Source organism: Rhinolophus sinicus, linkage group LG01 (genome assembly GCF_036562045.2).
Source record: "Rhinolophus sinicus isolate RSC01 linkage group LG01, ASM3656204v1, whole genome shotgun sequence".
NCBI classification, from domain to species: domain Eukaryota; kingdom Metazoa; phylum Chordata; class Mammalia; order Chiroptera; family Rhinolophidae; genus Rhinolophus; species Rhinolophus sinicus.
Genome location: NC_133751.1, coordinates 83957928 through 84246285, shown reverse-complemented (window position 1 = coordinate 84246285; position 288358 = coordinate 83957928). Strand labels below are relative to the sequence as shown.

Genomic DNA, 288358 nt, shown 5'->3' with positions numbered 1-288358 from the left:
AGGGGTCCTAGCCCCACACAGGCTCCCCAGCCCAGGGTTCCGGTGCTGGGAAGAGAAGTTCCCATAACTTCTGGCTGTGAAAAGCAGCAGAGGTTGTGGCTGAGTGAGCTGGAGGGCAGCTGCAGATCCAGGCACTTCTCTTAAAAGACCCATGCAGGGGCTTACTCACTGATGGACTCACTTAGTCTGATCTCCAGAACTGGGGCAGCAGCTCAAAAGGCACCAGGTATGTACGGAGATGAACTGAGTTGTCTGGCTTTAGGGCAAGAGCTGGAGGGGCAGCTTTCTCCCAAAGAAAGGATCTGGAGCCGTTTTGTTTTGTTTTTTTTCCTTTCTTTCTTTAACCCTCCCTGCTCCCATCATGCAGATGCAGGCAGCCACCATATCTGATTCTCCATCAACCAGGTTAACACCATTCATTTGCTCCACCATGGTGACTCACAGAGACCCTGCCCACCAAACTTTTAGACAAAGCTAAGATGCTTCCAGTGGCTGTTCCATACAAACAGCCTATCTTGGCTCATGCTGCAGACTTTCCTAATGTCTCTCAAAGGTTCACAAAGCCCAAACAGGCAGTGTCTGGCTTCAGTGTGCCCCATACTTCTTGCTAAGCAACCCCAAGCCTGGGACTAGTGACTGCCTGTCTTAATTTGTGACTAGGCCTCTCAAGGCACCTCTAAGCCCAGCACAAGTGGCGGCCATCTGTGCATTGCTTTATGGATCATGCCAGGGGACCCTGGGAAGGGCACAGGCTGTGGCTGAAGTTGGCCTATCGTGGGGACCCTCCCAGGTGGTGCTAGAAATTGGCACACCCAGAGGCCAGGTTTGGACCAAACTGGAGTATCATCTGGCCACCTCCAAGGAGGACACATAAAAAAGGCAGATTGAGCAGGCACCAGAGCCCTGCTAAAGTAAACCCTGTTCTGTAGGGTCAGCCCTGCCCAACAGCTCCTACACTATAGTCACAGCTAATCCTCACAGCTGATCAGCCCAAGGTGAATTTCTCCCATCATCGTGAAAACAGCAACCAAGATTCAACTAGAACAGTAGGGCACACACAACCCACACAAGGGACCTGGGTCTGGTGACAAGGGAGAGTGCACCACTGGGCCCCACAGGACACCTACTACATAAGGTCACTCTACTAAGACCAATGGCAGCCCTACCTAATACATAGAAATAAACACAGGGAGCAGTCAAAATGGGAGACAAGGAAATATGTCCCAAATAAAAGAACAGAAGAAAGCTCCAGAAAAAGAACTAAACAAAATGGAGACAAGCAATCTACCAGAACCGGAGTTCCAAACACTGGTTATAAGGATGCTCAATGATCTCAGGAAGAACTTCAACAAAGAGATAGGAAACATAAAAATAGAGGTAGAAAACATGGGGGAAAAAAATGAATACAATAACCAAAGTGAAGAATACATTATAGGGAATCAACAGTAGATTAGATGAAGCAGAAGCTCAGATCAGTGATTTAGAAGATAAGGTGGCAGAAAACACAAACAGAACAGCAAAAAATAATAATAATCAAAAAAAGTGAGGACAGTTTAAGAAGCCTCTAGGCCATCAAGCCTACCAACATTCACATCACAGGGACACCAGAAGGGAAAGAGAAAGAAAAAGGAATTGAAAACCTATTTGAAGAAATAATGATGGAAAACTTCTCTAATCAGGTGAAGGTAATAGACATACAAGCCCAGAAAGCACAGAGAGTCCCAAACAAGATGAACTCAAAGAGGCCCACACTAAGACACATCATAATTAGAATGCCAAAGGTTAAAGACAAAGAAACAATCTTAAAAGCAGTAAGAGAAAAGCAGTTAGTTTCCCACAAGGGAGCTCCTATAAGACAATCAGCTGATTTCTCAACAAAAACTTTGAAGACAAAAAGAGATTGGCAGGAAATATTCAAAATAATGAAAAGCAAGACCTACAACTAAGACTATTCTACCCAACAAAGCTTTCATTTAGGATTGAAGGACAGATAAAGAATTTACCAGACAAGAAAAAGCTAAAAGAGTTCATCATCTCCAAACCAGTATTACCATACAAGAAATCTTAGAAGGATTTCTTTAAGATGAGGGGAAAAACCAGATTAAAAATATGAACAATAAAATTGCAATAACTACATATCTATCAACAATTACTTCAAATGTAAATGGATTAAATGCTCCAATCAAAAGATAAGGTGGCTGAATGGATAACAAAACAAGACCCATACATATTCTGCCTACAAGAGGCTTCAGATTGAAAGACACACAAAGATTGAAAGTAAAGGGAAGTAAAGGGAAGGTAAAAGGTATTTCATGAAAATGGGAAAAAAAAAAAAAAAAAGGAAGAAGGTGAGATAGCAGTACTTATACCAGTCAAAATATACTTTAAAACAAAGCCTATAAAAAGAGCCTCTTTTGGGAATTCATTCCAAAGAGACCAAAAGCACTACTTCAAGGGGACCTGTGCATCCATATGTTCATTGCAGCATTGTTTACAATGACCAAGATGTGGAGGCAGCCAGGGTGTCCGCCAATGGATGAATGGATAAAAAGGAGATGTTGCATGTATACAATGGAATATTGCTCGGCCATGGAAGAGAATGGGTTCCTGCCATCTGCAGTGGCATAGATGGACCTGGATGGTATTGTACTGAGTGGAGTATGTCAGACAGAGAAAGACAAATGTAATGGGATTTCACTTGTATGTGGAATCTAAAGAACAAAATAAACAAACAAAATAGAAACAAGCTCATAGCTATAGAGAACATTTTGAGGGCTGCCAGCTAAGACAAGGGTTGTGAGGAAGGTGAAAAGGGGGAAGGAATTAAGGAGTACATATTGGTTGTTACAAGTAGTCATGATGTAGGGTATAACATAAAGATTAGAGTCAATAATATTGTAATAACTATGTGTTGTGTCAGATGGGTACTAGATTTATTGGGGTGATAGACACGAAGGGGGTTGGGAGGCAGGGTGAAAAAGGGGAAGTGATTAAGAAGTACAAATTGGAAGTTACACAACAGTCACAGGAAGGTAAAATAAAGCATAGGGAATATAGTCAATAATATGGTAATACATAAGTATAGTGCTGGGTGGATACTAAGCTAGTCAGGGGGATCACTTCTTAAATTATATAAATGTCTAACCACTATGTTGTACCCCTGAAATTAATATAAAATAATATTGAATGTCAACTGTAACTGAAAAAATTTAAAAAGTGGGGAGGTGAAGGATAATAAGAGGTTAAAATTTCCAGGTTAAAACAAATTAGTCACAGGGAAGTAATATACAGCAGTGGGAATAGCATCAATAACACTATAGCATAATATGGTGTCAGATGGTTCCTAGACTTATCATGGAGATCACTTCTTTAGGTATATAAATTATGAATAAATATTGTGTACACTTGAAACTAATGTAATACTGTATGTTAGCTATATTTTAATAAACATGTTTTTAAAAATTGCTGCCCACAAGCTTCATAGGAGTTTTTTTTAAACTTCTTTCTTGACTTAAAATAATGAAAGCTGAATGAAATTTTTTTAATTCATTAGATTTATGTAGCACTTCATAGTTTATATGTATAATCACTCAAATTATTTATTTTATCCTAGATTGATGAGAGAATAGCTGGTTCAGTATTACCACTTTCTACATGTGTGACTTTGGTCTTTCCTTTTTCTATTCCTTTTGAAGCTTAGTTTTCTTTTCTGTGACATGAAAATAATAATACTTATTACATAATGTTGTAAATATATTTTTTTTAAATAGTGCTTGGCACAGAGTTGGGACTCAAGCATTTGTTCCCTATGCAGCCTGAGCATTGACACCGTTTAAAAGATGACACAATCCAGAAGTCATGCAACCAGCCAAAGCCTTCATAAATTGAGGGGATACACATAATAGTAGTCTTCAGATCTGCTATCCTATGAATTTTCTGCTGTATTGTATAGCTTCAAGTACAAATAATTTCACATATGCTCATATTGATAGATGTGAGAGTCTGTAAATACATTTTTATTTCTATTTCACAAAGTCAATATCACTTATATATTCAAGTGGTATATATATATATATATATATATATATATATATATATCACATTTATGTTTCTTGAACTATGTACCCATGGAGTATGTGACTGTGTGCTGTTGTTATTCAAAGTCACAAATTAAACTTGGAGCCCCTTAAAAATTGGAGGCGAGTGGTGAGGGAGGGCAATAATTGATATTAAAATAAGCAATCATATATAAACCATATATAATGAGGTAGACGTCCTATTGTTAATATAAAACAAACAATGTACTTGCAGAAGATTGTTTTAGATCATAGTTTATATGATCTAAATCCCAATCCCTAGTTTATATGATCATATGTTCTGCTCTGCTTGATACTTTGCAAGGAAGTGTTAATGAGCAATGAAATCCCATCTTAAAGATCACAAAGCTATTTGTGTTTACCAGAAATCTACATTTCCCAGGATATAGGCTAGAGATTGGCTGAGTCTCTAATTCTCTATTCATAATGTAATTTCTATATATTCTTATGTTTACCCTTTCCCATTTCTCCTTCTCCTTTATTTCAAAGCAAGGCATATTAAGTATAGACTGGCCCAAAGCAACTTAAGGAGGGGAAGTAGAGGGAACCAAGGCCAACACCATATGATATGTATGGTTGCTTTGGTATTCTAAAGGACATGATTTGTTCGCAGTAAAATTCAACTTCTTAATTATATTAAATGTTCTCATATCAGTGACATGTGTGTTGGATAGTAAACTTTGAACCCAACATTTATACTGCTTTTTGTGATGCTGAGGCTGAAAGTTTCAGCTTTACCTAAATTGGATCCCTATTGGACTGTGCCTACAAGGGGGTGCTAGAGGGCACCTGGAAAGCTGGAGGAGCAGCAACTTGCTGTCTGCTTCCTGTTAGGAGGCCCCAGCAACACACCTTCTCCTTCCCAGTGACACTCATCAGTAAGCACAGTTCATTCCAATTTAGTTTTTCCAACATTCACATTGTCTTGCTTTAAATTATTGTTTCAGGCATTCTTATTTGAAAATCATTTCCTTAGTGCCTTGGTTATTATCACAAAGAATACTGACAGATTTTTGCTTGTTTTTCATTTTTTCTCCACCTTAATCTTTGTCAAAAATCTCAAGAACAATCATACTATCTCTCATCTCTCCCCCAAGAATTCTAGATGGGTTGGGTAATCTTTTGTGATTACTGGAAAGAGAGTATTCAAATAATTAAAATAAAATTTGTGTCAACAGTGCAAGCCATGAGACCATGAGATCTTATTTCAAACCCTGTTTAAATGTGTCCATATAAAATATTATTGGATGAAGTAATTAATTTGGACTTGCAATTTTTAAAAATTCTCTTGAGAGCTTCTATGGGATTAGAAGCTATTTTTTTCACTTCCCTCACAGATGTAGCATAAAAACACCAGAAAAAATAAACCACTATACTTCTCACATATGTTTTTCCTACTTTATACATCAGTCTTCAAATTGTTTCCTTTTTGCTTTCCTTGCTGTTCTCTGTGTAATGCTGTAAAGAGCCTTGTAAAGCAAGATATTTTCAGTTTACTGCCATTTTGTAGAAATGAATACATACAAGATAATTCTTAAAATATTTCTAATGCTATTATGTTGAAGATTTTTTAATCTTCCAGAAAAGTAGAAAGAGTGATACAATAAATTTCCATATATCCATTGTGATTATTAGTTTTATGTCAAGTTAGCTGGGCTATGGTGCCCAGATATTTGTCCATTATTCTGGATGTTTCTGTAAAGGTGTTTTTGGATGATATTAACATTTATCTTGGTGGACTTTGAGTAAAACAGATTGCCCTTTGTAATATGGGTGGGTCTCAACCAGTCAGTTGAAGTCGTGAATAGACAGTCTTCTCCAAGCAGAAGAGAATTCTGCCATCAGAGAGCCTTCAGACTACAACTGTAATATTGTCTCTTCTCTGGTCTTAAACCTGTTGATCCATCCTGCAGATTGTGCACTTGCTACCCTCCATAATCACGTGAGCCAATTTCTTAAAATAAATATACATATAAAATTTAAAATAACTAACTATCCCCTTTAACCTCATCTACCGACCCCTCCATACAATGTGATGGAAAGAGAACTGACCTGGTGGTGAACACACAATGTGATATATAGATGATGAATTACAGAATTGTACACCTGAAATCTATGTAACTTTACTAACCATTGTCACCCCAATAAACTTTAATTAAAAAAAAAAAAACTAACTATACACATGCACATATGCACACCTGCACACACACATACATACTGCATACACATGTGCACACATCCTGTTAGTTCTATTTCTCTACAAAACCCTGAATAATCCACTCAGCATTATCATCAACAGTTAGCAATTGCTATCCTTACTTAATCTATTTTTGTGTGTAATGATGTAAATACAGACATTGTGATATTTTATCCCTAAATAGGTCACTACATTACTATCTGTAATCACTGAAAGTAATATTTTACTACATAAGAAAATTCTACATTCACACTTACCAAACTTAATATCTTTATATCATTTAATATTCATTCCATCTTGAAATTCTCCTAATAATCAAAAAAGAAATGTCCTTATTCAAACAAGAAACAAATTAAGAACCAAACATTGTGTTGGGGTGTGATAAGACATAATACTTTACAGGTGATGCTGTGGACCTCATATCATAATAGGAAGCACGTAATGTCTGCACTGTAAGTGATGATTGCCTGACACCTTCTTTGTAAAGTTACATCTTTTTATGTCCTACAAATAATCTTCATCATGATATTTTGGCATCCTATGAATATCTATAGCAATCTTTCATCTAGTGATTTGTATCATCCATTAATGATCCTTGAATCAAATATTTTATTAGAGGTTATAAAAAATGTTAAACAGAATATCCAATGATAATTTATTTTGGATTCTAGAGAGACTTTCTCTTCCCCATCTCCTCCTAATTTGTTAAATTCTAAAGACACTAGCATGGAATTTTGGGTCGTCATGGGTGCAGTCGATAAATCAAGTAAAAGAGAATTATTTTGTATACAAGAGAGCCTACTTTAAGATCTGTTTTGTGTATGATAAGGGGTGTATGAAAGACTAGTAATAAAAATATTGATATTCAGAACTCCCAACCCCCATTTCACTTTTTAAAAATTACTTGAGATGCATTATATGAAAATTTTTGATAGAATGAGGAATAATGGACAAATTATGCTTGGCAGTGCAAACCAAACAGCTAATAGCTTAAATGTTTCACCCAGCTTCACCGAGATATAAATTGACAAATAATTGAATTATTTTTATAAAGACCTCATTAGATGACATCTAGTATATGTAAGCTGCTAACTTGACACTGTTTTTGCCTATTGCCATGCATTTTTGTGTGGCATGGGGAATCCTTAACCTTTTTTCCAATTTGTGTTTCATATTCCCTTTGAAATAAAGGTTCTAAAACTCTTCATTTTACCTTTTTGGCATTAGATTCTTACCTTTTTATTACCACTGCATATCTTCTGTACATATAAATTTCCTTCAACTTTACTTGGTCTGTGGTAAAGGAACACCCACTGAGAATGAATGGAAAAGATATTAAAATTAAGGGATATAGGAATTTGGAAATTAACATTCTGATAGGAACAAGAAGACGCTGAAACAATACTGGAAAAAAGCCAGTTCTCTCAAAGTTTTTGGTCTGTGCTAGTGGATTGTGGAGGTTTAATTAAGATCCCAGTAGACTTTTGAACTCAGAATACTTACACAAACTCATTGTGAACCCTTTGAGGTTGACTCATTGCTAATATTTTTCCATTTTACGGTAAGATTTCCCACTGACACTAACCAACACAACCTCAATGTGGATAAGTGGAATCGGAAGTTCAAGATCACTGAACTCTTGTAAAATGACTTATTTATTTATACTTAATTCCTCAGACATGCTTTGTGAGATTTTTATTATTACTATTAGAATTTTAAGTTCCATTTTCCATCCAATTGCCCTAATCTTCCTAGGAAAATCCTGAACAACAGGGACAGCTGTTAAAAGATTGAGCTCACTAATTAGCTTCATATTGGGAAAATAAATAGTGTAACAAGTAACTTACCTTACTGTTTATTTCTTAAGGAATAGTGTGGAAAATGTCTGCTCTTGACTTAATTGCAATAAAATAAATAGGATTCTATTTGTATGCTTTAATTGACAAATTTTGTAAAAGTAGAACTGTTCCAGATTAAAAAAAAGAACCTATCTTCATAAGCTTGGTTGTTATTTATCTGTTGATTTATGTATCTTTTTCAGTCCAAGAAAAATCCAGTGGTGAATAAATTATCCTCTTAAATCCAGGTGGCATGCTACAGTCTGCTCCTTAAAGGACTCCAGCATTTAGTGTGCATGCCAGTATATAATGGGAAATAATATGTAAAACAGCATCTACTTAGCAGTGATGGGTTTCTGTAGATTCTAAATAAGTATCTCACATACTAACATTATCAAATTTTTCTATTTCAATAATAAACTTTACTCATTTCACTCATTCCAAAAATGACACGTTGCTTTCTTTAAAGATAGAGGTTATATTTTTCTTTGTATTTTAATTTTTCCTTTTCCCTTCTTCACCTAAGACTTATTGGTCTGTTCTAGACTGGATGTTTGTGTGCTCCCATCATTCATACATGGAAACCCTACCGCACAATATGATGGTACTAGGAGCAGAGTCCTCAAGAATGAGATCATTGCCCTTATAAAAATCATGAGAGAGCTTATTTCTCTTGCTCTCGGCCATGTGATGACACAACAAGAAGACAGCCATCTACACCAGGAAGTGGGTTCTCACCAGACACAGAATCTGCAGGCGCCTGGATCCTGGCTTTCCCAGCTTCCAGAACGGTGAGAAATAAATGTGTGTTATTTAAGCCACCCAGTCTGTGATCATTTGTTATAGCAGCCACAATGGACTACAACGGTCTAAACTAAATAATTGTGTGTCACATACAAAACTAAAAATATCTTCGAAAAATAATGCCGATCAACTTCAACATTACATGTAAAACTGTATTGTACCTCATTTTATGTTTTTACTTTTTACTCAAAAGATCCAATGTTCTACAGTTCATGAATTCATCTTCTGTCCGTACAAACTTAAAATTTAATGCCCATCAGAATTATTATGTGGTTCAACACAGCTTTGCTTCTCATTTTTGCCTGGCGCCAGTCAAAGTGAAGACAGACCCACAGCCAGTTCCTGTGAAGGCACAAAATAGCAATTTGTGTTTCTCTGTAACCATCACAGGCTAACTGGCATCTAACCTGGGAAGTCCTCAAGGACACCAAATCATTTAAGAATACCATTCCTATGTTACATCACCTATTTCAGAATAAAGTGAGGAAGAAAGTGATATTAAGGCAAACAGTATACAAAGGGAGTGACTGGGGGGAGAAAGAAAAGAGACAATAGGCAGGAAGTATTTACAGTGAATTTCTGATTTTCTTTGCAATGTTCTCTAACAAAGTTCTGGAATAAAAGACCATTCATTGTAACATGATACACAACTCGTAAACTATGCAAAAATAGAGACTTTTACAGAGACCGGTAATTAAAATAATGAATGCTCAAACCCAAATAAAATTTCAAATGTTATTGAATTATTTTATCAAACATTAAATTTTAAATATGTAACATACTAATTTCAAGCAATTAAATAATTTTAACATCCTGACTTGAGAAAATGTGTCACGTGTTTTCCTCAACCTGTAATGGAATAATTTAGGGGTTTTAGTTTGCTTTAAAAGTATTTTCCACAGCAGTTTATTATAATTCTCTGTTTCCCTCCTGTTTCATACATTCAGCCACTTTCCAGGTTAAAATGAGTTTTTAAAAAGTTATCTGTGCTAAGACTCTTGCTTTCCTTCATAAGTAGGTATATTAGATTAAATATAAATGGTATCCATTAAATCTGCAAATTGCTGAGCCATGCATAAATTCCTGTTGGCTTCTGCCCTTGTCTTTTTGGTGATTCTAAAGTAAAATAAAAATATTTATGATTGATTACTTGCTGTGATAGAGAACTGCAAGGAGATGTGATTAGTGGTAAACCAAAGAGAAGATTCCAATTCATACTCCTCAAAGCTTGTTAACTGTATACAGTGTGACAGAATGTATTTTCAGAAAATGGCCACAGCCATATTTCTTGTTCCACAGCAATATTTTCATATCCTTACCATTCCCCCATCAAGGGAGGTAAAGTATTTTCCCTCCACTTGAAAGTGAATGGGATTTTATGAATAAAATGTACCATGAATGATGCTGTGTGACTTTGAGGCTGAGTTATAAGTGATGATATGGCTTCTGCTTGGTTCTTTCCAAATCTCTTGGGACACTGACATTTGGAATTGAGCCACCACATGGAATTGGTAGGTATTCCGCCGACAGCCCCTGCGAAACTCCTATGCGACTGCCAGTATGAGATGCTAGACATATGAGAAATTATGCCAGCTCCCAGCCCTCTGGATGTCCCCGTCGGCACTGAGTGGAGCAGAGACAAGCTAAATGTCCGGAGCCTTGCTCGGGGGAAAATATGTAAGCAAAATCTGTTGTTTTGCTTTTAAGCCACAAAGTGCTGTGGGTTTGTTGTTATTATGAACCGAATTGTGTCCCCCTCAAAATCCCTATGTTCTAGCTCTAACCCCTAATGTGGCTATACTTAGAGGTATGGCCGTAAGGAGATAATTAAGTTTAAGTGAGGTCATATGGGTGGTGCTTTAATCCAACAGAACTGATGTCCTTTCAGGAGGAGGAAGAGACACTAGAGAGCTTGCTTGCTCACTCCCTTGTGCTCTCTAGAGCTCTTTCTACCCTCATTCATATAGGAACGACCATGTGAAGACGCAGTGAGAAGGTGGCCTTCTGCCAGCTGGGAAGAGAGGACTCAGCAGAAATCAACCTGTTGGCACCCTGATCTCAGACTTTTAGCCTCCAGAACTGTGAGAAAATAAATGTGTTGTTTAAACTACTTAGTCTGCGATATTCTGTTATGGTAACCTGAGCAGACTAATACAGATGTGGGTATGACGGAGATGGATGCTACTATCAAAATATCTAAAAATGTGACAGACACACTGCTAGCAGAGTATAAAATGGGCAGACACAATGGGACAGAATGAAAGGAGGCTGTTGGACTTCAGGGATTCCATAGGATGGAACAATAGGGCTATGGAGCCTGGAATATACATTATCCTTTGAAAAAAGGGAAGAAAGACCTTGAAGGCAATTCTGAGAACTTCAGGAACACCATCTCCACCAAAGCCCAGGGAGCAAGGCTTTTTCCTCTGTGGTTTCAGAGGGTGAGGCCACCTCCTCAGGTTCTGTGGGCTAGCATACTGCTGCCTTTTACTGGAGGGGCAAGGCCACCCCGCAGAACCTCAGGGGTAGGGCTGCTACGTAGAGAGAAATGGGAGTGACACTACCACCATGTGTGTCCAGAAAGCAGAGCATTGAACCCAAGAGGTTTATTCTCAAGCTTTATGAGCTAATGGAATTTGATTTGCTTGGGACCTGTCACCCTTTCTTATTTTAAATTTCTCCCTTTTGGAGTGAAAATGTCAATCCTATGCCTGTCCCACAACTGTATTTGTGAGGACACAACGAGAAACTCAGTGTTAAAATCTTCAACTATAATTGTAGATTTGTCTATTCACCCTTTTATTTCTGCCAGTTTGGGGTTTCATAATTTGAAGCTCTGTTATTAGGAGCATACCTATTTGGAATTTTTATATTTTCTTGATGACATGACCCCTTTATTATTATGTAACATCCTCCTTTATCCCCGGAACTTGTCTTTGTTCTGAAGTTTACTTATCCTGATGTATAATCACACCACCTTCCTTATGTTTAATGTTTGCATAGTTGACTGTGTTATTTTTAACATAGCTATGTCTTTATATTTTTGTGAGTTTCTTGTAGACAATGTATCAGTGGGGTTTGTTTTTCCATCCCAACAATTCTACATTTAATGAGGGTCCTTATACAATTTACATATAGTGTGGATTAGTTATTTTTCTGAATATTGGTTTTACAAGTGTATATACAACAAATATGAAGATTATTATAAGGAAAATGTATACAAATAAAATCTCACTTTTATCTGTTGTATAGTTTGGAATCCTAAGTAAGATGTTTTTGATGGCAAAAAAGATTTTGTCACTAAAATTATTCGCAAGCCATAGTTGATCTTGCTGTGATAAATTAATAATAGCTTTTGGTCAAGTGGATTAGTTTTGATTGATCTGAATTTGATGTCTTAGCAGATGCCCAAATGAACTCTCATTTCTGATTATAGATATGGGTTACTGTTTGTCACTTACATTAATGATACTACAATACATTTCTAGAACTAATTCTGCCACCCTCTGGTAATTCTACCATAACCATGTGCCCTTGAAACTTTTAATTTTGCTGAAGTAAAAAGTAAAAGGAAAGGGGAACGGTTTTTCCATAAACTTTGCTTCTCTCCAGAAGTATATATTGGCTTTGCCACCTTATCAATCTCAGCCTACATTCTAATACCTAGAATAATGGAAATAATATAATTGTTTTTCCAAAAGGGTTTAACGAGTATGGTCACAAGAGAATAAGTGATATTTGCTAACATTTTCATTAATTCTACTTCTCTGACTACAAATCTTGTCTTTATATTACCTCCCTTTCCTGAAAAGTGCATTTATATTATACAAGACATTCTTCTATCTTCTCTTTCATTTGGTAAATTTAACTTGAAGAAAAGCAGAATGCTAATATTATCCAGAGACTAACCCAGTTGCTTTTAAAGGAAGGTATCTAGGAATCACTTGCTGGATTTTAAAACGGTTTGCTAAAAATACAAATAATAACAAACTGATGTAATAAATACCATTAGGTTTAAGTATTTTACCCTACATTTCAAGTTGGAGTTAGCTAGAAAAAAAACAGGTGGGGGAAAAGACAGCTTGGAAAATAACAAAAGTTCACTCTCTTTTAATTGAATTAATGTGACTCAGTTTTTTATTTTCTGTGTTTGCACTGGAAAATCCCCTTCTTTTAGTTATTTGTCTGGAAAACTTTAATGGAAAATTTCAATACGTCAAATCAGGATAACTCCATACAGAAAATAATAAACACCCATTTTTCTCGAACTATGTAAAGGATAAAAAGTTAAAATTCTGTTACATTTTTCAAAGATTTCTCTGTGGTAATTGTAGGCTCAGGGAAATAACATCAACTCTATGAAATCCAATCATGTCTACTAAATAAATGTGTAGTTTACACTGAAATATGTTCTGCTATATAGTGATAAAGAAAAGGAAATAAAGTTCAGAACCAAAACCTTCATCATTTTAGAAACCTAATCTTTCTTATGATCGCTAAAGTTAATCTAACACTTTAAAATGTAGATAGCAAATCACTCACACATCACATTTTTTTTTAAATCAGTATGAATAAAACGCTAAACTTAAATTCACAGAAATGTACAGAGCTGAAAAAAATTTTAACACCTGTAGATCATTTTTAAATGGTATGGATCTAGAGTTCTTAATTTACATAATTCATTGTGTAGTTTTTAACACATCTAAGCTACTACATGTTTACTTGAACTTTAATAAAATAGCATTTTGAGATTATCTAGTTCAAGTATATTACTTTAGAGTGGAGCAGATTTAGGTTAAGAGAAGATGATACACTTGCCCAAGGTTGCCCTGCTAGTTAGCTAAACTGGAAATAGAACCCACATCTAATTATTTAAAATAATAATAGGTTAGAATAGTTTATCGCATTCCAATTAGAAAAACACTTCCAAACAAACATAATTGTATGTAATGTACTTTCTACCACACCAACCTGTTTTTTTCTCAATTTGGTTTCTCCTATTTGTTTTAAACAATTGTATAATTGTGGATAGGAAAAACAAACTATTCCACTTGCCTTTTACCTAGCTGCTTTTTAATGGAATGGAATGGCTAATCTTCCTTAGATGAACGCCATTCTTTTATCTTACTCAAGGTGACTTCCTTATTGACAATCAATAACACTCAGATTTATTGACCATAACAAATGAGAACAGTGAGTTTTCAATTCACATTTTCTACCACTGTTATTTGATTAGCAAATGATTCTCTATACTCATTTGGTCTAAGCTGAAATTCAACCACTCATTTATATAAAATTCCTATATTTGTATAGTTGTTTCTTTCCCTAAAGTGCTTATCAGAAGGGTATGAAATGATCTTTGAAATGTGTTCTAATGTACTACAGTGGCAGAATATATAAGGCTAAACTACTTTATTCTATTTCATTGTGAATTTTTCACTATTCTGCTTCCTCAAGCATTTTCTCCTAAGCTACTACTATATAAAATGTTCATGATCCATCATATCTTGAGAGAGGAGGTATTTGCAAATATAATTGAAATTATGAATGTCTTAGTAGGGATTAAAGTATAAGAAAAGAAAGAATAACACAAGTTAGAATAACAGATGGAATTTGTTGACACACAAATCCATCATTTTAACATTTGGGGAGAACTACCGTGTTTCCCCGAAAATAAGACCTTACTGGACAATCAGCTCTAATGTGTCTTTTGGAGCAAAAATTAATATAAGACCCGGTATTATGTTATAGTATATTATATTATGTTATGTTATATTATATTATATTATATTATATTATATTATATTATATTATATTATATTATAAGACCCGGTCTTATGTTAAAATAAGACTGGATCTTATATTAATTTTTGCTCCAAAAGACACATTAGAGCTGATGGTCTGGCTAGGTCTTATTTTCTGGGAAACACGGTACTGAAGAAACATGGTACTAAAGACAGATATGCTGAAAATAGAAAATAAAATAGGTAAATTTGTTCATGTACATTTGTTTATGTCGATAAGGTACAACAAATTGTACCAGACTGTGTCCCAAAATTGGATCAATCTGCAAATAAATTTGAATTTGTGCATGTAGACATAAAATGTGGATATAGAGGAGACTCCCTCTATTTGATTAATATTTGTCTACATTTATTTACTTCCTCTTCACATTAAAATTATGATCTTCAAAGTTTTTGTACTTACAAGAGAAGCATGATAATTTAATTCCATATCTCAGGTATGATTTCTTTTCCTTTTCCATTGGGGAAATGGGTTAACTCCCATGGATTATCCAACATTATACATGGTTTCATTATCTTCATTTATTCAGGTAATACTTAATTGTCACCTTGGTGTTGACTATAAGGCACATGCTATCAAAAAAGAATTTTTTATTTTGATACCAAGAAGTCATTAGGATTAACAAATTATTGTTTGTCAAATTACTCTGAACACTCAAGTGTATGGTTCTGCATTAGTACAAAGGATTAGCTGGTAAGCTAACAAAAGTGAACACCATGGCAAAACAAGATTCATCTGCTTTTAGGAATTAAGTAATTATATATAATTAATGGAAAGGAATAATAATTAATGAATGCATGATACTGACACAATAATCAGTTAACACTTTAAAAATAATTAATTTTCTTAATGACCATTTTCAACAAAATTAATGTTGTTTTCATGAATAGCTGGTGACAACTAAAATACTAATAGCTTCTCATTACAGCACTGCCAGAGGGGATGGAAAGAATATGGTCATAGCAAACCTTCATGTTTTTCATTAGTGTTCTCCTCGTGGTTCCTTTGTTGAAGAATAATGTTTCTCCTTCAGAAAATTTAGCTTTGGTAAAATTTAAGTGATAAAAAATATATGTATACATTCATATCATATGGATATATGCTATAAGTATATATATTTATAATTACTGCAGTTAAATGCAATGATTTCAGAGGAAGTAATTTTAAAACTATCTCAGTATCATCTTTGACACTTTTTCTTTCCTTTTCCTTATAATCAATCAGTCACCACTTTGCATACATATTTTTATCTTCTACAACCATTTCAATTTTTCCATTCCACATGCTCCCCCCCCCCATCACTACATGTCTGATCTCCTCTAGGTACATTGCTTATTTTTTTAACTCCTACATTTCATCTTATACATAGTCAGCAATCTTTTTTCCCCTAAAACATGATTTACAACGAGGTCTTAACCAACTCAAAAAGTATCAATGGCTCCCCATCACCTACACAATGAAGCACCAGTACTGCAGCCTGACATTCAATCCAATCAAAATCCAACCCAGTTTCCATCTCAAACCTTACTTCACCCTTCTATTCCAGTTTTTTAAATAGTTATTGAATGAACTAAGTGGTTACCCTTATTTTGCTGAAGTTAATAATTCAGATATTCAAAATACTCTAAGTTGCCAGCTATTATAATGATATTCCAAACTATGCTGAATTTTCTGTTTAAGATTAGTATTCTAGTTAGCACCAGAAAGAGAACTAAGTCTTGGTCTAGGAAACAATGATACCTGCTTCTAAGTGCTCTATGATTATTGCCAATTCTTTCTAGGATTGTATACGCTGTAGGAATTTGTCTTCTTTTATTCATTCTTGACTTTTGGACATTTGCTTCAGGATTTTACCAGTTAGGTGCCCCTGGGTTTGCCCATCGTAGAATCCTACAAACTGCACCTGGCAGAACATCTACTAGGAGTCTTTTCGGAATGTGACATACAGCTAAACTCTAAGGGGAAAAAAGATATGTGAGAGACTAACCTAGCCCACAATATTGTCTTGAAGGCTATTAGAGGGCATCACTTTAATAAGAAGGAGATCACATTAAGAAAAGATGGGTTTCCTGAGAAGGTGAAAAGGACACACAGACATAAGGAATTGAACATCATGTGATGTTAGATCTGGGAGATCTTGGAAGTTATTTAGTCCAAGCACCTTATCTTGCAAACAGGGTCCAAAGATGTGGAGTGCTATAGTATTCTACCGTGAGTTAGGGAGTATGATATAATTAGAAAATGAGTCTTCTGACTGCTAGCTGGTCCACAATGCGTGCTCTAGCTCAGGCCTGCAAAGTGGAGTACACATACCCCAGCATGTACATAAACAAAGCCAATGTACTGAGTGTAGATAATGTTAGCATTTCTAATTATGTTTACTTTTCATATTCAGAAAAGAAAAAAACAAGGAATTAAGATTTTAATATACAGTTTGACATTAGTCCCCACATTAGGGTGATGTATATGTCAGATGTTCATGTCACCTACAATATTCAGCAGTCCCAAGGAAAGAATGGGACACCTACAATTAAGACAAATGGGACTGAGGTTCCTTCACGTATGCATTTGCTTTCATCTTATGGATGCATATGCTATAGTCTACATTTGCACCAGAAAGTGCACTTATAGGTTACATTGCTCAATTTTAACCAACAAGTGAATTTACAAATTGTATCATCCAGTTTCAACTAAATTAAACCTACATAAAATAGACAAGTGGCTAGGATTACATTATTGCTAATTCTAGTGTGAGAGCCTCACTGGCCACACTACAAAGTAAAATCAATGAAAGTCTGACATATCTGATAAGATATCAACAAAAAACTTACAATTACCAAGAAAACTATTACAAATATGAACGTATAGCCACTGTCAATAACAAAAACGTATACAGTCTCCAGCTTATGATGGTTCAATTTATGATTTTTCGACTTTACAATGTTGTGAATGTGATACACATTCAGTAAAAACTACACTGCAAATTTCAAATTTTGAGTTTTTCCCAGGCTAGTGATATGCAGTACATACTCTCTTGTGATGCTGGGCAGCCGCTGCAAGCCACAGCTCCCAGCCAGCCACGCAATCATGAGTGTAAACAGCAGAAACTCTACAGTGTATTCATTGTGTTAGATGATTTTGCCCAACTGTAGGCTAATGTCAGTGTTCTGAGCACCTTTAAGGTAGGCTAGGGTAAGCTATGATGTTCAGTAAGTTAGACTTATTACGTGCCTTTTGACTGAAGGTATTTTCAAATTATAATAAGTTTATCAGGACATAACCCCAGCAGAATTTGAGAATCATTGGTATTGTATACTGAAAAATTGGTTAATGATAACGGTATATATATATATATATATAATGAATGAATGAATGAATGAATGAATGAATAAATAAATGACTAGCGTAACCAAATGTATTTGGAGATCAGTGTTCTACTTAAGGAGCTATATATCAAATAATAATAGATGGACCCAAAACTGGAGACAACACAAACGATGATCAGCCAGAGAATGGATGAGCATATTGTGGTATATTGATATACTGGAATATTACTCTGCAATAAAAAAGAAGGAAGTATGGATACTACAATAAACAACATGGACAAATCTCCAAAACAGAATGCTAAGAGCAAGAAGGTAGATAAAAAAGAAAAAGAAGAAAAAAGACCATACTAACTGATTTTATTTGTATGAAGTTCAAGTTGAAATTCCATGGTGATAAAAATTAGAACAATTGTTGCTGAGGGATGGGAAGCGACTGGAAGAGGGCACAAGAGGACCTTCTAGAATGATGAAAATGTCCTATGTCTGGTTTTGGGTGCTGTTTACTGAGGTGCATACATTTACCAAAAATCATTAAATGGTACATTTGAGATCTGTATATTTCACTGTGTATAAAGTTTGCCTCAATAAAAAAAAAAAAAAAAAAAAACATTTAAATGAAAAATAGGTGGAACTGACACTTTTATCGGAGGTTTTCATGTTCTACCTCTTTTTTTATATGATATTGTGATTTTCATTCACATATCCACCTGTCCTCCTTATTGAGGGTGGATACCGTGACTTATTTTTTTTCTGTTTTATTCTTCCACACACGGAATATCCATGGCACTGTCTCAAGGCAGGTGTTGTTGAACAAATAAATGAATGAAAGAGGTACTAAGTTTTTATTTACAAGTTATTTAATATCCTTTTAACTACCAAACAGTTCTCTACAATAACTCCAGGAAGAAGCTGATTATTGCTCTTAGAACAATAGTACATAGAATGTTCCAAGTCCGTGAAGGCACCTTGGGCCTTTAAATTAGTCAGTTTGGGATCTCAATTCCAAACGGGCTTCCTATTATCTGCAGGGCCTTAAGTAAATTAGTTAACTTGTATGGTCTGATTTTTCATTGATGTAAATTATGATGATATGACCTAACACAAAAAGTGGTGAGGATTTTAAGTGACATAGAAAAAGCACTATCACATACGCTGACACATAGAATAAACTTACCATAAATATTAGCTTCATTCCCATATCCTATAGGCAATGTGAATGCATTTCTCCTTCAGTTGTCAAAATAATACAGCCTACTGTTTCTCCCAACTTTTAAACATGTGTGCAGATGGTCAGAGAGTTTCCATAATTAACCTCTTGTTCTTGCATAATTTAGAGTCGCCAAGTTACCTCTCCCCAGTCCTCTGTTTTTAATTTGGTGTGACTGGCTAAGTGGAAGTGTTAAGCTCCACACCTTTTGTGGCTTGTGTGTTAAAACCCTCTTTTAAACCCACTAGAAACTTCCTCCCAGAGCACACTGAAACTCTTTCAGGATGTGACAACTAAATCTGACAGCTCCTTGTAGAATTCAGTTTTATGAGACCGCTGAATTATCTAAGGAGCTTCTCCCCTGCCACTGCTGTTTTACTGGCCACCTCACCCAAACATGTAGTGTGTCAGTTGTTTCCTGCTAACCACCTCATAAGATAGCCCATTAAAAAAAGCAAAAACTAGTGGAAGAAAGCCAGTAGTTTATATGTGTTCTGTTCTCTATGAACATCTTGTTTAAAAAAAAGAAAAAAAAAAAAAGAGTAGACACTGTTTTTATTTATAGTAATAAAATTGAACTCTAAACTTAGGGAAGTTTTCTCTAGGCTCACCACCTCTGAGCTATCACTGGAAATTCACAAATCTCTGATAAGTCCTGATTTCCATACTCTAAGCATTTCACAGCTAAGCTTACAGAACACAGATATAATAAGCCCTGAAATTTTAACTTTGATGAAACAATACCTGCCAATTCCTTTGTATATGCAATACACTCATATTTAATGTGTGTGATTTCAAGGAAGAAAAGTATGAAATTGGAAGCTAGGCTCTTGGTAAGAAAACATTGAGATTTTAGTACTTTGACATAGAACAATTTTTCCTGAATCCTTTTGTTCCCACTACATTTTCTAACTAACTTAAATAAAATAACTAGTTTAAGTCAATTAACTAATTAAGAAAGATGATCCTAACGAAAAATGGTATTTTTACTGGACGTGCTGGAGGGAGACCCACATAACCTCAAATGATTGCCAAGCCCACGGTATCCTCCTAAGAAAAGTAGCCAGAACTGTATATGATGCTTTCAAATGTATGTTGAGTGAAACCAAGCTCATTCCTTTGGCCATAGCTGATTGCAGCAATAATCAGTGTGTTAGTGAGAGGCAAACACATTGGAACAAGTCAAAAGTGAGCTAAACATCTCTGAAGGGCTTCAGTACGAAAATCTACCCAATAAAGTTGTCCCATATTGAAAGATGATACACCAAGCCAATCAAATCCTTTTGTTTTTAGAAATATAAAGGGTAAATGAAAAGATGTCTCCTATTCCTCTTAGATCCTAGATAATACTGAGTTATGGGTTCAGTTCTGCTAAAGGTGTTGTACATGCCAATCTTAGAAGAACTTTCAACCCAATATTTCCTTATAAACTGAATCAACTTCCTTTGTCAAAGGTAATTCCTGTGTGACACTTTCCTGCAGTATTAAAGAATCTCACTAATATAATACCAGTGCTGGGAACAACATATTTATTATTATGTGTATAACAGCATAACACCATAAAATAAAGCCGTATCACTGACATCATACATCATATTTCTTACTTGCAGCTTTCCTTACCACTGAAAACATGTTTAAAAAGAATACAATTTGAAGGAACAAAAGAATTAATTTAGCAAAGCAGTTGATTGTGAAAATTGCGTAATTGAGAGAAGAATACAATTACAAATAAATAAATCCCTACTTCATTGTATTAAACTCCTGTTTTCTTCAGTCTGTGCCTAGGTTAAAAGTAGAGCTTTTGTTTTAAAAGGTTGGCAAATACCAAGAATAAATGAAAACTTTCCTCAATGCAGACCACAAACCAATTTGAATCATTAATGACTTACCACTAACAAAAGCAGATAAACTGAAGTAAGATAAACACAAATGTTACCCAGCCAAAAATAAAGAAAAATACCAAGTTATAGCCAAATGTTTTACATAAAATCTTAGAATGCAGTGTATAGTGTGAATTATATCAATATCTAAAGTAGGTAGTAATCAAATATGGAGGGGTTTTTATTTTAGCATGGCCGATCATTATTTCTCCCATAATTTTGCTGTCTAAGTAATGTAAGCCCTGACGCAATTTGTACAAATGTCTTACGTTTTCCATGACATATGCTACCGTATTTATTATGCAAATCTAATTATATTTAGTCACAAAAAGATTAACAATATTTTGTTCCTTATAATTGGTTTTAGCAACAACAAGCCTTGTTATCACTCAATTTCTGTTAAGGGCTTTTGGCTTCATACATTCTAGCTGTCAGTGAAATTAAATACTTTTAGTGTTTTAGTCTTGCGTTTTTTATTTTAGTGCTAGTTTTCTTCCAATAATTTGAAGACTCGAATGTACTTCACTACTCCATCCATTATATTCCACTTTCTATATACCTAGTCTTGAAATGTTTTATGACACCTCTTCCTCCCACCATTCTTGCATAGTAATTCCAAACCACACATTTTATTAACACCCTACCCTCTTTTTTGACAACTTCCTTCCCTATCTCCAATCATTGCCCAGCTTTGTCCTCTTTTTTATTTCATCTTATTCTAATCCTAACCAAGAACTTTTTGTACATGTTTGTTACGTTTTGGATTGAAAGGGTTGAATTTCTTTTGTGAAGGTGGTCTATTTAAATAACTAACTGAATTAATTAGTCATAGGTGTCAAAGAGGAACCAGATTTATCAGAAGAGAGCAGGGTAGGAGAAAGCAAGTGTCAAAAATTGTGGTTTACGGAAAGAATATCATATTCAAATAGCTATCAGTTTTAACCTCGGTTAACAACATGAATTATACTACTTGAAGACACCAACCTAGAATCTGACCTAGTATTAGATTGTAAATTCAAAAGCTAGTGTATAGAAAAGTTGGCACACCTCTTCCCAAAATGGACGAACAAATGTAGCTTGGATGGTGAGCATAATTATTCTTCATCTATCCACCACTTTTTATCAGAGGGTGATTTAATTCTATCAGACTCATCAAACATTTATTGGTGTTGTAAAAGTGCTGGCTATCCATGCCAGATATTGTGAAAGACAGAATAATAACTACAGTATAAAAAGCATTCCTCCCTGCACAAAATGAGACAAAGGAAGGCCTGTAATTGACCCTAGATACTAAGTAGTCTAGTGAATATTCACATTTAAATTAAACTATCCTTTCATGAAGAGGCAGACCTTGGATTTTAAATCTACGTAATGAAAGTTGCTCTAAGTATGCACGGTGATAGCTCCTTATACTTCTTAATGGTGAGAGATACAAATAGAAGTCTAACTTCGAAGTATTTAGAGTACAATGGAGGTATCTGTTAATATTTGTTCTCCACACAAATCATTTAAGAAAGAGGTCATCTTTTGAAACTCTAAGGTCATGGAACAAGATAAAGCTAAACTTAAAGAATTTGCCCCTGAAGTTCAAATTTTATTATTCAAAAATGATCTTTCAGTAGCATCCAATGAAATTCTTTTTTGGCTCAGGATCTCGGGCTATGGCGATGTAAACTCTGGAGGGTCACTCCTGGGTCTGATGTCTGTGATTGGACTGATTGGTTTGTACGCATGAGTTACGAAACAATCTTTAGGTCAATAGTCCTAGAATTCATAGAACCTTAGAGTGAAAAGTGACCACAGAAATTACCTTAGTGTAAGTCATGGGAAATTCAATCCCATGACTAGTTAGGGGAGAGAGCCCTAAAACCAATTTTTCTGCCTCTTGGAGCAGTGTTCTACTCCACTAGAGGCAAATACAGAGACAAAAACTTTTGTCTACTTGATAGTTTCATTTTCCTTCTATCTTTTGTTTCTTAGACCCTTTTACACACTAACACTGATTTCCATAAAATTCTAGACTATGCTGAGCTATGACTTTTTTCACCATTTTCTGCTGCAATATAAACAAAAGAATAATTTTAATTGACTTTTTGGCTTTCATTTCATCCAAAAAAAAAAAAAAGTGAAATTTCAGCCCCAAGCTATACTTTCAAAAAATAAATACTTGATTTTTATTTTAATCAAAATTACACTTCTTAAGTATGCTCCAAATCATCATTCCAAAACACTTTAGAAACTCAAAATGCAATGTGTAGCCAAAAAGAAATACTTCTCTTTTTGCTGTAAGAGCCCTTATCGAAAGAGCAAAGGCTTTGACTACCAATTCAACAACATTTTATACCAACCCTATTCTAAATAGTATGAAAATATGCTGCTATAATTTTAAGTGGAATGCATTCTTAATATTTTAATTGATTATTTTATGTACTGTCAATAAAGCAAACTATATAAACCAAGACAGTCACGGGAAAAACTCACTAAAATAGAGCTGAGTGAAAAAAACTGAGAGCCAACACAAGAAAAATAAAGGAAACAGAACAATGTGAAGTCTAAGCTTTGTATAAGCGTTTTCCTCAGAATATCCATACAGAAGAAAAAAAAAGGGAAAACAGGCTTCAGAGCCCAAAAATCATCAAAGGAAGTTTGGTTAAAGCATGAGGGATATACTAGAAAGAGATCTCAGAAAACAAAAATATTTTTACTAAGATTCTTATTTTCCCCTTGATACAAACCATGATTCTCCACTGTATGTCTGTTTAGTTTTGTCATTTATATGTAAGAGTAAGAAGTCAACTGAGGAGGGGAAAAAAATACCCAAAAAAACTTCTCCTTAGCCAAATTTTAGGGAAGAAATTTACGGGATCTGGGAATTGAGGGAAAGAATGCATAAATGGAATGGTAGCTGGATTAAAAGAGGCCCAGTCAGCCTTTTTGATCATTTCCAGTAATGATTAGTATCAGTCATGGCTGGACCTGCAAAGCTTCCAGCCCTGCGGGATAACCATCTGAGCATTGAACTAAATGACCCTCCATGATTCTCAAATACTGTAGTAGATCAATTGCATTTTAACATTCGCACAGCTGGTTATTTGGTTAAATGTGAGCAATTCCCCAAGTCCTCATTTGATTTTGGAATGTATCTGTTCACTTAAAGCACACTGCAATGTGCTGCCTCGGACAGTGTATTTGTACCAGGGGAATTAGTTCAGCAAACCTGTGTTCCCACAAACCAAACGTCCCTCCTGGAGAGACAGTGGTAAGCATTCTGGTTTCAGTAGTCACAACTCTAAATACAAACTATTTGATAAGGGTTATTTTTAAACAGAGAAGCTATTAAGATTAGAATTTGAAAAAATCAAAAAGCTAAATTTAAAAAAAGAAAAAACAGGCAAGGTGGCAAAGATAATCTCCAAATGATTTATGATCCAATATATGATCTATCAAAGTTGCCTGAATTTTAGTACAGTTAAAAAGCAACTCCCTCAAAGAACTGGGTCACAAAATACTAGAAAAATTGCCCAAAGATTGTAAAATAATTTAGTAGGCCAGATTATGAGACTTGATACTAATAAATGTTAATTTTTGGTATTTTAAGTTTATCAGAGAGCTTTTAAGTCTTTTCATTTTAATAATATATACTCTTGATTCCTATTGTGTGGGGATTTCTTTCTATCATCCAGTAAGGAAAACAAAAGCAATCTGTTCTTCTTCCCTCAGAAAGAGGTGAGATTATTGAATTGATTTAATCCTTGCAGCCCTCCTTACCTGCTCCCAACAGGAGGTTTCAAGGCTTTTCTGCTGGTGCTATTGAACGGATAGCCCCCTGGTCCCAGTTCTCAGGTTCTTCCCCCTCAAACAATGGTTACAGATTCTTCTTCCTTAGTCACTTCAGCTTCAGAGCTTTTGCTTGAAGAAAAAGATTTAGATACTACAGTTGCTCAATTACTTCTATAAGAAGAACTGTTCAATCTCTTGATATTTATACCCAATCCCTCTAAGACTCAGTATCTCCTTCTGTAAATGAGAATGATTTAAAAATCTATCTGAAACAGTTTTGTGATAAATACAAGAACAGTTTCATGGAAAGTATATGGTACAACACCTGGAAATTAGAACATGTTCTGTGGATGTTAGATCTTATTATCAAGTGCCCTCCTATAAAGACACAGAGGCATTCCAGACATTCTAAAACAGAATTTGTAGCTTAATATTTAAGGCAGAAAGAGAGAAAAAGAACAGTGAAAGAGAAAGAAAAACACCAAACGCAAGACACTTTCATTCACTTTACTTCACCTTAATTCATGGAACCATATCTGCTTTGCAGTCTGCCTAGATGCTAAAGGATAAAAGTTCAGTTCATTCTCCATTTCATTCCTTCTTTTCCCTTTCTATTTCAAACAGAAGCTATAGAAATATTCTATTTTTGAACACATTGGAAATTGTTTTACACTATGATATTTGTATTTGTTTATGTCTTGGGCACCTAAAATAAATAGCACCTGCAAAAAAGAAATAAAAGGGGGTAGTTAAGAGAGGGCTTTAAGTAATATAGACAAAGCCGTACTAAAATTTCTCCAAAAACCAATCTGAAATGGAATGAATCTCTCTCTCACTCTCTCTCTCTCTCTCTCCATATACATATATATGTATATGTATATATATGTATGTATGTGTATATATACATACATATATATACATATACATATATATATACACATATATATATATATACACACACACACACACACCAGGGGTGCCAAAAAATATATACACATGACTTGTATTCATCTTTTGTTATTGGTATATATTATATATTATTATAATTTTAATACAGTTTTTTCCTTTCTTAAAATGTGTATACATTTTTTGGCACCCATATATGTATATGTGTGTGCATGTGTATATGTGGGGACGGAACCAGGAATGCAGTTTCCAGGCTCTCGGCCTCACGTGGAAAGGTGCTGGCTCAGGTAGTAAATGGCCATCAACTGTGATTGGATGGCCATCAGCTGTGGCTAGTTGGCTGTCAGCTGTAACCAGTGAGCCATTGGCCACTAATATAACTGCCATGGCTATGCTAGCAGAAAAAGGGGGCTAGCAAGAAGAGGGTGGCTGACCTAGCAAGAGCGGATTGCAATTAGCACAGTGGATTTCAGCTGGCAAGTGAGGTTGGTTGGCAGAGACAAGTGGACGGCGGGTTGTGGATCGTGTGGCTCCTGCTTCCTGTGTCTCCAAGCCAGCCACCAGCGAGACTATAATGGTATGACTCCCCTATCTATGGCTCCGTTGGTGTTCCTTTTTGGCCTCACCATGTCCTGTGTTCTTATGTGGGGAGTGGGACCAGAGACCCCGCATGACAGTGTATATATATATATACACATATACATATACATATGTATATGTATATATATGTATGTGTGTGTGTGTGTATATATATATATATATATATATATATATATATATATATATATATATAGCATTTTTAGATGAAAATGAGCATGTATATGGTTGCATGAGTACAAATTAAGAAAAATGGAAGTCAAAGAGGCCCTCCCTAGAATACTTCAGGTTTCACATTGCCAATTATCCCTTTATGGATAGAATTAATTATTTTTGTTTTTCCAGTTTCCTAGAAAATTCTTAAAATTCAAGTTTTGTTTCTTTTGCAAAGAAGTGAGGAAGGATCAGACAGCAGAGAGGCAGGAACCAACCCCAAGGGGTTAATGAGGGTGGAAGAGACAGAAGGGAGACAGGGCTAGGTAGCTGGTACAGCTGGGGATCATTAATAGCAATCAAGGGCCACTATAAACAAATCAGCAGGAAATATAGAGGCTCTACATTTTCCTGGCTTGGTAGAAGGAGCCATCTGGACAGAGGGAATTTGGCTTAAAACTCTCATAAGGGAACTTGGCTTTTTTTTTCTTTTAACCACTCCAGCCTAGTAGGTCACTGAAGTAAACAAATTGAACCTGCTTATGCTATAACAGATTAAATTACCATCACAAAATATAAAATCCACAATGGATTATGACCAATTTAATACAACAATATAGGAAGAATTTTACAGCTAGAGAAAAGTAGGTATTGTTTTAAGAGTAGACAGGGAAACTTAAGCAAAGAAAGGAGAGAAAAGAAAAAGTTACTGGTTCATTATATATATATATATATATATATATATATATATATATATATAAAATATATAAAATATATATATATTTTATTCTCTAGAGTTTATAAAAGAAATCATGGGTTGTTTAATAGCATTTGAGTCAGCAGAATTTGTGACCATGATCAAATGTGTTTGAAAACATCTTGTAGGCAGTCCTGGGTCAGGACTAATAAGGATGGAAGTAAAGAACAATCTGGAAAAACAGAGCCTGAAAGCATTTCCCTCCAACAAAAGAAATGGCTAGTCACAATAGAAAGATTGGCAAATGATGAAAAGGTGGCTTTCTCCAAGACCTTTCCTTCTGTCTGTACGTTCACAAATGTCCATCATCTCCGTCCTGTTTCCAAATGTTTACTACACCCAGATACAAATCTTTCTTTTTTATAGCTTGGCATTTCCTTTATTGTTTTATTGCCCTCTTTGTTTCTGTCTCTAGGATGCAACATCTCACTGTCAAGGGGCAGAAAAGCTAATCTCCAGAAGACAAGGGGATTTTCCATCTTTGAATCATCAGGGTTAATTAGTGCTCTCTCTTCTGACTTCCTTTATCTTTTTCAATTGTCAACTCTGTAAGGCTGACTCTTTCCAATATTGAATGTACTCAAAACTTTGACTTCAGGACTTAGGTAAAGTAGTTAAAGAATTGATATAAACCCAGGACCTTACATTCCCTATGACTTCGCATTTCCTGCTTCTGATGGCTGTAAAAAACTAGATGTTAAAAAGTTGCTATGAAGTATGTTCATTATTCCTATTCAGTTGGGTAATTTAATCCTAAGGGATACCCTAAAGATCTCTAGCCCCTTGGAATTGAGCTTAAACAGCCAAAAATGGCCATTAGGCTTTCATCTGAGTTATGGCCTCCATATATAGCAGTACATTGTGTAGTTAAGAAGCCCACTCAGCCAGAATCTCTGTCCTACTATTGAGCAGTGGGCAGTTACTAGGCAAGGTGCATACATCTCTGAGATTCAATTTTCTCGTCTGCAAAATGGAGAAAATTGTACCCACTTCACAGTGTTTCTGAAGAATTTAGCATTTCAGTGTGTGCAAAGTTTTTAGCACAGTGCCAGGCACTAAGACCAGGCCCTTTTAAAATAGATCAACTCTTTCTTTTTTTCTAGGAACTGCTTTTGAAAAAAATTATGACTTCCCTCCATTTTAGGCAGACTCATTTGACTTGTACCCAATTGTGAAATGAAAAACATTTTGCTGTGAATAGTTCTACCTTTCCTTTGTCATTATTTTTTGTCAAGTGCATTATGTGCACACAGCTCCCATCAAATAAAGGCAGAAAAGAATTTCTTGGTTTTTGTTTTTCTTTCCTGGGCAGCAATTGTAATTTGTTTGGAACATAGTTTATTTTAAGTCATCAAATACATTTACCTCTAGTGTTATAGCATACCACCTATCTAAATATTTTTTTCTGCTAATTTACTTATTTATTCTTTAGAATAAAAATAAAGAAAGCTGCATGACAAAAAATATAATTTACATATCCAAGGGTCTTACAAAAGTTATGTACATCTTTAATCATTGACCCTCTATTTGCAATGATGATTTCAAATACTGTACCATAGAGATTTTAAACTAATTCTATGCCTTCTAATAATCCTTATTTTGGATTTACACACAGGAGAGATTTACATTAAACACAGGCTACACATGAATAAAGAAAACCCCAGTTATATGTCCAGACATCATCAAATCATTCTTTTTTCAATCATTAAATTAACAACCATTTATAGAATACTTAGATGTGCCACCACTCTGCTAAGCACTGAGCATTTGATAGTGAAAAAAATGCCTTGCCCTCAGGGGGCTTAAATTATGATGCGGAAGATAGCAAATAAACAAGTAAATAATCCATGTGATGTGTTAGATTGTATTCAGTGCAAAGGAGAAAAAGATAAAGTAGGGAGGAAAGATTTGAAGTGTAGAGATAAAAGGTTGAAATTTTGAACATTGACTCAGGTGGCCCACTGTGAAGGTGAATTTTGATGAAAAACTTGAAAGCACAAAAGAGCTAATTCTACCAATATCTAAAGGAGTAAAAAAAAGCATCAAGGGCCAAGTCCGTGAGTCAGGAATGTGTTTGGCTGTTTGAGGAAAAGCAAGGAGGAGCATGGCTGGCATGGAGAGACTGAAACAAAGGAAAGTAGAGAAAAAATGACAGAGAAATAATGGCAGCATGAGCGTGTAAGATCTTACTTTTGTATATTCTTTGAATCAGTAGTAAATATTGTCTAGAAAATAAGTGGAAGTTTTAGCATCCTATAAAATGTGTTCCCCAGATTAAGATAACCTAAATAGAGTATGTTAAAGAAGGAAATAACCTTTTGGCTACTCATATCAAAACTCTTTACTTGCACTATTGTGAGTCTTTTATGTATATCACTCTTGATTTAATCCTAAGGCTAAAAAAATAAATTGGAAAAATATGATCATTGAATCCTTTTTATTATCTTCTAAGATAAATAACAGGATTAATCATCTGATAATTTACCTTTAGTAAATATGGTAGAGGTCAAGAGAATCTATAAAAAAGGACTAGCCTCAAATAATGGATAAAATCTTCTACAAAGTAAAAAGTACAATTTATTCCCCATGGTTAAGGAGTCTAAATCCATATTACTCAGTGAAGAAGATTCCTTCAGAAATGTACTGAATACACTGTAGGTGAAAATCATTAACAGAGCAGCAGAGACAGGTCTACAAAATGATCTAATTTCTTTACAACTTTAAAGCAAAAAAAAAAGCTCAAACTGAGGCTTGAGGACTTTTAATACAAGATTTAATTACTCAACATCTATTAAAGAGTGAGGCACTGAGAAAGATCAAGTTCAACTGACATCATTTAGCCAAAGTGAAGAGACCTATGCTAGACACAGGGAGGAAATGACATTACCACCTAGTGGGGAAGACAGATATTTCTAAACAAAGAAACAAGAAACCCATTGAATTTTAGAACCAAAATGAAATCAGAGGTTTTCAGGATCATTTTTATAACTGCAAGTATACATTTGCTGAGATAAAATAGAAATCTCCAACTGATGTGTGTGAAACATATACAACTTCTTGATCTAAGCAATACTGTATTTACTTACCAGTAAGGAGAAAACCTGTTTTTCTTTGATTATTTTGAACTGTTTAGCCATTTCTCTATTTTGTAGCTATTATGAAGTTTACTCCTCCCCTACCTGATTGTTTCGCATCTTTAAAAAATGTCTATCAGTAAAAATTTAATTATTTTGATTTGTGAATAATAATGCTGACTTCTGAAAAGAAAAAACACATACAGGAATAGGTTTGGAATTTTCTCTTCCTCTGCCTAGAAAGACAAACCTTTCAAAGGCGGAAGTAGGACACAATTTGGGTTTTATGATTCTAATCCTTCCATTTCATGTGGATAGTAAAGCCACTCAAAATACAAAAGACACCTTGACACTTATCATCTATAATATTATTTCTGTTAAATTAATTTAAAAAGGAGCCTATTAAACTGAGCTTGGCTCTAATGCCATGGGAATCTACATAAGCAAACCAAAATCTAAGTCTGTAAATGTCTCAAGTTTATGAAATTAAACCTAAGGACAACCAATCGTAAACAGACAACTAGGCTTTAAGTTATAGCCAATCAATAATTTTCTTGCTGTGCTTCCACCTCTTCTCTTATAAGAGCCCCTGTTGGTGGCATGTTCCTAACCACTTCTGGTTTGGCACTGTCCAATTCAACTCAATTTTTGCTGAAAGAAACTCCTAAAACTTTAAATATGCCTTGATTTATCTTTAACTTTTCCTTCTTCCTGATCACTGTTGTGGGGACAGAGCCCCAGAGAGCAGTTTCCAAGTTCTCGGCCTCACGTGGAGGGGTGCAGCCGTCGACTGTGGCTGGTTGACTGTCAGCTGTAGCCGGCTAGCCAATTGGCCACTGATATAACTGCCACGGATGCGCTGGGCAGGGTAGTCGGTCGGTTGGCAGGCAGAAAAGCGGACAGCAGGTTGCAGATTGTGTAACTCCAGCCTCCAGTGGGACTGTAGTGCCACCAATGAGACTATAGTGGTATGACACCCCTACCTATGACTCCGTGGGTGTTCCTTTTTGGCTTAGCCACATCCTGCGTCCTTATGTGGGTAGCGGGAGCCGAGACCCCACAGGCCGCCCCGGTCGACACTGTCTATTAGGATTAATATGTACCTGAGCCATTCAACCCAGATCAGTTTAAGATTTCTTGTAAGCCAAGCCTAATGGGAATTTATCAGTCTATTCAATGATGGTAAACAAAATCTGGAGATAGTTGATTCTGTTTATGCAGGTCCTGCCCTATGCTTGAAGGTGAAAGAGCCCTACTACTCAGCACTGTTACCCAGCAGCATTTCCATCTATCTCCTAGCACTACCAGCAGTGTGCTACCAATGTTCCATATAGGTCCCAAGGTCCCAGAGTTCATGGGTGAATGGGAGGGAGAGTGGAAAATGAATAGGAGGATGGCATCCATAGTCCTAGGCAAGACCCAGCCTGGGATTTCTGATTGCTGCCCATCTTACCTTCACTTGATGGGCAAACCATCCTAAGACTTGAGTAGTTACACTCATCACCTTGAATAGTTACACTCATCAAAATCAGGTATAATTTGCCCCCATTTCTGTTGGAATGTCACTGTTTACAGTCTCCTGTGAGCTGAATTCTCTAGGCTTTATCTGTACAGCTCACACCTTTCCCTTTTGCTCATTTCCTTCCTGTCCCACCACACACAATAGTGTTACCATAGATTCAAGAGGTCCGCTGGCCTGCAGGAATCCAAGCCAGATAAGATACGAATAGGAGATTGCAGCAAAGAAAGTAAAGGTTTATTTAAGGAATTGGTGCCAAGTCCGGAGACACAGGTGAGCTAAATGTTCTCAAAAACCTGGCTCCTTATGGTCTCTAGTGACTAGGTTATATAAGGGAAAAATCATTAATCATGTTTCCTATGGGAGTTAGGGCCATGGACTCTACTGATTGGTCAGGGCTAATTGATTGGGGAGCAATTGATCATGGCTGCAGGTCCTGGTGTCAGTCGTGGCATTGCTCTGTCCTGTTTCCAGGGGCTGTGGTCTATGGGGCCGTTCTACTTTCATGAGTCCAGAGCTGAAACAACTGAGGCCAAGGTGTTATCTTTATTTAACTAAAACCTTATTCTAATTTGAGGTTTGGTTATTGTATCTTGGTCGTGGTTGATAGAGCTGAAGCTTTATTCTTAAATGAGTTTGACACTGACCAGATCTTAATGTCCCAAGGGCTTCTTGATTAAAAGGAGTGGACATACAGTATATGCACAGGTAGGAAGGCCTGGGGAAAGAATGCAAGTGAGTCAGAGTTCTATCAGGATAAACAAAACCAGCTTGGATTACAGCAGAATGCACGCTAAAGAAATGAAGTTCGTGTGTGGTTATAGTAGTTCCCGATATATTATGCAATTAGGATTTGAGGTATAGATAGTGGCTATGAAATAACTCTTCCTCAAAGTGCTAACCTGTCTCTACAATGGGGATACTATTATTTCTCACCTATTAAAATCCTTTGTCCAATTTGGTAAAGCTTTCCTTTGTACTTATCCTAAGAAACTTAGAAAAATGAAAATAAAGTTATATTTCACTTACATTTGCCTTCAAACTTCTGAAACTAGCATACAATATCAATCAAATGAGTAATCCAGGAGTACAGTTGGATCTATGTATCAGCCTTTAAAAGTAGCCTCAAATTTATGATTTAGTTAATTTTTGACATTTTTATGGCCTGGCCATGTGTAATATCAACTGGCATTTAATACACAATAACTTATGATTCCATTAGTATATAGCCCCAGTAAAACAGAGAGATTTTTTTTAATTTATCAAATTATGTCACACTTATTAGATATTATAACTTGTTTTCAGGTATCTTCACTTACCACCAACAACAAAACTATGGATAGAGGCCCATCTGCACCATGGAGTACGAGTTTCTATTTAGTCACCTCATGCCTAAACTTAGTCTATTTGTTTTTTCTCTCCTTTGAAGTCTAAGAAATGAGAGTTATCAAAAAGTCACTTCCAAGTAAATTAATGTTAAAGTCTGATAAGTAATTGTCCTTATCTATCTGTCTATCCAACTCTCTCTCTCTCTCTCTCTCTGTATATATATATATATATATATATATATATATATATATGGCATAGGGGTGCCAAAAAATGTATACAAGGGGACATTTTGGTCAACATTGCTCAAGCAGTAGTTCGCTGTAATCAGATGTGTCTGGATGCTGATGGTAACCACTTTGAGCACCTCTTGTAATTGCAGAAGTCAAACGTGACTTGTATCATCTTTGTTATCAGTATATATTGAGTATTACAATTTTAATACAGTTTTCCTTTCTTAAAATGTGTATACATTTTTTGGCATATATGAATACATGACAAATTATTTTTATTATTCTGTATAAGATTATAATATCTATAATAAATAAATGCTATTATTTCTATACACACACTCTGCCTCAATAAATTCTATATACAAAACTTCCTCTCACTGCCAAAGCTAGTTAATCCTCTTTTTTGCAACATGACTTATTTCACGCAATTAAAATGGTTTCTGATAACATTTCTTATTAAAACTAAAACCTTTTTCTCATATCTCATTTGAATTCACATTGATCTCTCTCTAGTTTTCAATGTCCAACTTTCTTGTTCCACTCTCTTCACCATAAATTCTCTTCAGCAGCCCACTTATCAACCTCCCAGTCTTCCTCCTTCCTCCTTGAAGATTTTCATAGTTAACAGAAGGAAGCTGGAACATTCCTTTTCCCCTGAACTACAACATAAAATACCCATGATTTCCCTTCTGGTTTTCAAAGTAAACCAATCAATTTCCCCAGATTATGTAGTACTATAGCCTTTTGCATGTGTCATCAATTTTAAGTGCTTCTCTAGTTTATTTTTTTAATAGAGCTAAGGTTTGCACATTTTACATGTGTCATCTAACTTAATCTTCACAACCAATGAGGTAAGTACATTGATCCCATTTTACAGGGGAAGAAACTGAGGCACATAAAGGTTAATTGCCAAGTGCCACACATTAGTAAGTAGAAGAGCAGGGATTGGTACAGAGGCCTTATGGTTCCAGAGTTCATGCTCTTACCCAATACACTGATCTGCTCTTTTATGTTCAATGTCTGTCCTATTATATATATTTTTAAAGTTTATACATCTGTGTATTTGTTCTAGTATACTAAAACTCCATTGTTAAAAGGACAATGTAGTCTAATTCAAACTATATTTGATTTTTTTTTAATTTTTATTAATCATTAGGAGCTGATACATTCGGGGACTAACTGACTTGGATAGTGCCATACAAAATGCTAACGCAGGAGGAAAAAGACAAAGAAGAAATGAGAGAAATATGATGAAGTTGTATAAATTATGTATTTGCTTAGATTTTCTTTAGGCAATTCATCATGTCCTTTCAAAGTTGTCTAGTGCCTCAAACCACTGCTGAAATATTATATTAATATTCTAGCCCCTTCAAATGGATTACTTGCTTTGTCAGAGGTTGTTGTGGGCTTTTATTTTGGAAGGGGGGGAACTAAAATATAACCCAAATTTTAAAATTGTGTTGCTGCTTACAGTGTACTTTTCCATACATTATTTGTATATCAGCAATGACCTTTTCCTTTCTCCTGACATGGAGTAACAAAAAGTGACATAAATATGACAATGAATTTCTTGGGAAAACCTTTATTTTTAGCAAGTAAAAGCAGTTCCTCATGATATACATATACCTTCCCTTTCCTAAGAACTAAATATGTCTTAACTGATAATATTTATGTTACCATTGCAGAAGCATCACTTTTTTGTGTGTGTCAGTTTCTACTAAATAGTTATCAAAACAAAGAAATGAGAATGGTTTGAGAGCCAATGTCCGTTCCCCCACAGTGATAAGTCACGTACTATTCTATCTTAACCACGCTCTAACTTTTTATGGAAAGATAGCTAAGTCAGTACAAATTAAAAACTAAAACTCCATTTCTCTTTCTCTCTCTCTCTCTCTCTCTCTCTCTCTCTCTCTCTCTCTCTCACACACACACACACACACAATATAAAAGAATAATTTTATTACTATATTAATGTATAAAGTGTTTTTATGATTTAAAAAATAACAGCTAATTTTTATTTACTCCTATTTCAGAAAAAAAAATGTCAGGTTTAACAAACACTTGTAGCTAAATTAATTATTGGAGTGAATTTACTTTGTTCACATTGTAGCCCCTTGAATTCCTGTTATTTTGGGGGTGGAATTTATACTTTTTATATTGTTTTTATATTTTATACTTTTAAAGGTACTGTTCCACTGAGTTTACAACAACAAAAACCAGTAACTTAAAGATTTTTACTGGTCATCAAATAACAATAGATGAAGTTAAGAGCTTCATTAAGGAAAAGATCACCAGTGCTTCTTTATTCTGCAACCAACAATTTTACAATTAACAGGAAATAAGCCCATTGTTTCTCCAGTATAGACTTTTTCATAGGGATTTTTGTGATGTGATTGCCAAGAATCGATTTCTACATCTGCTTAATGGTCACTGAAGAAATGATACGTTTTCAAATTAAACCAATCAGTTTCTTTAGAAGCTCTCTTACATCAATGTAATCAAAACAAAACAAAACACAGCATATAACCAAAGGTTCTAAAGTACTTAAAGAATGTTTCAAAGTGTAAGTTTTACACCCATAACATAAATAAGCACCAAGTGTATTTCTAAACTGAGAAAAAGAGTTACTATTCTCTCTGAATTTAAGACTAAGTCACTAGATAGCATCTATGCCAAGCTTCGTGTGTGTGAGTTTTCCTTTCACAGGAAGCGAATTACTCAGCACATTTTTACCACCCAGCAACCCAGATAGCCTGCGATTATGTTTAAGACAAACCCATATTGTGGAATCAAACAATCACTGCTGTATTAAAACTCTCAAACAACACAAAGATCGTGTTAACTCACAAAATCAATCAGATTGATATTTGCAGTCCACAAAGAAGTCACTGTAGCTGTTCTTCAACTCTTCCTTTGATTTATTTTTTTGCTTCCTTTCCAAAAATTAGACCCCGATACTGGGAAGTTGAATTAAAATCCTGTCATAGAGACATCTGTAAATGATACTGTAACCAAAGGCCATAGCCAGACTCCAAATGTAATTATGTATAAGACGACAAAACAGAAAAAGTTCCAGACTTAATTAACATAGTGGAGATTAAATAGATTCAATGGACATTATATTTAGAAAGCCCCAACATTGAACAGGCATGTAATGCAAATGCAGTATTTTTCTTTGCACCACAAACAACACTAGTCATGAATGAAAGCATGCAACAATTGATTAAAACCCTTCCTGAAACTGTGGTGTGTTTCCCTTCACACAAATACATCATTGATGATATTACACAGCTCCATTAATGAAGAGGCTAAGCCAATGCCAGGCTAATAACATGAATAAAGAGGACAATTCCTTGTCACCAACCAGAACCTGCTCTTTTTTCTTTTTTTTTTGTTCTGGGTTTAACACATAAAACTTTTCATGTCATTAGGTTTTTTCCCAGTTTGAGATATTTTCCAGGAGTCTATTTTTGTTCAAGTGCTGGAGGGTTGGTGACTTACGTTCTGGCCTTTGGTTGGCAATGTCTTCTAATGCTTGTATGGATCACTGAAAGCAAATTAACAAGGGAGTCAAAAGCCAACAATCCTCAAGTCATGAGCCAGCTGCACCAAAGTATGTGTTCAGGGGCATCAACTAATATTTGCAAGGTAGTGTTGGGTAATAATAAAAAGCAAAATCTCTGGAGCCTGAGTGCTTGAGTTCAAGTTCCTGTTCCAACCCTTTCTGTGCCTTCTGCCAAGTTACTTAACCGGTCTTCACTTCAATCGCCTCAACTGCAAAAGGAAGATAATTATAAAGTCGTTATGAGGATTAAATTAGTGAATATGTATATGTAAAACACAAACATATATGCTAATTATATTGTTATATTTCATAATTTACAGTTCCTCAGGGGACATTTTCATTGTAGGACACTACAAATATTTTCTTTATTCCAAGTGGAAAGTGTAGCTTCTTTAGCAATGCCACTGGTTTTCAAACTTGGCTGCACATTGGTACCACCTGGACAATTTTTAGAAATACTCCTAATTGGTGTAGGCTACAGCCTACATTAGAATTTTTAAAGGCTTAGCAGGTTGTTCTAATATGCAGCCTACTTTAAGAACCACCAATCTACTATGTTCCTTCTTACCGAGGTGGGCCAGCTCTAGAAAATATAGTCAGAGTGAGGTTGGAGGTAAATGATGCTAATTCTTAAAGTTCCTGTGGCCTATGACAGTTCTTAATTTTTAGTATGGGTCAGAATTACTGAGAGGACTTGTTAAAATAAAGATTGCTAGCTATGCCACAAAGTTTCTGAATCAGTAGGTGTGAGATAAAGCCCAAGGGTTTGCATTTCTATTAGGTTTCCATGGAATGTCCATGCTGCTGGTACAGTGATCAGGAGTTGGGGTGGATAAGCCTATGCATGAGGCAGATAAGCCTGTCCAAAGCTTATGTATGGCCTGTGTCAGTCAACATTCTCCACAAAAACAGAACCAACAGCATATACAGATTAGACAGGTGGATGGATGGATGGCTAGCTAGCTAGACACCTATCTAGCTAGCTAACTAGATACTGGGTTTGGGGCAGTTTTTGTTTTTTGTTTTGTTTTTTAAAGAATTAGCTGATATGATTGTGAATGCTTGTTGAGCCCAAAATATTCAGTGTAGGTCAGCAGCCTGGTGTCCTAGGGTCTTACAATTTGAGTGCAAAGGCAGACTGCAGGCAGAATTCCTTATTGCTTGGGGTAAGTCAGTCTTTGTTCCATAAAGACCTTCAGCTGACTGGATGAAACCCACCCACACTCTGGAGGGTAATCTGCTTTACTCAAAGTCCACCAATTTAAATGTTGATATCCAGAGATCCAAGATGGCGGAGTAGATAAATGCTGTGCCCTTCTCCTTCATGAACACATTAAAAGTACAACTAAATTGTAGAACAATCTACTTGGAAAAGCATCTGAAGTCTAGCTGAACAGAAGTTTTATAATTAAGGATATAAAAAAGAAGCCTCGTTGAGACTGGTAGGAGGAGCAGAGATGTGAACAGGGCTGGCCTCAAGCCTCTGTGTGGTGGTTGAGAACTAAAAGGTATATCTCAGCTGCATAGGTTCCCCCCGAGAGGAGTGAGGGACCCCAGCCCCACACCAGGCTCCCTAGTCAGGACTACTGGTACCGGGAAGAGGAACCCCCACAGTACCTACCTGTGAAAAACAGTGGGGATTTTGGCCATCCCATTGAGACAGAAGGCTGCAGGAAACCCAGACATCCTCTTAAACAGCCCATGTACAGACGCACACACTCAAGGCACACACCTTGGGCTCTGGCAGAAGCACAGTGACTTGGGACAACAGAGGCACATGGGGAGCAGACTGAGGTATGTGGTTTTGAAGCCAGATGGAGGACAGTTCCATTTGCCCTGCAAAAACTGAGGAGTCCTAGGGATTTTACTGAAACATTCATTAAGAATACAAAAAACAAACAAACAAACAAACAAAAAACACCCTTACATATGCTGCCTATAACAGACTCACTTCAGATTGAAAGATACACACAGATGATAAGTAAAGGGATGGAAAAAGTTACACATGAAAATGGAAAAAACAAACAAAGCTGAGATAGCAATACTTACACCAGACAAAATAATCTTTAAAATAAAGGCTATAATAAGAGACAAAGAAGGAACCAGCCATCCCACTTCTGGATGTTTATCTGAAGAAACCCAAAATGCTACTTTGAGGGGAATGTGTGCATCCATATGTTCATTGCAGCATTGTTTACAATGGTCAAGTTGTGGAGGCAGCCTGGGTGTTCATCAATGGAAGAATGGATAAAGAGGAGGTGGTACATATATACAATGGAATATTGCTTGGCCATGGAAGGGAATGGGTTCTTGCCATCTGCAGTGGCATGGAATGACCTGGAGGGTATTGTGCTGAGTGGAGTATGTCAGACAGAGAAAGACATATGTAATGTGATTTCACTTATATGTGGAATCTAAATAACAAAATAAACAAACAAACAAAACAGAAACAAACTCATAGATACATGGTTGGCAGATGGGAGGTGGGTTGGGGGGCAGGGTGAAAAAGGTGAAGGAATTAATAAGTACAAATTGGTAGTTACAAAATAGTCATGGGGATGTAAAGTAAAGCATAGGAAATATAGTAAAAAATATGATAATAACTATGTATAGTGCCAGGTGGTACCAGACTAGTCAGGGGGATCACTTCTTAAATTATATGAATCTCTAACCACTATGCTGTACACCTGAAATTGTTATAAATATTAAATATCAACTTTAATTGAAAACTGAAAAGTGGGGGAAGGTAGAGGAATAAGAGGTCCAAATTTCTAGGTATAAAACAATTAAGTCATGGGGATGCAATGTACAGTGTAGGGAATATAGTCAATAATACTGAAATAGCGTGGTACGGTGTAAGACGGTTGCTGGATTTATCATGGTGATCACTTCTTTAGGTATATACATGTTAGGTATATAAATATAAATCCAAGAACTGTGGTGCATACCTGAAACTAATATAATATTGTATGTTAGCTATATTTTAATAAAATAATAAATGAATAAATAAATAACAAATGTTAATATCTGAAAAAACACCTTCACAGAAATATCCAGAATAATGTTTGACCAAATATCTAGGCACCATTGCCCAGTGAAACATACACACAAAATTAAGTACACATGTTCTCATCTGTACACAAGTGCTGAATCCAATATGAAAAGGAAATAAACTTTCTTCTCCAAATCTCTTTATTATTACAAATTACTACTAAAAAAATCAGATTAATCAGATGTTAGAAACAATAAGAAAATCTGAATGATCCAAAGTGACTGAGTTTAGTCAGAATCAGTGACAAAGTTCGAAATGTCTTTAGTGACCCAACAGGAACAGCTTTCTAAATAAAATTTTGAGACGCTTATGAAAGATAGACAAAAGACTCGCTTTAGGTACAATTCTGAAGCTGACTTTTCTTCTCCTCCCCAGCAACTCCTCCATATTGGTGACAGCCCTTAAGCACTGGTTTAAACCCTGTAGGTTGTCCTGTTCTCTCCATAGAAACGTATCTGTCCTATGTTCCAATGCCAATGATTTCTAATTTTAGCTGTAAATATAACAATAAACCAAACTAGAGTGTTAATATGCCATAAAGTACAGAGAGGACTTGCTGACATTGACTGATTTTTATGTGGCCGAATAAATCAAACTCCTGCCAACATAATTTTTCCAAAGAGCTGCAATGGACAGCAGAACAAAGCACAAGAAGGAACTTATTTTTCACTCTGGGGTCTATTGCAAGATTAGAATTAGTGGGAGAGCTTTTTCAAAACATATGCTATATAACTATCCACCCAGGATATATTAATATGCCCAGTAATGGGATTGTTCCAGATAATTCAAATAAAACCCTCCTCCCACCCCCATCAGTGGTTCTCAATTCTAATTGTGTATTAAATCGCTTTATGAGGTTTTATGATATACAGATGCTAGAGCTCCTCCCTAATCCAATTAAAACAAAACGTCTATGATGGCTGGGGAATCGCTGTATTTTAAAAGTTCCCAGGTGATTCTAATATGCAGTCAAGGTTGAGCACCACTGCCTTATATTAAAAAGAAACTGTAAAACATGAGATCACTGAGTTTGTAAGGAAAACAGACACTACTATTTATCATAAAATAAATAAAACCTTTACAGTATTAGTTTCACATGTTTAGTTACAAACTTTATACTTATAGCCAAAGGATGTTAGGAACAGCTTAGTGTGGGGTGAAGCTTTGGAAAAAAACAAATGGAGATCTTCAGCACTTTATAACTTCCCATTCTCTCAGCTTTATAATTTTGATTTATTGAACATTTCTTATTTAAAAACTTTGATTTATTGAAAAATTCCACTATGAGTACGCAATATACCAGGTTCTTAGGCATCACAATAATTTTTAAAATAAAATAATGATTATAAATAGAGTTCTTTTCTTCTTTAATTGGGCTTTTTGTTTGCTAATCTGATGAGCTTGAAAGACAAATACCCTGCAACCATCTGCAGTGTTCTTGTAACGTTGGATCAAGTAGAGCAGAAGTCCTGTTTTAAATCAACTGAGGAATCTCCAGTTCCAGCCCAGACACAAGCTCAGTAAGTATTATTGATTGGCTGATGGAGGATGAATTGTTTTAACCTATTTACTTTATTTTCTAAGGTGTTTTAAATGCATATATCTTAATACATATATTTAAATAAGATGTATATTTAAACACTTTGATTTTTAGAAAAGCGACATAAACCTTCAGAAAACTTTTACACTGCAAAATAATTTGTCAGTTTCAAAGAGATAACTTTGAAAAGCTCAAAGAGTTAATGTATACAAAGAATAAGAAATATCGGGGAACTGTTATTCACAAATAGTTCAGATTTTAGATTCAAAAATATGTTAGGTATCTGAAAAAAATTATAGCTAGTACAAATCCTTATTCAAAGGAAGCAACCTACAGATCAACAATATAATGTAAGTGTGAAATTGTAAGTGGAGTAGACAATTATCTCCATGGTCAGATAATAAAGGTGACTGCTATAACGCCATACTTCCCCACAAAATCCCATCAATTATGACTGAAATGCCGCCAGTGTTAAGTATAGCGTTAAGCACCGATCACTTGCAGCAAATGCTCCTGAGAAAACTAGTAGTCCCATTGAATTAAAGTAACTTTATCAGGCTATGGCCTGAAAGCACTTAATATGAAGAATGGAATTAAGAGCTTCCAGACATCATCAAAGCCCAGCTTTGTCTCCTCTTCAGAAATTGAAATTACGATACTCACACTTTCTCAGGATCAGTCTCGCCATCTGAAAAGATACAAATAACACAGTAGAGCCCTGGAAAGTTGGAACCACATACAATTAGACATATTTGAACATAATATTTATAGCTGAAAAATTTGAAAATCTATTTTTCACATACCTTTAAATGTTTAAGTAGAAAAAATTGTTTGACAAGAACAGTGTATTCAAGAATTTGAGGGAAGACATCAGGGTAATTAACCTGTTAACAGCAAAAATAAAATTTACAATGACTATCAGAAAGCCAGGGGATAGTCTACAATAAATATGAATATCACATTTACATTATTTCAATACATTTTAATATAACACAAATCATTAATATGTAATTCTCAAATGGCTAATACTGGTGATACTTTTTTTTTTAATTTATTGGGGTGACAATTGTTAGTAAAATTACATAGATTTCAGGTGTACAATTCTGTATTACATCATCTATAAATCCCATTGTGTGTTGGTGATACTTTTAATGTTGCATTTTGTTGCATTCATTTTAACTTTTCAGTAAATTGTCATTTTGTTTGCAATTGTACCATAACTAAGTTAATTACACCTATATTTGCAAATAGAAAAAGAGTAGATGAGGTTGTAAACCTAATATTGATAATTAACTTTGATGATTTTGCATACTAATTATTATATGTAATTATTTTATAATCTTATAATTGTATTCCATTATTTATATAATTATAACTAATATTATATTCATGGTATGCATAATTAAAATGCAAGTATTTGATATTTTGAATGAATGAAATTAAAGCATTTGACCATATTATATGTGTGTGTTATTTGTACAAATCTGTTTTGATATTAATATTCTAATGCCTCTTCTATCTTAACTTTGCAATACAAGGTTTTTTGTTTTATTATAAAAATAATTATGAAATGTTACATTTAAACATTAGGTTCATATAGATCTCTGTAGAAGTAAAACTAAAAATTTTTTTTAATTAGATTTTATATTTTAGAGATACATACCGAAATAGTAATTGGATTTGAACACATCATAAATAAAAAAAACATGAATTATTATGAGCCAAACAAATGTTTTTAATTTTAAATCTGTTACGATATTTACAATTTCAGTAAGTGAAAATATATGCAAACCGCCCTAAGTGAGAATTCCCCCACTGCTATTGTCATGCAAGGACTCTGGTCCTGCTCCCCGCACAAGAAAGCAGGATATGGTGAGGCCGAAAAAGGAACACCCACGGAGCCACAGATAGGGGAGTCATACCATTATATTCTCGCTGGTGGCTGGGTTGGAGACACAGGACGCAAGATCCACACAATCTACAATCCGCAATCCGCAGTCTGCTTCTCTGCCAACCAACCAACCCTCCAACGTAGCCAAGGCAGTTATATTAGTGGTTAATGGCTAACCGGTTACAGCTGACGGCCAACTATTTACAGCTGATGGCCATCTACTACCTGAACCAGCACCTTTCCACATGAGGCTGAGAGCCTGGAAACTGCTCTTCTGGCTCTGTCCCCACAGTTGTATTACAGTCATTAATATGCCATTCATTTTCTACATAGTGTGGCCTCATTATCAGCAAGTTTCTAAAATCTCAAAGTAAGGTTATCTTTGAAAGGATCAAAACCACAATGAGATATCACCTCACTCCAGTCAGAATGGCTATCATCAACAAGACAAATAGTAACAAATGTTGGAGAGGCTGTGGAGAAAAAAGAACCCTCATACACTGTTGGTGGGAATGCAGACTGGTGCAGCCGTTATGGAAGGCAGTGTGGAGGTTCCTCAAAAAATTACGAATAGAATTGCCATATGACCCAGCAATCCCTCTCCTGGGTATCTACCCAAAAAATCTGAAAACATTTAGAGATAAAGACACGTGTGCTCCAATGTTCATTGCAGCCTTGTTTATGGTGGCCAAGACATGGAAACCACCAAAATGTCCTTTGATAGATGAATGGATAAAGAAGTTGTGCTATATATACACAATGGAATACTATTCGGCGGTAAGAAAAGATGATATAGGAACATTTGTGACAACATGGATGGATCTTGATAGTGTAATGCTGAGCGAAATAAGTCCGACAGAAAAAACAGAGAACCATGTGATTTCACTGATATGTGGTATATAAACCAAAAGCAACAAAAGAACAAGACAAACAAATGAGAAACAGAAACTCATAGACACAGACAATAGTTTGGTGGTTGCCAGAGGGTAAGGGGGGTGGGGGGTGGGGGGTGGGAGATGAGGGTAAGGGGGATCGAATATATGGTGATGGAAGGAGAACTGACTCTGGGTGATGAACACACAATGGGATTTATAGATGATGTAATACAGAATTGTACACCTGAAATCTATGTAATTTTACTAACAATTGTCACCCCAATAAATTTAATAAAATAAAATTAAAAAAAAAAAAGGATGAGCTTTGGAGGCACACAGTCAGAAGAGAAATTATTAAACTAGTATATATAATTTAAAACATTGTTTTTATATTAAAATAAATACTGATAACATGGACATAAGAATAATTCCATAAATTTTTTAGGATTAAATAGAAGATAGCAAACATATTTGACACAACTGCTTCAGGCTACACTTCAGCCACCTGGGACATTCACCACTCTGCTCTGCTTCCAGGACGTCTGAGAAAATATTTGAGAAGTATGCCTGTATTCTTTGCCCCTTATTCACCGAGCTGTCAACTGCATCTCTTACCCTGCATTATACAAGCAAAACTTTGTTTCTTTGATTAAATTCAACAGGTAATAAGAACTTACTATGAACCCAGCATTTTATATACATTCGTAAGGATACTCAAGGATTAGACATAGGAGTAGTAATGGAGGAAAGAAAGAAAGCATAATAATGTTTATATCTTACAGACTCAATAAGCATATATGATAGAGGCACATGAAATAACACATTTTAATAAACCTCACAATAGTTTCCACAAATAATAAAATAGTTACTATGCTCATATGGGAAAGGGAAAAAGGCCTGAGATTAGAGAGAGTAGCAGACAGTACTTAAGAAAGGAGACTTACTACTTTTGTTTTTAAAAGACTTGGATAGAGAGGAAGGGGGCAGGCTTCCCCATTTGGAGGAACAGCTTGAGTAAAATAATATAATTGGCAATAATCAGGGTTTGAAAAACATTAAAAAGAGAGACAATATTGGTCATGAAAGACTGAACAAGAATGAAGATGAAAATAAAAGATTATTTTTAATTTTCAAACCAAGGAAACAATGCCACAGTAAGTCTGAGAGGAAAATGCATGAAAGAAAAGCTTGCATTTGAGTTTGAATATGTTGAATTTTCTGTCATTTTGGGGACAGCCAGAAGAAAATGAAAAGTGGTATTAATGCCTGACCAACATGAGAAGTGATGACAGGAAAAGATGGCTGCTACCATTTCTGCTACCGGGAAAAGCACAATCACTAAAATGTTTAATTATTTTGACCATGGCCTCTCCTTTCAACACAGAAACACAGAGCAATGGATATTCTCAATGAATGTTTCAGTAAAATCCCTAGGACTCCTCAGTTTTCAGCATCTCTAAAGAATGAAGTTCAGCTTAGGGACATGAAGTCAATCCTCTTCCCATAGCTTTTCTTATAGGCTAACTTTCCCACATGTACCATAAGTTTGTCTGCCTCTTGCCTGGGTCCTAATTCATTAACTTGAACTTTACTCCGAGGACACTAGGAAACTGTGTCTGGTGAAGGGTTCTAGAATATCAAGGTGAAGAGTATCATGATCACACTTCGATCCGTGCACTCCTGGAAAGATGGCCTGGTGCAAGCTCCCCACCAGAAGATAAACAAAATGACCACAAGAGATTCTTACATCAGGCAACCTGATGTCTTCTAGAAATACAGAGCAACCCAAGTAACAACCAGGCCCACGTGATCCAGGCTCAGCTCAGACTTGTGGTCAAAAGAGCACAATAGAGTAACCAGAAGAAATTAAAAGATTCAAATTAAAGATGTCATTTTAAAAATTCCAAGAGTATAGAAGCATACTTTAAAAACCACAAATCATCTTAAATATCCATTCTCCCCATCTGTGTCACTCTTAACATTCCCCACATGGATAGCAGCAACTCCTAAAAATTGTCCTCTCTGATATTCTCAACTCCCAACCAAGCATTCTCCTCAGCTCCAACATCCCATGAGGGTTTTTATCTTTCTTTCCTCTCACTTTCCTTCTATCGCTATTCTTTGATCTCTTCCCAAAGTAATTACCCCATCCTCCCTTTATCTTATTTCTTTCTTCTTTTTTTTTCATTGTCTCAAAGCGGCATCCCAGTAACATAGGAACTGAAAGAATTCTTCTTGGAAGTCAGGAGCAGGGAGAAAACAAGGGGGCAAATGTGGAGAGGGGTAAACATGCACACATTAACATTTTTTCTTCTCATCACATGTAAACACTTAGTTTCAAATAATTTACTGTAATTATGTTTTATTTTGTTCTCAAAATCCAGGCTCTTCAGAAGACAATCAGAATTCTCAGGAGGTCTCCTGATCATTCTCTTTTAGGATCCCTTGGGCTTTTGGAATCAGTGGGAAACTGACTAGAAATCTCCATATGTCAAACCACAGAGACCTCAAGAGTTCTCTAAACTTGGAGGTGCCAAATGTCTTCAGGGCTTCCCCAGCACCTAAGACAAAATGCCGTGACACAGTTTAGTGCCAGGTGTGCACAGATCTGTGGCTCTCCACATTGCTGCTCACCAGAAAGCAAGCAGGGAATTTCTGTCAGCTCCAAAAACTAATAAGCTGACTTTTCCACATTGTCTCTTTTTCTCCCACAGACTTTATTTCTGTCCCATTTTGATTTGACTGAGTAAGAAAAATTTCGATTTCATGATTAATCAAAAATATTTAATTTTTTAAATGTTAGAGTACTACTAAGAAAGAAAAACCCTATAAAAATGAAGAATACACTCCTTTTTGTATTTCTAAAATGTCCAAGGAATTTTAGGTTATTGGTAGTAAACATCAAGCTAACTAGAGATTTTTATGTGAATCACTAGTTTAATTACATAAAGTGTAATGATACAAAAATAACAATGTGTTAAACGCAATTTAAAGTGTTCTTTGTTTAGTGACTACCAGAAGGTAAGGTGGGGGGGGGTTCCTAGAAGAGGAAAAAGGGGGTTGGTCAAGCACATGGTGATGGAAGAAGGACTGACTCTGGGTGGCGAACACACAATGAAATATATAGATGATGTTTTATATAAATGTGCACTTGAAACCTATATAATTTTACTAACCAACATCACCCCAATAAATTTAATAAAAATAAATGAATAAATAAATAAAGTATCCTTTGGCACATTGTGGGACCTTGATAAACATTCATAAATGAATCATTCTCCTTCAAGAGAGTAAATTATTAATGGTGGTTGCAGATAATATTCTCTTTATTAGAAAACTAAAACATTACTTTTTTTCTAAAAAAAACAAAAAAAATTCTTTAAGCAAATTTGCTTTAAGGAGTCCAATTTTGGATAGTTTATTTGAATCATGTTCTCTATGATAATAATTGCACGCATTTTAATAATTACTATAAATGTATCAGGGAGTGCTACATTCTTAATCTTCATTAACAGAACAAGAAAACACAGTACAGTGAGTTCAGAGGTATAGGGGTTATAATTATGGTAGAACATGTTAGAATATTCCCTACTAACTCCCTACTCAACTCTCAACCTGTCTAGTATACTACAATTATGTGATGGGTAACTGTCCATTATATCTACTCAACTATTTATTCAGCTGAGTAAAGAGACATAGAAGTAAGTAGCGCCAAGTAGTTTCAGATTTTACCTAAGTGCTAGATTTTTTTAAAGATATTGTTGAATTATAATTGTGTAGTAGATAACAACTAGATGAAATAAATGAAAATCATACAGTATGAATGAATTCCTATTTAAAGCATATGATGTACCACTTACCTCTTAAGTGACATGCTGAATACTTTAACTTGGATGGAAGAAAATTTGAAATAAGGTTTCTTAATTTTAGATAGCTATTCTGTGAATGCATACATTTAAAAGCACTGTAAAGTATCACCTCTAAGACACCATTATATTTGCAGAGAGCATATTCTTAGGTCACAAAGTTATGATTCATGTATATCAAGTCACTTAGCACTGCTGGCAAGTATTGCAAGCCTGAAATATAAAACAGAGAGGATAATAAAACTTTAACAAGCAGCAATAAAACTAATGAAATATAATCTCGAATATACCACTCTAATTCATCCAGAGAGGAAACACAATCACCCAATCCTAAGGATAAGGAAATGAAGCCAGTTCCATAAAAACACGTATTCATCATACTAACATGGATCATTTTAGAATTAGAACTAAAAGAGAATTCAAGCTGGTTACAGTAGTATAATTATTGTGGCCAAATAGATGAGGATGACAGGATGAAGCAACAGTTCACAAATGCTTATTTTGGCTCCGTATTTAAAGCTATAGAAATGAAAATATTGATGTTATTTTTAATAGGGATAATCTTTCATGCTGAGGACAGAGAAATTTCATGATAGATTGAGCAGCATTTAAGAAGTTAGTTATGACTTCCAAGATCAATATGTAAGTGGGTCATAAGTTTATTTACATACAGTTTGCATGTACCTATAATAACCAAGCAATCTAGTCCAAAGTAACTCAGGTTGATGTTTATTACTGTGTTCCTTGAGGTTGTAATTTGACAATTGTTTGTTCCTCCACCCCTATTCTTTAGTTCTTCGTGGCTGGTTTTGAGAACCTAGAACTCCAAATTTAAAAATAAAGGAGGAGAGACAGGGAGAGGAAAGGAAGAATGAGAAAGGGAAGAGTGAATGAGGAGGGAAAGTTGAGAGAAAAGATATAATTTGTTACATGAGTTCTTTCTCCGTAGCTTTGATGTTCTGCACCCAAAAGTTATTTAAGGTAGTAAGCTAAACAGAGAATGGACTTGACAAAGTTGAAATCAGAATAGACAAGATTTTCTTTTAATAGACAACCTCTGTGATAGTGCACATGGTAGAGTTTACACATCCAAATAAATTAGTAAGGGAAACAGGTCGATAGTTGTCCATTCTCAGAAGCATCAACGACAACTAGGAGTTCTGTGCTTAATTTCCACTGTGGGAAGATTTAAGAGAAATTTAGAGGAATTCACATCAGTAATTGACTTCCATCATCCAAGGAGGCTGAGGAAACACATAAAGTCAAGTGGGGTCAAATAATGAATAAAGCAGGATATGAGACTCTGTTCAAGTGTGTTTAGATAAGTAAAAGTAATGAAGAAGAACAAGATGGTGTACAGAGATTATATAGAAGTTTGGAATTTCTGTTAATCAAAGGGCAACCTAAATGGACAAGTAAGATCATCTTCCTTATATAACCAACTCAGGAACAGTGAGATTATCTGCTTCAGGATGAATTGACTAAAACATTTTTAAAACCTCAAATTAATAAGGTGTTTGAAAATAAAATATAAAGAAATAAGATGTCACATGAAATGTGACTGATGAATGAATGAATAGGAATGCTGTTTTCTTTTGTTAACCTTACATTCTATGAGTAGAAAACAATATATGAGGTTTAACTCTAATGCAAATAATAAAATTCATCTCACTTTCTGTTGTCTCATTTATCTTTTTAAAATATGTGTACTTTTTCCCATTGGTTTTATTTCAGTTTGGTGGACAAAATTTCTATCATTCTTAAAATTATCCCTTTCTAAATGGTAACTTTCATTCCTTCTCAACTATCCTGAAATTTTAAAATCTAGATAATGTATTGTTCATTTTTAAAATGATAATTACTTTATTACTTACATACCTCTGAAGGATGTCCTGAGAATTAATAGTACAAGAAAAAAAAACACTTAATAGAAATGATATTTCTAATCATTCTTTTCATTAAAAATAAAACCAAGACAACAATGCCTTTAACATCTATCACTGATTACTAAAAATTCTATTAGTCTCTGGTGGAGGAGGGGAAAACCTCAATATAAAGAGCATAACTTGACAATATTTTTAATATGAAGAATCTTTTGTGGAATAGGAGAACCAAATTAGGTCACGTTCATGTTTTAAACAGATAATTTGGGTTGTTACATTATACAGCTTGAAAACAAGCTTTCATTATAAGACATTCATGTAGCGCCATCATGTGGTAAAGCAAGCACATACCAGTTTATTTGAAATAGCATGAAGTCTGAAAAGAGAAAGGATGTGAAATTTGGTGGATTTAGTTCATAATGAGAACCTTCATCATATCAAGAATAGCCTAGAAAGAGTTAGCTGTAGTAATCTCACGCTATAGATCTAAGCCAGGCACTTATTTCCCAGAAGCGCCCAGATAGAGTGTTTGAAGTGAGAACCAAGTCAGCATAGCTGAGAATACCTCAGGCAGCAAATAGCATTTCCCATTTCAGAACTGTTTAATCTGTTGACTATTCTGGATATCTTATATAAAAGGCCTATCAACGGTTCAAAGTTGTGTTACTTATATAATTATTTCCAAAATCACAAGTTACAGTCAAAATGATGTTTTATAAACATAGTGCCTTTTTATCTGACTAAAAAAATCTGTGTACATGAATAGACAAGTTTAAGAGCACACGTGGGCTGAATCAGAGCAATTTAAATTGGAAATATTAAACACATAGCATGACACTGTACTTTTCTCACTTAGATGATTTGCATCTATTTTCAAAAGTACAAAATCAAACTTACGTTCCACCTCTCTTCTACTTAATTTTCAATATCATCTCTAATACTGCGGGATGGGTACAATCATTCAAATCATGATGAAAATGAGACTATTTTAATGAATTTCTATTTTATCAGTTAAAATTTTTCTTTCAAGTTCAGAATATGGAAATCAAAAACACAAGTTGGTAAAGGACTGATCCAGGATTTAAATATGAAAAGTTTTTCTTATAAAGCCATGTTAGTTTGTTTTTTTCCAGAAATAAATCATTACTAAAATTTAAATATAGTAAAAACTACAGAGAACTGCAATTTGGTTACTGACCTCTCTTACTTTAGAAAACATTAAATGAGCTGGTGAGATTTTTGCCTTTAAATGAGAATATAGAGAGAAATGTGATCATTTAAATTCCATTGTTTCATATAGTGCTTTAAGAAATTCCAAGTGCTTACAAACGTATTATCTCAGATTATAAAATTTAAATACACAAATCAACTTTGTGGGACAAAATCCTAATTTACTTTTCTATTTTCCCTTCTCTATTGAACACCAACAAGTTGCTCATTAGATTAAAAAGATATAAAATTATCAACAGATATAAAATCAGAAAGAACATAACTATAAATCTAAATTTTGGATCTCAAGCTGTCACCACTTCTATTACTTCTTTCTATTAAATATAGTGACTTTCTACAATATGTTCATAAGTTTATGACAGTTTTACATAAAATAAGTTTGTGCTGATGACTTTTAGTAGAAAAGAAGGGTATCTGTAAATGAGAGAAAAGGAAACAAACAAACAAAAAAATTGACCTAGTAAGTAGATACCCTAATGAAGGGGAAAAAAAAAAATGTATTGAGTAGAGATGGAGTTTAAATGGCTAATTATATGTTATGTTGACTTTACTTCAATTAAAAAAAAAAGTGAGAAAAAGTGAGAGCCTTGAAAGCAAGTAATCAAGATTAGTATGAGACAATAGGAAGGAAGAGAATAGAAGGCTCGAAGGCTATGACGTGTTCTACCAGATGTGTTACAGTTTTGTTTTGACCTTACTGACATGAAACAAATGAAGACTGCAACATGAGTGTATCTTCAAAAATAGACAGAGAAAAAAAGCAGTATTGCAGGCAAAAATATGAAATGTACAAAAGGAAAAAATATCGTTGGATATTGGGCTTTTAAGTCAGAAGGGGAAAAGCAGGTCTGCTAAATGTAAATAACTGGGGGGTTTCTCTTTGTGACTGAGTAGAATTCATTTGAATTATTCCCAAGGATGTCAAAATAATGATGAAACACTTCTTTGTATAAGTATCTGAAACAGAAAATGACGTGTCCAGGTTGATATAAAAGTTGAGGATTTCCTTTGAGACAGTTCTGTCAAGATTTGTGGAGTGGGCTGCTCTGTAGTAATAAGAGTCATCTGTGTTGCCTGGGACATGAAATTCCAAGAATGAGGAGGAAAATAGGATGCATCTTTGCATGTCAATGTCTTCCTTAGATGGTAATATCTCTTTACAGTGCAAGGCCTTTTCCCCTAAATCATCCTGTTGTGGACTGAAGTAGGGACAGCTCTTTCTTGCTTCATTATAGACAGAATACAAGCACAAAAGGCTTCGATATTTCCTTTGTCTTCTGCAAATGTTCGGCTACAAACACTTAGCTCCAAAAAACTTCACTGTCGAGTTATTCTCTCTTCTGGACGAGATAATGGTGAGGCCCAATATACTCATCTGAGCATGCTGAAAAAAAAGCTTACTAAAATTTACACATCTCATTCTTTTTTTAAATTTTATTTTTTATATTAGTTTCAGGTGTACAAAACAACATAATGATTAGATATTTACACCCTTCACAAAGTGATAACCCCCATACTCCTCGTTCTTTTTTACCTTATTCCTGCGCTCCCTTTGACCTTCAGTGGTGCCTCATGATTTTAATGAGGCTGGATTTTTCAAGCATCCATGGTACTTGGTATTTTCGTATCATTGGTATTTTCTGAGGCAGTGAAGTTGTCTGGAAACCACTGTGGATAAAAAGAATAATTGGCATTTTCCCTGTACATAAAATGTTTGCAACCTAGTTGGAGAGGAAGTAAAGCAAGTCAATATAAACAATAGAATTTATTTATTTATTCAACAAATATGTATAGCTTACCAAATGCCAGGTACTGGGGTACAGGTAATGCCCCTCCCTTCATAAAAATTATAGTCTATGGAAGTACATGTAAATAAACAGGATACATGCAAGTGTATACAAATGTGGTTAAGTGCTGCAAGGGAGAATGGATACATTGATTTGGGAAAGTGGGAATTAAGGTGGGGAGGGCTCTGTTAGTGGAATGAAAAACATCATAGGCCAAAGCAAAATGATGGAAACACATGGATTACATGGCACCTATGAAGGGCCACTAAGTAACTGACCTAATGAGATGGAAATGACGTCTGGGGACAGTGGGGGGGGGGAAAGATTATGAAGGACCTTGGAAACCCTCTAGAGAACTTGAATGTAAAACAAAGCAATTAGTGGCTAGGGAAGTAGTCTGTTTTTACAATGCATTTAGCAACAGGACTCAACCCTTTTGTCTATAGTGAGGATTTACTCTTTATACTATGCCTGTAGAATTTTGCAGGTGGTGAAAACAAAGTCAGGGAAAGGAACTGAGGACATACAGCAATTTGTCACATTTGTCCCTAGTTACCATGGGTTTTATGTACTAAACTGAAAGTATAGTGAAGAGAAAGTGGAAGCAAAGTGCTACTTTAAAATCTAAGTTAACACCAAAAATAAAAACCATCTAATCATATTATTGAATTTGAAACAACTCATAATAAATATTTTGAGCTTCTTTTCTCAGGCCTAAGATATACTTGATTATGGTATACTTTTTATTATGCAATTAATCGAGCTAAATAGTTCTTATATTCGAAGTATTGTTGAGTAGTTCCGTGAATGCAGAGTAATAGAGAATACCTAGAATAATTTTGAAACTTATGTTCTTTTCCTGACTTTACCTCAATATGGTCATGAAGACCACTTTTCTAGATCTAATAGCCTAACATTTTCCAGTTTATACTCAGGCATATTAAATGTAAGTAATAATAAAGTAGATAAAGCTATGTTTCTGAAAGTAGTCTTATTAATTAAAACTGATTTTTCCTTAATATTTGAGTTATTTTGTATCTCCCATTCTGCCCACCCAAAGAAGTATCATATTTGTTTTTAATAAAATCGATTTCAAAAATTAAAAAAAAAAACCAGAAGAACAAAGCATTAAATAATAACTGCGTATATAATTGACCAGACTATGGAAAATAATTTTTATTTGGATGAGTTTATGGTTAACAAATGAGATTCAAGTTGAATATGGAATTTCAGTTTAGCATTGTTTTTTTAACTTTCTAAACCACACAATCAGCTATCTGAAAATTATACAGGAGAATCACGATATATCAATGCTTTAAAGTAATTTCTGCAGGAAGCAACTATTTTAATGCTTTCAGAGGAAGCGCATCTAAATGAATTACGTTAGTTGATAATATCCTAGGTTACTTGCTATACATAACTTATGAGAGTCAGAGAATCTATTTCTTTTGTTAAATGAACATTGACATGAGTACTTAGTTGAACAGCATTTCTGTTTTTTGCATCATAATAAATCTGAATGTATGTTCTAGTGGTGTTGGTGAAAATTGCAATGGTGAAAACATAGAATAAATACATTTTTCAAGGTTTTCAAATTTTCCCCTTTTCCCGGAACAGATCCTCCGCCACAGCCCTGAGCAGGTAGCCTCCAGAACTATGAGACAATACATTCTTTTTCAAACCACCAAGCATATGCTATTCTGTTTAGCATCTCAAGCAAACTAATACATAATCCTTTCAAACACATATGATCATCTCCCTATCTTTTTCATCATGGTCCTTAATCTCTTCATCTTTATACTTAAAGAATCTCTTCATCTTTATACTTAAAGAATTTGGATTCATTCTTCAAACTAGCATAACATGAATAACAAGAAAAAATATCTATACTTATTCTACTTTTGAATATAGAAATGTCACAATAGGAAATCTGACAATGAAGTTCGCAAACTTGTTACAATGATGTTGCTAACTTTTTTTATATATCAGAGGCATTATTCATTATGAATTTATACCAACTGGACAGTTAACCAAGTTTACTATTTGGAAGTCCTGCAAAGGCTGCATGAAATAGAGAAAAACGACCTGAACTTTTTACCAAAAATTAATAGCTCTTACATCACGACAATGCACCAGCTCACACAGCTCTGTCTGTGAGGGAGTTTTTAGCCAGGAAACAAATAACTGTATTGGAACACCCTCCCTACTCACCTGATCTGGCCCCCAATGACTTCTTTCTTTATCCAAAGGTAAAGGAAATATTGAAAGGAAGACATTTTGATGGCATTCAGGAATTCCAGGGTAATATGATGAAAGCTCTGATGGCCATTCCAGAAAAAGAGTTCCAAAATTGCATTGAAGGGTGGACTAGGCACGGGTGGACATCGGTGCATAGCTTCACGAGGGGAGTGCTTCGAAGGTGACCATAGTGATAGTCAGCAATGAGGTATGTAGTATTTTTTCTAGGATGAGTTTGCAAACTTAATTGTCCAACCTCTTACACTACAAATAAGAACATTTTATTTGAGGAATACAAGGCTAGTTCAATATTAGGAAATCTGTTGATGTAACTATCTAGAGTATATTAAAGGAGAAAAAAATCATCGCAATGGATACTGACACAATGTATGATAAGTTTCAATAAGCAATCTGCAAAAAAAATTAAAACACTAGAAAAATATAAAGTATTATTGTTAAGTAATTTATAAGTAAATTGATGAGTAATAGATTTAGAAATCAAAACTAAATTTCAACACAATGGTGAAATACCAAAAGTAACCCCATTAAAATCAAGAACAATACAAAAGTGACTGTTAATATTAGGTTGGTGCAAAAGTAATTGGGTTTTTGCAATTATTTTTAATATTTTAAACTGCAATTACTTCTGCACCAACCTAATAATAATATTCAGGAAGTCCTAGCAAATATAATAGAAAAAAATAAATTAAGTATAGTATGCAGAGAAGGAAAACTATTATTTTAATAATAGTAAAAACAGTAAAACAAACAAACAAACAAAAAACAACAAAGAAATCCACTGAAAGATATTCCAATCAAATAGAACATTCGGTGAATTGATGGCATGTAAGATAGATGACAGATGATACTTAGTATGTATTATATATAAAATTCTCCTAGACTTCATTGAGAAAGACAACTCATCCAATAGCAAAATATGCAATAAACAAGAAAATCTCTTTCCCCAAACAAAACAATATAAAATTCCAATAAATATATACAAAGTTGCTCAACATTATTAGTTATCTATAAAATGCAAATAAATACAATAAGCTACCACTTTTTCTCACCAGATTAACAAAACATTAAAAATATTAACAATATCAACTATTGGTGAGACAATGGGGACAGTATACAATGGGGATATGAATTTTGAGAAAATAGAAATTAGTGTAGAAATTTGGAAGGGATTTGAATCTCTCTCAAATTTTTAAATTAACATTTATTTTCACCCTGCAATTTCAACTAAAAAGTACCATACAGTTCACAATGCTTATTTATTTATTAATGTACATATTTTAAATTATTTTACATAAAACATGTATAATATTTACAATTTTAAGCAAAACAAAGGTATTTTTTTAAGTAATGTCTGAAATGCGAGGTTTCTAGCTCAGTAAAATTGGTGAGTTCTGAAATATTTTGGTGTCTACTTGATAAACCATTTAGCTAAGGCTCATAGATCTGTCAGTCTGAAAGCATAAAAATCATAAAATTCAAGACAGTATTAGAGTGGAATCTTACTGCTAGTATAAAGTACATAAGTCACCATAAATTGTGTTTAGAATTTGTAGGAGAAATACAGATATTTGTTCATACTTTTTTTTCTAATTTTAGAACATTAGTCTTTAGGAGAATATTTAAAGTAATTTCTTTTTAGTTGCAGCTTTTGTCAACAGGAGATTTGAGCTATTTGTTTATCTCTACATACCAAAATCTTCAAAATCCCATTGTTGAGTTCCTAGTAAGCTAAAAAAGAGTCATGGCAATTTTAACAGCAACATAGCCCTGTCCGTCTAGAAATCCATGTAGCTATGTCTACGCAACATTACAGAGAGCACTTGTTTATATTCCAAACTTCTAATATGACCAAATAGAGCAATAAAATCAGAAAGTGTGATAATTCGCAAAGAACCAATCATTTAAACAAGTTTTCCAAAGACTCTCTAAACCTCTATAAAGATAAATTCAAGAGAAAATGTGATATTTTAGTCCAACAGGGGTTGGGATTTTTTTTTTTTTTTAACATTGTTTAAGAGCTCTAAAAGGCACAGCATGAACTTGTAGAAGTGTCTGCCTCAGCAGCTCCCACTGCCAAAATAGTATTTCCTTAAAAATGGAGCAAGATTCTTTAGAAAAAGAGTTACCTGTCTGTCATGCAGGGTGTCACGCGGGGTCTCAGCTCTCGCTCCCCACATAAGAATGCAGGATATAGTGAGGCCAAAAAGGAACACCCACGGAGCCATAGATAGGGGAGTCACACCACTATAGCCTCGCTGGCAGCTGGGTTGGAGACACAGGAGGCAGGAGCCACAGGATCCGCAATCCACACTCTGCCACACTACGCGCTTGCCAGCCACCATCTTCTTGCTAGCCCCCTTTTTCTGCTAGCGAAGCCATGGCAGTTATATTAATAACCAGTGGCTCACTGGTTACAGCTGACGGCCAATTAGCCACAGCTGATGGCCATCCAATCACAGTTGATGGCCATTTACTACCTGAGCCAGCACCTTTCCATGTGAGGTCGAGAGCCTGGAAACTACACTCCTGGCTCTGTCCCCATACTGTCAGTGTTTTATGCTAAAAATTTGGTTCATTTTAGAACCACACAAATTTTCAGACTTTTATTTTCTGTATGAAAAGTATATTTAGCTCATTTATTTATACAACCATTATTTTGTGTAAGGTATAAAAGATCTATTCCTAGAATAAGTTATTTTTCTTATGGAGAGAAGGTGATGGTCAGTACTTTTAAATGTCCACAGGTGAGCTCACTGTGCAGCCAAGTTTGGGAACCACTGGTCTAACCACTTTATCTTCACACTACTGTTGATTGATTCAGTATTGAGGGCCAATCAGATTTTCTCTTGGAATTCTGGAACTGGGACTGAAAGATAAACATGATTATTACTCTGCCATGTACGAGCTGTGTATGACATGAACATGTAAATTCAGAAATGGTTGGCAGCCATGTTCCATAATGTTCCAGCTGAAGAATTAAGGAAACCAGCATGTATTTTTCGACCACACTGCAGTTGCTCAGAGAGAAACAGCCAGGAGAAACAATGTGAGGGAATTTCCTTAGTTCACCACTGCAATCCAAGCCTCAGGAATAGTCATTAAGCCCTTGAAATCTATACATCAACCAAATACCTTTCCAAAAGTTCTTCTTTTGTTTGAGCTAGTTTCAACTGCATATCTGCTATTGCAACTAATGGAGTTCTAATTCATTTGTGTCCGCAATAGGGAAGTATTTACTGATCAGTGTGCAGAGTCCTATTTTTGTTTAATATAACGAACTTTTTAATAGAGCTGACTATGGGAGACATGGAAGTTGCTGTTTAGACCACCTTCAAGAGAACCTGCTCAGGAGGCATAGTTGATTGACAGCCCCAGTTGTTACTCTTCTCAATCCATCTGGGCTGCTTCCCAGACACTAAGCATGATGAGGGTACTTATGCCAGGCCCCTCCTGTCTCATGCAGGACTATTCTGATGGGCAACCTTTTTGAAGAAATCCACATCAACCTCGCTTAAAACTGAGCTATGTACTGAGCTATGAAATTCTTCTCCCAACCTATTTCTTTTTCTCCTTTCAGTAGTGTCAGCCTTACCTGGCTATTTAAAGATTCTCTCTACCCATTCCTGCTCTCGCCCCCTTTTCCCTTCACAGGTGTTATTCCCAATAAATCTACTGCCTGCTATATTAGTCTGCTAGGACTGCCATAATAAAATAATACAGACTGGATGACTTGAACAACAGATATTTATGTTCTCACCGTTCTGGAGGCTGGAAGACCAAGACCAAGGCGTCAGCAGGTTTGGTTTTTTCCTAAGGCCTCCCTCCTTGGCTTGCAAAGGAATGCCTTCTCAGTATGTTGTCACATGGCCATTCCTCTGTGTGTATGCATCCCAGGTGTCCTGTCATCCTACAAGGACACCAGTCATAGTGAATCAGAGTCCTACACTTATGATCCCACTTAACTTAGCTTCTAAACTGATTTGCTGAACAAAGAGAAAATAGACTGACAGGCAAACAGTGAGCTCTGTAACAGTGGAGGTATTCATACAAAGCCTTAGAGATCACATTTCAGTGGTACTATCTGGCCTGACTGATTAGGTTTCTATTTGAATTCCAGACCCATGTACATCAGTACAAAGGTATTTGTCTGTTTTATTCACTTATGTAACCCAGGTACCTGGAACAGTGTCTGACATACTGTATGTTCCACAAATAGTTGTTGAATAAGTGAACTTATTGTTGCCCTTCCAATACGTCCACAGTTACTGGACACAATAGGTGCTTGGGTTCTGTGTGCTAGGAAATAAATTGGGAGATTGTGATGATTATGAAGCAAACAGGAGATCTGAAAACAGTGTGTGTGTGTGTGTGTGTGTGTGTGTGTGTGTGTGTGCTGATTTTTTTTCCCCTTTATTGCATATCCTAGAAAGTTCTGCTTGGAAGATGGAAGGTAATGAAGAATCTTCTCAGAAGTCTTCCCACATTTATGTACAATTGCAGCCTTCCTTGGCTACCACAGGTAGTTCTTCACTGGTGTGGACAATTTGACCATTGGGAAGAGTCTACATTATTATACCAGTAGCTTTCCATTAATGAGGGCCATTAAAGCTCATTCTTCCTCATTAGAGGAAGGATGGAAGGAAGGAAGGAAGGGAGGGAAGAAGGAAGGAAAGAAAGAAGAAGGAGGAAGGGAGGAAGGAAGGGAGGCAGGGAAGGAGGAAATGTGGGAGGGAAGGAGACATCCTTGCTTTCTAAGAAGGAATATAGGATTGGATGCCATGCTCCATGCACAGCACTCTTGTGAGGCTAGATAGACTGATGAGTGAAATAACAGTTAGTGCTTGAATCTTCAGATTCTTTGTCTTTTCAGACATTTCCAGAGAGTATTTTACACAACAGAGGGGAAAGTACAGTTACCAGGGAGTGTTGAGGGTTCAGCTCAAAGTGGCCTGGCATGAGAGAAAAATTTCTTTGAAAGCTACTACTTTTCTTTGTGTAGGCACTTGACAAAACCTTTCAAGAGAAATTTCAGCAACAAATTCTGAGCTTTGGGGAGATGCTGGAATTTTTGGGTGCTTGCAGGGAATAAAAAACAATATTTGATTTTTCCAGACTAATTGTTCTACATATTTCTTGGGCTATATCAAAGTCAGAAGAGTGTTTGAAATCGAGAGAAGCCCTTCAAAGGATCTCTTATTGAGGAAGGTCACGAAAGCAGCACCATAATGATTGAGTCTACCAAAGGGTGCAATTCAAGCAAGATTCTTCCTTTATGGAATCTGAGAGAAACGGCACTGTCTCTAACTCAGTAGTCTTCATAAGCTAGTCAATTTGATGTGCTGCCGGGGGTGCTCTCCTGCACTCCCAGGAGTTGCACATTGGTATTTCTAGATGATTATTGATATGCCAGCAATAGCCAATGATGCTTGGGATCCTTGTATGGCAGTAGGTTTAAAAGCTCTCACAGTTCTGATTCCAGCATCAACCTCCCACCAAAATCTTTCACCGAATCTATTTTCATACCCTTGTTTTTTTCTTGTCTTCATTGTCTTTTTTCTCCTAGTTTTGTGCACACACAGACACACACACACACACACACTCGCTCCTCACTATCCTTTTATTTGTGTTTTTCACTCTTTTGCTTTATGTCTCTCCTGTTGCGTGTGTGTGTGTGTGTGTGTGTGTGTGTACACTCACATGCACACAGGAGACAAAAGGCTGGGGAAGGGAGTGCACAAAGCTAGAGATACCCAAAAGCTGGATCTGTGGCTTGCTCCTCTGGTTATCTGTGGCAATCTCTGATTTAGTTGTCTGGGACGGGGCCAGTGAATCTAATAAGCATCTTGGGTTGAGATCCACTAGTTTAATGATGAAAGCCCTTGAAAACCAGGATTAATCATATGTACTTCATGCAATAAACAATAGATAAACAAAGGAAGTTTTCAGGATTATAGTGAAATACAATCCTTGTGTGAGACATCATCTGAAAACACTGTGGGCAACAGGACAGGTCTTGGAAGCAGAGAAACTAATGGAAATTCCTATCCATCTTACCGGGCCTAATTCAAACAGCACCTCACTAAGCTTCCATTTCAAATCCATTTATCCCTCCTCATAGCCCCCTGCAAACGTTTATTTCTCTGTTGCTTCCATTGCCAAACTCGAGTCATATTGTAATTACTTGTCCATTTGTCTGCTATCCCCTAGACTGTAAATTTGTTGATGGCAGGATGAGGGCATTTTTCTCCATTGTTTTCCAAGGGCTGTACCAGAGTTCTAATTGTGTAAGTTTCATTATCAGCATTGTGTAAGAGTCATTATCAGCATTTGCTTAATTGAATTAAGTAATATCACATTTGTCTTCAAAACCATTACACTGATAATCGAGATTGAGTAACAGCAGGTTGGAGGTAGAGCTGGAGACAGAATTTGTTCACTCCAATATAGCATTTACTAAGTGGTGGGATAACTAGTAAGAATATAGGGGTGGTACAGTTTCAAATTTGGGCATGAACTCTTGTGGCAGATGTCCTAGGATGGAATCCAGCTTGGCAACTTGCTAGCTGCACATACAAAGAAGGCTAAGACTGCCAATTTTTCAGAACAGCCCACTGTTAGTCCTCTGGGCTACCTTGTACATGCCGTTAGCTCAGGAAGACACTCATTCTCGAGGCTCCAGCCTCAGCCCCAGGGTTCAATATGGCTTTGTTTCATTACATTTTGATATTTATTCTATGTGCATGTTTTATTATTTTATATGAATTATTTATATCTATATAATTTATTATTAAATTAATTATAAATTAATAATAAAGTATTTTATATCTATTTTGCTATCATTTGGGAACTTCAGATAATAATGTTAGATTCTTCCCATGTCAGTTAAATATTGGCCCAATGTCCTTCTCTTCAAATCTATTTGAAGAAGGATCAAATGTACCAAATTGTGTTTCCATCTGGAGACAAGTTATGGAATGAGATTTCAGATTGCACCCTTTGAAACTTTAGCAGGAAAGAGGATTTGTCACTAGTAAACTGCAGATTTTGTTGTACTGTTTCTCTCATTAAATTAGGGTTTTCTTGGGAGTGGGCTTGTTGTGGGAAGTAGTTGTAGGAGACAGAAATGAGTTCACTGGTAGCTATTCTTATGCACAACATAATGCAATCCCGTGCAGATCTGAAGCATTGCAGAAGTAATCGTGGCTCAGGATATGTCTCCCAGCCTAAGTGGTGTCCTGCTTGTTCCAAACTTCCCCATGCTCAGTTCCCCTCTAATTCTGACTTTCTTACCTTCACATATCTTGGTTCAGGCTTTTGACAGTGTTAATCTGATTTAGGAATCTGGCTTGTGGTGTTTATATTAATATGTACCAAAAAAAAAACCATCCTTATCGGATGCTGATCCATGTCACTGCCCTTCACCTTCACACTCTGTACACATGAACACAAGACAGCCACGAGCTGCCACTGGACCCGAGTGCATCACTGGATGAACCTCTGACCAATGCCTTTTTCTTTGGGGAAGATCCACTTTTCAAATATAAATTCTCTGTGAAAGCTTGAAGCCTGGTATAGCAAGTAACCCATGCGTAAGATCACTGTCAAATCAGTCCCGTCTGCAGGGAACAAGCTAATACGGGATCAATGATCAAAAGTTGTATTGCTTTAATTTTTTAGTACAACCTGAAAGAACCTGCTTTGTAACTCCAAGGACAGGAGTCAGAGGCCTCCCATAGGCTGACGTTAGTGTCACTTCCTATTCAGTGAGGCTTTGCTCTTCAGACATTCTACCACACAAGTGTCTACAGACACAGAGGAGGTTCTCCATAATACCTGTTGAGGAATGAATGAATTAGAAATTTCTCACACTTGTCCTTAGAGGATCTAAGTGACCCTGTCTTCTCCCAACACTATATCGATAGCAATATCAAGAAATCCGAAACAAAATCATTTCAAATATTGCAGTCTTCTGTACTAACCACAGAGACTGAAGGCATAAGAGATTTTCAAAAGAAACAAGGCAATAGTTAAACAAATATATAAAAATAGTCCTGTCTCCAGCAATAATGCCAGTTCCAAAATGAAACGAAAATTGGAAATACTTTATAAGAATCATGGGGAATGAGACTACAATTACAATATCAGACAGGGGAACTGAGGTAAATAACTGTTCTCACAAATTAACCATTATTTCTACTGATCCGTAACCTATCTCTGAAAATAGTAAGTTCTAAGGGACTCTGTAATGAACCTGTCACTTGGATTTTCTCATGACACAAAGCTCAAATAGCACCAAATATGTTTCTTGGCCTTCAAGAAACCACTGTTTTCTAACAACCCTTTAAAAGTAGGAATCTATATCTCTTGGCAAAGATCAAGATCAAAGATCAAATGAAAGATTCTTAGCTTCAGGTTTAGACACCTCCCCCACCCCCACCACCTCTAAGCCACATGTGAGCTCATCTGAAAGATAGATGACATTTATAAATGAGTCGCCAGAGCCTCTATGAAGATTACTGCATGTTGGAAAGTATTTTATTTCTGATGAGAAATGTGTAATTGATCCCTATAGCTGAGCGTATTTGGATATTACTAAATGAGAATCAGAGAGCTTCTCCCCCTCAAAACTTCATTTTTTCCTTCCTTCCTTCCTTCCTTTTCCTTTCTTTCTTTCCTTCCTTCCTTCCTTCATTTATTTATTTTTCCTCTTTATATACGTCCAGTTTTTCTACTTCCTTGCTTTTTTATATCCACATAATTATCAGTAGTTTCTTGCTGAAATTCATCACCCACAGTACATGGTGGTAATTGGGAGATAAATTATTGGGAGATGATCTAGCACAATTTCTGTCACGAGTCAAATACTCAATACATGTTACTTTTGCTTTTCTTCTCTTTATGAGCTGGGGTGTAACAGCCATAATAATTCATCAAATATTCAACTAAAGAACAACCATGCTTCATGTAGAGTTACATGTATGTTATGTAATTTTATGTTCTATGAAAAGATTTGATAGAATATAGACATTAGTCATACACATTTTTAAAATACAAACCAATTTATTATGTTTTACATAACATAAAATATCTATAGTGGAAAAAAATTTATTTTCTAAAACTCAGTGAAACATCTGATATATGCCTAATGTGAACGGTCGGCTGAGGAGTGATAAAACTGCCACTTGAAATGCATGACCAGCAAGTATGTGGCAATCTTACCTCCTACATCAAAGACACAATATTACAAAGACACAATTTTAACTATGTCCCTCTGTAGTTCTCCTTTGATTAAAGTCTGTTCCAGTTTTCATACTTCCTTTTGTCCTTCAATAATCACATTCTGACAACTTACTCTGGAAATTAAAGTTGAGTTCAGAGAAAATTATGAACTTCCACCTTATTCATTCTTTCCATCATTAGGTTCTGCCTTTTCTAATCTAGAGCTTATGTGATCCACACAGCCAAATTTAAGGAATGTCCCCTTTCCAGCTTTCCACACATAACCCAACACAATCTAGTATCTCATCCTCTTGGAGTTCAATTACTAATCGGCAAGATTTCCTGTGCTATTGTCATGAAAATGTGTACCACTTGTTTTTCTTAATTCAGTAAAACTACTATTTCAAATGTGAAGCCATGTGAAAAAAAGATGAAGCCAACGCTGGTCCCCCTGAGGAATTGTTTTGGAATAAAGCTTTAAGGCCTTCTGCTCAATTCAAATTAATAGGCCACTGTCTTCTTCTGCCTTTGTTAGGAAAAAACAAAAACACATAAAATAGTACCTGCTATGATCAATAGTACTTAGTCACATTAACTTTTGTTTGGGTTTACTGCCTTGCCTTCTGAGAAAAAACAGATATTTAAACACTAGTTTATGATGACAAAATTGAATTTGACTTTTACAAACATAAAAATGAAGAAATATCATTTGTAGCAAAAAATTCAAATTCAAATTTTCTCTGTGTTTCATTATTTAATTTCTAGACAGCAACAGAAGTAAGAATGTTTTAATGAAATTTATATCACCAGAAAATCTTGTTTTCTTGAAAAAGGACCTTTTTAAAATTCCTAGGTCAAAGGACCACAAAATAATCAAGATCTGCACATCATAAGTAAAACCCTTCAATTATTATAGAAACACAAGTATAATTACACCCAGGAAAAAAGATGTTATCAGCAAAGAAAAGATGTCTTAAGTATTCATGTTGTTTTTCAAAACTGATGGACATGAGTGAGCTCTAATGTCATTATGTTTAGAAACGGCTTCATCCAGATCCAACTCTACACCGTTAACTTTCACTTCCATGCAGCCATTATAAAAGGCATTCACTGGTGTTGCACTGAATGGAACATCTGTGAAAACAGAATATTAAAATATTAGCCCAAGACTTTTAGCATTGCATTTGCTTACAGTTAGAGGAATTATTCAGACCTCCCAGTTCCAATCAAATTCCAGTCCTAAAGGAAAAGTTAATAATGGAATTCTATTTAATAAATTTATATTAAGAGATGCCTATGTATATAAAGGATTGTGCTTGGCACCAAATTCAGCATCCATGAGTTCCCTTGATTTCATAAACACAATCGGTTCTATCCAAACTTAAGGTAAACACATGTAAAGAAGAGTAGAAAAAAGCATATTCTTACGTATTATGTTCTACTTCATTATCATCTCTTTAAATTTAACCAACAGTTAAAGCATTGTTAAATAATTTTTTTCAACTCTAAATTATAGCTACTTGGAAATCTTTTTTAAATGCCATAATAAATATCACTTTTATTATTACTGGAATAAAATCAAATTTCTATATGTTTCCAAAGAAATAATTTCCTGCTGAGCATACAATGACAGGTCATGATGGGGAATTCATTTTTATGTAATGTTCGGTGTTCTAAAAATAACAATTTTAATAGTGCTTCAGTGAATAGTTTATGGCCTTTGGACCTTTCTACACTTTGATTCTCTTTATCAAAGTTAATACTTAGGTAAACCCTTAGATTCCTAAGAACTATGGTTCATCTTAAGAACATCCATCTCTCTATTGCTTTCTCTTTTTTTGTCATCTCTTCTCCATGAATTTTAATTCCCAATGGATATTCTTCAGCCCTTATTCTTCCTCAGTATCTTATGCAAAATTATACAGACTTTAAATTTTCTCCCTCTAAGTTGACAATACATGAATAAAGTCCACACTTTTCTGTGGGCTGATAGCATTTTTTAAGAAGCCCTTTAAAGTCTGGCTGAGTATCATAGATTATGCCCCTATTATTTAAAAACCGCAGAATCATCAATTTCCCCTGATTTTTCATTTATAACATGCCTATTTTGCGTATCAATTATAATTTATTCATCTCATAGTTTATACTTTCAATATCTCAATTTAAGGTTCCCCTTAATTTTTCCTCACACTTTTTCTAAAACCATCTTACCTGAAGTCAGTCCTTAGTGCTGTGGTCAAAGTCCTGGAACCACTGACATTTTCATAGTTTCACTTCTTTGAACTCTTTCATTGTTTGATTGCATAAAATTGCATTCAAATAAAATTATAATTCCTAATATTTAAATTAATTAATTCAAGCTAACTTAACTAACTTCCTAATAATAAGTCATACTAACTCATCTATGTTTGTCTATCTACCTATCTAAATTTTTGTAGCCTATTTAGTACTATTCCCCAAAAACCCAGATAAAAATTCCCTATATAGGAAATGAAGTCTCTGATCAGTTAAAGTGATATAATGAAGGTTACAACAAATCCAGACATCAAACTCAGAATTCTCCCCATGTGAATAACCTGAAAATTCTTTTAAAGAAATGTCTCCATCAATTTTTTGTCATTTAAAGTAAAATGTTTATGCCAATTTCATATTTTCCAATATTAAATTAAAGATAAACCTGCTTTTCCTCCATTTTTCCCCATCTTGGTAAATGAAATCTCCACCATGCTAATGCCCATGACAGATTCCTTAAGATATCCTATACCTGCCTTTCAATTGTTAAATCCTATTAATTTTGTTTCTCATATACATTTCCAATCTGTTTACTATATACCATCTCCACTGCCATCACCTGAGGCCAGCAGCTCCCTCATCTGTAGAACAGGGACACTAATAGCATCCACCTCACTGGACAATTTTGAAAATTCAATGAGTTGATATATTTGAAGCACTCTGAACACTTCCCAGACTGTTTACTATGCACCAATTGATGGTAGTATAGGGTTGCTGCTGTTATTAATGCTGCTTCTCCATCTGGACCACTTCAGGAGTCCCCAACTCATCTCATCCACTTTTTCCACCTACCGGTCCATCTCCATCCATTATACATGGTGGATTTTTTAAACTGCAATACTGATTCACGACTTCCTTGCCTAAAACTTTTTAAATGATTTTCATGGCTCGTAAAATAAGACTCAGGACCCTGAACAAGGTCTACAAACCTCCTACTCCCAACCCCCACAAAGTTCACAGCCTCATCCTGAACAGCCATCCCCCCTGCTCAATATGCTTTCACCACACTGATTTCTATATATTCCTCAAGTGTGTCAACCCCTTCCCATTTTCCCCACACAGGAACCATTTTACTTGAATACTAATGCCAATACCCATCCTCACCACCTGGTTAAATTCATTTAATCCTTCCAATATCAGATTTATATCTAGTCTCTTCTTCAGAGAGCTTGCTTCTGGCCCCTATAACTAGACAGGAACAAGTCCCCATTTTCAGGCTTTAAAAGCAACTCATACTTTTCCTTCATAGAAGTTATGACAATTTTAATTATTTTTTTTTTATATTTTCCTAATCCCTTGTTTAACATCTGTCCCTGCCACTAGATTGTAAAAGCCATAACAGCAGGGATCTCCTCTGCTTGTTAATTACTATTTCCCTAGTGCCTGGACGTAGGTTCATAAGAAATATTGGGTGTTTGATAGATGAATTGAAGAATCAATATTGAATTCATAAAATTATTAAAAGGATAAAATGAAATAGTACATTTTTTTCTGGTTAGGATAGTCAAATGAAGCAAAATTTGGTTTCAGTTCACCATAAAAAAATAAAAATAATAAACCAATAAAATGTCAATACAAGCCCTCAAGAAAAGAGTAATGAATACTGAAATGTTATCTTCCCTCTGATGCCCGTTTACTAAAGTTACATATTTAAAATAACATCAATTCGATTAAAAATATACTTTATAAAACTGAAGAAAAAATAAAGACACCTGGAAGGCCACCCAGGTAAGTGACCACTGTTCCTTCCATTGCTTTGTCCAAGATGGCAAATTGTCTTTGATGGTCTTCAGAGTAGATGCTATCTTTTTGAAGTGGAGTTGACACCTCCAAGTATTTTCTGTTGACTCTGAGTTCCACATGGTATTGTTCACCGGGACACAGGTTTACGGCTTCTATCCGAGATATTACCGTACTTTCAAAAGATACCAGGATATCCTGAAGAATAAGCGAAGACTCAATACAAGCAGGTACTAATAATGCCACATAAGAGTGACTTTGAGCTTTTCAAATTCAAAAACTGAATTTCAATGAGGGGAATAATGTATGACAGCACCTCCAAGTTTCAATGAAAAAAATAAAAACTAATTATTATCATAATCATAATTTTAGGATATGCATTAGTTTAACAAGCTTCAGGTTTAGCTAAGATATAAATGTATGGTGAGTGGCTTCTGAAAATTCAATAACCAACAGAGTTGTACCAACAATGGGAACCTAAAATAGTGTCTTAAGCAATATTTTTTCTGTTTATAAGCCTTCTTAACTTCAAAATATGTATATGAAAAAGGAAGGAGTTGAATTACTCTTTGTTGGGGAAAAGACTTAGAAACTTTGAAGTGCTTTAGTAAGCACATTCCAGCAAGACTGAAAGGACTTTTGTGCCGCCCAAGCAATCCTATAGAGTTGGGACAAAGTGAATGAAGAAGCGCCAAGAGAGGAAAACCAAGGATCACCAGCAGTAAATTACAGAATATTTATGAGAAGATTAGCAAAAAAATAAAATGTATTCATTTGGGTGAACTTTTCAAACAGCTGATGCACAAAATTACTCAATTTGTTGAGAGTGATCTATGCATACAACCTGTATGTGTGTGGAGGAAATGTTTAACATAAGAGGGAAAATAAAATCAAAACTAAGAAATCTAAATTAACTGAAGCTTGTACTTCACAAATACAGGTTATCTGAGAAAATCTGCTATTCTGTTATACATTCCATATTCTTGAACTCATTAAGACTTAAAGATGGTCCGCTGAGAAAATGTTCCATAATGGTCAGTAGTATGTGGAATAATGTTACAAAACAGTGTACACAAAGCTTGAGAAAGCAATCTGACATGCAAATAAAAGGGAGCCATGGAGACAAACACAATAAGATAAAATAAATATCAAAGACATGGCATGTGTTAATCTCCACTCCATGAACATAGTGTTAAAGATAGGAATCCCATTTTGTTTTAGAAAACAAAACAAACAAACCAAAAGCTGACATCCACATGAAGTAACCTGCTGTGGTATAGACTGGAGATAAAAACTCAGCAGAATCTTTTAGGTTGCTTATGATTAACCACCAGAAACTCCTCCAAATCACCCTTTAAGTTGCAAACAGCACCCCTTTTTATTACTACAGGCATTATTCAATTATATGTCTCTTTCCCAAAGCTGCAGAGAGCATCTAAGCCAGCCCTGGCACAAAGAAGTTTCTTGCTGTAACTTGGAATCCACTGCTGATGACACATGGACAGAACTATCTGTCTCTAATGGAAGGCTGAATAACACAGATCTTCTGATAATGTTCATGTTTTCATTTATCCAAGAGGTATTTTTGTTTTTTGTTTATTTCCCTGTTCTTCCTCCTAATTTCAAATCAGAATTGCCAGCAAGAAGCCAAGTGGACTTGTTTTCGTTTTCTATAGTCTTACCTAATTTACCAATGGAAGAAAAGAATCAGTGTGCCAGAAAGCACACAACATTATAATTCAGCACTGAATATCTGAGAATGGATTGTAGTCAGACTCACTTCTATTGTGTTAATACCTCCCATGATACCTCAAGCACTGTGAACAAGGAGGGATCCCTATGTACTCTGGGAAGGCGACAAGCAGCCTGTGTGTGAGTGCTTAATTTTATCTCTAGATGCAATAGGTTTTTTCAATTTCTCCCCTTACCTCTTGGTTCAGACCATTTTGCTGGAAATAAGCCAGTAAAAAAGTAACAATAATGGACATTTATTAAGTCCTTAGTGATGTACTAGAGATTGTATCAAATACTTTACATCAGTTATCTCATTCAATCTTCAAAATAGCACTTTGAGGTAAATACATTATATCCATTTTACAGATACAACAACAACCAAGGATCATAAAGGTTTAGAATAAAGTTACCTGAAGCTTTTCAGAGGTGGAATCCACCAAAGACAAGGCAAAGGGCACTGTGTTATTAGAAATCAAGGCAAATATAACACCAGTGCCTGTGGATGGGCGAATATTCAAGGTCACATTTACTTGCCAAGCCTCAGGATTGGATATATTATCTGTTTAAGCAATGAAACAGAAGCAGGATCAATGTACTCAAAGGAATTATTACACTCTTATTAATACTCTAAGCCATTTTTGTGTAATACGTGTAATACTAGAGATTTTAGTTGTCCTTTCTCAATGATCTATATAACCTAGGCAAAACAAAACAAAAGAAAAAAATTTAACGTGGGAGACACTTAAATGGAGCCCCATCCTTCCATTCTTCCTAGAATAGAATTCTGGATTGTGGTCCTTAGGATTATTACAAGTTTTCCATGTTTGCTCTTTAACAGCTCTTCCTTCTGCCTTTCATCAACTCTCAGAGTAGTCATATTTTATAGTACACATTTAGAAGAAAGTTCAACAAATTTACTGTAATGTTTCTGAGGGAAAATTTGAGTATAGCTGCCACCACCACCTCACCACTCCTCATCCACAAAGGGGTAGGGTTAGAGCAGTGAGAAAGAAAAATATGATTTATATAATAAGGGAGTTGGGTAGTTTGATAATAGAGAAAAACTCTGAAGTCAGCAGTTAACTCTGACATTTGAATAGAAACTCTTCTTTGTGATTCTCTTGTCACAATTCCTAACATTCTTTTTCTCAATCACTAGGTTTACTATCTATCATAGCTACTGTTCTCTACCATTACTTTTCCATAGTAGTCACTCAACAAATATTTGTTGAATTAATGTTTCTAAAAACAGTTTGATTCCTTAAAATATTAGTTCACAATCTGAATTAAGTCTCCCTCAGTTAATATAAAATAATATATAATAATAGTTCAAATACCACTTGGAGGCTTTGAAAGGGTGAATGTGAACAGAGAAAATAATTTTCCTTTGGCAAGATGTTCTCCCATTTAGCCATATCTAATGCTACTGCATTTTCCATTAAAATTCTCTAATTCACACCCAAGATAAAAATATATATTATATATAATTATTTTGAAATAAGTAAATTTACTACATTAACAAAGTCAAGCTGAAAAATATGCAAATAAACAGGAATCATAATGTAATATTAAATACAAATTTAAAAGTAGATCCTTTAAATTATCCATGAAAAACTAATTACTAATGAAACTAATTTTTCAGACACAATATAATTCTTACTTTTATTTTATTCTGAGATTTTTTTTTCCTTTCAGTAAATTAACATGGGTCAATTATTTGCCTGTATTTAATCATCAACCCATTTAAACATTTTTTAAAAAATTATTCATATACAGAACAGAGCTAAAGTTAAAGATATTATGTTAATTTATGTTAGAAAAACAGAAAGTACTAGTGTAAGGTTCTTTCTTAAAATTGTAGTAATACTTTGTTTAGACTGAAAATACACACATTTAAAATGTAATTTTTTCTTAAAGCAGAGATATTAGATTCACACTAAATTTATAAGGCAAACCTTTAGTAGTTCAAAAAACACTTCTGAAAGAAAAAAAAAAAGACAAAGAACCCAATAAAATAAGTAAGATATACCATATGAAGAGACATTCAACTTCAGTAGAAACTGGAATAATAATATTTAAAACTATATATAAGATTTACTTTTTCAATTGATTGGAAACAAGTCACAAGCATTAACTTACTTATTCTGTTGGTAGTATAAATTAATAAAACATCTTTGGAAGAGAATCTGACAAAACAGTTAAGAATTATATACAGGCATGAATTCTGAGAGAAACCTTCTAAGATTCTGTCCTACAGAATCAATTACATAAAGGTACAGGGATGTATGTCCAAGGATATCCATGGAAATATTATGTGGAAAGGTAAAAACCTGGGATCAGTTTTGTAAGTCCACTTAGGCTGTAGAAAACTAGAAAGACCACTGCTCCCACCCTTACAATATCAAGAGCCCAATTATCTACATAATCACAACTTTTCTTGGACTATCAAAGAACTGAGATTTCAGAGCAACTAACTAGAAACCTAAAGAACAGGTGCTTCCAAGGAGAGACAGGATGAGAGTACTCTCTTACCCAAGGCAGCCACCAGACACTATACAATTTGATAAGAAGAATTTAGGTAAAAATTTTAACAACTTTCTAAAGTCCTAGTGGGAGCTGGTGTGAGAGTATAGAACTCCTGGGAACTGAAGACACGTGAGAAATTCATACCCATTCACAGGCTCTTCTTCACGGACCTTATGGGTACTCAAGAGAAAAACTAGGGGCAGAGAAAGAGATTAGAGAAAGCCTCTTTCCTAGCGCAGGTCTGAGGAGAGGAGCAGCAACATGAAGGAAAGGGACGAAGTCTCACCCAGATGCTTCTCTGTCTCCTCTCTGCAACAAAAGACTTAAAGCATTGGGGAAAAGGTAGCAAACGTGTCACCATCAGAACATATGTGAAGACCCATCTTGAGTCCTAACTATTAGATATCTCCTCTGCTGGTGTCGGGGGGGAGAGAGACAATGTAAAGTTCACATCTTGAGACCCAGGAATATAACACTCACCTAAGACTGAACCTATACAAGAACAATAGAGAATGCTCTCCTGCCCCTGCCCTCAATTCCCAGACCCCTCTAATATGCCTGCAAATGTCAAGGAACAAGTAAAAACACTCTGCTGGGTGAGACAAGTCCATGAAGAGATACTTTCTTAATGCATATCATAAAGGGAATACCTAAAGTTGAGGATGGATCAGCTATAAAAAAACCCTCAGGCAAACCAGCTGCGACCCTAACTAAACATGAGGTAATATTAAAGGAATTTAAAGAGTAGTTATAGAAACAACAAAACCTAAGCTGCTCAGTTCTTGACAAGATTGATTCAACACGCCTCATTAAGGGCCCAGCAGAAGCAGAGGTATGCTCATTTCCAGATCTAAATATTATTTATCTCAGTCTCTACTATTCTACATAAGATGCCCACCTTTAAAACAAAAATTATGTGATACAGAAGGAAGAAAGGAAAAAAACACATAGTCAAGAGACAAATAATCAACATGACCAGGCTTGTTGGAATTACCATGTTTCCCCAAAAATAAGACATACCTAGCCGAAGAATCAGCTCTAATGCATCTTTTGGAGCAAAAATTAATATAAGACCCCATATTATATTATATTATATTAGATTAGATTAGATTAGATTAGATTAGATTAGATTAGATTGGATTAGATTAGATTAGATTATAAGACCCAGTCTTATATTACAGTAAAATAAGACCGGGTCTTATATTAATTTTTGCTCCAAAAGATGCATTAGAGTTGATTGTCCGGCTAGGTCTTATTTTTGGGGAAACACAGTATCAGGGAATTTAAAATAATTATGAGTAATATGTTGAAGCCTTAGTTGGAAAAAAGGTGGACAACATGTATGAATAGATGACAGATTTCAAGAGGTGGAAATTTTAAGAAAGGATCAAATGGAAATGATAGAAATGACGATGAATTCTTTTGATGCATTAATCAGTAGACTCAATACAACTGAGAAATTGTTGAACCTTATAATAGGTCAGTAGAATTTACACCAAGTTAATCAGGCTATATGTCAATAATCTTTAAATAATAACATAAGTATATTCAAGTATTTTTTCCCTCCACTATATGGGGAAATTTTTATAAAAAACTTATAACAGTATGAATAAGCCTAACACTATGCATGGCATGAAGTAGGTACACATAGGAATCATTGCTGTTTGTCAATGAATAAATTTAGTCATTAATGAGAAGAGATAAAACGGGAAATCACTTACTATAATCTATGTTAAATTGAGCCACTCCAGAACCAGGAAAGTAGGAACCCTTCTCCACAGAGACAAAGCAATGCTTATTTTGTTTCTCTTGAATAATTTCCTCTACTCCTGAAGCTCCTTGATTCATCAAATTCCAGCCTCGTATACATCCATCCAGACGAGGATTAATCTAACAAAATAAAATATAGTTCAAGAGTGCATTTTTAATTTAAACAAGTCAGACTGATAGCGGCTTAATATATGTTTTTGTTTAGAGGAAAAATATTTTTTATGACATTTTAAAATATTTAAAATATTTCTAATTTTATATAAATTTTTCTTTTCAAAGTGTCCTTCAGATAGACAGTCTTTTTCAGTAAAACTGAGTGTATGCCATCACAGGTCTCCCCTAGGATCCTAATAATTTTTAACACCTCAGGCCCTACCTATCTCTTTTATGTCATTCAGAGATAACTTTTCTGCTCTCAAGTTCCATATATGCTTCTAACTGTGACCCTGGGCTCTACACAGCTTTCCATTTTTTTCTTTAATTGCATTTACCACATAGGTTTGTCTCACCATCAAACTCAAAGCCTCTTCAGCAACTAAAGAGCTTGCATTCTTGAGCCTCACCAAAGCATCCAGCCAGATGGAAGAAATGAAGTAGTCATTTCATAAATACTTTTTGAATAATTTATTTTACTGTTAAAATGTTTTGATTTATCAATTTCAAAGGACAGGTATATTCACTCTGACATGGGTTAACTAATTCAGGTTTTATATTATATTGCAGAAATCATTTCAGTGAAGGTAACTGAATTGTCGTGAGTGAAAGATGGATATAATTGGCAGGTCCATGACTTCAGATAAAATTTTTAAACTCTTCAAGGACAATGATGAGTCTACTTCATGAAACCTATTCCAAGTTATTGGACAAATACCATATTTAGAAGATCATCTATTATATCTAACTTCAATTTATGACAGGCTACTGCTATATTCCCGCAAAAATTTCTTAAAAAGAAAAAAGTTACACCTCATGTACTATTTTTATCACCCAAATTTAAGTCCTAAAATAGACCTAAGAAAGTTCTTTGACTGACTTCTACAAAATAATGTATTTTTAGATTCAAATATAGGTATTTTTATATGCTTAATGGTTAAGTATGGACTATTATGTCAACACTAAATTGATGCTTGAGAATTTTTAAAAATCTACTTCTCCATGAGAAATCCTGGGGATTTAAATGAGCTCAAAAATACTACACACATTTTCTTATTTCCTTAATATAGTATCGAGGGTGGCTAATGTTATTTTCACATGTTCAATTCAAGTTGTCACAATTGGTATGTCACAATTGGTTGTCATAGAAGTTAATAAAATAACTTCTTTTGACTCTCAGAAAAATACATCTTCAAATCTATTACAGACAAAAGGAATTCATCCATGATGAATAATATTAGCTTGGATCATTACCGGTCTAATAAGTGCATTTTCCATTTTCCGAGGTAATGCTGCAAAGTATACTTTGGTTTCTAGAAATCCATTTGTAGGCTTAAAAATGCTTTGGGGTTTATTTATATTCATTACTGCTTCTTTAGCTATTTTCACACTAATACTCCATTCTAATTCTTCCACAGAGACCTACAATTAAAGAGACAAAAATTATCAAACAACCAAACATCATTACATGTCATCTGAAACACTAAGGTTGAAAAAATCCTGTTATTTTTCCAGTAAATAATTTCCAAAGTAATCATTTCAATGTACTTATTAATTTGCTCCAATCCATTTGAAATATCAAATGATTATAAAGGTGATAAAAATGTGTTTTAAAAGGATCAAAGGGACTGAAAAATCAAATGACCATATTTTAAAGTAAAAAAAAAATCAATGTTATTCTGTTAAATTTAAATATCCAATTATAATATATGTCTTTCAATCCAGTATGCCATAAAATGAACAATTTGTTTTAAAAAGTGAGTCACTCTACAAAAATTTTAGGAAGTTTTTAAGTATTCTTATTTGGCAATTATCTGATAGTACACATATAGAATCAATAATGTAAATAAAGTCTTAATATAAATTAAGAGAAATCGGTATATTCAGTATTCTGTTCATTACACACAAATTATGTTTTACTTCAAAATTCAAAAGTAATTGAGGTCATGAGGAAGCACAATACATTAAATTAAGCTATTGTTTTTCAAAAAGTAGTTTGGGTTTTTTAAAAAAGGTAGGTAGTGATGGCAAATGACAATACAAAAATCCTTCTATAAAGACAATTCGAAGCACTATTGTTGCAATCCCCATGTAAAGCTGTAGCACTCAAAATGCACTCTTCATTAATTAACCCCTAATGGAAGTCAAACAATAGGCACATTAAGACACCATAGCAGGAAGAGAAAAATGATGCTCTAAAGTAAAATAAATGTGTTAACATTTATAGATTTAATCAGTGTACACTCTGTCCTTAATATAGCCAGTCACATCATTTTACCCTAATGACTATTCCTTCCTTGGAAGATGTTCCTAATAGCCTCCAGGATCTCAGTCTGCCGTGGTTCTCCTACTTTCTTACCATTCCTTCTCAGTCTTCTTGCTGGATCCTCCTCTTCTTAATTTCTATAATATGCCCCAGAGCTCAGCCACCAGACCTTTCCCCTTTAGCCACACAAGTATTTCTAAATGGGCACGCTATTGCTCCAGTCTAAGGCATTTGGAAAATTTGGGGTTGGGGGACACTTATAGTTGTCACATACGTAGGGGGCATGCTGACATTGCAAGATGCTAGACACTCTGAAATATGCAAGATAGTCATGCAAAACAAATAATAAAATACTCAATATCCTGCAACCTTCTAAACATCCCTGCCGGATATTCATGTAGCATATACCCATGCTTATAATTATCTGAGTTTGTGTATATATAAACACAAAATATGTATTGTACCATTTTAGTATTCACTGAATTTTTCAAGAATTTAAGTTTTGTAAACCAAGGATGGATTGATGCTTGTTTTGTTTGGATCTTTACCAAGAGTTTCCTACCATTTTAGAAAATTACTATTACTGATGACAACATCCTTCATGCACGTAGGGTATTTGAGTTGCCAATACAACACCCAGCACGTATCTTCATTTGTAGTTATTATATGTACAGAAGAAAGATTTGACAAGTATTGCACTTGAATATTTACATTTTGAAATTGTGTTATTATAAGTTACCTTCCTTCATTTGTATAACAATTAGAGCATTTTATTGTTTTCTATTAGTGATATGTGAACATAGTTTACATTATTGATGCATTTCATTATAGGACAGTAAAGGAACATTATAAATATTTGGGCATTGGATGACACAGAGTTTAGAACCACAGGTTGACATACCCAATCACATGGCCTTTAGATCTCTTTATGCTGAATATTCAAAAGTGTATATCTACTTTGTTGGGTTGACCTTAAAAATATATCTAGAATCTGATCACTTCTCATCACTCCCACCATCAACAGTCCAACATAAGTTGCTATTCACTACTATCTAGTTTTCACATAGCCATGAGGTCCTGAACAGAATTATCTGTAAAAATGCAAATTAGATCATGTCACATGTCCAAATCATCCAAGATCTTTGTATTTGGCATAAAATCCAAGTCCTCACTATGTTCCTCAAGGCCCTATATTACGTTATTCCAGATCACATTTCTGACCTCATTTTCTACTACTCTCTCCCTCTCTCACTCCACTTCACCTACACTGACGTTTGTGTTGCTCCTCAAAAACAGCAGACACATCCTTTTGTCCAAGACTCTGTACTTGCTATTCATGTGGCACAGAATCATCTTCCCCCACATATTTCTCATGACTTGTGGCCTCAAGTCTGGTCAGATATTCATCAGAAATGGCTTTTCTGATTCTATATGCACACTCACTATCATAATTCTCTATTGCCTGGCCTTGCTTTTCTTATTCCTCATAGCATTGATCACTATCTGACATATCTATTTGTTCATTCATTTGTGGTTTTCATCTCACCACTAGAATGCAAGCTCCATAAGAGCAGTGACTTTGTTTTACTCACTGCTGTATCCTCACCACCTAGAACAAGGAATACCACATAAAGTGCTCAATAAATATTTTTTTGAGTGAATGAAATTGTGATATAAATTACAGATTTCCCCCAATACTAGTATTAAAACCAAATATGAGATATAATCAAGGAGCAATATTTATTTCTATGGGTTATAGCCATTTAAGTACTTAATAATTACACATTTTATTTAATTTATCTGCATTATAAAACAATTCTATGGTATACATTTTATTTTTAATTTCTTATCTTTAAAGTGTTTCATTTGAAATTTTGAAATAATTTAAAATTAGTGAAACAATTACTATCAAGTAAATAGTCCAGTTTATAGATTAATTTAACTTAACAACTTTGTTGATTAAAATGCTTACTTAAAATATTTATGTACTTGAACTAATTTCTGTGCTGCATAAATTTGTTTGACATAGTATAATTTATTAATAAACCATCAAGATTATAAACTGGTAAATATCATATGGTAATATTTTTAAAACAAAAGTGAGAAAAGAAATCCTACTTATATGAAGAGGGTAAAAATTCATAATTGTTAAGATATTGAATTAAGAATTTAAGAAAAACCACCAGCACTAAATGTATTACTAGATTAAAGTTTTACTCTGATTCGTTTATTGTTCTTAAATTTTGTTTTTTATATAAAATTGCATTTGGCTTATAAAGGGAGACTTTAATTGAAGTATTTTAATTAAAACACGGACATATCATTAAATAGTAATTTCTTCTTAACAAGGACCATAAACATAGGAGGAAAAAACAATATGGAACTGAATAGCTGTCTTCCATCCAGCCCAGAATCCTGCCTTTAACAGCATCATTCATGAAACAATTCTTTAATAAACACGATCTGCAAGTCATGATATTAACCTCACAGGTAAACATTTACCCTCTTCATTATACATATTATAGACTACCAAGACATTTATCTAAATTCTCCCTCAAACAGCTGAGATGGTCAAATTGTATAGACTTATTGGGGGGAAAATTTGTTTACTCTCTTTTCCTGAAAAAGTGATTTTAGATAGATTATTTGGGGACATTAGGCAGTAAAATTCATTCTTCAGGTGAATGCATCAAATATTCTAGATATAGATGTATTAGAAAAGACGTAGTAGCAAAGCATCTAATGAGAGCATCAGCAGAAGCCAGACAATTTTAAAGATTTCTCTGATAGTTGCATCTGATCCTCTGCAGACAACATCCTTTCAGAATTAGGAGCCCAAAGGACAGATAGCCCCCTTTTTGGTGAACCACATCTGTGCCCAGCTGTTCTTCAGTACTACCTTGACTGTAACATATTTCACATGACATTGTATTAGTTCATAAGGCAGCATCAGCTACTAAACTGTGAGGTACTAAACTCAAGAGCAAGGAAAACCTCGTCTATAGTTGAATTTGAGAACTTAGCACTTTAAAGTGCTCACTAAAAGCTTCTTGAATATATGAGTGCATGAGTGGGTAAATAAAGGAATGAAATGTTCAGTGATGACTTCACATGGCTTCTCCACACGGTCTTCTCATCAGCTCCCACAGGCATAGAAAGTCTCTCCTTTGCGTACCACATTCTAAGATGAAACTGATCTTCTCTCAGCTATCCTCTGCTGCAAGTAGCAATAACTCTACTGCAGAAAACAATTTTCTCCACTGTAGACTAGCAGTCATCCCTTCTCCAAGAAAAGTTGCATTTTAACCCAGCTGATTAAAATGCTGTTCTTGATTATTACAATAAAGCCTCACTTTTAGGGATTATCTGAAAATGTTAGTTTCTAGGCACTCAAATTGCTACTGGCACTCAAATTTATACTGTTCATATAAATTGATTATATGCTAATATTTAAAATTGAATTAACTTTAATTTTTTTCCTTATTGTATTTTTCTTTCATTTTAAAATATATTGGTTATTCAGTACAGTTGTCCTTCATCAATGGTGTCATTGCATAAACTGTTATGCTAGGTAATAATCCCTGACCTATAGAAGAGAACCATTGTTCACCCATAGACAGCCACTAAAAAGGGTATTAGAAGTTCTAGACAGAATAGTTCAAACAAATAACTGAAAACAGCTTTGGAGAAATCCTAAATATATTAAGTGAGGTCATGCTTTCTCAGGCTCTTTCACGGATTTATGGTATGTAAAATATATTTCATATAACATCAGATTAAACCCCATTTAGGTTTGTCATCTCTATAAAAATAAATTGCTAATGATTTTATACAAACTGCACCAAAGTGGAAAGATTCTTTATGAAATCTGCACAACGTACCATATTCCATAGACCATTATTAATAACTTTGCCTCCAGTTGTGATTTGGGTTGCATATTCATTCTTAAACTGAATTTCAATCTTTCCATCACGAAGTGCAATCAGGAACCAAGCTGAGTGATCAAGAGATTCTGCATACAGGATAACACCTTCTGAATCATATGTCCGGAAATCAAATTTGGCTGAAAATCTAAACAATGGACAAAGAGAGAGCCTTAATACTGAGAAATATGGAAGGCTCAATGTATAATTCTTTTTGTTTTTTATTTGTACTGGCAAACAGGAATATGTTAAAAAAAAGTCAACTATTTCTGTCCCTGGAACTAATAAAAGAGAAGGACAGAATTAGACTGTGTGTTTATTATCTCTGGCTCCATGTGTGTTTAAAATAAAGTTACTATATTTTCTTGCCTATTCTTGGAGTCTTTTTCTCAGTGAACAGATGCTTTGGTAATTTTTCATCTTTTTCTGGCCTTTGTTTTGAAGCCATGCTTCCAAATGTTGGAATTAATACACATGTACAAATACAAGGCATATTGTATCTCTCCCAGAGCCTTTTATACACTATATAATCTGATATTAAGATTTTTTTTTTGCTGTATCTGTAAGTGATTAGTAAAATATATTACAATTTCACGATTGGTTTATCCATCAAAAAGCATATTTTCCCTATGATTTCATATATGTCAGGAAGGAACACTCATAGGGATATACAAGATAGCATCTGGATGATTGCAAACATAATTAAGTCTTTGTGTGTGGTAAAGAAGGTAAAATCAAAAACGTAAAAGTGTATTCCATTAGTTTGATTTCAAAAGCTCTTCAAACTCTAACTACATAAATCACCATACTAGAATACAGAGTAGCAGAGCTTAAAAGATATAGTCTAATATTAGCAAACCAAATTCAACAATACATTGAAAGGATCATACACTGTGATCAAGTGGGATTTATTCCAAAGATGCAAGAATGGTCCAACATCTACAAATCAATGTGATACACCACATTAACAAAATGAAGGATAAAAAGCACATGATCATCTCAAAAAATGCAAGAAAAATCTGACAAAATTCAACATCCATTTATGATAAAAATTCTCAACAAAGTGGGTATAGAGAGAATGTACCTCAGCGTAATAAAGGCCACATATAACAAACCAACAGCTAACATTATACTCAATGGGGAAAATGTGAAAGCTTTTCCTCTTTGATCAGCAACAAGACAAGGATGTGCACTTTCGCCACTTTTATTCAACAAAGTATTAGAAGCCCTAGCCACAGAAATTAGGCTGGAGAAAGATATAAAAGGCATCCAAATTGGAAAGGAAGAAGTAAAACTCTCACTATTTGCACATAACATGATAATATAGAGAGGAAAACTATCAAGACTTCACCAAAAAACTTTTAGAACTAATAAATAAATTCAGCAAAGTTGCAGGATACAAAATCAATATACAGATACCTGTGGTGTTTCTATACACTAATAACAAACAATCCGAAAGAGAAATTAAGAAACAATCCTATTTACAATTGCATCAAAAAGAATAAAATACCTAGTAATAAATTTAACCTAGGAGGTGAAAAGATCTGTACACTGAAAACTATAAGACACTGATATTAGACATTGAAGAAGCTAATAAATGGAAAACATTTGAGGCACATGGATAGGAAGAATTAATATTGTTGAAATGTCCATACTACCCAAAACAATCTACAGATTCAGAGCAATCCCTATCAAAATTCCAGTAGCATTTTTCATAGAGCTAGAACAAACAATTCCAAAATTTGTATGGAACCACAGAAGATCCCAAATAGCTAAAGCAATCTTGAGAAAGAAGAACAAAGCTAAAGGTATCATGCTGTCTGATTTCAAACTATACTACAAAGTTATAGTAATCGAAATAGTATATTAGCATAAAAACAGATGTACAGATCAATGGAACACAATTGAAAGTCCAGAAATAAATCCACACATAGGGATAACTAATTTATAACAAAGGAGTCAAGGACAAACAATGGAAAAAAGACAGTCTCTCCAATAAATAGTGTTGGAAAAAGTGAACAGCCCATGCAAAAGAATTAAACTACAGCACTACTTCACACCATACACAAAAATTAACTCGAAAATGATTAAAGACTTGAATGTAAGACCTGAAACTATAAAATACATAAAAGAAAACATAGGAGGTAAACTCCTTGATATTGGTCTTAGCAATGTATTTGTGGATCTGACTCCAAGGCAAAGGAAATAAAAGCCAAAGTAAACAAATGGGACTACATCAAACTAAAAAGCTTCTACACAGCAAAGGAAACCATCATTAAAATGAAAAGGCTGGTGAACACACAATGGGATTTATAGATGATGTAATACAGAATTGTACACCTGAAATCTATGTAATTTTACTAACAATTGTCACCCCAATAAATTAAAAAAAAATGAAAAGGCAACTTACTGAATGGGAGATAATATTTGCAAACCACAATCCGACAAGGAATTAATATCTAAAATACACAAAGAACTCATAGAACTCAACAACAACAAAAACAAACAACCTGATTAAAAATTTTATCAGAAGAACACAAAAGCATTAATTTAAAAAGATAAATGCACCCCTAGGTTCGCTGCAGCATTATTTACAATAGCCACAATATAAAAACAACCTCAGTGTTCATTGATAGATGAATGGATAAAGATGTGGCACTCGCACACAAATACACAACGGAATTCTACTCAGCCGTAAAAAGAGAATTAAATCTTTCTATTTCCATGGATGGACCTCGAGGGTATTATGCTAAGTGAAACAAATTTGATGGAGAAAGACAAATACTGCATGATTTCGCTCATATGTGGAATGCAAAACAAACTCATAAATACAGAGAACAAGGTGGTACCAGAGGGAAAAGAGGTTGGGGATTGGATGAAAGGAGTGAAGAGGGTCAATTGTATAGTGAATGATGGCCACGAGACTTTTGATGGTGATCACTTTGTAGTGTATACTTATGTTGAATTATAATGGTGTACACCTGAAACTTATATAATGTCATACACCAATTTTACCTAAAAAAAAAAGACATAGACTAGCCATGTGTTTGGAGATATCTGAGCTCTGGCAATGCCTATTGCTATTAAGATTCTGGAGATATACATATCTATTACAAGGGAGGAAAAATCTTAGGGATGTTATTTTTAGATAATACGTATTGATTCAGTACTTTCAAGATTAGGACACTTGAAAGTTTCCAAGGGACCAAAAAGTCAAAATGATTGAAAAAAGACAAACAAGTGATAGGAAAAGTAGTTGTATAACTATTAGTCATCAGAGTTAAAATAAAGATAATTTAAGTTAAAAAGTCAGGACTTTGGATAATACTAAATAAGGCAAAGAATTCCACACCCTTTTCCACACATACAGTAGTTTAAATAGCAATAGAGAGGTTCCATTTGCAATAGGGCATGGATCTACCTCAAATGGAACAAAGAAAAGGTGATAGGATAAATTTTTAATCATGGAATTCCAAGGAAATATTCTAAAGAGGTAAATCTGGAGTTAAGTATATTGGATGGATAATAATGTAGTAGAAACTTACTGTACTCAGATTATTTTATTTAAAAAAATTTCCTTAGAATACAATCTTATCATACACTCTTTCATAATCATCACATTTTGCTCCTGTGAAACATGTGTTATCTTGCCAAGATCCAAAGCTGTGTATGCTCAGAATCTCACAGAAGTTGATCCTATTATGGAGATAATTTCCTTCTCTTTGTAAAATCATGCTAAACCAGTAATTCAAAGAATTGTGTTCTGCATACTTTCTTTCTGGATTACATCAACATACTGATTCATTATACTGGGGAACAATTCATTATTTTCAGAAGTATTGTAGAGTGAAAAAAAAAAGATTGAATTTGTTAACTTTTGGGTAGGGTAAGTAATTGATCATGGGAAACAGAGCTGAAGGAATTTGAAAAAAAAAAAAAGAAAAAAATCAAAAAAGCGCTAGCTGTTCTTTGTGTTGGTTGCACAGGTGGAAGTTTACAAAAATTCATCAAGCTGTACATTTAAGACATGTAATTTCTGTATATATTACACTTCAATAAAAAGCTTAAATTAAGTACCTAACTATCTAAATAAATAAATACTGGGAAGAATAAATATTTGAGCCAACATTAGAGGCCAAGCTACTGTGAATTGTCTGAACGTGCCCGAAGGTATGCAATAATTATTTTTTCTTCTCTCATTGTCATTCTCATTGCAAGGAACCATTGTCTCCAATCACTATTATTTACTCTGAGATGTTAAAGGGGAAAACCAGGTCTTAGTGGAGAATGGAGTGTTGAAGGAGCATAATTACACCAGTGAATCTTAGTATAAATTTCAATGTTCCTTAATGCTAAGATTTCTATGAATTTATATTTAATGAATAACCAATAATACATCTAATGAATTAAATTCTAAATATGCATGCTTATTTAATTAATATATTTTAAAATTGCAGTCTAGAATCACTCTCAAACATGTTTCCTTTCCATTATTCCAACAAAACTCCAATTTCTTTTTTCAAACAGTGTATGGCTTTGAGAAAATTTGATAGTTAAAGTAAAATCATGATTCAAAAACATAAGCAACTACTTCCTCCCTAAAGTCAAGCTAACTACAGGAATAGCAGAGAATGTACTCAGATAGTCTACTAAAATCATGTGATACATTTCTTTAAATGTTTGTAAGCAATCTTATGAATTTTGATTAATAACTATGAATATAACCATATTTAAAAGTAACAGAGTACGTTCTCATTACTTAGTTTTTGAAACACGTATAAAAAAGAATGAACATTTTACACATAAACATTAAATCTACTTTCCCAGCTTCTTAATAAATATGTACTCGCTAGAAAAGGAAGAATGAGGGGATAAGGTAAAACGATCATTGGGGAAGGTCAGCCTAGAGTGACCCAAATTGGTTCCAACATGAAAAGTACACATGTGAAGGAGCAAATTCACTTTAGGGTTCCCGATGTCATCTGATTGATCATATACCAAATTTATCTGATTTATAATGCAAGTTCATACATTTTAAACCTTTTTAGTCACTTCCTTCTTCCGTCCTAACCTGCTTTCTTCTAGAAATTATCACTGACATTATTATCTCACCTGGTGACATCTGGCAGGCGAAATTTTAGAAATAAAACAACCCCTACAAATTGCTCTGCCAAGTAAAGTAGCTCATAATTTTTGTCAAGGTTCAAGGGAAGGCACACTGGAACAACCTGGAGAAAAGAAAAGAAAACAAACAAACTGCACATTTTACTGCTTGGTGTTTTTGGCAGATTATGTATCCTTTCTCTGGTTCCTTCCTAATGTTGTCAAATGTACCCTCTGTGACACACTAAAATAAATTAAGTCCACATTGGTAATAATAAAGCAATATATTTTACTTCCTTGTATATAATCTATCAGTATAACCTCCAAGAATATGTGTGTTTTAAAATCTTGTTCAATGTGTGTGGCTTCAGATTTTTTGTCCTTAATGTTTCCTTTGTAAATCCCAGTACGAAATACAAACTTTGTCTTCTAATAACAACATACATCCCCTTAACTAACTAGTATAGGTATGATACCTTCTATAAATTATATCTGAAAATTATTTTCATTTGGAGTCAGAAATAGGTGGAAAAGTTAATGTACCAATAAATAGCGCCTCATTCATTTACTCATTCATTATTAAGTAAAATTTTTCTGAGCAAAAATTGTGCTATCAAGATAGCAAAGGAAATATTGAAAAACCTACATGGGATAAATATAAATAAGATATCTTTGTTTCCAAGGAAGCTACAAAAAAGTGATTTTTGAGTCATTAAATCTGATATCAAGCACTTTTTTCCTAAGAATAAAAATAAACATTAAAATGGAAATCCTGTTAAGGATAAGTTCTTGGGCATAAATAGATGATATAGATATAGATATAGATATAGATATAGATATAGATATAGATATAGATATAGATATAGATATAGATATAGATATAGATATAGATATAGATATAGATATAGATATAGATATAGATATACCGTGTTTCCCCAAAAATAAGACCTAGCCGGACAATCAGCTCTCATGCGTCTTTTAGAGCAAAAATTAATATAAGACCAGGTCTTATTGTACTATAATATAAGACCAGGTCTTTAATATAATAAATATAATATAATATAATATAATATAATATAATATAATATAATATAATATAATATAATACCAGGTCTTATATTAATTTTTGCTCCAAAAGACTCATGAAAGCTGATTCTCCAGCTAGGTCTTATTCTCAGGGAAACATGGTAGATAGATATATAGATATTTTGGAAGGAATCGTGTACATAGCACTGTGTTAAATCAAGGTCCGGAAATAACATCTCATTTCTCTTAGAACTTTAATAAATCTATTGCAAGGTAGATAGTGATGTGTAACTGCAACAAATACTGAAATAGTAAGAGACTAAATTACAAAATAGATATTCACACAGCATGGCATTTCAGTTAATTACTACCAAAGTTACTACATATGCCAACTAACTTCCTTACCTTCCTTTACCAAGTAGGTAGCATAATATTGAACGCTACATTTTTTTGGACATCTAACAGCTTTGTCTTAATAATAAAGAGGTATATGTATACACATGATTGAATCATTATTATTTAGGATTTTTTTCTTTTTACTCATAATCATGTAAAATTTTACCTTTACTTGTAAAAAATAAAAGAGATGCAAGAATTGCACTAATGATCACTAACACATGATGCTTATTTAGGAAAAAAATAGCTTCAGAGGTTGACCTATTTATTTCAATAAAGGGAAAACTAGAACCTACCCCCAACATTCAATTTCTGGGCTAATTATGTGTTAATTCATAGTAACTAAAAGCAAGGTTGAGAGATACAGATGAACAAAACCAAACTCTCTGAAATTTGATAAATTTAAACACCACTACATCTTCTATTCTGACAAAGTTGTTTCCACCTAAGATTTTATGAGCACTCTTACAAGTACTGACATGCTTAAGACGTGATCCAACTTGTCAGAATGGTCAATAAAAAAAAGTAGACACTATTGAAACGTTTTCACTAAAGTTTCTATGGAAGATTTTTTTCTCACAGGGGAGTATAAACCTCAGCTTTCCTTAAGTTTCTTAAATAAACATACATTTTGCAAATGTACATGCTACGCAGGTGAGCACTCTCTGATCTGTAACCCTGCAGCCTTTTTTTAACCCAGCCACTCCCAATGTTTATGACTTCCATAACCATAATTAGTAAATAGATGGTGACTCATAGCCTAGATAGAACTACAGCAATTATTGTAGAACATCTGTATTTTCCTGACTTACCTCAGCTATGTGGAAATAAGTACCAAGATCTCTTATTTTAGAAAAGAGATGGGAAGTTTAACATTGCAAAATGTTACCTCACAACTCTTCTGATCTTGGGAAAGTTTGAATCCTTTCTTCCCGTCACAATAACAAGAATAACCTCCAGGGTAATTGACACAAAGTTGAGCACACATGTGCTCAGAGCATTCATCCACATCTGGAGTAAAAGAGAAGATAAATCTTAGTATCTCTTAAATGTTCAATCCAATAGAAGGAGTATTCTGATTTTAGTTTGAGACACCAATGATAATAGACCGTTAGTGAAAGAAATCTCTGATATCAATTTACATTTAAACACTTTGCATGAAAATTTAAATGAGTTACCAGTGTAATTTCTATTTATTTACCAATCTGAAACAACAAATTTAATGTATAAATTCATTAATTATAATTAATAAAAAATATAACAAGTATGCTAATTTTCTGATTTTGAATTTGAGGGAAAAACAGACTGAGAGTCTCAAGTTCATTGTCATTTCTGATTATATAATTCCATCAAGACTACCTCCCAATTCTTTGAAGAAAAGAAAAGGAAGGGGAGGGAAAGGAGAGGGGAGTGGAGGGTGGGGGTGAGGATAGGAAGATAACGAAGATCCCTTTTAACTGAAGGTCAATGTAATTGAGGATTAAATGACAATATCATAAACACCTGACTTTTCATCATGCCATGATTAATGGTGGCAATAAATCTAAGGACATATCTTTATTTTTTTCTGAACACATCTTTAAAAAACAAACAAACAAAAACCTCACTATGCTATATTACCTCCCATATTGTAAAATCTTCTGTCCCCACTCCACATTTTGAGAATATCATTCTTTAAAAGCTGTAATAATATGCTTCAGCTGAAGTCCAGTTCAGAGCTACCAAGATCCTTGACCTTTTCAATGTATGTACCCTGAGGTACTTGAAAATTCCCAAAGTCCTAAGGGCTATTATAGCATAAAAATTCCTTAATATTTAAAATTCTTTAAAATACGGCCTGCCCGGTGGCTCAGGTGGTTAGAGCTCCATGCTCCTAACTCTGAAGGCTGCCGGTTCAATTCCCACATGGGCCAGTGGGCTCAACCACAAGGTTGCCAGTTCAATTCCTTGAGTCCCGCAAGGGATGGTGGGCAGCGCCCCCTGCAACTAAAATTGACCACGGCACCTTGAGCTGAGCTCCCAAATGGCTCAGTTGGTTGGAGCGCGTCCTCTTAACCACAAGGTTGCCAGTTCGATTCCTCAACTGCCGCAAGGGATGGTGGGCTGCGCCCCCTGCAACTAAAGATTGAAAATGGCAACTGGACTTGGAGTTGAGCTGTGCCCTTCACATCTAGATTGAAGGACAACTTGGAGCTGATGGGCCCTGGAGAAACACAGTTCTCCAATATTCCCCAATAAATCTTAAAAAAACAAAACAAAACAAAAACCTAATTTGTAAAAAAAAAAAAGTTCTTTAAAATAAAACCACCAAATTAGTGATGCCTCAATATCATTACAATTGAATGAGATATGATTAAAGTAATAAAATATTACATATGTCATGTAAATCTTTTTTAAAAATATGTCATTCATTGTATAAAACTACAATATAGATGATGAAGTTGTCTGGCTAATGATAAATCTACAAATACTTAGGGCTTACCACAGTAATTTCTTTCTGGAGTGGTGGGAACGTAGATACGGTATGTGTGTGGGAGGGGTTTAGTGAGTGAATGAAGAGGTAAGGTATCAAAATCTCAAGAGGAGTATATACAATTGAAAAAAAAAACCTATTCTAAAATTATTATTGATTCAGGCAAATTCATAGAGACAGAAAGTAGATTAGAGGTTACCAGGGGTGGGGAGAGGGAAGAAGGGCAATTTATTGCTAATGGTTACAGAGTTCTGTGTGGGGTGATGAAAAAGTTTTGGAACAGATAGTGGTAATGGCTGAGCAACTATATGAAATGTAATTAATGCCACTGAATTGTACACTTAAAAATGGTTAAAAGAGCACATTGTAGCTTATATATAGTTTGCCACAATAGAAAAATTACTATTGATTAGATTAGTTTTAGTCATGATATGAAATTCATTTTGAAATTTAAAAAATTTTACGGGGGAATGTGAGATAATCTGTGTATATTCATGATTAAAAAAAATAGTCCCCTAATCCATCTAAGTTACCTGAGGCAAACAAGGCAACACTACTGCATCCAAATGAAGTAATAACAAGTCCAAGAGCTGACCCTAATCCGCAGGCACTAACATTACTAATCAGTACTTCTCTAATTCCTGGAGCTTACTTATCATTTGGTTAAGATGAAACTTTTCTTTTATATGTATTTAATTATAACAGAACTATGTCATTTCTATTTTACAACAAAAGACATTACTGACACATGCCCAGAAAATCATTGATAAACTTGGTATAAAATCGGTTTCTAACCACCCTTGTAACACCCATGTGGTTTTCAAACTTGTCTTCCTTTTTGTGACGTGTGTGTTTTTCCTTCCAGCTTGAAATTATTTTATCTTTGAATATTATCTAAATGATGTGAAAATGAATTTATTTTGTTTTTATCAGACATGTGAGATCTCCAATCCATATGTAGCTTAGACGGCCAATCGTAGCGCATAATATTAAACCTAAAGACCATGAGTCTTCTATACTTTTGTTTTCCAAGGAAGTCAATGACTACACAATTGACCGAATTGTATCATGGATTTCACCACCTTAGAAAATCTGGTTGTTGATGTCAAACAGAACCAATGCTTCTAATATCAAATCAGAGTTCAAACCCACCCTTCTCCACCATCAGCAATGACACCACCACAACTCTACCTTTACAAGACTTTGATGAGGGATTGTATGTGTAGCCTTCAGGGCATTCACATTCAAAGTCTCCTGGGATGTTCTTGCATACTGCTGTGCCACAAATGCCTGGCATCACAGAGCATTCATCCACATCTGTAAATGAAACAAATATATTAAAAAACATTTTTCCCATACCAGAAGATGCTAGCAAAGAACACTTAAACTGTGTTTTCTGGATCTCGTTTAATATATGAAATAAAACAGCAGAATACCTGGGAATAACAAAATATTAAATCTATCATCATATTTTAATTCACTTCAATATGATTTCTTTATACAAACACAAAAAGAATTTGATTGATGTTTACCATTTTCCTTTGTAGTTATATAAAAGAAATGGGATAAGAGATTCAACATATTATTATGTATTCCTAAATACATATTTCTGATTTATAGTCTTAAAAGTATATTCACTCCGTATTATCACAAATATAAAAAATAAAAATGAGTTGGCTCATCAGTCTTACATTTGTCCCTTGAAAATGGACAATAGCTAAAACTGCATATCACTATTGTTGCCTGAAGTGTTCAGGAGTGATTCAAATGTAAAATGAGATTGAGCAAGGTCTCAAAGTATTTATAAAATTGCAGGTAATACTATACAAATTTTAGTGCTAAATTAATATTCCTGAAATTTCATATGTATTTATTATATTGCATGGTAGAGTAGGAGACAAAGTATTGATTGCTATTAGTTACTAAATAAGCACTTGTGGAAAAAAAACACAACAAGTGACAGAAATAGTTCAATGGAGATTTAATTATTAGTGGATTTTTCTCATCTGTACTCTCTGGAGAAAGGCAAGTTCAAAATGGAAAATATATTTTCTACTCTAAACAGTTAAGAGTTTAATTTTTCCAGACTAATAGCCAAAATTTCAGACATAGTTTTATTTAAAATGACATGCACAAAAGTAACAGAGTCAATCCCAGTGGTAAAGGAATTTTTCTGTATCTTAATTGTGTCAGTGTCCATATCCTGGGTGTGATAATGTACTATAGTTGTGTAAAATGTTACTCAATGGGGAAAATTGGGTAAAGGGTACATGGGATCTCTTTTTACTACTTCTTAAAACAGCATGTGAATCTATAATTACTTCAAAATAAAATGTTTAATATTTTTAAAAGAGCTATAAAATCCTTTAAAAGAAAGTAAAAACATATGCCTTAAATTATCTGGTCTGAGGCAAGGAAGTATCTAAATCATATGAGCTCAGGTTATAGAGCACATTGTTTTTTATTTTATGACTCTATACTGACATCTAATGACTGATGGAAAGTTTTATTCTTGCATTTTTAGACATTTATAACTTGATCCCAAGCATATCCCCATCTTGGCAAAAGCTCTGCTGTAATAGTTGTGTGTGTGTATATATATATATATATATGTATATATACACATATATACATATATATGTATATATATATATATATATATACACATATATATATATTCTTCTAATAGTTTTGTACTCTGTACTTAGGTATCATGGATAAAAAGCTATGTAAATGAAATATACAAGACCATGTTTTCTCTCATCTGGGATGTTCTTATTTATACAAGTATTTTTTGTAAAATAGTTTATATACACGTGTATAAATTCAATGGATAAGTATTAAATACGTATTAATTAAAAGTGTAAGTCATAAATTCTTTAGACGGACAGACTATTCAACTATTTAAAGGCAGAAGTACGAATGGGTATTATTTTCTTATGGGATATTTGTGGTATCCTGCATTATGATGGTTTCCAATAACTGGTGTTCTAATGATAATCAGTATTCTAAATTTCTAACCACAAAAAGACCTTCAAACAGACAAATAAGAAAGATATATGGTCACAAATTAAATATGTGTTTAGAAGAAACTGTTAGTTAATATAGTTCACGTTAGTCATTTAGCTGCACTTTAAATAATAAACTATACTAACAAAACACTACAAAGCAGTGAGGGACAGACCATTTCTTGACTATGAATTGAATTTGGGGATTTACCGAAGCAGATATCAATTGAGTTGAATGAGAAACGTTTACATTGTAATTTACTAATTTTTTTTTACCTTGTAGCAAGAAGAAAGTGAGTAGCAGGAAGAGGAGAAAAAGAAAGAGATAGAGGGAAGGAAGGAGGAAAGGACAAAGTAAAGAAGAAGAAAATGAAATGAAGAAGGAAGGAGAAAAGGAAGGAAGGGAAGAAAGAAAAACTCGCTCCCAGTTTCTAAAGGCAAAATTTAACTACTGGCTGGAAAATTGCATTTTTAGTGACCCACAAACCTAGCACTTATATTTAAAGATCCAGTTATGGTAGTTAAAGCAATTTAATGGAAAAGACATTATGCAGAGAGAAAGAAGTCAAAATTCAGGGGAAAGAAAAATAAAAGAAATACACTAGTAAAATGACTGTTAAAAAGCTAAATTGACAGGAGTTATTTAGGTCTGAAATTTAAAGAAAAAGAGTTATGACCAATGATGTGATCTTAGATGTACAAAAGGAAAGAAAAGTAGATTTTCATTTTTCCCAAAACCACAAAAGGAAATGAGGTGCAAGATGAAGGGTTTACATTGGAAATTAGAGGTATTTCTGACAAAGAAATATAAAATAAAATGAAAGAAATTATTCAGGATTGTGCTGGCATTCTTTGTATAATTGTTTATCTTATTGGAATAAAGGAAATTATAGTGTCTGAAAAGAAGTGTAGTATACAAGGACTTGCAGTGAAACGTTACTTTATCACCATATAATGAAATTCTTCATTAAAACATGCTCATGTGTGTGCACACACATATACACACAATAAGAAATAATGAAATACTCTATAAATAATAAAATGCCCTATAAACAATAAACTAAAATGCAGTCCCATAATATCACAAGGCTTTAAAGTGGATAATAATGTATATTCATTAAAACAACTTACAACCAAAGAGTTTTCCAAGAATTTCCTGAGGAAATTTCTCTAACTAAATTTGGTTTCACACAGCAAATACGTTTTTATTCTACCTTCTTGCTCTCTTACCTTTGCAGTCCTTTTTATTTGAAAGCATAACATAACCACTTTTACAGGAACATTGGTAACTTCCAAGTGTATTGACACAAATCTGACTGCAAGCTCCATTGATATTTGAGGGATTTTCACATTCATTTATGTCTAAAACGGAGGGAAATAAATTATTTTTAAAAGTGATAAAGCCTTCAGAAAACTTTCCAGGTCAATCCAGCAAAGCCAGGTGGGTTTATTATACATACCAAATTCACACTTGCTCCCTCGCCAACCTGATTTACAAATGCAAGTGAATGAAGCTTGGCCATCTTTGCAGATCCTATATCCATCTTCATTGCATGGCAGAGGATTACACTGGTCTGGAATGGCTGAAGGAAATAGACATCTATTTAATTTTTACCACATGACATGGTAAAATAAAATTATATGTCCTTTAATAGAAATCCAGTGCATGAAGCCTATAACAATGAAAAAAAACTGTAACTCCTTCCTTGAAATCATACTTTTTCATGAAGAAGTGAGTCCATTAAACAAACCTTTGCAATTATTTTGCAAAAGGAAACTACTTTTATATCTGCAACTGTATACAGTATTTTATACTCTAATTTAGATATTTTTTCACATATATTACCTTATTTAACCCTTAAAACAATTCCATGAGATATGCAGAACAAATAAAACTATTCTCAATATCAAAATAGAAAAAAATTGGGGCCTTCCAATTTGGGCTAACATGGAGTAACAGGGATCAGACTTATCCTCCTGCCTTAAATACATAGAACTCTTGTCAACATATATGAAACAATGGTTTTCAGACATTGGACAACAGGTAGCAGAGTACTATGATTCTTAGGGGAGGAACATTTTCTTCATAAAATGTCACAGCACTTTATCACTATCTTAAATGATATGCCCATTTGTTTCTTTATTCATTTGTGGTTTCTTCCTCTTCACTAGACACTGCAGTTCCTACACATTTCCACACCTGCTTTTCAAGTCTTTTTAGTCAACTCTGCAAGTTCCTTTCATCTTTCCAGTACATTCTCCTCTGCTTAAGTTAGTCAGAGGAAATTTCTGCTACTTGAAAACAAAACAAAACAAAACTTTAAAACCTAACTGAAACTTAAGAACCAAAATTAAAAAAAAAAAAAGTCCTCATAAAAGCATCAAGTTTTTTTTTTTTTTTTTAAAGTAGTAATAAATTAGGTATTACTTAAAGTGATAGAAAGATTAATCAGGAAATTATTATCAAATTATTTCCCTGTTCTTTGATAAATTTTATAAAAGATGAAGCATAAATTATATATACGTGATCAGACAAACTTATGTAATTATAACCAACTTTAGAAAAATTCAGACAAATATCTAGATACTACCAATGCTGCATGTAAAATAGTCACTGGACAAACATCCCAATTTATATCTTGCAATTTCACCTTCTTCTCTCTGACTCTCAGTTGGGAAATTGGTAAATCAGAGACAAATAATCTACCAGACCCTATATGAACTTCAGAGGGAGAAAGCTAATTTGATATCATAACATTTTCTACATTTAAGCTATTGATGCCAAAAGTTAAAAGAAAAACCTATCTCCACTTTGACCTATCAATCAACTGTAACATTTGGTCATACTACATGATTATGCAACCACAGCCAAAATAAAGCTGTAGAGAATAAAATTCTGAAGTCAATGACCTAAACCTTAGTAAACAAGGTACCTGTTCAATTTTAACATCCTGTGGAAAATGATTTTGAGTAAAACAGCAGTATTTATACCTGAAATACATTCTTTCAAATGTGTTTTGAGAATACCTCATTGCTGGGCATACCCTTCCAGGGTTCATTTGTTGATTTTTAAACAATAGTTATATTTACATGGGTGTACTTTACTTGCATGTTTTCATTTTCTTTTGTTTTTAAATTGATTGTAGAGGTGTTTACCATTGACGCAGCTCCTTAGGTCAGGGCTAGCATCAGTTGACTGACGTGCAGGACTGAATACGCCAATTCGGAAAGAGCTAAGACAACCTGTAAATACAAACAAATGTCATCTTTTTAGAATATATATGCTTACTTGATCTGAAATCAAAGTAGAAATTATCCAGAGAGGTACAGTATTTATGCTCCTGTGGATTTACAGGATTCAGCATTCAAAACAAGATTACAAAAGTACAGAATCATGAAAAACAGGTTTATGGAACATTCTCTTTGGAGAAGAATGAACTTTAAAGCCGGAAGTGAAAAAGATCTTGGATTACCAGAGGCATTTACTGTCACATAAGTCTATGTTCTTAATGCTTCAGCAGAGACCTAAAGTTACCCTCTAATCTGTAGACAAGAACCTGCTTTAAAAAGTGTCTATAATTAAGTCAATAGAATGAGTTAATGTTTCTGGTTACTGCAATGTCCAATTCTTCCAATGTTGCATAGAGACTAATATAATAATATTTGCATAATGCCTCAATATTACAAAGCAAACATTTACTGCATTCATTTTACTCTTCACTACATACAACTCTACGAAACTAGATGTAGCAATCAGGCAGAAATAACAGCTGAAATAATAGAAATAAAATACTTTAGACTTTAAAGTAACTAGGGGTCACTTAGTGCCAACGACATAACATTTTTTAATAGCCACAGAAGACAACATTTTTTATATATATATATATCACTTCACTGTGCAGAGAGTCACTGACTTAGTAAAAAGGTGGATTTGATTATCTTTTGCTGAGTAACAAACAAACCCCAAAATTAATAGCTTAAAATAATCATTCTATTTTGCTCACGATTTGTGGGTCAAATATTTGGAAAGGGTTGGGTTGGGCGGTTTGTCTCTGCTGTACATACTGGAGGACCCTCCTCCAAGGTGGCTTTTCATTCACATGTCTAACAGCTCGGGCCCCTTGGCATCTCTCTCTCCATTTGGTAAGTCATGCTACAGAGCTTCTCCCTGCAGCTGAGTTTCTCTTAGCATGCTGGTACTAAAGTGGAACTTCTTTCATGGCAGCTAGCTTCCAATGGGAAGAAAGCAAAAGCTGCCAGGCCAGTTAGGAGGCATTTTGTCACTTCCACCATATTCTGTTGACCAAAGTGGTCCCAGGTTCCACCGAGATTCAAGAGACATGGCAAGCACAGATTCCATGTAGTGAATGGGAAGCAGCAAAATGAAATTGTGGAAAAGTACATGAGATGGGAGATATTTTTGTAGCCATCTTTGGAAAATAAAATTTATCACAGATGCATTCAAAGGCTCATTTGAAGTCAGTGTGGGTATTAGTTTCCAATTGCTGCTGTGACAAATTATCACCATCTTAGTAGCTTAAAACAACACAAGTTTATTCTCTTATAGTTGTAGGGATTAGAAGTCTAAAATTAAGGTGTTAGCTGGGCTGTGTTTCTTTTGGAGACTTCAAGAGAAAATATATTTCCTTGCTTTTTTCAGCTTCTAGAGACCACCTACATTCCTTGGCTCATGAGTCCATTCTCATATTACTCCCAACTTTTGCTTCATTGTCATATAACCTACAATCGACTCTGATCTCCTGCTTACCTTGTATACAGCCCCTTATGATTATATTGGGCCCACTCAGATAATCTAAGATAATATCCCCATCTGCAGATCCTTAATTTAATTTTCAGACTTCCTTTTGTCATATAAGGTAACATTCACAGGTTCTAAGGGTTAGGACAGAAACATCTTTGGGGGCATCATTACTCAGCCTACCACAGTGAATTAGAATATTTTCCCACAGAAATAACACCTTACATTATAATGGTCTTCCTGGAGGCCAAAGGAGACCTAAGCAGTTTTAGATCTTGAATAATTCTTTCTCCAGGTTAATTTGTCCCTCCTTTTGAATCACTGAATCCCAGAATTAGCTCATTCTAATGTAGATATTGTATTAGGATCCTCCTTTATGAGAAAGCCTCATTTTGTACCTCTAGACAAATTGAAAAAATTGTACCTCTAGGCAAGAGGAAAGACCTTAGGTTGGAGGTCCAGGTGAAATGTTTCATGTGGTGATTAGGACCCCGAGCTAGACTGAAAAGTAGATTTAACTCATATTGTGCCTTACATACAAGTCTATACTCATGTGATGATGTTTTTAGGAAAACATGCATTTAGAATTAGGTCTGTCTCTGAACTCTTTGTTAAGTTCATTAGTCTACATGTTCTTCTGACAATAGTATATGGCTTTGTTTCTACAGCTTTGTATTGTTAATATTTGATGAGGTATTTCCTCCTGTTACATTTTTAAGGTTAATTTAGGCATGTGTGGACTTTTATTCTCTGATTTAAATATTAGTGAAGTTACTGAATTCCTTTTTAAAAAATCCAGCTGAAATTTTAAACAGGATTGCTCTGAATATATAAATTAATTGATCTCCTTATAGCATCACTCAATTTAATATCATGAGATTTTGATTTTGAAATCATTTCTATGATTTCAGTTCATCTTTTATATCCTCAATTTGACTTCTAAAATTTTCTTTATAGAGGTCTTATATGTTCTTAAGATATTTCGAGATAGTCTATGGGATTTGCTGCTATTGAGAATAGTATCAACTTTCATTTTCTATTGGAAAGTCATTGTGTAAAGAACTATTACTTATTTATATGGAATAGTTTTAGAACTATATAAAATTTCTTATGTGTTCTAATGTTTTGCCTACGACTCTAGTTTTAAGGTATATCATCATATCAATTACAAATAATGATAGGCATATATTTTGCTTCATGATCTACACAATTATTAATTTTTATTTCCTTATTGAATTGCCTGTAACCTCCAGTACTTCTCCTATTGTTCTCAATCAAAAGACACTGTGACTAAAGTTTATCCATTAAGTATAATGTTTACTGTAAGTTTTGTTCCCCTTCCTTCCTTCCCTCCTTCCTTTCCATTTTTTCTCTCATGTTGTGTATATATCATTAGTATGACCATAAGTGACAATTTTCCCAGGACAGCTCTACTTTATTATTTTTCCTTGGCATTTATCTATTGTAGTATTTGGACAAAATGTCAAAACAGGGAAGATAAATTGTTATTCTATATATAAACTTTACCAAGCTCAGAAAGTTCTTCAATAATCGGTTGCCAAAGTTTTTATCATAACTAAGTGTTGAACTTTATCAACTGCTTTTTCTGTATGAACTGAGGTAATAATAAACTACACAGAGAATTACATTAATGGATTTCCTGATGTTAAACCAGCCTTGAATTTCAGGAATAAAACCTACTTTATCATTTTTAATATACTTTAGATTAGATTGGATGTCATTTTATTTAGAATTCACTCACAAATTAGAAGGAATTATGTTTTTATTTTGTGGTTTTGGAATCAAGATTACAACAGCCTTTTAGAATATCCTCACAGCATAGATCTTTTTCTATTTTCCAGGATAATTTTATAAGAGGAAACTTAACAATTGATTTACTCGAAAATGTGGAAGAAGTTGTCTGTAAAACACCTAAGTCTGGATTTGGAGGGATATGGAGAAAAAGGTTTTGAATGTGGTTTTAGCTTGTTTAATACTCATTTGAATGTGGTTTTAGCTTGTTTAGTACTCATTTGTATAACAAAGTTCTCTGTTTCTTCCTGTGAAATTACAGATGTTTTACATTTTTCTAGGAATGTATCTATTTTATCCAGTTTCCAAATATATTATGGTATAGCTATATATAATACTTTTGATTGCATTTTATTTTATTTTATTTATTTATTTTATTTTATGATGATCTTTATTTTATGATTATAAATCTAATCTATAAGGGGTTATAGTATTTCTCATTTTTATACTACACTTTATGTTTTGGCATTTCCTCTTTGCCTTTTTTTTTTTTTTCTTGATTATTCTTGCCAGATGTCAGTCTAACTTTCAAGCCTTTTCAAAGAATGAGAATTTGCTTTTATTTTCTCTTTTATTTTCCATTTAACCTATTTCTATGCCCATTTTTATTATTTCTCTATTTCTTGTTACTCAGGATTTACTTTATTGTACTTTTGAAAAATGTTGTTGATTTGAATGCTTAGGTCATTTAAAAAATATTCCAGTCTGTCCTCTTACTGCTGACTCAGCAGTCAGCACCCTCATTCCCATCCGAACATACTATCCTGTTTCCCCAAAACTAAGACCCAGTATTATATTATATTATATTATATTATATTATATTATATTATATTATATTATATTATATTATATTATATTATTAGAGCATTTATAGTAAAATAAGAATGGGTCTTATATTAACTTTTGCTCCAAAAGACACATTAGAGCTGATTGTCCGGCTAGGTCTTATTTTCGGGGAAACACGGTAGTTCAAGCCAGTCTTTAGTCTACCCATGGGTTTCTCATGTTTCTTGTTCTTTTTCATTTTAATTTGTTACTATTAGTGCGTGGAACGCTACTGTCGCTCTTGAGATGATTTTAAGAGAAGGAGTCAGCAGACTGAGCTAATTCACCAACTTGGCAAGAACTAGAAACAAAATTATTTCTAACGTTTATATTTAGGTTCGGAATTTAGCATTCTTTCCAAGAAGTTTCTCTCCCATTGATAAAATACTTCACTCTATCAGGTGATATTTTAAAGGTCAATGATAAAGATAATAGAGTTATTCATTCTATTTTCTAAGGAAAAGAACAAAACTTAAAAATTTATGTTTGAATAATACATCCCCAAGTATTACTATCCAAATTCCATGTTTTCAATGCAGTAGTAGGATATGTGGATAGATTGAAGTTCTTTTTAAACCCCTGAAACTCTAAATCTAAATACTGTCCAAAAAGTATGGGTTATTAGTGGTCTAATCTCTTGGGTGTCCTTATCTCACTGTAAGGAGTTCCATGCATGGGCTGTGGTAATTAATAAAACTACTGTTAGGTTTACCAGGGACAGGATTATAAAGGGTTTTTTTCCAACTAGGATATATATATATATATATATATATATATATATATATATATATATATATATAAAATAACAGAAAAGTTTGACTTGGACAGAGCATTTGATACACACAACACACACACACACACACACACACACACACGAAGGTCTGACAATTAAGTTAGCAAACTTGTTATACCTCTGTGGCTAGCCTTTTTCATATCAGAGGGATTAATTCATTATGAATTTGTACCAACTGGACAAACAGTTAACCAAGTTTTTTATTTGGAAATGTTGAAAAGGCTGCATGAAAAAGTTAGATGACCTGAACTTTTCGCCAACAATTCATGGCTCTTGCATCACGACAATGCACCAGCTCACACGGCACTGTCTGTGAGGGAGTTTTTAGTCAGTAAACAAATAACTGTATTGGAACATCCTCCCTACTCACCTGATATGGCCCCCAATGACCTCTTTCTTTATCTAAAGATAAAGGAAATATTGAAAGGAAGACATTTTGATGACACTCAGGACATCAAGGATTATATGATGAGAGCTCTGCTGGCCATTCTAGAAAAAGAGTTCCAAAATTGCTCTGAAGGGTGGACTAGGCATTGGAGTCAGTGCATAGCTTCCCAAGGGGGTACTTTGAAGGTGACTGTAGTGATATTCAGCAAGGAGGTATGTAGCACTACTTCTAGGATGAGTTCCCGAACTTAATTGTCCAACCTCGTATATATATCAAATAACAGAAAAGCTTAACTTTGGTAGAGCATTTGTTTTCTGTTTTCAATAGTGGAATTTATTGCATATTCCTATGTGTAAATAAAGACCAAAATATAAAATTTGAATCAAAAAATAAATCATGATAAAAGTATATTTTTGTTTCATATTATGGATTGGTTAAATACTAATACTTTATATTTGAAGAAATTTGCTGCAGTAAAAAGTGTATCCTCTTATACTTATTTGGTATTCCCCATAGCTCTGAAGTTAGAAAATACAGTTACAGTGTGTATTTAAATAGAGAACCTGAAAAGTTAATTCACTTGCTAACCCTGACATAGTAGAAATTTTTAGATCTGAGACTACAGCTTACATCTTATTTGCTTATTTATTCATTTGGTACTTAGCTTTTAAACAATGTTGTCCAATATTATAGGCAAAGAGAAGAGAAAGTTGGGTCAAGTCAACAAAGAGGAAGTGGAGAAGGACAAAAACAGAAAAAAGAAAAATATTTCATCTAAGGAACTTTTCCAAAATACATAATGTTGTGTTTAAATGTCATTTATATTTATCCAAATATATTCTGTGATCAAAGTTATGTATTATCTAGAGTGTTGAAAATACACTCTATTTTCAACATAAAATAGATGTTGAAAATATCTTAGGTCCTCTGAGACAGAGACAGACTCAATAGAAGGACCTAAGAAATAGGGATAAAATATTATGTTTTTTAATGCAAGCTTGTAATATTTTAATAACCAAATATTGTCTGTTTTAGTTACAAAATATTCAAATTTCTATCTAAAATGGAGAAGCTAACATAGTATTGCTATTCTACCTTTTCTCCACTTTCACAGTGCAAACCCTTAGTTTTTGCTTTAGAAAGTAAGTCAAAAGAAGAGATGTTTTTCATGGATGTATACTTATCTTATATCTCATTGTTCTTTTAAGATGCAGCTAAGGGTTTCAGAAAATCTTGTTGCATTTACAAATCCAGAGACATAAATATTACTACACAGTTTTTATAGTGTCCCCTTTCCAAATTTAAGTAAAACTCTTTAAGTGTGTTATTAGTAGCTAGAAAATGGAAGGGGAGAGAAGTTAGGGAAGAAAAATGAAGAGGACTAGCTTGACATCTTTTAAGTGATTTGCAAACATTATCTTATTTCTTGCTAAAAACTTATTAAATTCCTCCTATCCATGTAACAAATGAGAAGACTGTGGCCCATAGAGGTTAAATCACTTTAAGATCTTGCAGGAGAAATGTTGGATTGGAAATTATAAAAAGAATTGTAATAAGACAACTGGAAAACACCTAACAGCCCATAGGACAGAAATGGGTCATGTCATGGAGTTCTAAAGAGATACCACTGAACTGAGGCCTTGTAGTTGATGAGAGGGTGAAATGAGATGTAGTACATTATAGTTGAGTCTCCTTGGCTCAGCATGTGCCACACAAATAAGATTCAGACCATCATGGACACTCAATAAAATGGAATAATAACCACTTCAGGATTATGAAAAAGAGCACTTGGCTCTACAAGAGCCTTCTACACAGTGATCTTAGGGTCTTATCTTGTTAATTGTCCTGAAGGGTAAATATAAGTATATACCATCATTTCAATGTAAGCCTCCCTAGGAAAAGGGGAAAGAAATATACCCCACCTAAAGATGGTCTCTGGAATGTTTGCATACGTATTCAGAAACAAAAAAGAATCAACAAAAAGTATAGCCCCAAACTGTAAACTGCAAGAGAAATAAAAGTTCAATAGAAAGTTATTTACAAAATTATATTAATAAGTTTTAAGCTGCATAGTTATTAATGTATATCAGCATACACTTCTACATTTTTTTCAAGGACGATTCACTTTTCATTTTCTGCAGGGCTTGCTGCTCCAGTTGGATGGGATGTGAGTGGGGCAGAAAGATGCACAGATGGGGAATACTCTGAGCCTAAATGAGGGAGAGTGCACCTTTGTGAGCTGAACCTACAGAAAATCCCATCAAAAAGAGATATGCAAATTAAACTCGACTTCCGTTGTTAGGAAATGTTGACAACTATCCCAAGTACTGTTAATACAAAATATTTTTATATTTGCTTAAAGCAAACTGAAACCTTTTTATATTTAATTGATGTTTTGTTGAAATCATCTAATCTGTCTGGATGGAAATGACTCCTCAGTCCTTGAGCGTCCAGAATCATGTACAGAAGCAAAACGTGGGAAGGGATACTGCAGGGAATGATGAAATGACGTCGCAAAGGGAGAGGTTGTTAATAACTTCTATAAATATGTAAATGATAATTATTTATGTCACAAGCTCTGGAGAGTACAAAGATTTCTCCTTTCATTAAAAGATAACCTATCACGTAATTCTAATTTAAGCCTTAGTGCAATGACTCTTTATGCAAAAGACACAAAAATGAAAAGACTAAAAGTTAGAATGCCACATGGTAATTAAAGAACCATTCCAAATTTTTCTACATAACTTAAAAAAAAAAGAAAAAACAAAAAAAGCCCCCCCAAAACCCCAGCAATACTGCATTTAGAATGAGTTCTTACTGGGAAGGCTAATGAAATTTTATTGGATGAAATACATGGGTGAAGGGTTGGACTTTACCATATCTAAGCTCTCTTCCATTTCTAAGATTATATGACTGAAATATTTTGAACTTACCTAAATATTTTGGATAAAAATATTCCTAGAAAGAAAGAAAAGAAAAAATATCTTAGTATTCCATATTTCACTATACAGTTAAAACTATTTTTAGTTTTTTTATCTTAAAGATGCAAATAATTTCCATGTAACTGTAATTTCTATATTATAACCTTCTTTTTCTACCATGTTTTCCTGAAAATCAGACCTAGCCGGACCATCAGCTCTGATGCATCTTTTGGAGCAAAAATTAATATAAGACCTGGTCTTACATTATATTATATTATATTATATTATATTATATTATATTATATTATATTATATTATATTATAAGACCCGGTCTAATATTATATTAAAATAAGACCGGGTCTTATATTAATTTTTGCTCCAAAAAACGCATTAAAGCTGATGGTCCAACTAGGTCTTATTTTCAGGGAAACATGGTATAATAAAATATACCAGAAGTAGGTAACTAATAATGTTACATTAATAAAATGCTTAGGCTTAAGTCAATATTGATCAATTAAATCATGCTTCAAAAGCTTCCAATCTAAAAACAGGTTCTAAAGAAGTTATTCAATGTAATAATATGTGCCCCTTTTTTGTAAATCCATTAATTTTTCCATAATGATTACATACCCATTTGACACATTTCATGTCATGCTAATTACACACACCAGGTTCAATGTTGAATAACACTGACATCATCTGAAGTGAATTGAAGTAGACATTTATCTTTCAGCATCATAGGTACACACAATACCTTAGTTATTACTGCATTTTGCCATGTATAATGTACTCCTGTGTATAATGTACACCCACATTTTTGGCCTAAACTTTCAGGGGAAAAAATCTTTTGTTTTACTTTTTTAATTCAAAATTTTATTTGTTTACATTAAGGTACTTGTTTTTTGTATTACAAAGGAATTTTGCATTTATTTTTTAATATATATGGTACAAGAAATTTTATGTAACAAAAAACTAAAGAACATAAGAAGAACAGATACAAAGTACAAGAAATTTTGTGTACTTGTAACAAATTTATGATATTTACGCATAATAGAAGGCCAAGAACTCTTCCTCATTGCAAGTTCGTTGTTAGTTCAACAAAACCGATTATCGTATTCCAGGGTATTATTTTGCATACGAATATCATTATTAATTTCTAGAGCTACACTTTTAACTCATAAGCATAAATAAAAGAATTAAAAACATTTATATAGATACAGAATTAGTACTACCCATGTATAATTCACATCCTTATTTTTCTCTCACAAATTTGGGCAAGAAAGTGCACATTATACACGGCAAAATACGGTAATTGGTTATGTACCAAAAGCTAGTCTGTAAATCAGAATTTGGACTAAGGAATGAAATGTCAAAAATGATTTCTAATGGTACAGTTGGTTCCCAGGCTAGTTCATAAATGCCCTCGTAAGCCATAATATATCTGTGTAATATTAATAGCACAAAAACACCTCATGAATAACCAGTATTCTACACGAACAGGTATTCCTATACAAAACATAACTTCATCCAGTACAGAGTCAAAGTCCTCACTGCTTCCTCCTCTCAATATAAACCTACACAATACTTACCTACTAGTTTATAAGGATGGGATCTCCCACCACGTATTTCACACAGTAGTGTTGTCTTCAACAGACCAAAAGCCAGGAGGATAAGCAACAATGAATGGGTTCAAAAAGAAATGAAGTAATGGTGAAAGGAATATATTAAGGACAATGGGGAGGTAAACAATAGTGTAGAGATTGAGAATGTGGTCTAGGGTGTTAGGGACGTGGCTAGAGAGTGGTTGTGAAAGGAGAGAAGTGAGACGAACCAAATGTTGTTGTTTTTTTCCTTTCATTTCTCCCATTTCTTCCTGTCCCTCTCTATCAGGTTGTTCTCTTCTGCCAGTATGACCAATGTCAGAATGAGGAGAGGAGAGGAAGCACCTTCATGAACTTCCCTTCTCCACTATCTTCCTTTCTCTTCCTTATTGTCTTCTAACTCAGTCTCAATTTGCTACTCAGAGGCTAAGCTATAAGAACATATCTACAGTGTTAGAAATATATAGTCAAGTATTTATGGGTGACATAGTAATAGTATACCTCAGGCATGGAGACTTGCTTTAAAATGTACCAGAAAAAAAAAAAAAAAAAATTAGAGTGGGTGAGGTAAAGAATAGGTAAAAGAAGTATGGCAGATTGTTGATCATTGTCAAAGTGGGAAGAAGGTATATTAGAGTTTATAATATTGTTCTCTCTATTATATATATAAATTTCCATGATAAAAATAAATGTGTGTGTGTGTGTGTGTGTGTATCTATTTCCTACAAAATAAGAACACTTTGCTATATTGTGTGGAATAAAATATTCTTGTCTTGCTAATTATTGCTTATCCACAAAAGGAACAACACTGAGAGAAATATTTTGATTCAATTCCAGAGAGTATTAAAAATGAATCTTTGAGTTACCTTGGAAAAAATTCCCTTTGAACCTATTAGAGTTGGTGGCAGTACTACAAGAGAACTCAAGTTATTACTGTCTTTGACAAGTTCTCTAACTAGAGAAATGGTTTTCTCATTATCTCTTACCTAGTTTCATGGTCTTAGAGCCATAGCAGAGGTAAAGGAAATACTTTTTATATGTTTTCTCCCTTATTTCCTTTTGGTTATATCGTTCATCTCAGGAAAAAAAATATCTGAGGTAACCGTGAAGGTTATCAAACCTCACTTCTCAATGTCACCCTAACCCTAATTCTTAGAGGCATTGTTTATTCTCCTGCTACCTGTAGAACATGTCAGAGAATATCCGCCCCTAGGAAATAAGAAGACTAAAGATAAGGTCTAAGGGCCCCATATTTCTGTATGATATTTTGGGGTCTTTATGATTAGACATTTTAAAATTAACTTGGAAACATTTATACACTAAAGATATAAATTCTAACCCCAGGAATGACTGAAGACATAAAATGGCTCAGGAAACTTCCCAAGGGTTTATGGAATAAATTAAAGTATACTTGGGGAACACAGTACTGAATGGATTCTTCAGTAAGCATTCCCTGACTAACCATTATGTATGAACTCTGGATTAAAGCCTTAAAAATGCCAATGGAGAGATTTAATGAAGTATAGTGATAACAAGGCAAGCATGTGGGTGTGTGCATGCTCACACACAAGCATTCTATACTTGAGAAGGTTTCCCCCTCACCCAATACTACTAAATTCTGGTTGGGAGAAAGGATTTAAAAACCATGAGGTCTATGCTACTTGATAATACTGAGGTATAATTGAATTACAGTTTGGTCAAAGCACATTGCTTTTGGCAATAGTGTCTTCCTAACAAGCACACCTTCCTTTGAAGGTACTACCTCCTGAAATGCTTCAGTGGTTACATGTGCAACGTGATATACACAATCACTAACTTTAAAAAGGAACACAAGGGAACAAAGACTAAAGCTGGAAATGTTTCATCTATAACTGTATGTCCAGGTGTGCTAACATGAATTTTCATGAATTCTTACCGTTTCAGGGTTATTTTCAAAGACCTCCCTAGCTTCTTCTTTACTGCACAGTTCTTCAATGCATTCTCTTTCAAGATTGCCCTTTTTGGTTTCTTCAAACATACTGTTTGCCCGACGTTTCCTAACCAGGACTTGTGAAGCATGTTGCTTTGACAAAACTGAAGAAAAATATAAGCGTATATGAATAAAGCTTTCATCTCTCCACCTAAAATATATTATTTTGTTAAGCAATGAGAATTAAAACTATTTTTTGCCTGTAAATTATACAGCATTTAAAATCAGTATGGTTGAACTGAGAAGAAAATGTAGATAATAGCACTTTGGTTAACAACTCAAAAAGTAGGTTTGGTGTGCAGCTACAGCTCTTGTATAATGATCTACACAAATTAATCAAGTTCCTGCTTGAGGTCAAACATACCAGGCAATATTTACTGTTTACTTTATAACTAGTTTGGAAATAGCATTATGCTGAAACAACTATGTCAAAAGTCATAGCCATACCATCTTTAAAGCTAGAGTAATAAACTTTCTCAATTTTAATGGAAAACTTACATGATCACTGAGGACATACAGATATGCAGGAATATAGTCCAATCAGCTATTTAAAAGATACTTGATAGGCTAACACACTTAATTATTCATACAAACAGTAAAATAAAAATTCGTGGCAAAAGGAAGACCATAGAGAAGGCTCTTAGATCCACGGGGACAAATCCTATCGTGCCCTCTGTGACCTTCTTCATCCTCTAATGAAGGGCATTTCAATCCTATCAGAAATGCACCCAATTCTTTGCTCCCCATGGTACAGTTGTCTATATTTATGTCCCCACATCCTCTCCTCCCACTCTTTCATACACTCACACCAATCCATGACTCCATCATGTTGTTCTTACCAAGGTCACAATACTAATTCTAATGGTTAATTATCAGTCCTCATCTTACATGACCTACCAGTAACACTTGACAGTGTTGATTATTGCTTCCTGGATACAGTATTTTAACCTGGTTTACAAGTCATCAGACTTTTTTCATTATTTTTACATCTCACGGGCTAGGCCCTCCTCATCTCCTCCTTTTGCTGACCTCTTAATATTGGCTATTTATTTCTTGGTCTTATTCTCTACCAACATTCACTCCTTTGATGATCTCATCCTCTTTCACGGCTGTATCGTAATAATACATTATACATCCAGCTCTAGCCTCCCTCCTCACTTCAGATGGTATGTCCAATTGGCTACTGGACATCTGTACCTGGATGACCAATAAAAATCTCAAACATGGCGCACATGTTTGAACGTTTAATTTCCCCACTCCATCTGAATGGGTCCATTTGAAGCCTCCCAGCTGATGGTAACTTCTAGGTATGCAAAAAATCTTGAAATAATCCTCCATTCCTCCTTCTTCCCCCTCATATTCCAATTCTACATCATCCTAAATTCTCTCAGCTTTCTCTTCAACATTTATAGAAGATATGACCACTTCTCACAACCTCAACTGTTATTTTTGGTATATCTGTTTTCATTTAAAAACTTCCATAATTAAAATTAAAAAAACATGTTCTTTCACCAACTATGAGCCAAGATTAAAAAATCAGGCAATACTATCTGCGGCATTTGAATATGTGAAGATCAGTTTTGACAAAATTATTGTTAATTTGTGGAACTTAACTAGTTAACTAATGTTATTCATTATTGTGACAGATCAATACGGATGTATAAGTTTGCCCAACATTTCTCAAAAAATTTACTAATATAATTAAAAATGACTAATAGAATTACTTTTTCAGATTTGTTACTATAACATTTATTTTATTATATTATTTAAAAATATTTAATGGAATCATTATATAGAATATCTAAGAAAAAACAAGGCAAATTAAAAAATTGGTAACTTCAACTACATAAAAATTTTTAAATAGTTGAACAATAACAAAAATTATATAACAAAATTCAACATAAAGCAACAGGTTGGAGGAAAATATCTGTATCATATAGAATAGAAAAAATTACATCCAGAAGTTATAAGCAAATTTGCAAATTAAAAAAAAATAAAACAACAAAAGCCAACCAGTACAGGAATATGTACAAGATTAAATACAAAATAATGTAAATAATATAAATAAAATATAAACAAAACAATATAAATAAAATCATATACAAATCACTACAGAGAAAAATCACATGGGTAATAAACATATGAAAAGATGTTCAATACAAATTTAAGAAAATAATTCTATTTTTGCCTATTCAATTTGCAAAAATTTAAAAGACTGATAATGTCAAGTATTGGTGAACATAAAAGGAAACAAGTATTCTTGTACATTGGTGGTGGGAATATAAACTGGTAAACATTATTGGAAGGTATATTGTTAGTACCTGAAAATTTCCAGCATGTGCATACACTCTTTGACTTAACAATTTTGCCCCTAAGTATGTGCTACAGATACACACTTCTGATGGAAAATGCATAAAATGTTTATTGAAAGATTGCAATATCAAAAAAATTTAAAAACAACCTAAATACCAAGAAGGGAATGGAAACATAAGCTATAAAATATATCTGTACCAGAGAATTATAAGCAGCTGTTACAAAGAAGGAAGATAACTTTTGCACTGAAAATCTCCAAGATATATTAAGTTTAAAAATGGAAATTGTGGACTGCCACACCTAAAGTATAATCCTATATATCTCAGCCAAATTTGTAGAGATGTAAATATTTTGTGGACACATATACAGAAAAGAGTGAAAACATACTCAAGCTGCTAATTGCAATTACATTTGAAAAAAAAAAAAACAAAGTATAAGGTTTTGTTTTAGGTATTTATTTTAATATATGAACAGAACATAATTTTGAATGAAAAATTTTCAAAGCACAAATAAAATCTATAAAAAACTTTCTAAATCCTGATTTTAAACACAAAGACTTCTTTCACTGAGATGCGAAAGTAATATAAATAGCTAAATTTATTTTTCTCTTATTAACTGTTAATATGAAATAAATACTCAAAGTTTACAATAAAAAGAAGAAAAAAAGCAAAGGATTAATTAATCAACAATCACCAAAGTTATTAGTTGAATAATTAAACATCTTTCAAGAGTTAACTAAGTAATGTTACTTTATCTCTCTTAGTTGCCAAATGGAAGTTTAAAAGTGATAACTAACTAAATAAGTAGTGTTGGATTATATTTTTAACTCTATCTTTTATCATCTTTATCAGTGCTCATTAAGATAAAGATTAAATCAAGAATGTGTGTATCTAAAGATGCCATTCTATGAGCACGCTACCTACCAAGTGTATTACTCATTGATAAATGGCATCAACAATGAAAGAGTTTGACATTTGCAATTATCTCATTTATTTGAAGTGGTTGTAAGCATGCTACTTTATAATAAATATAGCAAAAACTCGGCCCTTCTGAGCTTCAAAGTAAATACATGAGTCTTTCTGGGGAAAACAATAACACTTTCTTTGAAAGATGAATACACTAATTCAATAATAAAAAAATATATCAAGGTCAAATGCACTTAGGAAACAAACCATAAACATAACTCTTTGGCATTTCTTCCTGACAGAATATTGACATTTAAGAATATCTCTTTCTTAGGACATACTAATGGCCAATAGACATATAAAAAATGTTCAACATTACTAACCATCAGAGAAATGCAAATTAAAACCACAATGAGATATCACCTCACACCTGTCAGGATGGTCATCATCAATAAATCAACAAACAACAAGTGCTGGCAAGGATGTGGAGAAAAGGGAACCCTTGTGCACTCTTGGTGGGATTGCAAATTGGTGAAGCCACTATGGAAAACAGAATGGAGGTTCCTCAAAAAATTACAAATAGAGCTACCTTATGACCCAGGAATTACACTCCTGGGTATTTATCCAAAGAAATCCAAAACACTAATTCAAAAAGATAATGCAGCCCTATGTTCACTGCAGTGCTATTTACAATAGCCAAGATACGGAAACAACTGAAATGTGCATCAGGAGTCGATTAGATAAACACATTGTGGTACATATAAACAATGGAATACTACTCTGCCATAAAAAAGAAAAATATTACCATTTGCGACAACATGGATAAACCTAGAGGGTATTATGCTAAGTGAAATAAATCAGGCTGAGAAAGAAAAATACCATATGATCTTACTTTCATGTGGAATCTAAAGAACAAAACAAACAAACAAACAAAACAGAAACAGACCCATAGATACAGAGAACAAAATGATGGTTACTAGATGGGAAGGAGGGTGTGGGCTAGGTGAGAAAGGTGAAGGGATTAAAAAGTACAAATTTGTAGTTACAGGAGAGTCACAGAGATGTAAAGTACAGTCTGAGGACTATAGTCAGTAGTATTGTAAGAACTATGTATAGTTACAGATGGGTACTAGATTTATTGGGGGATCACTTCATAAATTACATAAATGTCTAACTACTATGCTGTGCATCTGAAACTAATATAAAATATTGAATGTCAACTATAATTTTTTAAAAATGGTCACGGGGATGTGTAGTGCAGCATGGGAAATATAATCTAATAACAAACTGTACAGTGTCACGCAGGGTAGTGGACTTACTGGGGTTGTCACTTTCTAAGTTATATAAGTATCTGATCACTATGTTATTCTGTATAACTGAAGCTAATAAAAAATAAATAAATAAATAAATATATGTATGTATATTCATTCTGTGAGACATATAAATATATATAACTCTCTGAAGTCTGGCACAGAATTAGCTTTTAATCAATGACAGTTATTAAATGTAATATTAATTTTTTTAAGTTAAAAAAAAAGAATCTCTCTTTCCCTACAAGGACCCCCTCCCCCCCACAACCCCACTGCAGGACACGGACCAGGTATAACAACACACATTATATTCCTGTTTGTGAAAGCGGAAGTTTTCAAATGTACAGGGAGAACCATGGTTGTGGTTTAAAGGAATGCCCACATAAGTTTATAAAACTAAAAGGAAACACAATAGTCTCCATTATTTCAGAGATGATGCAACTCCGGTAAAGAACATGAAAGATATTTGCCCTATGTTACAATGATAAAAAATAACAAAAGTATGACTTAGATCACAGACATTCCAATGCTCAGACCTGCAACCATCTATTACTATTTTGATGTTTCTCAGAAAACAGGCAGAAGTTTCTGAGTCGACTGATGAGAGGAATATTAAAAAGGAAAATTGTTACACCTCTGACCTAAAGGATCATGCAGCTAACAACACAAAAAACTACTTTTGTCTAAACTTGAATGTTTATGCTTTATTTTCTCTGGATTCAACCCAATAAGCCTTCAAATTGGCATAGTATTTAATAATTTTCAAAGTGTATGTTAGTTATTTCATTTGATCCTCAGATAAATAATGAAATAAATTACTGCGTAGAATTATCATCCCCATTTTCTTATTGAAGAAATTAAAACGGAAAGGTTACATGATTTCCCCAAAGTCATAGAGCTATAAAGTAGTGCTAATGCAACAGGACTTTACATATATCTATCTATCCTCCTAGCCTTCTGCTCTTTCTTCTGTGTAGTCTGTCACTCAAATGCTCACAATGTACTTAATTAAAAAAAAAAAAAAAGAAATTATGTGGTTGTGAAGTGGACACTTTTGATAGCTTAAATAAGATATTCACTGTCCTTTTTAAAATAAACCGATCCATCTAACAGAGTGTGCTTTTGTAGGAGTCTACTATTCTTTGTCAAAAAGATATAAACAAGACATCATAGATCCAAACTAGTAAGAACTACAGAACTGTAGGATGAGACAAATACGTGGTTAGAAGTGCTTTTAACAGCTGGCTCAAAATCTGTCTGCCCCCAAACATTCACCTAAGGGGCCTGCAGGAATGTCTAATAAGTTCCGTTATTTATCATAATAATAGCCATGGCACATTAGCAGGTAAATGCTATTTTTGCATGATCTCCTTTAATCTAATCACAGCTGTTCTAAGTAGAGAGTAATTTTCCCATTTTACACATGAACTAAAACTCAGGGAAGTTGAGTTCAATTTTACCAAGTTCACACAGCTGAGAACAGAGCCAACCAAGCCTGCCTCCAAAACCTGTTCTATTTTTGCATTACCACACTGTCTCTAATCATTTGTTTCACTTCTTTAGATTAAGAAGTTTTTCAAGAAAGTCCTTGTGAAAACCCAACTATGTTGCTTGAAAAGTGTTACATTCAGATTCAAAATTTTAGGTTATAATGTTTAGTTAAGAGTCATTCAAGATTAGAAGTATGACTGAATCTGCTTGTTTTTTTTTTAACTCATCTCAGTCATCCCTGCTTCAAAACAGTGACCACAGCAGGTTGAACAGTTATGTCAATCACATAACAATTATTCAAACACTAACTGAAATTCTCTTTTGAAATTCTCTTTTGACGTCTTCACAGCCTTCACGTGTCCCCTTCAAGATTTTCAGTGGGGGCAAATCTTAGTGGTTTTTTTTTTCAGCATACGTTCCATTGCCTTATCTCCAAAAAAGAAATGTATTATTATTGGTACTTCACTTAAGCACCTGTAATAAGGATAGTGGAGTTAGTATTGCCTCTACTCACAGGAAAATTCCTCTACTGTTCACTTCAGTTCGATCTTAGTCAAGATCCTTTCTTCAGGCCCCTTTCCCACTTAGTTGTCTTGCTTTGTTCTGGCAGGTCAGAACCACTGATCTACAGGTTGCCCAAAACTGATCAGTCAGATGAGGATGAGGTAGCACAGGAAGGAGGCCCAAGCTTTAGGACAGTTCATCCTCTGAATCTCTTCCATTCTGCTCTCTTGTCCTATGCAAAGATGAGTCAAAAAATCCTCCCCCAAAAGCTCATGCCTTTTTAAATTTTGTTTTCTGTCTCTCCTTTCCCCAGGCCCTTCTCATCTGATGCAGCCCAAGAATGAAAAACTGCCCCTAAAAGAATGTGTCTAAGGAGAGAATCTGTGGCTCGCATTTGGGTTGGCAGAGTGTTAGAATTTTTGTTTCTGCTTCAGTGTGGGACCAGGTCAGGGAAAATGACTTTCAAAATACAAATAAAACAATTAGATAATACTTAGAGATATAACTGTGTCTCATGTCTCAACTGTTGAACAGTATGTTTTCCTTAATCAAAGCCTGAAAAAAAGGTAGAATTCAGTTAATAACACTAGGAAAATATTATGGTCAGATATTACAAATTTTATTTTAAAGTATCACATTAACTATAAAATCTTTCAGTTTTTTCATAACTATTTCTATTACAGAAGATTTCCAATTCAGGAGGGATATTAAAAAACGTGAAGGTTGCAAAGATTAAGAAAAACCTAAAGACCAATTTTTAATTAGGCATTCATCATCCTATAGAATTATTATGAACGTTCAGAAAAGTTTGTATTAGCCTTCAGAAAGAAATGCTATGTCTCTGTATGTATGCTACCCTTAAATTATTTTTTAAGTTGCTTTTTCTTTAAAGAAAGCTATTACCCTGGCTTTTCTCTAAATTTCACATTTTGTTTCATATTGAGGACTACGTTGCTAAACAACTGATTCGTCTCTTATTATTATGTTAAGGATTAGAAAAATGTTAACAGTATTCTCTAAAGGTGAACTATGCCTGTCCTTCAGGAGTGAGCAATAAATAGGCTGACTTTAAGAGAGTCAAAGATCATAAGAGATCAGTCTGGATAAGGATTTAAATCCAGGAAAAGAAAAAAAGGAAATCACCTGGGAATTATATACTGCACATATTAAAGTGCGTTCTAAAACATTTGGCTTAGAAGGGCTGATGGCTCATATTGATTTAGAAAAGCTATTTGATAGGAAAGCTATTGGTGACATTAAAAAATCTGTGACCATTGATCTCCGATCCAGAATAGATCAATGAATGAATAGGGAAACAATGCCTGAAGTGTTTAGCCACAACAGAAGTGAAATGGGCCTCTTCTTACTCCGAGGTATAATTATAACTCTAATTTACAGCCTCTAGGGGAAAAAAAAAAAGTAGAAGAAATCAAACACTCCGCCATTGTCTCTGCAAGATTAAAACTTTGATTTATCCATAGACAGAGAAAGCAGTCCATTTTACTTATTCCTTCCAAAACAACAAATATTTCTACCCAAAAGACAGAACAGGAAGCTTATTACCCAGAAAAAAAAAAAGACATTGACCACTTCTTGTATTTGACTTGTTTGCTGTCAGTGACTGATTAAATACTATACTTCATCAGAGTTCAGATTTTGGTGAGGAATGAAGAGGAATTTTCTATAGTCCTCTCTTTTCTTCTCTGGGCTACTACATTGCCAACTGGCTATACTTCCTGAGGCTATAGTGGGTGGTCTCTTTTATGACGTGTAGGAAGATATTCACGCACAGCTTTCCTTGTCTTTTTTTATCTCCTACACACTAGGATACCAAAATACCATCTGATTTTGACGTCATGTACCAAGAGGTTACAGCACAGGAAATGTTTTGTTTTTTGTTCTATTTGACCTATTTTTTTTAGGATGGCATCAATTAATATTATTAGTTCACTGGCCTGTGTCTGTATTTATGTTTGGAAAAGCAACAGGCAAACTGTTCCTGGACATTTTTAAAGGCAACAACGAAAGAGCTGGCCTAATTCTGCAATATCCCATTTCCTGCATTATCTCCCAGATCTCCCCAATAAGCAAGTCTGAAGTGTGCTTAGAGGTTTACAAAGACTCTAGATCTCAGTGGCTTCCCTTTTGACTCTTAGGATATTATTTATTTTTTCAAAAAGTGCTGATATGGAAGTGAAATTACGTGGAACACTGGTATATCATTGAGTAGGTGTTTCTAATTCCATACAATTTCTGCTAGCCTCTCAGAACTCCCTGTTGACATTCCAAAACTCTGTAAGACACAGCCTTAGTAGCAATGGAATAAAATTATAACTTACTAAGGAAAGGAAAGAAAATTACTGGGATAAGGAGTCAGGGAAAAGAAGGAAAATAAAACAAGTAATAAGGAATGGTGCATTTCACATATAGAAACTCAGGCCCACTTGAAAAAAAGAAGTAACCACAGACAAAGTATAAAACCAACTTGTCCTCTTTCATAGTAATGAAAATAATAAAATAAGCATTTGTGCTTTAGTTGACAAGTCATTATGGGCTAAATGTGTGTATCTCCCCCAAATTCATAAGTGGAAGCTATAATCCCCAGTGTGACTGTATTTTGGAGATGGGACGCTAAGTAAGCAATTAAGGGTGGGGCCCTGATCCCACTGGGTTAGTGTTCTTACAAGAAGACAGAGAGTTCTCCCTCTCTCTCCGACTACCCCTCTCTCCACACATGCATGCACAATCCCAGGAAAGGCCACGCGAGGATTATAAGGCAGCATCTACAAGCTAGGAAGAGAACCCTCACTAGAAACTGAATCTGCCAGAACCTTGATCTTGGACTTTCCAGCCTCCAGAACTGTGAGAAAATAAATTTATGTTCTTTAATCCATGTAGTCTGTGGTATTTTGTTCTATCAGTGAAAGCAAACTTTTGTTAGATAAGTGATTTCAGCGAATTCTCCAAGCTGAAAAGCTAGTGAAAAACCTGTTGATGAATAAAACAAAGGAGAGGAAGCCTTGATCCAAAATATACACACAGAGACGCAATGAAAGTAAGAACTTTTGTGCCTCTTGGAAATTAGCCTCAGAAAGGTTATAATACAGCTAGCAGGAGAGTGGGAGAAAGGCAATTAGAAGCAGGGGGACTAATTTGAAAGTCCAGCAAACACACACAGCACTGCTTTCCCAGTGCATCCCAATGTACATGAGGCAGTATACTCAGAATGAGACCAATAAACATTAATTGTATAAATGAATCAAACAATGTGTATACACAGAGCTACCTGCTAACTCTCCCATTTAGAAGACTAGTAGGAATCCAGATCAATATATAAAACAGCAGAAGAAACCCTCACAAGTCACCCAAAATCAATCCAGTACTATTGCTTAAATAAAAAGAGATAACCAAGAATCATCAGAAATATGGAAGAAAAAATTAACAGCTACCGGCAGCATGACAAAGAAAACTGACATGAGAAAAAAGAGGTAACTCACAGAAAAGAACTTCAAAACTTTCAAAAATCTAATGAATATCCTAATAGCTACTTAAGAAGACAATGCACCCATGAAACAAAGTAAAATCAAAGAAAAAATACTTTGAGAAATTTACAATATGATTGTCAAAATGGAAGGGTTGAAAGAAAAGAAAGAAAGAAAGAAAGAAAGAAAGAAAGAAAGAAAGAAAGAAAGAAAGAAAGAAAGAGAGAAAAGCTAAAGACATTTCCTGGAACCAGGAGCAAAATTTCAAAGAGACAGAAAACATGACAGTCAAAGTCATAAAGGATCAATTCCAGAGGATTTCCAAAAAGAGAATAGAGCATATGGATGGATGGAATTATCAGATATGCAAAGACAGACAATTTTCCAGACCTGATGAGAAATACCGGTTTTCACGTAAAGAGGCTCTACTGAGTGCCAAACCAAATGAGTGAAAAGAAAGCCAATTTAGACATAGTATGATGCAATTTAAAAACAAAAAAACAAAAAAAAACTAGCACCAAAGAAGCTCTGGAATCAACTAATAGAAGAATAAGCATCAGATTAATTTATACAACTCCATTCATTTACAGAGGATAAAGACCGTGAGTTTAGCCATCAAAATAAAACCTGAAATCTGCTCCCTATAGATCGGAGAGATATTGCTTGGGAAGGATCCATGTGTGGAATCGGGATGACAAAGACGAGCAGAACTTCCAGTCACTCCAAGCCTCATCTCAGTACAGTGTGGAAGACAGTTGGTAGAGCAACTCAAAAGATTATTATCAAAGAGTAATGCCCTCCTTACTTTGGCAATTGATCCCGCCCAATTCCCACATAAGCTCCTAAAGAGAAGCCTGGCTACTGGCACACCTGCCCACCCAACTAGGACTGATAGCAGGTTTCCCAATCCAAAAAATGTCCTGTTAGAGAAACTAACCTAAAGAACCACAGAAGACCCACATGCTAGCTAGCTACCTAGTCTATCTAATCAGCTTAGGGCTATATTTAAAAAATATGAGCTAACAGCCAAAGATGAACAGATATTTGCATAAAATTAACAGCATGAAAGAGAAGGACAAGAGAAACAGATAGAACATGACTCCAAAGGTAATCAAGGTACGTAATTGAAGACAGAAGATAACATTTAAAAATGTATAACTAATATCCTAAATAAATTAAGAGGATCTGGCATTCATAAAACAAAAGCAAGCTGCTATGACAAAGGAAAAGTAGAGAACTAAAATATGATTTTGAAATAAAAAGTTAATGGGTGAACTGAAAGAATGAATTATCCTCGCCACTCCGAAAAATGTCACCCTTCCCCCCCCCCCCCGCACCCATTGCATTTACAAAAATTTAAAAAGAAGTTAATGTCCAGTGTTGGCAAAGATGAGAAGAATTAGGCACTCTTAAAATCTACTTTTAAAAGCAGATTTCAGGGAGAAATATAATAATATGTATCCAAAACCTTCAAAATAGGCACACTATTTAGACATTCAGCTAATAATCCTATTTCTAGGAAATTAGCCTGAGGAAATGAACATGGACAAATGCAAAGGAATATACATGAATATATGCATCACAATATTACTGATATAAGCAAGACAGTGGAAATAATCTAAATGTACAAAAATATGGTTTGGACATATATTATGATGAACATAAAGAAAATTATGAATCTATTTTAAAGTGCGACATAGATTTTAATTTATTGATATGAAAACAATCATATTTTTGGGTGAAATAAGTTAAAAATAAAATATAAAGCACAATTCCATTCTTTCATTTATATATTTTAATTTCTAAGAATGTATATATGAAGACAAAAGAGCTTAGAAGAATACAAAGCAAAATGTTATATTGGTCTCTGGCTAGTGGGACTTCACATGCCTTTTTTTTTTCTTTTTTTCTTCTTAGCATATGTCTGTATTCCCAAATTAGATTATATTAAGCACAGATTAACTGAATGGTTTAAAAATGTTAGGGAATCAGTAGAATATGGCTAGTAGTTTAAACTGCTGATCAATATGGATAGAATGTCAAAAGGGAAACTCAGGAAACACTAATATTTAAGGAAAAGCAGAGGTCACAAAACAACAGAAGCAGAATCAGTAACACATACGTAGAGAGAGAAAAAAAAATTAAAGACTATAATGCTTATTATATTTCAAAAAGATAAATCTCAACAGTGTCAAATGTTGGAAATAATTTATTAGTAGTAATTACTAGTATGTAGGATGAGAGTTAAAATCTGTACTGCTGGTTTAACAACAGGATGACCATAAATATTCTGTAACCAATACCAGTGAGAGGAAATAGAGACCTCCAGAATAAACTATTTCTTCAAGAAGCTCACTAGAGACAAGGAAGAAAAAGAAGGGGTAATAACTTTAGATGGAGGCAGAGTCAAGATAACATTTTCCTAAACTTGGGAAGATGCACCACAGAATAGCTGTGAAACCCAATGGAAAAATGCCAAATGTGCCATTTTGAAAGATGGAAAATATCATATAAATGAAGGAAGTTATAATTTTACCACTTTCATGAAAATTTAAAAGCCATTGTTATTGAACACGTCTTTTTAAAATTCATTCCAAAAAAATGGACGAGGACTATAAACATTTATACTGATGGCCTAGAACTAGTGAGAACTGGTTCCTATTCATTTACTCATTTGTAGAAATACTCAGATCTATTTAGATAAATTATACGTATTTTACTTACCCATAAGCTTGGAGGATTAAATTTCTATATTTAGAACAATGTAATATAAATAAACCTCTTAATTAAAGAAGTTTTCTCCGCACTAGAGTTAATAAAAATTTATTACATTTTTTAAAACCAAAAAAGTAAACAAGTAATAAAATGCATCATAATTCTACTTTCTAAAGACACTATTAAAATATTATTTTATTTCCTTTGACTCCTTTTTGTTATGCAAGGATTTTTTTTTTTTTTACTGAGATATAATTGACATTTAACATTATATTTGTTTCAGGTGTGCAACATGATTTGCTATATGTATATATTGTGAAATGACCACCACAATAAGTCTAGTTCACATCCATCTCCCATATAGTTACAAATTTTTGTGTGTAATGAATGAGAACTTTTAAGTTCTACATTCTTAACATTCAAATGTACAATACATTATTATGAACTATGGTCACCATGCTGTACATTGCATCTCCAGGACTTATTTATTTTTATAATTGAAAGCTTATACCTTTTATACAGAGTATATTTTTATTTAAAATTATTGAATTCTTAATGGAAACCATATTACAACATATAAATATATCAAATTAACTAACGTACAACTTAAATTTAGAGTTATATAAACAACATATTTCAATTTCAATTTAATAAAAATGAATTATTACCCAATCCCCCAAATTATTATAATTATATGTATTTCCCAGAAATTGTAAAATAAAACAGAAATATTTTGATTAAAAAATGTGTATCACCCTAGAACAAGAGTTAAGATGTATTTTTTTTTTTGCAGCACCAAGGTGTTTTTTTCTTTTAGCTTAGCAAAGCATTACCCTCAACTAAAACTTAACAATTTAAAGACAATATAGTTTTGCTAATGTCAGTTGTCATCCTGCCTTTTTGAGTCACTGAATGGTGACCTGAAATGCCAAACCCACATCTGATAAAATTTTAAGACATCCGCATTCGTTTGGAGCTGTGGTTTTTGTGGTCACTATTGGCTTCCTCTGTTAGCTTTCACTGAACTCTTCATCTCACAATCCTCTTCTCTCTGTTCTTAATCAACTTAAATGTGGAAATCAACCCCTTCTGAAGAAACACTGGGGGCAGGCGGCAGGGAGAAGGTGGGAATGGCTGCACTTTATATTAAAGCAACTTCTAAAATTGCAGGTTGAATCCTAGAAATGCCAGCTCCTAAAAATCTTTTGTCCGCCTCTCATCTAATAATTTCTGATTGGAGACCTTCCTCCAAGCTGTGTTCTCTGCCATGTGGTTCACTTCCTTTCTCCCTTCTCTGACATCTTTCCTCTTCTCTCTGCCCGGTTGTCCCCTACTGCCTCCCGTGCAATCTGTTCACTTCTTAGAACCATTTATCTATCTTCCCTGCTATCTCCTTATAGACCACAATGATTCAAACTTCAAGTGTGCACAGGAGTTACCTGAGAGTCTTGTTAAAATACATGGGGTGGGGCCAGAGATACTTCATTTCTAACAAGCTCCCAGGTACTACTGCTGCTGGTCCATGGACTACACTTGAATAGCAAAGTTATAGAACATGTTTTCAGAACTTAACTTTCTAAACCTAAAGCCATTTTTCAAGGTAATTTCTAATATAATAGCAGTTCTCACCATAGAAATAATTTCAGTACCAGCTATTACTATATTTTTTTCACCCTGCTACAATAACAGCCAACTCAATGACATTCTACTACGTCACCAGCTGATATGTTAATACGCATATTTAATTATGCCCTCTCCCTATCACAAATTTTATTCACGTAGCTAACAATCTCACACTTTGTAATATATGTTACCGAAGTTTAAATATCTTGTTTCCCCGAAAATAAGACCTAGCCGGACCATCAGCTCTAATGCATCTTTTGGAGCAAAAATTAATATAAGACCCGGTATTATTATATTATATTATATTATATTATATTATATTATATTATATTATATTATATTATATTATAATGTTTTATTAGACCTGGTCTTATATTATAGTAAAATAAGACCAGATATTATATTAATTTTTGCTCCAAAAGACGCATTAGAGCTGAATGTCCAGCTAGGTTTTATTTTCGGGGAAACACGGTAGGTAATAAGTATTTGCACTTCTCTTAGAGGAAGAAACTGTAATCTTAACCTTAGAAGAAAAATGTTTGTAACCGAGACAATGCTGACCAAATATTCATGTGCTTCCTTGAGATGGGGCTATCTGAACTATAAGCAGAAATGAATCTGGTAACTTCCATGTCAAAACAGTTAATAACAAGTACATGTCCTCTATTGCTCTCTCTTCTTGCAGGGACATTGGCAGCCATGTGTACCAGGTAGTATAACTAAAGATGAAAGAGATTTACATAAACCACACTGGACTTTACATGATTGAGAAATAAACTCTTATTTTGCTAAACCACTAAGATTTGGTAATTTGGAGATTAATTTGAAGATTTGTGGCTTAAAGTATTATTACTCCATAGCATACTTATTCTAACTATTATGAGATTGTGAAGAGTTTCGACTAATGCCTGTAACAGGTTATTCAATTATGTGCTGCTAATTTGCTCCTTCATTCATTCTAAAAACCAGAGGGCTTGATTGAAAGCAAAAGTATGCTTGGATAAGACAGGGTATTTCAGTTTATTCCTTGAACAAACTAACGAATAAAGCAGAAGATTAAAAAAACAAAACAAAAAACAAAGAATCCCCAAATATACTTAAAATATTAGAAAATAACAATTGAGAAAATAACGTGCTAAATCATCCTTTAATATAGATGGGGAAATAAAGATCCTAGAACATTTTATCACACACCAATTCATGACTCTTTAAAAAAGAGGAACAAAATATCATAAAATATCCTAAAGTTCAAGGAACCTTAAGTCAGATCACCTAGGATGGTTGTGGGGGGTGGGGACAATCAAAGAAAGAGTCTTCCAAACATGAGGACTCACATGTGAAAAGACCACAGGGTAGAGAGGACAGAGAATGACCCTCTTTGAGAAGGGAAGGAAAAGATCTGGAAGCCTCTGGATCATGAGCCTGGTATGCCAGTGTAGGGACAATAAAATTTGTCGGGCTCCCTCCCCCGGCCAGCTGCTAACCCTGACCAGCCCACCACCGGTCGGATAAGATGGAATGTCATGCAAGCACCGTCCATCCTGAAAATGTTGTTTGTGTATATGCTTATGTAAGCACCTTGGCTATGTGCCTTTTTTGTCTTTGTAGGGTATAAAGGGGTCCAGCCATTTCAGGGGACAGGACAGAGACGGTCTGAGGCAGCTGGCGCGTGAAATGGAAAAGCTAGCCTCTGTGAGGATACATCTGTCCTTTAGGCCGGCTCCTTCCAGTTTGACTGGGGCAGGGACCAAGGTACCTGGTCGGAGGGGACGAGTGGGGACTGGAGGCCCCACATGAAACTGTCCATACATTGGTCCCCTTCTAATGTACAGAGGGTTTTGTCCCTAGTTGACAGACACCGACACAGACTACAGTCTTATTTATAAAAACACAAAACTGTTCCCCAGACCAACAATCTACCTTGATGGCTATGGGGAAAAGACTGTGACGGTAAAAGCTGTTTTCTTACCACTGGGTATCGGAAGGCTCCCCGCAACCCCTCTCCCCCCCCCCCCCCACGTGGTGTATGTCTTCCTCATCCTGAAATACATTTTAGGAGTAGATGTGCTACATGGCCTCAGCTTATAGATGTAGGTCAGAGAGTTCTGCCTCCAGATCTGGGTGGTAAAAGAGGTGATACGTGGGCATGCTCATCAACCTCCTCAAGCGTTGCCACAGCCCTGGGGCATGGTTACAGTGCAACAGTACCGCCTGCCGGAGGGGACAGGAGGAGATTGGCCGTATGATTTTGGAACTAGAGAAGGCACATATTGTGAGACCAATGCACAGCCCTTTAATTCCCCGGTATGGCCTGTCAAGAAGCAAGATGGAACCTGGCAAATGACTGTGGACTTTACACACTGCAGTACCTGCAATCCATGATGTGATGGACTGCTTGACTGTTCACCTGGGACTGTATAGCTACTATATAGCAGATCTGACGATGTTTGCCATGGGCTTATAGCCCAGAATTTGGTACAAAGGGATCTGTTGCCGTTTCACTGTGTTGATGATGTTTTACTAACATCTGATTCTCTTTCAGATTTAGAGCAAGCAGCTCCCTCTCTTCTCCGCCACCTGAAGTCATGGAGCTGGGCAGTGAACAAGGAAAAGGTCCAAGGCCCTGGCTTATCCATCAAGTTGTGTGGTTAGGTAAGACAAAGGTCATACCTGAAGCTGTTACTGATACGATACAGACATTTCCCCAGCCAACCAAGGTCTCCCAACTGCAGACAGATTTAGGTCTGCCGGGGTACTGGCAGGTGTTTATACCCCATCTAGCACAGATAACAAGGCCTTGTACTCCATGGTGAAAACAAAAGGTGTCTCATGGTATTGGACAGAGACTATATATAGAACAAGACTTTGTTGCCACAAAACGGACAGTGCAGCAGGCACAGGCGTGGCAAGTAGTAGACCCTGATCGCCTGTTTGAACTTGATGATCACATAACCCAAGAGGGGTACAGTTGGGGCCTCTGGCAACGGCAAGAGCATCTCCGGTTGCCAGTGGGGTTTTGATCCCAATTGTGGGAGGGGGCGCAAGTCCGCTACTCCTTGATAGAAAAACAGTTGGCTGCTGTGCATGCAGCTTGGTGGCCACAAAAACCATCACAGGGATGGCATGAGAATTGGTTTACACACTCAGTCCCATCCAGGGGTAGGTCCATGTTTGGACCCAAAGACCCAGAGTGGGGGTGGCACAGACCACCATCCTCTTCAACATAGCTTCAAGCCCTTTGAGCACAAAGCTACAACAGGTCCTAGGGCCTGTGGAGCTTGTAGCCCGTGCTGTGCCGAGTGCTCTACCTAATGGGAAGGACTTGGAGCCCTCAACCTCTGGGGAGAGACAGCCCCTCAGTACCTAAAGATGCCCGGTATACTGATGGCTCCAGCCAGGGAGCTGCTGCCGTTTGGGCAGCTATTGGTGTACAGTCCAAACCAGATACCATTTGGTTTGATACTGGGGTGGGCCAGAATAGCCAGTGGGATGATAATCGGCCATGAGCCCAGACCTCTGGTTATTTGTACAGATAGCTGGGTGGTATTCCAGAGCCTAACGTTGTGGCTCCCCACATGTGTGGTTGATAGGACACTGCGTGGGGTCAAACCATGTGACAAGATTTCTGGGACCTAAGACAGAAAAAAGAGGTAACCCTAATGCATGTCACAGTTCACTCCTCTTTAACATCCCCGGACAATGCTAAAGCAGACACCTTAGTACGGGTCTGGTGGTTGGAACAGGCCCCCGCCACTGATGTGGCCCATTGGCTACATAAAAAATTACAGCACACTGAAAACAGGACCATGTGACAAGTGAACAAAAATAGGGAGCTGCCCTTGAAATGACTTGAGGTGGCAGATACCTGCCACAACTGTGCCATCTGAGTTCAGGTGGAAGCTCCCCTAGGAGATACAACAGGTTATGTGAGGGAGGGTGACCCTCACTCAAAGGCAAGTGGATCTTATAGGATCCCTAGATTAGGCCTGGTAGCCCCATGGAGGGGGCTGCTTTAACCCATGAGTTACAGTGATGTCAGAGGGGGTGGCCAAGTGGCTACCACAAGGGAGAGTAGTGCCCTGCTGTCCAAGAGGCCTGAGATGCAGGCCCCAGCCCAAACAGACAGACTGGCCAGTGAGGAACCCTGAAGGGGTGGAGTGTAGGGACAATAAAATTGGTCAGGCTCCCTCTCCCAGCTAGCTGCTGACCCTGACATGTCCATCAGTCCGATAAGATGGAATGTCACGCCAGCACCAGCCATCCTGAAGATGTTGTTTGTGTATATGCTTGTGTAAGCACCTTGGCTGTGTGACTCTTTGGTCTCTGAATGGTATAAAGGGGTCCGGCCATTTTAGGGGACAGGATGGAGATGGGTTGAGGCAGCTGGCGTGGAAACAGGGCTGGAGCGGAGACACACAGAGACCGTGGGCTGTGCCCAGAGTGTGAGGGCTGCTGAGACACGGGGCTGTGGGGCCCGTGCCCAAGGGCGGAAGCTATGGACTACTGAGAAACGGGCTGCTGTGAGTTATGAGGCTGCTGCTGGCTGCAGGTTGTAACCTGAGGACGTCTAGCTGTGTGAAGCAGTAGTGAGAAACTCTGGCTGTATCCCAGGAAGCCTGTAAAGAAGATGCTCCATGCAACTTCTTCCAGCTCCCCGAGGTATAGACCCCTTGCCCTCAGGACTCAACCTACTTGGGTAGCCAGGTTCAGATATCAGAAGTAGAAGAGACAAGAAGCAGCCAACAGATGCCTCTTGTTGACCTTTTAGAAACAAACTGCCATTTTGTGGAGACAGCCACTTGGTGGGATTGGTGGGAGGCCTCAGGAACAGAAACTGAATTCTGCCAACAGTCAATGAGCTTGGAAGAGCTTCAGATGGGACCTAAGCCCTGGTGGACCCCTTGATTTTATTTAGCCTTGGGAGACCCTGAGCACGTCCCTGGACTTGCGCCTGGACTTCTGACCTACAAAACCATGAGATAATAAATTGTTTTGTTTTAAGATGCTAAGTTTGTGTTCATTGTTACACAGCAATAGAAAACTAATACAAAAAGACATATATCATTTTGAATCCAGCCAAACGTATTAATATTGCCAATTTCATTCCATGGGCTAGCTAGGGTCACCAGTTTCAGTTCCTACTTGTTGGCTTGGGTGGCTAATGCCATCCTAGATGAAAGCTCTGCACACACCAAAATAACACTGAAGAGCCAGACATTCCTTGGCATAACAGAAGACTAGAAGACAGACATTCTGGCTTGAATTGTTCATGCGATTCCTACCTATTCACCTCTTCACTCATTCATCCCACCTCTCAATATAGAAGAAAAGGCTATGTTTCCATGATTATCATAGAAATAGATTTTTAAGGAAATCACTGAAGTTTTTAGAAAGCATTTTACTGACTATCCTCCTTATATTGGAAATGCTGGTGGAGGGGCTGCAGTTGAAATGGACTTCCAGATCTCAGGTGGAATGGGAGAAATCTTTGGGTGATGAGCTTAGGTAGCAGCCTGGACTCACCTGAATGAAAGTCAGGTTGAGTATATTGATCAAATCTTGGAGAGAGGATTAATAACAACCACAAAGAATGGGATCGGAAGACAACTCACAGAATTCTTCACTGAACTTTTTCACCCCAAATGTTCCTGGTGTTAGCAAATAGGGACTGTACTTTAGTTACAAAACAAAGAAATCACAATCTCTCCTTAATTACCAAACTTGAATAAGTTGATGGATCCAGAACCTCTTAAACGGAGAGGAGAGATGCCCTTAAAGAATCATATATAGAGATGACATATATGTATATATATATATGTGTATATATATATATATATATATATATATATATATATATATCAGTAATACTATAAAGCTTTATACAGTACTGTAAACATTCTCCTAGTTTTCTCCAAAGCAAAATAACTGCACTGGATAAGTGCACTAAGGAAAGAGATGAAAAAAACTTTAGTGATTATTAGATATTGTGATGTACCAACCTGCTGCAGCCAGAGGCCAACCTGCTATAGCCAAAAACAAACAGACAAACACACACACACTACAGCCTCTTTCAAGGGTGGTCCTAAGAAGCACCGGAGAAACAAAACCTTCACAATGGGCAGACATGTAAGCAGTATTTTTTCATTGTCCACTTTGCCTAGAATGAGAAATTATTTGAAATGAGTTGTTGCAAGTGGTCTGTCCAATGTTCAGCGACCTATAAAGAGCTATATTTCAGGCCTCGGGACAAGGAAGTCTGGGCAAGAACTGGCCCAGAGCTGGGAATATTTGTGTTCCAGGTAAATGCTCACAATATGGCCCCATGCCAGAGAAGTTCTTAATAAAAGGGGACAGAATGAAAAGAAGTTCTTAATAAAAGGGGTCAGTTACGTTTCTTCTCAAGGCTCTAGGACAAATGCCACAAACTCAAAAACCTCTAAATGTCAGAATGGTACCATAAACAAGGGAAGAGAATGTGGTAAATGACAATTGAAGATGCTTGGAACTGTGGCCAACTGGAGAGAGTATTTCTATCTAGAGAAGGTAGCTCTGAATCAGCTGTAACTGAATCTTACTATGTTGGAATGTGGGCCCAGTGTTGCCAGATCTTCCTTTATTTGTTAAGACAAGTTATAAAACCAAAATTTGAGATGAAATTTTCTAATTTCTTAAAATGCCATGAGGACCAGACACACAATTCTGTGAGTATATATGGCCCTCAGGCTGTTATTTTGTGTGATTCAGTCTAATGTTTATTCAATACTCATAAAATAAAAAAGCAGCCATGGTGGCAAGGATGGAGACTACTGGTCAACTGACTTTCCCTCACTAAGGTCCACCAGGCTTTCACTACTAAAAAAAAAAAGGTCAGAATTGCTATTCCTTTAGCTGTTGGAAATTGCACATATTGCAAAATTCAATCAGATACATAGTGGATGGTTGATTAGTTAGGGCTTTTCTATCATGGAGGAATAGCAATTTGTACTCAGAGAGAGAGAGAGATTTATTCTGTATTAGGATTTAATTTTTTTGTCGGCACCACTGTTGGTAGGTACACTTAGCTTTAAGCTAAACCACACAGCATAACCTCTAAGGAATTAAGTCTACAATTAAGGAAATAAATCAATGGGATGATTATGGCTTTCTTGGTCTTTTCATATACTCTAATGCCTGGAAGGACCTAGCCTTAGGGAATGATGGACTGACCAATTATTGAGGGCTAAGTCCAGTGTATGGTGCTCTTCGTCCTAAAGCCAAAATACACACATCAGGAATGAAGGCAGAAAGGGAAGAAGTACTTGTCATGATTTGATGCTTAGTGATTGTTACAGGTTGAACTGCGTCTCCTATAAAGATAGTGAAGTCCTAATTTCCCAGTGCTGGTGAATATGACCTATTTGTAAATAGGGACTTTGGAGATTATCAAGTTAGGACAAGGTCATACGGGTTGGTCCTAATCTAATATGTCTGGCATCCTTATCAAAGGGAAATTTGGAACAGAAACATACATGTACAGAGCAAAGATGAGGTGAAGACAAAGGAAGAATGCCTCTAAAAGCCAAGGAATATCTTAGGCAACCAGAAGGTGGGAGAGAAGCCTGGAAAAGATTTCTCCCTTCACAGCCCTCAAAAGCAACCAATTCTGCTGATACCTTGACCTCAGATTTCTAGCCTCCAGAACTGTGAGAGACTAAATTCTACTGTTTAAGCCACCCAGTTTATAGTATTTTGTTACAGCAGCACTAAGAACTTAATTCAAAGACCTATTCCCAATTTTTTAGCTTTCTTTCCTTACAACTGGGTTCTGCTTATCTAGAAATTGGAAAACCAGGGGGGAATAGATTCACTAGGGGATATATGCTCCACTAAAACAGAAGTTGAAGCTGCTTTAAAGCCATTTAAAGTGTTTTACTCTTGGTTTTTAAAAATAATAATAAGAGAGGTTATACTAGAATGATAAGGCAAAATAGTGTTGTCACATAAAAATCAGAGTTATTCTCCTCCAGAGTAACTATTGTATACAGTTGAAATTGTAAAAGAAGGATACAACCATCCACAGGTCAGAACAATAGGGTTCCGGTTCTTCCTGAATAACGGTGTAGGTTCATCTCATTGAGCAGACAAAAACCCAACACAGGAACTGCCAGAGAAATATGAAATGAGGTTGTGAAGGATGAAGTCCTTCCATAAAACCAGCTCCAGCTTATAACCAAGAGGGATAGGCAAGCCCTAAAGCAAGTACCTTTATTTCTTTGCTTGCTTTTCATTATTATTTTTATTATTATTAGGCATATAGGATGTGTTGGTACACTACAATGTATAATTTCATCCCTAAAGCATAGCCCATTGACATGGGATTATGACAGAACAAGAGGAGGCATGGACATCACCTGATGACACTGAACTAGGAAATGATAGGCTTGAGCCTTCCTCCTTGGGTATGGTGACAAAACCTACTGAGGAGGTTAGAATTAGGGTTGGTGTTGTTTCTGTTGTACTTCACTTATTTACATTATATTAGAAATATCTGCACATATTTGAAATATTTTCAAATGGTGTTTATGGAAAGAAGGGAATGTGTGTATGTTGTACAACCAATAATTGGAATGTGTAGACTTCTCTTGTTTCTGCTTCCTTCCCAGCATCCATTCCTTTGTGGGAGCTGTCCTGTGCTCTACCTGATTCTAGTGAGCTGTCAATCACAGGACTCCAGAAACAAGCTAAGCCAAAATGACCAGGCTGTCTTTTCTAGGAATTTCAACCATGAATAGAGACACACAGGACTAGAAGGCAGTTAGAACTGAGTCATTTGGTGGCAACTGCTAATATAGTGAGCACATGAGTTTCCACTGTGTAGATCACCTAAACATCCAAGTCCCTGGCTTCCCTAGGCCTGGTTATTCAGCATACCGTTCAGTAGCCTTCCAATAAATCCACTCAGCATCTTATGGCCTTCCTTTCTCTCTCTCTCTCTCTCTCTCTCTCTCTCTCTCTTTCTCTCTCTCTCTCTCTCTCTCTCTCTCTCCCCCCCTCCTTCGCTCCTGCATATAATACACACAGACACACACACACACACAATTTTTAACTCTGCCTAGATTCAATGAAAATGGAATAATCTCTATAAAAACAAAGTGCCTAGCAAATTCCTGTGACAAGCTGTAAATGTGACAAGCCACTTTCGCTACTGTTTCTCCTCTCCAAAACACTGGTTAACAAGCAAATACGTGATTGTCCTAATGACCTATATAGATAACGATGCAGTGCATATGGTCTACATATAGGCTTAATGAAAGATTTTGAATGTTCACGTTCTGCTATTGTAGCTCTTTAAAATCAACAAATAATATTTTAGCTTCTAAATTAGAATTTTAAAATACCTCATTCATCCGGATCAGTAGTGAATAGGAACTAATGGAATGTTAGTAAATTTCTACTTAATTCTCCTTAAATTACCTTCTTTGAAAAATTTACGTTGGAGCTTTAGAAAGCCTAAAAGTTATTTGTAATTCAGAGTTTATCTCTCCCAGGCCATTTCCTGAGAATAAAACTTAGCACAAGTCAGCATTTTTAATCAATGAGCATACTTAAGCTTTAGAAAACAAACGTATTAACTGACAATTAAAATCCTCGAAATGCCTTGACACTCCTCGTGTTTTTCAGAGAAAACTCAATGTCGTTTCTTGAATCCAGGCCTGCGTAGGGACATAAAGAACTGGAAATACAAAGATAAAGACAGAAAGCTCATGCCCCAAACACAGATCAGTGGTACTCAGTGCCAAAAAGCCTCAGGACAAAATGATCTGGGAAATACCATATTAAACAGTCTTTTTTATTTCAAGGTCAGAAAATGACATCTGCTTACTGGTAGGCAAACCTGTAATCATCCTAAAACAATTCGTTTGTCAATGTTGAGATAAGTAAACCAAGCTCAAAGTTCAGCAATTGCAAAACGGTGGTAGGTTGCAGCAGGGGGTGCTGGTTGGACAGGCGCCTGTACAAAGGGAAGGCAAAGAGGGTTGCCTTTTCCTCTCTACTTTTGTATTGGAATGTGTTCATCCACGTCTTCTAACTGGGAAGTTCAGCTGTTGGGGGCGAATGGATAGGTGATCTAATTCCTTCACTGATATTTAGTGTTAACCAGGTTCTTGATTCTGTCCTGTAGGCAACACATGATTCCTAGACAGGGAACAAATACTGCCCCTGCCCCTGCCCCACCATTACACTGCCCGCTAGATCCACGGCTGCTTCCATCAGCCGGCTGATTGTCCAGACTTGCCGGAAACTTTCTAGGAGGCTGCAGCCCCAGAAAAGAAAACCCTATCAATAAGGCTGGTAGCTCAGTTGGCATTGCTGGGAGAAGACGCTATTGATTACTCACAGTTTGCCTCTGAGACGGATAACACTAGCGCGAGGCACGCCAGCAGCGCCCCGCAGCGCCCACCCAGGACCCTCATGGCCAGGTCGGCAAAGGCGCGGGGCGAGGACCGTGGCGCGTCGTGGTGGGGACTCGAGCGCTCGGCGTGCGATGGAGCTGTGAGCCCAGGCGCGGCTCTCTGAGGTCTGCGGCGCAGAGCACCAAGCGAGCGAGCGCTCCGGGCAACAGCGGGAGCCGGGGGTGGGGTGGGGGGGGGGGGACCGCCCGCTCCCAGCCCCCAGCCCGTGAGGGGAAGTGATAGAGAGGACATTTCCAGGAAGCTTTTCGGAGCTGGGGGCAGGGCTCAGGGAGAGTGTTGGAGGCCTAGTAAACACTAGAGACACCCTCCCTCGCCCTTTCCCGAACTCCAGCGTTTCGTTCCAAGTCTCCGGAATGTGAAGTTTCCCAGCGGGAAGGGGAAACGACTGCAGTAAAACAGCCCCAGCGAGCGAGGGTGGGAGGCTGAGTGGCCAAGAGAACTTTGAGGACACAGAGGACAGGGTATCCCTGCTAAGAAGGAAAATTCGTGAGAGATCGACGTTGCGGATGAGAACGTTAACGGAAACCTAGAAGTGAGGGAGGACTCTAGGAAGACGGCAAAGAACAGAGATAATGGAAGCAAATGGAATAGTTTTGATCTTCAGCATTTTTATTTTGTACTTGCATGTATGGTGTATTAAAAACTAGCAAAAAAAATGTTTTGAGAAAAAAGTGAATGTATCAAATTCCATCACCTTGGAGCACCTCGGTTTGGTTTCTTCACATATTACCTCTGCTTTTTGTGAGTGGACATACATATTGAAGTAGTGACAGGGTAGGTAGGAATGAACAGGAGGAGGCAGCTAGCCCCACTTAGGATGCCCCTTGCAGCTGCTCTCACTTGGGTCAAGGCCCCTTGCAGCTGCTCTCACTTGGGGTACAAACACCTTGCTTGCTCAGCAAGATATTGAGAACAAGATATGTCCTTAGAAGAAAGAAAAAGGCTAGAGAGGGAGAGAAGCCCTCCCTCTTATCAGAATACGGTATACATCCTGCTTCTCAGGACCCCTTTTAATAAGCTTCTCAAATAAATCATGGAAAATTAACAGGTTCATGCTTACGCCCTGAGAAAACAATCTTGAGAACCAGAGGGGAGGACGATACACCTCAGCAAAGAAAGAGAGAGATAACAAGACCTAGAGGGGGAGACCATTCCACCCATAGAGATAAAAATCCTCACACAGTGTAAGAAGAGCTGCTTCCCTCTCTTGGGTCATCCCTCTCCATTATCTCCCAGTGTGCTTGCTTTTACTAACAGACTTTTGGATGTCCTATGCTGCACAAACTCTCTTGACTGAATTATTTCCTTTAAGAAGACAAAGATCGAGGAAAACATTGTTTCCTGTAACAATATGTTATTTAATGTTTAAGGCTGCTGTGGAGTTAAGCTGCCGGGATACACATCGCAATACTCTGCAACTTACTAGTTATGTAACTTTAAGGAAATCGATTAACCTCTCTAAGCCTCAGTTGTATCATCTGTAAAATGGGGTAAGCGTATGTTTTCATAGAGTTTCACAATGTAAGGATTCAAAGAGATAACACATGTAAAGTAATTAGTGTGTGTTAAATAGTACTTAAGGGGTATTTGCTATTATCACTTCTAGTATTTCTGCCCAAATGAACATATCAGTTGATTTCCTTTGTATGTGGGCAAAATTCCACAGGCTGATCATCTTTCAAGAGTCTCTTCCAGCTCTACTTGTAGCTTTCTATGGTTTTGTGATTCAGCTGGATGGACGTTGATGTTAGTCATTTTTTTTGATAAGAATATTTGCAACGGAATTATTGAATTTTTTATTTTTTCTCTCTTTCCAGTTATCTTCCTTTTTACTGTCTGACTCTACCATGTCAGTCTATTCACCACTTTATATCCAGCCCCAAATGATTTAATTATAAATATAATTCTAATCTCTGTAGATTTATTTGGTATATTAGCAATCATAACATTAGACAAAATAAATTTTAAGTCCTATATTTAATTATTAAATGTATTTAGGCCATGAATCTTTCAAGCAAAAGCTCGATTTGAGAATCTCTTCATCTTGAGGGAGAATTAAGAGTAGAATATCAACTTTGAGATCTCAAAAGTTTTACAAGGAGGGAAAGCTTCCAAAATTGTGAATCAATAACATTCATAACAAATCATCTCCAACACAGACATAAAAAATGAATATAAAGGAATGTTAGAGAAACAGGCGAGTGCCTAAAAGAAAAATCTTATGCTCCCAAAGACTTCAGCTGAAAATAAATATCTTTTCAGTAAAGCAAAGTGTGTCACAGTGCCAGCATGAGTAGTCAGTGCTGAAAATTTTTTTCATCCTACCTATATTGTAATGTCAAACTTTGAAAAATTATATACAGAAATTTTTAATGTGAAAATTCAATAATATATCTTTGGATAAAATTTGGGGATTTTATCTCTAATTTATCTCAGAACTTCACTCTGTAATGGTGATATCTGGCTTTAGTTGAAAATCAAATAACACTTGGCCAGTTTTATTTGGCCAAAATTTGTTTTCGGTACAGTTCTAACTATGCAACCAAATCTCATCCAAAATTTGACTCCCAATCTAATCCCAGGCCCAGTCCTAATCCTAGCTCCATTTCCTTACCCAGTTTTATATTTCTTTATATGGTCTTCCAATATATTATCTAATTCACTTATTAATTATGCCATTATCTGCCTCCTCATCCTTCCCACCACTAGAGAGTAAGATCCTGGAGGGTAGGAATTTTTTGTTTTATTTCCAACTATATTCCCAGTGCCTAGAACAGTGAGTGGAACATTCAACTAAATTCAATTGAAGAGTGCAAGCCTGGGAATATTTATGCCAAAATATCCATAGTGATCATTTGCAGTGCTGTGATTATGGGTCATTTTTCTTTTGCCTATCTATATATTTTATTTTCCTATAATAAACTTTTAACATGTCCTTGGTGAAAACAAGTAATCAGGCTAAAATTTTTAAACTATAGGCAGGGAAGACTAGCTTGTTTTATTTGTTTGTTTTCTATATGTTTGTTTTAAAAAGGATAATGATTTTTGTGGTTGTAATTTAAGAATGTTACCTTATGAAATGTTTTCAAAATGGATCAGAGCTGAGAAAGGTTAGAAACCAAGTAACATTTAGACAACAAATAAATATTGTCAAGGATGTGGAGAAAAGGGAACCTTTGTACACTGTTGGTGGAAATGTAAATTGGTGCAGCCATATGGAAAACATATATTTTAGTTATACTAAAAATAGAACTATACTATATATTTTAGTTCTACCAGTATATTTCTAGTACATACAGAAGTGTTATATGATCCAACTATATGATACACTTCTCAGTATATAACCAAAGGAGATGAAATAACCAGCTGGAAGAGATATCTGTATTCTCATGTTCATTGCAGCACTAAAATAGCCAAGATATGGAGATGACCTAAGTGTCCACATATGGATGAATGAATAAAGCAACTGTTAATATAAATATATTATGTATTTATATATGTTATATTTATCACATACAAGGTCTGACAATTAAGTTCTCGAACTTATTGCAACAATGTTGCTAACCATTTTTTGATGTCAGAGGAATTATTCATTACGAATTTGTATCAAATGGACAAATAGTTAACCAAGTTTACTGTTTGGAAGTGCTGAAAAGGCTGCATGAAAAGTTAGACAACCTGAACTTTAGCCAACAATTCACGGCTCTTGCATCACAACAATGCACCAGCTCACAGGGCACTGTCTGTGAGGGAATTTTTAGCCAGCAAACAAATAACTGTATTGGAACACCCTCCCTACTCACCTGATCTGGCCCCCAATGACTTCTTTCTTTACCTGAAGATGAAGGAAATACTGAAAGGAAGACATTTTGATGACATTGAGGGCTTGAAGGGTAATACGATGACAACTCTGATGGCCATTCCAGAAAAAGAGTTCCAAAATTGCTTTGAAGGGTGGACTAGGCACTGTTGTCGATACATAGCTTCCCAAGGGGAGTACTTAGAAGGTGACTGTAGTGATATTCAGCAACAAGGTATGTAGCACTATTTCTAGGAAGAGTTTGTGATCTTAATTGTCCAACCTCATATATACTACATATATTTTGTATATATGTCACATATATATCATAGAGTATTACTAAGCATTACAAAAAAAAAGAAAAGGAAATCCTGCTGTTTGCGACATGTGGGTGAACCTGGAGTGTAATATGCTAGTGAAATAAGCCAGACAGAGAAATACAAATACTATATGGTACAATTTATGTTATATGTAAAATTGAAAAAAAAAAAAAAAGCGAAATCATAGAAACAGAAAGTAGAGTGGTGGTTGCCAGAGTCTGGGAGGTAGAGGGAAAGGGGAGAGGTTGGTAAAAGGTACAAACTTTCAGTTAAAAGATTAATAAATTCTGAGGATCTGATGTACAGAATGATGACTATAGTTATTTATACTGTATTGAATATTTGAAATTTGCTAAGACATATCTCAGATGTTTGCCCCCAGAAAAAAAGTATGTAAGGTGATAAATGTATTAATTAACTCAATTGTGGGAATCATTTCTCAATGTGCATTTATATCAAATCATTCTATTGTACACATGCATTACAATTTTATTTGCCAATTATACTTCAATAAAGCTAAAAGAAAAAAAAAATGCCCGGTAACATTTAGGATGCTATTTCAACAATCCCTGGGAGATAAAATAAGACTCAACTGGAAATTATGGCAGCAAGACTGTTTTCTTCATCAGTTTAAACTAGATTATAATGTGATAAAACAGCCACAAAATTACAGTGGCTTATTTCTTGCTCATGGGAAGTTCACTGTATGACTCTGCAAGCGGCTGTCCTCCATGCATTGGCTCAGCATTCCATGCTGTTTTGATATTATATTACTTCAAAGTTAACATGGGCTCCCAAATCAACATTTCAAAGGAAGAGAGAACATAGAGAATTGGATACTAACTTTCAAATGATTTCTCCAAGAAGTGACAGAACCACTACCATGCACATTTCACTGGACAAAGCAAGTCCAATGACTTCAAGAGGCTGGGAATAACTTTTTCATGTGTTTGTAAGGAAAAGAGAGCTACAAATAGTGAGCAACACTTATGTGTACCAATCCACTTAATATATTGAAAACTAATAGTCCATTTAGTTAGCTAACTGACTGACTGTATGTTTGCATCAGACGTGTTTGGTAATGTATCACTATCAGAACTAGAAGCCACGACTGGGTTCAGTATATTTTTGAAAAGAAAGGGTACTGAGTATGGTTCCAGAAATGCTCAAGAAACATCCACATAGTAAGGCCCTCGGGCACAGAAGTGATAAATGGATTATCTAAGAGAACATGTTTTTAAAAAGGAAAGCAGAAGGATAATGGTAGATCTGGGAGAACACATATACGGGAAGCTAAAGGACGAATTGACCAGTAAGATCAGAAGAGAGCCAGAATAGTGCATAATTGTGAAAAGCCAAGGGAGGAAAGAGCTTTAAAGGAGTGAACTGTATTAAATTTATTAACTGATGAAAAAGAAAATGAGAACTGATTTGGTAATTAGGAAGACATGAATTATATTGAAGAAAATGTGTTTTGAGTAGTTTGGTGGAACCAATCATGGTGAATTGATAAAAAGAGTGAACAGCAAAAGTAATGCTTTAGGGTTTGTAAACCACCAGTTTAATAAGTTGAGTTGAGAAATTAAAGAGTCAGCAGAACAGTACTTACCTGGCTACACTTAAGGAGGAATTGCGGCCTTATCCTACACTTCCCTCTTTCCCTCAACCCATTCTGGAGACTGTAGCCTAAGATCGAGGAAAGAAATGGAGAGGGATACATTTAAGATGCTGGATCAAGAAGAAATAATTGAAGAAACAGGATTTCAGAGAAGTTGAAAAAATGATGTTTGTCCAAGTCCCAGGAAAGTGGTTAGCCTTGGAAAAGAGGTAAGAGAACGTCTTGAGACATTGGAAAATAAGAAGAAATAGGGATAGCAGGGAGGGAAAAAGATTCAAGAACGTATCATTTAACTTTCTTCATTAGTACTAGAGGTATTAGTACTATTAGTAATGGAAGTATATTAATATATTGATAGGAAAGTCTGGGCAGAGGCAGCATCTAGCATTGTTGAAGAAGGGCAAGTTCTGTTAGGAAAATTGGTAGAGGTCACATAGCCTTGAGCAATTGGAAAGAAACTTGAAGTTCTCAGGGGAGGACAATGAGAATGGTGAACAAGATTCCTACCAGTTTGGAGAGAATTACAAGTATACGTGCCATAAATGTTTATGGGAAAAGCAACATCAACTTCAAAATATGTTGTCTATTATTAAAAATTGCACTTGAGCTTTATTTCTCTCATTTCATCATCTTAAGAAACTTGCAAAGTAGGTATTATTCTTATTTTACAGATGGGGTTCTTTGATTTACAAAACAGTAAGCTACTAGAGATGTATGTGTATATGAGTTTGAATTAGGATTACATGAGCTAGTAATAATTTTAAGTAAAAAAAAATGTTAAACCTACATCTATCATAGTGCCAAAACACTATTTTCCCCAGGGCCTTCTCTCCTTTTATCAGGATTTGAAATATATATTAGTAGAAACTGAATGGACATACAGGTCCCTATATTTTATGCATACATTTTTTTCAATAGGAATATACTTGTCATTTCTTTTCCAAAGAATATAAAAAGAAATGAAGATATTACATATCTCTTTAAATAAAACATGTTGCAAAACGGCTAGTAGATCACCAGCTCCATCTTGCAGAAACCAAAAAGCTAATAATCTATATATCTAAAAATCCTGGAAAGAATATGTATCAAAATATTAACACTGTTTATCTTTGAGCGGTGAGTGTGAGATCTTATTTTCTTTATCTTATTCCTTTTTTTGGTGTTTTCACATTTTCTACAACGGACATGTATTTCTTCCGTGATCATACACCCCCCGCCCCCCGACACACACAATACATACATACAATTCCATTTCACATTTTACGTAACAAACAGCAATGACATTATATAGATTAAAACTCCTCTGAACTATTGATATAACTAGCAAATGAGCTTTTTTCCTTGTCTTTATAATAATTGTTTTGTGTATTGTTTCTATAGTTGTGTACCAGAGTCAGCCGAAATCTCAGAGGATCTCCATCCCTTGTGACTAAAACAAAACAAAACAAAGCACGCAGAAGACCTGAGATCTTTGGATCTCATCTGTGGTTGGAGACAGGCGAGGAGCAGCACCCGCAGCTGCCAACACACTTTTGGATGAGCGCACGGGTAAACTTTGACCGAGACTCCTTGATGATCCCTCAGCTCATCTCTGGACGCTTCCGTTGCCTAGTAACGAGAACCACTTTTCCGGAGCTCCACCTCCTTCTTCTAGACCACCCCCTGGGCCCCTTCAGCCATTCAGGGGCCGCCACCGCAGGTCCTTGAACGATGATTGGAGAAGTGCATGGGCGGTACTGGGGGAGGGCCTTCCGCGCGTAGGAGAAACGTCAGCACGTCGACGCGGGGGTTTTCTCCGTTGGGCCCCGTAACGCTGCTGAGTTCTGTGAATCTGCACCTTGGGTCGGCTGTCCCCGGGCTAGGAGGGCAGTCGTTTCCCGCTCCCGCGCTAACGCGGTCATCCCTGCTTTGTACTGGGACTGACCGCCTTCATCTCCCGGTCTCTCCTTTGGGGCTAACCGCCTTAGAGGCTCCTCCGAGCGGCGGCGGCTTCGGGACTTGGCCCGTGGCAACTAGGGGCCCACCCCCGCTCCAGGCTCGGATGGGAGGCGGAGGGAGGAGCGGCCTGGGATGTTCAGTCTGATGGCCAATTGCTGCAGCTGGTTCAAGCGGCGGCAGGAGCCTGTCAGGTAGGCTGGAGCCGGCTGGTCCGGCGCCGCTCTAGGAGATGGGGACAGCTGCGCCCCGAGGGGCCGGGAGGGGAGCCGCCTCACTTCTCTGAGCCTGGTCCAGTCTCTCCCAGGCCGCGAGGGATGCTTTCGCTCCCAGTTTGACTTGTCCGTGGGTGGGAGAGCTAAGAGGAGATAACCTTTTATTCTAGTTGCATTTAAATTCTCATCAACAATGCCTATTGTTATAATATAAATGGGTTCGAAGTTCTTAAAAAGTTGTGGATTTTGTGTGTGTGCGTGGAATTGGAAACTGTGCGTTGTGTATTTTTCCTGTGAAGCTTTTGTAATGACAGTTTTGTTTGTTTTGTTTTTTTAAAGTAGAGAAGCATGGGTATAGTTTTCATAACATCACACATCTGTTACACATGGCGCACGCACGTTTTGTTTGAGGACTTACTTGGGCTTGGATTCTGGCTCCACTTCTTAATAATTACAGTGTATGACTTAAACACTTTTGGCCCCACCTTCCTCATATTAAATGAGGGTGATAATATCTGTGCCTTTGGAGTGTTGAGAATAATTGATGGAAAGTGTTTTCCTGGGTAACTGTAATATAGCGTCAATTTTCTTATGAAATCTAGTTAATCCTTTTAATTGAAAGAGTCCAATGCTTATTTTTTTTATTTTAAAATGCTAGATATATTAATATGCAGTGCCCGTTACTAGGTATTCATTCATTTCTCAACAAACACTTGTTGAGAAAATATCATGTGCCAGGCATTGGAAGGAATCAGGGAAAATGATGTTTTAAATTGAGAGGCTCAACCTATAAAGAAAGCTTAAGTTGTTACTCTTTATAAATAATACCAATTTGGTATACTTCTACTTTAGAATTAGGCCAAGGGTAAATTGTAGCAAAGTTTTTGTATTTTGTTTTTAAATCGTTAACATTTTAAACATAGTATTAATATTTGTGGTAAGGATAAACTGTCCTTTAAAGAATGAATCTGTAAAGCTATGCTTGTATATTATAAGGAAAAAATGCCTACATTTAGAAAAGAAATTTGCTCTAAATGAAATTTTTGTAATTCTTTCCCCTTTATTATCTCCTAACTAGATTTGAATGTTTTAAATATGTGATATGATTGTTAGAGTCAAAGAGGTTTGTGTGTATAGATTCTGATTTATTTGTCTTAGTCATATTCTGTTGTGATTGCTGAGTCTCTACTGAGACTTGAGGGTCATTCATAATAAACGGCTCATTATGTTTTTTTTCCGATGTCTGCTTTTCAAAAAATGTGTTTTGTTTTTGGAAGAGGGAACAATACCATGTGTCCTTTTAACTAAAAACACCCCAAAAGTTTACACTCCAAAGGGGTTTTCAATTTAATTAATCATTCCTTACGTTTGCTTCTCTTAGTGGACGTAATATATCATGTTTTGCTGTGTATATGTGCTCCCATATATAATGTGCACCCACGTTTTTGGCCCAAACTTTCAGGGGAAAAAAAAATTTTTCATTTTAATTTTTTAATTCAAATTTTTACTTGTTTACATTTATGTACTTGTTTCTTTTTTTGTATTATAAAGGAATTTTTGCATTTATTTTTTAACATATTATGGTACAAGAAATTTTGTAACATAATTGCAAAACACAAGAACAGATAGGAGGTACAAGAAATGTTATGTACTGGTAACAAATTTATGATATTTGCGCATCATAGAAGGCCAAGAACTCTTCGTCATTGCAAGTTCGTTGTAAGTTCAGCAAAACCAATTATCATATTCCAGGGTATTATTTTGCATGTGGATATCGTTATTGATTTCTAGAGTTACACTTTTAACTCATAAGCATAAATAAAAGAATTAAAAACATTCATATAGATAGCGAATTAGTACTACCCATGTATAATGTGCATCCTTATTTTTCCCTCATAAATTTGGACAAAAAAGTGTATATTATACACAGCAAAATCTGGTAATCTCTAGTATGAGTGTTTGAAGAAAGGACAGAGTTCAGAAAAAAAGAAGAATGTCCGAATAGCATCTAGACTTGTGCTGTCCAGTAGTGACCAGCCGCCTGTGGCTGTCGAGTATTTGAAACGTGGCTAGTCTGAACTGAGATGCTTTAAGCATATAATACAAAGTGGGTTTAGGAGATTTATTATTTAAAAAAAAAATAAGTAAATATCATAAGCATTTTTAATGTGATTACATGTGGAGATAACTTTTGTATATAATATAGGTTTGAATAAAATATAATATTAAAATTAATTTCACCCTTTATTTTCACTTTTTAAAAAATACGCTTACTAGAAGATTTAAACTGGATAATTTAAACATATATGTGGTCTATAGTTAATTTCTATTGAACCTCCCTGATCTAGATCATGACTTAATATAGAGGGCATAGGTAAACATCTCTCAATGTTGGATACTTAACTCCTATAGGACTTAAAAGCAAGTTGGATTGCACCCATCTTTTATGCATCCTTGTTCAATGTCTAGTGTGTACTAGTGGCTGAATAAATATTTACAAAATGTTGTGTATAGTTTGATCACACCTTAGCAATAATCATCTGAAAGTATATAATATTAGCAAGTAATTCCATTTACTGGAATGAATGAGAGGTGAGCAAACTGATTTAAAGTACATATAAAATTTTGTGCTTTTATGATCTATTGTAGATTTTTAAAGTTTTTGGCTGTGCTGCTCCTTATTGAATTTCTTCTTCATGTTTATATTTTATGAAGATACGTTTGCAAATGTGAGAAGAGAGTGTAAGAGCGCACATGATGTTTACTAATACACTATGTTCTTAGGTTACTTTGAGGATTTATCTAATATATCTTGCACTTTTTGGGTTTTCCCACCTGTCCTCACTTTAATGCTCTCCCAGTGAGCCTATTATTCTAGAGAACTGGGATCTGGGATTAGATACAGTTTTCACAATGTGTGATAAGAATAAGAGAGGAATCAGAGATCAAGAGTTAAGGCACCAGCTCATTGAACACGGGACAGCTATTGGGATCTATCTTCTTAGCAAGCCACGCTTACAGTGAAGCAACCATGTCTAAGGGACCTACCTGCAGTTGGCATTGATCTTGGCACCACCTACTCTTTGTTGGTGTCTTCCAGCATGATTATATGGAAATAATTGCTAATGACCAAGGAAACCAAACCTCCCCAAGTTATGTCACCTTTACTAATACCTAACGATTGAGCAGTGATGCTTCAAAGAACCAAGTTGCAAAGAACCCCACCAACACGGTTGTTGATGTTAAATGCCTGATTAGACATAGATTTGATGATGCTATTGTCCAATCCGATAGGAAGCATTGGCCCTTCATGGTGGTGAATGATGCTGGCAGGCCCAAGGTCCAAGTAGAATACAAAGGAGAGACAAAGAGTTTCTATCAGAAGAAGTGTCATCTATGGTTTTGACAAAGATGAAGGAAATGTCAGAAGCCTACCTTGGGAAGACTGTTGCCAATGCTGCCGTCACGGTACCTGCTTACTTCAGTGACTCTCAGGGTCAGGCTACCAAAGATGCTGGAACTATTGCTGGTCTCGATGTACTTAGTATCGTCAGTGAGCCAGCTGCTGCTGCTCACTGGCTTAGACAGAAGGTTGGAGCTGGAAGAAATGTGCTGATCTTTGACTCGGGAGGTGGCACTTTTGATGTATCTGTTCTCACAACTAAATAAGGATTCTTTGAAGTCAAATCGATAGCTAGGGTTACCCATTTAGGTGGAGAAGACTTTGACAACCATTATTGCAGAGTCCAAGTGCAAGCATAAGAAGGACATCGGTGAGAACAAGAGGGCTTTCAGTCACCTCTGTACTACTTGTGAATGTGCTAAGCGTGCTCTCTTCCAGCACCCAGGCCAGTATTGAGATTGATTCGCTCTATGAAGGAATCGACTTTTGTACCTCTCTCCCCCATGCCTGATTTGAAGAATCGAGGGCTGACCTTTTCTGTGGCACCCTGGGCCCTATAGAGAAAGCCCTTTGGGATGCCATGCTCGACAAGTTCCAGATCCATGATACTGCCCTGGTGTGTGGTTCTACCGGTATCCGCAAGATTCAGAAACTCCGACAGGACTTCTTCAATGGAAAAGAGTTGAATAAAAGCATCAACCTTGATGAGGCTGTTGTTTACGGTGCAGACGCCCAGGCAGCCATCCTATCTGGAGACAAATCTGAAAGTGTTCAAGATTTGTGGCTGTTGGATGTCAGTCCTCTTTCCCTTAACATTGAGACTGCTGTGGAGTCATGACTGTCCTCATCTTGCACAATGCTACCATCCTGACTCAGCAGACACAGGCCTTCACTACCTGCTCTGACCACCAGCCTGGTGCGCGCAGTGAGCGGGCCACGACCAACGATAACCACCAGCTTGGCAAGTTTGACCTCACAGGCACACCTCCTGTACCTCGAGATGTTCCTCAGATTGAAGTCACTTCTGATATTGATGCCGATGGCATCCTCACTGTCTCCGCTGTGGGTAACAGTACAGGAAAAGAGAGCAAGATTACCGTCACTAATGACAGCGTCCTCTGAGGAAGGAAGACATTGAGCACAGGAAGCTGAGAGGTACAGAGCTGAAGATGAGAGGCAGACGGACAAGGTGTCTTCCAAGAATTCACTTGAATCCTGTGCATTCAACATGAAAGCAACTGTTGAAGATGAAAAATCTCCAAGGCAAGATCAATGATGAGGACAAACAGAAGATTGACCAGTGCGATGAAATCATCAACTGGCTTGATGAGAAGCAGACTGCAGAGAAGGAAAAATTTGAACATTAGCAGAATGAGCTGGGAAAAGTCTGCAATCCCATCATTACCAAGCTGTACCAGAGCATGGGGGGCATGCCAGGAGGGATGCCTGGGCGTTCCCCAGTGGTGGAGCCCCTCCTTCTGGTGGTGCTTCTTCTGGGCCCACCATCGAAGAGGTTGATTAAGCCAACCTTGAGCATGGAAATAGCATTGTTCCACACAAAATACAGAAGGACCCAAATTTGTAGCAAATTCCATGGCAGTTTTAAAGTTGAGCTGCTATATTGTAAAAAAACTGGGCATTCTTGATACTTGAATATGGAATATGTGCACAAGGAAAGGAAATAACGATGCACTTTATAAGCACTGTATTGTAAAGTGGTAAATGTGATGTCTTAAATAAAGCTATTTAAAGTTGGAAAAAAGAAAAAAGAGTTAAGGCCTCAATGTCAGTCAGGAGTCAGGACCAGGATGCCTGGCAATTCAGGGACAAAATGCATGGTATTATCAGACGCTGAACCTACTCTTTCAAGCTATGTAAATTAGTCATGAACAGACTAATAGCTAGACCCACAGTTAAGTGTCTTGCTCCCGTAGACGCAGCACAGTATAGTGTGTTTTTTTCAACGTTTTATTTTGAAACCATAATATAATGATCAAAGCTAAGAAATTAACCTTGGTACGATATTATTAACTAAATTACAGGCTTTATTCTGAGGTCACCTCATTTTTAACACCTAATGACCTTTTTTTTCTCTCCGAGACGTAATGCAGGATTCCACACTGCCTTGATCTTTGATCTTCCTCAATCTGTAGTAATCTTTCCTAACCTTGAGACTTTGAAGAGTACTTGTCAGTTTTTTTTGTAGAACACACTTCAATTTGTTTTCTTGTGATTTGATAAAGGTGTTGTCATGTTATTGGGCAGAGGGATGCCACAGAGGTGAGGTGTCCTTCTCGGTACATCACATCGAGGGGTGTGTGATGTGTATTTCTTATTAGTAGTGGTGTTAACCTTGATCACTTGGTTGTGCTGGTGTCTGCCAGATTTCTCAATATAGTGTTCTGAGTTAAACACATCTGTGTGGATCCTAGGAGTTTGGGCAATTTTTCCCCGTCAAATGTGGGTAATTACTAGCTTGCAGCATTTTGAGAAGTAAAATTTATGTAAGTCCTTGATGCTTTGCACATAGTACTTACTAAATAACACTTCTAATCCTAGGAGATAAGTGGTGATTAGTAAATTACCCTCGTCTATTCATTTTATACTTACCAATATAGATGCCCTTTCCTTACTCCCTTTCTATGTTAGCGGAAGAAGGGTCCATTTTCTTTTCCAAGGCAAATTCTTATGCCTGTGCTCTTTATTCCATTTCTTTCCACTTTCTGGTGAACTTCAGTAGTTCAGCATTTGACCACAGATAAGAGAGAACTTCTAGGATACAAGAATAAACCTAAACTTTTATCCCAAATTTATCATTCAATTTTATTATTAAAAATAAATCTTTCTCAGAGCTTCTCTTCTATTTTTTCTTTAGTATGTAAACATGCTCAAGCCTTTCTTATCTAAAAAACAAACCAAACTAAGTGGTTCCTGTTGCTGCTCTAACACATTACTATTAAGTTAGTGATTTCAAATAGCACAAATCTATTGTCCTACTGCTTTGACCTCAGAAGTCTAAAATGGGTCAGCAGAGTTGTATACTTTCTGGAGGGTTTAGGGGAGAGTCTCTTTTTCCTTACCTTTTCCAGCAAAGAAAGAGGCTGCCTGCATTCTTTGGCCCATGGCCCCCTTCCTCTGTTTTCAAAGCCAGCAGCATAGCATTTTCTCCTCTGACCTGCCTCTCTCTTGAAAGGAATCTTGTGATTACCTGGATACTCAGATACACTCTCCATCCAAGCTCCTTCACTTAATTGTGTCAGCAAAAATCCTTTTGCCTTGTAAGGTAACATATTCACAGGTTCCAGAAATTAGGATGTGGACATCTTTGGGACACCATTATTCTGTGTCTGCCTTATTGAACAACCCTCTTTCCCTACTCTTCCTTCTTCCCTTCACCCAGACTTAACAATTGGCAATGGATTACGGGCCCTTTCTCAACTTCCTTCCTTCCCATGCATTCCTTAACTTCCCATATTATAAGACTTCTTCCCGGACCCTTCAATTCACTTGTTCTTACTCTATCAGATGCTACCTGGTTATTGAATCCAATGGATTCTTTTCAGTCTCTTGGCGTCATTTGACACTTAAGACTACTTCCTTTTTGAAATTCTCTAATTTCTTTTTCCTGGATTTTTAAATCTTTACCTTTCTGCCAGTTTCCTTTTCTATCTGTTTTTGCCAGTTAGCCTTTCTTCACCTGACTCCCAAGTTTGTCCCAGGATCTGTCTTCAATTCTCTTTTCTTCTACATAGTCTCCCGTTGTTGTCAATCTCACCTTATATTGGGATTTCAGCTACCACCTCAACATTTACTCCCAAGTCTGTTTCCAGCACAGAGTTGAACACATGCATATCCAGTTGCCACAGAATCCTCAATCCCAGCACATCCGAAATTGAATTTACATCCTCTCTCGTGTCCATGCCGAATTGCTTCTACCTTCCTGTTATCCCAGTCAGAAGCCGAGAGTAATCCTGGACACCCCTTTGTGATTTGTTATCTCAAATCATCAAGTCCTTTGGTTTCTGCCTGCTTATTACCCCTTAAACATCTTGCACTCTTTCAGCCTTTCCATACAGACTGCGCTGTTTCCATTATTCCATTCTCTCCCAGATTTCTTTGACAGACTTTCTGCTATTCTCTTCTGATCAATCCTCCACTTCTGTCAGTGGTCTTTTTAGTATACAAGATATTTTAAATCCTCAATCTTTCCTACATGCCTTCAGGATACCATCTAAATTCCTTACTTATGAGTTACTCATGATTTGACCTGAGCTATGCTATATGGACTCTTCATAAGCCATTCTTTCTCCTCCTATCATGCCAAATTTGGGATACTTGACTTCTCTAGCCTCTCCTTTCCTCCCAAGTGCCCTTTTTTTTCTTTGGCTGTCCCTAATCATGCTTCAAATCTCAGCTGGGAGATTCTCTCCTTCAGGAAACTGTCTTTGAAATCCAGCTACTAGATTCTTGACCCTTTCATTGTATTTGTCTAGTACCTTGTATTTGTCTCTACATACCTATGTAATGGAATGAAATGTTTACTCAACTCTTTTCACTAGTCTTGCAAGATGTTTTATAGATGAGCTTGTTGTTATTTAAAAACATTTTAAAATAACATATATTATTGTTGTTTAAAGGTAATGCTTGTTTATTGTACAACATTGAAGGCACAGGTAAGCAAAAAGTGGCAAATTTAAATCACCCATAATCTCATCTCCTAGTATTTTGGTGTAGAATCTCTCACATACATGTAAACTTTTAAACAATAGTGAGATAATTGAGTGCTGTTTCACAGCTTTTTATTTACCATTTTTGGCTTTAATGTATAACACATCTTTTTGCATCTATATGTATTTTTCTTCATCTTTCTAATAACAGTGTTGTGTTGCATATATTCACCAGTATGTTTAATCATTCCTGTTATTATATATTTAGAATGTTTAAAATTTTTCACTGTTTACCAACAATACTTTGTGGAGCAAAGGTGTATATATCTTTGGAAATGAAATTCTAGATCAAATGATATGAAAAAGTTTAAGGCATTTGATATATATTGTCAAATTGTTCTTCAGAAGGCTTTTATTTTTAACCAATTTTTACTCCTACCAGCAGTCAAGACACCATGGATTAGAGATTCAGGGTTGTGTTGGGCGCTTAGTGGTCGGAAGTGACGTGAGGGTAATAAATTATTTCTTCAGGTCTTGAGAACAGTTCTGAGGTCTTTTCTGGTGTCCAGTCTCAGGGGAAAGGGAAAAGTAGCCTGGGAGGAGGGGGGCGTTCCACCTTAGGGCTCAGGAGCTGAAACATAACTTAGATCAAGATGTTCCCTTTAGCCTGCCCTTGTGACTATTAGTCAGGTCCTGGCTACTGTCTTCTGCTGTCTTGGGGGTGCTATGGGGTTGCTGATAATGGGAGGTTGGAGAAAGCTAGGTCTCTGAGGGGTGTAGCGAGAGAGGGGGATATGATTTTAGAGCTAGGATTTAAAACTAAATTTAATCAAAATCATAAGGACCCTTGGTTTTACTTTTAGTTTTTATTTTCTTGATTACTGGTAAGATTAAAAGTTTTTTCTTGGACATTTATGTTCCTTCTTTGGGGAATTTCCCAACGATTTTCTTTGATGGTTTTCTATTGGGTCAGCCGCATTTTCTTATTGAATTTTCTAAAAGAGATTTTAAGTGTTTATAGTAGTAACTCTGTCTCTGCAGTATGTATCGAAGATTTTTCTATTATGTTTTCTAATTTTTTGGTGTTTTTTGTAGCATAAACAGTTAAAAAAAGATTCAGATGTATCACTCTTTCAGTGTAATATTTAGGAAATACTTCTCCAAGATTCTATTCACTTATACTTTTTTAAAGTATATTCATGTTTTAAGTTTTAACATTTAAATCTCTATTGAGATTTATTTTGTGTATAGGGAGCAGCCTTCATCCTGGGCTCAACACAAGGTCTGTTAAGTTGTAGTGCTCAGTAAATATCTGGATCAGTAAATATCTGTAAGCAGGCCCTCTCCCTTACATATTATCTTACATATTATCTGAATTCATTTATACCAAGTAGCATCTAGTTGATGAAATAGTGCATATAATATATGATAGAATATGCAAGAGTTGAAAGATGGTTTCCAAGATTTTTAGTAAAACTTGGAAGCAGGATTTTGGAAGGGAGTTAACTTTACCTGGGTTTGAAGAATTTGTGCTCCCAAAGCTTATGAGCCTGATTTCAGAAATGGCCCACTTAATAGAAGCAGAAAATTAACATTAAATAAAAGAATTTTGGCAACAAGAATTATATACTATTATAATTCAAAATAATAAAAAGTGTTTTTTACTATTATTTAAACAAAAATATATAATAAATACTCATGTACTCACCACCCAGGTTTTACAAATATTAACCTTTCCTCATCACATTTCAGTTTTTTTCCTAAAGAAATAGACAAAAATTCCTTGAAGTTCACTGCACCCTATTCATCTACCATTCCTCCCTAGAAGTACTTACTAGCTGGAACTGCTTCCTTGCCCATCAGTGTTTTTTGATACCTTATTTTAGACTATCAAAGTTTTACTTCAGATTTATTAATGAATTGTTATTCATTGTGGCCAAGTCTAAAGGAAGAGCCTCAGATGTCACAGTGAGCAATGTGGATTGATGGTTTCTGTGCATCAGCGTGGTGTCTGGTAAAGCATTCTGTGATGTGGTCTGTCATCTCTGCTGTGAATTTTTTCAGTGGGAGGACAGCACCCTAATAGCCATCTTTCTTGGTCTAAATACATATAACTGTAAATCTAGATCATTTATAGAAATCGCTGAGTTCTTAATTTCTTAATTAAGCTGTGCCTACAGATTAGCAAAGATTACTTGATGTGCTGTATGCAGAACAGGAATGTCTTACATTTCTTTATATCACCCTATAGCTTCTTGCTTATTCATAGTAGGAATTTTAGGATAGAGACCTAGAGATACCCTGATTCTACCCCTTTATATTTTAGAAATGAACAAACTGACACTAAGAATTTGACTTGATCAAGACTTCAAAGCTAGCATATGACCCTGTGTTTTTTGGTCCTCTTACTATTTATTAGTGCTCTATAAATTTAGTAGTGATTTTGATATAATATTCTGAGTTGTACGGTCTGAATTAAAATGTCAGAAAATCATCCACTTGTACAATAAAACCACATCATATTTGTTTTTGGTACTTTTTTTCATTGTATCAATTTTTTGGTAGTAGGTTTTTTCATTCTCTCACCTATATGTCATAAAACAGTGTTTCCAAGTACGTTTTCATATATGTGTTTATGTTACTTTTTGAAGTTAGATATAGTTTTAAATATTTTAGGTAATAAATACCAGTTTTGATGTGTCAAATTTTATTTTTTAGTGAAATATTTTGACTTGCATAATATTTTCCTTAGAAATAGCTTTTATGTAATTACCTCATTTGAAGTATTGTCTTCCTTGGTTGACAGATGAAGAGGTGTAGAGTTGTAGATGTTCAAATGTTTGCAGTAATGTCATTCAGAAAAGATTCACAATTCAAATGTTTTCTGAGTCTCAGTTCAAAACTCCAATATTATGTTGCTTATATAGCTGATACGTTAATTTGTATATTTTTTAATATAAAAATGAGCCCTGAGAAAAATATATAAAACAGGACTTTGGTCTCTTAATCCCTTTTAATTTTTTTGTTTTTTACTTAGAATTATTTCAGTTTTAAAAATCTGTCTCTCTGTTAATTGAATTAACACTGTTAATCGTTACCCTGAAACCATGAGCATGTAAACTTTTTGAGAAAACTTTTGCCAGTTTGATGTTAGAAGATAGCTGACTTTAATTACATTCTCTAATGTTGAACTCTTACCTTGATGTAAAGGTTTTTACAAATTAAATTCATTATAGTACTTTCTCAATTTAAAGTTATATATTTTAATTATTGTTAACTCAGCGGGTGGGGGTTCAGAAATTATATTTATGCCGTTTCATTCAGTAAAAATACCTAATGAATGCCTAGCACATTTGATCCTGAGAAGCGGTAGTAGTTGTCATAGTTGGGACAGTAGTTGTAATAGTTATAACAGTAGAGGAGACTGTATGACAAGCTGCATGAGAAAGTTAGGGTGTACTCACTGTGTTCGCGCGGGTGGTCAGCAAGGACTGGGGGAACCTCTGGCCTTGGAGGCTGCGGGGTGTGGCAGAAGAGGAGGCTGCAGAGTTCGGACTTGATTCTGTTTAAGGTTTTTAAGCAGAAAAATGCCATGGTTTGATTTTCATCAACATCAAGGGTGGTTTTTAGTAACAGAATGCAATTCATGACATTAGTTAATCTACCTGTTTATTACTAGGTAATCTCCCTTCTGTTAGGTCCAGGCACTAGGTTAGGATTGTGATAGGCCTAAATCTGGCAGAAATAGTGCAAGATATCTTGGTGACAACGAGCCAGACTACCTGGCTATACAAACGTGATTACATTTTAGAGTAAACAAAATGGTTCAAGTTACCCTTTCAAATGATAATAATTATTGTTTTTACAAACTAGCTTCTTGTTAGCGCTGTAACCTTGGGTAACTTGTAGGGACACTACGAGGATAAATGACAGGGTAAAATAGATTTGAGCTGTCAAGACATGTTGTTTAATTTCAAAGCACTGGTTATGCAGGGTTTGGGAAAAACTGAGAGCATTTATTTCTGAGGCACTTAATGTGGGGCAATTACCAAAAAGAGACTTTTATTTTTACAAAACTTTGCAGTATTTGATGTTGCTCATTTCTTAACCTTTCTGGAAACTATTCCTAGTGCTGTCATTTCTCTATCCACCTCATTTCTTTCTGACCCTAATTTTAAGGGTTTGTTCAAAGGTTCTCAGGGTTCCGTGCTCCCTGTCCCCTGGTCCTGTCCCTCCTGCCTCTCCCTGGATTCTTTCAGATGTCCTCATGGTTTTAACTGCCACATACGCCTATGTGTCTCATAAAGCAGTCATCTCTCCCAGCTTCAGACGTGTGTAAAACTGAACCCATTTCTCCTCCATTATGTGGTCCCTGCGCATCTCTCTGGTTTCATCTCGTGGACTCCCTGTCTTGAATTTATGCTGTAATAAGAATAGCTCTTGGCCAAGCATTTACTGTTTGCCACAGGCATTGTGTACCTTAGTCGCACTGTCTTATTTAATTTCACCACATCCCTATGGAGTGGATATTGTTATTATCCCATTTTCCTGATGAAATTCTGAGAAATGAAACAACGTGCCCCTGGTCGTATAACATGGACATGGCAAATCTGGGACTTGAATACAGATCTCTCTAACATCAGGTTTGTGGCTTTATATCAGTGAGTGCCAGCAATCCTGATTATGTAACTTACTAGTCTAATATACTATACATCTTACAGTGCCAGTCCTTTCCATCTTAGCCTTTCTAGTTTGGGATATAATTAAAGACTCCGGGATAACTGTAATGAGAGTACAGTGATCACTTTCAACTTCTGGACAGGTCACATTATTAACTACGTGATGATACTGGTTCCTTAGGTAGGTTTATGTCCAGTTCCCGTTAGACTCAATGAATAGTTGTATTGACTTGTGATTACGTCTGAGTCTAATAAGCATGTTCTCCTTTTATTTAAGGTTTCTCTACTGAACTTAACCCCTGGGTTTGGCAAGTCAGCACCCTGCCAGTTCTTGCCTCCTTGGTGTGGTGTCTTTTTAGGCCAAGTTCTCAGTCTGGAATCTCTTCTTCCTTTTTCTGTTTTCACCTTCCCCTTGCTTGGCAAACTTCTCCACTTTAAGAACTTAGCTGAGGCATTACCTTGTGTAAGAAGCTTCCCTGACCTTCTCTTGTATCTCTAGGTTGGATAAAGTCCCCTTGCTCTGTTTTCCTATAGCATCTAGTGTATATAGATAAGCATTTTAAAGTACCATCGTGTCACAGTATACTGATATTTGTTTATGTTTTAGTCACTCTCATTAGAGGATGAGCACTCTGGGATAGAAAACATGTCTCAGGCATTTTCCTGTCTGTAATACCTGATGCCTAATGTACTTTTATTGAATTACTGTCTGACCAAATAATTAAATGATTGATTTTATTACTAGCGTCAGCTTTTCTAGACACTATAAACCTAAGAACACTGTATATTCTTTTTTTCAATTGAAGGGCTAATGTATTTGATCAATAATCATAAGAGTAAGAGACATAGACAATCTTTCATCTGAGTGTTGTCATACAGTACCATAGCCAGACTTTCCAATCAGTGAAAATGCCATATTTTAAAAAGCTATAATGGCATGTACATTTTAGCATGTGTTACCGTGTTTCCCTAAAAATAAGACTGGGTCTTATATTCAGTTCTGCTCCAAAAGATGCAGTAGGGCTTATGTTCAGGGGATGTCATCCTGAAAAATCATGCTAGGGCTTATTTTCCGGTTAGGTCTTATTTTCGGGGAAACACGGTAGATTGTATCTCTTCATTATTTAAAGAGTTGCATAGAATTTTAAGTGTTAGGTAAATGTTAACCTTTTAAACCCATTGTATTATGAACATGTAAATGTAATGTTATTAGGCATTGCAGTAATTCATGCTGTGATTTTTATTTGCTAATGTTATGTTTATTCATTAAGACTTTAATTACCTCAAAATTTAATTAAAGCCGTGTTTTCAAGTGTATGGCTTAATGATCTTAAAAATTAACTACTACAAGGTTAGTTAAAGGAAAAATAGAAATCCAGAGAGGCTTATTTTGTGCCAGTCTCAGCATGATTACCATTTTCCAAAGTGATTATTGTGTTTGAAGGACTTTTTTGTGTGAACCTAATATCCTATTAAAAAGACTTTTACCAGTGTTTTCCTTGGTAGCTAACTAGCTTTAAAAACAATGTGTAATAGTAATAATTTAAACGGTTTTTGTTTGTTTGTTTGTTTTTTTAAGTGAAATCTTGACAAGAATAGGGGGAAATATAAGATGCTACCTGTGTAATAGAGGATAAGGGGCCATTTTCCTTGAAAAGGTGTGTTTGAGATTTTTCACTTTGGCTCATAAGGGATAGGAAAAGGTTTTATGATATTTCTAGGAACTGCTGACACAGTTGCTGTATGTTTGTAGCATGGTCTTCCGTGGCTTCTAGAATAGGCACAGCTGCCTCCTGTGGCTGCCTGTGTTCTGCAGCAGTCAGCATACATAATTACCTCCCCAATGCCTGTTTTTTGGTTCAGCTCTAAGGTTTACGAGGGCCAGGAATTGTGGATGTTTATTTGCTGCTGTATAATAGGTGCTTGATCAATATTCATAGAATAAATGATGCAAACAAGCATAAAATGGTGATTTGCTCCTAAAAGTAATTGTTTTCGTTCATGGTGATGTTTGAAGCGCTGTAGATCCTGAAATGCATTGTAAATTATTAAAGAACAATTGAATTAGCTTTAATATAATTTTAGTCGAATTCATTGTCTATCTAGTATATTGAATTTTCTGAAATAGTGTTTAAAATGCTACATCATTCATCTTTATTTTGGGTAGACATTGACTATATTTTGTTTAGGAAATTATTTTGTACTTTAATCTTGTTCTTTGATATTTCAATTCTTCAAACAAAATAATAAACGTGTACTCTATCTCAACAGCTTCCTTAAGAAGTAAGGTCATATTTTTCAAAGTTGATAATGCAGGTAATATTTCCACAGGGATGGAGAGGTCCCTAGACCTCACATACAACCTCAGCTCCTTTAATTCATAACCCTGTTGATCTCTTTGGCTTTTTCACTGACCCCACCACTGACTGACTGGGGATGGGGTCGGGGGTGCTGCTAATTGCGACTTACTTTATTCTTGCACTGACTCAAGTGTAGACCTACTTCCATTTATTCCCCATGGTGGGGAGGGATGCTTGAAACATTTAAAAAAGACTTAGGCTCCTGGATAACAAAGAAAATTAACATGGGCAGTAAATTAATTTCACTCACAAAAGCCAAAGCCCTCACCACGACTAAAGGCCCTACGGGATGTTGCCTTAGAAGTGCATCTGATCTCTTGTTCTTCTTCCCTGCCTGTTTCTCACTGGGTTTTACCACACTGACTTCCTTGCTGGAACATTCTGGCATGTGCCCACCTTCATGCCTTTGCCCCAGTGTTCTCTCTTGCCCCAGATGTTTGCATGACTGACTCCCTCCTTCAGGGCCTTGCTCAGACTTCACCTGCTCCTGAGGCCTCCCTGACACCCCTCCATGAAGCCGCAACCCCCTCCTGTCCCAGCTCCAGCTCCCCTTCCCTGGCTCTAGTATTTCTATAGTACTTAATCCCCTTGCAACATACTATCGAACTTATCATTTACTTATTTTTTATGTTTATTACTGTTGTTTGTCTCCTGCCACTAAAATGGAAGTTTAATAAAGGAAGAGTTTTTTAAATCTGTTTTTGTTTGTGTTTGTTTTGGTCATTTTATTAAACAGGTGTATCTCAAGCACCTAAAACACTGGTGTCTGGTATAGAGAAGATGGTCAGTAACTATTAGCTTAATAAATGATCAATTTGGTTTTTATAGGACTGAGTTTGTTGTTCCTCATCTAGCAACCCGTAACTGGACTGCCACACACCCTCATCTCTGTCCTTTCTCTTTGTTATATGGACCCTTAGAACACATCTGGAATTAAAAAAAAAAAAAAAAAAAGTCCAGATCCAAGAGAGCCAGGCCCAGAAAGATAAAAGAATAAAAGAAAAACCCTTTCTTACAATCTCAGTTGTGTTTTTTAACCCATCTTGGAATGATTGTCAGTGAAGAATGACTGTACTTGGCAGAAACCCTGATTCTACCCCGTAGGAGTGTGGCCCTGTAGTATTAACAAGGCAGCCATGTTATGCTGTGGCTTTCTCTCTGTAGTCCCAAATCCATGGTGTTAATGCACGGTCTCACCTCTTATATTGTGCAGTGGGTTAGCCTAGAACAGAAATGAGCTTTAGTGGCAGATGGAATCATCAGGTTATTAGAACCAGTATAATAGGTTTGTTCCTTTATACCTGTCCCAGGTTTAAGATGTCCCTGGATTTAGGTGAATTAGGTTCTGGTTCTGACTTTGTTCTCATTGTCTTATATTTTATGACTTTGGGCTTACGTTTCTTCCGTCGTAAAGTAAAGTTGAACTAGACTGTATTTTGTTTTGTGACTCTGTGAAGTTTATTTTATCAGAAACATTTTAAGCATTATAACTGTAGTCCTCTTTCAAAATGTTAGCACTTAAGTTAATAATTATGTTACTATGCCATATTTCAGATTTATACTTGGTAAGGTGGTGTCCATATCTAGAAAAACAGAGTTGAGCACACAAGTGGTTCTTAGAGTTCTTCTTACGTAATTTCACAAGAAAAAATAGATTTGTGATAATCCTTAGAATTTAATGAACTAGCAAATTAATTGAGTCTTTAGCCATGATAAATAACTCATGTTAGACTCCACCTCCCTCCCTACATTTCTCTTTTTTCTCCTTTTCCTTATTTCTTCTCTGCTTTTTTTGGGTGGGGGGAGGTGGTTATCTGTTGTACAATTTCCCTTTTTTTTGCTTAGAGAACAAAAGGATAACACTTTAAAGGTATTCTTCATAAATTTTGCTTTTTCGATCAATATTTTATTCATCATTTTACCCCTAGTATCTAACAGATTGCCTTGTACATGCTTCTTCAGTGTTGTTTGAATGAATGAATTTACTTTTATTTTGTCCCCAATATTGAAATAACTCAGAAAGTGATTTTTAAATTTTTATTCTTTTAAGAAAGGTGACTCTTGTGATGGTGGGACTTGATAATGCTGGTAAAACGGCAACGGCAAAGGGAATCCAAGGAGGTAAGCTGAAAAGATGTATTATTAAATTATTCCGAATTAGTATTTTATTTACATTGTTCTATTACATATTCATTGTGTGCAGACAGTGCATACCTCCATTGCTTTTATTTTTGTCATGCTTGTGGCAAACGTGGTAAATAGACTTTGGCTTACAAATACCAGCCTGTTACAATGTTTCAGGTGTGAATAAATGCGAAGATGCAGAGGCTCCTTGAGGTCTTTTATCGGTTAATAGGGATCATATCTGTTTTCTAGCCCATAGGAAGGAAAAAGTAAAAAAGAGGACATGCCTCTGCTTTTAAGAATACCCATTTTCTACCTACATTTTCTTCACACATACAATTATAGTCTCAAGACTATACCTAAATGAAAGGTAGGTCGAAATACAGTTAGCCGGCACAGCTGTCTTTGTATCTCTTGATTTTTTTTCAATATAAGTAATTTTTGGAATTAGAATCGGGCCTCTGTGACATTAAAAGGTTTTATGTTATGTGCATTACAACTCATTGGATGATTTTATTTAGTTTTAATTTAATGCTTTGTATTACAATATAGAAGTAACTGTGATAGTGACTTTTTTGTATACCTCGAAGATTTAGCACCAGCCAAGCATCTTTAGGTATGAATAGGGAGGGAACCTAACATATTTGTTTCTGAATAATGGATTTTGCAACAAGATGCCATGTATACAGATACATGTCTTTAATTTATGAAAGGGGGCTTTAATTTATGAAAGAAAATTAACACCTTGCAAAACTTTCTGTTGGAAAAAAACATTTTGTCACTCAAATTTTACTATGTAGCATGAGATGTAAGTGATGTATTATTGTCTATGGATTCATCTAAAGCTTTTTGGTACCCGTCATGCTCCTCGGTTATATCCTTGCAGAGCACTCAGTGTCCTCATCTAAACCAGTGTTGGCAAACTTCTGTACAGAGCCACATACTAAATACTTAATTATTTGAGGGCCATATGGTCTCTTTCCCAGGTCTATAACTGACATACTGGTCAGCCATAGACAGTGTGTAAACAAAGGAGCGTGGTCGTGTTTCAGTGACTCTTTATTAATGGACACTAAAATTTGATGTGTTATGAAATATTTTAATTTTTTTTAGTATTTTAATATAATAATATAATAATACAGTATAGTAATATAATAATATAATAATACTGTAAAAAACATTATTATTAGCCTTAGGGCTATATAAAAACAGGTGGCGAGCCAGATTTGGCCCGCAGGCCATGACTCCTTCCCTTCTTCCATTACTCCAGAGCCTTATATTCAAGGGAGCAGAAACCTAAGAATCTGTCAATAAGACCATGTCATTTGTTGTGTGTATTTAGAATATCCTCTTTCCATTAGGCTCTTCCTCTTCTGAATGCCACTCCAGATATCCATCAGTTTCTTTATCTGAGTTTAGAAAATGCTCAAGGTGTCACATCATGAACAAATAGTCAAAGCTGCCTTCAACTTTGTGCTTTGTACTCCCCTCTGGCTCGGATTTTGTTGTTGTTATTCTTCATCTCCTGTTTACTCTTCTGCTTACTCTAGTGACTGTTTTCTTACCTTTTTTCTTTTTTTAAAGATTCTAGTTATATACAACTACTTGAAGTTTTCCAAGCTGAGCCTTTTCATGTGTTTGTATTTTTGTTTATGCTGTTCCCACTTGTTTTTCTTGAGAGAATATCTACTTACCATTAAAGGTAGACTATCTTATCTCTAAAGATGTGTTTTTGTTATGTAGTCTTCTTTATGAAGTTCTTCATAAAGGACTGGCTCCCAATTCTGTATCTTCAGAGCCCTCTTCAGTTTGCTTTCACAGTCTCAAGGGTTTGCTCCAACCACAGTGTTGAACTTGTATGTACTACTTGCCCTGTGCAATTTGTTATTTAGATCACTCTTCTGTCTAAAGCCAGTTTAGCTTTAAGGCCTAAGTCCCAACTTCTAGTTCAAGTCTTTCTTGAACCTTAGTGATCTTTTTAATTTCTGATTGTCATTACCACTCTTTGGCAGTTCCAATCATATACTGATACACCCTGTACCTTCTTTGTGTTGTCATATACAGAAGTAAAAACAACAACAAAAAAAATCAATTATAAATTTAGAAGAACTTCCAAAATATGTTCTTGTAGAAGTAATGAAATCTACTCTTTATATTTGTAAGTTGCCCTCACAGTCTCTTTATTCCAATTATAGCTTGAATTCAGTTAATTAAAAAACAGTGGTCCTACTCTTTGTAGCTTCTCCCATTCATCAGTTCTTTTAAGCTGTTGTCTAGATGTTCAGATTGTCTTTATAACTCCGCAGAGAATGTAATGGTCCCTAGGGATGTCTGTGGTGTTGTTGAAGGGTTGAAATTTTTGTTTGTAACTTGGTGAGTCAAAAGCCTTAAAGGCAAAAGTTCATTTATTTATTCATTCTACAGACACTTATTAAGTAACTTGTTACATGGTAGGCATTATTCTAGGAGCTGGGGTTATAGCAATAAAAACAGAGAAATTCCTATCTGCATGGAGTGTAAATTGTGGTTTGATATTTTATAGTATCCACTCTGCTTAGATGTAATGTTTATTGTATAAGAAAAGAATAAACATTCCATTTAATATTAATATCTGATACTTTTTATGGCATTTAAGTTGTGAAGTTAAATTATTACTCATTTAGAGTCTAAACATTGTTTCTTTTATATCATTTGAAACAGAGTATCCTGAAGATGTAGCTCCAACTGTTGGATTTTCCAAAATTGACCTCAGACAAGGAAAGTTTGAAATCACCATCTTTGACTTGGGAGGTGGAAAAAGAATTCGGGGAATCTGGAAGAATTACTATGCTGAGTCCTATGGGGTAATATTTGTTGTGGATTCCAGTGATGAAGAGAGAATGGAAGAGACAAAAGAGACAATGTCAGAAGTGCTAAGACATCCTAGGATATCAGGGAAGCCTATATTGGTGTAAGTATCGTTGGGGTCGTTGTAAACGTAGAGGCAGTGGCATTAGCCAGTGAAGAAATTTACCTAAGTTACAAAATACTGACTAAGCTAAAATAGTCATACTCTAGTGTAATAAAATGTATGTAATTAACTAGGAGTTGTCAATACACTGGGGCCTTGTTATAATGCTATCCATGGGGATTAAGGGTTGGGGCTGTGTTACGAGGAAGCCTTGTAACTAGATCTCCTGGGTATTGAAATATAAACTTTTTATTGGATAATTTACCTTTTATCAAATTTTGCATTTTAAATGGTTTGTGAACAATGTTCTAGAATGTTTTTCAAATGTTTCCTCCTTTAATAACTAATTGGTTTTGCCATTCTCCTTTTTTTCTTGAAGAGTATTCTTGTTTAAAAGTTATTTAAATGGTTTATTCTTCTAATGCCACATTGATTTCTCAATATTTACTTCTATAGTTCCAAATTAAACATGTGATCTGTTACTTAGTCACGTGTTTACATCATGTTGTCTAGCTGCCTAAACCTTTTTTTGAAAACTAAGTGGCAAAGGACTTTTGCATTACCAGCCCTCATTGTATTTCCTCACAGTAAACACCAGATGGCGCTATAACTGTGACATAGTCCAGTGAAAGTACTTTGCTGTTAATATCGGAGTAAGTTGAAAGTGTGTCCTTGTCGTCTTGTCCATTTGCTCTCATTCTTGTGATTCATTACTAAGGATTAAAACAAACAAATGTGGTTAAATGAGAAATTGTAAGCAGAGTTTCTCAGTGGTCCACAATAGTAAACGAACATTTTAAAATGAGGAAGTTTGGAAGTTCTGATTACAAAATGTAAAACTTCATTGTATCATTTATTGGTAAAGCTTTTACTGTTTAATTTTTACACATAACCAGTTAGAGAAGTTACTTGATTTATATAATCAATCTCACCTTTTTGAATCTGAAGGAAACTTTAATAGACATACACAAAGAGTGAACTTTGTTGAAGCCCATAGGCTAAATTAGTCTCTACAGATGTTTAAGCAGAAAACCAGTGACTTCTAAAGTAAAAAGTGTTAATGACTGATATTCTTTTGTAAAGTAATTATGTATGCTTCTTTTAAACCTAATAGTCATTAATTGAATTTATGCTTTTATTTCATGCATTTATTTATTTATGCATGTGTGAATCCAGCAAATATTTATTGAGCATCCACTATGTGCCAAGAATCATTCTGGTGATGGGGATACATTTGGCAACAAAAACAATAAAAGTCCACATATGACCTCAGAAACCCATATTCTAGGGGGTGAGACACACAATTAATGTAATAAATACATTATGTCATACATTAGGTGATAAGCATGTTGAAAAACAAAGCAGGTAAAAGAAGATTGGGAATCTGATGGTGATGGTGGTGAAAGGGGCATGTATGTTACTTTTATAATCAGGATAAACATAGTAGTTGTTATGGAGAAGATAATATTGGGGGTGAGAGTCAGTCATGCAGATGTATGTGGAAAAGCCCCAAGGCCAGGGCATGCAGTTCATAAGTGACTCCAGTGATTACTGAGTTATCAAATGACTTCAGCAAGATTATCTGCTGCTTTCAGTTCTTTTGCCTCTTTCAGCTAGTAAATTTCCAGAATAGAAACAAAACAAAACAAAAAATCCACAACTAGGGTGATTGCTTCACCATTACCATTTCATAGTCAGATCTCACAAAGACATGAGAATTATGGATGGTATAATATGTTTGTGACGTATAGAAAGGTTTGCCATGTGATCAGTTTTTCTCAAGGGAGTTGGAGTTTTACAGCATAAAATTTTTATTAATAAAGGTAAACTGCCTTTTGAAATGAATGTGCTTCAAGAATATACAAAATGTGCAAAAAAAATATTCGTATTAAATTAAGAAGATATACCAAAGAATGAGTTTTAAAAAAATTATCGACCTACCATGCAGAGCAAACCACTTCTAACAGTTTGATGAATTTCCTGTGCATATTTTTGTAAAACATGTAATGCATGAATTGATCATATAATACATAAAACTTTGTAGCCCACCCTTTTTATGTTTATAAATTCCTCTTGAACATATACCCAAATGCCATATTTGGAAGTTCTCCTGTTTACCTTTTCCTTTCTGACCTACAATTAATTTTTATTGATGTTACTGTCTGAGTATCATTTGAATCTCTTTACAACTCTATTTCCTTTGGTGTTACCTCCTTTCATCCCCTTTTCACTCCCCCTGTCTTACTGATACCATTTCCCCGAAAATAAGACCTAGCCGGACAATCAGCTCTAATGCGTCTTTTGGAGCAAAAAATTAATATAAGGCCCAGTATTATATTATATTTAATTACATTAATTATATTTATTATATACATTATATTATACCCGGCCTTATATTATAGTAAAATAAGACTGGGTCTTATAGTATTAATTAAAACACGGTAGCAGCTGTCTCCTAAGGAGTCTTCCTCCCTGCCAGCAGTCTTGCTTATCCCCCAAGCTGTCCTCTACATTCCTACCAGGAGCTCTTTTCTTTATTTGATAGTTTTCAAATTACAAAGCAGGTATATGCTTTAACAAGTGAAATAATGCAAGAATATATAAAGAATATGAGCATTCTTTCTAAACTGCAAGTTGCATCATTGTACTTCTCCTTCTCTGCTTAAAGTCCTTCAGGTTGCCTTTATAGCTCCATGCAGCTAGGAAATTCTGTATTTTAACTGATATAACTCTAGCACCTAATTAGATATGGCGTTGAAAAGTCCACTGTACAGTAAGTGGGAAGGGCTTCCAGGAAAACCCTACTAAGCTCAGTGCTGGGGGCTGGTGGGTTGTGACATACAGGGAGGGTCCGTGAAGCAGGAGACAGTCTGCAGTCCTCCTGGTTGCACACAGCTGCTTGCTTCCTGCCCACAGACATGGACTTCTCAACTGCAAAATCCAATTCCCATCTTGTCTGAGCCTAATTAGTTGATTTAGCTCCTACCAAGCCTCTCAGAACTCACTTAAATACCTAGATAACTTTCTTTGCCCACTGTCTAGTAAGCAAATAGAGAACAACCACAGAACTCTGAGAAGATTCAGTGATTCAACAGGAGGAAATAAACCTGAATAATTAGAACCTTGTGTATAATCACAGAATCACAGATCGGGAGAGCCAGAGTCATTCATGCTATGGGAAGCAGAGGGGATGGCCGCAGGAGCAGGCCCCGGACCATCGCTGCCCCTGCCTCACTTACTTCTGCATACTAGCACCCCAGCCTGACAGCATATGTCACTGCGAATGAAGCCCCAGCCAAATGTCACTTGATGTCACAGACTTGAGGGTTCTCTTGAAAGATCAGAATTGTACAACATCACTAGGTTTCTGTGTTTTATTAGCTCAGAAGCTCTGTTTGGCAGTGTTATAGCATTTACCATTTAATCTGTGTAATATTTTAATTAAAATCTCTGAAATTAGTGGTGAAAAGTTAAACTGTGCATTTAGACAGAAGACGAAGATTCTAGAACCTAGATTCTAAAAGCTAGTGTGAATTTGTTTATGATCTTGGCAAGTCAGTTTACTTCTTTGGACTTAGTGACTGAATGTCTCTGCTATAATAAAAGTAGCTGTCAGATATTGGAATTCTGCATTTGTATTCAGCTGTATATAATAATGTGAACTATACTGTAGCTATCCAAAATCCATTTTGGTAAAAAGGTAAAAGTGATTTGTATTCCTTCTAAAGAGCAAAAATAGATGCCATGCAAACATTTTGCTCTGTCTGTAATCATGTTCACCTGTTTGTTTACCTAGAAAGTCTTTTTTCTCTCATATCTACTATAGAGATTACCTTTACTCTGATTCACTAAGGTATGAATTATGTTATCTACCCTCACACGCCCCTCACTCTTGCTTTAACCATTTATAACTTAATGTAAAACCTAAAACTAGATACTGTTGACAGATAAAGACCTTTCCAAGAGAAAAAGTAACAACTTTCGCAGTTACTTACAGCACTGAAATCAGCAGTAACCCCAAATTTGAAGCTCAACATCCACATAGAAATGTTCCATTAATAACACAAGGCCCTATCAGCAGATTATCTACAGGAAGAACTGAGTTGGGAGGTATTTTAAACATCTGAACCTACTGAAATTGTCAGCAGCGCAAGGTTACACTGCTGTAAAAAGGCGCATGCTTTTTCTACGTCTCCCCTCTCCAGTAGAGTCTTGAAAGTTGGCCTTAGAGAAATAGTAAATTACCCTCCTTTTTTGTGGTTGAATCTCCTAATATGTATCATTGGAATAACTCTGGAGACCCACAGGCTAAAGTGTCCTCCCAGAATAATAACAATTCTGCTTGTGTTAGCACACTTGAACTCTTGGAATGGTGCCACTTTCTCATTACGGACTGCCTGCTTTTTTGTGGAGTTATATGACCTAACTAAACTTTTGGCTGAACCTTACAAATTGGATGCTTCACAACAAAACTGGTAAATATAGAGGAGTTTCACTCAAGGAAGAACACAGTATCTCTGATACGACCTTACTAGGTGTTATGAACATTTTAATAAAAGAGTTTTTCGACCTGGAGTTCTCTGCACTATGGGGGGCCTCCCAGGACCCTATGAAATCACATATACAATTCTGAGTGCATGTGCATTTTTCTTGGGACCACATCCTAGCTCTCGTCAAATTCTGAAAGCATTTGATGGCCAAAAAGGTTAAAAACCGTCACACTGAGTTTCCATATTAGGAGAAACAACAACCAAACTTTTATTACTTTTTCAATATGGGATATTTGTCTCTGACCTTTATGCTTACTTGACTCATCTTCTAGACAATATTACAGGAAAATGTTAGTTTGCAAGCTTTTTTAAAATCATATTCTTTATTGTAAGTGTCCAGAAGAAGTTAACTAGGTTATGGATTTTCCTAATACTTTCATTAGAATTTGAGTAAAATGTATTTTTACTAAGTTAGACCTTTAAATAATAAATAGGAGAACCTGGGTCCTTTTTAGAATGCTGGAAATCTGTAAATATGGAAGTATGGATGACCTTTGTCACTGAATCACTTGATTCTTCGGCATAGTGGTGAGTCCTTTAATTTACTATTTTTACCATCTGAATCCCCTACTTGCTGTATTTATAGCGTCTGTTGACTTCAGGTTTCTCTTCTTTCAATGGAAACTTGCCAAGCTGTCATCTTCATAAACCTTATTTAGTCATATTGACTCACCTCCAAACTTCTTGCTGAGGGGCTTCCTTTTGTCTCCAGCGGCATCCAGCATCACTCAGAACAGCTGTAGTTCACAGTAAAGCTTTGCAGCTGGTTGGCTTCCTAGGTAATTTATGCACAAGGAGCCTACAGGGGTCCCCATCTTTCCCTTCCCACCCCAACACACTCTATTTAAAAACAAAACGACAAAAACTTGTTGGTTGCCAGCACCACGTCGTCTAGAGCACACTTGCATCAGCGCCACCCCAGCCCCCTGACCGTGAGAGGGTAGGGCCAAGGATGCCTCCGGCTTCATTCTCAGGTTTTCCCCGTCATTCTGATGCACAGCAAAACTTGAACTGGTAGGGGAAAGTGTGGGCTTTTAGTCAGGCCGTGGGTAGCTCACGTAATCTTTCTGAGCTGCTGTGTCTCTACTTGTATGTACGGATTTTAATATCTATGTTGTAATGCAAACAAATTCCAAATAATGTGTTTAAAGCATCTCGTGCGGTATTTTACTAGTGTTATATAAATGTAATGGTGGGTGTAAATGGTTATTGATGATATGTTGTGCCCAGATGGAGATGAATTCGGAAATCCAATTTTAAGGTGTCTCATATGAATTCAGGCTGCATGAAGTTTTTGGTTGCAGAAAATAATATTGTTTAGTGGGTAAGAATATGCGCCCAAGTGCTCATATTACTTTTTATTATTTTTAATATTGCGTACTTTCAGAACCAGTAGATGACTAATCTTGTGCTTCCAATGCTTAAGCATATTTTTACATTGAGGCAGTAATTTTGAGGAAAAAATTACTACTAAGTGTGCCCACTAAGTGTGTGAATAAAATATACAGAACGTTCAGGAACTAATTAGTTAAATATCATGTTATTTTTGTTGCTTAGTTTAGGATGATGCTATGATTTTAAAGTATAAAAATGAAAATTGTATGCGATACAGTGCTTTGAAAATTCCTGTGCTGAAGACTTCCTTTAAAAGCCCTATGTACAGATATAAATGCTAATAGAAAATTATTATTTTATAAATCCATCTGGATATAATTATGGTAATGAGTATTATATATTACTTAATATTCTTAATTTTCATGATAAGCAATTTAGGAACAATTGTAAACAAGTGTTGGTAAGGTAATAGATAAAAGGATATAGCACAACTTTAGAAGGAACAGAAGAAATATGTCACCACCTGTTTAGCTGGGGAGTTTATCATCAGCTTTAAATTTATCTTTTTTATAATGTTTCTTAGACAGTTGAAGCTGACATGTGAAATATCTTTTTTTTCCCCAGTAATACTTGATAACTGACACAGTGTAAGGCTCTTCAATTTCCTTATATTGTATAAATTAAAAAATATTTTATAGTGTTAGGAGTATATGTATGTATATTTTTGTTCTCCCTTAGTCCCACTGTGCTTTCAGTTAATAATTTTGCCTCAGTTTGAGGAAACAGAAACTGTCACATAAGAACGCTCTCATTTTCCCACTACCAAATTTGCTCAACTATCTGCTTTTATCCCTAAACCTTGCCTGCCTTCCTATATATGGAAGAATTATTTCTGCTTCTATCCAAGGCCAGCTTCTCCATTTGGACTCCAGATCCCACCCCTTTCTACTTTTCCGTGTTATCCCTTTTCTTTATCAAGAGTTTCTCTCTCTCTCTGGATCATTTCCATCAGCAGAATGTGCTATTGTGTTTCTTAACTTTAAATATTACAGAATCCTTGGACTCTGCATTGACTCTCCAGCTGTTGACTCCTTTTTGTTGTCCTCTATTCAGACTCCTGGAAAGAATCATCTCTAGTGGCTATTGTAATTCTTCCTGTCACATCCGTTCCCCAGTGTACTCCACTTGTACTTCCATCTCTACATACAATTCCTTGAAACTGTTCTTGTTGAAATCAACAAATTATCTCCTTGTTGCCAAATCCACTGTCACTTGGCCGTTCTTATTCGACCTTAAATTGACAGTTTTCTCAACTTTGTTCTTCTTAAACACTTCTTCTGCATTGTAGCACAGTTTTTTGTTTTCCTCCTACGTCACTGATGGTTCCTTCTCAGCCTCCTTTATTGACTCCTGTTCTACTTTAAGTCTAAATTCTGGAATGTTCCAGGCTCTTTTCTGGGCTTTCAGTGTTTCACTATATCTACATACTTTTCAGGTGACTTTTCTGTCTTTTCCCATCTCAGTAAATGGCAATATCACCCAATCAGTATCCAGTAGTTTCTAGCTCTTAAATCTGTCACAAGTTAGTTTCTTTTTTTTTTTTTTTCATCACCACTCTTTAGTAGTTAAGAGCTGGGTCTGGAATCATACTGCCTGGATTCAAATCCTGATCCTCTATATACAGTTTCTGTGACCTGGGACAGGTTACTTAACCTTGCTGTATCTTAGTGTTCTTGTTGGTAAACTTGTAAAATTATTAGAACAATGCCGGGACAAAGCAAGTACTTTATTAATCTGGATATTAGTACTGCTACTACCGCCTTCATTGCCATCCTAGCCCAAGCCTCCATTATTTCCTACTGGGACTACTGCATTAACCTTTAATTGTTTTCTATACCTGTTTCCTTGTCCTCTACTCAGCTGCCCCCAATCTGTTCTAATCCACTTTCCATACAGGACACAGAATGATTTTTCTCAAATATAAAGTATACATTAACCCCAGACCAAAAACAGTCTGAGGGCTTTGCATTGATATTATTTGCAGTAAACTTCAGACTTACATGCCTTATAAAACCTTAACTCTACCCCTGCTGACCTTTCTTAACTTCATCTCTTACTTTACTGCTCTTACCACCATGATAACAGCTGTACTGGTCATTTTTCTTTGAACGGAGTAAATTATACCCTCTTCAGGGTCTTCCTCCCATATGTATCCTGTGCCTGGAATGTACTGTCCTGTGTCATCATTCAGGTCTTCACTTAATATTACCTTTCAGAGAGGCCTTCACTGACCACCCAACCAAAGTAGCCACGCTGATGGTCTCTATCTCATCAGACCCTGATTTTTAAGTCTCCGTCAAGAACTTAACATGTCCTAATATTTGTATTGGTTATCTGTTTTCTCCACTAGAATGTGAGTTACAAATCTCTGTCTTTTTATGAGTTCAAACTATACCCCTAGCCCATCGTTAGTTCAGTGCCTGGCTTCATAACAGAGTGATGGAGAGACTTTCGAGAATAGAATACTGCCTTTATTTTTGCTTTATTTGCCAACCCTCCTGATCTGCAATACTGTGACCTGATTGGACCCAAGTTCAGGAAAACAGTGCCTTAGTTTGCCTTCTTAAGTCTTAAACTAGATTCAGCTCCCAGTTACCAACCAGACTCTTCATCAAGTACATAGTTGAATTTTATCAGGATTTGTTGACCACTGACTTACCTCACCTATCTGAGCATGGAAGATTTGATATGGCTTCTGGTTTAATCTTGCTTGAATATAGCACCCTTTGAAGTCTTGTTTTATACAATTCTTAACTATGAAAATACTCTCAAATGAGCCAAAAGGATTGTTTAAGTACTTGTCACTTATTGACATTCATCTTATAAAGGCATAAGAAATTACAAAATTACAATACAGCTTGACATCTGATCAGAAACTTAAGATCATTCATCTCATTTTTAGTAGTTAACCTGTGGGTTTAAAGCTAAATATACTTTTTCAGTTTAGCAAATGAGGACTTGTTTTATGTCACTGGCTTCAGAAGTTTCTGTAATTCTAGCAGGTAAGGGCTAATGGGTAAAATTATAACTTAATCGTGATAAAAGGTATGTGAATGGATCTGTGAAATGAAGAAAAACAAGATACTGAAATACGGGATACCCTTCATTCTAAAGCTGGAAAAATTTCCAAAATAGTCTTTATTTTGAGCCACAGCATGGACAACACCAACAACACAGGACCCTGCAAGGATTTCTTTTTCTGTATTTTACAGCTAGTCCAAATTTCTCCTTAGTAGTGTTTACATACTCTTTTGTACCATTCACTATCATTTCAATATTATTGATGCTTTCTCCTTGTTCTTCTACTAAAAGAGATATCTGAACGAAAAGCACCCTTAAATCGTTGATTTGGTTCTCCAAATTAACAAGTTCCTTGTGCCTCTGTTCTATCTCTGAGAGTTGTGCTTTAGTAATACTGCTTTCTGTAAGCAAGCTTTCATTAAAAACTTCCCATTTCCCTTGATGAAGCATGTCATTCACTTCTTCTTCAGACACTTCTTTTCCCGCAACTTCAAGCTGACGGAAAATGAATGTCTTGCACTTCTCTTGCTTTGTTGCTATTGTGTCATTGTACGCAAACATAGTTTGCTGGAAATGGTGGAACATCGCAGCGTGCTGAGACTTCAGTATCCTGGTAACCACTGATGATGGACCATTTTCAGCCTCTGATTTTGTAATGTCTTTTCCTAAATTATCCAAACCTCTATTAATGTGTTCTGCTTGGGCTTTTATCTCCTTTGTAATGCTAGACTCTCTCTTAAGTAGACTAAACCTTCTCATTGAAGCCGCCAAGCTCTTCTGTTGCTGCCCAAATTTTTGAACAGCATCTGTCAAATCATTAATACTCTCCTGTAGTTTTTGGATTTCATGGAGGTATCTCTCAGCTACCGGCTCTCTTTCATAAATAACGGCTTGCTGCAGAATCATTCCTTTTTCCTCTGCTTCTGTAGTTGACACATGCCTGTTTCTAGAGAGTTCGATTTCCTTTGTTCGTTGCTTTAGTTCTTGAAGTCGGTCCTTCATCTTCCCTTTCCTCCTAAGAAGCAAAAATGATTGTGTTGAACAAAGAAGCAGTTGGCTTCACATAGCTATATTTAGCAGTTGGCTAAATTTGCTACATTTATCTCCCAGGAAAAATCCTCCTAGTTTTCTGGAAAGATGTTAAAAAATTAGGAAAATCAATAAGATTTCCTCATAAAGATGGTGAAAATAGGGAAAGTAATGTATAATAATTTGTAAGTCACTGTGCATAATGCAGGGCTACTTTGAGTCCCATTCAGTTAAGTAGCTGAGAAAGCAGTGATATGTAGATAGACAGTTGCCCGCAAATAAATTTTTGTGCCATGATACTGCCACATAACAACAGATTTTTCTTGGTATAGACAGATATATCTTAGAATGAAAGATTTGACTTGCCCATATCTTTAACTTTCACAATTAAAAGGGTACTCAGGGGGTAGCCAGTTAGCTCACTTGGTTAGAGCGTAGTGCTTGTGGCAGCAGGGTTGCCAGTTCGGTTCCGGCATGGGTCACTGGGAGCTGCGCCCTCCTTTAAAAAAAAAAAAAAAAAAGTACTCCCAAAGTACCCCATTACCAAATATACTGTTCCCAGTTAATTGGATCTATGTAGTGTTAACAACAAACTCATTTTGCTATATGATTGCTATTTGCAATATGCAAAATTTAGTTAAAACCTGTACAGTGACAGGGCAGATTTCATATGAGAGCTTTAAGCAACAATGTTGAATTTATCTTAAAATGTCTGAGTCTTCCAGATTAACACATTATTTGACATAGCTTTGTTTTCTTATCTGTTGCATACACGTGAAAACATATTCTTGATCTGATTATACCAATTTCTGAGTCTTAACATTTCTCTGCAAAGACATTTTGAGTGTATTAGAACAAAATGTATATTAAGTGATATTTTTTACAAACATGAGAATATATTTATATAAAACCGTATTTAGGGAGTGCTGATAACACTGACATTTTCACATCTTGTGTTGGTAGTTAGCCATAGACTCAAATTGATGTACATCATTTGTATGTAGTGATGTATATATAATGATATGCATATAAATCTAAGATGAAATGGCTAAAAATCTTTGTGAATAAAATAATTTTTCACAGAGCATCTTGACTCTAGAAAGGCATTTAAGAATGTCTTTCATGAAATTTTTGCAGCTAAGAAGACGCTGTTAAGGGAGTTACGAGTAGCTCATTGACACATAATATCAGTATCAATAAAAGAAAAATGTCTCTAATGTTATATATGGGACCCAGTGTTTGATAAGTTTATGCAACTATTTTTATCAGTGATTTGGATGTTGTCTTAGAAGGCATGCTTATTAAATATGTTGGTGGCACAAAATTTGGAGAGGTCTTTATTTTGTTGAAGTACAGAGTTGGGATTCAAATACTAAAATAACATGGAACACTGTTCAAAAGTAACAAAAATATGTTTTACCAGGGTAGATGTAAAATATTGTACAAGTTGTTTAGAAAACACCTTCACATGTATAAAATTGAAGGCCCTTGCATTCATAGCCGTGCTTATGAAAATTACGAGAGTTTCTAGTTAATCACAAGCTTTCTATCAGAATAGTCATTCTTCCATGAATAATAGTGTAATGTCTAGATTGAATAAGAAAGGTGTTTGTTCCACGGACTCTATGCCAGTCAAAGCAAATGGGAGAGGGATTATGTTAAATTCTAAGCGTGCTATTTTGAGATGAAAATTTATAAATTAGGAATTTCCAAACTTAAGGAAAGGATGAGATTGGAAGACCATTAGTATATGGAGAATTTTTGAAAAGAAACGTGGAAATATTTGTCCTGCAAAAGAGAAGATGTAGGGAATATCTACAACTGTTTTCTAAGATGTGTAGGTCTGGGTATGTGAAAGGAATTAGACTTACTTGGAATTAACTCCAAAGGGCAGTGGGTGGAAATTATAAGGAGAGAGGTTTAATTTAGTATAAAGAAGACTCTTCAAACAAGTAGAACTATCCCAAGATGGAAGGAACTAGTTATTTCAGGAGGTAATAAGCTTGCTATCACTGGAGATGTTCTTTAATGATGACCCAGTCAAGGATATTGTAGAAAATGTAGAAAATGCATTGCATAAATGTTAAACCATTTGTTGTCTGCTGTCTGTCCCCACCCCCAGATAAGCTCCATGAGGGCAAGAATATTTATTCATTCTGGAATTACCTGCACCTTGATGAGTCTGATATTTATTCAAGTTCTGATACTGAACTCTTGATATCTCATGATTTCTTGAGTATTTAATATGTGCCAGGCACTATTTTAAGTGTGTTGTACAAGTATGTTCTTTTAAGAACTTAGAATTAGTGTTATTATCTCTATTTTGTAATAATGGTATTAAAACTTGAGCTTATATAGCTAAGTTAGCAGCTCATGATAGAGTTGGGATTCAAATCCAGGCAGTCTAGTTGGAAGGACTCTGCAATAAAGCCTTTTTCAGTGGTGTCAGGTGCTCTGTAGCGATCAATCAGATGGGTTGTGAGAAGAGGCAATTAGGTAAGTGAAGTAGTTGGGAAAGAAGCCAGAGCACAAGGAGTAAGACCATGAAATCTGTTTTTAATGGAAAAAGTTTTTTTAAAGCTATTAACAGTTTATTCAGAAACATTTGCTATGCACCTGTATTACTGAGCATTTTAAGTACTGACTGGAAAAATTTCAGAGCAAGTTTTTGTTGCCTATAATGCTCTTATAGTTATCTGCTCATTATTTTAAATATTTTCAAAAACCTTAATTCAAGTAGCTTAAATTGTTTTATTTCACCATTGATTTGCTATATTAAAAGTTAAAAAAAAAAAATAAGTTGCAGCCTGTGCAATTTATTCAAATAAGAGACTTCTAAGTTTGGGAGGGATTTCATCCCCTATCTCTCCCCACCATTTTATTTTCTGTATTCCACCTTACTTGCAAGGAATAATTTCTGTACCTTAGGAATAGAACTGACCAAAGCTACTGGTTTACTAAGATCTGTGGGGAAGACGGTAAGTTACAATATTAAGCCTGGAAATTTTGTGAAGGGAAGATTAGTTAAGGAGGAATATAAGCAGGCAATGTAGATAGCAAAGTAAATGAATATAAAGCACTTAGTAGTTATTGATCAATATATTGGACATGTCTTCTAGGAGTGTATTTCTTGGCGTTTGTCCTTACAAGTAGTAAATAAGCAAAATAGAGGAACTATGTATAATGGTATGTGAGCAAACTACCACTAAATCACTAAAAAGTAATTTTAATTGAGAAGGTTTTGGTACTAGAGCAATCAAATGTGCGGAAAGTTTGACATTCTTATTTTGTATATCCTTTTCCTTTTTTAAAAACTATAAGTTAATTTATGAGTAAAAATAATTGTGCATATGAAGTTATTTATAATTAGTTAATTGTAATTAACCTAATATAAGCCTTAATATAAAAATCCAGATTTTAAGAGATAAGTTGGAAAGATTTTCAGCTTTATAAAGTAATTTAATTTTCAATGTTTTGTGGTCACATTTTATCACTCAAGATATGCTTGACTATGCCACAAGCATAATATTTATGTAATATCCAGTCATAAAAGCTTGGTGCATTAAAACAACAAAGATGTATTTCTTGCTCACACTTCATGTCCATGTTGGTTTGGCAAGGGCTCTGTTTCCCATCTTGGTCACTCAGAGACCTAAGCTCCACCTTTCTGAATACGGTAAGTCTCCAAGGTCCTGGAAGTACTGGAGAGTCTCTCACAGACATTAAAATTCTGCAGCCCTGAAATGATGCATTTTTGTGTTTGTTTTTTTCCCCTTACAACTCCACGACCAACTGGAGGAGGGTGGCAGTAATACGTAGTCCTTCCTTGTTCCCCAAAGGAGAGGTGAACATGGCTTCTTCCACATCCATTGCATATTTTAATTTGATTCCAGAAAGAACCTTTAGAGGTTAACCAATCAATTTCCTCATTCTTATTGGGAAGTTGAGAATCAGAAAGGTTAAATGTCTTACTCAGAGCTTGTCAGTAGTAGCACTGGTATAATAATGCAAGCTTCCTGGTTGCTAGACCAGTGATTTTTCCACTGTGAAATATATAATATAAATTTCTTAGAACATATATATTACATAAAGTTAGGATCATCTATATGCTCTTTTGTATTTATTATTTTATTAAATATTTGATGATTATGCTGATAACATATTTAGAGACACCTGAAATCATTGGGAAGTGATCGTAGCAACTTTTTCTCATGTGGCAACTTTGTGAAAGCAGAATTACCACCCGTGATTTATTATATACCTCTGATAAAGACTCACCTTTTTTCCAGTGTAGTGGGAGGTGATGCAAGTCAGGTTAGCTTAATGATTTACCTTGAATAGCTCCCGACTGTTCTTTGTTTGGTTTAGTGTTATTTATCACTTCCTTACCTATATGCTCTCCGTGGTATTACTATATTGATGCTGAAAATAAATTTCTCCAAAAACTGTTTAAGATGTCATGTCACTTTTGATATAGCCATAAGCTTTTTCTTTTTTCAACTGGCTCTTTTTAACTGGTTTTTTATTTTCCTCAAAGTAATAATCTACACAGTTTAAGAAGTCCTATCATTTCAAGGCTTATGAAGATAAACAACCAACCCCTGCCTGCCCCATCACATGTCATTTTCAGTTTCCAGTTCCCAAAGGGAGTCATTTTTAGTTTCTCAGATATACATGTTGCTTTTAAACTCCGTATTTCTAGGTAATTTGCTTATGTAGTTGTTTCTGCTTTTTCAGTTTTAAAAGTTATATTGAATCTCTGCTATGAAAGATGTGGCTTTAACTTTTTCTTACAACACCATCCTTCCCTTAATTTTTACCTCTCAACATACATGTAGTTACATCATAATTTTTGGTTAATCAATATTCTGTGTTTATATTATTATGACTACCCAAATACTATATTCCAGAGTCATGTAAGGTAATATGGTTATATTTCCTTCCTCAAATAAGTGTTTTCAGTGTTTCTAAGCCAGTTCAGTGGATAGAGCTAGGAAATATACACTTTTTTTTTTTTTTTAATACTTTTATTTTAAGACAGCTTTTTTTTTTTAAAGGGTTTCTTTCTTTTTTTTTTAAAGATTTTATTGGGGAAGGGGAACAGGACTTTATTGGGGAACAGTGTGTACTTCCAGGTCTTTTTTTCCAAGTCAAGTTGTTGTCCTTTCAGTCTTAGTTGTGGAGGGCACAGCTCAGCTCCAGGTCCAGTTGCCATTTTCTACTTGCAGGGGGCACAGCCCACCATCCCTTGCGGGAGTTGAACCGGCAACCTTGTGGTTGAGAGGACGTACTCCAACCAACTGAGCCATCCGTGAGCTCAGCTGCAGCTCAGTTCAAGGTGCCGTGTTCAATCTTAGTTGCAGGGGGCGCTGCCCACCATCCCTCACGGGATTCGAGGAATCAAACTGGCAAACTTGTGGTTGAGAGCCCACTGGCCCATGTGGGAATCGAACCGGCAGCCTTCGGAGTTAGGAGCATGCAGCTTTAACCACCTGAGACACCGGGCCGGCCCCTGAGAAAGCTTTTCATTGATGTATTTACACATATAGAGAAAGTACCCAAAACATAAGTGTATAATTTGATGATTTTTCACAAGTGAGCACACCCGTATAATTACCAAACATGAAGAACCATTTAACTTTTTAATTTTTTTGAAATTATTAATTACCTAAGTTTTTTAGTTGCTTCATTTTATACACGTGCGTCACTAATTCATTCTAAATTCTTAAATGTAACTGAAAATATCGTCTTAATATATTTAAGTATAATAGGTACTCTGTTTCTTTTATTTCGTTTTATTTATCTTTTGAGGCTTCTTTCCTGAGGCTTTTTTCCTGTGATCTGATTTACCAAATAGCTGTTGGGATTTTTTTTCTCCTTTCTTGTGTATTATCTTCTCCTGATCCCTGGTTCCTCATATCTATTCCTGGATTCCTGGTTTAGCTCCTTGATTTGGGGGCATACCATAGCTTCCTTTCAAAATATAAATGTGGTAAAAACTTGGATTTCTGAAAATGTGTCTATTCTATCCTTACATCTAAATGATGTATTTTCTGTGGATATAATTCTTACTTTAACATTATTATATATTCCCTTAGAATTTTGAAAATTTTGCTGTATTTTCTCCTAACTGCCTTTGTTGCCCTTGAGAAAACTGCCATCTGATTCCTGATGTTTTGTGAAACATTTTTTAAAATTTTATTTCATGAAACTCTTGGTGTTTTCTGTTTATTCCTGGTGTTCTGAAATTTCACACTTATATACTTGGGGTAAGTCTTTTTGCATTATTTGTTAAACATTTAGTAGCTCTTTTCAATCTGAAAATTCATGTATTTAGGATTGTTTTGGCGGGGCGAGGGGAGAGGAGTCTAATTTTTTAAAGAACTTCATCTCCATTTTTTTGGTAAGTTTTTCTTTGAAATTCCCCTTATTTGGATGGTGACTTTCTTAATTACTCCCTAATTTTCCTAGTGTCTGAAAGATAAAGTGACTTGTCAGAGACCATACAACTAAAAAGTGGCAGAGCCTACATTCAGATATAAATCTATCTGATGTACATTTATTAATTTTTCTCTATTCCATAGTGATTAAAGGAGACTATCCTAGTGAAACATACTACAAATGAAGTTGATCTGTATCAAATACTGTATTATGTTATTATTATAAATACTATGTTTAAAAGAAAATGTTCCAGGGCCGGCCCGGTGGCTCAGGCGGTTAGAGCTCCATGCTCCTAACTCCGAAGGCTGCCGGTTCGATTCCCACATGGGCCAGTGGGCTCTCAACCACAGGGTTGCCAGTTCAGTTCCTCCAGTCCTGCGAGGGATGGTGGGCTCCGCCCCCGCAACTAAGATTGAACACAGCACCTTGAGCTGAGCTGCCGCTGAACTCCCAGATGGCTCAGTTGGTTGGAGTGCATCCTCTCAACCACAAGGTTGCCGGTTCGACTCCCACAAGGGATGGTGGGCTGTGCCCCCTGCAACTAAAAAAACGGCAACTGGACCTGGAGCTGAGCTGTGCCCTCCACAACTAAGACTGAAAGGACAACAACTTGAAGCTGAACGGCACCCACAACTAAGATTGAAAGGACAACAACTTGACTTGGAATAAAAGGCCTGGAAGTACACACTGTTCCCCAATAAAGTCCTGTTCCCCTTCCCCAATAAAATCTTTTAAAAAAAAAAAAGAAAAAAGAAAAACGTTCGTGCAGGAAGTAATATAGCATATCAGATCTAAAATGATTATGTTATTTGCAGCTTTATTAGGATCTTTAATATAATCAAACCAAATTGAGCACTTTACAGTTGAGAAGAAAAAAAGGAATTAGTTCTGATCTCATAGACCCATGTCACAGAAAGTCTAAGAAATTTTGAATCCTATCCTTGGCACCATGTGAAGATTGGGATTCTTATCTTTTCTTCTGCTTTAGCTCATAGTCATAGGCTGAGGTAAGATAGATAAAGTGAGGTATACTTCATTCCTATTTATGTACAGATTTCTGTTTCCTGTTCTTGTACTAACCTGTTACTATGAATTCTTATAGCTACAAAGTATATATAACAGATATGCTGTTGCACTATTTTATTTTAACTGATTTGCATTCCTGATAACTTGGGAGAAGGAAAAGAGCAATATTATTGGAGATTCAGATGAGAAATGGGAGGGATCAAAACAAAACTTTTTTTTTTAATTCATGAGAATTAAGTCTTTTCTAATACTTATGAGGTGTGATTAAACAATACGGTGAATGTTTAAATAATAAAAAATATTACAGTAAAAAACACGTTGCCATTAATCCCCCTCAAAATAATTCCCCTCGCTTCTAACACACTCATCCTGTTGTTCTTGCTACTTGAAGCAGTTCTGGAAGTCCTCTTTCCTGGGTGCCTTTAGTTGTGCTGTCATGGCTGCCTCGATGTCCTGAATCAATTCAAAACATTTACTTTTCATGGTCATTTTGACTTTAGGGAAGAGCCAGAAGTTGCACAGTGCCAGATCCGGTGAATAAGGTAGATGAGGACATATCATAATGTTTTTATTTGTCAGAAATTGGTATACCAGAAGGAATGTGTGACATGGAGCCTTTTCACTGTGATCAATAAATACTGTGAATGCTGCTGCCAAGTGCCATCCCAGGGAAAGGCAGCGGTGTATTGAACCTTAGTAAATGAGTGACAATTTTCAACTTGTTCAGTGCAGTCAGTTGGGTGTGAGCTACGGTTGGAGAATATGTGTGCTAAGTGTGCTGTAAATCATCCTCCATCATGACAAGACTCCGTGTCACACATTGCTTTTGGTATATGGCAATTTTTCTCAAAGAAAAACATTACGGTGTGTCCTCATCCACCTTATTTACCGGAGCTGGCACCTTGTGACTTCTGGCTCTTCCCCAAAGTCAGAATGATTTAGGACATCGAGGTAGCCATGACAGCACAACTAAAGACACTCATGAAAGAGGACTTCCAGAACTGTTTCAGAAGTGGCAGGAATGATGGGATAAGTGTGTTTGAATTAAGGGAGAATATTTTAAGGGGGATTAATGGCAATGTGTCCTTTACTGTAATATTTTTTTTATTTAAATATTCACCATATGTTTTGATCACACTTCATATATAATGGCTAGAAACACTTAATAAACTTTAAATCTCACAGTTTTCAAGAATTGCAGTGTCTCCAAATTTCTCTTTGGTAGCATGACTTGGAACAAATCCTGAAACAATCCCCTCTAACATTTTTTTGACTGGATAGTTTTTCTTTTTAATTAGAAATAAATGATCAATTCTGTCAAAAGCCTTTTTTTTTTTTTTTTCTGAAGCATCATAGTTTAATTTTTTTTTTTTCTTTTAAGACATGGAATATTTCAAATTGATACTGTGGCACAGTAAACCTTTGCAAAATGCTTCAGTAAGGTGAATTTTACTGTCCCTGATTTTGGAAACCAAGATATTTGACTCTGACCCTTGTAAAGGTTGTCTTTTCCTGGGTTCCTGTCCATGGAAGAACTCTTTCCTGAAGGAGCACCATACTTTCCTATTTGAATAAAAGGTACTTTAAGGAACTTCAAAATACATTGATACATATTTTGCACTCATTAATCTTAATAAATTTACTAGAAATAAAAAAATGAATATTCTGAATCTTTTTTTGTATGTTACTGATATTACAGGGGAAACAGATTTCCTTTCAGTGCTATATACATCATAACATGCATGGTGTTTATATAACATCAACTTTAAATATTATACTGTGTCCGTCTTGGTTTATGGATCCTATTCATTTATTTCTTTTTGACTATTTAAAGTATATTTATGTTAAAGATCATTTACATTATTAGGTTATTTCTGGATTCTGAGGAATAAATGTATGTGCTTGTTGTAGCCAGCAACTGTTTTGCTTGGTGGTGAGCAAGTGGATTTCATGAACTTTGAAAGTAGTTTGTCTTCAATGGGAAATTATACAAGAATGGCTGCAGTGTCCTGTGTTGTGGATACATTCTTACCCCGCCTTTGTGGTTGTCACTACTAGGGTCCCATGGAGTTTGCCTATTGTATCCCAGGGAGTATAAATATGGGCCTGATTTTTCTGGAGTGATTTTTATTACCTTAATGGATACCTCACTTCTTGTTGTAATCCTGGTCAAGCCAACAGAGATTTTCCTGTCTCTGTATACAGACTACATTCAATTTTTTTCTAGTTCACTACTTCATCTAGGAAACTCAGTTTTAGTTCCCTATTATGCACAAACCCTAAACCCCAGCTTCTAGTGGCTCATGGAGTTGTTTTAATTCCTACTCTCTACTTGGGCTATGACTGTGTTCTCTCTTCATTTCTGGCACTGGGAAATTTCCCTTTCTTTAAATGTATGATGTGGTTTTAGCATTTGTCTTTTTTCTTAAGATTATAGCAAACACTTCCGTATGTAAAAGAGGGAGGCATTTCTGTTCTGTGCATCTTCACTGAAGGTCAGGTGCTTATCTTTACAGAGTTAACATTGTTCAGAATGTTCCCCAAATTCTTGTTCATCTCTGCAGAAATTGACTTAATATAGATACTCAGGTGCACTTACATGCTGTATATTAATTGCATTTTCTAGTAGTTGCATACTCATAACATTATAACTCTTTCCAATTTACATGCTTAATCATATATCTTCATAAATAGAATATTAGGCAAAGTGAGACATCTAAGCATATTAGAATTTAAAAGTTGTAAGAGATGAAGTTCATGAAGGCATAAAATATTAAGTTCATAGTTGTTAAATCACTTAATTGCTTAGGCTAGGTGAAATTGATGAGACTACCATTTTACACAATCTGTTCTGTGCCTTAAATTTATTTTCTTAATCTTGGAATAATTCTATTCAAATATGAATCATCTTTCAGCAAGTTTAATTTACTGCATTGCTATACAGTTTTGAATTCTTCTGTCAATAACTGACTATATCTTTGAGGTTGAACATGATATTTGCAAAAAAAAAAGAACACTGATTTTTAAATATGGTAACTGACTTTGACAATTTGTTCTGGGAAACAGAAAAATAAACTTGTATGACTCAAATAAAAGTTTCTCCACCCTATTACAAACAGGGGACAGTCCCAGGAACAGAAACATGAATAAAAATTACCTATGCTTTGAGAAATACACCATGATAGATACTTTATAGATTTAAAGTTTTTTTTGTGTGTGTTTTTTTTAAGTTAGGTATATTCTTTCTATAGTTACATACTGATTAAATAAAGTATTTCAAGAAATATAACCAGTTCTTATCCAACTTAAAATGGAGTATTCTTTTGCTTTTATGTGTGACGACAGCTTGCAACATTTCCCTAGTTCAAAGTGAAAGGAGCTATTATTGGAATAGTCACCTCTTACTAGGAATAGTCACCTCTTACTGAGGAAAACAAACAAAAAAATACTGCAGGTTGCATATATTTTCTCTAAGTTTAAATTATCTGATTTTTTTTGTAATGCAGTCTTTCGGGACCTTTTTTTTCCTACATTGTATTTAATTTAAATAAATTAATTGTGCACTGACTAGTTTAATGTAACAAATAAGATCATTTTTGTTTCAATATTAAGACTGCTGTCATTTTGAACTCACACCTGATTAAAGTACATTGTACATACATAAGATAATTTTGTATTAAATTTACAACTGCATAGCCATGAAGATAATGAGTTATAGGTATTACATAGCTCACTTTCAAGTCCACCCTTAAAACACTTATTAAAAGCCATTATTATTTTGATTTGAAATGGGTTATTAAATTCTAACATGGTAACAATTATAAAATAACTTTAAAGAAATATTAGAAAATAAACATGTTTTGGTTAAGCCTCTATATATTGCTTAATTTTGAAAGTATCAGACCTATCTATCTACTCATATGTTGCATTTAAATGATGCTGACTTAAATTTTTAAAACTATCAAGTCAAATATAATATATTAAATTTTATAATTACGTACTTTTAATACACTAGCTAAAACATTGAAAAAGTGAGTACTTTGATATTTTACAGTAGTCCTTTTACAAGAAGATTATTTTCTTATTTCCTTAAATTAATTTTAAATGATTCTGGGAAACAACAATGAAGAAATTAAGACTTCCTAGAAAACTATCTTAAGTTTTTAAAGGTTGTATGTGTCAAATTTGGGCATAAACTTCTTTTCAGAATTAAATGTTAAAGTGTTCTTTAAAGCAAGCACGATATGACTAATTTAGTCAGTCTATAAAAGAAAGAATTTTAAGTTGTTCTTTTTAAAGGATCTTTCTAGTGTTTTCGAAACGAGAAGCTATTTTATAAAGGACTTAAAAGAAAGTTAATATTTATTATAGTGTCCTAAACCCAAATCCCGTTCAGTTTATCAATACTATATATGAGCAGATCAGCTGCCTATAGCCTGGTTCAAATCTGAGTAAAACAAATTTAATTTTCTGTTGAGCTATTTTTAAATATGGATTTCAGGCTGTTGATGTCTCTGACATTAAAAATACAAAAAGGCATGTGGTTTATTTACCTTTGTCTTGTTCCTTTTGTTGCTTTTCCACCTGCGGTGTTCGTGTCCTGCCTTTGAGAGAAAAACTGAGTTTCATCTGTTAACGTTTTGATCAAATTGTTTAAGTCTCTATCTTATACTTCACAGGCAATTTCTGTAAGGTTTCCATGTAGTTAATGTAATTGAAAGCCAAATAATGAAGCCAAATAAGTTAGAGATAAAGTTGTCCTTTTGCTGTTAATATCAAATGAGAAGAACAAATTGCTTACTTCACACCTGGAGAATCCGGTTCTGCCTGTTAACTGCCCTTTCTTTAGATTAAAGGAAGCTCATTTCCATTGGAGCTAGCTGGTAACAGGAAGTCCTTGTTAAACTGCCTGCATAGAGTGTTCGGCGCAGGTTCTGCAATTCTAATCCTGTATTATATATATAAAAGGTTGGTTTGTATTTAAATAGACATTTGTTTTCTTTCGGTATCAAAACTTGCTAAATATACAGAACTTGGAATAAATAGGAATGGAAAGAAACTTGGTGTAAAGGCTATTTGTTCCATTTACTTTATTATGATTGCTTTCTATGCTATTTTAGGAAATTCCAAGAGCTTAACTCATAAAATCATTGAATTTCAGAACTACAACCGCCAGGAAAGAGCTCCTGTCTTTAAACCTTTCACACCACTTTTGTTTTTACTATATCTATTTTTATTATTTAAAATAAGTTTCTTCCATAGTTTTCAATATAAAAAATTAAGTTGTGCAGCAATATATCTTATGGTGTTTACTATATCAATATAATAATTCAAAATTAATTTTACCAAAGAGAAATTATTTGGGGAAAACTTAGAAATGAAATGTCTCTCACAACACTAAATTTCCTTACTCTCCCTTTTTGTCTGCCTGATTTTTGTGATTTAAAGGTTAGAGGAGGACCATTGCTAGCATATCTATCAAAATAACATTTGCATTTATTCTTTGATTTAGCAGTCCCACTTCCTGGAATGTGTTCCCAAAATAAGAAGTAACTCCTTTACACACTTACTGTTCACAGTACTCTTTGTAAAAACAAAACACTGGGAACAACCACTGAAGTGGGCAGTGTGGGCCTGGCTGAATAAATGATGAAACAGCCGTACAAAGAGCATTTTGCTCATTCATAGAGGATATAGTAATAAAGGAGATTTCTTTACACAGCTTCAGGGTAATTTTAGGATTTACGGTTAAAAAAAAAATGGACTAGAGTGTGTATAGCTAGTTTTTGAAGAAGAACCCCCCACCCCAAGGCAATAGGGGTCTTTAAAATACCATTTCATCCATATACATAGTTATATTTTCAAAAAGAAATAATGGGAAGAAAAACTAATGAAAATGGTTACTTTGTAGGAAAATGGATAGAATAGAGAGAGGAGAAGGGATGGAGATGGAAAACAGTTCTTTCTGATTATACTTTGTTTTTATAACTTTGAATTTGGAACCACATGAATGTTTTAAAAATTAAACCTTAAAAATAAAACTATCTCTAAAAAGCAAAAACAGCCTGAAACAAATGAACTTTGCTATATATCTAGATGGTGGCATAACCACACAGAGAAGGATTATTTCAAGTAATTTTAAAACTCAATATTTTGACTATGCATCTGTTGTGGGATAAATCTTAGAGACAAGAATAACCACAAAGAGATCTTATCCTTCTTAGTGTCTTACTTAAGAAGCTAAGTAAAAACTGGGTAATATTTGATTTAAAATGGAAAAATCAATGTAAGCTCATAATTTAATTTTTCTTTCTTAAGAAAAGTACATTTCCCCTAGCTTTATCCACTGAAAGAGTCTAGAAAACAATGGCAAGTCAATTGCAGTAAATGTCCATAGCACCCAGATTGTGGTCTTTAAAATACCAGTTCCTACTGAAAGGAACCAGGATTCCTTAGGGAAATGGATGATCCAAGGTTTGGAATATTATCTCAACAAAAAAGCAAGAAGATATCAAAGACCACTGGAGTTGTACCAAAAGAACGCAGGAGCCAACACAAGAGGGACTCCCACTGACCAAAAATGGGTAACTTTGAGCCTCAAAAAGAACAGTAACTACAATAAATTGAAACATGTCAAGTATATTTTAAAAATCCGTGAGTCCTAATGACATCCCCCACAAACCAAAGAAAGCAACTTGATCACCTTTGGAGGCTGACAGGGCATCAATTTATTATTGTAAAAATTAGGAAATGAAGGCAAAGGATCAAAGTTTTATCTTGACTTTTTTCTGAATTGTATTTAAGTAAGAGGAAGCAAGTAGTTGATGAAAGCTTACTTTTTAGCAAAAATCCAGCTAGTAAATTCAGAAGGAATATAGAACTAGAAAAGTCATGATTTTATAAGCTCTTATAAAATAATGGAATTTTAGCAAAGGTCATCAATGGTTGCTAAAATTGTTAGATAAAGGTTAATGGGAACTTTATTTTGGATGAATCAGGCTGACTCCGGCGGAATCCACTGACCCATTTTAACATCACTAGAAATGGTGTTATAATCCTCCCAAGTAACAGCACCATCCATGAAATATGTTTGCCAAAAGATTTCAGCTTGAAACTCATCCAGCCTGTATATCTAACTACCAGATGTAGGAAATGCAGAGGATGTATGTTAAATGACCTCATACGGAACGTGTCAAATCATCCAAATGCTAAACACAAGAAATTCCAAAGAAACACAACTTTTTCTTTTTTAAATTAGTTTCAGGTGTACAAAACAAAGTAATAGTTAGACATTTATACCCCTCACAAAGTGATACCCCCCCCAATCTATTATACTACCCCTCTGACATAGCTGTTACAGTGCTGTTGACTATATTCCCTATGCTATATTCCACATTTAATTAATATATAATTAAATATATGTTTAATTATAGTTGACATTCAATACTATTCAGCTTCAGCATCAGGTGTATAGCACAGTGGCCAGGCATCTACACAGTCTATGAAGTGGTCTCCCTAATAAACGAAGAAACAGAACAAAAATACAGGGGGAAAATGACTTATTTTACAAGTACATGTTATCGGAGGAAAGGAAGAGGTGGTGGTGGTGTTCCAGGGTTTGGGGATTTTGTGGCTGGGGGCGATATTGATTCAAAACGATTTAAAAGAATAAATTGTATATTTAGTTTGGATCTGAATTTGGACGTAACACTTGTAAAAAGATATTGAGGAATATTAGTATTCTTTGTTGTAATAGTATTGTGGTAATGTTTTTAATTTTTAAATTTTGGGGTGAAGTGACATGACTAGGGGAAATGTGGAAGATATGTAGATGAGCAAGAATGGCACAATGTTGATAATTTTTAAAGACAGGTGATAAGGGTTCATTAGATTTGTTCTTGTATTTATTAAGTAATATACAAAGGGTGCCAAAACAATGTATACACATTTTAAGAAAGAAAAAAAACTGTATTAAATTTGTAATACTCAATATATACCAATAACAAAAGATGACTACAAGTCACGTTTGACCTCTGCAATTACAAGAGATGCTCAAAGTGGTTACCATCAGTGTCCAGACACTTCTGATTATGGCAAACTACTGCTTGCAACATTGACCAAAGTGTCCACTTGTATCGTCGTGCATGCTGTTTCAGTTTCTTCCTGAAGTACCGCCAGTGTAGCTGGTTTTCTATGGTACACCACATCCTTTAAGGTCCCCATAGGTAGAAGTCAAGGGGTGTTAAGTCAGGAGAACGTTCTCGAATTTCAAATACCACTTCAAAATGGTCTTGCACTCCTTGAACGACAACTGTGCTTCTGCTATTTTCTTTGATTGTCCTGCCTGTCACATGGTGACGCTAACATTCATTTGATTAGCACCGTCTTTTGAGTGAATGTCATACTACACATTGCTACTGTAATTCAATCCAGCTTCGAAAAGTAATACATAGATAACATCTCTTAAAATGTGCATACATTTTTTGGCACCCCCAATATATTTGTCTAAAATGTCTACCAAACCCTGACCAAGATGGTGTTTTATTAAACTTCTGACCTCTGCCATCTGATAGGCAAATCGTGATATTTTGTCGTAATTCCTCTTTTTTTAGAACTTCTTTTGGTTTTTCATTTGTTTTTCCCTAATTTGTTGCTAATTGAATGTAATTTTCTTTTTTGGTTTGTTTTTTGTTTTTTTTTTATGTCTAGTGCTATGCAAAGTAAATTAGATAGAAGTGGCCCACCTTTCCGGTAAATTGCACATTTATGTGGACACATTCACATACTGGAAATGCACATGATTGCAAATATTACAAGCTCAGAATGAATATTTGGGTATTTAAAACATGATACTGTTTGTATTTTAAGAAGATGAGGACTTGAGATAAGGCATTTACATCATGATGCAATGTTTTTTAAGAAGATAAAGACATAATTAATGTGAACATTAGAATTGATGGCTGTGGGCTGTAGAAACTAGTCTACTTCTTTTTCTACTTGCAGCTTTTTTGGTTGGCCTGTTAATCTATTGCTTGTTTTCTTGATACTTTACCTGATTTCTCCTTTTTTTATGCCAATCCTTACAAACTTATTTTAGCAGTAAAATAAAAATGATGAAATAGATACTCTAATACTGTCTAAAACCAGTATGTTCTGTAATCAGTAGGTTTAAAACTTTGGACTGAGAACGTGGTCAAAATATTTTAAGTGGTTGTCTGGTTTATAGCATATATATTTGCTATAAAATGACTTCATTTATACCTCTCTAGGTTGGCAAATAAACAAGACAAGGAAGGGGCTTTAGGAGAAGCTGATGTGATTGAATGTCTTTCTCTGGAAAAATTGGTCAATGAGCACAAGTGCCTGTGTCAAATAGTAAGTTTTTGTTTTGTTTTTTTGCCCTATAAAATATGTTGAGTATAATTCTGTTTTTGTAAAGGTGATAGGCAGCTAACAATAATTCATTAGTGTTTTGAAAGAATTAGTTTTACCCACTGTTCTGCTGATATTACTTAATACTGTAATATTGGATTTCTATTTAGTTGTTACTCTCTTTTCATAAACACTGTTTTGTGATTTCAAAGACTCTAGATTGGCTTTTTGTTTAAGATATTGCTGACAGGACCCATAAGCTATACAAACACGTCATGCTATACATTTTGTAAACAGTATAGAAAACATATAAATACAAACTTTGAACATAGGATAGGTTTACATTTTTCAAAAATCACATCAGGAGTGCTATCATATAATCTTAAAAAAGTTGGACAGATATTTTAATAATTTATTCTGGTTTCAGAAGATGGTCATTAGACTGTCAATCTTAAAAGATATTTACTGCTATAAACTACCTGATATACGGAATTAAAACTTTGTGCTATTTTTTATAAGTAGTGATATTTTGTTCTGGCAATTTAATTTTGTCTTCCAATGAGTTTGTTTTATTATGTATATGTATATATATATTATATTATATATATGTGTGTGTGTGTATCATTATATATTACATTATATGTATAACTATATATATAAAACTTTTATAACTGACACAGTTGACTTCTTATATCATAATATCTCTTATAGCTTATAGATATTATACATAAAATATGCCAACTCCTATGTACTAATGTTAGTGATCATTGCAGAGCTGTGTTTTATAAGTTAAATAAGCAGGTGCTTCATATCATTAATTTAGTGGGTTAATTTTGGTTTACTGATAATTATGGTTTATGAATAGATTTTTTTGTGGAAAACTTAATCTTTAAGTCAAATTAATTGCTGATTTTTTAGGAACCTTGTTCAGCAATCTTGGGATCGGGAAAGAAAATAGACAAATCCATTAAAAAAGGCCTTTATTGGCTGCTACATATCATTGCAAGAGACTTTGATGCCTTAAATGAACGCATCCAAAAAGACACAACAGAACAACGTGCTCTTGAGGAACAAGAGAAACGAGAAAGAGCTGAACGAGTGCGAAAATTACGGGAAGAAAGGTAAGTAGATTAATTTTGTGCTGCAGTGCATTTGAAAAGTCAAAAATACCAAAGCCTTATGAATAATTTTTTAGTTTTATCTGTTCAGTTTCCTCTTTCCGTGTGAAGGAAGACAGCTATTTCTAAGGATCTTTTGCTATACCAGTTAGGGAGATAGAGTTCTAATTTCCTGTAGTGTTATGGTAGTTAAATTTATTCCTTAGGTATTCATTAGTTCTCAGAGTTGGAAAAATGCATCTCCTATTTCTTATGGGTACCTAGCTCAACTAAGATAGAAGGTAAGCTGTTAGTGGATCAATCAACTGAAGCAAAACCTAATCTTCAACACTAGTTTTGTCAGAAAACAGGCTAAATTGTACCATCTCAGTTTAAATCTGTTTTTCAATAATTTAAAAATTATATTCCCTGAAAGGAAACTTTTAAACTAAACTTAGCAAGCTCTGAATTTAAAAAAAAATAATAAAAATAATGGTTGTATAAATTCTACCACAGAATCACTTGTAATAATTTTAATGCTGCAAGAAAGTACTCAGATTTGATTAGAAGTTGAATTTAGTGCTTAATCCGAAGATTTCTCTTTCTTTTCTCCTCTGGATTGTTACACTGTAGGGGAGGGGACAAATGACAAGATGTTTAAGTGAGCTCCTATAAGATCCAAAGTTGTCTTCCATCTACCTAAGTAACAACTTGCCTTCCAGACACTTTAATAGAGTTGCAGCCTGGAAGGCGTGAACCTACTAAACTACCCTTGGTGATGCCTTGGTGAGGCGTTCTCTTACACTGTCCAGGAAATCCTCTGATTACTAGTACTGTGTTTCCTCAAAAATAAAACCTAGCTGGACAATCAGCTCTAATGCATCTTTTGGAGCAAAAATTAATATAAGACCGAGTCTTATATTATATTATATTATATTATATTATATTATATTATATTATATTATATTATATTATACTATACTAATATTATATAAGACCCAGTCTTATATTACAGTAAAATAAGACCAAGTCTTATATTAATTTTTGCTCCAAAAGGCACATTAGAGCTGATGATCCAGCTAGGTCTTATTTTCGGGGAAACACGGTATCTTTCATTTAACTCAGAGATAGGACTTAAAGGAGAGAAATATTTCTAGAGATAACACTCCATCCCCAAGTGCTCAATAATGTGAGGAGGTCATTCATCTAGATCTCTCTTAACATGGATATGAGGTTTTAGTTCCTGGGAGAATCTTGGGGTTTCTATCTTACTATATATTTTCATGACATAAAGCTCAGTACAACCAATCACTCATGTAAGTGTACCTTTTATATATTTATAAAAATAAAATACATGGGCACACTTTCCAGACGAACCCCTTTGCTTTTCCTCCATTAAGAAAACAAACAAACAAAAAAATTGAGTTGGATAAAAGAAATCAAATGTCAGTCATTTGTTTTCAAGTTCTTACCTTTTCCAGAAAGATATTCTCAATCATGTTATGGCAGGCTTTTCTGACACTCATTCCCCTTTCCTCCTTTCTCCTAGCCTCTTGAGCAGTCTCCATAATTAAAAGTAAATTGGCATTTAGAGAGGAGTGATTTATAAAGAAACTTTTTACTTTGTTAAATCCAATCTAATAGGTTCAGACATTTTTGAAAAACTGTAAAACACGTTATTGTTGGTATCTGAAAATAGTACTATTGCTTACTAATAAATGAATCACATTAATAACACTTACTGTCCTATGAGTATGTTCATTTACAGGGGGCTTTCACATATGTTACTTTAGCTGAAACAACCCTATGAGGTAGGTATTTGTATCCACATTTATGGGAAAGCTGAGGCTTAAAGATCCAGATACACATCCAAGGTCACAGAGTAGTAAATTGCAAATCTCTAAATCTTGGTTTCCTAGGTTCAGAATGAAAGAATATATCTTTCCATTGGAAAATATAATTAATAAATGTCGTAGTAATGAGCATTCACATTGCTATACTATACTTACAGCCTAGTTCAGATCTATACTACTCATTGTTCTGTCTTCAGCTACTTGTTTTATAACTTATTACCCTTCATGTATGGGGCAACATTAACTATAAATCAGAGATAGTAAATGTTCCAGTACTAACGAATATGGAAATAGTTATTTAATCTGAGGGATAAGTACAGCTTATTTTTAGAGCCTCTTCTATTGTGTAAAACAACAGTTGTTATTTTGTTCATATATGAAACTTGACACAGCCCTTAAGAAGAGGGTTATTAACAAGAGGACTTAGTTATCTGTGAACATCAGTGAAGAGGACAGCATTGGTTTAGGAGGGTAATTAATGAATTGATAAATATAAACCCTTGGAACATAGAAAAATAATTAATATGCACAATTGACATTAAGGCATCAGTCATAGAGAATGTCATTTTTGTCAACATTTTTTTATTTTAAAATTCAAATGATTGATTTTTATATGGGGGCAGAGACCTGCTACCTGCATAGGGATTTCTGAAAAATCTCTCAGTAATTCAAAGCCATGTCTCGATGTTTAAATTACTGCATTTAATAACCCTTAAACCTATTGTAAGTGTTCTTAAACATGGTTCAGCATTTTCTCAGGAATTCCAAATTTTTTTCCTCAAATAATAGAGAACAAAGAGAGCGAGAGCAGGCTGAACTCGATGGAACCAGTGGTCTGGCTGAGGTGGACCCAGAACCAATTATTGTTAATCCTTTCCAGCCGATAGCAACTGTAATCATTGAGGTATGGATAGTGGCAAATGTGACTTTTATCTCTTAAGTTATAAAGGTGGAAGTTAAGAAAAGTGGGGAGTTGAGAACAGAGGCAGGGAGATAGAAAGAAGTGTTCACCGGAAGCTGATTGTTTCTAAAAGAATTAAATGGGAGACACGGGTTAAAAGTTTGCTGCTTTTGCTTCCTTTTCAAATTTTCCTTCTGAACTAGTATAAAAAGGAAAGGACTTCAGACTTAACTGAGAATGAAATTTAAGATTGAATGTAACAACTATAATAGTTACTATTCTAGTATATCTGGGGTTTTTTTGTCATTTATTTCATATGGTAGTAACATATTTACTCTTATTTACATTGTCTTTGTCCCTGTATTGCTGTTACTGTTTCTTTACAGTCATGTTTAGATGCTTATGATGCATTAGAGTATACAAATGATTTCCTAAATATTTACTCGGGACACTTAAGAATGTTTGAAACTGTAATAAATTATTCTCTCTGTAAATATTATTTATTTTAATTGTCAGAAGTTTTACCAAAATTCATTTGTAGATTTTTAATCATGACAAAGTTGAGGGGTTGTGTGTGTGTGCGTGTGTACGTGTCTGTGTATCTGTGTCTTTGTTTCCGTTTTCCACTGGTGTCCAGATTTGGTACTGGCCCTCAGCAGCCATGCCTTCCCAGAGGAAGAGCTTCCTAAACCATTTACTGGGAGCGCAAAGTGGCAGCTGGCTCACTGGTCCCACTGCCTGTGTGTTCTCCATTCCTCTTCCCCTGTCACTGCCTCCTTCTACACAGGTGCTCATCTGGAAAGGTGGATGCTTGTTTCTCCTTGGGGCTGCTGCTGAGGGAGGCAGCTCCGCAGGTAAGAAGACGATTGGATCATTTTGGTATTGCTTTATTTTGCAAAATAATGGTAATATGAAATAGTTGGTCTCAAGTTGTTTAGGCACCAGAAGGTTAATTGTATTTAATAATTTTATTAGCCCCATTGGTATTTAGCTTAAGCATGTGCTTTTCTAAGTACAGTAAAGCCATCTTAATAACTTGAGTGATTGTTTTGTCTCCATCCTACAAAATATTATGTTTGTCAAGTTTTATTTTATGCTCTTTAAAACATATTGATAGAGAAGAGGGAAATCAAGTTTGATTTTTTACTTTCAAATGTTATATTCTCTACATGTATAGTAAAGCTCACCTTGTAAATAATGACCAATTATTTTGTAGTACCATGGTTACTTGGAAGGTCTTAGCACTTCTGCCACCATTGTATTTTTCACAGCATAAAGATGTACACAATACAGAACAGTGTACCTTCTATTGAAAGTCTCTGAATTAATCAATGGCATGGGGAAAGTAGTCATTGTGCTTTTTAAGCTACAATAATTTTAAGAAGATGATCAATAAAGAAATGAAACAAATGAAAGCAAATTACCTATAGTCTCTTTTATACCAAGCAGATTTTCTTCTTTTCCCCCACAAAACTCCTCCTCTGAAATGTTTGCATTTTAGAGCAGCACCTACATTCCTTTGATTTTTACCACAGATAATAAAAATGGTGAGGTGTTGGTTCCAGAACAGACAGACAGAACAATGGAACACTGATAAACACTGAATATATCTAATTATGTATGAGCATTTTGTGAAAGTTAAAGGTGACATTTCAAATGTGGGAGAAAAGGAGGTTGGAACAACCGAACGATTATTTGGAAAAAAGTAAAATTATTAAACACTAATAACAAATTAAATTCCAGAAGACTTAAATGTATAAAAAAAGAAGCCTTAAAAATACTAGCACATATTATAAACATTTGTATATGTATGGAGGAGGAAAAACTTTCAAATCAGGGTAATTAAGCCACAAATCACAAAGTGAAAATAGATCGTTCTTATTACAGTCAAATTTTCAAGAGCTGTTCTACAAAGTTTAAGGCAATAAAACCCAAGCAAACCCTAATTAAAAATATTTAAGACACATAGGCCAAAAAAAGAACCCTTAAAATTACTGTGAAAATAATGAGAATCTTATAGAAAAGTAGATATTGGGTACCATGGTAGTTCCCTAACAAAAAAATAAAAATGGCAGTAGGGTATTTAATAATTCATCTTCATTAGTAATAAAAACAATAAGCTAAATCAAACCAAAACTGAGGTAAAACATTTATTTATTACTTTGACAGATATAAAAGACTGATAATGAGACACAGCATTGAAAAATATATGGGGAAATATTACTCTCCTGACCTTTCACCTGGGGTATAGATTGACTTTAGTTTTTCTGAATGGAAGTTTGTAGTGTGTCACATTTTAAAATGTGCTTCATTGATACAACAGTTCAACTGTTAGGAATTTATTCTAAAGAACTAATTCAATCTTAGTATTTCTTTTAATAGCAAAAAATTGAAAATAATTTCTTTGTCCATTGATTGGGAATTGGTAAAATAAATTATGATATAACCATTCAAAATGATAATGTAATTGAAGAAAGTAATACTAGCTGACACATACAGCATTATGTAACGCTTTACTAAGTGTCATGCACTATTCTTTTTTTTTTTAAATAAGTTTTATTGGGGAATATTGGGGAACAGTGTGTTTCTCCAGGGCCCATCAGCTCCAAGTCATTGTCCTTCAGCCTAGTTGTGGAGGGCTCAGCCCACTGGCCCATGTGGGAATCGAACCAGCAATCCTGGTACTCAGAGCTCGTGCTCTAACCAACTGAGCCATCTGGCCGCCCCAATCAGGCACTATTCTGAGCGCTTCATATATTCATTGACAAGGAAAGAAATATATATTCTTAAATAAAAACTTCAATTCTTTTTTGTTTAAAAAAACAAATACAAATACGATTATGTAGAGAAAAATAATGCATCACATTTATGTATGTTTGTGGATGGTGTATGTCTGTATGTGTGGTAAAGAAAAGCACCTCTTGATTATATGCCAAATAGTGCTCATCTCTAGATTGTGGAATTACCAGTAATGTTTATGTTCTTTCTTTATGCAATCTGTTTTCTGAATGTTTGCCAATTAGCATGTTTTAATGATATCTTCAACAAGTAATGTTTTAATAGTAATATCACAGTTCCCTGAAACTACAGAATGCTCTTGGATTATTTGATTCTTCCTTAAAACTATCTTAGATGCAACTGTTATAGTAAAGATGATATGTTTCATTTTTGTTAGAATGAAAAAAAACTTGAAAAAGAGAAAAAGAGGCAAAATATGGAGAAAGACAGTGATGACTACCCCCTGAAACATAAAATGGAGCATGAGCACATAGAGACCAAGAGCCAGATCAGTGACAGTAGCCAAAAAAACAATGAGTTTGGAATAGTAGAAAATTATAAGGAGGCATTAACACAGCAGTTGGAGAATGAAGATGAGACAGACCAGCCATCATCAGAATCAGGTGATAAAACTAGTTATTAAATAAAAAGATATACGTATTAATTATACTTCTTTCATTTGTCATGATTATTTTCATAAAAAATGTACTGTAATATTTTTTTGTCTCCAAGTGCAGTATTTATCATGGTTTTTAATTACTCATTAGTCAGTTTGCTAAATTGTGTTTTTATTCACTGTGCTTTGAAATGTAGTCTTTTGTAACTTAAAAGAATTTCAACAGAAATTTTAATTTAAGTTTCATAAATTTGGCATATATTAGGTTGGTACAAAAGTAATTGTGGTTTAAAAGGTTAAAAATAATTGCAAAAACCGCAGTTACTTTTGCACCAACCTAATAGCATAGCCCCAGGAATCCTTCGAGTGTATTTAATACCTTTAAGGCCTATTTGTGTTTTTTGTTGGTGTGTTTCTTTTCAAGCCTCATAATGCGACAATCAACATCATTTCCTTTATTAACTTGCTATTTCTGTAGCATGCAGACATAATTACTTGAACATTTTAAAAGTCTTATCTAACAGCCAGTTTCCTCTTATAAAATGTTCAAATCATAATTACTTTTCTTTTTCTAAGTGGCTATGTTATTTAACAAGAAGTTCATGTCTTTTGGTCTCAGAGAGACAGCCTGTGTTTGGAATCAGACAACCTGATATAGCATCCTGACTTTTCCATCTACTAGATATATCTTGTGTTATATAACGTTCTTTAGTCTTGTTTTTTTTTTTTTTTTTTCCATGTCCATAAGGGAAATAAGCATCATCTTTTTTCATAGGACTTTGAGAGTTACTTATAACCCTATGTTTTTAGCACAGGGCCTGACATACATGGGAGATACCCGATAACCATGACTTCCTTGCCATTCCTAGTTAACAATATGGTTCCGTTGTACAGTATATAAGAATTTTTGTACAGTATCAAAGAGTTGGTGAAAATAAGATCCCAATCCCTGAAGTGGAGATTTGCTAACTTGAATGTTTTGCTATATAAAAAAATAATTAGATTTGAAAGTTATATTTTTTGTAAGTTGGGAAATTTGGGTAGCTATATAGTGGAGTTAACAGAAAGCAAACCTAAAGTGGCCTCTCAATATATTGAGAGAACTCTCTTTTACACTAATACATTGTTAAAGAGCAAAATGATTTGGCAGATGACTTGAAAATAAAGCGTAAAAAGATCTGAGATAGTGAATCATATAACCATAATTATTTGTATTATTATAATTAGCATTTTATAATTTAGAACATGGTTTCAGATGCCATATATATACATGTGTGTGTATATATATATATACACACATATATATATATATAATTTAACAAGAAATCCTAGGGCATATTATTCCCATTATATAGAATAGGAAACCAGGGACTTGGAGGGACTGAGTAACTTATTTAAGATCATGTCTCATCTGTGACTGGGCTGAGACCCCACTTCAGATCATGTGTTCTCTATCTTATGCTCTTCCAAGACCTTGAGCTACTTGCCCAGGCTATAAAATAACAGATCATTCAGGAGGCTGTCTTTCCTTTCTCCAGTTGTAAAGCTCCCAGCTTTAATTGTAAAATGATGTCTTTGTTTCTATTTGAAGTAAAATGTCTCAAATGACACTAATCTATTTAGAAAAATAACATGTTTCTAAATATGTATGTTTATATTTCTCATTGCTTTGTAGGTTTCATGGATTGAGCATTTCTTGTGTAACAGAATACCCATTTTCAAAAATATATTACATATCTATAAATTTAGCAGTTTGGAATTGTCAGTGAAAATATTTCAGTAATTATGACATTTGGTTATTTATCTACATAACCTGCTTTACATTGTTTAAGTTTACACGTTAACAACATAGATGTCTTTAAAATGTTTATATGTGCTTAAGTGAGAATCTGTAAAAAGTTATCATTAGGAAGAACAAAAATTCAATTCTGCAGGGTCCAATCATGTGATTTTGGTTGTATATATTTATATTGGGCATACCTTGTTTGGGGGTTATTTTAATGGGTAATGTGCTTAGCTTTGATTGGGATCTTTTTTTACATTTTTAAATAATTATTTTTGGACTATTTATACCTAGAATCATGATATATATCCTACTGAGATAAATTAACACCTCTCCTATTTCCGTGGGCCATTTTGAGTTTTATGGAAATCTGTGCAATTAGACAATTACATTTATTTAATATGCATTTGGAAAAATATAAGTTACTTTTGGAAATGTGAACTTTTTTGTATTCTGTATAATCATCAAATTTAGAAAATAGGCTTTTTGTTGTTTGTATCGTATTTGTTAACTCATTCAATAAGCAATCATTTCAAAAAATTTGTTCTTAGTAAAAGCAAGTTCACATTTTGTTATTGGTAATAATTGCAAAGTTGAATTGAAGATATATGTCTGTGGTAATTATAACATCAATATTCTAGTTCTAGTCTTAATTTTTATTATAGAAGTTTACTTTTCCCCAAAGGCATAAATAAATTTCCATGTTTATGTTCTTGTAGATAACAGTAAAAAGAAAACTAAGAAATTAAGAATAAAAAGGAGTCACCGTGTAGAACCTGTCAATACAGATGACCCTGCTCCTAAGAGCCCAACACCACCCCCACCTCCTCCTCCTGGTGAGTAAATTGATATTGATACTGAATTTAGAAATGCTGATTTAAACAATGAAGAAAAAGAAAGAAATTGTGCAGTTTTTATTCAGTAGATTCATTAACTTGTGAATTTGTGAAAAAAGGTAAAATTCTTTGCTCTGTTTGCTTTGTTCAAAATTTGTCAACATGAATATCTATTGCTTTTTTTAACCAGAAAAAATATTTTATTAAAGTTTAAAAAAAGTAAACATTATTAAGAAAACCTTACCCAGGTACTTCCTAGAATGGATTCAATTCCTATTTGAACTATCAGGACCCAGATTGCTAAAAGGGATTTAAGTTTAATGAATGGATGGCTAATAGGAGCTTTAAAAAAATTTGCATCTTTCATCCTGAAAGTTAACATTTGAAACCAAAATGTGTGAATTTTTCCATTATATTTCCAAAATACATACCGACCTTCTAAGTTGTTATGAGGATTAAATGGAATACTGCATGTAAAGCACTGGGACATACTAACTGCATAATAATTGTAATTTTTTAGCATGAGGCATAGTACCACTTATAGTATAAGTGGTAAATAAATATCTAAATGTGTATGTTTTTAGTGTCCTTTTAGCTCTGCTAGAAGGCTTTAAATGATAACATTTCCTTTGAGAATTATTTGAAGACTCATTTCTAGTATTCCATTTGATAAGTAAACATTTCTTTTAGCTTCTGCTAGGAGTGACAATAATAGCCTAATGTTATTTATGATAGTGGTGAAGATGCTTATATTTTTAACTACAGGTATATAAAAATTTAAAGCAAATGTTACCAACCTACAATTACATTTTTAACTAGAAGCTATTTTAAGTGGATTTATGGCTATTTAGTATTGTGTCATTCTTACATATGAACCGACGTCATATGTTATATACATTCCTGTCGAGGGAGGGATCCTCCTAACAGACCCAAAGAGACTTTGTTTAACAGTGTTTTAAATGTTTTTCTTTTTCTTTAGTTGGCTGGGGAACCCCCAAAGTCACTAGACTTCCAAAACTTGAGCTTCTTGGTGAAACACGTCATAATGGTAATGCAAAAGGATCAGTTTTCAAATATCTGTACATCACATTCACTTTTCTTTACCTCAGCACTTCAACAAACGTTTATTTTTGGAAGCCTTTCAAATCCACAGCCATATTTTTTCATTCATTATACTTTGCTTTTTTCATTTAACTTATTTATTTTTATTCTTAAGTCCCTTTGCCTCTATATAATTTGATTTGATGTTTACCTTAGAATACAGAGGTAAAAAATAATCATACCTTGTGTGTATCCATTATATATTTATGTAAATAGTGATGGAAAGGGAAAGGTTTTAAAGCAATTTAAATTAAGTAGACATTACAATTTTAGTGCTAAAAGAAGGCATAGTCCTATATATGCTCAATATACTCAATGATGCCACGTAATTGTTCTTTCTCTGATTCTAATAAGACACCCAGCTGTTGAATATTCAAATGAAGACCAACACAATTGCAGAATCAGAGATCAATCAAGTATACCCAGTAAAGTTCACCTAAATAGAAAGAAAGTTACTGAAAACTTTATTGCCTCAAGAAAATAATTTTCTTTGGATGAAATTAACCTAAGGGGTAGTCCAGCCAGAACATGGCAGTAGAACTCCACAGCAAGCAAACTAGAGAAAGGACTATTGGGAGGAGGGAACCGCCTTATGCAACAGGCAGAAGTTCTGATTTCAGACCATCAGCCTAGATTCTTTCAATAAATATTTCCAGAATGCAAAATGATACTTATATATACAGAGCTCAATAAACTTCTCCATCAAGAAAATCCAGTTCTCTTTTTGATGACCCTGTTCACCTAATCTAGAACTTGTTTTCCCATGTATTAGAAAAAAATGTCAGAAGTTTAATCTTTAGAAAAGCTTTACCGTATAATTTGAAATTATATCAAACTGTATAAAATGTTTTTATTCAAAAAGTGTATAAATATAAATGTGCTATTTGCTTTCGTTTTCAGAATACCATAGGTCAGTAATGAAATATTTTTTCATAATCATTAGTAAAAATTAAAGGATTTGCTTTCATTTCTAAAGACAGAAAACTTTGTCCTTAGACTATACCAGAATTGCAGTGAAAGCACATCTATACTTGGTTGACTACTTTACATCACAATGTTTTTATTGACTGTGATAGGTTAGTTCCTGTTTTATTATACTCTGATATTGTATAGGTTAGAATACATTGTCAGTTTAAATATTTATTGTGTTGTTAGAAAAAATTAGATAATGTTAATATGTGTGTTTATGTATGTATACGTATATAGAGAAAATATTAATTTTTCCTATGACAGATATTTTTTCCCTTACTGAATCAGGCATCCAACAAATAACTATTTTGAATTTGAGAACACCTAAAATATTGGTGATACCCAGACGAATAAGACATAAATTCTGCCTTTCTGGGGATGCTAGTCTAATAGAGAAGACAATACTTCAGCTTACTATATTATATATGACAATTCACAATATACAGTTAAACATTGTATGGTACAGAATTGGAATACTGTGCACAAATTGCATGGACAGTTAGTGCAAATGGTATTAGAACTGGGCCTCCGAAGAATGAGCAAAGTCAATAAGTAGGAGAAACAGACTATTCAAAGGTAGAGAGATGGAAAAGGACCTTGCATATTTGGAAAATAGTGTGAAGTTACTTGTGACTGGAGCTTATGTTCACGTGGGTAAGAAAGAAGAGATTTAAAGTTGTATAGGGAGCATTGAAACTGGAATTATGGTTTAGGGCCAGGTTGGGAAGGGTCTCACATAGGAGTATATGTTAAGATGGCTGGATTTGCTATAATTTTACAAGAGACACTATACATTTTTAGCAAGGAAATAGTGTTACTAGACTTGTTTAGGAAGACAATTTTTGACACCGTGTGAAGTACAGACTTGATGTGGCCACACCTGAGGTAAGGAAGGGTCCCAGTTAGGAGGCTATTGGAGTAGTCAAAGTGAGAAATGAGGAATGGAAATTGAAATGGAGAATAAAAAATGTATGCAAGGAATATTTTAACAATGATGATAAGTAATATTTGATGAATGGATGTGTGGGCTGAGGGAGAGAGGAATAGAGGATTATTTGGCTCAAGGGACTGGAAGGTTGGTGCCATCTCTAAGCTTGAAAATACATGAGAAGGAAAAGAAAAATACACGAGGAAGAAGTGGGTATCTGTACGCTCATCTATTTGAAAATGTCTGTAGTCCAGTATAAATAAGATTTTGGAGCTCAGGAGAAAAGAAAGGACCTGGGTGGATGCAAAGGTATGTAGGAAGATTTTTTTGTTTCAGTTGTTATCACACAATGTGAATGATTTAGCTATAATGGATGTTCTGTAATTGTTTACTGAATGAATGCATTGAGGGAATCATAGTTTCCTGTTTCTGGGGGAAAGTATATAGAATGAGGAGACAATAACTAATGGTAGCATCAAAGGGGAACATTACAATTAAGGGCAAGGTGAAAATGAGCTGAGAAGGTTGTTTTTGTTTTGTTTTGTTTTTCCTCACTTTCTTGTGTTTGTTTTTAAATTAGAACTCCTGGGAAAGGATTATAATAAATTAATTTAAGACCACCATATTCCTGTATTTCAGTTAATTTTCAGTTTGTATCAATAAATTTAGCTTTCCATAGCAGAGAAGAAAACACTATAGCTTCACAAGTTTTTAAAATATCTTTATTATTTTTTGCCCATACATTTTAAGTCAAAGTATACCTAAGCTGGGTTAAAAAATAGTGTATGATCATCTGCTTACATTAATGGGGAAGGAAGCAGGTATGATAAATTAAAAATTGTAACAAAAATTTTAATAAAAAGTAATTTAATAAATTAACTTTCAGGGCTTATAATGAGATCTTCATCTGAGATGCTGATAGGTGCCAATATTATAATTACATCTTTTTTCCCCTAATTTTGTATACATTTCTTTGCATTTGGTTGATGGCAAGTAGACAACAGATACATGATGAACTAGAGTAGATAATTAAAAGTTAATTGGAATTGTTTTGGCACTTAAAATTTACTGAAATGTAAAACAATTTATTATAGTCAGATTGGGAATTTTTAAGGCAGATTCTTAATTATTTGATTATAGACATTTACCATGATAGCAATTTGATTCTACTTTTCTAATTGCTTTTATTGTCTGTAAAGCTCGCTCAGTGTAACAGGTAAGACAGATGCGTTCAGAAAAGAGAGTTAAAAAGAGAATCTATTTTCATTTTGTAAACACTCTCAATCTGTACTTCATTGACATGTTATATATTATACATTTTGAAAAATAAATAAAAGATTCTCTTAGATAAAAACGCCAAATGCATACAGTAAAGAATATTTTCAAATCTTAAGATGTGAACAAAGATAAAATGTAATATGTAGTGTTCTACTGTCCAATTTTCACGTTAAAGTATTTGAAGCCCTTTATAAAAATGGGTGTTAACAATTAAGTTGGTCATATCAGTTGGGCACTGAGATCAACTTATATCCCCTACAGTTAAGGCAGTAAGAAACCTACTCTGTATATAATGATTTAATTTTCTGGCAAAGAAATAATACAAAATCAACTGAAAAAATAAAATAATTTCTTGGGAGGGAAAAAGATACTTCTTGCCAGGTTTTCCTACCTAGGCACTGGTTCCCTAGGTAGTTTCTGTTCATGAGTGTCTGCTCTAGTAAATGGAGACTCCCTGTGTTTGCCTGTCTGTGCTTCCAATACTGGGGCAGTGGTTTGTCCTGTGACCTCCTCTCTCTTAGGGATCCAAGACAAGCTATTGATTTTTCAGTCTGTTACAGCTTTTTACTTCTTGTTAAGATGGAATGGCAACTTCCAAGCACTTTGAGTGTTGTTATGATTTTGTTAAATCAACAATTGTTATGTAGACCCCCTGGGTACTGGATGGTAAGATTGGGTTCTAAAAGACCAAAAGAGAAATTGAAATAGAGAAATTTATTACTCACAGGTCCTGGAGGAAGTACATGGTATGCCTTGAGAGTTCCACAAGGGGTGCTCAAAGCAGGCTGCAGGCAGAGAGAGCTATAGGACCTGGGGCACATGCCTTTATTAAGGTCTGTGCATGGAGTGGTTTGAGGTTCTCAGACTAAGGCCAGATTGGTCAATTCAAACCAAAAGGAGTGGAGTTTTGGTAAGTTCCGCTGAGTCTTATCTAAGAAGGCCCTGGAAGGTAAGGGAGACTGTTGATCACAAAGGCCATTGGGGAAGTCGTATCAGAAACTTACATTTACTTATGAGTCTGTAGGCATGTTACTATGTAGGGCACGTTCTTTCACGAGGGATATGGTATCTATTTAAGGCCCTCACAGGCCACTTGGCCAAACAGAATGGATGTTGAGACAGCAATACCATGGAGTAGCTTAGCTAAACTCTACACACATGCGGAACTAAAAATGAGCCCCTAATACATTTTCAATATATTTATTTCAAGTGACCCTGAACACCTGTGCTTCTAGAACAATTTTAAGGGAATAGGCCAGGAAATAATTACTTACTGAAAGTTCACATATGCTATTAAATTTATAAGCCAATTTATGGTAATGAAGGGATGAGAACTTATTATGAAATACAAAATTCAATTTTTTTGTATCAAATATGCCCTAAATCACTGAACTGTTTTGAAGCTTCATTATAAAAGATTCCTACTTACCAGAACTCTAAGGTAATTAATTAATTCTTCTCCCAAAATACCTAGAAGTAATAGCCATTGGATAAGAACCTAGATTGTACAAATACTGACTTATCAGGGCTCTGACAAGAGGTTCCATAGATTTTGAGTATTTGTTATTTTGTTCTCTTCTTATGTGAATGTGTAATTGGCAACAAAAATAATAATGTATACATTAGGTGCATCTTTTTATCAAATCAAGTAGGATTAATGCATAATCTAGGACTAGGAATTTACCCGACTGGTTGTGTTTTGAATTTATTCAAGTTTACTTGGATTATGATTTTTTTCCTATTCTTCCCATCCATTGCTTCATCTGTCAAGTCAGAGTTGCTTTTGTTTTTTGTGTTGTTTTTTTTTAAAGTATTGGTTGGTAAATGATGAATTGTGTCAAAAATCTCTATTTACCATAACTGTTTTGTATTTTTGACATCCCTTCTTTACGTAGATTTCTATGGGAAGCCGCTGCCTCCCCTGGCTGTGCGACAGAGACCTAACAGTGATGTTCATGACATGATCTCATAACCAAAGCACGTGGATGAGCTCTCTAAATGGCAAGATGAACTGGAGGGAGGACCACCTTTCGCAAAGAACTAAAACCCTGACCTTTGATAACTGGGGCAAGATAACCATAGGGATTTCAGTGAAAAAATTAATAGCCAAAAATTAATCTGACTGATTACTTATCCATGTTCTTCATGTGTTTTTTTTGGGTTTGTTTTTTTGTTAAAAAAAAGGAAGCAAAACGACCAGAAGATGGGATGAGCATTTGGACCAAGTTAGTAAGAGTTAGTATTGGCTCTGGTTTATACATCCTCACTTACGGGCATATTCCAGAAGGAAAACCTTTCAGAAAAAGAGCCAATGGACTCTGCACACTTTCATTACTATTTAATAGTCTTTATTTCTGTATCTTAAACAGTTTTTTGTAAGATACATATGCATGGAAGGGGAACTCTTGTGAATTTATAACTTAAATTTTTAACATTTTATATTTTTCTAAAGCTTTTGTTTAAGAATTTTGATTACTATGATATTGACTGTATACTTTTCTATAGATGCTTTGTTTAAATTGTGTCTGGAAAATGGAGTTGATTTACTGGACAAACATTAACTATACAAATAGGACATATTTATATGGTTTGAGGTATATTTTATAGTAGTATTGTTCTTGAAATGTACATCCTAATTTGACCTAATTTTAAACTATACACACAGCATACATTTATATGGCTTGAGGTATGTTTTGTAATACTATTGTTCATGAAGTGTACATCCTAATTTGATCTAATTATAAAATAATACTTTTTAAAAATAGATTTCACATCTTAATTCTAACAAATGACATTATTTGAAAGCACTACCCAAGGAGAAAGTTCAACTGTTTTCTGCTGTTTGATTTCTTTGGTGATGATCCTAAGTAAATGAATGAGACTTGGAATACCTTCTTGACCAAAATGCTTTGTAAATTCGTAAAAACGTTAGGTGAGATATCATTAAAAGTCCTAATAAACACTTCTTTTAAAGTTTAAACCCGTTCAGAGATCAAGGTGCTCCTTATCATTCCCTGGTTCTACCAGCAGCTGCAGGGACTCTTAGGTTATTGTAATTCTTTAGTGCCTGGATACTAAAGGCAAGAAGACTGGAAAAGCTACTGTAGGTCCAGAGACTTGTGTTTTATAACAGGAGGGAAATGTTTGAGTACTAAAGCAATAAGAACAAAAATGAGGTTTAAAATTACTTTTATAACGAAATAATTCCAAAATAATTTCTCAATTTAAAATAATAGCATTTCTCTTGCACTGCAGAATGGCAGGCATTTGTAAGAGTCTCTAATCATCTGGCATTTAGACAAACTTTTAGAGGTATATTTTGCGTAATGCATTCAGAATGTTTCATTTAATTGAAAGCATACATTTATGTCAAGGTGGAAATTCTATAAACGGTATGATTCCTATATCATCTTGTTAAAATTGATCAGTTTGGTAACTTGTACTGACAACAGACACATACTAGTATCTGACAATAACATGATTAAGTATGTCTGAGGCCGTTTAATATGCTTATTTACTTTTAATTTTTTTCTTCAGTGCATCACATTTTATTCACATTTTTTAATTCACTGAACTTTCATTAATCAGGTCACTTATTCTAGTCAGAATCATATGTAGTTTTTTTGCGTTTTGTACATGGACCTACCTAGCACACTGAGTAAAAAGCATTCTACTTCAGATATAAAATTCATAACAACCTAAATTTGACAGGTGGCTGAAATGTAAGGAAAATCAACACAAGGAAACAGAGGTAGATTTTGAACTGGATTTTAGAGGAAAAAAACAAACGTGTTTGCACATATTTTTGGTTTCTTTTGTGAAGAAACCAAAACCTTTACATTTATTTATTTTTAAAAACACTAAACTCATATTTTGCCATCTTTTTAATATTCATCTAGTTTGAGAATATGTATGTTTTTAAAATTTTTGTTTCCTACCAGTGATTACTGTACTGTACAATAATTACTGAGTCCATTGAAGGAAATAAAAGTGGTTTTTGAAATTAAATATATTATAAAGTGGAATTAATGTTTTATATATTTCAAAAGTTAATTTGTATTCTTAAAGCATTCTAACAATATTTTACAAGTTTTGTAAATCCTGGTGGCTTTTAACAATTAAATGCCTATTTTGTTATATGCTGCATTTTTATTTTTAATCATCACGGATTATGACATTTTCACACAATAAAAATAATTTATATCAGTATGCTGTTTTCTATTCATTTGATAAATTTAAATGAGTTTGGGGGGTAATAAAATAGGAAACGGTTTTTAAAATATGATTGTTAAATGACATTTTAAGTCGATAGATGAAAATAATAATTTTTTTGTTACTTTTCCATGAGAAAGTTTTTTCTTTGCACAAGTTTTCATATATATGGGAGAGAATGTTGTCATTTTAAAGGCAGTTAAAAATAAGGTCATATCATCTTATGATTCTAGGTGATTCATTATCTGTCTTAAGTTAAAGCTACTTATCAAAATATGTATTTTTACTTATTTAAAAGATAATTTTATATGCCTTTATGTGTCAAATGCACATATAACATAATATACAATATTGTATGTAATTGATTTTAAATATAAAACTGCATGGAAGCAACACTAGAAAAAGTGTTGTAAAATATTAATAGTGAGCTTTTTAGAGTTATTGTTTGTGTGTTTCCCTCAATTTTTCAAACTAATTTTTGTAATTTGACTTTTATAATGGGGGAAGCAGATTTGTAATTTCGTAAGTGCCATGTTTTCTGCAAGTTTGAAATTAAGAACTCTTTTAAGTGCCATATGAAGAACTATAATTCACTTAATATGTAGAACATCCTGTGAATAGCCCAGAGATATTCAACTGTCGAATATGCTGGTATATTTCCAGCTGATCTCCTACTAAGTGTTCTTTTACTATGACTATTTTGTTACTCAGTTCTATATGCTATCCCCACTTATGTTCAGTTTCTCCCATCCAATGCTTCCAAATGGCAAAAGCTTATCAAACATGAAACTGCTTACACAAATAAAGCTATAACTTACAAAGTTTATTATCCTTGGTTTTAATATCTAAGTTTTCTCTAAGTGGAGTATACGTTGGAACTGAGATGCTGCTAATACTGTTTAATTTATCAAGGAATATATTCCAGCTGATCCAAATAACAAATTCAGATATTTCAAAACATATATTAAAGTGTGGTATAAATTATCAAAGTAGCAATAATCCATTAGCTTTGCGGAAACAGAATTACAGAAGCCTGTTTTTTTGAGAAAAAAAAATCAGAAATGAATTTCCTTTAATGAGCGGATCAGCTTATAATTAAAGGAAAAACAGGAAGAAAAATCATTTGTTTAAAGCTTGAGTTGTAAATTCTTTCTGAGTGCTGATTAGAAACAGAATTTATGACCTAGGAAAATGAATCCATGGTCTTCAAATTTTTATAATAATACATCCTTTTCAGTAAACATTTTTAATATACATTGAAGTTGTCGTATTAGTTTGTTAGGGCTGCCACAACAAACTACCACAGACTGGGTGGCTTTAAACAACAGAAATTTATTTTCTCATAGTTCTGTAGTCTGAAAATCCAGATTGAGGTGTTGGTAAGGGGTGTTTTCCTCTGAAACCTTTCTTTCTTGGCCTGCAGATGGCCTCCTTCTCTGTGTCCTCACATGGTCTTTTCTGTGTGTGTGTTCTCTCCTAGTGTCTCAGTGTGTTCAAATTTCCTCTTTTTATAAGGATACCAATCAGATTGGATTAGGACCTACCCTGAAGCCATCCTTTTAATTTAATCACCTCTGTAAACACCCTATTTTCAAACATGTACGTCACATTCAGAGGTACTGGGGGGATTAGGGCTACAATACGAGGAATATTGATGGGACAACTTTCAGCCTGTAACATTTATATACATGTTCTGCTGCACTTTGTACACATGTACCCCTAAACATTTTTAAAAGATTAGATACAATTAAAATGCAAGTTATTATGTTTACTTCCCAGTCTCAGTGGATTGTCTGCTGGAGTTTGTACACACCTCTATGGAAGCCTAAAATAATAAAATGAGAGTCCCAGCTAACTAGTTACTAAACTGAAGTCAAAGTCCAAGATTGCCTGTAACTAGCTAGGCTTTGTTCTCTTGCTTTGATAGCATGTTTCTCTGGTGTTTTTCTGACATCCATTTTAAGGCACTAACGTTCTCTCTCTCTTTATGTTTTCAAATTTTTATTGGGGAACAGTGTGTTTTTCCAGGACCCATCAGCTCCATGTCAAGTCTTTTTTAGTTTAGTTTTGTTTTTCAATCTAGTTGTGGAGGGCGCAGGTCACTGGCCCATGTGGGAATCAAACTGGCAACCTTGGTGTTACTATGAGCATTGTGCTCTAACCACTTAAGCAACTGGCCACCACTAACGTTCTCTCTTAATGTCAGACAGATTGTTTTACTACAAAGCCTATCTTTACCTTTTGACACATAAACCTCATGAAGGTTTTTGAAAGATGTTTTATGTAAATATGAAAATGCATAAAACTGTATAGGAGATAGTCTATAAAAGTGTACATACTCTGAAACATTTCTAAGATCAAATGACTTCACAATTAAAATGCTTAGAAATGTAAAAATTCCTGTTTAGCAATAAGTCCTTATCATGCTGCTTCATTCTTCATTCTTCATCCCCTTCCTCTTTAACACTATGAAAAAAAAAAATTTGTGGCTTTTGTGTCAGCTCAATTTTTTATGTCTGCAGTGATTTAAACAAATCTGCTTTTAACAGTTTTTATTCTTAAAACTCAGTGTGGAGTTTTGTTTGTTCTTCAGTAGTTATTTGGTATGGGATAGGGGAAATCTATTAACCTTCTCATGATACATTAGTATTGATTCTAGATAGATTAATGAATTAAAGATTAAACTGTAAAAAAGGGGAGGGGAAGAAACAAGTAGCTCTCCTTTATGCGAAGAAATTTTCAAGTCTGAAAGCAATGGAATCAGTTAAAAACTTGATTGCATAAAAATTTAAAATATTTTCACACTTAAAGTGGGTCTAGGAAAAATTGAGAAAGTACTTGAAAAATATGATATAGTTAACATCTCTAATGTAAATAAAAATAGCACTAAGATCTATTGATGAGTGGACATGATCAGGTAATTAATTTACAAAATATATAATAACTAAGATTTCAAAACCTAACAAACTAAGGACATAATAAAAAATTGTAAGATTATCAGCTGTGCAAAAATTCATGAGCCAAAGTGTTTATGAATAAGGAGACAGCTAGTAAGTATAACCTCTATACCTTTAAATACTATGCAACTTCTAGAAATAACATATATGAAGAATTTTTTAAGAAAATGTTTATAAAAACGATACATACTGTTTGATCAACCTTGAAAATGCATAATATTAGAGAAATATACTGAAATGTTCATGATTATCTCTAGTATTATGACTAATTTTCATCCTCATGGGCTTTAAAAATACTTTTCTTCAATGAACATTATTTAAAATCAGAAAATAGAAATATGCTTAAAAAGTCATACAATATAATAGAACTAATATCACCTCTTTCCAAGCATAGCACATCTCCTTTCCCTAGTAGAAATATATGATTTATAATACCTCCTTAAGTCTTTTATATGTCTACATTGTAAATACCTACCATATTAATTCATTAAATGCAACATTATGCATATGTAATAACCGCAGAAAAAATAAATTATATAAAACCTCTACATATAGAGGCTGAAAGGTAGACTAATACTTCCTAAACAACAAACTGTATGCGTTTAACTATTTCACTCCTTAATACTGTATTTTCTTTTGGGCTAAATTTTTAGATTACTAGGGAACTTGTTTGAAAAATAAATATATTAAGGTTCAAATCACATTAATGGTAATGACATGTATCTTTTTACATGACCCTAAGTTTTGCACCCATAGTATACACCTATACCGGTATTTTGAGCATCATGAGTCTCAAATGATGATGCTTATTAAATATTAAGTATCACGTTAAGCACTGATTTTCTCTGATAAACTGCTGTTACAAGGGAGCAACAAAAGAGTAACACTAAAAGAGCAAATAAACTGCTCTTACTATCAGAATGGGTGTTAATACTCTCATCTTCCTGAGAACCAGTAATACTGCCACTAGTAAAGGTGGGTGAGTTAGTGAAGGGGGTAATTCTGGACTTCAGGGATTTGGTTATCAGAACTTGATAATCAGGAAGATCACGATAGTGAAAATACAGCTGCAGCTAACATTTGGGCGTTTACTGTTTCCTAGTCTGACCTAAACGCTTTACTTGAGTATTTCAATTTAATCATTTAACCCTCCCCAGTAAAAGAGCGAGATTATCCCAATGGGCTATCTCTATGAAACGTATGACTTAATTTCTTTTTTATCATATCCATCCTTTTATCCTGAGTTCTGAATATCTGGCCTAACGGAGGTCATAAGATTTGGTAGATTAATTCAGTAACTAGCTTCACCTCTGAGAACACTTTAAAACAATGGTCAAAACTAATAATGACAAAGGCTTCCATTCTCTCACTGGCCCCACGCACGCCGCATCAGACACTGTTCTGCACGAGGGCGTGACTTCCTAAGGCCGCCCCGCCCCAGGTTCTGTCCCAGGGCCCCGGCCACGCCCCCAGAAGCAGGCACCACCTCCTCCAGCCAAGAGCAGAAGTAACCTCGCGAGTGTATCTCGCGAGATCTAGTCCTCCTTGGCGAGATTTCGGTAACTGACGCAAAGCAGTATCTCGCGAGAGGTTGAACCGGAAAAGTGCTGGAAGGAAGCGAATTCCAACGAGATTCTGAAGTCGGGCTGTTCTCCTGGTTCCCGGGCGGCTTTGGCTGTCGGGCGATGTAGACCACTTGTTTGGCATCTCCTGGCGGGATGATGTTGACCCGGGTGAGGGTTGGGTCCCAGCCGGGCGTCTCTGACTGAACCAAACACATAATTCTTTAAGGGTCGAGGTGGCGAGGGCGGGGGCTGGGATGTGGGAACTTCGGGATCTCGGGGGTTGTCTGGTTTCACAGACCCAAGCCCGAGCTCGTGAGCATTCTCTGTCACTTACTTCCAAGACTTACCTCCGCCCCAGATAACTGCAGGCCAGCCCGCAGACTTCAGCTTTGCAGTGTAATGAAGGGTGTAAGCTATTCCCTTCAACTTGGAGCAGAAAGCCAGCTCCTCGAGGGCTGGGACTGTCACTGCCCTATCCTGGGAGCTTAGAAGATGCCTGTTGCGTCCATAGTTGACCCTCGATAAACTTTTCTTAGACGAGTAAAAAGAATTGCAAGGGAGTTTCCAAGGAAACGAGAGTGAGTTTTCTTCTGAATGAACTTTATTTTGGAATAATTCTGCATTTACCAAAATATTACAAAGATAATACAAACTTCCCATATGATTTTCACCTAGTTCCCCCTACTGTTTGTATCTAGAGTGACTTACTTAAATTAATTTTGATACTTTGACACAGCTTTCTGTGTTAACACCACTAGATTCTGCTGTGCCATTGCTTTATGTTTGAGCAAGAATCATCTGGAGAAACCCTGTTTTTTCATAAGATAGTGTATGGTAATACAGTTTGCTTATATGTGAGGTCCTGCTCCCATTCAAGAACTAATAATTATCTAAAAATGTGTTTTTAAGAAAAAAGACTGCTAATGGTGAAATTCAATAAATTTGTAATATCAGTGTGTGTCAGCAATGTTTTCTTATCATCATAGCTGAAAGCACAATCAGAGAGGAAGCTTGCAAAACAGATTTGCAAAGTTGTATTGGATCATTTTGAAAAGCAATATTCCAAAGAACTTGGAGATGCCTGGAATACAGTAAGGTTAGTATAATTCATCTCTTGATGCTTTATGATGGTATAAGAAATAAACCCTTTGGGGGGAGGAGTGCTGTGAGGATAAAAGATAAAGGAATCTAATCCTGGCTTCCATTTCCTGCCAACACTACAGAGGGAAGAACTAGGAGGAAGTAGATTGAATCATAGGGAGATTGAAGGGAGGGAAAACTGTAGTGATGATAAGCAAAAATTGTTACACCTTGCCTTGAGCAATTGCTTTGATCTTTCCAACAAGAGTGCCCATCAGTTTGACAAAATTAATTACGCTGTAACAGAACAATCTTAACACTTTTGAGAGTATTCCACTAGTTTCTGAAATTCAGAAGATACTACAACAGATCTTTAAAGGCAGCACCGCTTTATCTTAGCTAAAGTCACTTTATTTGGTAACAATATTCCTTCGCTGGGTCTGGCTGGCCATGTTTTGAACACATGTGCACACAAACACAGATCCTTTAAATATATTACACAAAACAGAAATATGGAAACTTTAATCCATAGAAGGGAGAGAAGTTTGATTTGAACGTTTAGTGAGTTTTGCCTTTCATCAGAATGTTACTCTGGATTCTCTCCTTTGAGTTCCTGATACAGTATAACTGTGGCCTGTGGAATACAAAGTGCAAGGGAGTATCCATGTTCAGTTTGCTTTCAGTCTGGTGTTCATGGGGGAGGAGGAGCGTGGTGAAAACTATATAAAGCTCGAATTCCATCAGCATCATGATAGAAGTGGGCTGGGCAGGAGTACCTGATCTTACCTAACAAAGCCTGATGGTACCAGCAAAGGCCTGAGGAGAAGCCAGGTCTTGGTGACTTACAGGACTTACCTTGGCAAAAGCAACCAGGCATTTGATTGTGAAGTTAGGGGCAAAAACCCAGTACATTTTGCTCAGGGACAAAAACTTACATGGCTATAGACTGGCTGGAACTTGGTCAGATGGTTGTTTTATTCATCTCTTTTTGGGGTCAACACAATAAGAATTTCTTTTACAAAAGACAGGTTTAAGCATTTTTTTTTTTAAAACAGAAATTAAGTCTTGACTAATAAAGTGAGGTAGTTCTGAGATAATTTTAGAAAAAAATGAAGCTTTTTTTAGTAACTTGTAATACTGTAATATGAAAATGTGTAGTTTATAGTTGTGGTTTTTATTTCAAAACTACATTTTAAAATGAGTGTCTTCTATCACAGAGAAGAAAGGATAAAGAATCAGTAGTAAAGTGTGCAATAAATTCATGAGTTTTTCAGTGCAAAGGTACTCAAATAAAATACCCTATTACATGCTTGTTACTGCATTTCCCCAAAAATAAGACCAGCCGAACAATCAGCTCTAATGCATCTTTTGGAGCAAAAATTAATATAAGACCCCGTCTTGATATGATATATGATATTTTATATGTATTATACTTATATTATCATATTATAATCCCGTTTTATAGTAAAATAAGGCTGGGTCTTGTATTAATTTTTGCTCCAAAAGATGCATTAGAGCTGATTGTCCGGCGAGGTCTTATCAGGGAAACATGGTATGTGCCAGGCAATACTAAATTTGTGTGATCATCAGAACAAACCTATTAGATTTGTTTCCCATTTTTTACCTGAGGAAACTGCAGAGTTTAAGTAACTTTCCCAAGTTCGCTCAGCTAGTAAGTGGCAGAATTGGGATTTGTGCCCAAGCTCTCTGGTTCAAGAACTCCCTTTGCTCACCCCTATTCTATATGCCTCTCATACCTGTGATGTAATTGGACATACGTGAATTGTTTTTCAAAAAACAGATTTCAAGAGGTATATTGTCTTCAGACTTTATAGTAATCTGGCTGCCCATACCCTGTAATGAGTTATTTTTTATTTAATGTGCTCAGACAGATTTATAAATTATTATTTGACCCTAAACAAAATGACCAGTGAACCTCATATCCATTTAATTAACTGTGCCTTCTGCTTCATCTACCTTTTTGTTGGGTTTTCATGGTAATTTAAGTTTTGCATAAACATGTGCTAAATTTGCCACAGGCAAAATAAAGGCTTTCTCAGCTTAGAAAGCAGCCTGAGCATGGAAGATGGCACAGGGAAATAAGAACAGAAATAGTTTTGTTTTTTAACTCTTTATTTGCAAGACATAATATTGTGTTCGTAATCCAGTTTGCAGAGTCTACTTCCAGGGACAGGCGAGTACATTTTTATCCTACCTAGAAAATAATTTACTCAATATTTTCAGTTTCCTATAGTAGAGGGTAAGATTCAGTATTTATTTTAATTCTATTTTTTTGCAATAACCTTTCTTACTGAGTCACCCTCAGAGCAGCCTTTCAAAGTTGGAGTTTATCCTGGTTCAGTTTTTGCTCTACGTATTGTGCTTCAGATGAGCTCATTAGTGACAGGACTTTAAACTTCCCTCAATATGCTGTCATCTCAAGCTGTGCAGTCCTTCCCAAGCTTCAGTCCCATACTTCTAAGTGTTTTTTGGCAATTTCACTTAGTTTCGTACCAGGCTAACTCAAAAGCATATTTTTATTTTTTTCCTTCCAAACCTGCATTATCATTTGGCTACTTGCATACTTTATCTCAATTGAAGGCATCACCACCAATCCAGTTTCCCTTCTCCTTTTCCACACTTTTACTACCTTTGTAGTAAAGAATGAACCTTACTCAAAAATGGGTCTTGCATTTGTCCTTAGGTCCTTGGAGGTGATCTCTAAGGCCCTGGCATGACTTACCTAAGAGTGTCTTTGTTTACCTGGGGGCTTGGGCCACATGGGAAAGTCTTCTAACATGGTTTATGCTGAGGGCAAATGATATCAGCTTGGCCTCTGGCCTTTGACCTCTGACCTCTGTAGGGGCTGGAGACTAGATATCAGCCAAATGGGCTGTTAATCACGTTTGTGTGACTGAGCCCCACTAAAATGTAGACACCAAGGCTCTGGTGAGCCTCCGTGCTTGGCAATACTCCTGTGGGTATTGTCACACGTTGCTGCAGGGAAAAGTTATCCTTGTCCATGATTCCACTGGAGAAGACAATTGGTAGCTTCATGCTTTAAACTTTCCTGCACTCTAGGCCATGCATCTCTTACCTTGACTGTTTTTAATCTGTATCTTTTTGCTGTTATAAAACGTAACCATAACCATGAGTATAACAGTGAGTTCTGTGTGTCCTCCTAGCTAATTACTAAACCTGAGAGTGGTCCTGAGGACCCTGAATTTACAGTTGGTGTCAGAAGTGAGGGTGGTCTTGGGGGTTCCCTATGCACGACCACACACCACTACCTGCGCCCGTCAAAATCTAAGTGCTCACCGAATTTTGTTCTATCTGAGAAATTTCTGAATTGGGATCTCCTTTGTATTCCTACTATTACTCTTTAGTTAGCCCTCATCACTTCTTACCTAGCATATTGCAACAGGCCCTTTCCATCGTCTCCCACCTTTAGTATTAATTTGTTTGCTTATTTTAGCAACCACTTTTATGGCACTGTATGCCAGGCAATGTCCTAATCACTTTACATAATCCTAATCACTTTGTCATCCTCGGTTCTACCCTCTGGGGTAGTTATTATTTCCATTTTACAGACAGGCAAAGTGAGGCATATAGAGGTTAAGTAACTTGCCCAGTGATATACAGCTCACATTTGGAATAGCCTTGGGAGTATGTTTTATCCACTCTGTCATGTTGCTGCTTAATGCTGCCACATTCCATTGTGTCACTTCTGGAGTACAAACCACCTTTGCTCCCCTGCCACCTGCAGTACTATGTTGGGACTAAATATCTCATCACAGCTAGACAGGCTCCGTCATTCCTTTGGGACTGGAGATGCTGTTCCATCTGCCAGGAATGACCCTCTTCCTTCTTCCTCTGCACAATGGTTAAAGTATGGGTTCAGATTTCACCTCTGCATCTTACAGTGCTTGATGCTAAATACCTTAACATCTTAACATCTCTGGGCCTCACTACTCTTATTTGTGAAACTGGAAAAATAGTGTGTATTTCGCATAGTTATTTGGGAAGGTGAAATGAATTTTATATATGTAAAGAGCTTAGAATACTGTTTGACATATGGTAAGTCCCCGATAAGTTAGTCCCCGAACTGTTACTGTTATTAACCAAATCTCCATCAAGCTGTCCTTATACCCTTGGCAAAATTAGTTCTGCCCTTTGTATTTCCATTGCATTTTGTTGATACAGCTGTTGTATTTCTTTCAAGATTGTATTGTCATGATTTAGTGACTGACTTGTCTCTTTCCTTCCAAGGGAGGGTCTTGAAAAACTAACACCTTAAGACTTGGGCAAGTCACCTACTCGTTCACAAGTTAGGCATTGTGCTAAGCACTGGGGATACAAAGATGGATTATACACATTCTACCCTCAAATATATATGAGAAGAGGATTAATTGGAAATTTTTATGAACTTTGAAAATTGTATATGCACTTTGTAGCAAGCAAAGAAAAAAAGAGCCCCTTTTAAGTCTGGCCTGTCTGTACATATATTTTTTTTTTTTAATTTGGACTCTGTCTTCACTAACCCAGAGTTCATATAGTTCACATATAGAGGGGAAAATACTATATCACCAGATTGCATTGCAAGAATCTGTGAAGGGGGTGGCGTGAGGTAGTTGGAGAAAACAGAAATTAATTAGTAGCTAGGTTTTCATTTTGTCCTTCTGTTGGTTTTACACACATTTTCGACCTTAATCTGTGCAAATCCCTGCAAAGTAGTAACTATAGCCCTTTTAAAGTCGGAGGTTAGAAAAAATGTCTATTTATGGTCTATCTAAACCTGTGACTTGCAAGTCCATGCCTTTTCATCTACCAAGTGTGCTGTGTGAAGGTCTGCAGTCCCAGCCTCATGATTGCCTGCACACATCTCACATAAGAGACTCCTTGTATGCAGTGTTTTTAGGGTTTTGTTGTCTCCACCAGAAACACTAACCTTCACTCATGACTTCTTATCTGAGGTACTGTGGATAACAAATATGGACATAGATTGCTCTTCTATGAGAGACAAGGAGGAAACAATGCCAAAAAAGAGTAGGAGGCAATTGGCTCATCATTAGAATTTTCGAAGAATAAAAATAAAATGGCTGGAAAACATACTTTGGTGCTCTTCCATGAATTGATTTATTCATTTCTAAACCAGACTTTAAAAATGATTGAATGAGCGCCCTCTAGTGGACTATAATAGCAAGAAAATAAAAGGGATTTCTATTTTTTTAACCGTGAAAATTTTAGTTGGTTTTGTAATCAGCAGGGTTATTTATACCAATCAGCAGGAATATAGCAATATCTAGATAAAATGATTATACAGGAAGGTAGGATGGAGATTAGGATAGTAACAGAAAAGACGAAAGTCACAGAAAAATTGAATGAAAATCATATAATTAAATAACAAACATTTTCCAGACAATACGTTATGCAATTTTTCAAGGAATATACAGGCAAGTTAGAGCAATCAACTTCTAGATCCTCAACTTCCTTATAAGCACTTTCAGAAAATTACTCAGCTCCACTGCGTGCCTAAGGGGGTGTGTATTCTCCTTTTACAACCTGCCCTATATGCCGTTTTTCCCCGAAAATAAGACCTAGCCAAAAAATTAGTATAAGACCCAGTCTTATTTCACTATAATATAAGACTGTGTTTTATACAATATAATATAAGATGGGTCTTATTTCACTGTAATATAAGACCGGGTCTTATACAATATAATATAAGACTGGGTCTTATATTAATTTTTGCTCCAAAAGACACTTTAGAGCTGATGATCCGGCTAGATCTTATTTTCAGGGAAACACGGTAGTTGTCTTTGCCCCACTTTACAGAGAAAGGCACGCTGCACCATCCTGACTCTTCCACACTGCGTTGCTCCAGGTGTCAGAACCTCCATATGACGGAGACTGTTGGAATGTTATGGTAAGTGTTAGGAAAGTAAGTCACCAATGAGTAAAATTCTTTGACAGGTCAGAGAATTTTGTTGTTTTCAACAAAAGTAAAGGAGCCCCAGTTGAGTTATCAGCTAACAACTCATTTAAAATATTTTTGAAGTTAGGTATTAAGTTACTTGGGAATATAACTCAGTAAGAATTTTAACAAAAGGGAGACATTGCCATAACAAAATGTATTTAGTTCTCACCCATTTGTGTAAGTGAAGGTTTTTATCAGTCCTTATAAAAACACAAAATAGGAATAAAATTAATGTTGAACCCCAACTCATTATAGCACAAAGTAATAGTCTTCCCTAGAGCTACACACACACACACACACACACATACACACACACACTAATTTCATTAAAAGTCCATTTTTTATCAATTTTTCCTTTACATGTTTAATTATCAAATGTATAATAAGTTATTTTGATCAATTTGTACCAATAATTTTATTGATAATTGAATCTACAAGTTATTAAATACCATGTTAACATTTAGAAATTTAAGGCCACAGTGGAAGCAAATTTAGTATATATATGTATGTGTGGCAAATATAATGGTAATAAAAAAGTATTTCAAGCACAGTAATATATTAGGATAAAATTATATAGGAAAATAGAATGTAATACAAGAGAAAAGGAACAGTGTAAAATTTCCACCTGCTCAAGAAGAGTCCATGCATTTTTAAGTGGACAATGATGAGTTTCAAAATCTGGTATTTCAGTTCCACTGGATACATTTTAAAAAGTGGTATAATTTATATTTTAAAATGTCAATATTTACAGTACGCTGGAAATCATATTCTTAAATATATGGTGAAGATTTTGATGTCAACTGAAAATGTGCCAGAGGGTACATAGTTTTTTACTCAATGACATCAGTGAATATCCTAGGAAAACATTTACAGGTTGCTGACCTTTTGAGTCCCAGTTCTGCTAGCTCCTAGTGTACTTGAACTTCTGGCTTTGGAGACCAGTATGTGGAACAGCTTCAGACTCCTTCTCATGAATTTTGGGAGGAAGCCTGGAGTGTGGTACCTGGTCAGTGCAGTGTCTTCTTGCGTCTTCTAATGTCTACCTCACTACTACCATGTTTCCCCCAAAATAAGACCTAGCTGGACAATCTACTCTAATGTGTCTTTTGGAGCAAAAATTAATATAAGACCTGGTCTTATATTAATTTTTATTATTATAGTAAAATAAGACCAGTATATAATATAATAATATAATACCAATTTTTGCTCCAAAAGACACATTAGAGCTGATTGTCCGACTAGGTCTTATTTTCGGGGAAACAGGGTAGCTGCTGGGCTAAGTGCTTTGGACTTGAGTAGCCACTAGCCTGCCAGCCCCAGGTTGTCATTCCACCAATGCAAGCACTGGAGGGTGTGTGTGTCTGTTGAGGGGAAAGGTAGGTCACTAGAAAGTGGATGCAGAGGGAACTAAGCCCCACAATAATACAACTCTTTGCTTTCTCAGGACTAGGAAGCACCAGCCTGTCCCTTCACTGAGTTTGCTGTGCTGAAGCTGGTCCTCAAGGCAGAGTATGTCAAGCTATTCCCTTAGTTAGAGACATTGTTATCGACAACAGCAGGAAGGCCAGGGTCACTGGCACTATGTGAGGGTTGGGGTGGAATTTCTCTGCTCCTCCCCGGTGTACCATTAGTGCTCCAGTGTCAGGGTCTCACAGTCCTGCTAGGCTTCAAAGCCAGCCGGATTTTAAATCAGTTACTTCTGCTTATTAACGATGTGACCTTGGGTACGTTACCAAACGCTGAAAGCCTCAGTTACCTAACGTCTAAAACGGGGTAATAGCTGCTCCTCACAGTTGTTGTGATGGTTAAGAGAGGTCAGCATGTAAAATGCACATTGTAAACATCCGATGAGTAAATTTCATTAATGTTATCAGGGTGAGGATTGGGTGTTAGACAGAAAGGCCTCCCGGGGAAGATAAAGCCTAAACTGCCCTTGAGCGGAGAGTAGGAGAGTCAGCGACAGGTTAGGGAGAGGGAGCAGTTTATGGTGAGCCTGGTAAAGGCTAAAGAAAACTTAGTCCAGGGAATTCAAGAATGTTAGTGGGGCTGGGCATAAGTTAGGAGGGATCAGAAAATTTATTTGTTCTAAATAAGGCCTTATTTTGCTCCTGTTAAAGAGTGAGATAGAATAATTTCAGAAGACTCTTCCTCACTTTGCCATAAGTCAGTGGTATCTCGGTTTTTTTAACATAATCCGTTCCAGAAGACCATTCGAGTTCTGAAACGTTCGAAAACCAAGGCACGGTTTCCCCATAGAAAGTAATGCAAAAATGGATTAATCCGTTCCAGACCTTTAAAATCAACCCCTAAAACTGCAAATTTAGCATGAATTTTACTATCTAATGATACCATAGATCCATAAAATTTATGGCGTTCGTAAACCGAAATGTTCATCAATGGAGACGTTTGAAAACCGAGGTACCACTGTACTTGTTTTTAAATCTATTGAAGCTCTCTCCACCAGAGTCTTTCAATGGTTTCTCATCACTTATAAGCTAAAATTAAAAAACTTTATCATATTATACTTGACCCTTATAATCGTCTGCCACAAGATACGCCAGACTACTTTTAATTCCCAAACGCACTGCCCTTCCTCACACCTCTATGCCTGCGCATGTGCTATTATTGCCTTCACCCTGGAAGATCTTTCTCGTTGCATCCTATGGCTAATTCTTCCTCATCCTTCACGATAGTGGATAATGCACAAAAATCAGTAGTGTTCCTGAATTAATAATAATGCTTTTATACAATAAGGTTAAAAGGAAATATGCAAGATTAATAACCTTTACTAAGGCATCTGAAAGAATGTGAATAAACGAAGAACATCTTAGAGTCAGGGTTGGAAAGACTGAATACAGTCAAGATGTTAATTCTCCCCAAATTGAGTGTGTTTACTATAATCCTAATCAGGTTACTATCTATCTCTCTACTCAAATATTTTATAATTATTTTAATTGACTAACTAATTCTAAAGTTCACCTGAAAGAATAAGCATTCTAAAATAGTTTTAGAAATTTGAAGGAAAGAAAAGAATGGAGATTTGCCCTGTCAGATATTAACCAATTGAAAGTGCCCTACCCTTTGTTAGCTAAGGGGTGGACGCGTGAGGTAAGCCAAGCCACTCCAATTTATGTTAATGATGTTCCTGACTGTCATTTCTGTTACTACATGAGTCAAAACCCTGGATAGATTTTCACCCAGTTTAGAGGGTAAGATTAGGATGGATTGGGGGTCCATTTTAATGCAGTGGTTCCGAAAGGGTGGTCCTGGGGGTCAGCAGTATATCACTATCACATGAAGACTTGCTATAAATGCAAATTCTCAGGCCCCACCTCAGCCCTACTGCATCAGAAACCCTGGGGTTAGGGCCCAGCAGTTTTCTACAGACACTTGATGCATGCTAAAGTTTGTGAGGCACATTCTCAAAGAAAGAGGTGGCCATCTTCCAAGTGGCTGAAACAGATACACCGGGCTAATAGGACGCATCATTGTAGTAAGAGGCAGTACAAGGAGAAAGCAGTTTCACGTACTACTAGGCCCTGATTAAAATTCACAGGGCACACTTCAAGTCATAGGCTTGTTACATTTCAATCCAGCCGAGCCTCGCATAGGCAACTCCAGGGTGAGCAGCAGCTGCAGTTTATTTAATTGACCATGGTTAATGAGGCTCCCAAATAACTCAGCTAGAAAGGTCAGCTCGTAAATAAATTAAATATTTCCTGCTGTATAATCTGTCAGTTGATGTGATCCTGTGATTGTCAAGAGATCTAACTGTTGGACCAAATGAAAAGTTAGGAAGGTAAATCTGCAGGGGGCGGGGGGAGAACGTGCAGTATCCATCCATAAGTGATTTTTAAACCATCCTTAGTTTTTGTATCATCTGAGCCACTGAGCCCCTCATTAACTCTGTTACTGTAGAGTTCACTGTAGTTAGCTTTTCATACTTTTATCTTCATAAAGAAAAGTTGAGCACTCCCTAATTCAACCACCCTTTAATGATAGAACTTTTCCTTCCAGTATTAATAGTCTCAGGTTTTAAATGTTGTCTCTAAGAAAAACACTTTGTTGTGCAAAGAGTGATAGACTCAAATCTATTTTGATGGATGTAGAGGTATGTAAAGGCAGACCATGATGTTTTTTAGCAAGATATTCTGCTGGCAGGGACTTGGCTGAGGCAAGTGAGGCATTCCTCGATGGTACAGAATTTGAGGGGTACCTAAAACCTGATGATCAAGATAAGTAATATTTTAATAGCCGACACTGGTACAAAAGAAAAAAATCCATGATGAACAAAATATCAAACATTTAAATAGAGATGTGATCATAAGTGCTGGGTTGAGTCCTACCAGAGCCTGAGGTAGAAGAAAAAGTCAGTGATATTGATCCTGGCTCTGACAATCTCAGGGAAGTAAGGTGTGAAGCTAGGGCCCATTTGCTTGATAAGTAATTGAAATTGTATTGGTGTGTATAATAATGTTCCCTTGCTTTCCTATTTCTAGGTATGTACTGACATCCCCATCATGCTGGCAACATGCTGTCCTTCTTAACCGATTCAATTACCCTTTTGAACTGGAAAAGGATTTACATTTGAAGGGCTATCACACACTCTTCCAAGGATCTTTACCCTATTATCCTAAATCAATGAAGTGTTACCTGAGCAGAATTCCCAGCAGGATGCCTTCAGAAAGACACCAAATTGGAAACTTAAAAAAATACTATCTCCTGAATGCTGCTTCTCTTCTCCCAGTCCTGGCTCTGGAATTAAGGGATGGAGAGAAGGTTCTGGATCTGTGTGCTGCTCCTGGGGGCAAGTCAGTGGCTCTGCTGCAGTGTGCTCATCCAGGTAGGTGTGCACTGCTTTCAGTGATCGGCCACTCTCCATCTGGTGTCAAATGCTTTGAAAGTATATGGGGAGAAATGTAAGCTTTAGTTTGCAGACTTTGAAACCTGAAAACCAGGACAGTGTGGAGCGAATGGAAATTTTAGCTGAGGAAATCAGTGTAAATGACCTTTTTTTTTTCCAGCTACTTAATCCTAGCATGTAATTGGGAACACAACTACAATAACATTTTGGGATTGAAAATCTATCAGATAATATGAATCCTCATAGGCTAGTGACAAAGATTTTTTAATTTTATTACTTTTATACTCGAGAGTCTTATATTGGTATCCTTGTCATAATTCTATGCAATAGAAACATATACATTTAAAATAATTTTTTGAATCATTGGACCATAACGTTCTAAGGTAGTTTGGCCCAATAGAAATATCATGTGATGTTTATATATCATTTAAAAATTTAGAGTAGTCTCTGTGGGGGCTAAAAAAAATATTTTTTCCTTGCTAATAACCAAATTAACAGAGACGGATTAATAGGAGAAAATGTCCAAAGTTTATTAGTGTGTACATGCAAGGGGGTGTCATAAGATGTGAGACCCCAAAATGCATTGGGCAGTTGAGGTTTATATGTTGTTATGGACAAAGGAGAAAGGGGGCGGGGGGACTGAGATTTCAAAGGAAATAGTGATTACCAGGTAGTTGAGGAGAGGAGAACACACAAGGCGGGAAAATTCTTGCTAGACAACCCAGGAACAGCGGGACCCGGGAGGTGGTCTAGTGAGCAGGCCCCCCCGCTCGGAGCCTTCCTGTGTATCATACTTGATTCACAGTAGGCTAAGGGGCATATGGTAAGATTTCTTTTCTGGCGCAGGTCTTTCCATGTGGATCTCTTGGGCAGGAAAGGGGAGGGTCAAACAATCTTTCTGAGTCTTGTTTCTTAATAACCAGCTTAAAATCAGTATCCCCAAAGGTGATTTTAGGGTGGTAAAACTTTGGTTCCATTCATCTCCTTAGAAAGGTAGAAAGAAACAGACAAAATTAATAATACATTATAACCCAGTATATCCCAAATATCGTTTCAACATGTAATCAAAATAAAAAATTATTCACGAGATATTTTGCATTCTCATTTTATTGCAGAGACTCACAATGGGCGTGTATTTTACACTTCCAGTGCATTTCACTTTTAACTGGCCACACTGCAGGCTCAGGGCCCCATGCAGCAAGTGGATGTAATACTGGACAATGCAATTCTGAAAGATTTTAAAAGTTGTTTTGAAATGACGTGTCATTACCATTACTATTAGTACAGAAATGATGACATGTATGTAATATACACTTTCCTAAATATTTGTTAAAAGTAATTAGTCAACATTCATCTTAAATTATTTTCTTAATGAGATTATGGGGCTTTTTTTTTTTAATTCAGGTTTCCCTGGGTGAATATTACTTATGGCTAAATGAGACAGAATTCAGCATCAATTCTGTCTGGTTTTTGTTTGTTTGATGGTTTCGTTTTTATAATGCAAATGCTGGAAAAGATGGAAATGGTGGGAGTTGTGTTATAGTAGTTTCACTAGTTCCTTAAACTTCTGAATTATAACCCCACATCACACACTTTTCATCCAGCCTTATTTTAATGATCTACTAAGTGAGCACTCTTTAGGTCTGTTTTTATTTTGTCGGAGGCAAAAGATTGGAATCATCTCAAGGACAAAAGGCTGTGTCTGTCCCCTAATTGTCAGACTCTTTCCTGTTCCCACAAGGCACCAGTGTGTTGAACTTTGGTGCTTTGGAGGTTTCCACACCCTGGCACAGCTTGCCCTTGTACGAGTCTGGATGGGTGGGAAGCTTGCTCCTCACTTGTAAAGTTGGTGAATGGCCCTTGTGAAAGGAGATGCTCTGACTCAAGGCTTCTCCTCCTGTAGGAAGCGAATCTGAAAATGAATTTTTTTGAAACTGTCCATGCCCCCATATTCCTTAGAAAGTTGTTATGTATCCCCAGGGCATGCATACCCCAGTTTGAAGACTGCTTGCTGATTTACATCTCCGTTGGAGAGCACTCCCTGTTGAAAGAGATTACAAAATCGTTCTATGAGAACTGTGAATTCAGGTGTACTAAGAAGTGGTGCAAATAAATGTATCAGTTAACTGTATATTTAGGAGAAAACATCCTGTGTGTTTCAGAATTGTGGTTAAAACTCTGTTAGTCAAACTTGCTGTATTTTTTACGTAAGAAATTACAACAAAAGAGATTATTTTGAAAAGGTATTTTTCATTTTTATAATTTGAAATGAAGTTTTATGGAATCATAAGGAGTATTTATCTTTACTGTCACTCTTTCTGTGTTCTTTGACAGTATTTTTTTGGTTGTTAAATCAGTTTTGAAAATAGAATTTTTAGTATTGTAAAAAATGGGAGAGAAATGTCAATTTTTTGGTACTGTTTTGAAGAGAGGGCATTTTAATCCTAAATTGTCCTTATTAGTAGACTATAAATATCTTATATGCTTAGGTAGGGAAGGTGATTTGATCAGGAATCCAAAGGCAAACTGATACATTGTAGGACTTTTAAGTGGAAAGAACCTTCCTGTCCTACCTCAAGGACAATGAGCTACAGGCAGTGTTCCAAGTAAAGTAGCTTTTCATCTAAGTAGGACTAATGATAATGGTTTACTAAGAAATATAGATGTCTTCATGCTGATGCTCAAAGACCAAATTAGGTTAGCTGCAGTGCTTGGATTTGGAATGCAGAAGCAATGAGAATCAAACCTTTCATAAGCAAAACTTAAAATGATGGCTACAGTAAATGAGCATTTATACACCAGATTTCTTTAGATCAGTATTGGCCTTCATTCTGGGCCAGGAGGCTCACAGCTCTGAATGATTAAAACCTCATGTTTTAAGATGATTTAAAAAATCATTCCACTTCTCTGTTGGTCCAGCTGCTTCCATCTGTTAGCGCAGTGACAGACTGTCCATTGTTTTTATTCATTTGTTTGGGTTTTTGTCAACACGGCCTTTGATATGTCCTGGTCTTAACAGAAAAAGAGCAAACAATTCAGATTCTAAGTAGGAAAACATTAATATAGAAGAATGACCTAGCTTGGTGGAGTGGCTTAACTTTCTTGCTGAGAGCTGTATCCCTCTGGGCATGAAATCTCTCTGCTGACAGAGAAGATTAGAAGCACTCCTTTCTTTACTGAATTCCTTAGCCCTCCTTCCAGGGACCTCATACCGCCAGGCCTTTCTCACATGTATATGTAGGTACCATTTTCCTTGCCCTCCTCCCCTGCCCATTTCTTTTCATTCTTTAGGTTTTCACTCAGGAATCAACTTTCCTGGAAAGCCTTTCCTGAATTCCCTGCATTAGGTGCACCTTCTTTGTGGTCATAATAAAAGTCATAAGCATTTTGGAGCACTCAGCATGTGCCACGGACTGTATTAATCACATTGCATAAATCTGTGTTGTTCAGACATTTGTAGTAGTCTCTGCTTCCAGCGTCTTAGGTTGCATCTGTCTGATGTCGTAGGGCTCTGAGGAACAGTGTGACTGTCACTGGTGTACATGATCTCATGGAACTCTGCAACCCATGATTTGGGCATTATTATCTTCATTTTAAAAATAAAACAGACAAAGAGAAGTGAACTGAATGGCCCTAGGTGAGTGGCAGAGCTGGGATCTGAACTCCAGTGTTCACTAATATATAACTCCTTGACGCGTTCTGCGTTCTGGCAGTGGAACTCAGCTGCTGCCTTACCCAGCATCCTCCATTGCACAGTTTGTTCATTATTTTTGTGTCTGTAGCAGCTAACACTGCCCAGTCCATAACAGGTGCTTAATAAACCAGAACCTATAATGGTTATACTCTCAAGTGTGTATTAATCTGTCGTCTACCACGTTTTAACAAGTTCATTATTACCATTTTGGATTTTTTTGTGAATTTGTTAACATTGTTTCCAGGTAGCTCAAAGAATCTTATTAGCCTTTACAGCACTTTTAATATGTGGAAAGTATCATTCCAATTTTTACACTGAAAGGAACATATAAAACAATTGTGTTATAGCTTATGCTCCAAGGAATAGTTAGCAGCACTGAAAACAAGCAGAATTGTTGTTGTCTAAGTTAGGTATATCAAAATAAATAAATGAATGGAACTTATAGTTTCAGTTCCTTTCCATGGACCAAAGGCTGCCACACATAAAGTCTCAATGATTTATTGAGGAATTTGGTAAATTTACCCCCTTTCATACTTAGATGGAAAAAAAATACCAAGGTTTTCTTTATTTTTGACAGTCTAAGCATAAAATTAATTTTATCTCAATGTGGCAAGTCTTAGTATCTATATGAAACATGGATGCCTTATAATGCATATATTAAAAAGTTTAACCAACGTAAGACTATTTCAAATAAAATCCATATCTGAGCAAAACAACAATATATCATAAAGTTATATTTCAACTAGGAGCTATTTTAAAACGCTGAATTGAGAATCTTTACTAAAGCTATAATTTATTGAAAAGCTGCCTGATTTTCAGTTGTAGCAATTTTAGTATTCTTTATTACAATGGCATGTTTCAAATTACGTCAGCCCCATTTAATGAGCACATACTATGTGCTTGGCATTGGATGGTAGGTATAGAGCTGTGAGGGATATAGAAATGACTAAGACTTCTGTTGCCGGCAGTGTAACAGTCTCCTAACCAGCCCTTCTGCTGCAAACAACCTAGAAAATGTAGGATATAATATTTAAGGAAAACAAAATATTTTTTAAATGTATTAATCATCTCCAAATATTCCCTGGCCAAAATCTAAGAGACAGAGGGAAGGAACCTAGAAGGTAAATAGAGCATCAAAGCCAGCTTTTGGCTTGAGTGCATTTGCTTACCCTGAAAAACATGCATGTTGATTTCATGAAAATGTGGGAATAGAGGAGAAAGCCAGAGCCTGCCCAAGTAGTGCATCTACTAGGAGACTAAGTTACATAGAGTTGAGGCACCATAGTGCTATTCCCTCCATGGAAGGTAAACTAGGAAGAAATTGTCCTCTCCAAGGGACTGAAAGGAAAACTGTCTTCAGCTTTGGTGGGAGGGGGGAGGATTGGAAACACCCTCTGAAATTTTGTAACCACATTGGTTAAGCCAATGTCCACCATTCTAGCAAGATTGCAGAACACTGAAAATAAAGGGAAGATGTTATGGGAGCCTGTGAGGACAGACAGTTTACCTGCAGAGGGACAGACGTTAGACGGGGTTGACCTTTGAGAGTAACAGAGGAATGATGTTTTCCATGTGCTAAGAAAAGATGACTACGAGTCCCGAAATATATTCACCTGAGTATCTCAGAAGAGCCAAAGTGAAATGGACTTTTTTTTAGACAAAGAGAGAGAGTGTAAGAGCTTGTCACCAGCAATTCTGAAGGATGTGCTTCAGGAAAAAGGAAAGTCATTCTAGTTGGAAGATAGAAGATACAAAAAGAAATGAAGAGCAAAGAAGGTGGGAAATATATGGAAAAATCTAATAGTCATTCACTATAGAAGACGATGATGATAATGTTTTGTGCAGTTAAAAAATGTAAGTCCAAATAAAACCCAAATGTATAATAAAAATAGCATCTAATTTGGGAAGGAGTCTTATAAGATTCTTGTTATCTTTTAGGAAAAATGGTGAAGATAGACTTAATTTAGATTTTCTTTTACATATCCACGTTAAAACCTTTAGGGTTACTACTAAAAGAATAGAAATAGAATGTAAAATATTTAAACCAAAAAAGGGAGAAATGCAATGAAAGATAATTAAGACATTTTGTTTCCTTTGAGGCTCTTAGTATCTGGTAAGCAGTGGTGGAGACAAGGGGTGACTTTGCGGGGCTCCCTTGGCCCCAGTTTAGGAATCACCACAGATGCATTTAGTTTCACCTTTCCTCCTCCCCCCCCCCCCCCCCCCCCAAGGCCTGAGCAGCTTTGAATTGTTTCCAGACTGGACGAACCCTGGCAAAGGCTTATGCCATTCCTGCAGGCCTCTGCTGCTAATGCTTCCTACCAGTGCCATAAACTAAGGAGCCTCCGAATGGGTGCCAGCTGACAAGCAGAGGTTACCACACCTGGGTGCTTGCTGAACCTGGCCTTGGGACTCTCTGGCTTCCTAAGCACTTGCCTGGAGGGGCCAGGTAGCACGAACCGAAAGCGGGTAGGACTTTTCAGCTCTTGGAATGGACTTGAACCGATGAGATGCAGGAGACAGGAAGAAGCCCTCAGATTATTTGTTCTTTCTCCCGATTCTACTAAACCTCACAATGTCTTCCAAGGCTCTGTAATGTCAAACTCCGGACCTATCCTAACAGACTAAGCAAAGCTGTCATCAGCTTGGTTACAAAGCCTCTTATATTTGTGCTCCCTCCTTGAATGATTTACTTTTTTTCTCTCTTGCGTTTGCTTCCCTGGGATCCCACCCCTGCCATAACATAAACTTTTGTCTTAGACTGTTTTCTAGTGATCTCCGGCTAAAACAAGAACTTTCAGACACCTATTCATAAGCTGCATTAGCGAATCCTCCAAAACCACCCCAAATAAAAATGTAACTAAATAGTAAAAAGTGTACTACCTGTGCAAATGCAGCTTTAAGGCGAGTTTCTACTGCTTCCCCCATTTCTGACAAATTGATGCCATCTCCTGAGCTCTTTCCATATAGAAATTTGGAACCCTGCTAGTAGAAAAGGTGAGTAATACACCTGAACACCTCTCATATGAGATAAAATATGGTAAGTTCTATAGGAGAGGAAAAAGTATGTTTTAGAAATGGACTAGTCAGTCAGGTTTGGTGGAGCACAGAATATGCTTGTGAAATAGTGGGAGGTTAAAATCAAAAGGTTGTCTTGAGATCTCAGTATTATAGACCTTGAATTAAAGACTAAGTGTCTGAACTTTATTTAGTGGATAATGGGCAGGTATTAAAAGTTTTTAACAGTGGAGTAACAATCAGAAAAAAACAACATGTGTACAGATATATAGGTATATAGATGTATACGCACGTGTAGTTGTATATACATATATGTATTTGAGTAAAGGGTTTACAAAAAATTTCTCCCCCTCTACATTAGAATTTCACCTTCAATTAGATCTCTCTGTTTCCCTGGTGACCTGACAGAGATCATCACTATTTCCAAGGAACATTGCTTATGGTAAAAATGACTCTGACTGGTACAGTGCACGGGGAGAAAGAATAAATCAACACTAGTGACAAGCTGGGAGTGCCATGCTTTGAGCCTCCCTGAGTGCAGTGAGTTTTGCAATTGAGCATGTCTATTGTGGGGACCTGGAAGCTGTGTCTGTGGAGTTATTAGAAGAGGTGTTGGCACCTGTGAGACATGAGGTTTTTAAGACAGGACAGCTCCTTCACCTGCCCAATGTGAGCCTTACCTTCTTGAACCTGAATTACCACCTGTGTGGACCACCACAAGGCCTTCCACGAAAGATGCATGTCTTACCCAGCCCTTTAGGCAAGCTGAGGTTCCTGTCCTGTGTAGGAAGATGACAAATGTGGCCTACTTGAATGTTTAGTAGAATCTAATGAAAATCTAGTGGTTGAAAAGACCACCGTAAATAAGACCCAAAACCTAGAAATTATAAAAGTGATATGACTGGCTATAAAAAAATTGTGAAACTTGTACATTAAAAAAGATACCACAAATAAATTCAGAGGACAATTTAGGAAACATATTTAGAAATTAGATAGCAGATAAAGGGTTAATATCTATAATATTAGATATGTCTTACCTGTTAATAAGACAAATAAATACAGCAATGGAAAAAAGAGGTAACAGATAAGAATAGGCACTTGACATAAAAGCAAAACCATATGGTGAATAAACAAATGAAGAGATGCTGAACTGTGTTAGAAATCAAGGATTCTACTACAACTAATAATACTGATGGGAATTTGGTGCTGGGACATGGTAGTATTTAATAAAACTAAAACTTCCCCTACCCACACCTATCCATTCCTCTGACACTGTCCTCTAATAGTAAAATCACATTATGAAAAGACAGTCGTATAAAGATGTTTACTGAATGTTGTTATTAGTGACAACAGTGTGAATGCCCAGAAATTGGGAATGGTTGAATAAAGGGTGATGCATCTATTCAGTGTACTACTTAGCAGCCTTTAAAAATTCTCTCTACAAATAGACTTGGTGGTATTTCCTTTGAAGTATTGGCATATGTGGAGAGTAAGGGGCAGAGAAGTGTGTAAATAGAATCCTGAGTATGTACATAATTATATAAGATGCCTATATATCTATATCTATATCTATCTATCTATCTATCTATCTATCTATCTATCTATCTATATATATTGCCAAAGAAAGGTATACATATTAAGAAAGGAAAAAACTATTAAAATTGTAATAATATATACCGATAACAAAAGATGAATACAAGTCACGTCAGACTTCTGCAATTACAAGAGGTGCTCAAAGTGGTTACCATCATTGTCCAGACACTTCTGATTACAGGGAACTACTGCTTGAGCAATGCTGACCAAAGTGTCCACTTGTATACATTTTTTTGGCACCCTCAATATACACACACACATACAAACACACACACATACACACACACACACAGGTTGTTTTTGATGGAGGGGTTTGGCAGTTGGGAGGGCGTAGATGAAGGATAAGGTGAAAAAAATGACACAACAAAAATATTATATAATCCCATTTATGTGAATTTTATGTGGATATATGCATAAAGAGAGATGGTATGGTTATTTTTCAAAATGTTAAATGGCAGTTATCTGAAGACTATGAATTTCAGGTATTTTTTGATGTTTTTCCTGTATACTTCTATGAATTTTTAAAGATATGCTTGTATTTAAACATATACATTACATAATTGTGTTATATATAATTTACATTATATAATAAACATAAAATATTTATAAATATATAAGTATATATTTAAATAAAGAAAATAACAAAACAACTGTTTTATTAGGGATCAATTATTTGCTAAGTACCTTCTATAAGGTAGTTTCCCGTTATCCACAGTTTCTCTTTCCGTGGTTTCAGTTACCCATGGTCAACCATGGTCTGAAAATATTAAATGGAAAATTCTAGAAATAAACCATGAGCTCTAAATTGTGTGCCGTTATGAGTAGCGTGATGAACTCTTGCACTGTTCTGCTCTGTCTTGCCCCAGATGTGAATCATTCCTTTGTTTCCCAAGCTGTATGCCCTACCCACCGAAGTCTCTCAGCTCATAATTTGAGCCCATGTCTTTCTAACCATAGAGCCAACAGCATTTTACATACTACATACTTTCCTTTATTCAAAATAAAGGTGTCTGTCCTGGAAGGACAGGTGTCTCATAGAATTTTGCTCTTAAGAGTTTTAGGGGAGAACTGTGTCTGAGGTACTGGTTGTACAGCACATCTTTAGGAATTCATAATTCTCTAAAGGTTTTCACCTCCAAAATTAAATTTGAATAAGTAAATGGTGAGAACTTCTGAGAGGCTGTGTAGGCATGATTATTAACGTTTTATGTAGTGTGTGTTTCTTTTCTGCTTTTTCAGGATATGATAATCATAATATTTACCTCTGAGCCCTATTTCTGCATAATTATGATAAATTGATTTATTTTTGAAATTTATTTGATCAAAAGTAGAAATTTAACTTTCATATTAAAACGTTTTAATCCTTTGTCTTTAGGTTATCTTCATTGTAATGAATACGATAGTCTGAGATTGAAGTGGCTGAGGCAGACGTTAGAATCTTTCATCCCACCGCCTTTCATAAATGTAATTAAAGTGTCTGAATTGGATGGCAGAGAAGTGGGAGATGTCCAGCCTGAAACGTTTGACAAGGTACTTTTATTACATTGTGACTAACTGATGGGCTCCCCCTGATACCACTGTTATGTGGCTTTGTTATTGTTTTCCATCTTCTTCCAGACAGAGCCAGATACAATTTTTCAGTGCCCTGGGAAATTTTGATAAAGTGAACATGGAAGCAGTTTTCATTTGATGGTCAGCATGGTTCATAGGAAGCGGTAACATTGGGATCGGTGATTATAGAATGTTTTTTATTTCCGTGTACCTCAAAGATACTTAGGAGAAGATCAGATACTATTTGGGTCAGTACACAGAGATGTGCACTGTATTGCTTTAATATCAGAGTCTGGCAGTTGAAGAAAAAGAGAACATTTCAGTAAACTGAAATTGAAATGTTAGTTCCTAAAAATAAATGCTGAGAATTCAGAAATACAGTAATGTCTGTTTAAAATGAGTAACTTTCAGAAAAGTTTTTGTGTAGTTGTCAAGAATATGAACAGTTAGTAGACATTAATAAACTTTTAGTCCTCTGATTCCCCTCCTCCTCCAAAAAAACCAAACACTAAAAGTGCAGAGGAAATTTTTCTGAAACGTGTTAGTAAAGAAATGTCATAAAGAACTAACTATGGTGTATTTTGGGTTTTAAAAGAAATGTATTTATTTTCTATTTTTTGTCATGTCTTGCATAGCTTCCCATATACTTTGTGTCTGAGGATATATTTTTAGCACATATTTGCATTATGTGCCCTTTTTCCCCTCTAGGTGTTAGTCGATGCTCCATGTTCCAATGATCGAAGTTGGTTGTTCTCTTCTGATTCTCAGAAGGCAGCCTGTAGGATAAGCCAAAGGAGGAATTTACCTGTACTACAGATAGAACTTTTAAGGTGAGGGCTATTAATACAAATGTCTATTTTGCTTTCTAATGTAATTTAAATAGCCATGCCAAAACATGACACAGGGAAGGCCCCCACAGTGGGTTCCCTGTGTACGTGTCAGTACTTATTCCTCCTAAGGCTGCACCCAGAAAATTCTTAACCTCTTCCCTTTCAGCTCTCATGCTGTAATGTCCCCTGTGTCCCCACCCTTGTCCCTGTCAATGAAATACAGTATTGCTGTGCATTGTCTTTTAAAGGGCACATATGATTTTACTGTGGTTTAAAATTGTTTGCTTATGAGGACCATTCCAAGCCTAGGGTTCATCACCCAATTATTTCACCAGAATTTGAGAGGCCTCCAAGAGTAGCTTCAGACCAGGATGCTTTTTTGTGTATGATGGACACATTGTTTTGGATGAGTCAGCCTCCTACGAAGTGGTAGTTCATTGTTAGCACTTATCTCCCCTCTAAGAATTTCCAGAAGAGCACGACCACCAAGAGATACTTGGTTTCCTTCATAGCAGAGGCATTTTGGGATATCCTGTCCTCGTTTCAAAAAATACTTCTACTTACACCTTACTCCCAAGTAATCCCTGTTGTTTAATGCTGCATACAAATTCTCTAGAATCTTTAAAATACAGTTAAAATGATGCCTTATCACTCATTACTTCTTACATGTGGCATGAAAATGAGTGACAGTTCTGTGATTGCTGACAACATGCTTTACTTCTTACTTTTCACTGATGCATTGTGTTCCATCTGAGCAGCTCCTCAGACTGTCCTTCCAGTGTCTCACTTCTGAGGCCAGTGCATTTCCTGTTCCTTTTGCTTCAAGAGTTCTTCTTCTAACTCATCCTCCCCTTTCTCTTGGTTAACTCTGCTGGTCTTCAGAAATCAGCTCTGATATCTCCTTGTCAAAGCCTTACCTGACTCCCTAGGACTGAGATTGATATTCCCCTCATGTCTTTATTTTTACTTAAAAATATGATTGTCACTTCCTCTGCTTGACATTTACCCAGTCTCTCTCCTCAACAAGACACTAAGTCCTGTGGGAGCAGGGGCTGTCTGATGGTTTTTATTCCCATTGTATAACTTGTCATCTGGCGTGTAGAATGTTGTCAGTCAATAATTGCTTAAAAATACTAAATTGTAAGGGCTAAGTATTTATAATTTACATCTGTAATTAAATTAATAGCAAAGTTAATCTGACAAAAATAATGATAGGATCGTTATTGTGCTGCATGGTAATTAGGCATAAATATAAAGCAATTCATATAATTTGATTAGTGTTGCTTTTGCATAAGCAAAGTGTGGTTTTAGTTTTAGTTTAGTTTTTTCCCCCATGTAATACATTTCCCAGTCATCATCGTGGAGGTCGTGCCTTTATGTAAAGCTCACATAGGCACATCCTCACGCCCTAACAGCTGAGGCTCTTCTTTAGTAGCCACTCCTCTCTCCCGTCATCTTGCTCCACAAAGAGGAAGGGCTTTAGCTCCGCATCACTTTAGTAGCATATTGACAGGCCCCACACCTGATGTCTCAGTCACTATGAGTGCAGGTTTTCAACGTAATCATGGGATTGGGAAGGACCATCATACCAGAAATCTTCCATTCTTTTCCTTGAGCAGCTAATCTGTATTCTCTACCTCTGCTGTCTGGTCTGTGTGAGAGGTTTTGGAGCCACTCAAAGCAGCTGAAACTCTGAGTCCCTTAGCTGTGTAATTATAATGAGAAAGGGGAAAGAGCAGGTACTCAAGCTATAGGCATGGATAATGCTTCTGAAATTCTCTAACATCTACAAATCTGGGGGTTAAAAAGATAAAGGAAAACACGATAATTCCAGCCATAAGCTCTATCTTCTGACTCCAAAAAATGAAGGAAAAAAAAGGTCTGTAGTAATTTTCTCATCAGGGATAGCCCTATCACTATGTCACATACAAAGAAGTTTCTCTTTCTTTAGATCTTCCTCACCCAGTTATTGTGTTACCTTCCTTTAAAAAAAGCCAATCTTGTTTTTTCCCACAATAATAAATAAAATATTTTAAATGCAAACATATGTAGGAAAGTAAATACACTGATGTGTGTGAGTTTTAGTCAAAAGTGTAAAGGCTTGATAGTAGATCCTTATTTGCATTTGCAAAGAACAGTTAGAAAGCAAGCAAGCATTGCCTGTCCTGGTACTGTGGGCAGAAGATGGCACTCAGAAGGGAGAAAGGGAGTGGAAAGGATAGTTGAGAGCAAATAAGCACAATTTTTTGAATTGTGCTATTTTATCAAAGACTAGACTTGTATCTTCACTGTTTGCTGGACAGATGCTTAAATGTACCTTATGCCTTTCATGGCTGTATATTCATTTACCTTCCCAGAAATCATTCATATTTACATTAAATAGGCAGCCTGCAAACTGTTCAGAATTTTAGCTTTTGAAAACACTATGTTCTACAACCAAATATTAATCTTATACACATTTTTATGAATGTGATACTTAAATGAAAATTGATACTTTATTTAATAGAAGTTTCTTTCTTTTCTTTTTTTTAATTGGGGAATATTGGAAGACAGTGTGTTTTTCCAGAGCCCATCAGCTCCAAGTCATTGTCCTTCAATCTAGTTGTGGAAGGTGCAGCTCAGCTCCAAGTCCAGTTGCCGTTTTCAATCTTTAGTTGCAGGGGGCACTGCTCACCATCCCATGCGGGAATTGAACCAGCAACCTTGTTGTTGAGAGAGCTCGCACTCTAACCAACTAAACCATCCATCTGCCCCACCGGAAGCTCAGCAGCAGCTTGTTGTTTTCAATCTACTAGTTGTGGAGGGCACAGCTCACTGGCCCGTGTTGGAATCGAACTGGCAACCCTGTTGTTCAGGAGCTCACGCTTTAACCAACTGAGCCATCCAGCTGCCACTAATAGAAGTTTCTTGATGTTAAATTTTTTTAAAGAAGTAATGTGAGTAGATATGGGGTAGTAAATAGGTATGTAATAATCTTTTTCTAATTCTTTAAAAAATTAGTGTTCATAAAGAAAATATGTAACATATTTTCATGAAAATAGTAATCTAACCTGAGTTTTTTTAGCGTGAAAAGCTTACTGGAAGATACAGTAATGACAGGAGAAAGATCACAAAGCATACGAGTTCATTGTACACTTATGAGGACTCACTCTTTGATTTATCCTATAGAAGTGGAAAAATTAGAATCTTTTATTAAATTTATAAAACATGAAAAAGAAATATATTCAACTCTCTTTTACATGTGTCCCCTCCCCCAACCATTTTCAGAAGATGAGAATGTGGGGAAAGATACAAGGAATAATTGAACATAAGCCAATTCTATTAATAGATTGCCTTTTAAAAGTATACTTTACCATTTCTCAAAATAATTTCTGAGACCAGTCATTTCTATTACATGCTGTGTATGTACACACTACATAATCAGATTCTCTTGCCTCATTTTTATTTAAATATATTAAGAAAAACAGTGGGAAAATATGCTAGAAATGATATATACGTAGTCTTTTTAGAACGTGGCTGTGATGTTTGTGCAAGATAAGTTTACATGATTTTTAGGTGGGAAAGCACAAAGTGAAGAGTATGATTTATAACAAAAATATAGGTATCTTATTGCAGTAATGTATCATGTCATCCATTTCCTCGGAGGAAATCCATCATGTTTAAAATACTGACCCCTTCTGGTTTTCTTTTCTCACCACTTGACAAGTAAAATCCAATTTGTGAACTCATTGAAAAAGGAAGCTTAGATTATTTTGTAACATTTTGGAAATTTGTATAAATCATCCAGATAACAACTCTTAAAAAGTGGTACTCTGACAGTAAAAATTGTGTTTTAAAAGAAACACTAAAAAAAACAATCACCAACCTCTGTCTGTCATGCTCTTGAAATAAGCGATACCTAGTGACCAGAACGTTGATGTGTTCCTATTGGAAAAATAATCTTTGGACACATGGTTCTATTAGAATGGAGTATTTCCACCACTATTTCAACTATATATGTATTTTCTTTTAAAAGTTCAACTAACTCAGTTAACCTTGCATGCTCTCATCATATGCTTAGTCTTATGTTTGGAATCCAGAAGACTAAAGCCAACAATTACTACTACTACAGCTACTATTACTGTTGCTACTACTACTACTACTGCTAATCCTCCTCCTCCTTTTTCTTCTTTTTTCTTTAAGTTAGGTGGCAGGAGTCAGAGGTTCTAAGATTGGAAATCTGTCATTTGGGCAAAGTACATGCTTTTTTTTTTTTTTTTTTTTTTTTTAAGATTTTATTGGGGAAGGGGAACAGGACTTTGTTGGGGAACAGTGTGTATGTACTTCCAGGACTTTTTTTTTTCCAAGCCAAGTTGTTGTCCTTTCAGTCTTAGTTGTGGAGGGCGCAGCTCAGCTCCCGGTCCAATTGCCATTGCTAGTTGCAGGGGGCACAGCCCACCATCCCTTGCAGGACTCGAGGAATCAAACTGGCAACCTTGTGGTTGAGAGCTTGCGCTCCAACCAACTGAGCCATCCAGGAAGCAGCTCAGCTCAAAGGTGCCGTGTACAATCTTAGTTGCAGAGGGCGGAGCCCACCATCCTTTGCGGGACTCGAGGAATTGAACCAGCAATCTTGTGGTTGAGAGCCCACTGGCCCATGTGGGAATCGAACCAGCAGCCTTCGGAGTTAGGATCACGGAGCTCCAACCTCCTGAGTGACCGGGCCGGCACCCTACATGCTTCTTTTTAGTAAGAGTTTACAGATGAAAATATTCCACATTAAATGAAATTGTGAAAGGTTGAAGAGACATCTATAGCTATAGTTTGTAGCTATTGTATTTTGAGTCATAAAACTACATCTCAAGTGTCGATTCACGGTGTGAAATACAATGTTGAAAATAAGATATTTATAAACACTTATGAATTTATCCAACATGTATTAAGTATCTACTTTGTATCAGGAACTCTGCTAGGGACTGCAGATGCTAAAATATACAGGAAATGATCTGTGCTCTCAAGGTCTTCAGGGCAGTTATCCTAAAACGTGTGGTGAGAATGTAATAATGGCAGGAACAGTTAGGGTGTAGAGGGAGCAAGAGGAGGCATGGCTCACTTTGCCGAGGTTGGGGACGTGGTGTGGGTGTCAGAAAGTGCATGTTACCAAGTAAGCATCAGATAAATATTTAAAGGGAAGATATTTTTCCTAATCATGAAAGTAATATAGTCTCATGAAGCATTTGGAATATATACAAAGAAATGTAAAGAAATTAAGCCATCTATTGAAAGAAATGGTTATTATACTGACTTATTTCCTTTGACTACATGTAGTATTTACAATAATAGAAACCAGTGATATACAGTTTATTATGAACATTTTAAATATTAAATATTAGTCTTTTAAAATGTAGTTATGGAATGGCTACATACTAAATCATTCATTCATTCGTGTAGTTAGGAGTATCAAAGACTGTTCTTTCTAGTGATAGAATCCCATTAATGCAAGAAGTAGATACAAAAACATACCTTAATGGAGATTAAAACATCAGCTTTTTTAATGATCCAGGCAAGAGCTTGATGGCTCTTTGGGGAAGGAGTTAGCAGCTAGCCTGTGATCCATTTTTCTTTTGATTTCTTGAGAGATACTCCCACAGAAAGAATGAAGGCAGGTGACCCAGTTAAGCATGGTGATAACTGACCTCTTTGGTAAATAGACTACAGAATTTTGCTAAGAGGAGAACTCTTACTTATGGCGTGCTTTGAAGAGAATGTCCCTGGTTAGAGTTACCTAAGATAAACACAACTTAGACTCTATAGATTTGTGAGGCATGACATCCTGGAGAATGTCATAGAAGCTGTTCAGCTCCCTAAGGTACAGGGGAGATGTGACAACCTAAATGCTCCCCATTGTGTGAGGTGACCTGTGAACTTTGCTTAGAGAGCTCATCTATTATTCTGAGCTAGAAAACATGCTGAGCTAGAAGCTAGACTTAGGAAGCCACATCGGATGTCCCTGCTTCTCTTGGTGCCACTCGAAATTATTAGTAAAGCCTGAGAATGGCTAAGATCTCCGGTTCATGAGAATCTGATTTGACAATCTCATCCTTTGTGTTAACTCACCCCTAAACACCAGCTAGGCACCTCTGCTGAAACTAAATCGAGAAACATGATTTGGACCTGAGTCCCAAGTATAAGCCTCTTATTCCAGCCCCACATCTAAATCTTGGAACTCAATCATCTTGTCCAGCCAGCTACTAGACAGAAAGTAAGAGCTGTCCCCATATATCCTCTGCATGGAAACATGATGAAAAGGATGAAGGGATAGGACCTGTTGTGCCAAAGCTCAGGCGGGTCTAAGAGAACATGTGAGGTTGTGATGCTTGAGACTCATGACTTTATCCACTCTGGCACCATCAACTAGTCAAATAATAACAATCAATGCCATTCATTGACTATATTAGCTACTTCTCCTTCTGTCCTTGTTTGTAGAGGCTCAAGTAAATAGGTAGAGAGAGTCTTGAATTGTTCAGTCCAGCAAAATGCCTACCTTCTGCCTTGTGGGTAGGAGAGGAGAAATCTCCCTTATAGAAACATGAGGTAAGGATAGTGATGGTTCTCCTCCAACCATTTATTCTTTCTTAAGTATCTATTGAGTGTCTTTCATGTTCCAGGCACCAGTAGTCAACAGGGCAGATTCAAACCTTGTTTGACTTGGCTGCTATTATTGTTGTGTGTAATGAACTGTCCATCATTTCTGATTCAGGAGTCTCATGTTATCTGCCAACATCCATGAAACTGACAGGATAACTTTTTAGCTTGCAAGCAGGATGAAATAACAGTCCCTTAAAAGTTTTTGACATTGGGGTGCAAATATCTTCTCCCATATGGTGGCTTGGTACTTTACCCTTTACTCTAGGGTGGGTTTTTTTTGTTTTTGTTTTTTGGAGGGTTTACAAAGAGAGGTTATTACTTTTTATGTAATTTATTATATCTATATTTTCATTTATGATTAATGTTTTTCTGTGCCTGTTTAAGAAATCTTTCCATAGCCAAGTAATCTCGTTTTATTTTCTGTAGGCTTTATTTTTTAACACCCACATTTAGGTCTAAAATCCATCTCAAGTTGATTTTTGCTTATCAGCGTGGGATAGGAATGTATTTTCTTTCCCTCCCTCCCTCCCTAACTTTCTCCTTTTTTTTCTTGCATGTGGATACTGTTGTCGGAATAGCATTTATTGAAGTCTGTCCTTTTTCCAGTGCTCTGTAGTACGGCTTCTGTTATAAGTCAAATGTCCACATTAATATAGATTTGATTTCTAGTCCATTTAACCACTGATTTTATTGATCCTCAAACGCAAACTTATTTACCATGGTATTAATATCATAGTATGCAGGTGCAAATCTTCCCTTGTTTGATTGTTTTATTTTGTTTGTTAAGACTATCTTGGCTATTTTTGACCCCTTTGCATTTCTATGTACATTTTAGAATCAGCCTGTCAAGTTTCATGAAAAACTTGTTGGGATTTTGATTGGAATTACATTAAATGTATTAATTTTGAGAGTTTTGACATTTTTCCAGTATTTCATAATATTGATAAGTTTATTAAGTCTCAAAATTTGTCTATATAGATTGTTTTCAAAAACGTTCATAATTCTTTAATATATAGGTGTGTGTGTGTGTGTGAATTTTTTTCTGGATTCTGTATAACATTTTACTTAGGATTTTTCCATGTGTGAGACTGGCCTGTAATTTTTCATTCTTGAAATATTCTTATTATAATTTGGAATCAAGGTTCTACTAGTCTCATGAAATGAATCTAGGAGTGGACTTTCATTTATTTATATTCTCTGAAACGGTTTGTGTAACATTACAATTATTACTCATTTTTTACTATTTGATAGAACCTTCTAAAACCTTGTGGGCCTGAAGGTTTCTTTGTAGGAAAATTTTTTTACCATTCATTCAGTTTCTTTAATGGTTATAGGACTCTTAAATGTTCTCTCTGTCTTGAATCAGTTCTATGAATTCTAGGTTTGTTTTGTTTTTTGTTTGTTTTTTTAAGTAATTTTCCCATTTTATTCAAGTCTACAAATATGTTGATATAAAGTTGTGTACCATTTCTCTTTGTTATCTTTTTTAAAGTCTTCAGGACTTATAATGATGTGTTCTTTTTTATTTTTGTTAATTAGTCTTGCCTGAGATTTATCAAATTTTTATTTATGTCCTTTCAAGATCCAACATTTATCTTTGTTTATCTTTTTAATTGTAGGTTTGTTTTCTATTTCCAGACATACAGGGATTTGCTGGTTATTTTTCTTCTTATTTTCTTTTTTTAATTGTGATTAGAGAACACGGACTATACTATATCAACTCTCTAAAATTTATTTTGACTCGCTTCATAGTCTTTTATTAGGTCAATTTTTATAAATATTTATTTGTGCTTAAGAAGAATGTGAATTTTACATTTGTTTTATTAGTACAGTATTCTGTACATGTTTATTAGATAGCATTTTTAATTCTGTTATTCAAATCATCTGCATTACTACCTGAAAAAACAAAAACAAAAACTGATCTCCAGTTAATTACTGAAAGAGGTGTGTTAAAATCTCCAAGTATGATTTGGATTCGTACATTTCTCTTTGTAGTTCTGTCAAGTTGTGCTTTATATATTTTAAGCTCATATCATTAGAAGCATACAAACTTTATTTTGTTAGTGGTTTTCATGCTATCTCCAGAACCCTTAAGAGTCACCTTATTTTGGCTGTTAAAAGGCAGGGCTCTACTGTCCCTAGTTAGTCTTGGGCTAGACAGTGCTGCTTCTATTTGTTTTAATTGCCTGTGCTTTTTGGTAATATTTAATTTGATAGCTTATTCCATAACAATACAACTGTTTTGTATACACATACACACACACACACACACACACACACACACACGTGTAGTGGGGAGCTGCTTAAGTATTATTGATAACAGAGTAACGTGATTACATTTATTTTAGATAGATTAATTTATTTCACATAGAGGGTGGACACAAGGGAGCAAATAGAGAAAGGAAAGCTAATTAGGAAGTTCCTGAAATTCTCAAAGTAAGTTATGATTATCAGTAGGTTAAAGTTAAAAAACAAAGATATTTAAAATAAGATGATATGTAAGCATTTCATTAACTCCTCATAGTTATTCAACTTGTAAAATATCATTGATGTTAATAAGAGTTTAAATTATTTTTCCTTAATAACTTGAAAGGCCTCTAGTAGATATCAAACAAAATGAAAACCTTGCTTCTTCCATCAGAATGATTTTCTTGGCACTTGACCTCATTCTGCCACTCGCCACAGGTATCTGAACTTGCCATGCTATGACCTAAATAGAGTCACTAAAATGCCTTTGGTAAACTTTATGGGCTTTTAATTATTTTATAATCTGGCCACTGCAGGAATCAAATAACTTTGTTCTTTAATAGGAGACAGCTGTTGTTTTCTTCCAAAAATTTAGTAAGATAGTGGTTTTTAAGTGTTGCTTTGGAAAGATGTAGGGATTCTGTAGCATTGTTTCAGGAGCCATCTGGAGGGACAGGAGGAGGATGACCAGCGGGGCCTCTTAATTCACCACACCAAATCCAACCATTGAGAGGTGTGAGGACTTTGTCTGGTTACACTTGTCGGATTTCATATGGAGAAAGTTTCTTGTTATTTAAAAAGAAAAGTTTGAAAAAACTTAAAAAAAAACATTTAAATCAGTGATTAGTAATCGCTATTCATTTATAAGCACATTTTCTGTGGGCCCAAATCAAGTGAATTCTTGTGGTTTTCTTGAAAGCTTTTTAGTTCTTTTTCTTTGTGTGAGTGAAGAGACTATATTTGATAGTAGATCAAAGACCCTATCTTAAAGTTAGGCCTTAATGTATCTATTGTCACTCTTTTCTGATTTAAGCAACCCCAAACTGGATTCCTTATGTTTAATCTCAGCAGAATTTTAATCCCTAAGCATTGCCCATACCCATCTTAATGAGGTAATTAACTGGTGAAAAGATGTATTAAACTTGAGATCCAAGTATAGAAACCAATAATAAATGTTAAGACTTGTCATTTGTAATCTATTTCATCAGTATTTAGTGTCATTACTCTGCTCTACCAGCACTATATAAAAAACATCCTTTCTTTAAGGGAAAAACTTACTGCCAGTGGACAGAAGATAATCATGAGCATTGTTTTTGTTTCTTAGGTTGACAAAAGCAGCTACTGGGTATGGCGTCTCTGAAAATATCAAACTGGGTCATGTTTCTTTATCTTGAATTTACAGAACTTCTTTGGTAATAAACAGTTTGATATCTAGAAATTTGATTATTTACTGTGAGCACAGTAAAGAGTACCCTCAAGGCTTGTAAAATAATACTTTTGAAACTGAGGATAACACTGGGTAACTATAAACCCAGAAATGTCTGTGCTTCAGATGCTTATAGTATGTGAAATTTAATTTTAAATCTGCATTTATTTGATAGATTGTATACGAGCTTCAACTTTTCACCTTAATGTTTTCTTTGTTTGTATTATACAATAGTGGTAGGAATTGTTTATTTGCTTTCTCGCCCAGACTCCTGTTTACCAGCAGAAATAGTAAACCAATACAAATGTACCAAATGAGTGAAATGATGAGAAACAGGCAGTGGGAAAATGGGAACTGCTGAAAAGGAACAAAAATGGAAAAATTGGAAGGGAATACTAGAACCTAGCAATGTAACATAGACAAAAATATGGAATGATAAGGAAAAAGTAAATGAAACAAAAATCTCTGAAATGCTTAGAGGAAAATAAATACATGAAATTCAGAGAAATAAACAGTTAGGGTGAGGTGTGGCATAAAAAGAACAACTTAGAGATAAAAACTTTGTGGAGCTGATAACAGTTGGTTAAAGCTGTAGTTTTACCATTTGTTAAATTACCTTGTAGTAATTAAATATTTCTATTGGTATAACAGATTAGGCTAATTAAAAAAACAAAAAACTAGTTTTATTTTCTTCCTTTTAAAGCAGACTGCCTGCCTCCCAGACTAACCTACTATGTTAGATTACCTTTCTGTTTCCAAAAAGGCAGTGTTAGGGATCACATTTGTTTCTAAATATGACTTAATAGCATTTTGGGTACCTAAAAGGGTTTTGGTACCAACTCCCATGTGGTGATGGGAGTTTCACCCCACATCACCAAGCAATTCTCTGCAACACCAGCTGGGTGTCTTACAGTTTAACTCAACTCTGACACTGTCTGCCTAGACATAGTGTCAGATCCCATAGGTTAAGGGGTCAGTCCCACAAGATTGCCGCCACCCCACTTCAGATGCCAATTGCAAGTCTGGGTGGTCACCTTTGCTTCTGGCCAGTCAGCTATAAATCAGAAGTTCCCCTTCCTTGGGTTTGGTTGACTTGCTAGAGCGGTTCACAGAGCTCATACCTTTAGCAATCTACTAAAGGATATGATAAAGGATACAGATGAACAGACAGATGGAAGAGATGCATGGGGCAAAGTACATGGGAAGGGGAACCGAGCTTCCGTGCTCTCTTTGGGCAGGTCACTCTCCCAACACCTCTACGTGTTCACCAACCCAGAAGCTCTCAGAACCCTGTCCTTTTTGTTTCTTATGAAAGCTTCATTACATAGGCTTGATTGATAAACTCATTGGCCATTGGCAGTTGATTTAACTTCCAGCCCCTCTCCCCTCCACAGAGGTCAAGGGGTGGGACTGAAAGTTACAAACCTCTAGGCACCAGGCTGGTTCCCCTGGCAACCAGCCCCAATCCTTTGGTGCAGTCCTGGTGTTGCCTCATTAGCATAACAAAAGACACATTTGTTGCTCTCATCACTTAGGAAATCCCAAGATTTTAGGAGCTTTAAGCCAGAAAAGGGGATGAAGACCAAATACATATTTTTAATTATAAATCACAGTACATACCACAGAACCACATAATCTCATTTTGAAAGTAGTGGGCAGGTTTTCTAGGGTCAAGTTCACTTACTAAAAGGTTCCCAACTTTTCAACTCAGTCAGAAAGGAGACCACAATGATTAAATAGCAACCTTCATTAACAAGATTGTTTTACTTTCTGTAGCGATTTATCCATGACCCCTGTTGACAAGACAGGGAAAAAAAAGCCCTTGTTTCTTATTTTATAAATTAATTGTTGGCAAAAGTTTTATTATTTTTTCCAAATAAAGTTTCTGGTCTCTATAAATTTCATCTGTTCTGTAACTTAAGAGTTAAAGGTTGTTTGAGTTGTTCCCTATCCCGAATTTTTGAGTGTTAGTTGCAATTAATATACATATTCCTTTGTTTTACACTGAAAAGTTATCTGCCTGAACCACTTAATTTAGGTAACACTCATTCATTCACTTGTTTAATAAATATATTTTGAGAACATACTTTCCAGTTATGCTATATACAGAGGGTGCCAAAAAATGTATACACATTTTAAGAAAGGAAAAAACTATTAATTATTTGTAATACTTAACATATACTGATAACAAAAGATGAATACAAGTCACGTTTGACTTCTACATTTAAAGAGGTGCTTCAAGTGGTTACCATCAACATCCAAACACTTCTGATTATGGCAAACTACTGCTTAGCATAGATAACACCTCTTAAAATGTGTATACACTTCTTGGTACCCCCAGTAGAAAAATACAAAACAAATCTAATATAAACCCTGTTTCCAAGGAGCTGAAAATTTTATTGCTTGGGAAAAATAGAAGAGGGAAGAATTCTGTGAGGGATTAGTGAAGGTTTCAGAGATTATGTGAGTTTTGAAGTAGGTCTAGAAGGATGAATGAAAGTTGTCCTCATTAAAAGGAAACTGAACAAGAATTCTGTAAGCTTTACAACGTGCTATGCATCTAGATAGATGAGGCAAAGAATGAACTTGAACTCCTTGACTTGACAGTTAATTGCACAGCAGCGTTTGTCCTACTCTCCAAGGGCAGAGGTATCACAGTTGGAGTTTGGTCAGAGGGATGTAAGGGATTTCTTACAGGAATCAGATCTTAATCATAGGAGGTGGTTAAGCAGTCTGTAGAAGATGTGTATAATCCCGCCCCTGCTTCTGGTATGGGGCGTGAAGTTAGCAGGGTCGGTAGCCAGCCCAAGAAGAGGGAGGGAACAAAGGCACACTAGAACCCAGAAAGCGAAAGAGGAACCCCGTCTTTCTGTCACCAGTACCTGCATAGATCTCTTACCACCACTAGGCATCCAGCTTTAGTGATCTGCAGACGAGCTGGTGCATTTTGTCGTGGAGCTGGGTTTAGAATTCAGAGAAGCTGTAGAAAGGTCCCAGGATTGCGGGAGGAGCTGCTCCCACCCCACCAACAAGTTGATCCAGCGGGTCTGTGACAACATGTAGGAACACTAAACTGCATGTTTGTTTCAAGAAATGTTGACAGTTACACAGGCATGTGTGACCCACAACCCTGCCAAGATACAGAATGTTTTCATCACCCCAGAGGGATTCCTAGGGCTCCTTCAGAATCGGTTTACTCACAAAGGCAACCATTGTTCTGATTTATTTTACTGTAGGTTAGCTTTGCCTATTCTCAAACTACATAAAAATGTAATCAAACAACATGTACTCTTTTTTATCTGGGATTTTTTCCCCTCAGCATAATGTTTTTGAAGTTTATTCACATATCGTGTGTATCAGAAGTCTGTTCCACTTTATTAGGTGAGGTATGAAAGCAACATCTTTGCATTTGTACTGACTCCTATTGCCCAGATAAGAACGTTTATTCAGAAGTGCTTGAGGGAGACTTGAGGCCCGGTCTTATCTCTGTAAGAGCTGCCTCTTCAGGGATACCTTTCACCACTGCTTCATGTTGGGGCACAGAATCTGTTGGCTTTTCCCAATCGACAAGGCCCAAATTACTGAATTCTTAGTCAATTTAGACTATAATCCACAGGCATAGAGGTTCCTTAGTAGAGCTGCATTCCTTCCATCTCTGCTTCCAGTTCCCAAGACCTATCCTGAGCCTTCTCTCATTAACACACACTAACATTGTGAGATTTTTTTCTAGTCACCCCAGCATCATATAAGCTTTGTGATCTGTCTTCCAAGATATCATAAACAGTGCTTTTATTAAATGTTATTCCGTGGCATAATAAGGCTTACTGGCTATATCAGGGTTCTCTAGAGAAACAGAACCAAAAGGATGTGTGTGTGTGTGTGTGTGTGTGTGTGTGTGTGTGTGTGTGTGTGTAAAGGGATTTGTGGGTTTTTTTTTAAGGCATTGGCTCACATGATTATGGAGGATGGCACAGGTCAAAATCTGTAGAGTGGGCCAACAGGCTGAGGATGCCGAGAAGAGTCGATGTTGTGGGTCGGGTCTGAAGGCCATCCGCTGGCAGAATTCCTTCCTGTTCAAGGAAGGTCAGTATTTTGTTCTTTTCAGGCCTTTAGCTGACTGGGTGAGGCCCACCCACATTATCAAGGGCAGCCTGCTTTACTCAAAGTCCACCAATTTCAATGTCAATTTTTATCCAACAGTACCCTCATAGAAACATCCAGAATAATGTTTACCCAGATATCTCAGCACCATGGCTCAGCCATGTTGACACAAAAATATAGTAATCCCTGGCTTTCTAGCCTGTCATATTTGTTTGACTTTGCCTCCTATTATCTGCTTATTAAGCCAGTTCTGCATTTTAGATTCTGCTGAACAATTCCACATCTGGTACGAAATTCAGTATCAGTTAAGATAATTTTTTCTATTAATATAACAGAAGAAAGAAATATAGAGAGACAAAGACAGACTCAAAATGATAGACAGACTCAAAACAATAGTGACCTAAGTAAAAGTCTGATAGGCTTCCCAGGGTGGGTCTGGCAGTCAGCTGATTGCCAGATTCCACAGTCGTCAGGGATCCACACCGTGTACAGCTCTAGTGCCGGTATTTGAATCCTGGTTTGGACACTTAGTAACTGAGTGGACTTGTACAAGTTCCGTAATGCTCTTGCCTTGATTTTCTCATCTGCAAAGTGAGAATAATAATTCATATCTTAAAACTTAAAATTGAATGAAATAACATATATAAAACATTTAACTTTGGGGAAAAAGATAAACAAAGAATAAAGTTCTAGGGAAGACTGATATTTAAGGAATAGGAAGAAAAGAAAGGTACATAAGGAGGCCAGAAGGGAACCTCAGAGAAGTAGGACATGAACAAAGAAAGAGTCATGTCCAGGAAGCCACAATGGGAGAAAGTTTCGGGAAGTTGAGGATGAATGACAAAATCAAATAGTATAGTGAGATGAGGGCTGAAAGGAAGCCTTTTAACTTAGGCTGTTTTTGTACTCACATTATCAAAAAGCTTCTGAGCAAATCATATTTTTATCTACCTTTTAGAGTTGTGGAAATAAAATTTGGTTAAATGAATTACCAGCTTATTTGGAATAATTACCAAATTATTTGGAATTTTAATGGAGTAACCACCTTTGATTTTCTAACCGTTGAGTCTAATTTGTTAAAATTCTTTAAAATTATGGTTTAGATGTTAGTCTGTGATGAAGAGGTTCAAATTGTGTCTCAACGAGAGGTATTTGCTTTCACTTGCCTCCTCAGAAATTCTGTGCAATGGCACTTTAATAGGTGAAGGTCGTATGTTCTATAAAAGGAGCCGGTAGCCAAGATTTTCAGGTCATAGTGTCAGACCTATTAATTCTTAGTTCTTTATGTTACAATTGCCTACAAGTACACAGTTATTATTTGCCTTCAGTGAGTATTTGGGATAGTTGGGATGGTAAAATGTATTCATGCAGCGTTCTCTGTCTTACTGCCGCAGATTCCATACTCATTTTAGCAGTGGTAATAATTTGCTTCAGGGTAGATAGCCCTGGTAAAGCTATGGTCCTTTTCCTGGTATTAGATGAGGCTGGCAGTCTTTGCTGCATTAATTAGCTGTGTAACTTAAGGCAAATCACTGAGTCTTTTTGACCCTCCGTTTGATAAATTGGGTCAGACTATACCTCATAAGGTTTTATTAAGACTCATGTGTGAAGTGCTCTTTAAGCACCAAGTAAACATAAGGTAATATTATTATTAATTAGGCTGATCACTGTCCTTCACTGGCTTAGCATAAGAACAGCATCTCATTTGATTCCTGAACCAAATCACATTCCCATTGATTGGGAATATTCTACTCTACTCTAAAGAAAGTAAGCATTTCCTCATGGAGGAATATATGCCGTGTGTGCAAGGTCCTCTGGAAGCATTTCACCTTTTCAATTTTGGATTTAGTTTAATTCTCATTTGGGCAGAATGATACAAAGGCTGCCAGTAGCTTTCATACAAGTGACCTTATAAAGGAGCCTTATATAGAATCTCTGAAATATTAATTGAATATTAAATGGTTACAAGGAAACAATTGTAGGATTGATGCTCCAAGGCTCATTTTACATTTTTGAAATCACTACAGTCTTAACTTGGTTTAAAAAAATGTTTAATGCTAGAGTTTCTAAGTTGAGGGAAACAGGCTTGCTAATATTGTGGTGATAAAGGAATCTTTAAGTCTGTTTCTTTAGATTGCTTCCCTATATTTACATCTGAAAGAATGGTAGCTATTGCCTTGATGCTTTAATGGTGAAAGAAGGGACAGGAAGAAAGATGAGGAATACATCTTAATTTTTCAAGAGTACAGATATCTATGATTGCTCTACTTCTGCAACAGAAATTGTTGTAGGAGAGACAGTAGCTGTAACTTCAAACATGAAAGAAATAAAAAGAAGTTGTACGTCTCCTGATGCTAAATCATGAGGAATTAATGTAAAGGGGAGAAAAATCACTTTCTGCTTTGGTCAAAAGATGGCACTGTTGCTGTGCTGATTGTTTTCTTCTGCAGTTTGGGCTCAGTCTTTTTAACTGGAGAAAACAGTTAAATTTAAGGATGTAATTAACACTGACCCTCCCGACAGAATGCCAGCTTTCTAATCAAGAGCCAGAAGAATAGACCAGAAAAGTGGAATTTATATTTTTAAAATGTGTTGGGTTGCTTTAACAGCCATTTATAAAACTAACATTCTCTGAGACTCAGAGATTTGCCACAGGAACAATAGGACACCCTGCATCGTTTTCAGTTTCCAGTTTCCTCAAGTTTGAAATACTCTGCCTTTGGAACTTTGATAGCTGTCAGGGTTCCAAGATGGTTTCGTTTTTCATCTGTTTGTTTGGTTTTTCAGGGTCATTGAATTTATGCTTTCATTAAGGTAATACTTTTTGTTTTTCAAGGTATTAAAGTCAGGTGATTATTTTTATTTTTCTTGGGTCATTCTATCTTACTGATAGTTGGAAAGCTGCATAGACTAGTCTGAAAATGGAAAGGTGGTCTCTTCTTGCGCTGGGAAAGCAACACTTTCTCATCTTGTTTCTAAGCCAGTATCTTAAATGACTCTTGGGACTTGATTCTCTGTTTCTTTTTAAGCAGATCTTTCAAGGATGGAAAAATTCAGTGAAAAGCACTGAACAAAATTCATGAAAAGCACTGAATTCATGAAAAAGTCACTTTATTATTGATTGTACAAAATGTTCTTTAAAAAATACAAACATACAAGTTAAAATACTTTTGGGGGGGAGGTGGAGAGAAAGCCTTGATGTATTGAGAGAATACAAAACAATCCAGTTTTCCTTTGTACTTTATGTTGAAATAAGAAAACACTCATGGACTCCTGCATATAGACTGCAGATTTGGCTATCTGATACTTTTTAAAGTTAGTATTTAAATGGTTTACTTTAAAAAAGTAATTAAATTAAGTTTTCATCAGATATGGCTAGTTTACCAGGTCTGACAATTAAGTTCGCGAACTTGTTGCAACGATGTTGCTAACCTTTTTTGATATCAGAGGGATTATTCATTATGAATTTGTACCAACTGGACAAACAGTTAACCAGATTTACTATTTGGAAGTGCTGAAAAGTCTGCGTGAAAAAGTTAGACGACCTGAACTTTTCACCAATAATTCATGGCTTTTGCGTCACAGCAAGGTACCAGCTCACACGGCACTGTCTCTGAGGGAGTTTTTGGCCAGTAAACAAATAACTGTATTGGAACACCCTCGCTACTAACCTGATCTTGCCCCCAGTGACTTCTTTCTTTACCTGAAGATAAAGGAAATATTGAAAGGAAGACATTTTGATGACATTCAGGACATCAAGGGTAATACGACGCCAGTTCTGATGGCCGTTCCAGGAAAAGAGTTCCAAAATTGCTTTGAAAGGTGGACTAGGCACTGGCATCAGTGCATAGCTTCCTAAAGGGAGTACTTCAAAGGTGACTGTAGTGATATTCAGCAATGGGGTATGTAGCACTTTTTCTAGAATGAGTTCGCAAACTTAATTGTCTGACCTCGTATCATGTAGATGTAGTACAGAAGATATTTTATATAACTTGGCATTGTAACTCATTTGAATCTAAAATACACGTCCAAAATCTTATTTAAAATCTTTGAGGCCAGATATATTTCAGAATTTCAACTTTTTTTGAAGGGGTGGATTTTAAAAGGTAATAAAGTATATATTTGGTACATCACATCACCCACTTCCCCCAGTAGTGTCTGGGGCAGCGCCTTGTAATCAAATATTAATATGGTTTCAGCAAAACTTATGAATAGTTACACCACAGGGGCTAAGTCTTGACCATAAATAGCTTTACATCAATTTAGGTCAGATTTTGAGGCCAAATGAGTCTGCCACACACTTAAGAAAAAACTGTAGGTTGCAGAGCTTGTTCAGTTTCACGGTGGTGTATAAGAGATAGTAGACCTGATGTACCATTGAGGTCTGCTTTGTGAACTGCCAAAAATCAATTATAGTTTTGTTTGTAAAGCGAAATTTTAATTTAACATTCTATTTAATGGTTTCTTTTTTAAGAATACGTTTTGTTCTAGTTTTAGCTGCTTTATTAACTAGGTAGTTCAGACACAGAATGCATTTTAGCCTGTTCCATAATACACTGAAAGACAACCAAAGATTTGGAGAAATTTATACAGCCAGTATCTGCTATAAAGCAACAGGGTATTTGACATACATTCTGTGGCAAGAAAACCATCGTCCTTTTTCTGTTAGGAGTACTTGGGGTAAAAGCATTTTCCATTCTATTTTATGCTATGTTAGTAATCAAAATCAACTTTATTTCCTATAGCAGTGTTGTGAGGTAGAATCTCATTTCGTATCTTAAGTAGGGTTAAGCCTGATGTGGAGGCTTCTGAAGGCAATATACTATGTGTTTCAAGGAAATGATGGAGGGATTGTATTATGTGGCAATTCTGCTTCCTCTAGAAGTACTTCCCCCAGCTCTGCATTACAATTGGACGTTGTATGTTGAATAATACATTAAACCCAAGATAATGTCTGCGAGTTTCCATTTCATTTTAAAGTATTAGGTTTGCCTTCTACCTAACCTGATCAAAATAATACTTTTGCTTCATCTCCTGTAGTTAGTCATATCTTTTTCTGCCTTCTACTGGTAAGTATGATTAGAAAGCTCTAGTAACCCTCTCTCTACCATCAGTTTATAGTTCAATGTAAGTAATGCCAAGTATAATACAACTTGATTTTTAGTAATTTCATGCAATATAGTTAGTGGTATAGAACAGGTGAAAAATAACCCCTTCCTCATGATCTTGTTAAGCCATGAAACTTAAAATCATTGAGAAGCCAAGGGGGGCTCAGCTCATTTGGAGAAGATTAACAGAGAATACCGTTTTGTCAAATGCATGTTGCTTAGTTAATGTTTGGTTTTCCTTCCTCTTATTAGAGAGAGAGAGAGAGAGAGAGAGAGAGAGAATACTTTCGCATAGCACAGAAATTTGTACAAGCATAGAGATCCCTTTTGCCTTCTGTTAGAACCCAGACCAACATGTTTTGTTTTTCGTCTCTAATCCTGACTTATCTTTTTACATGGTGATTACCATAGCTTTGCCAGTTTATTAGTATTATTCATGTCTCTCTAACTTCTGTGTTTTTTTTCACCGTCCAGAATTCTAAATTTCTTACTGGGCTTGTTAAGAACTACTAAGTAGTATTTTTCTTCCATTCTTATCATTTCTCTCCTGGAACAACACAGCCCTTCTCACACCTTGCTGTCTAACCATCCTGCAAATACATATATAGTCTTCTTTTTGTGGTTTGGATGAAATTTATCATAATAATAGCTTGGTTCCCATGGACTCTTTCAAAATCTGTGTGAATTATTATGGACGCAGATGGTTTACTCTAGATACTACTGTAGTGGGCAGAGTACCTCATGTTTAGGTACTTATATGTTTGGTATGTGTTCATTTTCATGTAGCATATTGTAAAACATACTAAATATCTTTTAATTTTGATTAGAATACCAATACCAGAAGCATTGGTTTTTAAATCATTGGACTAATTTGATTATAGAATTTTTAAATACTGTAGCCTTAACTAAAATTGAATACCTATTGCCATTTATATATCAAAAGTGAAGAAACTCTTATGTGTATTGATAAATGCTAATTATAGAGATAGATTTATACTTTCTGCAAAACCAGTGGTGGGCCTCAATATGGACTGGTTCAGTTCATGAGGAAAATGCCTTCTGTGGCATGAAATAATTCTGTGTGGAAAAGTCTTGGCTATATGAACCCTGGGTGAGTTATTTTCACATTGCCTATTTTCCTTGGTACTTGAATATAAAATTGTGTTATTTTTGAAATTCATAACTAATACAAGCAAAAGGACAAAAAATGGTATTTAAAGGACAGTCATCAGCAACAAAAATGCTACAACAATTCCACAGACACATCCCTAACATTTTGCCCAAGGGTGTTGAGATGAACACAGGTGTAAAAAAGCCTTTGTGTTACCATATACCATTTTCTTGTTTAGAAAATATGACCAGTTAAGTTATACCAGCCTCATTTTAGAAAGATAAATTATAAATGTTGAAATGAAAATAAAGCAGAAGAATCAGCCAACATTGGCAACATTATAGAAATTAATTTAAATTTGCATCAAGCCAGGAACATATTGTTTATAAATGATGAGGTTTCTATGTACTTTTGTACAACTGTAATGAGAAAGAATTACTTACTTCATTAGGTATTGGCTTTGCTAATTGTGGAACATGGATTTAAAAAAATTCCTTTTAATGGGAGTTTAAAGATATCTGCATCCAAATCTACATGTATCCCTTCCACAGTAGTCTAACTTTGTAAAAAGAAAATCTTATATCCATTGCTATAGTCAGTAGAAAATGACCCAAAATGACTGTTATTGTTACTTACAATTTTAGCAAAATCTACTAATGTCTTAGTATGTCAATGTAAAAAAATAAATAAAATGCCATCACCAAGTGTTTATGAGTTTCTTATTGCTGCTGTAACAAATTATCACAAACTTAGTGACTTAAAATAACACAAATTTATACTTCTGGAGGTCATAAGTTCAAAATCAGAGTGGTGCTGGCAGAGTTATAATTGCTTCTGGAGGCCCTAGGGGCATGCTATAAACTGAATGTTTGTGCCCCCTCCCACCTCCAATTTACATGTTGAACTCCTCAGGTATTAGGTAGTGGGGACTTTGGGAGGTGATTCGGTTATGAAGGTGGAGCCCTCATAAATGGGATTAGTGCCCTTAGAAAAGAGATCGCAGAGGGCTCCCTTGCCCCTTCTGCCATGTGAGGACACAACGGCCATATGTGAACTAGGAAGTAGGTCCTCACCAGATGCCGAACCTGTCAGAACCTTAATCTTGGATTTCCCAACTTCCAGAACTGAGAGAAATACACGTTTATTATTTAAGTCACCCAGACTGAGGTATTTTTGTTATAGAAGCCTGAAAGGACTAAGACAGGGAGAATAATTTCCTTACCTGTTCTAGCTTCCAGAATCAGCCTACATTCCTTGGCTCGTGGCCTTTGGCCAGCAATCCTGTTATTCCGGTTTCAGCTTCAGTCATCACCTTTCTTTCTCTGGCTCTCCTGCTTCTTTTTTCCATTTATAAGGATCTTTGTGATTATATTGGGCCCACTCGTATAATCCAGGATAATCTTCCTATCCAAAAACCTTAATTTAATCACAAATACCCTTTTGCCAGGTAGATTTTCATTATAAACCTCCGTTACTGGGATGTGCTCTAGTTGTTTAAATATAGATGTGAGGCATGAGCTGACTTTACTCTTAAATCCAGCAGAGGTTCTGGAACATGATTTCTTTTTCTTTTAAAAAAATTTTTGATTAATAATTGCTCTGGAGTTATCACCACATCAGCAGGACTAAAACTTTTCTGGTTTTATGTATCAGTAGATGACTTACCACCCACTCCACTCTTCTTAACAAGGCTATCTATCATGAACTTGCATTTACCTTAAAACATCCTGGTTCCCTGTTCATGCTCCCAAGTTGTTTCAGAGGAAGAGCTGAACCCCATCTTTTTTAAAGTTAATGCCTTCATTTGCAGTCTGAAGCCTGGAACTGTGCTTCTCCTGGATGTGCATTTATAAATATGTGCAAGTCTTACCCTTAAAAAAAAACAAAAACAAAACCTTTTTTCCCATCTTTTTCCAGAAGCTACACTTTCATCCAGTGAAGCCTTCCTAATTTCCTAAATTCTCCTTTCCTTTAAATGTAGGCGTTCTCTAAGGGTCTGTTTTTAGTCCATCCACATTTTTCCTTACTCTTTTCCTGGGAAATCCTATTTATTCCCATGACTTCAAGTATCACTGAGCCCCAACCCCTTTCCTAAAGTTCAGATGTTCCTTCCACCTACCCCTTGGAACCACTCACTGTATCAAATACAAACTCATTATCCCATGCTCTACCTCATTCTCCTATTCTTAAAAGAACAAAACAGTGAATCAGTCAAACACACTCTCTGTCTTTCCATGTTGATTGATCTGGTTATCATTTTCCAAGTCACCCAGGATATTAGAAAGAAACAGTTATGAGGCTAGAACCCTCCAAAGTCATTCCCATCTGAGTCAGAGTAAGGTTAGTGTCAAGTACGTAAGCTTCCTTGCCTTCAGACCCCGTGTTTGCTTTTAGTGTACCTAACCAATCTAATTTGTTTTCCTAATTACACGCAGGTCTGCAGTTAAAGCCTTACGTCCAGGAGGGTTACTTGTGTACTCTACATGCACACTTTCCAAGGCAGAAAATCAAGATGTGATCAGTGAAATTTTAAACTCCTGCAGTAACATCATGCCTGTGAACATTAAGGAAATGGCAAGGACTTGCTCCCAAGATTTCACATTTGCTCCCACTGGCCAGGAGTGTGGGCTCTTGGTGATTCCTGATAAGGGCAAAGCCTGGGGCCCAATGTATGTAGCCAAATTGAAAAAATCACGGACTATATGAAATTGATGGTGCGCATTTTGTGAAATGTGTTAATGTATTATTGTTTTTATTTTTCTGGCCTCTCTACATGTTAACATTTAAATATGGAGTCTGTTTACATATTGGGTCTGTCTGTAATCCTGTTTAGTTAATACAGTACTTGAGCATCTCAGAATTTAGGCTTGAGAATGTTCCAGGTGTGTATGTTTCTTAGAACTGTATCTATAGCAATGATTTAAGGTGGTGCAGATGGTGTTCGTTCTTTATAATAAATCTGCTGTCTTCTACTTGGCATTTTGTACTAAAATTAATCTACATGGTTTTATACATAAGATGTTTAGAAATACATTCTATTCATGGTGTTGGTACTTTGAACCATTAAAAATGCACATTTGCTGGCCCTCTTATCATTTTTCTCCTTATCACATATACAGATTCTTTTAGAGTTTTTCCCACCTTTTAGTAAGAACTGATTAGTATTCTGAGACTAACTTCTTCAGCAGCACTATTTCTAGTTCTAGCAAAATAAGTTTTGCTAAGTTGTTTTTCGTTAAGGACCGTCTTCTGTTTACTGCAAAGGTCAGTGACTCTATTGACACCAGCTTTATTTCTCCACGTTTCTGTATTCACAAACACAAATTGAAAGGGTAAATTATGTTGAAAGGCCATTAGAGCAGCAGACTCACATGCACATGTTTGACTTTCTACATTCAGCTTGTAGAATAATGGAGTCTATCCAACAGGCTATAAAGCAAGTACTTGAAACAAAACCAGAATGATTAATAACTGCAATAACTGAACTATATTCGGAGAGTTTTGTTACATAATTGCAGTCATAATGAACACTATAGAATCTGATTATCTTACAGTTGCAATCTGGAGGGGCTTTTTATTTCACTCTGTTGTGAAATGTTAAATGAGAGTATGATGTCACATATTAATGCACAAGAGGGAGATGCCTGATGAGAGTGGATTATACTATTACCAAAACCCAATACCGTATAGTAAGTGGCTCTCCCTGTTTACGTATATCCTGGGAATAGTGTGCACATTTCTGTATCTGTACTCAGGGTTTTAGCTTCAGGTTTGGATCGTGTGTTTTCCCTAGAAATTGCTTCACTTAGAGTCCAAAAATATTTTTCCAACTATTAGGAAAAAGTATATAGCACACTTCAAAAGATTATCTCTGTTTGGAAATTAAGCTTTTTTAAAAAAAAACAAAAACAACTCTGTGTAAATGCAAAATTCTGCTGAAGTTGAATTCTAATGAACTGGTTATTATATTCTGTGCACTTAAGCTAGAGACTATTTGCTTATTACCTGTTGTTTGTTTTATAAGCATATATAACTGGGTTCCTATAACTGGGAAGTCCTAGGAAGAATGTTTTTCCTGAACCTTCATTTCATTAATCATTTTTTTTTCTTTATACCTAACCAATATGTTTGAAGAAAAGCTGTATCTCTTAGATTCAATCAAATGTACTGGATTAATACAGAAGATTAATAATAATGAAAAAGATTTTTAATTTTTGTGAGTTTTTTGTATGTGTGCTTATTGGTGTGTGTTTTCAATTTGAAATCCTGTTTTTAGATACTATAGGTTTAAAAAGTACATTTATTTGGTGTAATCACAAAGTAAATTTTCACAGTGCACTGTGTTGAATGTCATTCTTTTCCCAATATCATGCCATGAAGCCTATTCTGAACACTCAGTATGCCACTGAGTTAGACCTTCATTACTGAGAGAATACAAACATATATACATACATATACACATATACATATATATGTGTGTGTGTGTATATATGTGTATATATATATGGACAAAGAAATGTATGCACATTTTAAGAAAGGAAAAAACTGGATTAAAATCATAATACAATGAATGACGCTAGCATTCATTTGATTAACGCCGTCTTTTGAGCGAATGTCATACTACTACACATTGCTACCATAATTCAACTTCTAAAAGTAATACATAGATAACATCTCTTAAGATGTGTACAATGTGATATATAGATGATGTACTACAGAATTATACACCTGAAATGTATGTAACTTTACTAACCATTGTCACCACAATAAACTTTAATTAAAAAAAAAGTGCATTTTTTGACATCTCCAGTGTGTATGGTTATGTATATATGTGTGTATATATATATATATGTGTGTGTGTGTGTATATATATATATAGCTATAGATATATAGCTCACTATTAAAAATAATTATGAAGTAGCTGACATTTATTAAACATTAAATATTTGATTAAATTTTTTATGTAAGTTACCTTTTTTTATCTTTAAAACAACTTCAGAAGTAAGTATTGTAACTGCCTTTTGTGAATGAGAAAACCCAAGCTTAGTGCTATTCATAAGCTTGCCAAGCTTACACTGGTAAGTAAAGGGCGGCTCCAAGATTAAAACTAGCTCCAAAGGCCAAGCCTTTCTCCCTACGCTATGCTGTCTCACAGGATACAGCTTAAAGGAGCCCTCAAGATTATCAGCTGGCTTTACCCGTGTTCTCCATTGCTCAGTTTTCTACTTGTGCAAAATTCCCTCTACCCAGGGCATCACGGGGTTAATTAATACTTGGGCTAAAAAAACCTTTGAAATGTTTCAGGGTGTGTTCTAAGGAAATACTTTTTGTGATGGTAATACCCAGAAATCTCGCAAGGAGGTATTCTGTGCCTTCCTTTTCTTTGCAGATGCTGAACTGAAGAATAGAAATTTGGAGCAGCCTTGCAATGTCAATTGAAAAGAAAGGAGTAATTGGTATTACTTTCTGTGGCATTGAGTTACTTTCACAATAGCTCTATAAAAATGTAGGTTGCTTACCAACACATTAACAGCCACTGGTTTCAGAAATAGACTCTGAATAAATGTAATGCATTTAAATGGTTTATACTAAATTTTTAAAGCATCAGATATCTGTACTTTGGAATCAGGCGGTCTGCAGTCCTTTATCCTATTACCTATGTCTGTATAACCTTATACTCAAGATTGCATGTTACCATCTCAGCAGTATTGTGAAAAGTATCCTTTCATACAATGTGAGTAGGCATAAAATAATAGATACCAGATGACTTGCTACGTGACTAAATAAAGTAATCACAAATCTAATAGGCCCTTATCCAACTAGGATTTATCCTGGGAGATAAACATCAGATAATCTTCATAGACTAAGGCAACTCATCTGGAATACGAAGAAAATTGGAACCAATAGGAATGATTTTATTAGATGCCAGAAAGTCCTTTGATGCAGTTGAATGGAACTACTTGTATTATGTGTTAGGTAAATTTGGCTTTGGGGACAAATATAACAGCACATTTTATTTTCAACCCATTTATATGGTTTAAATCAATGGTTTATAGTCTCCCTTTCCTTGCCTTATTGCTGCATTGGGGAGGGAAGTAAGGATGATGCTCGTTACTGATGTTACTCTTCAGGCTGGCTTGAGCTATACACCTCCCAGGTCCCATGGGTATCTGAAGGATATTCAGATGAAGGTCCATAAGTTAACTAATGTCTACTAATAATCCACCACTTGTGCTGAAAGCCCTAACAGCATCTGTTCTGATAACATTAAAAGTAATATCATAATTTGAAATGGCTTCAGGCTACAAAGTCATTGAGAGTGAATCAGAAATACTATTTTTACAAATGAATGGAATGAACGAATGTTGTTAACATTTTTTGGGTAAATGCCCAGAAGAGGAATCACTGGGTCATAAGGTAGTTATATTGTTAATTTTTAAAGAAACCTCCACAGTGTTTTCTATAGTAGCTGCACTAATTTACATTCCTTACACCTGAAATTTATATAAAGTTATTAACCAATGTTACCTCAAATTTTAAAAAAAGAAATACTATCTTGACAATAGTTTTTGTTAATATTACTTATTGTGTGACATTTAGAATAAAATGAAAAAGAATTGATTTGGGATTCTCTTTAGGGAATACTTAAACAATAGAGTAAGAAAGAAAAAAAAAATTGACCTGTAATTCAGTGCTGTTTTATAAGAACTAGATTTTACTAAATGTAGTGAGGAAGAAAGCCTAGTAGAGTGTATACCTCTTTAAAATGTAATTAGCTCAATTAAATATTATCTCCATACCTTTCTGTAACTTTTTACAAATGAAGAAAGTAATTTCCTTAGTCATGTGAAACCATATAGTTATGTTTAAAATGTGTGAAAGCATATGCTACCTTAGGAAGAGGACTGCTTGCCTTACTGGAAGCTGTTTGGTGTACTTCGTCATGACTCAAACTTGCTATGGCTTGTCAAAGGAATTTTCTGCTGCATATTGCTATGGAGGAGTCAATAAATACAACAAACATACAAAAACTATGTTCTTCAGTTTAAAAAAATTGTTTTTGTCATATATCCTAGTACAGATAATCTGTTAAATCTTCCATATGAAGCTGCAAGAGTGCCCATGGGTGCACTATTTTCAACTACGTAGTTAACTTGACCATACAGAGTTAACGGGTTCCTTTCCCATCCCACAGTACTGAGCAACTTGAAACCGTTTCAGAAGAGGTGATTTTTGAAGGAGGAGCGTGGTTCAGGAGAGGTTTAAGTGGGATCTGGAACATCACTCTGGGGTAGGGTCCAGATTGAGTCAGTCAAACATGTACAGAAGAAAAGGACACTGATAAATTTGAAGGGTTTGGGATACATTGTCAGGAAGCACATTATAACTTCTAACCATGTTAATATGTTCATCTATCTGGTCACACCCCCTTATATTTACTGAGGACGTTAGCATCTAGCTCATATCTCCTCCATTGGAACTTCTGCCACAGGCTGAGTTCAACATCTCTATGGAAAACCCATCCAATATCCTACCTTCCTGATTTATTTACTGCCTCTGCCTCAATGGCCTTTGTCTCCACTGTCCTCAGCAACTCAAACTCCTGGGAATTTCCTAGAACTTGGCATTATCTAGAACTACACTCTATAATGGACCTCTCTACATGATGGAAATGCCTTACGCTGTCCAATATGGACAATATTGTAGCCATGTGTGGCTATTGAGCCCATGAAGTGTGGCTAGTGTGACTGGGGAACATAATTTTAACTAATTTGAATATAAGTAGCCTCATATGGCTAGTGACTAACATATTGGACAGCACAGGGCTAGAATTTCTCCTCGTAGGAAAATTGCAGTACCTTCTGTTCTTCCATATTTCTTGTTCTCATTAAAGCTACAGTCCCTTTTCCTTGACATCTTTTTAAACCTTCATTCCCTAAGGCTATCCTTTCCTCTTCTGGTCTCCTTTCCTTCTTGATCCCAAAGCCTGTGATTGACACTTCAAAACTTGTTTTCATAGTGCTTTCTTCTCTTTTATGATCTTGCGTTCCACTGCATCTGATATTTCAACTTTCAACTCTAGATCAGCCCAACAGTCCATGCCTCCACCTGTATACCTAAGTGGATGAGCATTGTTTGGAAAAAAAGAAAATCATACAGCAGTGAAGATCTCTGTCACTACAAATTTACACACTTGTGTACGTTGATTTCACTACTAACTCATGCTCACCTGCCTCTCCTAGGACTCACACTGCTCATCACTTTAGCTCTTCTTTGGCCAGCTTCTTTTTTCCATTTCCTTTAGTGACCTTTCCAGACTTCCACTATTCTCTACAACTCTCCAATATAAACACGTGCCTCTTTTCTCAAAAGATGCCCCTGCCTCCTAGTTCCTTGAGAAAATTGTGGCCACAAGGGTAAATGTCCTAAATCTTTCCTGGTGCATAGTCCTCATTTTATTTAGAAGCACCACTGTCCATCTGGCCTACTAGTTAGAAACCTGGGAGTCATGTTCAGTTTTTTTTGTGTGTTTTTTTTAAGATTTTTATTAAAATATAGTTAACATACAATATTATATTAGTTCAGGTGTACATTGTAGTTATTCAAAAGTTATACCCACTTGGCACTATACATAGTTACTACCATATTATTGATTATATTCCCTATGCTATGCATTACATCCCCATGACTATTTCATAAATACCAATTTGTGTTTCTAAATCTCTTCACCTTTTTCACCCTGCCCCAACCTCCCTCCCATCTATCACCCCAACAAATCTAGTACCCATCTGACACTACACAGTTAGTACAAGATTATTGACTATATTTCTTATGCTATATCCTACATCCCCATGACTACTTTATAACAACAAATTTGTACTTTTTAATCCCTCCCCCTTTTTCACCCACCTGCAAATCAACTCTCATCTGTCAACCACCAAAATGTTCTCTGTATCCATGAGTTTGTTTCTGTTTCATTTGTTTGTTTGTTTTCTTCTTTAGATTCCACATATAAACGAAATCATATGGCATTTGTCTTTCTCTGACTTACTCCACCCAGCATAATACTCTCTAGGTACATACATCCATGCTGATGCAGACGGCAAGATTTCGTTATGTTTTACAGCTGAGTAATGTTCCTTTGTATGTATGTACCACCTCTTCTTTATTCATTCATCCATTCAGGGACACCCAGGTTGCCTTCATATCTTCTCTATTGTAAATAATGCTGCAATGAACATATGGATGAGCTTGTCCTCTTGAAGTAGTGTTTTGGGTTTCTTCAAATAAATACCCAGAAGTGGGATTACTGGGTCCTTCTTTGTCTCTTGTAATAGTCTTTGTTTAAAGTCTAGTTTGTCTGGTACAAGTATTGCTATCCCAGCTTTTTCTTTGTTTGTGTGTTTCCATTTTCATGAAATATCTTTTCCCATCCTTTACTTTCAGTCAGTGTGTGTCTTTCAATCTGAAGTGAATCTCGTAGGCAGCATATGGAAGGGTTTTGTTTTCTTATCCATTCGACTCCACTATCTTTTTTTTTTTTTTTAAGATTTTTTTTTATTGGGGAAGAGGAACAGGACTTTATTGGGAAACCGTGTGTACTTCTAGGCCTTTTTTCCAAGTCAAGTTGTTGTCCTTTCAATCTTAGTTGTGGAGGGCGCAGCTCAGCTCCAGGTCCAGTTGCCGTTTTCTAGTTGCAGGGGGCACAGCCCACCATCCCTTGCGGGAGTCGAACCGGCAACCTTCAGAGTTAGGAGCATGGAGCTCTAACCGCCTGAGCCACCAGGCTGGCCCCGACTCCACTATCTTTTGATTGGAGCATTTAATCCATTTACATTGAAAGTAATTGTTGATAAGTATGTAGTTATTGCCATTTTGTTATTCATATTTTTTATCTTTTTCATCTTAAATCCCTCTAAGATTTCTTGTAATTCTGTTTTGTTGATGATAAACTCCATTAGCTTTTTCTTATCTGGGAAGGTCTTAATCTATCCTTTGATTCTAAATGATGGCTTTTAGTAGTGTAATCTTAGTTGTAGGTCTTTACTTTTTATCACTTTGAATATTTCCTGCCAATCCCTATTGGCCTGCAAAGTTTATAGAGAAATCAACTGATAGTCTTATGGGAGCTCCTTTCTAGGTAACTAACTGCTTTTCTCTTGCTGCTTTTTAAGATTCTTTCTTTGTCTTTAAGTTTTGGCATTTTAATTATGATGTGTCTTGCAGTGGGCCTGTTTGGGTTCATCTTTGGGTCTCTCTGCACTTTCTTGGCTTGTATATTTCCTTTGCCAGGTTCAGGAAGTTTTCCATCATTATTTCTTAAAATAGGTTTTCAATTTCTTGCTCTCTCTCTTCTCCTTCTGGTATCCGTATAATGCAAATGTTGGTATACTTGATGTTGTCCCAGAGGCCCCTTAAATTCTCCACATTTTTTAAAATTATTTTTTCTTTTTGCTGTTCTGTTTGGGTGTTTTCTGCTACCTTATCTTCTAAATTGGTGATTTGATTAGATTTTATGTAATCTACTGTTGATTCCCTGTAATGTAGTCTTCATTTCTGACTGGTCATTTTTTATGTTTTTTCTCTCCATTTTTGTGTTTCCTATCTCTTTGTTGAAAGTTCTCCCTGAGGTTATTGAGCATACTTATAACCAGTGTTTGGAACTCTGCATCTGGCAGATTGTTTCTCTCCAGTTTGTTTAGTTCTTTTTCTGGACATTTTTTCCGTTCTTTCATTTGGGACATGTTTCTTTGTCTCCCCATTTTGGCTGCCTCCCTGTGTTTGTTTTTATGTATTAGTCTTAGTAGAGTGTCTCCCAGTCTTAGGAGAGTGGCTTTAGGTGGTAGGTGTGCTGTGGGGCTGAGTGGTGCTGTCTTCCTTGTCACCTCAGCCATGCATTCCAGGTGTGTCTTTCGTGTGTGTTGTGTGTGCCCTCCTCTTGTAATTCAGCCTTAGTTGCTGTTTGTATATCAATGGGAGGGATTAGCCCTCAGGCTCACTGGTTATGAGGACTGGCCATGACTACTGTGGAGGAACTGTGGTATAGAGGTTGACCCTACAGAGCAGGATTTGCTCAGCAGGGCTCTGATGTCTGCCTCATCTGCCCCTTGGGTGTGTCATCCTTGAAGGTGGCTGGATGATGCTCCCTCTCATTTCCAAGCTGGCCACTGGGCGTGCCAGCCCCAGGGCCACCTGGAAGGGGACTCGCTGCTAGTCAAATTCAACAGAAGCCCATGCCCCACCAGGAGCCACCCCAGCAGGAGCCACAAAGCAATCTGGAGATGGCTACCATCCATTCCGTGCTTGCAGGTGCCTTGAGAGGCCAACCCGCCAGGTTGGCTGCTGCTAGTGCTGGGCTTAGAGCTGCTCAGCCAGAGGTCTGGGACATGCTCAAGCCAGGTGCTACTTGTCTGGGTTCTGAGAACCTTTGAGAGACCCTAGGAAAGTCTTCAGCATAAGCCAAGGCAGGTGGTTTGTATGAAAAAGCCACTGGAAGCAGCTTGGCTGTGCCCAAAAGTTGGATGGGGTGGGGTCTCAGAATCACCAGGGCGTGGCAAAAGAATGGTGTCAGCTAGCTTGATGGAGACTCAGATATCGTTTCCACCTGGGTCTACATGCCCAGAACAGGGAGGACTCACCAAAGAAACAATGGCTTCTGCTGGCTCCTCCTCTGGGTAGAAAGCTGCCCCTCCTGCCCTCATCCTGCAGCCAGACAACTCAGTTACATCCCCTACCTCCATATGTCCTTGTCACAGGTGCTGCCCCAGTGCTGGAGCTCAGAGCTCGTGATTCTGTAGTTAAGTCTGTGCACAGTGCCTTTAAGAGAAGTACCTGGAAGTGTAGCCACCCTCCGTCTATCTCAGTGAAAATCTCTGCTGGTTTTCACAACTAGAAATTATGGCAACTTTTTCCCCAGCCACTGGAACCTTGGGGTGGGGAGCCTGGATTTTGTTGGCTGGATCTCCATGCTCCTCTGGGGGGGGGGGGGCCTCTGCAGCCAAGATATCCCTCCCAATTTTTAATGGTCACGTGCAGGTGTGAGACCAGCCCATTTGGCATCTCCGCCCCTCATTCCAATCTCAAGGAGGCCTCATCTGGATGTCCTTAGTTGCAGGGCTTCAGTTCAGCAAGATTTCACATAATTCTCAATTTCTCAATGATGGTTGTTTTGTAGTTCAGCTGTAATTTTGATGTGGTCATGAGAGAAGGTAAGTACAGTGTTTACCTACTCAACCATCTTGATTGGCTCCTCGTGTTCAGTTTTTCTCAATCTTCTTCTTCATTATCACTTCTAAATAATAACCAAATTTTAACTTTTAAAAATTGTTCTTGCTTAACCTAGTGCCATTGGCATTGCCTTAGTTAAGGTCATCTGGGCTATTAAATTTTCTTCCCAATTCTTCTTCCCACATTTTGCCTGTGGGGTCAGAGTCCCAGAGAGCAGTTTCTAGGCTCTAGGCCTCATGTAGAAAGGTGCTAGCTCAGATAGTAGATGGCCATCAGCTGTTACCAGTTACCCACTAGCCACTGATATAATTGCCCTGGCTAAGCTAGCAACGGTGGATTGCAGTTAGCAAGTGGGGTCGGTTGGCAGAAAAGTGGATGGCAGATTGCCGATCGTGTGGCTCCTGCTTTCTGTGTCTCCAACCCAGCCTCCAGTGAGAATATAGCGGTATGACTCCCCTATCTATGGCTCCGTGGGTGTTCCTTTTGGCCTCACCATATCCTGCATTCTTATGTGGGGAGCAGGACAAGAGACCCTGCATGACACCCCGCATGACACTGCTTCACATCTCACAATCCACACTCTGTATTGTTACTGAAGGGCTCTTCCTACAAAATCTCAACATGTTATTACCCTGCTTAAAGGTCTTCATTCAATGTTTCCCTGTTACCTACAGGATCAAATCCTAACCCTTAACATTTCATACTATGTCCTCTTGCTTTGAGATTTGTATCTTTCTCACTTTCACTCTCTTTCACACACACACACACACAATTGCATCCTCTTTAACTTAATCAAAATTTGAATAATCCTACTGAGGAAACTGAAACCTAATATCACAATGTATAAAGGATCCCAACTTATTGGTTGGGACACCATCTGAGTAATTTGCCACATTTCCCCCTCTGAAATTAACTAGAGTTCTACTAGAGGATCTGATGTTATTTTTTTCTAAGTGTTCTAGATATTTAAAAGTATAGTCTTTTTGTTCTTATACTTTCATTTGAAAACAATCTAGGTATATTTTAGGCTGTACTACTTAGTTTTTCCATAGTGAATTGAAAGAACAGTCAAACTATTTTCAAACGCTTGTTCATTGGACTGAGTTGTAAATTAAAAAGAGAATCCACTGTATTATGGGCATGCTTAGACATGCATACAGTGTGGGAAAGTTTCAAAATGAAATGGGCTCAATAATAAAGGTTGGAATGCCAATGGATAAATCCATAATTGTCTGCTGGAGGATACTTCAAACCTACAAGGAATATCAAAAGGCAGAACAGCAGATGAGAATGTCTTAAAATAGAAAAAGAAATTGCACGTCAGCACATCAAGGATAGTCAAAAATAGATAATTAAAGTAGCACTTGTAGAAATTATAGAAAAATCTTATTCTATGTAAACTTATCAGTTACTCCAGAGTTTTTCTTGGTTTTTTGAAATGTGAAAATTAGTGTGATTTGGATCTATTTCTACTTTTAACTTGATCTGTTACATTAAATAGGTCTCAGACTTTCTAAATCTTTTTTTAAATTAAATTAATTGGGGTGACAATGGTTACTAAAATTATATATGTTTCAAACACACAATTCTGTGATACATCATCTATGTATCACATTGTGTGTTCACTACCCAGAGTCAGTTCTCCTTCTATCACCACATATTTGACCATATTTATCCTCTTCTACTATTCCCCCTCCCCCCTTACCCTCTGGTAACCACTAAACTATTGTCAGACTTTCTAAAGCTTGGTTGCCTAATTTTTAAAGCAAAATAGACTATCTATAAGGGAAGTGAATATGTTTGAGCCATTACTATATCGCAGGCATTGTTGTGAGTATTTACATACTTGTTATTTTATTTAGTCCAATCTTTTTTCTTTCTCAAAGTTTTCTGGCCTATAACTACGATTGAGGCAAAGGGCTAATAATGTTTACAAAAGTCAAGAAGGAAAATAGACAGTAGAGGAAAACCAAAATAGGTCTAAAAAGATTGATAAATAGAAGAAGTAAGGTCTGAGTAGGCAATGGGACTGAGAAGGCAGAAGCAGGCAGAAGAGCCTAGTTGAAGAGGACCAATGTCCGTATTAGTTCACAGGCTTGGCAATTAGCATTTTGCTAAACTGGCATTCCTGTTAAGCCAACATGCCAGAAAGTCTGGTTGTTTCTGTTCCTTTTTTGCAGAAAAACAGTCTTTGTTTCCAAGTATGATGTTTTTCATTCTTTTGTATCTCAAACTTCAGTAATATAAGTACCCTTTATAAAGAGCAAAAACATTCTCCAAGGCCTCCGTGCTTCATCAAGTATTTATGTAAACATAGACTGGTGTATAAAGTTCTATATGCATATAGTTTTATACAACTCTAAAGTCCAAAAACCCTATAAATATTTTAAAAATTGAAAAATAAAGTTGACATAAATAGCATTAATTTAACATTTTAGATAATGCCATTCTGTTGAAACTAGATTGCCACTTGAAATCTGAGCATGGTACTTACTATTTAGACATAGGGCTGTGAAGTTCAGCCTCTCTCAGCTACATACACCATAATTTCTGAATTCTTTCACCAATTTTTTCTATTTGGACTACAGAAAAGCCTTCAACTTTTTGGTGTCCTTTCATGCCATTTTGTCTCCAACTTTTAATGAATACAGAATTTATATAGTAAGAACACATTTGGGGTTTTTAAATTATGTCACAAATATTAAAATAGTACTGTTTGATTTTAACTAGATAACAACAGAAACATCTTAAGGACTGGAATCTTATTCTAGTACTCATCTAGATGATGCAGAGTATGGCTACATTTTTTTAAAATTTAGAATAGCATCAAATGGAATATAAAATTATCTAAATTCTCATAGGGAGCTCAGTAAATTGAGAATCATCTAAGAATCCCCAAGTCCATGAGATTTGGTTTGAGAAACACTTCTCTGGTCTTTATTGACACTCCTGAGTAGGGAAGTGTGGTGTTTCCTCTGACGAGTATGTCTCAGGTTTGCCAGGAGAAAGAGAAACACAGTGAAGTCATAATTTGAATAAAAAGATAGAACATCTTTGGTACAGAGCCCTTCCCTACAAATCTTTTTTTCCAGGCCAGGAAGATTTTTTTTTCTTTCTTTCTTAGGGGAAGGGTGGTCATATAATTTATCATCCAATCAGGATATTTTTGAGAGTGGAAAGGCAAGCTATTAATTACACCAGGACAACCAATGTAACTAGGACTATCATGGGGCACACAGGTCATGTGTCACCCTAAGTGTGAGGGTGGGCACTTACACATTTGAATAGATCAACTAGATATCATGCTCCATGAAAAGTGTTTTTGTCCTTCTTGCACACTTTCTTGCAGTCCTGCCTCTCTACAGAAATGAGATGCTTCTCCATCTCAGCACAAATAAAAACCTCTTTAGTTACAAAATGACTTCCTTTCCACTTCTCTGCCTGAAATCTAAAGCATGAGGGTCTCCTTTTAATCAACAGCTCAAATGCTACACTCCAAACACTCTCTAATGACTCCAATCCAATGTTATTTTTTGTGGAGCTTTGACACGATCCCAGCTGAGATAATCAAGGTGGGATAACCATCAAGATGAATAGTCTTAGCTAAGGCAGTGGCTTTCAAACTTTTGAAAAAGTTATAAAATGATACACATATAAACCGATGGAACACAACATTTTTTTAACATAATATTTATCCTTAAACTTGAAATGTACCCCACCCCACATTTATGTATATCTGTATACTTTTTAAAAATCTAGTTGTGACTCACTCAGTTGATTTCATGATCCACTAATGGTTTATAAGCTGAAGTTTGGAAGCACTGTTACCCAGCCATTTTCTTCTGTATGAAATTAAGTAAAAGGGTACATAACTGTCCTATGTTTATTCATTTCCACATGTCTTCACAGAACTTCAATTTACTAGTTTGTTCTTGATTTAAGTAATAGTCAACTTCAAAACATTTAAAAAATTTTTATATATGACATTTTGTATTATATCCTTCAAAGTCCTCCCCATATAAGGACCCTAATTATAAATTTCTGTTAGATTTCAGTAAATGTTTTTAGATTAGTTTTTCCTCATTTTGCCTTGGGTGCTGAGAAACACAGCTAAATTCTATGATCAATTGCAGCAAATATCTTTATTTGTCTTGCTTCACCTACCCCATTCTCCACATGGCTTTTATTCTCCCTTTGTCCTCCTTTATAAATGAAATGGTCATGTTGTGGAAGATATACTGGATAAGGGTATATGCACCAGAGTCAAACAGCTGAGTTTGTGGTGTTAGATAAGTTACTTAACGTCTTTGCATCTTAGTTTCCTTATCAGTAAAATAATAATAATAATAATAATTATATATATTAATAATTAATAATTATATATAAAATTATATATATATAACATAGGTTTTTGTGAAAGCTAAATGAGAATGCTTTTAAGTACTTACAACAGTATTTAACCTACAGTAAGGGGACAATAAATGAAGCTATTGGTACCATCTAAAATTTTAGAAGCCTATATACAATTAGTTAAAGATTCCTTTATTTCCTAGTTTTATGGAACCAGGAAACTCCCAGAAATATAGTCTCATTTGAAGTGCACATATAAATATGTCTCTGTATCAGGCACAGGCAGCAGCTGACTTTGGCCTGGAACAGAGCCCCTCCCAAGAGGCCCCAGAACCAACACACCCATTGGCCAGCTTCAGACCACAAAAGAGCACCACCCAACCACCTCCACAAATGACACACCCAAAGGGCAGAATGGGCAGGCACCAGAGACCCGCTAAAGCAAATTCTGCTCCATAGGATCAGCCCCTGCAAAACAACTCCTCCACTGTAGTCACAGCCTGTCCTCACAACCAGTGAGCCTGAGTGTCAATGCCTCCCATTGACATGCAAACAGCAACCAAGGCTCAACTACAAGAAGTGGGTGCACACAACACACACAAGGGACACATCTGGAGCACCCAGCTCAGGTGATGCATGGGGTAAGGTATTGGGAAAGGGTGTGGAGCTTCTGTGCTGTCTCTGAGCACCACTCTCCCTAAATCTATGTGTCCAACAACCTGGAAGCTCTCTAAAAACCCCTTTTTAAAACTGTTTTGATAATATATTTAGTAACCCAACCTGAGGTCTTTTAGTACCAAAAATTTACCTGAACTGAGCAGTTATTTGAATTTTTATTTATCGTGTAAATAACTATGTTTTGCTCCCGAAATATTAATATATTTAGAGTGAGGAAAGAGAATTGGTTTAACCTCATGACCTAGCTTTGCTTGTTTCCCTGACTCAATTCCTTAGCATATTTGTAAATATAACAGCAGCCCCCATCTTCTTATCTAGCTCAATCAAAGGAACAAATTTGGATACTGACTGAGATATTCCTGGGAGTGTTAAAAAATATATATGGTATGTAAAATATATTATTTTTCTAATATTTGAAAATATTTAATTTCAAATTATATACAACTCAAAGGTTTGGGATAGAGGATATAGGGTATGAAACTGCACTACTGATGATGGAAAAGAAATATAGAGCTACTCTGAAGGGACAGTGTTCATTTTAGGTATGTTGGGTTTGAGGTGGTTTTTCATATCCAACTGAAACTGTTTTCTAGGCAATTGGAGATATTCGACAGGAATTTTAGGCAAATGAATGAGAGACATCTGTAAGTGAAGCTGTAAACCAGGAGTAGGAATGGAATCTCCTGGAAAAACTTTGGGGAAGGGGAAAAAAACAGCGAGGAGATTACTAAAACAGAGTATGCATGCAGTGTGCGTGATGGAAAGCCCTGACTGAAAGCTATCACAGTGCAGATGCTTAGTCTGAGTGAAAGCTGAGTCAGTAGGAATAGTTTGAGATGGAAAAGAAACAGGGTAGTTCCAGAGCACCAAGGAAAGTACTAATTTTAAGAAGGAGCAGTTGATCACCAGAGTCAAGGGCTACGGAGAGGTCATAGAAAAGAACAGTAACAACAAACAGATTGGATTTCGTAATTCTGAGGTTCAAAATAGTGACTGTGTAGGCTGAGCTGCTAGCAGAGAGGTGAGAACAGGAGCCTTGAGGATTTAAGGGGAGAATGGAAGTGGCCTATATAGATATTATTACTCTTTGATTATGCCCATTTCTGATTGATCCAGGAACACAAGATTCAAAGAATCATAGAATTTCATAGCTAAATCTGATCATATATTTTATGACTCTTGCATTGCAGTTAAGGATGCTGATATCTCTGAAGCAGTTAAGATTCTGATAATGGTGAATTAGTGGCAAATGAAGACTAGAACGTGAGTATGGAGCCTCCCAGTAGAACGCTGTTTCTGCTCTGCCTTAAATGTCCAATCAGGAGACTCCCCTAAGGGTGCTGTTTGAATGATGCCTTTAGATGTTCCTGCAGCCCGCTTTGTACAGAAGCAAGTACTCCTCTGCCACCCAGCTCATGTAGAAAAAGGCAATATATTAGGTTGGTGCAAAGGAACGGCAGTTTAAAAGGTTAAAAATAATTGCAAAAACCGCAATTACTTTTGCAGCAACCTATTTTTATATATACATATTGTGTGTGTCTATATCTATATCTATATCTATATCTATATCTATATCTATATCTATATATATATCTATATCTATATCTATATCTATATATCTATGTATAATGTATATAATATATGCTGGTGTTTGTATTACAAAGCATTTTTCTTCACACTTAACTTGCCTCTCATACAATTGGTATTTCATGGGGAATTGAAAATATTACGCATTCATATATTTTAACTTTCAGTGAGCCAATGAATTGTTACTTTGTATCAATATCCATTACAGAGGATCAGCTGCCCTATCCATAAACTCTTTCAGTAGTTTCATTTTTTCTTAGGCTTAATCTCTATAATTTGCAGAATCCAAACAGCTTGAGAGGAGCACCACAGGATAGTGAGTTCCTTAAATGCAGGGATTTTAGTTTACCTTTTATCTCTGGAACCCTAGAACAATGTCTGGAACATAGTATGCGTTCAATAAATGCTTGTGGAAGGAAGGAAGGAAGGAAGGAAGGAAGGAAGGAAGGAAGGAAGGAAGGAAGGAAGGAAGGAAGGAAGGAAGGAAGGAAGGAAGGAAGGAAGGAAGGAAGGAAGGAAGGAAGGAAGGAAGGAAATGTTCAGTAGACCTCATCAAGAAACAGTGATGAGAAAAGATATTTGGCCCAAGCTTCATCTAGCTTGTGCTTGTTTTCTGACTCAATTCAAATAGAAATAGCCTTCAGCATATTTGTAAATATGATAGTAGCTCTAAATCAAAGAAACAAATCTGAACTGTCTCTCAGAATTGTTGTTAACAGATTTTATTTCTGTGCGTGTCAATAACCTTTAATAAATATTGGGGACTTGGAAAGGAGGTTATCAGGATAGTGGAGGAACGCATTTATCCTGGCCCTCTAATATTCTGGTCATATATTTCTTAGCTATTCAGTCTCCTTTTGGGCTTTCTGTCTCTTCTGAAATGCAGCCTAGAGGGCAAAATGATGTACCAGAAAGTCCAGCCTTATTTGGAAGGTCTCTGTTGAAAATGGCTTAACCGCTTTTCCAAGTTCAGTGCACAGATATGCTTGATTTCAAGAAATGTGCAAAATACTAATCATATATTTCACTCTGCACTGTAAGAAGATATTTTTCTTTCCTGACTGTGATGTGCTCTCAACACAAAGCACCTAATATCTCAGATTTCTAGCACTGCCAGATTAAAATACCTCAAAGGCCTAATGACTCCCCAGTATCTCGCCAGAAGCCTGATATTGCTAAGCAAAAGCCCCTGCTCTGTTCAGGGAGCCATGCATTAGGCTACCTGCCTCCCTGGTGAGTACCTCGGAACAAAAGGCTGTCAACAGTGGGACACTCTTTCTCCTTAAAGCTCTTTATTTGCTCCTATCCTCCCACCCCCATGTATGTAAACCTGTTTTTCAAAAACAGCTGTTACAAAGTACCTGATTATTTTTTCAAGATTTCTAGATAAACTAACTTCAATAGCTACACTAGTGGAAATATACCTCCCTGGCTTCTGTGTCAGCCTACCCTGAGAACATTCTGGCTTAATTCATATATATATATATATATATATATATATATATATATATATATATATATATATATAAAATATTTTACTGGGGAAGGGGAACAGGACTTTATTGGGTAACAGTGTATACTTCTGGGACTTTTCCAAGTCAAGTTGTTGACCTTTCAGTCTTAGTTGTGGAGGGCGCAGGTCAGCTCCTGGTCCAGTTGCCACTTGTTATTTGCAAGGGGCACAGCCCACCATCCCTTGTGGGAGTCCAACCAGCAAGCTTGTGGTTGAGAGAACTCGCTCCAACCAACTGAGCCATCAGTCCCTTAATTCCTATCTTTAACAAGACTAAGAAGACAGTCTTTTACATCTCCATGTGCAGAGTATTTATGTATTCAGAAATCAGCTTGGCAAACCAGAGCTAAGAGGATGGGAAACATTGTCTCTGTTCTTTGACCCCCCGGCCTCAAAATTGAGAATTTAATTCTTGAATATGGTAAGAGCTAAAAACTGGCAAAGGTGATATGACAACAGAGATGCAACAACTGTCAAAACCTCGTGGTGGTCAGTGAGGCCTCTTGCCCTCCCTGTGTGTCCTCGGGCTCTCAAGGGCTTGACAACTGTTTCCCTTCTTCCCCTGGACTGTCTTCTCTGGGCCTGTTGGGAAGAGGCAACCATTTCACAGCTCACATTGCCTGATTTAAAATGCAGGGTGGGTCGGAGTTAAAATTAAAATGAGTTCTTTTTTAAGCAAAAATGCCGCTGTTCTCTTTCAAAGATGAGAACCTGAGTAATGACTCTCAAGAGAAAAGATTGGTGTCAAATTATGAGGCTGTGCTCAGTGGGTTTATGATTTATGCGTAGGAATACATGATTTTTTTTGACAAAGAGCAAGATGAGGTTGAAATTGTATTTATTTGTCAAGTTAATGCTGACTTCTTTTACTTTTAAGCCATTGGCATACATTTTGTAGGTCACGTACACTTATTTAATACCGTGCAGCGAGGACACCTACGTAGCCCCAGAACGAGGGCAGAGGCTCACTGCCGGCGGACACTGCAGGAAGTCTGCCAAGAATTCTGTGGGATGAGAGCAGCCTCTCCATGTTGTGATGGATATTCTATACCATTCATTTTGTTCCTAAAAGCATGAATACTTTAGCTGTCGTCTCTGTCTCACCCTCTTGTCTACTAATGCTACAGAGAGTTGTCTTTACCTCTGGCAAGTGGAAAATTGATGTAAGGACCACTAGCCTTTTGAAAGTCTTTGGACATACATATCCAGGTTCTCCCTATTTCTCCAGTTTAGCCAGCTGTTTTAGCCATCAATCTATTTGTGTATCAAACATCAGAATTATAAATTGCCTAGTCCATCTTTACTAAGTAATAATCATGAGCATGATCACATATGAAACTTTCCAATGGGGTATTAAGGGCTCATTTTATTCTGCTTACTTGTCAACAGAGCTGATTAAGTACAAACCATTTATTTGATCCAAATCATAGTCATGGGATTCTGAACATGCTACCCCAAAATACAGACCTTGGCATCTGAGTATGTTAAGTTAAAGGAATCTGAGAAACAGCAGGTACAGGAAGACTCTCTGACCTACCTCTTCTCCACCAAGCAGGTCCTAAGAACTTTATGTGACAGGTGCACTCCCTCTACCCAGAGGTAAGGATCCTTATCTCCAAAGGGTCTCGGAGAAGAATCTGAAGGAACAAGTATCGCTGTTTCCCTCAGTTTACTACCCTTAGCTCATATCCTTTTGTCCTATCACATTTTCCTGTGTCTTTCTGGTCTCCATCACACCTAGCATAAACACACTCAGGATTAATCATTTCTTTGGGTCTTCGTTTCTGTAGGAAGGTTTCCATGTCATGTAAAACTTACATGAAATAAATTTGTATGATTTTCTCCTGTTAATCCTTTCTTGTAAGTTTAATTTTCAGGCCCAGCCAGGGATCCTAACAGGGTTGAGGAAAAACTTTTTCTCCATTACACTAGCTACTGCTGTCATGTTGAATTCAGGCTGTTCTGGGGAGTGTGACCCTCCCTTTCCCACGAATACATGAAGGGAAGTCTCGAAGTTCCATGTGTGCAAGGCAATCTCTGTGTTCTGTTATTTGCAGACCCACTGGTAGAGAAGAGAAACAGGAGGTTCTGTTGTCAGTGCTTCATGAAGCTTAAGAAATCTTGTTTGAGATGATAAGAGGAGATCAGAACAGGCACTACAGGCCCTATTGCATTTATAAATTTTAAGTTATTGGTCCCTTCTTGAGTCCCACATTTAGAATCACAAATAATGCCTTTGTGTAGTCAGGTCCCTTACCAATGCTATTATTTACCCAGCACACGTCCAAGAAGATTTTGGAAGAAGATATAAGCCTTACGGAAGCACACAGTCTTTGAAATGAGTCAGATGCCTAATAAGCCATTTGGCTTCAGAATAGTTGTTTTTCTCTTCTGTGAATGTAGATGCTAACAGTGTCTTCAAGGTTAATGCCTGGCCTAGAAGTTGGAGACATCCAGGTAGTAGACACTTCCTAGTCCCTCTCCCTATCTCTTGGCTGGGCCTCCTTCACAGTGATCCTGCTGCCCTGGATAATTGCTGGTTGTCACACACAGTGTTCAGCACCGTGTACTGTTGTGCTATTCTTAGTGTGTCCAGTCTAACAGCCACTCTCATTGGTGTTCTGTGGCCCAGTACCTCATGGAGTATATGTGTTTCAGGTCCTATAAGCTACTGCTTCCAACAGTGTTTTTTTTTGTTTGTTTGTTTGTTTTTTTATGTTTATTGGGCTGACAATTGTTAGTAAAATTACATAGATTTCAGGTATACAATTCTGTATTACATCATCTATAAATCCCATTGTGTGTTCACCACCCAGAGTCAGTTCTTCCATCACCATATATTTGATCACCCTTACCCTCATCTCCCACCCCCCACCCCCCTTACCCTCTGGTAACCACTAAACTATTGTCTGTGTCTATGAGTTTTTGTTTCTTCATTTGTTTGTCTTGTTCTTTTGTTGTTTTTGGTTTATATATCACATATCAGTGAAATCATATGGTTCTCTGCTTTTTCTGTCTGACTTATTTTGCTTAGCGCTATACTCTCAAGATCCATCCATGTTGTCACAAATGCTCCTGTTTCATCTTTTCTTACTGCCGAATAGTATTCCATTGTGTATATATACCACAACTTCTTTATCCATTCATCTATCCAAGGACATTTTGGTTGTTTCCATGTCGTGGACACGGTAAATAAAGCTGCAACGAACATTGGAGCACACATGTTTTTATGTATAAATGTTTTCAGATTTTTTTGGTAGATACCCAGGAGAAAGATTGCTGGGTCATACGGTAATTCTGTTCTTAATTTTTTGAGGAACCTCCACACTGCCTTCCATAACGGCTGCACCAGTCTGCATTGCCACCAACAGTGTATGAGGGTTCCTTTTTCTCCACAGCCTCTCCAACACTTGTTACTATTTGTGTTGGTGATGGTAGCCATTCTGACTGGGGTGAGGTGATATCTCATTGTGGTTTTTATTTGCATTTCTCTGATGATTAGTGATGTTGAACATTTTTTCATATGTCTATTTGCCATTTGTATGTCTTCTTTGGAGAAATGTCTCTTCAGGTCGCCTGCCCATTTTTCAATTGGGTTGTTTGTTTTTTTGTTGTTGAGTTTCATGAGTTCCTTGTATACTTTGGATATTAGCCCTTTATCGGGGGCACTGTTTGCAAAAATCTCCTCTCATTCAGTTGGTTGCCTCTTTATTTTGTTGATGGTTTCTTTTGCTGTGCAGAAGCTTTTAAGTTTGATATAGTCCAATAGTGTTCTAAGTTACTTTTCCTCGGTGTATATAAAACTTGAAGTTCTCTCTCCCAGAAGCAGGCCCATGACTTGTTCATTCATTCAGTCATTTATTCAATAAATATTTAGCCCTGCAATGAGTCCCCTACTCCACCCCAACATTACAGATCCCCCATTATACTGTGTACCTTCTCTTTTTTTCATTTATCATTAGCATAACATATAATTTATTATTTACATTGCCTTTCTCTCCACTGTAATAGATGCTTTACTAGGGCAAAGATCTTTGTCTGTTGTGCTCACTGATATGGCTCAAGCAAATAGAACAGTTCCTAGCACTTAGTAATATTTATTGAGAATTTAGAATATACTATATATTAGGAATGTGGAAACTGGTAAGTTATATAGTTCTTCCAGATAATAGGTCACTCAGGATCTTTCTTGGGGCACTTAGAATTATCAAAGGTTCACATTAAATATCCAGCTTCTTTCTTCTGTACCCTGAGACAAAGGACGTGTCACTCTCTCTGGATTCTATGTGAGCTGTTGATCTCCTGGGGTCTGTGCCATCATCATCGTCATCTTCACCATTATCATCTTCATCATGACAGCTGGTCTCCAAGACGGTTCTTACTGATTCTCACCTTTTGGAATTCACACTCTTGTAGCCCTCTTCTATACTGAATAGGGATGACCTGTGCAACCAATAGGATATTGTGGAAACGATTATGTATAATTTCTGAGGCTACGTCATAAAAGACACGGCAGCTTCTTCAGCTTTTATTTCTTGGATTATTTGCTTTTGGGGAAACCAGGTGTCATGTCAAGAGGGCATTAAAATAATCTGGACCTCTGGAGAGGCCCAAGTGACAAGGAACTGAGGCCTCCTGCCAGCAGTATCTTGGAAGTGCCTCCTCAAGCCCTAGTCAAGGCTTCAGACAACTGCAGCACTCAGCAATATTGTCTACGCTTTCATGAGAGACCCTGAGCCAGAACCATCCAGCTAAGCTGCTCCCAACTCCTGACTCATAGGAACTATGAGATAGAGAAAGTTATTTTTTGTTGTTTAAAGCTATTAAATTTTGAACTAATTTGTTACACAGCAGTAGTTAATGAATATAATCATCACTGCACTTCTTGAATGCCTTCCATGTACAAGCAAGTATATGATTTTATTCTTGTACTAACCCTCTAATCCTCTGAGTTGGTAGTCATACCCTCATTGTACGGATGAGAAAATGGAGGCCTAGAAAGGTTTCATCACATATCTAATGAGTGGAAGAGTTAGAATTTTAACACAGACTTTAGTTTTAATCATGATGCTGTTCTGAGTAGTGTGACCTTTAGTATATAAGGCTATTGCTGGTTGTGTCTGAACACGGCACCTGGAAAACTGGCAACCATGAACCACTTTCAGTTATGTTCATTTTAAGGCACAAGGTGAGAACCCCTAGGTACTTTGAGTTTTAGGAATTATCCAAAGCTTCTCAAAGTCCCCTAAGGTAAATATATAGGTTCTCTGTAATAACAATCCTTTTCTCATGCTAAGTTATTAATTGGCTAGTCAACTTTCTGGTTCCCAACGGAATGGAACACAAGAGAGGGAAGTTTGGATGGTAGAAGGAGACCAGGGGTAGTGACATTGAGAGAAGAGAGAGATACACAGAAATCATGATTTTAAATTGTGAAAAATAATCTGTCATTTCACAAAATCTGCACAAAGTCTGGCCTTCAAAGAAAGGTACAGTTCTTCAAAAGTAAGTGGCCAATAGCTTCCCCAGTTTTTCTGGGTTTTCTACTCTAGTGTTTCACATTAATCTTCAAAATGGTTATATCCAATAGTGGAGGAAAGAACAGAAGAAATACGTAAGAACATAAGGAATCCTTGACCTGAACTTTATCCACATCCACCCCCCTGTTTTATTAGGATGCCTCTCTATCAGTCTGAAATAGGATTAAACGTAATTAATGTAATTTTCTCAGCGGTACACCACCAAAGTAATGTAGATATATATTCTGATTGTTTAAAATGTTGTCATGAGATTTAGACACAAAACTTATGTCTGTGAAACAGGTGCAAGCTGAAGATCTAACTAATATGTGCTTAAGATGACAGTTTAATTTTGCCAATTATATAAACCACCTCCTATTGCCATTTTTGTGCTCAGTACTCCTGTTGTCCTTTGTGTTTTAAATTCTTTTGCTGACTTATTTCCTGTGCCAGTTTTCTACAGTCAGCATCCTTTAAAATTGGCTTAGAATTTTGCTACAGAAAATGCTGAAAAATCCCTTGCTGATTGTGTATCGCATATACCCCACATAAAATTCACCATATCTCATTTTCTTTTTGAACAATGCTTCTTATAAACATGAAATTACAACGGAGTTGGGAAAACTGTCTAGAAATGAACAAATGCTTGTTGTAGAGTATATAATAATCTCTTTTCCGTGGGCACTAGCATTATATGAGACCTTGAACCTGACTCCAAAAAACAAGGACATAGTATAGACAAGAGGAGGTTGGGTGTCAGCACAAATAGCCAAATGGGAGGTATATTCAGCAGGAAACTTAATGAAACGGCAGGGTTCATTTAACAATTTGTTACTCAAAATATGCAATATCCCAACAACTGTCTGAGGAGAGTATGCTTATGGCAACCAATAAAACTAGTAAGTATTAACAGAAGAATGCTATCTAGAATGAGGAAGGTGATAAGCATACTCTCCTCAGACAGTTGTTGGGATATTGCATTATATTTTGAATAACAAATTGTTAAAGGAATAGAAACAAATGAAGCTATACTCAGATAAGAAAATTCAAGATGTTGGAGTATTTAAAATCTATGTCACATGAGAAACTTTTTCAAATATTTAATGAGCTCTGTGGATTCAAGGTTTATATTTTTGTTAAGTTTTAAAATATGGACCTAAAACCTATGCATAGAAGAAAATAGACGGAATCAAAAGAAATAAGAAATTAATTAGCTGCTTCAGGAGGTGTGCTTTTATAGTTACTGAAAACTGCTTGAGAGAGAATGCACATGGATGCATCATTTTAATACAGAGTTGCCTCATTCACTACGGTTTTGCCCAATCGCTGTCCAGGATTTGAATCAATCAGATTAGCAAACTCTCACTGCTTGGGGAGCCGGTTGGCTCAGTGGTGGGCTGAGAGCAGAAGCACAGAGGGAGGACTGGTTGCTGTTATTTCCCACCACCCCCACTTCCACCCCTGCCCCGACTATTCAATTGGTAAATTTATCTTCCCTAGGAAAGAACTGGAAAACTTTCTGGGAAGCTGTTTGGAAATAAATAGTAGGAACTATAAAGGTGTTCATGTCATTTGCTCTAACAATTTCACTTCTAGGATATGAAAGTTAGAAATAGATATTGTGAGCATACAGAAATGCTCATCACAACATTATTTATAACAGTGGGGGAAAAAAAGGGAGGTGAGAACCCTTTTAATTTAGCAAATATTTACTGAACGCCTGCTCTGTAACATATTCTTCTAGGTGTTTGGGACATGTCAGTGAGCAAAATCATTTCCCTGCTCCCAGGTTGTTTACGGACCAGCGGGGAAGATAGACATAAATATAAATATAATTGATATTTATAAAATACAATATGGTAGAAGGGAACAAGTGTTATGGGGAAACATGAAGTAAAAGTATGGAGAGTTAGGACTGGTGGCTGCAGAGTGGGCAGTGTAGGTCTCAGAGACTTGGTGATGGTGTTAGCCCTGCAGATATCTGGACCGAAATAGCAAGTGTGTCAACTGATAGGAATGATTCAATAGAAAGTGAAAAATTGATGAAATAGGATTTCTTTTATTAACATAGGAAATGTTAATGATGTAGTATTCGATGAAACAAGCAGGGTATAAAATGTATATTCAGTATTACAGTTTTAAATTCTGTACACACATATATATTTATTTATCCATAAATATTTATTAAGCACCTATTTGTTTATTTTATAAACATTTATCTATCACTTATTATATTCCAGGCACTATTCTAAACATTTCCAAATATTAATGTCATTGAATCTTTTTGACTTTGTAATGAGTTAGGAGCTTTTTGACCTCCTAAGTGGGACAGACACTGATGAATTACCTAAGGTCACATGGTCAGTACAATCAGAGCATGGTTTTGCTCTGACTATATTCTTTTTTTTTTTTTTTTTAATCTTTTTTTTTAAATTAAATTTATTGGGGTGACAATTGTTAGTAAAATTATATAGATTTCAGGTGTACAATTCTGTATTACATCATCTATAAATCCCATTGTGTGTTCATCACCCAGAGTCAGTTCTCCTTCCATTACCATATATTCGATCCCCCTTACCTCATCTCCCACCCCCCACCCCCCACCCCCCTTACCCTCTGGCAACCACCAAACCATTGTCTGTGTCTATTAGTTTCTGTTTCTCATTTGTTTGTCTTGTTCTTTTGTTGCTTTTGGTTTATATACCACATATCAGTGAAATCACATGGTTCTCTGCTTTTTCTGTCTGACTTATTTCGCTCAGCATTACACTCTCAAGATCTATCCATGTTGTCACAAATGTTCCTATATCATCTTTTCTTACCACCAAATAGTATTCCACTGTTTATATATACCACAACTTCTTCATCCATTCATCTATCGAAGGACATTTTGGTTGTTTCCATGTCTTGGCCACTGTAAACAAAGCTGCAATGAACATTGGAGCACATGTGTCTTTATCTCTTAATCCACCTAGGTTTTTCCTCTTCTTTGCTAGGAACTGTTTGGACACTGGAGAAGAAACAAAATACACAAATGCATGCCTAGAAAAAAATTCTGGAAAGATATATACCAAATATTAATACTGATTAGATGTGGATAAATTATAGATAATGGATAGAATTATAGATAATATTTATTATTTTGCATATATTTATGCATTTCCAACTTTTCCATGATAAAGACATTTAAACTTATAACTAGAATATTAGATGTATATTTAATAGTACAGAGCTTTTTACAGTGCTTATAAATAAGTCCTTATAAATAAGTGTTTATACAATGCTTATAAAATAAGCATAAACAGTTAAAGCTTGAAGGAAGAGTTGGAACAAGACTTTGGTCTCCCTTATGTACATCAGGTTTTTTTTTTCCTTAGCTTTGTCTGGTACATAGTATAATCAGCATAATATGATAGAGAGACAAGTCTACTGGAAGCCAGGCTGAGGTCATGCTTCTGACACTGACCAGCTCTGCACCTTCAAATGAGTCGCTTAACCGATCTGAGCTTTGATATACTCTTTTGTAAAATTAGAGAATTGTACTAGTTGATATCTGGTACCTTTCTTTTCTGACTTTCCATGATCATGTGTATTACCCTAATTAAAAAGCAAATGATTCTGGAGTAGACACGAGAATACCAGTTTACCAACTTGCAAAATAAATTAAGTGACATGTGGACAAAAATTCTTGAAGTCTGTGTTATTAATTCATTTTCTTGATGTAGCCAAGCCATAAAAGTATTATTTTGCAGATTAAAAAAATAGTCGTGTTAGCACATTTATAAGGTTTAACTTAATACATGGACGACAATAATAATCAATAACCATTTCATTAAGTTTGAAATTACTATCACAGTCATAGAAACACTTAAAGTTTGAATAATTAGAACATTCTACAGTATAGACTGGCCAGTTGTGGAGTCAGAAGTTTGCTTTCGGAATCTGAATAAGAGGAATCAGAAAAATTAAGCTGTCTAATGGCATCAGAATAGGATAGCCTGAAATGTCCATGTACCTAGCTAGCATTGCTTACAACTTCCATATTCCACCTCCACCCAACCTCACCAATGGGACTAGGACTCTTTGAAATCTGCTGAAGTGTTGAGGCTGCCCTTTTTTTACTTATTGCCAAAGTGAAGCTCTGTCAAGACAGAGCCCTCTTCCTTTTCTTTCTCTTTGCTTCCTGTCTGTACAGCAAACTCCTTTCTCTAGAGGACTGGCTCCTTTGTGTGACTTTGCATATCTATATCCTTCTGCAGGTTACAGTTTAACACTCTCAAGGCTTTGTCATTTTATGAATTTCCTAGATTTGAAAAAGGGGAGCCATTCACTAATAACCCCATGTGTTAATGACACAGCTTGCTCCTTTGTTGCAGCACAAGATTCTGTTGGGCTAGAAGAAGCAACTTTTCCTCAAAATCCCAGGCTGAGAATAAACTCAGTTACCTGTGAAGCCACTAGAGCACCCAGGCACCTCCAGAAAGCTGTTCCTAGCAACTCTGCTGTCCAAGAAAAGAAGCATCAAATGCACTCACAAATCAGCTTTGTAATTCACAGATGGGCGTTATTAACAATGTGTACCATCTGGCAGCTTCCTCTTTTTGACTAATTTGTCTTGCTAACTAGGCTCAGTTATGGTCTGTGCTGCTGAGGAAATGCATGTGCTGTCAACATGTATATATAACAAATTTTAAGATTGTACAAGTTTAAAATCATTGTTTTAAAAGTTTTTTTCTCTAGCAAGAGAAAGTTTTGGCTCCCCAGTCCTAGATATTGCTTTGCTTTCATGTACATATCCTCGGTTTTCATATGCCCTATTTCGACAGGGAACTTTTAGAGGCTTTTCTTTTTAATCAATTTTGAGAAACATCTATGGGGCACTGAGATAATGAACATGGGAAAGTTACAAAAGCCCCCAAATTCTGAAAATTCAACAGAATTATTTTACCTGTTATTGTCTGTTTTATAGTTTCAAAGTCCCACTCTAAATAAATTCTGTAGACTCTCTAAGGTGGTCCGTTCATCTAACATTATTCTATGGCAATAGTATTCTGAATAGAGCTATCATTAATCTTCCATTTCTTCCTACTCAATACCTTCTTTATTTTAACTGGGAAAGAGCAAATTATATCATTCCCTGGTATACAGTGCTGTGGAATTGATTAAATACAGTTTCAATAACTTTCTCATTATAGCTAGACCTTGCACTCTTTATGAGGGATTATCTTGCCTATTGACAGATTGCTAGATCTTTTAAGTTATAAAACACAGATACTCAAACCAGCCTAAGCAAAACAATGGACTTTGTTGATTAAGCACCTTGTGGAGAACAAAAGGAAATGGCACCAGGTATGACCAAATCTAGGATACAAATGGTATCTTCAGATCTTTTTCTCTCCTCTACTCAGATCCGCCTCTCTTTTTGTGTTAGCCTCAGATTCTCCTATTGCTTTCCAGCTTTCTTCTGCTGGCGCCCCAGACCTATAGAATACTAGCTTAGTATCTTCAAATAAAGAGAGCCAACCCTTTCCCCGCACTGTCCATTTTGGAATCCCAGGAAGGTGTCTGTTGGATTCTTGCTTGGTCACTTAGCCACCAGTGAATGAATCACAGAGGTCAGAATGGTATGGTGTGCTCCCATGAAAAATCAGTAGTCATTCTTTTGGCAGGAGGCAAGGGATTGGGCAATATTTGTCAACAGAAAAGGAGGGAAGGGATTCTTGCATATTAAATAGACAAACACAGTAGCTACCATGGTTTACTACACAACCATGGTTTACTACACAAGAATAAAGGCATTTACAATATTATATTTAACTTTTCTTAAGGTAGCCAAATATCCTGGATATTCTGGAACAAACCTGATTTCAAATAATCTATCCCACTGTGTGACTATGTGTTCAAAGTTTTGGATTGGACTTTACATCATTCTACTCTAAGGCATGCAGTGATTGGCTCTCACAAAAGAACATATTGGTAGTATTTACATGACAATCTATGCATGTTTTTAAAATATTTAATTAATATGTGCTAGAGGCGAAATGCAAGGAGAACATGATCAACAATATCTGGCAAAGAGAGTAGCAAAATACTTTTATAAAAGAAAAAAATAGTTTGAGGTTTTGGGTAAGCCTTCGAAACTTGCCAGCAAATATCCCTTGCCACATATAAACTTGTATAACTCTCAACACTGACATTTAGGCTACTGTTTTGCTGGCACTTTTCACAAGCTCGTTAATTATGCTTTGAAATTTCACTTTACAAACTATTACTTTTTAATGAGAGAGCTCATTATTTTCCATTGGAAGGGCTTCACTGCCAAGTGCTACCATTTCGTAGGAGGTGGGCAGACTTTAATTTTTAGCGGCAGCACAAAGCTGCATTATTGCTTTTCTGTTCATATTGGCTCCAATCTGTTGTCCTTTCCCCTCTGTGCCAAAATAAACCTTTCTCCCCACCAAGCATACACTATCAACCCTTGGAATGTGAAGCCAGCTATCAGGAGTCTACAAATTAATCTGTTCCACCTTTGCTAACAGCTGCCACCCTGGCGCTGTGTACATGGGCTGAACTCACGGGATTTGCAACACTAAGAGGAGGTGTGAAAACTCTAAGCACTCACAAGGCCTTCCTGTTCTTTCATTCCCTGGACCTTGACATTTTGTTAAAAAATGGAAGCACAAACCTCTTCCTCATTACCCTTCTCAAGTGATTTCTCCTTTATTGAAATACAATGCTCTTTTTAATAAGCCCCCAAATGAGCACAACAACCAGATGAGACCAGAAAAACTGCAAGAGGCCATAAAAACTAATTACCATAAAATGGGCCCAAGGGACTTTTCTCAAGGTCACTGTCCACAGCACTGTTACAATATATGCATTGTGAGACTAGAGGGAGAACCAACAGGAAGGAAAGAACAAGACACAGACAATTGTGTGCCTTTTAGTGCAAGCTACTCAAGAGGCACTGCCAGTGTGGATGTTGAAAAGTGACAATGTGTTTTGGAAAGTAAATTTAAAGTACGAGAATACTTTTGCCATCTTAACACCATAAAAGGGACAAAGTACAATTTTAGGAGTCATGAGAGAGTTGGGGTATGCAGTGTTCTGATTTAAAATCCCTTTAAAGACTGCCCATTTTTTCTTACTCTTTTTCATTTCCTGATGATAGAACAGAAAGCACTCCACGGTATGCAAGTGACACTTCGTTTTATGCATCCAAGTGCTTTATTCGCGTAATCATTTTTTGCAGCAATTTAAATAAATCACAGCGATGGAATTAGATTTTCCTGAAGAGCTAGAGAAAGGCAGTGAGAGGCTGAGTCACAGTTAATTTCTACTGAGCTGATAGGAATTTCCCTCCCTCCATTTAGGTGATACTCATGTAGTTTGGAGAGTAATGTCTGGCATCTTATCAGCCTACTATAAAGGCTGCTTAAGCTCCTGACTAATGAGTCTCCGAATGTTTCTAATGAATGATGGGGGGAGGAGTATGAAGTACCCTCATGTTTATTCATTTCCTCATTGTAATGCTGGCTCATAGACGGACTAAAAGATTGAGCACTTAAATAATTAACTTGTTTAAAATGTGAATTATATGCATGATTTGCCTGACATGCTACTTATGAAATGGAACACACACTAAAACCTCTCCACACAGCAGTAGATGTAGGGAGGAGAATGCATTATTTTAAGGTCTGCTTAATCTGAGAAGGAACGTTTAGTGAAATGATCAGACATTAATAGGAATGGAGAAGCACAGGATCAGATACTAAGTTTTCTTCCTCCTGGACAGGGGTTGGCAATCTTTTTTCTGTAAAGGGCCAGATAGTAAATATTTTAGGCTCTGCAAAACATATGGTCTCTGTTGTGTAAACTCAACTTGGCCAGTGCCGTACAAAAACAGCCATAGGCAGCATGTAAAGGAATTGACATAGTGCTATTCAATAAAGCAACATTGATTGGCATTAAACTTTCAATTTCACGTAATTTTGAAGTATCGTGAAACATTATTCTTCTTTTGACATCTTCAACCACTAAAAGTGTAGAAAACATTCTTAGCTCACAAAACAGGACAAAACAGAGTACCCAGGGGTGGGAATTTGTGATCTTACTCTAGAAGACCAAATACGTTTCTCCATTTAATTATGACTACTGTCCAGGACTTTAGGTAGGACAGAGTTATAAAACTGTAGAATGTTAGACTGCAGTGGCCTTGTACGATTGCCTAGTCCCACACCCACACTTTAATAATCATCCAGAGCATTTCTAGTTCACTGTTAAGTATGGTAGGACATCTACGTAACAGTACACTACAAAGAGTGGCATGTCCTTGGCTATTTTACTTGGTTTAGGATCTACTTCTTGGCTTTGCAACTCAATAACTCTTATCAGTGTTTTAGATTTTATTACACTAGGTAAAGCTGTCTCACAGTAGCTCAGGATATTAACCTTTTTAAAGCCCTGTCCCCCTTTGCAATCTTATTAAGCCCAAGGACATAGTTGCAGAATAATTTTTTAAGTCGTAAAATAAAAT

General features: G+C 35.7%; 4 protein-coding genes and 1 long non-coding RNA gene across 12 annotated transcripts; 2 read left to right on the top strand and 3 right to left on the bottom strand.

The window, feature by feature from the left end:
* Positions 1-42294: 42294 nt before the first annotated feature.
* On the bottom strand, positions 42295-48445 carry LOC141573140 (uncharacterized). Its single transcript, XR_012498745.1, has 3 exons — positions 48283-48445; positions 42460-42540; positions 42295-42344 (listed from the first exon to the last, which is right to left on the bottom strand). It is a non-coding gene; the product is annotated as an uncharacterized LOC141573140 (long non-coding RNA).
* A 16040-nt stretch (positions 48446-64485) lies between these two features.
* Positions 64486-133100, bottom strand: PROS1 (protein S). 2 transcript variants are annotated; one of them, XM_074333221.1, is made up of 16 exons: positions 132867-133000; positions 131942-132023; positions 108092-108249; positions 104587-104611; positions 96233-96319; positions 94537-94659; positions 94307-94438; positions 91260-91385; positions 88485-88606; positions 86183-86298; positions 81029-81218; positions 76136-76303; positions 74680-74848; positions 70843-70991; positions 68671-68896; positions 64486-65800 (listed from the first exon to the last, which is right to left on the bottom strand). In XM_074333221.1, exons 3-16 carry the CDS (start codon positions 108191-108193, stop codon positions 65640-65642), a joined length of 1896 nt encoding a protein of 631 aa, XP_074189322.1. In that variant the 5' UTR covers positions 108194-108249; positions 131942-132023; positions 132867-133000; the 3' UTR covers positions 64486-65639. The 2 variants fall into 2 exon arrangements, with proteins under 2 accessions (XP_074189322.1, XP_019611102.2); XM_019755543.2 differs by lacking the exon at positions 131942-132023 and having other exon boundaries at positions 132867-133100.
* Positions 133101-140453: 7353 nt separating this feature from the next.
* On the top strand, positions 140454-206195 carry ARL13B (ARF like GTPase 13B). 5 transcript variants are annotated; one of them, XM_019755541.2, is made up of 10 exons: positions 140456-140808; positions 157993-158059; positions 160763-161012; positions 187744-187849; positions 188765-188967; positions 191586-191700; positions 194873-195098; positions 197594-197710; positions 198690-198758; positions 203882-206195. In XM_019755541.2, the coding sequence occupies exons 2-10, from the start codon at positions 158005-158007 to the stop codon at positions 203956-203958; spliced, it is 1218 nt and encodes a 405-aa protein (XP_019611100.1). In that variant the 5' UTR covers positions 140456-140808; positions 157993-158004; the 3' UTR covers positions 203959-206195. The 5 variants fall into 5 exon arrangements, with proteins under 5 accessions (XP_074189313.1, XP_019611099.1, XP_074189305.1 ...); XM_019755539.2 differs by having other exon boundaries at positions 157989-158059; XM_019755540.2 differs by lacking the exon at positions 198690-198758 and having other exon boundaries at positions 140455-140808; positions 157989-158059.
* STX19 (syntaxin 19) lies at positions 170064-183234 on the bottom strand. 2 transcript variants are annotated; one of them, XM_074333216.1, is made up of 3 exons: positions 183028-183234; positions 171431-171506; positions 170064-170993 (listed from the first exon to the last, which is right to left on the bottom strand). In XM_074333216.1, the coding sequence occupies exons 2-3, from the start codon at positions 171481-171483 to the stop codon at positions 170096-170098; spliced, it is 951 nt and encodes a 316-aa protein (XP_074189317.1). In that variant the 5' UTR covers positions 171484-171506; positions 183028-183234; the 3' UTR covers positions 170064-170095. The 2 variants fall into 2 exon arrangements, with proteins under 2 accessions (XP_074189317.1, XP_019611101.2); XM_019755542.2 differs by lacking the exon at positions 171431-171506.
* Positions 206196-210734: 4539 nt separating the features above from the next.
* On the top strand, positions 210735-258740 carry NSUN3 (NOP2/Sun RNA methyltransferase 3). Of its 2 annotated transcripts, none has more exons than XM_019755536.2 (6): positions 210735-210888; positions 211707-211816; positions 222277-222620; positions 232322-232476; positions 233206-233327; positions 256383-258740. In XM_019755536.2, the coding sequence occupies exons 1-6, from the start codon at positions 210874-210876 to the stop codon at positions 256651-256653; spliced, it is 1017 nt and encodes a 338-aa protein (XP_019611095.2). In that variant the 5' UTR covers positions 210735-210873; the 3' UTR covers positions 256654-258740. The 2 variants fall into 2 exon arrangements, with proteins under 2 accessions (XP_019611095.2, XP_019611096.2); XM_019755537.2 differs by lacking the exon at positions 210735-210888 and adding an exon at positions 217636-217726.
* The last annotated feature ends 29618 nt before the right edge of the window (positions 258741-288358 follow it).

Excerpts from the sequence above, each read along its gene's own strand:
- PROS1 (XM_019755543.2), bottom strand. The coding sequence starts at position 132,942 with ATGAGGGTCCTGGGTGGGCGCTGCGGGGCGCTGCTGGCGTGCCTCGCG. Across the intron at positions 76,304-81,028 it reads ATAATGGTCTATGGAATATG|GTCTCTGTGGAAGAATTAGA; the intron begins GTACGTTGTGCA and ends CTTTAATTGTAG. Across the intron at positions 65,801-68,670 it reads TTACCTGGGTGGCCTTCCAG|ATGTTCCATTCAGTGCAACA; the intron begins GTGTCTTTATTT and ends CTGTTTTCACAG.
- ARL13B (XM_019755539.2), top strand. The coding sequence starts at position 140,750 with ATGTTCAGTCTGATGGCCAATTGCTGCAGCTGGTTCAAGCGGCGGCAG. Across the intron at positions 158,060-160,762 it reads GGCAAAGGGAATCCAAGGAG|AGTATCCTGAAGATGTAGCT; the intron begins GTAAGCTGAAAA and ends CATTTGAAACAG. Across the intron at positions 191,701-194,872 it reads TAGCAACTGTAATCATTGAG|AATGAAAAAAAACTTGAAAA; the intron begins GTATGGATAGTG and ends CATTTTTGTTAG.
- STX19 (XM_074333216.1), bottom strand. The coding sequence starts at position 171,483 with ATGCCGGAACCGAACTGGCAACCCTGCTGCCACAAGCACTACGCTCTA. Across the intron at positions 170,994-171,430 it reads AAGCACTACGCTCTAACCAA|GAGGAAAGGGAAGATGAAGG; the intron begins GTGAGCTAACTG and ends TTTGCTTCTTAG.
- NSUN3 (XM_019755536.2), top strand. Across the intron at positions 211,817-222,276 it reads GATGCCTGGAATACAGTAAG|GTATGTACTGACATCCCCAT; the intron begins GTTAGTATAATT and ends TCCTATTTCTAG. Across the intron at positions 232,477-233,205 it reads AGCCTGAAACGTTTGACAAG|GTGTTAGTCGATGCTCCATG; the intron begins GTACTTTTATTA and ends TTTCCCCTCTAG.